The 280,889-nt window shown below is 56.7% G+C and overlaps 2 protein-coding genes across 8 annotated transcripts; both read left to right on the plus strand.

The window, feature by feature from the left end:
- The first annotated feature begins 76,817 nt into the window (after positions 1–76,817).
- COL5A1 (collagen type V alpha 1 chain) lies at positions 76,818–229,291 on the plus strand. Of its 4 annotated transcripts, none has more exons than XM_072748241.1 (66): positions 76,818–77,286; positions 113,984–114,151; positions 119,526–119,739; positions 120,697–120,859; positions 140,903–141,034; positions 141,799–141,936; positions 142,351–142,590; positions 143,543–143,701; positions 143,844–143,900; positions 147,415–147,456; positions 147,692–147,754; positions 154,035–154,109; positions 154,920–155,012; positions 156,358–156,414; positions 157,255–157,308; positions 157,654–157,707; positions 159,995–160,048; positions 161,274–161,327; positions 162,514–162,567; positions 164,348–164,392; positions 166,182–166,235; positions 166,714–166,758; positions 167,327–167,380; positions 167,606–167,650; positions 168,450–168,503; positions 172,617–172,661; positions 173,508–173,561; positions 176,732–176,776; positions 178,476–178,529; positions 180,862–180,969; positions 181,436–181,489; positions 183,417–183,470; positions 187,729–187,773; positions 187,901–187,954; positions 189,012–189,056; positions 189,535–189,588; positions 190,491–190,544; positions 193,038–193,091; positions 193,787–193,894; positions 195,159–195,248; positions 195,343–195,396; positions 196,681–196,788; positions 198,835–198,942; positions 199,808–199,861; positions 200,767–200,820; positions 200,926–201,033; positions 201,925–201,978; positions 202,068–202,175; positions 203,255–203,308; positions 204,170–204,277; positions 204,886–204,939; positions 205,219–205,272; positions 206,445–206,498; positions 207,073–207,126; positions 207,822–207,929; positions 208,031–208,084; positions 208,171–208,224; positions 209,138–209,245; positions 210,843–210,896; positions 211,656–211,691; positions 212,070–212,123; positions 212,767–213,022; positions 213,982–214,094; positions 216,675–216,743; positions 219,920–220,153; positions 226,912–229,291. In XM_072748241.1, the coding sequence occupies exons 1-66, from the start codon at positions 77,166–77,168 to the stop codon at positions 227,056–227,058; spliced, it is 5,520 nt and encodes a 1,839-aa protein (XP_072604342.1). In that variant the 5' UTR covers positions 76,818–77,165; the 3' UTR covers positions 227,059–229,291. The 4 variants fall into 4 exon arrangements, 3 of the variants coding, with proteins under 3 accessions (XP_072604342.1, XP_072604341.1, XP_072604343.1); XR_011999792.1 differs by having other exon boundaries at positions 77,033–77,286; positions 216,675–216,874; XM_072748240.1 differs by lacking the exon at positions 216,675–216,743 and adding an exon at positions 216,806–216,874 and having other exon boundaries at positions 77,034–77,286.
- A 12,540-nt stretch (positions 229,292–241,831) lies between these two features.
- Positions 241,832–248,860, plus strand: FCN2 (ficolin 2). Of its 4 annotated transcripts, none has more exons than XM_025982089.2 (9): positions 241,832–241,991; positions 243,517–243,630; positions 244,553–244,606; positions 245,004–245,039; positions 245,804–245,836; positions 246,218–246,345; positions 246,810–246,939; positions 247,724–247,858; positions 248,349–248,860. In XM_025982089.2, the coding sequence occupies exons 1-9, from the start codon at positions 241,901–241,903 to the stop codon at positions 248,594–248,596; spliced, it is 969 nt and encodes a 322-aa protein (XP_025837874.2). In that variant the 5' UTR covers positions 241,832–241,900; the 3' UTR covers positions 248,597–248,860. The 4 variants fall into 4 exon arrangements, with proteins under 4 accessions (XP_025837874.2, XP_072604344.1, XP_072604345.1 ...); XM_072748244.1 differs by having other exon boundaries at positions 241,851–241,991; positions 244,546–244,606; XM_072748243.1 differs by lacking the exon at positions 245,804–245,836.
- The last annotated feature ends 32,029 nt before the right edge of the window (positions 248,861–280,889 follow it).

Below are 280,889 nucleotides of genomic sequence, written 5' to 3' on the forward strand. Positions count from 1 at the left end.
TCCAGTGGCTGGCAGGGAGAGCTTTAGGCATCTGCTGTGGGCCTTGATGGGGGTCTCCTCTGAGCAGCCCCCACTCTCCCACGTGGCAGGGGGCATCGGGACTGGGAGCAGACCCAAGGCCTCTCCAGGATGCGGGCTCCTGGCCTCTTCTTGGCTCTGGTCAGTTTGTATGACACAGCGCCTGCCTGTGGAGCCAAGGGGACAAAACTTTTGTGTGTAACCCAGGGAAACGGAGAGCCCGCGGGCTGTGGTGGCCCCGGCAGCGCTGGTGCCCATGGAAGGCCCTGAGCACAGAAGCTGTGGGTCCTGGGGCGCCCACGGGAGGAGACCTGCGGCTGCCAGAGTTTGGGGAGAGCCATGTAGCTGTGGCTGGAGGGGGCCACCCCAGAAGCCCTCAGCTCTCCCCCCCCCCCCCCACCGCTGGTGCAGCTTTGAGAGGGCCCATGCTCCACCCCTTCTCTGCGGGCCTTTTCCTAATGGAAGCGGTGCCTCATCCCGTGAGGATCCGAGGCAGCTCTCAGGAAACACACGAGTAGAATAATCAAGTGTGAATATACTGAAAAAAAAAAAAAAACTCTGGGCCAAATGTTCTGGAATGAGGTAGTGGTGATGCTTATTGCACAACTTCGCAAATTGATTAGATGCCTTTGAGTCGTATATTTTAAAGCGGTTAAAACAGCGAGTTTTATGTTGTGTGTATTTTACCACAATAAGAAGAGGTTCAAACAAAAGTGAGGGCGAGGGGTGGGTGGGTGGGTGGGATGTTGTAGCTGGAGTGGGGAGGAGTGCAAGGTGATCTTTGCCAAAGACTGTCCCAGCTGGTGAGGCAGAGCTGTGGTTTGCACCTCGCTCACTCAGAGGCGGGGAGAGCGCTTCCTGTTCAACCTGCAGATAGAAATGGAGCCTGTCCTGTGTGTCAGGCCCTGCATGGGGCTGGAGTGCTGACAGTGAGGACACCAGTGTGGTCCCTGCCCTGGGGGTTAGTTATACAGCTGTCCCTCTTGAGGCGTTCACGGGAGGAAGTCTCTTGGGCAGTGGCCTCTCCAAGAAACTTCCCATGGTCTCGTGTGGGTGCTGGGAGCCACTACCGGGCCCACATGCCCAGAACCGGGCACCACGACGGTCACAGGAGAAAAGACGGTGGTAATCTGTGGACCAATCAGAGCACATGAGTGAAATGTCTGTCTGGGCCATGGTGGGGTGTGCACTAATGTGAAGAAGGGCCAGATGCCCAGGGGGAGGAGCCAAGGGGCTGAAGGCCTTCCAGAAACTCCCTGGAGTGGAGAGAGTGAAGCAGGAGCTTGAAGGAAGGTCTATGTGCAGGGGAGCTGGGGAAGCCGAGGCTCAGAGATGTTAAGCAGCTTGCCTTTAGCCTCACAGCTGCTGAGCAGCAGAGCTTGGGATTGGAGTGCGTCTGTCTGCTGTCAGGGTGTCTGTCTCTGAGCACTCTTTGATGAGTGCTTCTGGGGAAATCCCTGAGGAGGATACCAGCCCAAGATCCCAGCTCTTTTACCAATATGACATTTGAATCGCCTTCTCCAAAACACAAGTTCTGGGTAAATTGCAGCAAATACCCCTTCAAATGCGTAAATGAACACAGGAGAAAATAAAATCTGATGATTTCAGGAGTCAGGGATGAGGAGTACATGCTTTGGAAACACAGCTGGGCCTGATTCATGAGCCCTCAGGATTGTGTGGACGCTCCCTGGCATTGGGATGGGCACGGCCTGGCAGCAGGAGGTGGACAGCGAGGTTGCAGACATATGGAGGAGGCCAGACCTCCGACAGTTACACCCTCTGTGAAAGCACCATCCCATATACCAAATAGTTCTTTTTTTTTTTTTTTTTTTTCCGAATAGTTCTTTGGGCTGTAACTCAGGCACCACGTGATTCACCCATTCTTCAGCACACCCAGAAGCTGGACAGCCAGCACCACCTCGCAGAGTTAGAGCATGTTCGTCTCCCACAGAGGACACCCCCCTTCACAGGCACTCCCACTGCCCCCCCAGTACTGAGCGACCACTGTCTGCACTCAGGATCTACTCATGTGGCAAGGAAGTTGGTGATGTATTTGGGGGCCTCAGTTCCCCTCCTGTGGGCTTCTCCATGGGGCTGCTTGGGAGTCCTCATAGCGGCAGGTGGCACGGTGGCCAGCTTCCCCACAGTGAGGTGTCCCAGAGAGCACGGGGAGGTTGCAATGACCTTTGGGTCCTCAAGTGGGAAAGCCATTCAGGCCAGCCCTGACTTGGGGTCGGGGGCTCTCTCAGGGGCCAGCCACTAAGGGAGGAGGGGATGGAGAGGATGGGAGATAGGCAGTTTTGGGTGAGGCCACAGCTGAGAAGTGTCTGAGATTGATGGAGGACACTCAGTGAAGGTGAGCTGGGTCATCAAAGCACACTGCTGAAACATATGGTAGTGACCTGGTCCTGAGAGCAAAGAGAAGGTCCTGCAAGTGGCCACAGGAAAGACCCATTCCTCATCAGAGAGTAACTGTGCTGACAACAGATCCCCAGAGAGCAACAACAGAAAGCCAAAACAGGCAAAAGACATCTCCAAAGTGCTCCAAATAACCGCCACCTTTGTCGTGTTCAGTTCAATGTCATTTAAATGACAGTGCATTTCATTTCAACTTCAGTCTGGGAGAGAGGATCCCCATGGGTCCTCTGAAATAACTCAGAAATAACAGGATTCGGGAGGAAAGAGGATGATCCAGGGGAGAAGGAGAGGCTGGAGGACTGGTCTGCAAATGCATAGTTTACAGCCACTCCAGTGTTTACCACATACACCTGGGGTGTGAAGGAGAGCAAGGGTGTGCCCTCAGGTGCCTCTGCAGGGGCTTTCCCACCTCATTCCATTATCCCTACCACTAGCATGTGTGCACACATGTATACACATAGAGATATATATGTGCACACACAGGTGCACATATACACATGCATGCACAAATACACCCAGACATGCATACACATGTGCATACACATGCACACATGCATAGACGTGCACACATACACATGAGCATGTGTGCCCACATAATACAGGCATGCACATGGAGACACATACACAGGTGCACACATCACACATGGACACATTCACACATGTACCCACATTTACACACAGAGACACACACGTATAGACCCACAGAGACACACACGTACACATGTGCACATACGTATGTATACATATGCACACACACAGGCGTGCACACACACACACTCCGGTGCTCTTACTGGAAAACCAGTGAAGGTAAAAAGCCCGGCCTGACTGTTGCATTGCTGGTTAGAACCGTAGAATGAAGTCTAATTCAAGGAGTTGAAGAGAAAGAACTGTACTAGCCAAGAATACACAAGAGAACAGGGAGGGTGATAGGAGTTAGGGGAGTTTTGGATGTCTCTGATTGTTTCAGAGGCAGGGGGAGACACCCCTGTTCATCCCCGGGATACAGTCGCAGCAGAACTGCTGACAACAGCCACACACACAGCAGGAAGCTGGGTGAGCAGCGGGGGAGCCGGGAAGGACTCCTCACTTCAAGGAAAGGCAGGAGGGGCAAGGTGGGGAGCACAGCACGGGTGAGTCAGGATAAATGAACACAGAGGGAAACAGAATAATTTCACATACACCAGCAATTACAATAAACATAGGAGCCTAAACCTACCAGTTAAAAGACACAGATTGGAAACGTATGCGAGACCCAGAGGTGTGCTGTTCACTTAGGACATCTTCATATGGAAGGAGAAAAAGGCAGAGCCACCAAGGACCCAGATCCTTCCCTGCAGAGGTCCCTGGACCTGCAGAGCCTGTGGCACAGGCGGAAGGCCATGTGGAGCCCAGCCTGGGGCAGCCCTGCCTGCGTTGTCCACGTGCCTCCCCACCTTGCCCTCTCCACTCTGCGTGAGTGCACTTGCCGCAGGTGGGCGGTATGACTTGGAGTGTGACCTGCAATCACAGGTGCCACCCATGTGTCATGTGAGGATGTGGTGGCAAGTGGGGCTTGGTGCACCCTCTGTTGTGGATGTGAACTTTTCACCCACAAGACTAAACGGATATTGGGAGTCCGGAGGGGCGGGGGATGTGTTGGGTCCATTTTTTTAAAAACAGTTTTATTGAGAAGAATTCACAGACCAAACAGTTCACCTGTTTTGACGTATGATTCAGTGTCATTCGCACTGACTACTGTGCAACCATTCCCACACCTGTTTTCAGGATACTTGGTCATCCCAACAGAAACTCTGGAACTGGTAACTACCTCCCCTGGCTGCCTCCCGTCCTCTTTCCACCTCTAGAAATTTGCCTTTTCTAGATATTTTGTACAAGTGGCATCACACAACACTTGCCCTTTTGTGTCAGGCCTCTTCCCCTCAGTTTCGCAGGTTTCTCTGTGTTGTAGCATGGGCCAGTGCTGCTCCATCGTGTGGATATGCCACATTTTGCTTATCCATTCATCCGTAGATGGACACTTGGGTTACTGGAGTCTTTTGGCTGCTTTAGATGCTGCTGCTGTTAATGTGCATGCACAAGTTTCTGTTTGGATCTCTGTTTCCAGTTCCTTGGGGTGTATACCCGGGAGTGGAATGTGGTCCTAGGGGAACCATATTTGGCTTTATGAGGAACCACTCGGCTGTTCCACACAGCGGGGGTGCCATTCCACATTCATTGGTTTCTTGGCTCTTCTCTTGGCCCTGGGAAGTGACCCTGGGTAGACAACCTTGGCTTTGACCTCAGGTTGGGCTCAGCCAAAGGGTGGATGTCAGAAAAGGGGATGAGAGGCCTCCCGTGAGCCCCCTTAAGGCTGTCTCAAGCTGCTCCTCTCTATGTGGGATCCTGAAGCTCAGCCTCCCCTCCTCCCCTGGGGCCTGGGATGATCCTCCCCAGTTACTGTACTATGTGGGGCTCCGCTTCACCCACGTGCTATAAAGGGATCATTTTGTAAAGAAGGCCTCCTTGAAATACCTTGACTTGAGTAAGCCCCCTATTTTCTGAGGGGCTCTGACCTGGGCAGGTAGGTAGTCAGACCCTCTGTGTGTTTGAGACAGGAGCTCTGGGGGTGTCACTCACTGAAGGAGCAGAGCAAGCCCTGCATCCACTCTTGGTGGGGCTCAGGAGCTAGTTTCTAGAGACATGAAGGAATGATTTCACCATTGAAATCAGGCTCATTTATTCTAAGCACATCAGAGACTATGGCCTGGGTCCAGGCTACAGAGAGACTGGCTTCCCTCTTAGGGGTTTCCCACTATAAAACAAATCAAAGTGACCTGTAAGGGCAGGGGACAGTCCCATGATGAGGTGAAAGTTCATCTGGCAGAAACTGAAGGCCTGTGGGCTGAGGAGAGGGAGGTAGATGCTCCACCCACCTTGGGCTTACCTGGGCAGATGACTTCACCTCTCTGAGTCCGGCTCCTCATGTGTAAAAGGGGGACACGTTATCCTCTCTGTGATGATGACATGGATGCTGCTGGGAAGAGGGGTGCTCCTTACCTGTCCTGTGCAGGGGATGCCCAGTCTGTCCCCTGTGATGGTACCACCTCACAGCCATGTGATGTGTCGTTACAGCACTGAGCGCCTGGCCTGGAGATGCTCCTGGTCTGATGGGTATTGATGAGTCTGCTGAATATGGCCTTCCTCCTGGGATTGGGGAAGGGGTCAGGTGCAAGACCAGGTTCCAAACCATGGGTCGGCCCCTTTCTGCTTCACCTGCCCAGGGCCTGTGGAAGAGGGCTCAGCTGCCCCTGGAAGGGGTGGGTGGGGAGTGCTCCTTGAGGGCACAGGGGGTGTGCATGAAGAGGGGGCTTCTCACAGCAGGCCAGATGAAGTGGCGCCAGGGACTCCTGCATCCTGACTGTGTCCCGTGGGGTGTGGGTAGTGACCCAGCTGTGTTTGGAACAAGCTGTCTTCCCAGTAATTAGCAGAGTGCACAGATGCTCCAGAAGTATTTGCTGAATAAATAAATCCCAGAGCATCAGTCCAGAGAACTCTCGCCTACAGAACAGGGAAGACGGATGAGAATGTTTATCACAGTGGTTTGTTTACAGTCCCGAAGCGTGGAGACAGCTCACACTCATTGCAGGTGACTAGACAGATGTGCTGTGTGTCCACGTGGCAGGGGCTGACCCGGCAGGAGAATGGATAGGTGATGGCTACGTGTGTCAGCGTGGATGGATAGGACATATAACTGGGGGAGAGACACAAGTCATCCAGCTTGTTCCCTGATAGCTGGACTTGCTGAAACAAACCACCCCAGATCCAGGGGCTTCAAACCACACATTTAGTCTCTTCTGGTCTCGGAAGTCTGAAGTCCACAATCAGTGTTGTGGACTAGAGTTGTGGTGTCGGCAGGGCTGGTTCCTACTGGGGAGGACACCCCCTTGCCCTTTCCATCCCTGGGGGTGCCGCGTCCTTGGCTCGGGCCTCCTCCAGCCTCAAGCCAGCGGCTTCTCTCCTGCTCGCATGTTCGTCTCTGACCCCGGCCTCCCTCCGACAGAGACTCTGTGATGACACCGGGCCCAGCCGTTGTCCAGTCTTCTCCCACCTAAACCCCTCACTTGATTGTGCCTGCAGAGGGAAGCCTATAGGGGCACATGTACAGGGGCACAGGTGCAGGCTCTGGGGGTTAGGACATGGTCCCTGGGGCTGTTCCTCTCCCTACCACACAGGTGAGTGGGTGGTCTCTGGGGAGGGGGATGAGATCCAGGACATGCATAGAGGGGTGCCTGCTGGACTGGGCTCCTTCCTGTGTCATTACTGTTACTTTAAAGAGGGAGCAGTTGGGTCTGTGCCCACCTGCACCTGCCCTCCCTCCCAGGGCCCTCCTCCACATGGCCCCAGCGGTTGCTGCTCTGTGTCTGGAATGATTCTGGACAGTCCCCAATGTGCTGCACAGGACTCCCTCTGCAGTCACCTTCTGGGGGATCCAGCTTCACATACTTTTGCTTTTCCAGATAAAACTCCTACAATGTGAACTGAACCCTTTTGCAGAGGATTCAAGGGTACTTGGGATGTTCACAATGTCATGCGACTTCTGCTTCTGTCCCATTCCAGAACATTCCATCATCCCAGATAAAACCCCATACCTGGGATGCTTGGGTGGCTCAGTGGTTGAGTGTCTGCCTTTGGCTCTTGATCCTGGGGTCCTAGGATCAAGTCCTGCATCAGTCTCCCTGCAGGGAGCCTGCTTCTCCCTCTGCCTATGTCTCTGGCTCTCTCTATGTCTCTCATGAGTAAATAAATAAGATCTTAAAAACAACCAAAGAAAACCCATACTCGTTAGCCCCCAAGCCCCATTTCCCCTCCCCAAAGTTCCCGGGAGCCACAAATGTGCTTGTGTCTCAGTGGACTTGTGCACCCTGGACATCTATCTACAGAAGTGCACACTGTGTGGCCTTTGTATCCAGCTTAGCATCATGTTTGAGGTTCACTGGCATTGTGGCATGTGTCAAAACTTTACTTCGTGTGGTGGAACAGTGGCCACTGTGTGGAGAGCCCTCTGTGTGTTCATCCGTCCCCCAGTCGACAGGCCTCTGGGCTCTGCACCCCTTGGCTCCTGGGAATGTGTGTGGCCGTGGACCTGTTTGGGTACTGCTTGGGTCCCTGCCTGGCCCCCACCCCGGCGTTCCCTCTGTCCAATGGAGAGAGAACTCGCTCTGCGTCCCTGTCCCAGGGCCCGACTCTGGAAGCTCAGATGTCATAGCAAAGTCTTGCATGTTGAGATTTGTTAACCACGCGTTCCTCCTCCACACCCGTGCTGACCCACAGGTAGGGCAGCCCCATTGCTTGCGACTACCCATATGTGCGTGGATTGAGGCAAACAGAGGTTGGGGTGTGGGTCCTCATTTCTGCACATCTGTCTGCTGGCCACTGGACTGGCCAGGGCAAGCATACAACATCCCAGTCCTCACACAGGGCTCTATTGGACTGTACTGCTCTGTGCTTTTTGGTGTGTTTGAAATATTTTACACTTATTTTATTTTATTTTTTATTTTTTTAAAGATTTTTTTAATTCATAGAGACAGAAGGAGAGAGAGAGAGAGAGAGAGAGAGAGAGAGAGAGAGAGAGAGAGGCAGAGACACAGGCAGAGGGAGAAGCAGGCTCCATGCAGAGAGCCTGATGTGGGACTTGATCCAGGGTCTCCAGGATCACGCCCTGGGTTGCAGGCGGCGCTAAACCGCTGCGCCACCAGGGCTGCCCTATTTTACACTTTTTAAACAGAACATTAAAAAGTCCCCCCCCCCCCCCCCGCCGCCAAAACAACAACAACAACAACAACAACAAACAAAACAGAAGCAAACTGTGTTTGGGACCAGAATGGAACAGATGAAGTCAGGGGCAGAGCTGGCTAGGTGGGTGCTGGTGGCACTTGGAGCCCCTGGACTCAGCCTCTTGGTCTGGAATGGGCCTGCTGAGCTGAGTGGGTCTGGGGACAGGGCCGTCCTGGGATGGGGACATGTGCCGTGTTAGTGTCCTGCTTGCTGCAGCAGGAATCTCTTCCCGGGCCCAAAGCTTGGATGGGGACATGCAGGCCAGGAAGTCCCCAGGCTGTTGGTAAAGCTCCCCAGATGTCAGTGCAGCTCCGTGGCTGAGTGTGGTGGCCTGGGGAGGGGCTTCCAGGCCCTCTCCCTCTCCCCAGGAGAGAGCTGGCGCTGAGGAGCAGGGGCGGTGTGTGTGTGTGTGTGTGTGTGTGTGTGTGTGTGTGTGCTAATGCCCCATTCATGGAGGGGCTGCCCCAGGGCTAGGCAGCCAGCAGGCCCCGCATGCCCCTGGGCTGGATTCCTACACTCCCTGTCTGTGAAATGAGTGGCCCCTCTGGCCTCCTGGGCCAGGGAGCCTGCCTCCTCCTAGGTCTGTTTTCCTTTCTCATGCATTTTCTTAAACAAAACTTCTAAAGAACTTGCCATGTGCCTCAACCATTTTAAAACGCTGCAGACTTTAGCTGATTGAACCTATGGCACCCCCATGAGAGAATCTCACTTTACAGTAGGAGAACCTGAGGCAGACGGGGTCTGTGACCCGCCTGGGGTCACGCGGTCAGTTGGTGGGGGGTCTGGCTCAGAGTCTGTGTGCGTCACTGCTGTCGGGCACCGCCTGTCACCCTTCAGTATTTCTAAGCTGCCGTGGGGTAAGAGGGACTCTGGCCCAGGCCCTGCTGCATGAAGCCATCTGCACGACAGCCAGAGGCAGCATCCCGAGGCTGAGGGACACGGTGGTCACCCTCCACCTCTACGGGGCCGGCAGGGCTGCCTGTGTGCACATGGCCACTGCCGCTGTGTCCAGGTCTTAGCGGCACAGGCGCATGACTTCATCCTGCCCACGCCCTGGCCTCACACTGGAAATGACCCCTGCTATCCTATCCTTTATTAGAGGGTTTGTGGAAGCCTGCAGAAAATAAGAAACTCTGGACACCGGGAACCAGCTGGCTCAGTGTCCAAACACAGTGTTTTTATGGCACGGTTTCTTCCTCCCGGGCCTCCTGGACCACAGCAGTCTGCTCCCTGGAATGGACGCTGGGGAATGCTCAAAGCCCATTCTAGAGAAGTGATGGGACTTCTTCCCCTGCCCTTCAGGGGAGCCTCAGGGCCTCCTGTACCCTCCAGCTGCCCTGCATTGGATTCCCACCCCCAGAAAGCAACTGGGGGCTTTCCCATCAGCTTGCTCCCCTCCTGCCAGGTGCTGGGACTGAAGGCTGGAGAGATTAATCAAACGGGGTGGGACGAACAAAAGTCCGGGCGCCAGGTACTGCGGAGGCGCCAGCATCCCGCTCAGGCCTTCTTCCCTGGGTCTCCCAAGACCTGTCATGTGGAAATGAGAACTCCCTTTTCCAGGAAATTAACGAAAACCGCGTTTATGAGGCAGCTGTTCTCGGGTGTGAACTTTGTTGGGAGACTAGTGGGTCCAGGGGTGAACTGGAGGGGCCCTCTGCCCCTGTACACCTTCTACCTTGTACACGAACCCTGGGAGTACGCTCCAGGCTCAGGCAGCTGCCGCCGCACATGCATGCTGGGTGTGTTCTCACTGGGATGCAGACACCCCCTGAGATCACTGTTCTTTTAATAGATTTGGGGCCTGTCGCTCTGGGGGTGTGCAGGCCTTGCTCTGGACCCAGCACGTACCACGCTGACGTGTCGGCAGCCCCTGGGTACTGGCAGCACTACTTTGTGATTAGTAATCCAAGGGCTCAATGCGTGCTTGGTTACCATGTCCCCATTTGTAAGCTCAGGGTGCACTGCGTCTTCCAGATGTCAGATTTATAGCCCTGTAGGTCCTGACAGCCTTTGCAGGGGGAGGGGGGCAGCATTTCACAAGCATCACCTGATGGTGCTTGTGATATTCTGCACAGTGGATTCCATTCTTATCTCTAGTTCACAGAAAGGGAAAGCAAGGACCAGAGAGGGGAAGTAACCTTCCCCAGGTCACCCAGCGAGGCAAGGAGTTCCCGAGCCACAACTGGCAAGCACAGCGCCCCCCTTGGTGGAGGGGGCTCAGGGTGTGTGTGTGTGTGTGTGTGTGTGTGTGTGTGTGTGCGCGCGCGTGCGTCAACACTGGGCTGGACAGAATTGAAACAAACCCATCTGTGGACGCCCGGCTTCCTTGCCCTGATGATGTCATCTTCCAGGCCCAGAGCGGGCCCTGGGCGAGCGAGGGGGCCACAGGGCCTTGGTCTATCATGGTCCAGTTGAAGGCAGAGTGTTTTGCCAGAAGCTTGCCCTCTGACCGCACAGCGAACTCATCTTCTCGACTCCCATGCTGACTTGAGGAGCGAAAGGTATTTTCCACATTGTGTTAAAGTCATCTGTATGGGAGCCTCGCGGGTGGAAATAAAATATTTACCATTTGGAACGAAATTCCAACTAGACCAACAAGCACTCCAAGCAAAGGATGTGGGGGGAGTGGGGAACGGTCAGAGGCACACAGCTGCTGCCCAGCTGTGGCTGTAGGAGAGGGGACTGGGCCCGGCTGCCCTGTCCTCCCCGGGGCCTCGCCCAGGGGCGCATCCGCTTGCAGCCTCTCCCTTCGCTGAGCGCTGCTGAAGCCCCGTTCTTGGACGCTCTCCAAGCCCCTTCGTGGGCGTCCCCTCCCCTTTCTCCCTCCTGGCCCATCTGCCTCCTCCCAGGCCCTCGATGGCCCCACTGTGACCAGCTGTCCTCCGTCCCCCATGTACCCGGCCACCCGTGGAGATGCCCGCAGCCTGGGGGTGTGGAAGGGCCAGTCAAAAGGAAGTGTGGTAGCCCCAAGGCAGCCAAGCCCTCATCTGGGAAATGGAGCACTGGGTGGGAAGGAGCTTGCCCAGGTGGCTCGTGGAGGGAAGGGCTGTGTCCAGGTCCCTGCCTTGAAGCTGCTGGTTCACAGCCCACTGTCTCTCACTGTCCTTGACTTTAGTTTTTCTAAAGGGATGTTGATGTCCACAAACTGGTCATGGCTGAACTGGAGGTAATTACAGCAGTTGTTTCCTTACCTGTGGGGTGGAGGATTCCAGCATGCTCCCCGTTTCCCAGCTGGGCGGTCCCCGCCCCCCCGCCCCGAATGCACACTCGCTGGCTCGTCAGAGCTGGATGGTGGGTCTCTCTTCTGTGGGGAGATCCCTGCTGTATGAGTGAGTACTCCTCCTCCTGAACTAGGGAGTCTTGTGCGTTAGGTGGGGTGGACCAATTGTCTGGAGAGTGGGCCCCTGTGCTCCCTGCCTTTGGGCCAAGCCACTCTCATCTGGGCCCCTGACATGGCCCTGATGGCTTTCCCTTATCACTCTTGGGGACCCTGGGGATGGTCTGGAGGAGGCTCTAGGGGTGGGTCCTGGAACCCCCCTGGGCAGAAGGACCTAAGGACCATGGATGTGTGAGGCATTGGTTAGTGCCTTATTCTAGCTGCTGGGGGACTGAGGCCATGACTTCCCCAGGCCCTGACCCCCCAGGTGACCTCCACAGGGCCTTCAGTGACCCAGGGACCCACCACCTCATCTGTGGGACAAATACTCTATTGATTCTCTGGTTCAACTAGAGGGAAAAATCCCCCTGAACCTCCGCCAAGGGTGTGGGGAGCGCGTTTGGAACGGCTCCAAAGCCGGAACCCAGGGAAGGGGGGATACTCCCAACTTTTATGACTTGCTTCAAATAACTTCCTGGAAATGGTCGAGTGCAGCTTGCAGTCCCTGTGGCCTCGTTGGGGAGCAATGTTCCATGCAGCGCAGGGTCACGGTTGGCCGTGGGCGGCTTGGCCAACCTGGCCGGAGGCTCTGCGGCGGGATCTGTAGAGCCCCCAGCAGCTCCGGGCTTCAGGGCTCCTTTTCTGCACTCTGGGTCCTTTCTGTGGGCTCCAGGACAGTCTGGTAGGGACACAGCAGGGCCACCAGATCTGCTGCTGCGCAGCACTGCTTGCCCTTGTTGGGTCCACCCTACAATTTGTGTGGGGCAGAATGCTTAGCTGAGCAGAATCAACCTCAGACTGTGTGGAAGGATCATATAAACCATTTCAATAAATATACCCCACGATAAGGACGGCGTCCTCCGTGTGCCAGACTCCATGCCAGGCTCCACTGCTTCTTGCTTGGTGACCCTGGACCGCGAGCCACTCTCCCTGTGCCTCCATTTCCCTGTCTGTATCTTGAGGGTGGGGAGCGTGTCTTGTCCCCGGAGCACCTACGGTGGCACCCACGGTGAGAGCCCTCGGAGCTGGGCAACGTTACCATCACCCCCAGCACTTCTGCCTTTAGGAGTAAAGGGGCTATAAACACTCTGCTGTGTGTGTCTTGGCCTTCTGCTGTGAAAATAAGTAAACCCACCACAGGGAGTTCCTAATTGAGAGGTTGACACTACATTCAAATGTGGATCGATACGACTAGAATGGCAGCCTAACAAGTATACGACTTGGCACCCCACCAGGGCATCGGGGTTGTCCCCTCTCCCAAACCCGTGCTCGTACTGCGTGTTGTAATAAGAGTTTTGCCGATGAGAGACTCCTGACTCTGGGAAATGAACAAGGGTAGTGGAAGGGGAGGTGGGCGGGGGGTGGGGGTGACTGGGTCATGGGCACTGAGGGGGCCGCTTGGCAGGATGAGCACTGGGTGTTATGCTATATGTTGGCAAATTGAACTCCAATAAAAATATTTTTAATAAAAAAAAATAAGAGTTTTGCCGGTGTAGCAGGTCAAAGATAACTTGAGTTGGGTTGCATGTCTTTTCATAGAACGGTAGGCTCTGCTTTGCTTCCCTCGTCCACGTCAGTGGCCTTATTGACGTGTGTACGCTCTTGGTTGATGAAGGAACTGGAGCCTTGGTCTATCGGGCAGCCAGATTTTGCTTTTGGCAGGGTATCTTTGTATCTGAATGTGTGTGTGAGATGTTTCCCCGTACGTGTGTGTATGTGCAGGCACACGTGCACAGTATCTGTGACAGACACGTGTGTATGTGCGTGTGCCACGCAGAACCTCCCCGTGTTCCGGTCAGTGGTTTCTGAGCACTTTCCTGGGCGCCCCCTAGAGTGGTCTTTCCTACCTGGGGTCCTGTTATCGATCCTCATGTGGTTTCTCCTTTACGTTTTTATGGTGTTACTTTCGCGTTTACAGAACTTTCTCTCGTGGTGGAAGTCGGTTTGGTGTGAGGAGAGGCTGGCATGCTGTTCTTCCTGAAACTGCTTCCTCCAGACGACAGCTCCTTTGCCCCACCGCCCAGGGTGGGACATCCTGTCGTCTCCCACCACCGTCTCAACACCCTGATGCCACCACGCTGGTCTCTCTGGAGCTTTTTCTGGATCCTCACGGCCTCGCCAAGGGGCTGAGTGTCCGGCACCGAGCTGTTTCCAGCGTGCTGGCCCTAATGTCAGAGGGTTTCCTGTGCTTCATGCCCGCAGCAGCAGTTTCTGGTCTGGCTTCATGAATTAAGCATTTCATTTGCCCTCAGAAATCGTTTCTAACACCTCCACGGAGAATACTGTTGGATGTGGTAGAGTTAGGATGTAATCGTAGGAGGCAGCGGCATTTTTACAGCGTCTCCCATCCACGAGGAGTGTCCTCCTTGGCCCCGTGTCCGTCTTATTCTGTGTGACGAAGTTTCCACGTTGCTCCACACAGACCCCGTGCATTTCTTATTACATACACGTGGTCGGTTTTGAGCTCCGTGGTGTTTTCAGATGAGCTCTGTTGTCCCCACCACCCGCTCTCTGCCTCTGTGACTCGCGGGGAAGCAGCAGACCGGGCCACATGGATTCCTGAGCTCGCGGGGGACTCCTCACTTTGGGTGGGAGGGGAGTGTGGGCAGAGGGGGCGGGGGCGGGGACTGCTTGTCCGTCCACTGAGTCCTAGACCCGCCTGGTCCCTCGTCATGCTACAACTGGAGAGACGGGACCGGGGGAGGAGGAGCAGCGTGGTGGCTCCCGCTCTGGCCCCAGGGAGGGCTTGGACTCAGCACGGCTGTCGTAGCTGAGATTCCTGCTGCCAGCGCAGCAGAGCCCACTTGAAAACACCCGTGGTGCCAATCACGTGTGGGTGCCAGGCTGGGGGGGGGGGCTGGGGGGCTGTTGTCCCCCACTGCAGGCCCCCCTGGGAGCTGTTCTTCTTGCCCCGAACAGGTCTCTTTTCAAAGAGCAGCAAGCCAATTTTCTTGTTTCTTTTCTTTTCTTTCCTTTCTTTTTTTAAAAAGCCCCCATGTGATTATGCAGCAATGATTGAGAATGCACGAAGGCCATACTGGTGACATTGGAATCCCACGTGTGTTGGGCCAGAGAAGGGAGACAGCAGGCTCACCTCTGAGGCGATCACCTGTGCTCAAGGGGGTGGGCAGCCACCTGGCAGAAGGTGGGGGCCACCGTGGGGAGCCGGGGGCAGGGGCACTTCCAGGGAAGCCGGGTCCGGATTCTGGCCCTCGGCGTCCTGGCCGCATACTTTGTGATCTCTCAGTGGGGACACTTTGTGGATTTGTGAAGGTTTCCATAATGTACGTCCCATAAAAAAAAAAAAAAAACAAGTTGTAAAACTTTCCAATTCATTTTTCTAAGATGCAAACCCTTAACCGGGGACCATCTGGATTTCTAGGTTGCAGGAAATTACAGGCCACGTTTGGAACATCCATGACATGACCGCCGCATCCATCAAACGCGGAAGTCAAGAGTGGACACCTCTCTGCAACTGCAGGGCCATTTCTTTTCCTTGAAAAGTCCCAAAAGTTTATTTTTAGCATCTGAAACTCATCTTTCTCTCCTAAAATTGAACTTCATGTTGCAAGGAAATGAGTGAGTGTGCGCCTTCCCCCAGAGAACCCAAGCTCAGCTGAAGTCACAAAGAAGTGCCTGAGGCCTCGCGGGCCAGAAGCAAGGCTCTCCCTCTGGGCCTCGCCCCCGGTGGGAGTCTTACTCTTACGAATGAGCGTGCTGTGTGGTTTGGCCTGATTACAGGCTGCAGACCATGCCTGGCACAGTCCACACACTTCTGTCCTGAGGAAGCTTTCCGGGAGGGAGAGCCCACAGGTTGTTCTGTGGAGACCCTCCCAGGGCGGTGAACCCACGGCCAAGGCAATCTCCACCTCCTCCACTTTTGGGGAGAGGCCTGGAGCCCCATGCATTAGTTCCTCCAAGGACTGGGGAGAGATTTGGTTGAATGAGAAATCTGCACCGTGTGCTCGTTCTGGTGGGTTCTGCATTCTTTCCTAGTGAAGTATTGTGCATGGAAAACCAGAATATATGGTCAGCATTCTTCCTATAAACAGAGCAATTGTACATTGTGGAGGAATTACTTTGCGATGACTGGGGGCGTTGCCATGGTTACCCTTCCCCCACCACTGTGGTCCTGAGTGCTGCCTACGTGGGACCCAGCAACCCGGTGCCCGGCTGACACGTGGCTCTGTAGGCACTGCCATCTTGCTCCTCTTTTTCTGACTGGGAATGTGCAGGAGTGTGGCTGTCCTATGTGACACCCTGCCTTCGTGTGTCCTTGTGTCACCTGAGTTCATATGTAGAAGTCCAGGATGTGAAGTGGTCGGAGATGGGGATGCTTGAGGTGGGCCTGGGGATGGCTTGCCTTCAGTGAGCCCCTCGGGGCTCCAGAACACACGGTTGGGACCCTAGCAAACTCTCTGGTCCCTCCCCAGAGGGTCTGATTCTCACTCTAAATTGCATTTTAGGAAACTCATCTCGGGTCCATGCACATCCAGATGGGCCTGACTTCACACACAGCGTCCACTTGTGCATGAAGGCTACCTGGAGTGCGTACATGGAGCGATTTTTTCACTGCTTTTCAGCAGAGTCTGGCTTGGGCCCATACTGCAAGTCACAGTCCAGAATCCCATACGTGCTCTGAGAAGCTGTACGTGCAGCTCTTTTTTCCAACGCCCCCTTGAAAGGGAGCCAGTGAACAGGCAATCCCCATGACTCTCGTACAACTGATTAAAAGCGTACTTGCCATATATCAAAATATGCCACGTAGACAAGCCCTCCTCTCCCGAGGAGTTACCTCAGAGACAGTGGACTTACCTAACTCCCCAGGGGTCCAAGTGGGGGTGTCAGAGCCTCTCCAGCCTCCAGGTCCTCCTCCCATTGTGGGCACAGTTGGGGCCCCATGTCCTCATCCCCCCTCACCCCTGTGAAGGCATGGACGGGGTCCCATGTTCTACTTCTGCCATTGTGGGCACAGGTGGGGCCCTGCGTCCTTGTCTCCCCACCCCCTAACCCCCCCTACTATCCCCCCACCCCCGTACAGGCACAGACAGGACCCTGTGTCTTCTGTAGCTTGTCTTCTCTCTGGAACACCTGCTTGTGGCTCTGTACATGCTGGGTTTGGTTGTTCCTACTGAGATATGTCAAGATGCTACAAATGGAGAGGTACTGATGGTTTGGGGGGTGTGCTTTTGGTTCCAACACCTTTGAGAGGGCAGAGGGAGAACTTGAGCCATGGTGCAGTCACGAAGAGAGTTGGGGCCCATCCCGCCAGCCCCAGGAGGGGCTCTGGAGGGGGATGACCATGGGAGGAGGGGGCTGGGTCTCACGCCCTGTTTGATTGGTCATTAGATGTGAGCTGGCCCAGGGCGGGGTGTGACCTCACACAGTGAAGCTCCTTTGGTCCAGAGTGTGAGTGGTGACACTCCAGGTGGGTCTGCTCATGCAGAACAAGCACCTTGGGCTAGAAGTAGGCATCTAGGGGTGCACTCTGGCATCCCCTCCAGGGCACCACTTGTGCTGCTGTTCACCCACTTGCTCCATAAGTCACATCCTTTCTGGGAAAAGAACTCAACTGGGATTTGGGTTGAGCCCTTTTCTGGGAATACTTCACAGCAGCCTCCACCCTCGGTGGAGGGTCTTCCTCCATGTGGGCTAGTGACTCTGGCTGACAGGCCCGTGACCCTGCTGGTCTCTTGGCATGAGGAGCCTGAGGTGGTCATGGGTAAAGGTTGAGGCACTCCTGCTGTGTCTCTGGGAACCTGACCTGGACAAGCTCCCTGGTAAATCACAGGGAGTCACAGGGGGTGGGGCAGCCTTCCTTCAGCCCATTGGTTCTTAGACTCATGTGTAAGAACCTCCTCAGAGCAGGTCGTTGATTTGGGGTATGTGCTGTGCCCAAGGAGAGGGGCCCTTCCTCACTCACAAGGTGTCCTCTCCAAGCTGGGGCCTCCGTGGCATCTCCTGAAAGCCCTCTCATCACCCCCTCAGCCCACACCTTTGGGCAGCGTGGCTGTGACTGGCCAGTGCACCCAGTGGTTTACACAGCCAGGGTGCTCATCTCTGCCTGGCTCTGCATTTGGAGACATCACATAGGAGCATGAAATCCAACAAGGTGGGAGTATTTACGCCATGGAAACTGGCAAATGCTGCAATATGGGCCTGTCACCCTGTCCCCGGCTGGTTGTTAAATACTCCCTGGCACAAAACAGCAGAGCCCACCCTGCACTTCCCGTGTTAAGCAGTGTGCACACTGGCATGCGTGTGTACGTAGATGTGCATGTTTCACAAAGTTGGTGTGCAGAGGTCGGGGATTTCCCAGACCCCCCTGTTTAGGCTGAGGTGGAGGGCCTGATTTGAACCAGGTGCACCTGAATCCAGAGCCTTCTCCCCCTCCCTGCCCCTGCATGTATGTGGCTATGCTTCCCTCCCGCTGCTGGCACCCACTACCTCTAGCCACGGAGGTTGATAGAGTTGGTTGCTCTGAGCCCTCCTCGCCTGGACAGTCTCTTTCATTTCTTGGAGGGAGTGCCCTGGGCAATGCAGAATGTCAGAAATTCTTGGGTTCTCACTGATTCCTGGCAGCCTTCCTATGTGTCCTGAAGCCTTGAGGCACAGCCCTGTACCTTGCTGAGCATTTCTGCGTCAGGGTCCTACTGGCCAGAGGGTACTGCTGGGGTGGGGCCAGCATGGAGGGACCGGGGACACTGGTCCCTTGGAGGAATGGGGGGGGGGGGGCTCCAGCAGGATTGTTTGCCTCCAGAGTCCTTGGGGGTGGTTTGTGGGAGAAAGTCAGCCCCCAGCCCCATGTTGGGCTGAAATAAAGTGGCAATAAAGTGGCTGATGTAGTATGTTCATGGGGCTAGCCAGGGATGCCAAAATGAATTCCTAAAATATAACATGATTCTTAATACTTCATGGAAAACATTGAAGTTGTCATTTGGGAGAAAATAAATATATTTTTAAAAGATTTTGTTTATTCATGGGAGACATACATAGGCTGAGACATAGAGGGAGAAGCAGGGTCCCTGCAGGGAGCCGGATGTGGGACTCGATCCTAGGACCCTGGGATTACGATCTGAGCCGAAGGCAGACGCTCATCCACTGAGCCACCCAGGGGCCCCAGAAAATAAATATTTTATTAGGCTCCTTTTTCCTTATTTTAGTGCACATACTTGCTTTACTTTCGACCATATCCTGGAGGATAGAGGTGAGCAGGTGCTTGCCCTGGGTAGGTGGGAGGCCTCTGAAGGCCCTGCCTGGCTGTGGGGGCTGCACTGGGGCTGGTGGATCCCATTGGCTCTTGCTAGGAGGCCTCGAGGGAGACCTCCCTGAACTGGCTTTCCCAGAAATGTTTCTGCAGGGACTCTGGCTGAAAGATTCTCTTCCTCTGCATCTTGCTGCTTATCGGATGTTTGGAAACATTCAAAGTGCCTGGGCCAAGTTTATTTTCTTTTCCCACCATTACAAAAGAAGATTTTCTTTTTTTTTACATTTTTTTTTTAAAGATTTATTCATTTGAGAGACAGAGAGTGAGTGAACATGTGTGCACACATGAGCCAGAGGGCCAAAGGGGAAGAGAATCTGAAGCAGACTCCGCACAGAGCAAGGAGCCCAATGTGAGGCTTGCTCTCAGGGCCCTGAGGTCATGACCTGAGCCAAAACCAACAGTTAGGCGCTTAACTGACTGAGTTGCCCACGCACCCCTCATTTCTGTTGAATGACAATAAATAACATCCTCTGTAAACCACTGCTTCTCATCCCTGCTTTGTTTCAGGACCCTGCTCTTAGGGCAGGGAATCATCCTGGTGGCCTGAGGGGAGACCTCACCCCCTCAGCTTCTGATAGCAGCCCCTGCCCGCATTGCTGGCCCTCGGGACCTGGCCCTCAGTGAGCGGCACCTGTTGATCTTCCATTCAGTAAGACTCGTGGGGTGGCTCCAGGCCAGTGCCGGGGGGATGGGGGCCACGGAGAGGGCTCAGGTGTCGACATGTCCCCGGCCCCTCAGTAAACACAGTCTCCGCCACTGTTCGTGACACAAGTTCACTTTGCACCCCGGGACTGCGTGTGGCCCGTCCCCCAGGCAGGGAGCTCAGGGCCCACCAGCGCACACCTGCGCCCTCGACAGAACCTCGCTCTGCCTTGCACGGCTGTAGCTCCCATGTCCCTGGCACTGTCAATCTCTGCTTCTTGCGTGGAGGGAACGGACACCCTGCATGACCAGCAAAGCCACTTCTGTTTCCTGGGTGATGCCAGCAGCTGGCCAGGCCATGTCAAGCAGGCAGCAGACCCAGGCCAGGCCCTCTTCATGTTCACCTGACCTTCCTCCCAGGGCCTGGAGCCCCGGACCTTCAGGGAGGCATTTTTGGGCTGTACCGGGTCAGGTATGAGCACTGAGGGGCCACCGAGTGACCAGGTGAGGGCCAGGTGCCCCACCCAGGTGCATTCTGCTCCATAGCTGCCCCGTCTGGTTCCAATTCGGGCTCCTCTATCCTGCAGCCTCTGCCTCCCCAGACCTACTTTCCATTTCCACTGCTACCTTCCTGTCCTGGGCACCCGGAGCTCTGGGTCTGCACTTCTCTCAGTGCTGAGGGGCTTCTCAGGTCCTCTCACCCATGGGAGCTTCTATGCCCTGTGGTGCAGAGTGATGGCAGATGGATGGCTTTCAGGGCAATCCTGGTGATTACAGTAGTGGCCTCCGGGGCCTCTCCATGAGGAAGGGCTGTGGTGGACCAGCCATGTCTGTGGGGCACCTGGGGAGGGCGAGACCCCTGTCTGCTTTCTGTTGGCATCCCCAGGTCCCCCACTTCATGTCCTTGATGAGGATGGCATGACGATGACCTTCGTGTTAGAGCTGAGGGAGTGAGAGGAGTCACATGCCCTGGGGCTCTCAGCCCACGGTGGAAGGATCGGTCGTTGGGCCTGGGGGTGAAGGTGGGTGGCGGGGCTATCAGTGGAGACCCCTGGGGTCCTGGGAGTCGCCCCACAGGAGCCCCTGGTAGAGCACGCCAGCCCATGGCCAGTGAGTGTGTGCAGGGCCTAGCAGCTCGCCAGCCTCTCTCCTCCACCTGGCCCCACTTCATAGGCTCCTAGAGGATGCATGCTCCTTATTGAGATCTGGAAACATCTTGTACACGTTGCCTTTTCTGCATAAGGGGCTTATCTCCTTCATCCCATGAATACCCACAAGGCTTGGCATAGCCTCAGGACACAGGAAAACCATTTCTGTGGTTGATTTATCTTCCCTTATAAGTAGGAGCTGAGGTGACAGGGACACAAGCTGGTGTCCAGCTGGTAGAGAACTGAACTGTCCTAAGTGCTGCTAGGTCAGTGAGTCTGTCCTGCCTTTCATCTCGGGGAGCCCAGGCTCCTCATGGAGATGCACCTGGAGGCCCGTGGCTCTGTCTTGGACCCCTTCCCCCAGGAGCCAATGGCTGCTCTGGGTGCCCCTGCCGCCTGCCCTCCCCCAAGCCTCCTTCAGACCGCCCCACTCCTGACGCTGCGGAGAAGAGCTCTAAGTCAGCCTTCCTTCTGGGGTGATTAAACAGATCGCTCTATTACCAGTTTGACTCACAGTCTAAAAATGTGCTCATGGCATAGTTGTGGCCACTGAGCCTGGTTTGGTGGGCCCGGCCCCAGCCTGCTGAGCCCCGACTCTGTGCAGAGGACAGCCTTTTCCCAGCACTCTGGGCCCCAGTGCCTTCCTGCCCACTGGCCACCCTCTTCTGTTTCTGCCCCGCCGTTAGCTGTGGGGTTTGGCCTGAGACCCTGGTAGAGGGGGACAGAGGGAGGAAGCCATCTGGAGAGGAATCAGTGCTCAGACGAGAAAGGAAATTGCCCTGAGTGATTCAAATGACAAGCAGAAGGGGAACCTGGACGGCCAAGTTCAATAGAAGAGGCATGGGGGAGGAGCTGAGGCCCGAGCCCAGCCGGGCTCTGGGTCCTCCTGCCCCGGCCACACATGCCCTGCTCTGCTGACCCTGGAGGCCTGACGGTCAGAGCTTGGCCGGGGGGAGTCCCATGTCTTCTGCCTCCTGGGATCAGTGGGCTAGGCAGGCATGGACGGGAACCCTGGAGATGGGGAGGGTCCTTCAAGAGCCGGAGGGGGAGGGCAAGGTGACTGTGACCAGGGTGCTCCTCCATGTTGGTGGGCTGCTGGCTGCCTCTCCTGGCTTGGCCAGCACCACCTCCTCCCAAGGGCCTTGGCCTTGTCTGCCCCCTTAGCAGAGGTGAAAACGGGGGGCCCCCACCCTGCCCACGTGCACATGCCTTGCCCCGGCTGTGGCTTCCCGGAAGCCAGGGCTGGAGCCTTTCACCAGGTCCGTACTGCTGGTCAGGGCCTACTGGCCATGCCTCGAGAGCTCAGTGACTATTTGGAGGGACGGACTCTGATCTTTGGAAGCTCTGCCTTTTAGGTTCTGATTTTGATGAGTCCTTCTGTCCATTTTCCTCTTGGGCCAGTGGAAGTGACTGGCTAGGGACTGGGAGTGCGTGGTGGGTGCAGTTGGCAGAGAGGATGACACGCCTTGCCTGCAGTCAATGGCCTGGCTCCATGGCCATCCTGGGCTCCCAGCTCAGCCCTGGGCCTAGCAACCTCTGCGGCCCCCCCTGGCATATGCAGACTGGATCGCTGTGAGGTCAGAGGCATACAGCCTTCTAGACCCTCATCCTCTTCTAGAGTGGCTTCCCTGCTTTCAGAGCAGACAGGTACCTGCCTTTGATTTGGGGCAGAAGGAGATGTGGGGTCCTGCCCCTGGCACCACCCCACTGACCTTTGGGCAGAGTGTTGCCATGGCCCTGATTCTCATCCTAGCCCTGAGTGCAACAGATACTTCTTGGGTGCCTACCGAGGGCCACTCTGCAGAGTGTGGACCCAGTGTCCACATGGAGCCAGGGCAGGGAGAACCGTGGATTCCCTTCTGCACTTTGTTCAGCTCCTCCTGGACTCCTGCCTCCTTGGCACCCCTCCTGGCATGTTCTAAGACATTTAGGGAGCCCCCTTGTAGCCAGGCCATGATGATGAAGATGGTGGGACTCTGGGACTTGTTGGACAGACACACAGCACAGTCTGTGTGTCCTTCTTCTGTAAGACGCCAGGTTTCTGCAGCCCATTCCTGTGGGACCTCCCCCTCCCCCAGCTCATCCAGGGACAGATCAGAACTTTCTGGGCTGATGCAGTTCTGGAAGGTTCTAGACCCCTCATCCTTATAGGAAAACATGCACACGGCAAATGCACTTGGTGATGATAGTGGTGTTTTGTTGTGACAGACGCTCTCCTAGCTTCACTCCAATGCGTTCGTTTGCTGTGAAAATCTCTGTCTTCCATATGCGTTCTTGCTGAAAGCCATTCCAGGGAGAGGGGCACATGGGGGCAGAGAAGAGTCAGGAAGGGCCTTTTCTTCCCCACAAATGCAGAGTGCCCTGGCAAGGAAGGGTATTCCTCCGGACTCGGGACAGGGGGGCAGGAGTGGAGGCCTGGAGGCTTGCAGGCCTGGTGGAGAGGGCCAGGTGCAGGTGATGGGATGTGCATGTCAGGTGACCCAGGGAACAGGTGGGGAAGGGGGGAGTGAGGGGACTCAGGTGAGGGTGGAGAGGGTTGGATAGGGTCTGAGGGTGATGGCCACAGTGAGAACCACAGGTGGCCTAGGCCCAGCCCCAAGGAGGCAGGTGGGGGCCTGACAGAGATTGGAGTCCCAGCCAGCCTTGACTGCAGCCCAGCTCCCGGGGTTAGCTCTCATCTGCGACGGCAGCCACCTCCAGCTCTGCCCCTTGGCTGCCTACCATTTAGCTGCTCCAGGGTCCAGCCTGTGTAGAGTGGAAGCAGCTTCCATCAGGATGGCCACCGGAGTCTGCCTTGGGGAGGAGCATCACCCAGGCGGGGCACAGCAAGTCCCCGCCCCACCCGGAGCCAGCAGACAAACTGGAGGTGACTGATGCCCCAGGAGTCCGGGTGGCCTCCTTTTGTGGCCAGGGCAGACATCACCAATCCATGCTGGCTCATCCCTGCCCACGCTCCCTCTCCTGCCAGCCCGTGGAGCCACCCTGATGGCCAGCGAGGTGACATCCACTGGCTGTCCTGGCCGTGGATCCACCACAGTCCCGGCTGGTACAGCTACTTGGTGAGCACAGCACGCATGATGTGTGACCTTGGTCTCCGAGGACAAGCTGTGGAATGTGTGCTCTGGGGCAGGATCAGAGCATCGCCTGAGCAGGGAGCGGAGGTCTGGGATCCGGGCATCTGGAGAGCAGACGAGAGGTTGAGCTCATTCCCACGCTGGGCCAGCAGCTCCCCACGAGGCCACGGGAACGGGTGGGGCTAGAATTACCCAGAGGAGCCTAGAGGGCCAGTGGCCCTCGGGCAGTGAGTCCAACGATGGGGAGAGCATTCAGTGGCTGCAGAGGCTCCCACACGGTGCTTGCCTTCTTAGGTGCTCTGAGTACAAGAACACTGGGGCCTCAGGAAGGCTTCTCAGGTGTGTTGTGGGCAGAGGGAAAAGTCACTGTGTCCATCCCACTCACCACAACTGTGCTATGTGGCCTTGACCAGGTCACTTGCTCTCTCTGGGCCATCGCTCCCCATTATGAATCTGCCATGTGCCTTGGTTCTTCCCTTAATGAGCTTCCAGTCTCACAAGGTAAACCAGAAGCCTGTGCAAGCAGAATGGTGGTCAATTGGGAGTCTCTCTTGGAGGACTTGCTGTGTGCTGGGCCCCTATCAGGAGCTTGGGAATAAGCCTAGCAGAGCCCACGCTCTCTGGGGGTCCTGCCCACACGCCTGAATGGGTCAGTGACCTCACACTGTCTGGGCAGGGGCAGGGGCAGGGGTAGGGTTCGGGTGGAGTTTTCCTGATGTCTAGGATGGCAGGAGGTAGAGGGCAGGGGGCCAGGAAACACTGCCCAGTGGCAGCTACTGTGCATTCACCACCCCCACAGCCTCACTGAGCCCTCCCAACAGGTTAGGTGACTTTTGTCACCCCACTTTATAGGCAAGGAAACCTAGGCCCATGTTGGGGGCATGGCTACTTCCCCAAAGTTGCACGGCTGGTGAGGGGCAGAGCACCTCTGAATCCAGGTTTGTGTAAGCCCAGCATGCCTTGGTGCTTTACCACTGGGCCAAGTATTTGGGGGTCCCTGGAGGGCTGGAAGTGGGGAGGGGGTCTCTCACCGATGGTGGCTGGATGGTGAGATGGAGGGAGAGCACGGCCCACGGTTGGGTGTGGGGCTAACGTTGCTTCTAGCACGGAACTATGTCAGCCCTGTGCTTGCAGAGACTCTGGCCCAGATGGCCTGGCAGTTTCTATATGTTATGTGTCTGCCTGAGAGCTGTGGCCTGCAATGAAACAGATTTACTCCCGAATGCTGGGGGCTCAGGAATCCCCCCAGGGGTACAATGTTCTCATGGGCAGGAAGTGAGCTGGAGCTGGGCTGTGCTCCTCACGCACCGTAATGAAGAGGTCCCCAGCCCAGCCAGCCTTCTGCACAGCCACTTGGCTTGCAGATGTGAGCAGAAGACAGAACGAGGCCTGTGCTGGGGGCAGCGGGTTTGTCAAAGGCTAGATTCTTCTTCTCTTCTAGTCCCCTAAGCAAACCGCTCGTGAGCTGACACAGTGCAAGCTGGTCTTTAGCCGCCATATGCAGTCTGGCCCCTTGCATGTTTCTGAGATTATTTCCTCTCTATGCCACATTCCTGGGTGAGGACAGTGATTTCAGAGGCTTTGTGTGACCTGAAAGAACATGTTAGGAAAGGCTAAAAGTCAGAGAGCTTTTACAACCATAAGGTGGCTTCTCTGCCCTGGTTACTGTGGCCTCCTGGCTGGGATCCTCCCACACAGAGCTGGCCCCTGGGTGTTGGCCAGTGAATGAAGCCCATGCTGGGGTGGGGGGGTGGGGCGACAGCACAGTGGGTGAGGTCCCAGTGATGGCGTGGGTGGCCTGGGTGTGTACCTCTACTGTTCAGAGGGGCATGGTCCTGGGCAACCAGAAGCCCTCTGGACTTTGGCCCCCACGCCCATATGGTTGTGGCATAATGCTCGTCCAAGTCCAGAGCCTGACGTGGCTCATTTGGGACTAAAACCAAGGCTGCAGCCTTGGGTCACACTCCAGGCTCTTCCACGGGGGACCTCAGTGGTGGTGGCAGACCGTGTGATCCAGGGATGGATCCCACCTGGGGACATGATGGAACCCTTGGAGATAGCAGTCCCAGGATTCTGGTGGGGGGCTCCTGTGGGGGCTGAGGGGCGCAGGAGCTGGCAAAAGAGGGTTAGCACCGTGACCTTGATAATAGCAAAGTTTTGTTCAGAAGCAGCCGGGGCAGACCCCGTTCTAGTGCGTTTTGTGTCCTCTCACATGCTCCTCGTGCCAATCCACCAGCAAGTGGTGGTGTTGTCCTCACTTTGCATTGGAGTTGCTGAGATGCAGAGCTGTGGAAGCCACTTGCCCAGCTGCACATCTGCCAGGGTTCAAACCTGGGCCATCTGGCTCCCGTGTCCCTGGCTGGGAAGGCCAGGGGGGGTCTGATTCATATGGGATTTCAGATACTTCTGTTTTGCTTTGTTAGAAGTATGAGTTGAAGCTCATCTGCTTTTGCGTATAAATGACCGATTCTCACAGCACCGATTACTGAAAAGGTTCTACACCCCTCTGAATCGCCTGTACATCATGGTCAAAAATCAGATGAGTAGTACTAGAGAGCAATGAACTACCTGAGTATAAATCAAACAAAATATGTGCAGGATCTGTATGTGGAAAGGTGCAAAACAGGTAAAAGGTGTCAAAGATCTCGCTATAGGGAGATGAAAGAAAGAAGCCACAGACTGAGAAAAGTATTTGTGAATCTTATAGCTGATAAGGGACATCTCTAAAATATGTTGAGAAACTCCTACAACTCAACAGCAAGGAAACGGCCCAAAGAAAAACTGGAGAAACACTTCACTGGAGGAGGTGCCCAGCAAATTCACTCATGGAGAGCTGTGCACATTCTTGGTCAGCAGAGACTTGGTTCAGGCTATGACGGGACACCATGACACACCTATTTGAAAGGCTAAAATCCAAAACGCTGACAAGTGCCGGTGAGGATGTGGAACAGCAGGAGCCATCCCTCAGCTGCTGGCGGGAACAGCAGTGGTGCAGCTGCTGTAGAAGACACAAACTATGCTCTTCCCACGTGGTCCAGTACTCACACTCCGATGTGGTTGCAAAGTGGGTTGAAGGCTCATGTTCACCAAGAAACCTGCCTGTGAATGTTCACTGCGGCCTTCTTCATCAGCACCCGAACCCAGAAGCAACTGTGATGTCTATCAGTAGGGGGCTACACCAACCACAATGCAACCCGACAGCAGAATGTCATGGAGCAACAAGAAGGAATGTGCTATTAATTCATGCAACATCACAGATGAGTCTAAGTGCATTTTGCTAAGTGAAAGAAGCCAGACCAGAAGGGCTACATTTTGTCAGATTCCACTTACATGACATTCTGGAAAAGGCCAAGCTACAGAGATAGAAAACAGATTGGTGGTTGTCAGGGGCTGGGGTAGGGGAGCCACTCAACTGCGCGGGAGAGGCATGGCGTGTATTGGGGTGATGGTGTGAACTCGTATGGCCCCTGAGTAGTGGATGCCACACTCCGCTTCTGTCAAAACTCATACAGCTTCACCACACTAGGAGGGAACCTTAATGTGTGAAGTTTTAAAAAAAATCAACCAAAAGGTGAGGGGATCCCTGGATGGAGGGGATCCTAACCGTATTACAGATGCATGATAGAGCCTCTCTGAAGGGAAGGGGGGAAAGGCTCTGACCTAAGTAACTAGAAAGTCAGAAACTATAAGGACCAAGGAGCCATGTGCAGACACTGCCCTAGCTGGTGAGGCTGTGTGTTATGGGGTGTGGGCACACGGTCCTGGAGTGCTGTACATACACAGTGGGAGTGAGCAAATCAGGGACTACAGTGAGCATGGGGCCTCGGCTTCTCCTGAGGGAGGAAATTGCAGACAAGCAAGGGGAAGAAGCCAGGGTAAAGTGCATGGTGCTAGATTGAAGTTGGGGCCATTGATACAAACTTCTGTTAGCATAATGTACACGGGGACAGACAGACATAGACCTAATGATGGATGTGTGTATGTGTGCACGCATGAGTGTGCAAGCGTGCATTCCCTGGCACTGTCAGCTGAGAAGATAATGCCCAGCTCTGGTCTCTCATACTGCCTGCAGTGAGAGGAGCCAGGGCTCAGGCTGGGGCAGGGAGACATGAGATGAGCTGGGAGCATCATGCAGGGACAGAAGGTAAAGACATGCTCACAAAGCAAAAGTGGGGAGGGAGTATGTGTCAAAGGGACACAGGAGCCAACCCGAGACAGCTGGCAATGGCCAAACCTGGAACAGTTTGAGCCATGAAATAAATAATGTAGAATTGCAGTCTAACTTGAATTATGAAATAAACATTAATGATTCCATACTGATATATGTAAATGGCTGAATAAATAAATGGGGAGGAGAGACGCATGTCCTGCATCAGAGAATTGCAGATTATTTCAGTAGAACTTCTATCTACCTCCACCCCCTGCAGCCTGAAATGTGGGCTGCATGGAGGGAGGATAGTCTGGAAAGGGAAGCGGTGGAAGGAGCAGGGCCACCAGCACCGGTGACAGCCATGGCGGTGGCATGCACCCCTGAAATGATGTGATGAGGACATTGCCTGGCCTGTGTCTCCCTCCCAGATCCCACCACTCACCCAGCTGTGAGAGAAACCCAAGACAAATCTCAGTGGAAGGGGATTTTCTCAGATCCCTGACCAGTCCTCCCTGAAGCTGCCACGTTCATCAAAAGCAAGGGAAGGCTGAGAAGCCGCCCCAGCTGGAGGATGTTAAGGAGGCATGACCACTACCTGTAACACGGTGACCTGGGCGGGATCTGGGGCAGAAGAAGGACATTAGAGAATCATTGCTGAACGGAGCACAGAGTGTGGGGTGTCGTTAATAGCACCCCATGTTGCAGTTTTGACCAATGGACAGGGTAATGAGTGTTAAGATGTTCCCAACCGGGGAGCCCTGGAAGCCGAGCCTACCGAAACACTCTGTACTGTCTGCAACTTTTCTGGAAGTTCAAGACTATTTTAAAACTTAAAGTGCGTCTTTGTAAAGCACTCAGGCATACCAGTGTGGCGCTCTTTCTCTCTCGCTCCATTATTCTTCAAGTCTACCCCTTTTGCCGTCACATGATCTCTGGCTCTGTACTGAATCCTGAAATCAAGCAGATGAGTCTCAGGAGGGCAGGGCCTGGAATGGCCTCTGGGTCCCCTGAGCACATGATGCTCTGCCTGCCACAGCCCTGCGCTTCTGTGTGCAGGGTCTGCACACACATTACCTGGGTCTGACTCCCAGCTGCCCTGCTGGTTAGCTTTGTGACCTTGGGCAACTTACTCGGTCTCTCTGTGCCCTGGTGTTTCTGTCTGTCAAATGGGACAAGTATGGCACCTCTCTCAAGGTGCTACATAAAGGTTAAAAGAGCTAACACGATAGAAATGCTGAGGATGGCACCGGGCATGTATGGCAAGGGCACCAGGATGCGCCAGCCCTTATTTTGGGGTTGGCACAAGATACAGGTGTGTTGGAGGAGTAACCAGACAGCATAGGATTTCTGCTTCCTCAGAACCACTTGCCACAGGATCTGGCCATCAAGCGGAGAGTTCTAGGGAGCAGGCCAGCCAGGTGCACGTGGATGGCAGCTCTCGTCCTTGCCCAGATCGGTGGTGCTGTGGCCACAGTCACCCTGCCTCGGTTATGAACCTCTTTGAGGCAGGGGCAGAGGGTTGTGGTCAAACACGCTCCCCCAGCTCTGTCACCTCGTCAGAGAAGAAAGACAGGTGTTTTCATCTCTTGCTGAGCTTTTTGGTGATCCTTAAGAGTAATGGGAATAAAAATAGAACGATACGGAGAAGGGGTACGGGAGCTCCACCAGGCTTCTAGATGCCAGAGAGGATCGTCCTTGGTGCGGCTTCCTCATTAATGGTGCCCTTAGAGTTGGCCTTACCGTGCTGTAGGGCATTGGGATCTTGAGGGATCCGGATGGAGCCACTAGATGGCCGGAAATGAGAATGCCTGTCAGTAAGCAGTGTTGGCAAGAACACAAGGCTTCAGGAACATTTAACCTCCCTGGGTGGGGGCAGACATGGGAAGGTGGGGGCTGCGATCCGGAGAAGCTGATGGTGTGCCTGCCCCATGAGCTGCACACCCCGCCCGGAAGCGTGTCCTGGGAACTCATGCTCATGTGTGCCGGGAGATTGGTGCCTGAGCTTTGCTGGAGCCCAGGCTCCCATCAGGAGAGTGTGGTGGGTTCACGCAGTGAAATGCCATACAGCAAAACAAGACCCACAAAACCCACACGCAGGCGCACGCGAATAAACTGAACTCCGTGAAACAGCACAGATAAACCTAAAAACCTAATTTTGAGGGGAAAAGGCCCAGACATAAAAGAACACTTACTGTGTGATTCCATTTATATAACATTAAAACATAGACAGAACTAAACTGTATTGTTAGGGCCACATAATTAGATAGTAAACCTAAGAGGAAAACACGGAAGCAGTAACCACAGGAGTCAGGGCGGTGGTTACCCGCCGAGGGTGCCGCGGCTGCTCGGCGGGCGTGGGGGAGGCGTCTGTGGCGTTGCTGCTTGTCTGTGTCTTGACATGGGTGGGGATACATGGATGCTCTTTTGCAGCTTGTGTCTCACAATTAAAGCAATTTAAGAAGTTAAGATATGGGAGGGCTGAGGCCGCTTGCGTTCCCTTGAACAAATGCCCTAGAACATAATTAGAGACCCTGGTGCCTCTCTTCAGAATGCGTCCTGAGGGGTAGAAGGGGTGAGGTCTCCGGAGCAGATGGAAGAGGGTCTGAATGCTGGCGCTGCTGCTTTGTATCACTAGGGCCTCCGGCAAGACCCTGAACCTCTCTGGATCTCGGTTTGCCGACCTCTTAAATGGGAACGAATATATGTACCAGAAAAATAATCAAAAGGACTGTACCTTGCCCAGTGTCTGGCACAGACTAAACCCTAACAGTGGCATGGATTAGCGTTGATGTTGCTATTTTGACAACCGTCTGGGGGGGCTAGATCCACGGATGGCCGCCACCGGTTCCTTCCTTCCTGTACATCGATGTCACCTCCCCGTCAAGAGTATATTCTGCTTCCCTCGAGTCTGGCTGGCCTGTGAGTACGTGGGCCAGTAACGCCTGGCAGAAGTGATATCTAGGAACTCCTGAGTTCCTGCTGAGGGTGAGGCTGGAGGCTCCCTGGGGCTGCTGCAGAGGCTGGTCACGGGAAGTGGCTCCCCGGCTCACACGGTGCCTTGCGCCTCGGGTGCATTGGGAGCCCAGGGAAGGTATTAATAGAAATAGGAACATCTCTGCCAAGTGTGAACCCTGAGAGATGCCACAGCCGCAGGGCATGTTCTTAACCTAATTAGTTCACTAAACGTTTCCTGAGCAGAGGCTCTGCAGCGGGCTGCTGCCACCCGGGGGGGGGGGGGCAGCGTGCAGGCTGGGGTTCAGTCCCTGCACTTGCAGGTTACACCTTGCGGAAGAGCTCAGATAAGCTCCGTAGGCACAGGTGGGCGATGGGCCTCCTTCCAGGGCAGGGAGGAGCCACATGACCAGCCACTGTCCTGGGAGCCCCATCAATGAGAAGGGCAGAGAGACCAATGGGGTATGAACTCACAGCACGATGCCTCCACCTCTGCCAGCCTCAAGTGGGGTCAGGATGAATGAACACCCGTAGCCTTGAGCCCACCGTTCATGCACGAATGCTGGCTGCCTCACCATGTACAGTGCACCATGCACACCATACCTTTTTCAAAGGAAATTTGACACATTTCCCCAAACTCAGAGTCCTGGATTGTACAGCCCTGAAGCCCACTCTAGGGGTTCATGCTATGGATGTCTTGTCACTCACCACCCAAGATCCATGCATGGAAGTGTTCACTTCAGCGTCGTTTATGACTGAAAGTCCCCAACTCCAGCTGCATGCCCATCAGTAGGGAGCTGCATCAGTAATTTCTGGTGCCTCCCCAGAACGAAATCCTGAACAGCTGGGAAAAAAGAATGAGGCAGTGCCCCAGGCTCATGAATGGGGAGACTCAGTATCCTAAAGACACCATGTGACTTACCTAATGTTTTGATTCAATAGGATGCCAATACAATCTCCTCAAGGTCTGCATTTGTTTCTGGTAGGCTGTGTCTTGCCGTGGGTGGGGATACATGCTAGGCTGCTTCTACCATGTGTTTTGCTGAGCGAGGGTCAGGGCAGGACTGTCACCAAAGCATGTTTGAAGAACAATATAGGGATCCTTTTGGCTTGGTACAAGCTATGGCAGAAACAAGGACAGAGGAGCAAGTGAGTGGCTGGCTGCGCGGGGAGACTGGGCACGCGGTGAGGACAGAGCCTGGTTACAGCATCTGGGTGTTGGCATGGAAATGAGATAAACTGGCTTCTGACATCACTTTACTCGCCGGAGATGAGCCCCCACCAGTTGAACACCCGACCCAATGAGCACAACCTTAGCATCTCCAGGAGAGACCAAAAGAAAGTATTCATTATGATCTAAGGGTAGGAAAAGATTTCTTACCCAAGATATGAAAAGGATGCACAGGCCAGGAAAATGTTCATAAATCAGCTGGTATGTACAGTTTGAAACCTCTGGTAAAGGAGTCCTGGGGGCAGGATGAAAAGGCTGGTCACAGAGCAGCAGAAGGTACTTCCCCATGCACACGATAGTGGGTTTGTGCCCAGGATGCACATGCACTTTCCATGTGTCAGTAAGAACATGACCCTCCATCCAATAAGCAGGAAATGGGCAACATGTATGAACAGGAAAGTCGTGGCAGAGGAAATTAAAAAAAAAATCCATGAAAAGAAGTGCGACCTTCATATGAGGCTGAACCCTGTGAAATTGCCAAATCCAGTTAGTCTCCAGGACCAAATGTTGCCACTCCCCTTGGTCCTGTCACAGGAACCAGGCAGGCATCAGGTCCAGGTCAGCAGTCGTGATGCACAGCCCGAGACGCTGCCACCTGCTGAGAATGGGGCACGGCGGAAGTGTTGATGCTCTGCCTCATCATGGGGGCTGCGTGCCACACACTGTGGGGATGGTGGGTGTCTAGTTCACACCCACCGCAGATCCTTCTGGGAGAAGGTGGAATGTGGGAAGCAGCCGTGTAGCTCCTCAGATGATCATGCACTGAGTCCCCATGTGATGCTGCATTTCACTCCTGAAAGGAGGACGTTCCTTCCTGCACACACGTGTCTGTGAGTGCTCATGGCGGCATTGCCCATAGGAGCCGGGAGCTGGACGCAACCCACATATCTATTAGCCGATTGATGGAGGAGGGGCTTGTGTCCCATCCACATGATGCAACATTCCTGAGCTGTAAAAAGGAATGGAGCACCAGTGGGTGCTGTACCTTGGATGAGCCTGGAGGGCTAAGTCTCAGAAGGCCGTGTACTGGGTGATCCCACTATTACAGAAGTCCAGGATGGGAAATCTAGACAGGCAGAGGGCAGGTTAGTGGTTGCTGAGTGGTGGGGAGCAGGGGGCGGTCACAGCTAAGGGTGGAGGGGGCTTCTTTCTGAAATCATGAGAATATTCCCAAACCAGCACTGGTGGTAGTCACATGTCTGTGAATACACTTAAACCCACTAGACTGGATGCTTTAAACAAACGACTTGTATGGCGTGTGAATTACATCTCGTTTTGTTTGTATTTGTTTTTTAAATATTTATTTATTTATTTGAGAGAGAGACAGAGACATAGGCAGAGGGAGAAGCAGGCACTCTGCCAGGAGCCCGATGCAGGATTCAATCCTAGGACCTCGGGATCTCTCCCTGAACCAAAGGCAGACATTAAACCACTGAGCCAACCAAGTGTCCCTGTTTGGTTTTGTTTTTTAAACAGCCTCCAGGTGTATCACCTGCAAATGGCATCAGAGGGATGCTCTTAGGTGGTGAAACTCAGTGGGCCACATGGATGAGTAACACAGCACTGAGCTTTCAAGTCTCAGACAACACACAGGTGGGCACGTGGAGCTGACCATGGTTGGCTGCCCCAGGTCTGGTTTGTGGGGAGTGTCCCTCCTGGCCTGCATGGAGGAGGAGACAGGGACACGGCATGGCTGGGGCCACCTCGTGGCCAGGTCCAACTCCTCCCAAAACCACCTGTGTCAGGCATGGAAATGACACCACACAGCATGCACATTTCTGGCAGCTTCTCACTTGGAAGCTGTATGGGATTATGAAGGTATCTGATCAGGGCTGATCAGACACCGAGAGATCCCAGCTAGTAGAATAGGGATGAGTGTATTTGCTTGGTGGAAATAATCCTTCTTCCGAATTTTTAAACTCTGGATGACTTTAGAAGGAAAGACCTTAATCCCAGGTGTTCGTGATTACTGCATGTAACTCACCAACCAAAACTTGGCGCAGCAAACCAATCCTGCGGTGGAGTCAGCGGATGGGGCACTGTGGGCATGGCTGTCCCTGCTGCTTCTCACGTGGGGCCTCGCTGGGTGACTCGACAGTGGGTCTAGGGTAACTTAGAGGCATCTTAACTCCCAAATTGGTGGTCGGTGCTGGCAGACAACATCAGCTGGGACTTGACTAGGGCGCCTTCACGTGGCCTCTCCGTGCAGCTCTCCCAACGATGCCACCTCCAGAGAGTCAGCCTTGTCACCTGGGGGCTCGAGGCTCTGGGAGGTTCCAGCCTTGGGTGCCACATGGGTCACCCTCTCTACACTCTGTTGGCTGCAGCTGTCTCAAGAGCACCCAGATTCACTGGGAAGGATGCAGGTGGCAAGGTCACACCTAAGAGGGTCTGTGGGGAAGGAGGTGTTCTTGTAGGCGTCCTCAGTGAGGCCATCTGCTCATCCTGTTGGACACACAGAGCCTCCAGGGCCCTGGCCCACGAGATGGATTATTGACTGGCTCTCTGTCCCTTCTTCTGCTGATGCTTCTGGGGAGCTATGCCATTCCCTGTCACACTCCTGGCCTCCATTCCCATGATTGAGCACATTAAAGGAGCAGGTTTCCAGAACCTACTGCTGCCCTGTTCTAGAAACTGTCAGAGGAAACACTAGTATGACTTTAAGATCAAGGATTTGCAGTAGTCGCCAGGTGGGTGAGACAGCTGACAATTTGGATCTAAACGTTGGAACCATGGTGTTTGTGGGAGTCCCTGTGTTGCAGCCAGCTTCGGGCTCGCCTGGCTGGGTCCCCACTTGTGTGAATTTGAGAAGGTTCCAGTATGTCTCGTACCTGCCTTCTCTGTCCACAAGCAGCGTTTGCACTGACATGCCCTTCCCTCTGCACACTTTCTTCTCACTGCTCAGATGGCTCGGTGGCAGTTCTATTGCCATTTCTAGCCCATGCCCCCCACCTTCCTGGCAGGGCAACCCCTGACTGCATAGCATCCCAAGTGTCTTCCGCAGTCCCTGAGCCAGATGTCTGTGGAGCAGAGGAGGGAGCTCTGGACTGGCAGTGAGGGGATTGCTAGGAATTGCTATGTGACCTAAGAAGTGCCTTTTCCTGGGCACTTCCTCACGTGTTCACTGAGGTCCTGGCCAGAGGCCTGCAGGGCCAGCCCCCCACTGTTCCCATGGGCCATGGCTGTGGTCCTAGGCTATCTTTCCTGGTACCCTGAGATATGCTCCTCCTCTATCCACCCCCAGATTTTGGGGGGGACTGGGTCATAGGACCCTTGTCCCAGGGTCAGTGTGAGTGGGCACTGGCCCAGCTCCACTTTGTGTCAGGGAGTGAAAGAGGGTGGGACAAGTATGAAGGTTCCTGGTAGCCCTGGCAAGCCTGTGTCCAAAACAAGGCATTTTATTATATTCTGTGACATTGTTAGAGCCCTAGAGCCTCTGTGGCCCTGAGGATGTTACCCCAGCCAACCCTAAGACCGAGATGTGGGATTAGGCTGTTTGATAGATATGTAAATAAATATAAACACCTACACACATTTCAAAATTGTCATTTGTAATCAGTGATCCCAAATATTTGATAAAGATCTAATTTAGAAACCAAAGCTGACTCTTGATATTTTAAACATTCACTGTGAAGTCATGGGGGGGGGGTGTGAAGCAACAATGAACCTGGAAGCAGGCAAATGTGCTTGTGCTAGAATCGGGCGTGGCACTCTGTGCCCACGGCTCCTATCCTGTCCCCGAGTGCTGTCACCAACCTGTGTGAGGAACCCAGACCAAGTTCACTGTGAGACACTGTGGGGCCCAGGCCCGATTCTCACACGCACACACATGTCACAGGCTGCTCGAAGGCTTAGCAAGGAATTGTAGGCTCTTAAAACAATGTTTACTTTTGAAACATGAGTATATGGGAAATTCAGAGTATTTTGGCAAAAATCAGTACCAAATAAAAAACCATCTAAAGGGTACTATTAACTCAAAAGACAATATATGAGGAAAAACCAAGGTGATTGAGGAATAAAGTCATCACTTGGATAAATGGCACACATGGAATACAAACCACAAGTGACCGAGACCTCCCGTTTTTAGATTCAAAGGTGGGTGACCAAGGGAAACGCGCTTGCCTGAAGTGAAATACCCATCTTCTCTGGCTGGACATCATAGCTGCATTTGGCAAAAGAGAAAAAGCTGTAAAAGAGGAGACACAGGTGAGCGCCTGTGGAAGCCCTGCAGCCAGCGGGGCCTGGGGTTGGGGCGGGTGGCACTCTGCACTGCCCAAGGGGCTGCCCCGTGCGCATCCGTGCAGCAAGCCATGTCAGCAGTGAGGACAGGCGCTCAGAGCGCGGGCCGCGGTGTTTCCTTCCTCCGAGCGCTTCTGTGGGTCAGGGAGGCAGACACGAGAGCAGTCCTGCCATGGATCTCTGGAGACTCAGAGTCAGGAGCAGTCTAGCCCTCAAAGCCACCAGCCCATGTGTCCCAAATGCAGGACGACGTTCACAAATCCACGACGGCATTAACCAGATGGACCACATGCCTAGGTTCTCAGAAAGCTCCATTAATTCTATGTTGGGCAGTGTCCTTCATTCTGAGCTCATGTCCTTGGCACTGTCATGAGATAGGAGTGATAGTTGATGTGTTCTAAAGCTGGCAACCCTTAGGTGCCTTCTGATTTGAAAAAAAAATCTCACTGAATGATAAGGTTCCTGAACCCAGCAACCCCTAAGCTAATTGGCTCCCATCTGGGTGCATAGGTGAGCACAGAGAGGCAGGGAGAAGGGTCAGGGAGTCAGCCAAGGACAGGTGGATACTGAGCTCAGAGCCAGATGGCGGCTGTGTCCCTGTGCCTCCCCAGCTTTTCCCTGAAGCTCCCTGACCTACCACATGTGCTCAGCCCACCTTTGCGACTCTTTAGAAAAGTTTATTTGTAAAATTGCAGAGTTTGTGGGGCCAGGAGAAGGAGAACGATGGTGGCCTTTCACGTCTGAGCCTGGGAGCCTGGTGGCATGAGTTCTGGGTAGGTCGATGTCAGCTCTCGGGTGGTCTCATCTGTTCATCTGGTGCCATCAGCACAGTGAGCAGGTGCAGGATGCCCCCAAGAGGAGCCAGGGCAGCACCATCGTGGGCCAGGTTGCCCTTGGCTGCTCTCACTGCTGTGGACGCGGAGCTGTGGCCTCGGCCCCCGTGGCACCTAGGACTGTGGTCAGTACACGGAAAGGCTGCCTAGAGAGGTGGACGGGTGCAGAAGGATGAGCCATCTCTGACTTGAATTAACGAGGAGACTGGCCAATCTGAATTTTGGAGAAGGCTGAAAAAAACTACCGTAGGCACGGTTTAACTTGGAGTGCCTGCTGTCTGCCTGGGGAGGGTGTGTGCCAGTCATCGGAAGTTGTCCCCTGGAGAACTTGAAAGGAGCAGGCAAATAACTAGGGTGGATCTGTTCTTTGCCTCTGTATAAATAGTCAGGAGAGGTTTTGAGAGCATGTCAGTGTTTTCTCAGACTTTCTGAAGGCTTGCTTGGCGGCAGTGCTGGGGATGTGAATTCTCCGTGAGGAAAAGCTTTGTTCAGAAAGGCTCCAGCTTTGCAAAATCAGAATTCGTGAGCATTTGCAGTTTTTGTGGCGTTTGATTTAAGTAATAAAGCTCTAGGGGATTAGAGCTGTAGCAAAGAGTCAGGGTTAAAAGTGATGACTTTGGGGTCAGGACCACGCCCACTGGATTTCCTTGGGGGACTTGGCTGTGAGCAGGAGCAGCCAGGGGCTGCGGGGGGCTCTGGGGGTCATTCTGTCCTTAGGCGCTCTGTGTGGTGGCTGTCGTGGCTGGCAGTGTTGCTATGATTCCTCTTTCCTCTCGAACGGTGGCAGCTCATTAAGTATCAGAGTTCTCAAGCCTCGCTTCATTTGGGTTCTGAGCCTGGGAGGAGGTGCATCTCTCAGGTCGAGCCACCTGACACGTTATGCCGCTTGGGAGGGGGGTCAAGGTCCTCACAGTCCAAACGAGCATCATCTTTGCCCTTAGCTGGTGCTCTCACTTGGGGCATGTCCTGAAGAGCCAGTTTAGATGGTCTCCTACATGGTTGTCTACACTGCATCTTGCTCCTGAGCCTCTTCAACTCCTGTCCTGTCCTCTTCCCCACCACGAGATTATCTCAGCGCTACTATAAGAAATGACCACAAACTCAGTGGCTTAAAACAGTTATTCCCTGATAGTCCTGGAGTCCAGACATCTCTTGGCTACGACCACTGGTGCTTTCTGGAGGTTCTGGAGAGAATATGCTTCCCTGCCTCTCAGCTTCTCCACATTCCTTGGCTCACGGCCCCTTCCTCCATCTTCAAATACATCCTCAGGTCCCTGCTTCCTGTGTCAGACTCTCCTCTGACTCTGACCTCCTGCTTCCCTCTTATCAAGACCGTTGTGTTGACATGGGCCCACCTGGGCCACCCAGGCTAATTTCCCCTCTCAAATGGGAAGTCATATCTACAGGATACAAGGTGACATCCACAGGTTTCAGTGATGAGAACGTGGGATTTGGGGGGCCGTTATTCAGCTGACCACACCCACCCATGGTTGTTCCCTTCCTCCAAGAAGTTCTCAGGACAGGTGGTGTGGTATGAAAGACATGCCCATCCCCCCCACAACACCCCTGCATGTGCTGCTGGCTGAAAGTGAAGCCCTGGGGAGGTGGCCTTGAGGACCTCAGCATCCCTCCGTGTGTGCTGGCTATCTCCTTCATAGACATCTGCTTCCCCTTGGATTCTCCTAGCTATTGCTGCAACTGTGGAGTTGGGGAGCACAGTGCCCAGGGGCTGGCCATGTGCTTCTCCCCCATCCCTGCCTAGCTCCAGTGCACCTCACCACCAGACCCCTACCTGCTTGCAAGTGTAGATTGGAGTCTGATTTTCTACCTAGATGCATGGTGGTTATGCATAAAAGGCTTATTCAGTGGCATGGAATTGGTGGGGTTCTCTGGGCCCTCCCCCAGCAGTGGGCCTGGGGTTTGGGCTGTCTGTGGTCAGGCAGCTGATGGGAGTCCAAGAGATGACCCTGTAGTGAACCTTCTTCGGACTTGGCAGTCAGTTACACTAGAGGAGCCAGGGAGGTGGTGGTGGGGGGAATGAGTCTCCTTAAGACTGTACAGAACTCAGGGCCCATCAGGGGGATCTTGAGTAGACCCCACAGCCATGGCTGTCTTTGTGCCTGAGCATGGGAATAGTGGATTGAAGCAGAAGGAAGGGATGAATAATAACAATATAAGTTGGACACAAGCCGGGAAGTGGAAGAAGTTATTTACAACACATAACTGACAAGGGGCTCAAATCCGAAACATATACAAACTGGCAAATCTGTGAGGAAAAACCTCAAGTCTCAGTAGAAAAATGGGCGAGAGACTTGAACAGGAACTTGAGAGAAGAGGGCATTTGGAAGGCCAATAAACGTCTGCAGAAGTGCTTCACCACACTGGCAGTCCCGAAGATGCCAGTTATGATCACAATGACAACTTACAGCCCATCCATACCATAGAATATGATTCAGGCATACAAAGGAAGGAAGTACTGATACACACTAGGCGTGGATGAATCTGGAAAACATGAGTAAGTGAAAGAAGCCAGACATAAGAGGTCACTCACTGTGGGATTCTGTCTCTAAGAACTATCTAGAGCACACAGTCTCTAAAGTCACAACGTCTTTGGTGGTTGCCAGGGGCAGGGGAGGGGGTGGGAAGGAACTGTGTGGAAGATGAGGGTTGTACTCGGGAGCCATGGGGATGTCTGGAGTGATGAGAGCTAGACAGGGCTGGCAGTTGCCCAGTACTGTGGATGTGCCACATGCCGTGGGACCGTTCCCTATTAAATGATTGGTTTTAGGTTATGTGCATTTCACTCAGTAAATGGGTTTTCTTTAAGAACCACAATGACACAGTGCTCGCCCCACCCCCACCCCACCTGAGTAGCTCGAATTAAAAGTGACCAACATGCCATGTGCTGATGAGAGTGTGGAGCAACCGGAATGCCTGTACCCTGTGGGCAGGGTTGCAGACTGGTGCAGCCATGGCAACTCTGTCTCCTGAGGTCAACAATGTGCAAACCCGGGGACTTAGCACTTTGATACCCCATGTACACCTGACGGAAGCACATACACACACACAACAACACGCATGTGCGAGAATGTTAATTGTAGCCTTTCCATGGTCGCTCAGTGCTGGAAAGACCCGGTGTCCATCCACATCAGAATGAATTGGCACACAGCGCCCTTGGCGTGGTCCGTAGTCCAAGTGAGCGCACCTGCTGTGGGGGCCATGTGCTTGGATCGCAAAGAGAATGTAGGGGAAGAAAGCTTCAGGCAGTGATAAAAAAATCAAGAGAAAAAGCTCCCCCAAAGTGTTGTGTGATTCCATTTATACGTAGCTCAAAACAGGTATGTTTTAACTCATGGTGTTTGAAGTGAGGACAGTGTCACCCTTGGAGGGGGCAGGGGGACAGGGAGGACTTCTGAGACACTCCATGACGTGTTATATAATAGGACCAGCAGACTCGAGGACGGCCACCGGTGACAGCAGGAGCCACAGCAGGAGCAGGCCGGAACCGAGCACCCTGTCCCTGCTGCGGTGGGCGGCTCGTTTCCTTTCACCCGGCGCCTTTCTGCCTTCGTAAATCCTCACGGTAACTAGAGCATGCTCCATGGGCCGGGGGCTACAGGCGGGAACGCACGGCCCCTGTGCTCAGAGCTGAAGGCCCGCGGGGACAGCTGGACAAATAAATAACTAGGATATGTGTAAAAACGGTTTAAAGCTGACAGCTTCAGGGGAGCACCGGGTGGAATGGGCCAGACCTTCTGCATATGCCCAAGGATGGCTCCCACGGGCTTTATCCTTCAGCCCCACAGCTACCCTCTGGGGTGGATCTCCTTGGGGTCCTGCTGCCAAGGACAGGGCATGGGTGGCAGGTGGGGCAGCTGTGGGCAGCATGGTCTCTAGGTCTCTGGGAGGACCTGCCCAGCCGCCCCCTCCTTCAAGCCCACAGCCATACCGAGTGTCCGGTGGGCAGAGCCCCGTTTGCACTCAGCGGCCTCCCCTCCTTCCCAGGTCTGTGTATGGTTGGCCTTGTCTCGGGCAGCAAAGGCAGACAGAATCCACGTCCAGCTGGAACACTGCCCAGTGCTGCCCTGGGGACTCCGAAGCTGTTTTTGGACTGTGGCCACACTTGGCCCCAGAGACACCTTCCATACCCTTGCCTGTCTCCCCGAGATCTCTGGGAAAAGGGCGATGGGGCCAAGAGGGTGGGGTACCCTCCTTCTCAGTGTGCTGAGAGGAGCCCTGGGGAGATAGAGGCATGCCATGGGGCCTGCGAGGGGTGCGCGCGGTCTTCCATGCACCGGCTGACAGCACCCTGTGGTCACCACTAGGATGAGGGGCTCTGAGGGGCCTGCCATGGACGTACTGACCCGGGTGAGGTTCCCATGTGGGTGTGCCACCTCCCCCAAGAACCCAGGAGGCCACACACAGTGACTTCCAAGGGACTGTGCCCTGCTTCCTGTGTGGCTGGCCTGGGACGTGGTGCTCCTCTGGGAGGTGAGGAGATGGGATGCCTCCCTGGTGGCAGGAAGCTGACTGTCCAGCAGGAGTGGCCCTGGGATCTCAGAGTGCAGGGCTGGGCTTCAGGGGCCCCGGGCACCCATGCTGTGTGCTCTTGGGCACTTGGTGTTTTTCTGGGGCAATGATCCCGAATGTTCACCAGCAGGTCGGGAGCCCAATGGGGGTGCCCTCTGTCCATCTCACAGGTGAGCTGAGCTGTCAGCACCTCGAGCCGAGCCTGTGCCATCAGCTGTGGAGGCCTGGAGCCAAGAAGGGTGGGTGGGAGGAGGGGTTAGTGGGCGCTGCGATCAGGCCTTTCAGTTTCCCTCCTGGGGTGGAGACCCCACATGCTGCCCTCTGCTTGGAGACCACAGTCCCACTGAGTGTCGTGGCTTCCCGTTTCCTCCACAACTCCTACACAGGTCTCATTCTGTGGATTTTCCCATCAGAAATGACATTGGAAGATGTTTCTAAAGCCCGACCTTCCACCAGGAGAGCCAACTTGCCAGACAGGAGCTGCCAGGCCTGGGTTCAACGTGGATTTAGTGCTGGCTGCCTGGGTCCTAGGTGCACCTAGCCTTACCTGGCTGGCCACGGCCCCAGATCAGGTCTTGTCATCTCACCCGGGGTCTGCTTCCGACTGTGGTCAACCTGCGGGGTGAGTTGGGGTATAGGTTGGACATGTAGAGGAGCAGCGGGCTGCTGCACTTCGCACCCTCTGCCCCCATACTGACGAGGCCTAGGAATGGGCTCGAGGTGGGGCAGATGAGGAGGGCAGCAGAGATGAGGTGGACCCTGGGGCTCTGGCTTGGGCCAGGAGAGGACAGAGGGCCCTCTGCCAGAGACAGACACCACAGGAGGGAATGGCACAGGAGAAGAGGCCCCGGGCACTGACAGGGTCTGTGAGAGGTGGGGCAGGTGCAGACTCAGGACAGGGGCTGGAGCAGGTGGATTGGGGACCCCAGCCTGTGCCTGCTCCCAGAGGTCACCCAGGGCATGGCCATGAACGTCGATGAGGACCCAGGACCAGGCCTCGGGGAGTGTGCAGGGAGGAGACTCCCTGGAGCCCCAGGGCAGGTGGTTCCACAGGCCCAGGCCGGGCCCGTGTACTGGACACTCTGGCCAGGGAAGCGTCCAGCTGACTGTATCAATCACGTTTTTAATTTCCCCTATTTTAGGATGCTTTCACATCTCTGGGGCCTTGCCGTCTGGGGAGAGAGCGTCCCTCCCCGGGGTGGGGAGCTAGTTCCCTGGGACAGCAAACAACTCCCCTGCAAACACGCCTTTCACAGACCAGCCAATCCGGAGCCCACACGCATGTCCACCTCCCTGTCTGGCTCCCACACCCGAGCCAGGACTCCCCCTGCCCTAAATCACCCGGGCCAGGGACCAGACAGCTAGGGACACCCGGGTGGCCCAGAGCCCGCTGGAATTATTCAGAGCTGCCAGTGCTGAGCTTGCTGAGACTTGCGTCCTGGGTCTTGCCCATTCCTTCCCCGAGAAGCCACAGCGCAGGCTCTGGCCGTGCTCTCTCTGCTCCTTCTGCCTCAGGTCTGGTGCTTTGCCATGTGCCCTGCACCGTGTGGCCCCTCCTCTTAAAAACTGTAAGTAATAAACGTCCTTCGATGTCCTGAAGCCTCCACGTCATCACTTGGTCACCTCCATAGAGTCAGTCCTGGGTGGGTCACTGCAGGCCCCTGAGCCTGCCCCTCCTGGGCGTTGAGGTGCGGCCGGTCCCTCGTCCCTCGGCCTCGCAGCTGCGGCCACGGCTGCCCCGCCCGTGAGCAAGTGCACCTGAACAAAGCAGCCCCGCGTCCGCGTCCACGGTGGGAACACGGCCTCCCCGGCCGCCCTCCCACACCCCTGCTGGGCCTGCTGGGAGCCCAGACACTTACTGACTCTCGCCTGGTTTTTTCCTTAGTCTTTTGGCCAAAAAATGCCCCGGAATAATGAAGAAATCTATTTACAGTAGCGATATTCAGTCTGGTGCTTTCTGGAATGAATTAGCCACAGGAGAATTCAAGTGTTGTTGTTTTTTTTCCTACTCTCGCACCGTCCTGCTGGTGGGGGAGAGCGGCTGGCGGTGCGTTTGTGAATCTCTGAAGACACGCGAGGTCTCTGGCGGGAGCCCCAGCACCGGCGGCCCGAGCCCGGCTCACGCCCTGCGTCCTTGCGACCACAAAGCCGCCTGATGACCTTGAGATCACAGGGCGCCCGTCCCCAAGAGGCCGACTTTCAGGTCCCTTTAATTGTGACCTTCCCCTGCCGAACAATCCGCGTTCTGAGAGGGAGTTATTTATATCTGCTCCTCAAGGCAGGCGAGCGAGACGCCGGGCTGGCGGGAATCCTTGGGCCCTGAGCTGCGGCCGCCCGTTCAAACAGACTCGGGTCCTCAGAACAGAACAAAACTTTCTTGATTTCAGATGTTCACTAATTCGAACTGGCCTAGGGCCACGGGCGGGCGGTGCAGCGCCACGGCCTTTGTCTGCAGCCGGCCTCCCGCCCCCATCCCAGGGCCTCCCTTTGGCGGGAGGGAGTGGGGGTGTCGGCCGCCGCGAGGCCTGCTCTCCTGCCTCCGTGGACGAGTGTGTAATGAGAGCCCCACATCTGTGCTGACTCACTGTGCAAACATCCTCCGCCCGCGGCCCGGCGGCAAGGCCCCCTTGGGCTCCCGGGCCGGGGCCACACTGCAACAGGGCCCAGGACGCAGCGCCCTGGGGTGGGGGGTCCCTCACAGAGGTGCTGGGCAAGGCCGTGAGCCCGCGGTCTCTGGTTCTGGAAGCCCCTCCTGCACTCTGCAGAGCCCCGGGGTTCCCTTGAGAGAGAGGGTCTCGAGGTCTGCCTTCAGGGTGTGTGTGGGCACCCACGTTCCAGGCATGCCTTCCCCATCCTCACTGCACACTCTTGCTCTCCCAGGATGTCCCCCCGCCTCTGACGTGTCCACCCCTCCCTGCCCTGGCTGGCCGCCTGCACCCGGCACCACCCTGGGGGACCCCCACCATTGCTCCCTGTGATCCTGCCTTCCCTCTGCTCTAGCATTCCTGCGGCTGCTGTCTGCCCCGCACCCCTGGCTCAGCTGCGGAATCCTGCCTTCTGCCTTCCAACGCCTCATGCCTCCATCAGCTGGGCCACTGGCCTGGTTAGCAGGGAGAGAGGGACTGGGCAGGGACTGTCCCTCCCCCTTCTTCCTCCCTCCTTCTTCCCTCCCTCCCTCCTCTCTTTCCTTCCTTCCTTCCTTCCTTCCTTCCTTCCTTCCTTCCTTCCTTCCGCCCCTCTTCCTCCCTTTCCTCTGTCCCTTACCTCCTCCGTCCTTCCCTCCCTCCTTCCTCTTTGTCTCTTTCGTTTCTGGTTGGTCTCCCTAGTGTTTAGCATGAGGTTTAACATACAAAATGTGCTCCAAAATATTTGTCGAATGACTGAATCAGCGAAGGGATCCTGCAGGAGCTCCCTGAGGACTCTGCCCTGCATTCAGCAAATGTTGAGGACGCACTTCCTAACTGGCAGGTACGTGTGTTCTGTGCTTGGGAACATAGCAGCTCTGCCCCTCTCCAGGAACCCCAGCACTGCCCCATTCGGGCCACCTCACTCTCCTGGGTACCCCCTGCCTTGAGGTCATGCCCTGTGGCTTCCTTTTTCCCCAGAGTGAGAGTGAGTGTCCAGCTCTGATCACCTCATCACCCTGAATTTGGCTGAAATGTCACTTCCCAGGAAGCCCTCCCTTGCACCTGCCAGTTGGGTCCCCTTGCTATGCATCTCAGGGTATCCCACAGCCTGGTCGTGAATGAACGGGCATCTAGAGCCTACCTGGTACCCAGCATGGAGGCTCCCTGAGGGCCAGTGCATCTTAATTTCACCCATCCTTCTGTCCCACACCCTTCGTGCAGAAGACTGTGGCAAGCTGCTTGGCTCCCGGGAGGGCGCACGGTCCTGGGAACCTCCTGGGGTAGGCGGCCTAAATGATGGCACCTGAGAGCTGCCCCATGGCTGGCTCAGCGCCTGGGAGGCTGGATGAAGCTGAGATGATGCCCAGCCTGAGGCAGGCCTGGGGTCACATCCCTGGGCAGCCACATACCAGCCGTGTGACCTTGGCCAAGCTGCTTTGTCCTCTCTGGGTCTCTACCCCATGATCTGTAAGCTACAGGTAACCTCAGGACCTACCTGACTGGGGCTTGGGATGGCCCCAAGAACACACTCATGTGGGAGAACCCCAAACACAGGGCCCCCAAAGTGATTGGTGTGTGCCTGACTCAGGTTCACTGTGGATGACTGTGCAGGTTGTGCACTGCACAACTCTGGGGATCTGTCCATAGACCCCCATGTGACTGGTGCCCCCTAGAGTTTACAGCGATGGTCTGCACCCCTCAGCGGTGACTGCTGAATCTTCCTGTTTCCATCCAGAGGCACCAGGGAGCCAAGCATGGTGCTATGGACCCAATGTCTGTGACGCTGCCAGCTTCACGTGCTGCAGCCCGAACCCCCAAGGTGATGGTACTGGGGGGACTTTGGGAGGTGATCAGGTTCAGATGCGGTCGTGTGGGTGGAGTCCCTATGATGAGATTAGCATCCTTCTAAGCCAGGGACGTGGACCGGCGCTTTCCGGCCACTGGTGAGGGCACAGTGAGGAGGCGACTGTCAGCTGGCCGGGAGCAGAGCTCTCACCAGAACCGAATCTGTGGGCACCCTGATCTCAGGCTTCCAGCCTCCAGAACTGGGAGGAGTGATGCCAGGCCGGCTGCCCAGGCTGTGGTGTCCTGCAGCAACAACCTGAGCACACGGGTAGCATGGCCGCGAGTGGCCACCGTGCTGCCCACTTGCCTCCACGTCCATGTCTGAAGGGAGCTGTGCACCTATTCCATAGCCCTTCGCTCTCTCCTCAGAGAAAGTCCTGGGCAAAGATTGAGGAAATGGGACAGAGCTGGAGCCGTGTGCAGGTTGGCCCCCAGGGGTGCCTCAGCGTCCCCAACTATAAGGTGAGACCAGACTCTCGCCGGGGTCTCCGTGTGTGGAAGCTCTGCCTCCGCCATCCCAGAGGAGTTGCGAGTGAGCGCCCACCTTGCGGGCAGGGATGGGACGCAGCCGTTGTCTGTCTCCCGGGATGCACCTGCCCCTCGGCTCGGTGCTCAAGCTCTCTGGGACAGACGGGGACGCCCTGGGTTGCTCAGCCTGACCTCGGACAAGCTAGTCCTCCCCTCTCTCTGCCTCCCCCTTGTCTCACCAGAGGAGGACCGCCTCCAACTCATTGGCTTGAATCTTTGCGTGGAAGCCGGGATGATTCCACTCCATCTTCAAACTTCTCTGCCTTCAAAACCTATTCAACAAAACCAAGATCCAAAGGAACATACATTTTCTGGCCTTTGATCCTGCTCGAGTCCGGGCTCCTGGGCTGCCCCCTGGTGATGCGGGAGCACAGGGCTTGGCCGTCTGGTCCCCGTGTGCTGGCAGCTGCTGCGTTGGGCGGCAGAAGCTCGGGTTAGGCCCACCACCTGCCTTAGTGCCCCTCGCCGCGTAGGGAACCCGCGCCGTTCCTCCTGTGCCAGAGACGCTCCTCGTTGCACCGGATCGGCCAGTGCACTTGTTTGCTGTGGGATCGAGGGTGCAGCCGCTCAGTGTGCGTCACAGCCACGCCAGAGGTGAGCGACCCACCACATGTCTCCAGCTAGCAGAGCTGGACAGCAGCACCGCAAACATGATGGCCTGGAAGAGGGGACGTTGTCCTGTCTGTGCGCCCAGACCGGCGGTTCCAGCAGAGCCTGTGATTGTCATTAGTCTGCTGTCTCCAGTGGACGCTGCCAGCTTGTTCCCAGGGCCGCCTGTGTGGGGGAGAGAGTGCGGCCTCCGGGAGGCCGGGTGCCATGGGCAGGAGGGTCCCTGGGCACCAGGAGGTTTGGAGATCCCGGGGCACCCAGCCTGTAATTTCAGGGGTCTCCCTACTCAGGGGAGACAGTGAGCCCCCAGTTACAGTTCGTTCTGTCCCATTCCCATGAGGAAGAGGGTGTAGCTATTTTCTGAAACACCTAAAACATGTGGATTCTGCAGACACAAGTTGGCTGCTTGGACTGCGAGTTACATCATGCAGTTGTCTGGCTTGAGAGAGAGAACGGAAGAGAACGGGTGGGGAGAGACAGAGACAGAGACCCAGAGTGGGACATGGGGTGGGAAAGAGACAGAGGCAGAGACACAGAGCGAGAGATGGGGTGGGAGAGAGACAGGGGCAGAGACACAGAGCAAGAGATGGGGTGGGAGAGAGATAGGGGCAGAGACACAGAGCGAGAGACGAGGTGGGAGAGAGACAGAGGCAGAGACACAGAGCGAGAGACGGGGTGTGAGAGACACAGGGGCAGAGACACAGAGCGAGAGACGGGGTGGGAGAGAGACAGGGGCAGAGACACAGAGCAAGAGACGAGGTGGGAGAGAGACAGAGGCAGAGACACAGAGCGAGAGACGGGGTGGGAGAGACACAGGGGCAGAGACACAGAGCGAGAGATGGGGTGGGAGACAGAGGTAGAGACACAGAGCAAGAGACGGGGTGGGGAAGAGACGGGGCAGAGACACAGAGTGAGAGATGGGGTGGGAGAGAGACAGAGGCAGAGACACAGAGCGAGAGATGGGGTGGGAGAGAGACAGAGGCAGAGACACAGAGCGAGAGATGGAGTAGAGACAGAGACTATAGTGAGAGAGACACTCAGGGAGACACAAACACGCACACACTCGCCCAGAGGGAGAGAGCGTGCATGTAAGGTTCTGGGGCCCTAGCAGGTTGCCCAAGATGCCATGTCCGGCTCCAGGGGTTTTCACTGGAAACCACCCTCCTGCCTGGGTTCTGTCTTATCTTGAGCTTCAGAGGACAAGACATTGTTTTAAAGATCAGAAGGAACCAGGATTTAGAAATCAGCCAGTCCCATCTGTGCCAGGTCTCAGGCTTCCATCCTGGGGGACTGTCCCTGGTGCCCCTGTGGTGGAGGAAGGCTCCTCCCTGGCCTGTGGAAGCAAAGGGAGATGGGAAGAGGAACCTCCCCGGGCGCCAGGCAGCCAACGGGAAAGAGGCCCAGCCATGCCGCCCACAGCTCTCCCTCCTCTCCTCTCCGCTCCTTTGGGAGAGTGCGCTGGCCCAGCCAGCTCAGGCGCCACCATCCCGTCCTCTACCCTGGAGTTCCGAGCTGCAGACAGGTCCATCCCTCACCACCCAGGCTTCCTACCTCCCCGTGGAGGGTGACTGTGGGGTGGATTCTCTGAGGGAATCTTCTGGTGGCCATTTAGGGTGCCTGGCTATTGAGCCCATCCACGCAGTGCCTCCCTGTCCCCAGCCCCATCTCTGGGGGGTCGTGGTGGTCCCATGTCTGAGCAGAGGTAGCAGTACAGGTCATTTCCCTGGCCATGGAAACGGGCAGTATTCTGGGGCAGAGCCTCCAGCAGCTGCTTGGATCACTGTGGGAAGGTGTCAGGAGCTACATGGAGCCAGGAGTGAGCAACAACTGCTTCCTTCTTGTTTTAAACCACAGAGATGTTGGGGACGCTTGTTTCTCGGCATAAGCGAGCTTGTTGCTAACAGATGCTGGCAGAAAACATTCTCTCCTTATTAGAAAGCAGTGAAGTGTGCCATAGGAAGGTGAAGTGACTTCTCAAGGTCACAAGCCCAATTAGTGACAAAACAAAGTCAAGGCTGTCTGACCCAGGCCTGGCCCTTGTCACCAGGCAGGACCCTGGGAACCACAGCTGGTCTGGGCTGATTTGTTCTTCATTTCTCGTGGGAAACATTAAGCCTCTGTGTAACAGTTGGGTCTTCACCGGATGGGGAAAAAGCCTATTCACAGAGGAGCAGAAATCAAGTCAGTCTCAAGAGTTCTCTGCAACCAGAAATGCCAACAGGGGCAACACTGCAGTGAGGTTGAGAGTTACAGGTCGCGACCCTAAATTCTGTGCCCAGCAAGCTGTCACTTGCACAGAAAAGCAGCCTCCCCCAGGCAGTGTGCCCTTCTGTAACAGTGCGCCTGGAGGGTGCACCCCAGCTGTGTGAGAGCAAGTCGGGGTGAGGGCCTCAGGGATGAGCCATCCCAGGCAGACTCTTGCACATCTGGTTATAAAACTGAAAATGCACGCCTGTCTTCAGACGGTCCTTAAGGAAGCAAACCTAGTGATGGAAATTTCTAGACTAGACAGTGGTCACGTGGCTTGTGTTTCGTAATGCCCTAGGACCCGGGTGGGAAGGGGAGGGTTCCTTCTCCCTGTTTGGGCCTCAGTTTCTCTGTTTCCAAGAGGAAAGAGTAGCTTTTCATGTCACGAGGGCCAGCCTGCCGGGAGCTGGATCACTGGGATGCCCTGCCTGGGGAGGAGACTCCCGGCCCCCTGGCCTCCCACCAACATCCTGAATGTTTTATGTGATAATTCACCGCAGGGATTTTGTGTGCCTGCTTAAGGAGCAGTTCTATTCTGGGAGTTTCGGGACACCCCTGGAAATCGTTTAGGACTGTGGAGCGGGAGGCAGCAGCTGTGTCCGTGGTTTGAGACCGTCAGTGGCCGGACCCAATTTCTGGGAAAGGTGGGCTGTCCCGCTGGGCCAGCCCCGCCTCGTCCTGGTAGAGCCAAGAGGGACCGTGCTGGCCAGCCTCCAGGATGGCCCCCAGGCCCGCCGCCGAGCCCGGGGGGCCCCCAGCCTCCCTTGGCTTTGATTCTGCAACTTTTTCCAAACCCGAAGCATGATTCACGTCCCAGACCAACTTGCGGAATTTCTGAAGACGAGAGCAGAGGAATCCGTCTGTGCTTCAGAGAGGCTCCCCAGCTCCCACCTTTGGGGGCAGCTGGAAAAAGAAGCTGGGAACACAGGCACCGCATTCCTCATGGATGAAGCACTGTCCCCAGCAGGGAGGAAGTGGTGGCAAACGGCCTGAGTGACTACAGCCTCTCAGTGGCTCCGTGAAGTCGCTTAGACTGATTGTGTTTGACAAGGCTGGTACTCAGGGCCACAGGACTGTGCACAGCCCCGAATACTGCCGTTGGCTGACGGAGACCACGGGCTATGTCTTCTTCCTCACACTGTCCCTTTCCTTCTTAGCTGGAGGAGGACACCGCTGCCCCAGCTGGGCAGCCCTGGGACACAGAGATGAGGAGCCCCGGCCCTGCCCTGCCCAGAGAAGTGCTGGGTGGTTTCCTCCTGCCCATGACTGCACGCCATCCTCCCCAGAGCCTTTATTGTCTGGTGCAGACTCAGGAGGGATGAAGGCCACAGAGAAGCAGCAGCCTCTCGGGCCCTGGAGTCATTGCTGGAGAAACAGGGCAGCCATCGGGTTCCACACACAGAGGGCAGGGAGAGGACCAACCAGAGGAACCACAAGGAAGAGCCGCCGGGGGGACATGGGTGTGAAGGTGGTGGGGGCAGGAGGCTGTCTGTCCCAGGGACGGTCCACAGTCACAGACAATCCACTCGCGTGTGTGCCTGGCATCATCCTGGGACTCAGCAGACACTGGATGGGTGTTTGAGTCAATGAATAAGAGAGAGAGAGAGACAGAGAGAGAGAGAATTCTCTGAGCAAATGCAATTCCCTCCTTCTCCCTAACTCCTTGGCCTGGTGAGCACCCTTGGCTTCCCCCCACACCTACTCTGGATGTGGGTTGCTGGCCAGGGTTTGTGTGGTGTGATATGGGTCGTGGATGCACATCACATTGGTGACCTGCACCCGGAACTGGAAGAACGAGGGGACAGCACTTCCTGGCCTACGGGCCCTCCAGAGGCCAGTGTTGTATTAGGGCTTCCTTCCTCGCTGCCCACTCTTGGCCAAGGACGCCTTGTGTAGAGAGAGCTTGGGTGGCTGTCCAGGGCCGAGCCACTGCTTGCAGCTAGGATTTGCATGGGGTTTGTCTTGAACTTGGAATCCGCTCATTCACACCTGACTTCAGTTCCTCCCAGATCGGCTCTCCCCCTGTCACGCTCACACACACACTGGACTGGGATCTTTGGGGCCTGGCGCCACAGTGTGATACATGACACAGGTTGGCTGAGCGGGTCAACCCGTCACATCTGCTGCTGGCACACTGCTTCTGTCAAGTCTCTGCAGCGAAATAGCCCTCAAAGCCTGGTTTTTAGTTTTATTTTATTTTTTTTTTTGCTAATAGTTAATATTTTGGGACACTTGGGTTCATTGCAAAACTGAGTGGGAAGTACGGAGATTTCCTGTATTGCCCTGCCCCCCAACCCCACGCACAGCCAACCCCATCATCTGCACCCCCGCCCCAGCCTGGTGTATCTGTTCCAGTGCACAAACCTGCTCTGACTCCTTACTATCACCCAACCACGTACCCTGTAGCTCACGTCAGGGCTCGTTCTGGTGCTGCACATTCAATGGGTTTGGGCAAATGTATGATGACACATACCCACCCATATAGTGTCCACCCTTCACAGAGTCATTTCACTGCCCTAAAATCCCCTCTGCTCTGTGCTTACCCCACTGTCTCCTCAACCGCTGGCAACCACTGGCCCTTTTGCTGTTGCCATAAACACCTACATGCAGGTTTTCACGTGATCATAAATCTTCAGCTCCCTTGGATAAATACCAAGGAGTGTGGTTGCTGGATTGTATGGCAAGAGGATGCTTAGCTTTGTAAGAAACTGCCAAAGTGTCTTCCAAAGTGGCTGCACCACGCTGCATTCCTACCGACAGTGAATGAGAGTTCCTGCTGCTCCACATCCTTGGCAGCATTTGATGTCGGCGCTCCAGCTCTGGGCCATTCTACTACACATGTAGTGCTAGCTCGCTGTTCTGCATTCCCTGATGACGTGTGATGTGGAACATCTTTTCATGGGCTCATTCGCCCATCTGTGTATCTTCTTCGTGAGCTGTCTGCTCATGTCTTTTGCCCGTTTATTGTAACTGAAGTGTAGTTGACATGCAAAGTTATTTTGGTTTCAGGTATCCCAAAAGAGAGATTCCACATTTACAGACAGTGACCACCACGAGCGAGCTGGCTGCCCTCTGTCACCATATACAGTAATTACAATATTATTTACTATCTTCCTTATACTGTGCTCTTCTGGCCATTTTAAATCAAGTGGTTCACTTTCTGATTGTTGAGTTTTAAAAGTTCTTTGTATATTGAGGGTAATAGTCCCTTATCAGCTGTGTCTTTTGCAAATATTTTCTCCACGTCTGTGGCTTCTCTTCTCATTCTCTTGACATTGTCATTCACAGAAGCAGAAGCCTCTAATTTTAAAGCAGTGTAGCTCCATTTCTTTCATTGATTGCTTCTTTGGTGTTGTATCTGAAAAGTCATCTCCAAACCCAAGGTCATCTGGGTTTTCTCTTATGTAATCTTCTAGGGGTTTTATAGCTTTGCATTTTTATATTTGGTCTATGATCCATTTTGAGTTAATTTTTGTGAAAGGTGTAACATCTGTGTTTAGATTCACTGTTTTGTATGTGAGCATCCAGTTGTTGGGCACCATTTGTTGAAAGATTGTCTTTGCTCCATTATACTGCTCTGCCCCTTTGTCCAAAGCTTTATTCTTAGTATTTGATTCACCATGTGTCATATTCTTTGGATATACCATAATATATTTAGCCAGTTTTCATTTTGGATGTTGATTTTGAATTTTTTAATCATTGTGCAGGTGACAGGAATCATGTCGTGTATTTGCCTTGACCTGCCATCCTTGGGGTGCCATTCTACGAGGGGAATTTCAAGGTCAAAGTATTGAAATACTTTTGTAGCTCGTAGTACAAAATGCCAAATTGTCCTCTGGAAATCAAGAATCAGTTCACTATTAATGGGAAATGTCCATCTTCCCAAAGCTTGCCAACACTGGATTATTCCTGAAAAATCTGAATGAGTCTTGAAGTTATATACTCTTCAGTGTACATTTCTGTGACTACTGGTGAACTTGAACATTGATTTCACAAGTCTGCTGAGGAATTTTGGTATACATTTTCTCCTCCTATCTCCCGAAACCTATGCTTTATTGATCTGTGAAACTCTTCAAAAGCAAAGGATATGAATCTTTGTTTCTCTTACAATTTCCACGTGTTTTACCCAGTTTATCTTTGCCTTTTACTTTGGTTCACCATGTTCTATTACAAACAGAAGTTTAAGTAGTTTAACATTTTCTTTTTTTGTCTTCTGCCTTTCTTTTTAGACTTATAAATGTCTTTCCCACCTGGAGACTGCATAAATATTGTATCCTACTTTTAATGTTGTTCTGTGTCTTCACTTTTTACTTTTGGCACTTTGATTCATCTGGACTCTGTTCTGGCATAAGATAGAACCCTAACCGACCATTTTTCTGAAGAAGTAACTAATTATCCAACCATTGGCTGCTCTAGGAAGAGTTCTTTCTATCCCACTGATTTGAAAAGCTACTATTACAGGGCCTATTTATAGACCTTTTATTTCATTTTACTGATCTCTAGTTGTGACATGAGAGGGGGCCACACATTTAAAGTATTGAAGATTTATATCATGATTTAATGCATATTAATAAAAATTCTCAGAGAAACAGAACCAATAGGACACATGTGCAGATAGATAAGTTAGATAACTATGAGAGGATATTTATTACAGGCATTGGTTCACAACAGTATGGAGGCTAAGAAGTTCCAGGATCTGCCTTCAAGAACCAGGAAAGCCAATGGTATAACTCAGTCCAGGATCAAAGACCTGGGAATTAAGGGGCTGATGGTATAAGTCTCAGGGTGAGTCTGAGGTCCTGAGACACAGGAATGCTAAGGTCTGAGGGCATAGGATGGACATCTCAGCTCAAGCAGAGAAATCAAAGTCTCCTTTCCTCTACTTTTTGTTCTATTAGGGTCCTCTGCAGATTGGATGATGCTCGCCCCACCCCCACTGTGCATTTGGGAGGGTGATCTTTACTCAGTTCACAGATTGAAATGCTAATCTCTTCCAGAAACACTCTCAAGATGTGCCCAGTGTAATGTTTTAGCAGGCAACTGGCATCCCTTAGCCCAGTCAAGCAGACATCTGACATTAACCATCACAGTGTGGGACAGTGTATGTCATCATTCAGTACTCTTTTTCCCAAAAGATCTTGACTACTAGTCTTTACTCTTTGAGATTAATTTTTAAATTGCTTAGTCAAAGTTCCCTCTTAGAAAGAAAGAGAGGATTCCCTGAAGTAAAACAACTCTGTTTAAGCAGAAACCTGGGCATCAGAATGGGCCTTCACCACATCGACATCAAGTGAACATTAGCTTCTCTGTTATGGCCTTCCAGGATCCAGGGGACAACCACACCCTGCCCAAGGAGATTCTAAGACAGCCCATCGTTGGGACTCTAAAAGACTCATATCAGTTTGATTAGACATACCCACATGCCCTGGGGCAATTGGAAAAAACATTTATGATGAATTTGGCACTGACTGGAGAAAAAAATTCTTCTTGAGAATTCATAAACACAAGCCAGTGCTTACATGGTTTGCAGCACAAGTTCACACTACCTGGGTGGTCCAAAGAGTCTCAACCTAAAAATTTAGCTTACTGTGGCCATGAATTGGCAGCACTTTGAAGTACTTGACAGAAGTGAGTATAAACCCTCTCTGAAGAAATTCACCTTCAAATCAGGTCTCAAAGAACTCTACCAAGTGAAACCACTTCAAGGGGTTGGGGTCTGTAGTCAAAATTACATTATACATGAAGAAACATGGCCCCATGAATAAGACCCAACAGAAAACAAAACACAGCAACCGGAAGAATCACACATCAGACTTCACATATTGGAAGTAGGAGAGAAGAATTTATGTTTGATATGTTTAAAGAAATAAGTGAGATTAAAATAGGGGTAAAGAGAGAGTATAAAAAATTGACCAAGAAGATTTTTTAAAGATCAAATATAATCACTAAAAAGGAAAATCATTCCAACTGAAATTGCAAACTCAGTGGATGAGTTTAACTACAGATGAAACACAATTAAAGAAAGAATCAATAAGCTGAGAAATGGAGCTGTAAAAATTCCCCTGAATATAGCACAGAAAGAAAAGCGGTGTAAGATCTTAGAGATGAGAGTGATAGGAATTGAGTGAGGAGACTTAACTCACATTTAATCTGAAGGAGAAGGGACAATATCTGGTCCCTTCAAGGCTAAGAATTCCAAGAACCAATGAAAAACACCAATCCTCATATTCATTGAGCCTGTTGAATCCAAAGCAGGACAAATAAAATCCACTCTGCACTCAGAGATATAGGAATGAAAATGCAGAATGCCAAAGAATAAAAGAAGATCTTAAAAGGACTGAAGGAGACAACTTTATTATGAGGAATAACAGTTACATTGACACCTACCTTATCAACACCAATAGCAGATATCAGAAGAGAGTGGATTCATTACTTTTTTTGGGGGAAAAAAAAAGCTTTGTGTATACTGAAAGAAAATAATCTTTCAGGAATAAGGGAAAAATAAAAACATTTTTAGACAAATGAAAATTTCTCTATCAACAAATCTTCCCTAGAAGAGACTGCAGAGGATGTAGTTCAGGTCAAATGACAGTCATCTTAGGTGGGAGATGAGACAGAAGGAGAAATAGTGACCAAAGAAAGTGGTACCTCTGTGGCAAATGTAATTAGACATTGGCTGTGCAAAATAATAAACATGCCTTACAGAGTTTTAAAAATTGTAATAATAGAAAAGTCAGAAAATGAGAAATGATTTGAAGTAGTGTTTTAAATCTTCATTGTTTGAAAATAAATATATTAATTGACTGAATTTTGATAAGTTCATTGTATATGTTAAGATGTTTAGGGAGCCATTAATAGTAGCAAAATTTATGTAACTACAAAGGGAAAATTGAAATTAAAATATATCAATAATAAGAGGGAAGTAAGAGAGAGAAGAAAAACAGGAGGCAAGATAAATACCAAATAAAGGACAGAAATGAATCCACATATCAGTGATTAAAATGAATGTAAATGGAATAAAAATTCCATTAAAAGATGAAGATTTCCAAGCCCTGTTTTTAAGAAATCCAATGATAAGTTATTTAAAAGAGAGATATCTAAAACATGAGGGTAGGCCAAGTAAACATTAATAATAAAAAAATGACAGATTAATGACAGATGAGAAGACTTTAGACAAAAGAATCTTTACCAGGGTAATTTCCCCCCCCCAAATGCAAGAATTTGACGCTAGTTTAACTCCATTACACCCATAACCTTTGTACTATTGTTGCCATAAAGTCTGCTCTTTCCTGCATTGTCATCCCATTTCTTATAGTGTGTGAATACTAGCGGCAAACTCTTGAAGCTTTTCTCTTATTATGTGAAAACATCTTTAGGGGCACCTAGATGGCTCAGTCAGTTAAGTGTCTGCATTTGGCTCAGGTCATGATCTCGGGGTCCTGGGATTGAGCCCTGAGTCAGGCTCCCTGCTCAGTGGGGAGCCTACTTCTCCCTCTCCCTCTAGCCACCCCCTCCACTCCTGCTCTCTCACTCTATCTCAGATAAATAAAAAAAATCTTTATTTTATCTCATTTTATGAAACTTCTTTCACCAGTTATAGAATTCTATTTTGGCACTTTTCTTCTTCAAGCATTTTGAAAGTACCATTCCATCGTCTTTTGGTTTCCATGGCTCTGCTGAGAAGTCAGCCATCATGCTTACTGCTGCTTCTTTGAAGATTATGGGCTCCTCCTTCGTGCCATGCCCCGTGGGCTGCTTTTAAGATTTCATTTATGATTTTTGGCATTTTGACCATGATGTGCCTAAGAGACTAATAAATCAAGAATCCATATTGCAATTTCTAAAGTATCTAATTCACTGAGGAGCTGATACAGTGGACTGACAAAAAGATTTTTATGGAGACTTGTAAATTAATTCTAAAATTTAAATGGAAACACAAAGGGCCAAGAGTAAATGGCCAAAATAGTTTTGGAGAAGAAAAGGAGAATTTATACTCCCCGAATTCAAGACTCATTATAAAGTTAACAGTCCTTAGGGCATGGGGTTTTGGCGCAAAAAAAGACAGATCAGTGGAATAAAATAGAGAATCTAGAAATAGGCTTATATAGGACCAGCTGAATTTAGTTCAGAAAATGATAGACATTCAGTATCATCAGTGATGGGAAAGTGCAAAGTAAATTAAAAAAAAAAGTACACGCTTTCACACCTACCATATGGGTAAAACTTATAAAAATATGAATTTTGGCAAATTGTAAAACAGCAAACATTCTTATAATTGCTTCTTGGAACATAAATTGGTTCAACTTTTGTGGAACAAGAGCATATAATATCATGTTGAGTAGGTACATACCCTGTGACCCAGCAAATCCACGAGAGAATGTGGCTTTAGGATGTATACCCATGAGCACTCACAAAAGAACTGCTTACAGTGACAACTTGTGAAAAATGACCCAAATACCCATCAACAGTGGAATGGGCACAGAAATAGGATTAGGTTCATATAATGGAGTATATTGCACAAGGGTGAAGATGAATGATAAAGCTGCATTCAACAAAATAGATGACTCTCAAAAATTAAAGTTTGGTCAAAAATGCAGGAGGTGGAGAAATACATAGCAAGAGTACACTCATGAATTTCAAGAGCATAGAAATCCAAGCATTTGGGATATAAGAATATGAGGTAGGTCACCTGGGTGGCTCAGTGGCTGAATGTTTGCTTTTGGCTCAGGGAGTGATCCTGGGGTCCTGGGATCAAGTCCCACATCAGGCTCCCCGCAGGGAGCCTGCTTCTCCCTCTGCCTGTGTCTCTGCCTCTCTCTGTGTGTCTCTCATGAATAAATAAATAAAATCTTAAAAAAATAAGAATGTGAGGTAAAGTTATATGGTGCCATGGGAATGGTAGGATGAAATTTGAAAGTGGGTTCCCTCCAAGGGAGAAAGCAGAGGGCTGGAGAGGGTGCATGGGGTGATGTCCTGTGTCCTCCCCAGGGGTTGGGGTGTGGGTCTTTGCTGTACTTTTTTGTTATACATGACAATGACTTAAGAATTGTAATTTTTAATCAACCTAGTGTTTGGTGAAAACTTTTTTTAAGAAAATTGGAAAGATGGGAATAATCTCCTAACATTCCTACCTGGTTCTGGCATATTAATCACTTAGCACAGTACTTATTTGATCTACTCTTTTTATTTGGGCTTTTTCCATGTAAATTCATAGGGGAGGCTGTTTGTCGTGAGGCAATGCTTTGCAGAAATTAAGGCCACACTCTCGTGTGTGTGCCCTCTGGGTTTGAACTCTGTTCCTGACTCACATCAGCTGTGCCTCGGTTTTCCTTATGTAAAGCAGGTGATAATAATTTTATTCATGCCATTCAACAAATAAAATGCTTCAGGCACTATTTGACCCATAGACGCGCTCTTAATGCTAGTTTTTACTTTCCATTTGTTTGATTTCGACAGAAGGATTATGCAGGTGCATAAAGTGAATTGAAAAGCTTGCATTCCTTTTGTGGTTTGCAGCCATGTGGATACTCTGGGGATGAAGAGTTCTAGTATGGTAGGATTCCACTAAGAATTCCAAGTGTTTGAAAAAACTGTCATGAAACCGTCAGGGCCCAGAGCTTTTTTGTTGTTTAAAGTGTCGCTCAGACAAGCTCTTTTCCTGTTTCTTCCTGTTGCTTGGGTCTCCCACTTCCTGAAGCACACTGTGTTAGCTGCCTCCTTCCCATTCGCTGATCGGCTTGGGAGCTTGCCCTCCTCTGTGTTGTCCATGTCCTCCAGGAACACGGCTGTGCTAGTTTGAGGCAAAAGCCCATGTGTTACAACTGGATTTGGGGCCATGGCCCCTGGAGTGGACAGGAGCGGCAGGCTTTGGGAGGCCTTGCACCTGCTCACTCCAGAGGGAGAAAGGGAAGAATCCATCCCCTGGAGCTGCAGGCCAAAGGGTCACCATGGGGCATCACCACCTGCAGGTGGGGCTGCAGGTGGGGCTCCAGGTGGCTCGTGCTCGGCTCTGAGTGGCGTTCACAGCAGTATCCTGAGCCTTTGCCTGGACAGGAAAGCTGGAAGTGGGAGGTGGGAGCATAAGGGGCCAGCAGATGGGGGAGGCCCAGAGGGTCTTTGGCAGCGCCTGAGTCTTACCCCGTTCCGTGGCCCTGTCCCCGTCCCAGCCAGTCATGGTGGTTGTGCTCCTGCTCCCTGGAACTGGGGTGGGAATTGTGGCAGAGTGGCAGTCCCAGGAAAGGTCTGAGCTTTTCAGACAATCCTCAGAAAGACCTAGTGCTCTTCTGCCCCTGAAACTGGTGTGATGCTGGGAGCAGCCTGGGGCCCAGGAGGGCAGTGGGGAGAGCTGGAGTGCACCCAGGTTTCGGAGGTGCCCCTGAGCTGCTGAGTTGGCCAGCCCTGCAGCCTCCTAAACTTAGCCCCTCCTTGTCCCCCCAGCCCCCGACATTGTACCCCTGGGCCCTGGGCCTTTAGCTAGATCCCATGACTGCCCACAAAGCCTCCTAGCAGCTCAGACCAGGGTTCCTACTCCTGAGCCCCGCAGAATGTCACACCCTCCTGCTTTGAATGAAATCCTGCAGCCCCTTCCTTCTGCCGGCATCACTGCCTCCGGAATTCCAGGGCCTGTCAGGCCTGCTGGTCCTCCCCCATGCCCAAGAGAGAGCCCATCTCAGCTTCCATTTCATCTCTGAAGACACAGAAGGGAGCAGACCCTCCACCTCCTGTCCCTGTGGCCGTGGGAGCCCTCGGACACATGCACTGCCCTCTCTCCTTCACCCCTGCAGGGCTCCCCTTTCCATCCTAGCACCAGTCGCTTTTATGAGTGTCCCGCAGGCCTGCACATGTGGGTCCCGGCGGCCAGGACGCCGAGCCCTGGCTCCTGCGCCTGATGCTCAGACCAGCTGCTCTGAGCCCGCCGGGCCGGCCGGAACCCTCCTTGGCTCTGCTCAGCTCTGCTCTTGGTTCTCCTGCCAGAGAACGGAGCCAGTGATTTCCATTTTCTCAAGTTCACCGGCATTTGTTTGTCCTCAGGCTCATTCACTTCCCTTCCTCGGGACTCTGGGACGTGCCTCGCCTGCCTGGCCGCCTGGCGACCAGGGTGGATGTGGAGTCCAGGTGGTTCCCGTGCAGGCGCCAGGCCCCAGCCCACCTTGCTCTGAGGATGGCGTGGGTCAGTCCAGGTGGCTGGAGACACCCGCGGGGCTTTGGCCTCTTTGTGGGGGGAAGAGGGGTACACAGGCTTTGGGGTCTGTCCTGGGTCCTGCAGGGATGGTCTAGCAGCTTCTGAGAGAAGTGTGAGAAAGAAGACGCGTGAAGGATGTGTGGCAGCATGGGTCGAGGACCTGGCAGGGAGCGGGGTGAGCAGGTGGCCGCAGCTGCACCCCTGCTGCCCGCTGGCTTCACCGCCCTGGGGGCCAGCCTTACCTCTGGCTACTCTGTGTAGCACCCTGCCCTGGGCGGTGCTGGCCTCTGCCCTGCAATCTGACCAGGTGGCGGCAGGACCTCGCTGATGAGCCTGCGATCAATGGGGGAGTCGGGGTTCACCCAGACCTCATGGGGTACCCGCTGGCGCCTCTTGTCTTCACCATGGTAGACTCTAAGGAATGGGGGTCCTGGCCCGTTTGTGGCCTTGGAACCCCCAGACTGGGTGCAAGTGTGAGGGCTAGAGGGACACACAGGGACCCAGTGACAGCATCCGTGGCGCCCTTCTGTCAGCTTTGACAGGACACAGCACAGTTCTGGTCCCTCCCCCAGGTGGAGCAGGATCACCCAGGTGTGGCTCACCCGGGTGTGCCTGGCAGCCTCCTGCCTGGACCTCTGGTGTGGGTAGAGGGAAGTTGACCTCTGGAAAGACAGACTGTCAGCTTTGGGCTCCCCCGCTTTACCAGGAATCGTCCCTGACACTTGCTGCGTTAGGAGGAGCACTGCTTTGTGGAGACCAGACCAGATTGGATCCTTCCTGAGGACAGAGGAGCCCAGGACAAGACTCAGCTAGGGAGAGGTGTTCTGTGCCAGCCCTGGAGGTCACCGGGCACCACCCACTGGACACATGTCTGTGGGTCCCTGGGGTCCTCCTCACTCACAGGCTCATGAAGGAGATGACCCACGGGGCACACGGGAGCCAGGATTTGAACCTGCAGCCGCCAGAAGCCGAAGCCCATCTGTTTCCCCTGGACAGTCCTCTCTGATGTGTAGGGTTGGGCTTGAAGAGGACTTTGGGGGCGGGCTCAGTAGGCTGGCAGTGCTGGAATTGGACTCTAGAACAACACCTAGTCCAGTTGCTCCTTTGAAGGCAGATAGAGAGCCAGCCCAGAGCAGGTGACCAGCAGGTGACTGGCGTGCCAAGGCCTCTGGCCCCTGGTTGCTGGGATGGTCCCTGGCCTGACTTGCGGTCAGCTGAGCTGGCACTGGGTGCCCAGCCGAAATTGGGTGCTCCTCACCTGTGTTCCCATCACCCCCAGTCTTCTCCAGTGTGGTGTGCACCCCAGTTGATCATGTTTTTAGGACACACTCAGCTCTTTATACCCACAAGGAAATTCTTTGCAAGGGGCCCTGTGTCTTGTCTGCACATTTTCCTGAGCAGGCGTGAGTGATAAGCAGAGCTGTGTTGGTACATCCGTGCGGATCCGTGGAGCCTGCTGGGGGCAGAGCACAGTGGGGCTTGGTCAGGGCATCCCAGGTCCCTGCAGGCACCCTGGGTTTTGGCCAGGGGAGCTCAGCCAGGGCTGCCTGGGCCTCGTCTTGGAGGCTGCCAGCCCACACGACCTCCGGGGCTCCACCCTCGCCCGCAGCCGACGTGTCCTGCCCTCGGATGAAGCCCAGGGCCACTGCCTGCCTGGAATCCTAACTGTGACCCCACCTCAGCAACCCCAGATGGAGAGTCTAGTAATTGTGGTTCTCGGGACTCTCTCTGCTGACCTCCAAGTACCAGTTCGGAAGGGCAGATTTATGGATGGGCGTGAAATTGCCATCTTGAGAGAAGGCACAGGCAGGGCTATAAATAGGGTAGCCCGTCCCCGGAGGGTAGGACCCTTCCTCAGGGGAGGGTGTCACAGACCAGTGTTGTGCCTGAGGGCAGGACAGCACAGCTGTTGAGCCAGGCCTGGCGGACGGAAGTCCTGTCCTGACGGGATTCAGACATGCCAAGTGGCTCCTGTTCTGATAAGCAACGGCCCAGAGGCTTTCCTGACATCACTGTCACATTTTTGGTGACCTTTCTCACCAAGTGGGATTACCCCAGGCCACTAATTAATCCGGCTCTATTCCTGTTCCCTTCTCACTGGCCTACAGACACCCCCTCCCTCTCCCGGGGGGAGAACTGCGTCTCTTCTCATGTGTGTCCTGGGACAGAGGCTGATGGGGCTGAGCCCCCTCCCACCATCAGGGCATACGACCCAGGACAGGCCACAGTTGCAGCATCAAGGGCTTTGGGGTGATTGTCCTAGGAATGCCACCATGGCATCACAACGGGACAGATCCGCTAGCACAGCTGCAAAAGGACGTGCTGGGGGGCAAGGCCAGCAAATATGGTGCACAGGCCAGGTCCACCTGTTGCCTGCGTGTGGCCCATGCGCTACGGATGCTTTTCCATTTTTAGCTGCTTGGTTAGAAGAAGGAGATGAGGACTATTTTATGACACATAAAAATTACATGAAATTCGAATTTCAAGGTCCAGGAGCAAAGTTTTGTTGGAACACAGCCGTACCCATTATTATTATCCGTGTCTGTTTTCACCCTACAACCATGGAGCTGCATAATTGCGCCAGATTTTTAGATGATGCCAAATGTATTTACTGTGTAACCCTTTACAGAGAAAGTTCCTGACGCTTCTAGATCACGGATCTGAACTTGTAAGGGCCATGGGCCTCTGAGCATCTGTAGTCATTCTCCCCGGAGAAGGTCCTGGGCACCTGAGCACACCCATACGCACAACTGGAGGAGGGGTGAGACTGGCCAGAAAGGCCAGCTGGGGACTCCACCCAGATCCCGGGATGTTGGTGGCTCTCAACTGAAGGTCGTTTAGCCCCCAGGGGGCATGTGACCACCACGTCTGGATTGGCTGTGTTTTGCCTCAAGTGGGAGCTGCTGGCATCCAATGGGTGGAGTTGGGATGGTGCTCAGGCCTGCGGTGCATAGGATGGCCCACAGCTGAGAGCCTCTGGCCCCATGTCCCCGTGGAGGCTGTGCACCTGCTGTGGAGAAGCATGATCCCCATCTTGCAGGAGTCGGTGGACCTGTATCGGTGGGACGCAGCAGAAATGGCTCAAGGGGCAGCAGGGCCAGGGTGGTGGCCCTGCTATAACGAGCTGCACCCACCCATGGCTGTTCCCATGTGTCTCCTGTGCGCCGGGCCCTGTGCTCGGGCTCCAGGAGCGGGGATGAAGAAGGCTGGCTCATCCTTTTGGTTCATTCTAATGCCAGTTGGGGGACAGAAATCCACTGTTGAGGGCAGACGAGGCCCTCAGTGGTGAACAGCCCCGCACCCTCCATGGCTTCCTGAGTGCCCACCGTCCTCGAAACACGGGTGCCTACACTCCGCCCTGGATGGCCCCATGCACTCCTTGCAGCGGACAGCCCGTCAGGCCCTGGGCCTCCAGTCATCCACTTGGCAAGGCCTTTCTTCCTGGGAAAGCATCCCTCCCCCACCTCTCCCCCTCCCCCTCCCTCTTTCCTCCCCCTCCCCTCCCCTGTCCTTCCTCCCTCTTTCCCCCACCCCCCTCCCTCCTTCCCCTCTCTCCTTCTCTCTCCCCCTCCGTCCTTCCTCCTCCCTCCTTTCCCCTTCCATCCCCCTCCCCCATCCTTCCTCCCTTTCTCCTCCCCCTTCCTCCTTCCCTCTCTCTCTTTCCCCCTCCCTCCACTTCCCTCCTTCCCCCATTCTCCTCCTGCCCTGCCCTCTCTCTTTCTCCTTCCAGAATTAGTTTCAGCCTCCTGTGGACACACACTACTTTTTTTCCCAGCTTCTCAGGTGGAGCTTTTTGGGGTGCACTGCTGTGAGCTGCAGACTGAGCCCCTCAAGGGCAGGGCCTGTGCTCAGGGCCTCTTCATAGCTGCCATGCCCAGCCCTGGAGGCAGCCTGGGATGATGTTCCACAGCCCTGTGATGGCTGAACGGGGGCCCAGAGCCGTCTGACAGCATGATAGGCATGTGGTCGTGTGAGAGAGGCTGGCTGTGGACGGGGACCACCGTGAGCTCCGGTAACTGGGGAGGGATCTTTGGCTGTGGCGGGACTGCTGCAGGAGGAAGGGCAGGGCTGCCCTGGGCTGGCAGGGCCAGCGACAGACATTCAGAGCCCTCCTCTGGGTCACACTGATGAATTTTCCAGAACTCAAATGAATCCAGAGCGGACTTTACAAAGTCTGAATGGACAGAAATAAGCATCAGTTGTGTGGAGACCAAGGGCCTGACTCAAGCCAAACTGTATGATTCATTTTCAAGAAACTGGTTTTTGGCTCCCTTGCCAGTTCACTCTGTTTGAAAGTCATTTCCATTAAAACATTCTGGAGGGTTGAGGCTATTTTTCAGTGGACAGGGCTCATGCTGAGCTCCATGGCAATTACTGTGTTTCTGAGCCACTGGTTTTAGCGTGGAAATGACTACTTCTGTGCTGCTGCATGTCCAGAGTGCATGATGGTGATCTGGGGAGGCTGGGAGGCCCCCTCACCCCGCGGACGTGGAAGCCTCAGAGATGCAGATGGAAAATGGACTGAGCCTTTGGGGCCAGCCGGGCCTGCTCAGTTGATGATGAACATACGTGAGGGAGATCTTGGAGCCAAAGCTCCACGAATGGGGGCTCGTTCGTAGCTGCAGGGTATGGGGTGAGTCGATGGGTTTCAGTTGCCTCCTGTGTGCAGAGTGTCTATTAGCTTAGTATGTTACTCATCAGATTCACCCAAAGCTTCTTAAACATACAAATCCTGGGCTTTAGGATCTGGGCTCCACTGAGCAGAACCTCTAGGGCTGGAGCACGGGGCTCTGCATAAACCCCGTGTCCTGGGTGATTGTGGGCCTGTTCAGGTTCTGAATTTACACTGTCCAGAGTCCAGTAGAACTCCATGTATATCAGCAGAAACCTTTTATATCTGTGCTGTGCCATTCGTGGCTGCTAGCTGCCCGTGGCCACTGGCTGTTTGACGTGTGGCTAGTGCAAGTGATGAACTGGATTTTGATTCTAACTTGATTTTAATGAATTTTAATTTGACATTTCAAGAGCTGTGTGTCATGGGTGGTGGGTGGCATTGGGCAGCACAGCTGTGGAAGGACAGCGCTAGTTAGGCCCCGGGGCCTCAGGAAGCACCATGCAAGGGTCAGGTGTAAATTTTACAGTGGAGACTTGTAGAGGGTGTGGTGTGTGCCCGGTAGGGAGAAATGCGTCATGTGAGCTCTTCCAGTTCATCTTCACCAGAACCCAAGAGGGAGGAGCTCAAATTCAGAGGTGACGGTAAATTGTTAAGGCCACGAGACTGGTCAGGATTTTGTTTCCCTGTGTCTCCCACCATTTGAAGATTCCCACTAACATGCAGGAGTAAGATAGTTGGCTGTTCCATGTTTGGGTATTCAGATTCTCTCAGATATTCTTTTTTCAGAACTGGGATGGAGCGGGGGAGAGGGGAACCCAAACCCCAAACCTTGTAAAAGAGAATGGGATGAAAATATCAGCTGGCCATCTGGTCTACCTCTCATTGCGTCTATGACAGAGTCACTGCCAGCTTTCCAGAAGCCTCCGGGATACTTTAGAAGTGCTGTAGCAGTGACCATGGGGTCTCAGGAAGGCCAACACCACCCAAGCTTACTTGCTGGCATTATGCTCAACCTGGCTCAATATCTCTCCTTTTTGCACCTGAATGAGGCTCTTATACTCAGAGTCTACCTGCCTCAGATTTGTGTGGCTCCAGCCACACTCTTTAGTCACAGCCTGGCCCTGCCCGTGGGGTGGAGTGTGCGACGTGCCCTTTGACTCCTCCACACTCCGGCCATTGGGAACAGTCTGTCCCTGCAGGGGATGGGAGCTGCCTCAGTGCTGCCAGATGCCCCTATCCAGGCACAGCTGCTTGGTGCCCAGAGTGACAGAGACTTTCCTGCCCATTGACTCACTCAGCCTGGAGGGTACAGCAGACGGGTGCAGAATCTCACCAGAGCAGTCGGTTTCAACCCAAAGAGGAGGAGGAAAAGTAGGTCAGCCATTTGAATGAGGCAATGAGCTGACCCCACAGGCCCTCCTCCTGGAGCTAATGCTTTCTTGAAGAGACCCAGCAACCACAACTCCGTGTGCGTTGGAACATAAGCCTGCACGTCCCTTCTGAAGCAGTAGCATGGTTTCGCTGACCCTGGTCAAGCCTAAAGGTGGCCTTGACACAGAGACAATTAGTTTGGGTACCCTACACAGCAAGGGCGTCGGGAGCAGGAAGGTAATGATGGAGACTGGGAGTCGGCTGTGGCGCTGGGGAGGCTGGACCAAATCCCAGCCGAGATGCTTCCGCCTCCTCCTCAAGCCTCAGGTTTTGTTTGGGAGGGAAAGGTGAGTGTCCATATGCTAGATTTGCTGCAAGAGTAAAACAGGATTTTGTGTCTCAAGTATCTTCATAGTGCTCGGCAGAGAGCAGACACTCAATTCCTGGCATCTTTTACTTGCACTGGGCCATGACTTTTGTGTCGTGGGAGCAGCCATTCTACATGAGAACGAAGACTGACCCAGGGGCTGGGATCCCAGGGCGTTTCACGTGTGGCACCAATGTGGGGCTTCCACGCATCTTCTCATTCCTCCTCTTTCTTGAGCAGTACAAAAGAAATAATATGTTCGAAAGCACTGTATAGACAAGAAGCAAACAGAAGCAACTATTTCCATCCATTGGATAATACCTGTCATTTTTTTTCTGACTTTAACTTAGGATTGATCTTCAGATAAATGCATCATTGTCCCCTCCAAAGACAGTCTACCTGGTTTAAAATCCATTATTGTTTTAACATGTTTAAAAAGGAGACAAAATGGCATGCTTTGTATCTAGGCTGTCCGGTTGCTGATCTGAATGAAAGCCCATAGATTGCAAACCTGGCCCCAGACCCCCCTGGGACAGGTGACAGTGAGCCTCACCATCCCTGGTGCCTCAGTCAAGGATGATGATAAGTAACCTACCTCCACGGGTGTTTGCCAAGGACCTAAGGTGATGACCTTGGCACTTAGCCCAGCTTTGAGGTTCTACAACTTGATGGACATAAGGGCCCTGTTGGTCAACATGCCTTGAATGCCTGGCACATGCAGATGGCCAAACAGGAGGGGTTGGGCACCCCTAGGATGAGAGTGTAGGAGGGATCCATTCCCTATGAAAGCATCTCTGAAAATACGCTGAGTATGGAGAGGCTCAGACCAGAAAATCCCCAGGAAGGGTCTCTGCGGTGCTAAGACACACGTGGAACAATAGTAAAATGGTTTCCCCCAAACATCTACCCAGCGCTGCTTCTGTGCTTCTCTGGCACACATGAAATAGCTCCTTTTCCATGGGACAGTCCTTCAAACATCTGAAGACAGCTGTTTAGAAAAGGCAGCCTCTTAGGAAAGCAGATGGCCGCCCCACAGGAAATCTGGGCTTTTACAGTGGATAAGGGGAAGATCCTGCCTCCCATCCTCCCCTGAGGGCTGGATAGATCACCGAAAGCTTCTGGAGAAAGATGGCGGCCACCTTCTGGGGCTCAAGGAAGTACACCAAGGTCAGGAACCGGCTTAGGGTTACTGGCCAGCGGTTAATGACTGACTCTTTAAGGAGAAAGGCCCAGACGGGTGCTGTCTGCCAATTTCCGGGGTGTAAAAACTCCCACCATGGCCCATTTCAGGAAGCCAGCTGTTGGGAGTCTGGACACCCCAGTGCCAGCCCAACACTGAGCCTCTCCTCGAGTGTCTGCAAGTGAACGGATCTTGGGACAGTCCATCAGGGTCAAGAGTAGATTTTCCAGAATCTGCAGAAGTGAACGAGAGGGGGCTGTCTGTTGGGCAGTGGGAGGGGCTCCCACCAGCTCTAAAATCATGACCAGTGCCTGCCCCTCGGGAGCTTCCCTGTTGGACTCCCCCATTTCAGCCATAGCCTGATCGATACTAGCAGATGTGGGCCTGATTTTATCCCACAGAATCCTCAGGACAGTTCTGGGAGGCTGGGATGAGGCACAGAGAGGTGAAGTGTCCTGGCCAGGGTGTGCGATGGCTCCCACGAAGCACTTCTGCTCCTTGCCTCTCTCTCCCAAGTTGGGGTAGGGGGTCAGCTAGGGTGCCCCGGGGGCAGGGGAGGGTTGCAGGGCAGCCAGAGGTAGCAGCAGAGGGGCAGTGGCCGGGGGGGGGGGGGGGGGGGGGGGGGGGGGGGGAGGGGAAGGGGGTGGGGGGGCGGGAGTACAGAGGGGCAGGGGGGCCAGGCCAGAGACCCGAGGTCCTCCCCACACCTCCCTTTTTCTCTGTCATTCCAGCCCCATCCCCTGCACAAAACTCACAGCTGTCCTGGGGTGGAGGTGGGGAGGCAGTTGAGGCTGCAGGAGGGGAAAGTCTGCACCAGGGTTTCTGCTGGTTCCCATTAAAACAAATCTCCTTGTTGACAAAAATAAAGACGCCCGAATCGACGCCAGCATTTGCCCTCAGCCCCATGGCTTTTATTCTCCTGCAAGGAGCTGGATCCCATGTTCCAAGCTGGCGCGGCCCTTGGGCTTCAAAGGGGACATTCCTAAGCAGGCAGGGGCTTTGGCTGGGTGCCCTGGTGAATGAAAGTGCCCCCCCAGGGGAGCAGCCGGAGATGCCAGGCCCAGGGTCTCATTAGCAGCTCACACATTCTGTTTCATTTTCCTCAGCGCGGAGTCTGGACTTCCCTGAGCTGAGACGTGGGACGTGAAGGCCGGGTGGATGGTGGTGATGAGCTCGGGCTGCAGAGTCAGCGTGTTGAGCTCAGGCGGGTGGGCCGGCCTGAGATGTCACCAGTGGGTGTCAGGCTCAGGGCGCCTGGATGGGGGACCCTGTGTCACCCGGGGCTTCGGGCTGGGGGGAGTTCAGTGAGTCTCTCCTATCTTCGAGCTTTGGGTCTGACGATGGGGACGTGGGGGCCACCTGTCCAGTGTGTCTGGGTCCCACACCTGCCACAGCAGAGTGCCAGGGGCAGGGGGGCTTACAACAGAAACTCATTCTGTCCCAGTTCTGAGGTCAGAAGGAAGTCTGCAGTCAGGTCCCTCCTGGCCCTCCCAGCTCCTGGGGGAGGCCGCATCCTCCAGCCTCTGCCTGCGTGCTCACACGGCCTCCCCCTTCCTTCTGGTGCCTCTCCTCCACATGACTCTTATGAGGACACTTGTCTTAGACGTAGGGCCACCCTTTGCCTCTCTGAGCCCACCCTCTCCTCCTCCTGGGTCTGGTGCTATATCCCCAGTGCATTTAGGGAGGCCCAGGCCCAGTGCCTTCTCCCATATCCCTCACCCCCATTGGCCCAGGGAGGGGACAGCTGCTCCAGGAGTCACTGGGCCATGTCAGCTGAGGGGTCTGGGCACAAGCCACACCTGCCACCTGGTCTGTCCACTTCCCCAGACTCCCTCCCAGGTGCCCTCTGCTCTGGGCCTGTCCACGTGGCCGAGGCTACAGGGGAGGGGCCTTCCTCATCTCCCTCCGCTTCTGTGGGCCCCAGATGTCCTGTGGCTCATGGCAGTGTCTCTGCAGTCTCTGCTCGAGCCGACCCATCATCTTGCCTTCTGTTTGTCTGTCTTTAATCCTCTCCTGTCTTCCTCTTCCAAGGACACTTCCATGGCATTTAGGGCCCAGCTGGCCAAACCAAGATGATCTCCTTATCTCAAAGCCCTTAACTCAAGCACATCTGCACAGACCCTTTTCCCAAATAAGGACACATTGTAGGTTCTGGGGATTAGGACATAGAATTGTCTTTGGGAGCCACTGTCAGCCTCCGGCAGCCAGACCCACTGGGGGTTCCCCTGTTAGCTCTGTACCCACGCCTTCTGCGTGCTCCTGCCCTGCCCCCCCCACTCAGGGCCCTGTCCCCGCCCCGCCCCCCATGTCAGGGCAGATCTTATCTGTACCGTTTCTGCTGGAAGGCAGTATGGGCAGAGCATGCATCCTGGGGTGGACGGGCCTGGAATGCGACCCTGGCTCCTCCAGCTAAGAACCCGATGGGTCCCAATTCCAGAAATGCTCTAGCTTGAATTCTGACTTGCACATCACAAGCATCCTCCCACTGGCTCTGCTCAAAAGTTCTGAGGAGCAAATGAGTTCGATCTCTGGGTTGGACTCCAGTCTGGGATACTCATTCAAACTTCTACATTCCCTTTTATTTCCTCTTATGGAAGAAAATTTAATGTGGGAGCTATTTCCATTAAAAACATTGGTTTTAATACTAAAAATGAAAACAAATAAAACTGGACCCTACTGGAAAAAACAACAATTCCAGCCGGTGTTTGGCACACCCGGGCAGTGTGCCGTTGCACGCAGGCTTCGACCGGGCTGCCCTGTCCTCTTGCCAACTTGAGCCCTGCCATTGGGGATGTCCCCTGCTCTCAGGCCGCAGGAAGCCCAGGGGCTTTTCTACACTTGCATTGAGCTGCACAGAGGTGCCATTGACCCCTTGTTTCACACCACGGCTGGCTCCCGTAGGTCTTCTCAGCCTCACCGGTGGGGCAGCAGCTCCAGCACCATGATGGGTTGATGGTGGCTCCTGGAAATAGGACCTCGTTTAAAAAGGTGACGGGCTGAGATCCTAGTCAGCCTTGTACACCCAGAAGACCCTCTGCTCCAGGCTTCACGGACATCTCCACCTTTGCCTCCCTACGTGGGGTGTCATGTGCTGGGGAAGATCCAATCAGGTCCCGTGTGGGGTGCCACCACAGGCACCCTGGAATTGCTATTTGAATCTGGGGAGCAGCCCGCTGACCACTGGGTAGCTCTCTTTACCTGTACAGATGCTTCTTTGTAAGAGCTAACTAAAGAGATGTTTCCAACTGTATTTTTCCTGGGCTGCAAACCCAGCTGTTATCTATAAGACATCCTCTGGGAGGGTAAGAAGTCCAGCCAGTCACGGCCTGGAAGATGTGTATCCGCATTGCACCGTCTGGGTAATTGCAAACTCACTCTCTGTGTCTAGAGTCTTATTGGGTGTTCATCCTGGACTGTTTCGCTTGGAATTTCTATTATCCTGCAAAGTTTACTTGGCCCCTGATAGGAACATTGAGGTTCAGTAAAACCAGGCCTTTGTAAGCATGACACCGAAACCAAGCACAGTGAGGGGCCGCTCCAGCTGATTCAGCCAGGGTGGCATGGCTGGCCGGTGCTGGGCAAGCACCCCTGCATGCTCTGCAATGTGCACTGCCGCTCGATGAGGCGGCCCTGCTGCTGTGGAGAACCCCCTTCCTGGTCTCCCGCTGACGCCCTGAAGCGCTGATGGAAGAACTTCAGCCTCCTGCAGGCTAGCGTGTTTGGTCTGAATGATGGCGCCCGTGACCGTGACTGTGACTGGTGTGCTCTTGTAGAGTGGTGGTCCTGGCGCCCTTGGGTCCTGAATGTGAGCTCTGGAAGCAAGTAGTTCCCAGAAGGAGCAGGGCTCTGGGTTGGTTGGGGTTGGTGGGGTGAGTAGGGGCCTTCACTTCTCAGAGCTGTGGAGGTTTGGATGTGCATGGAGGAGAGTCTCACGGGGAAATCATTTGCATAAACCCATGGAATTTGAGGTGGAATGAGGGGATGAGGTGCTCCCCCCCCCCCCCCCCCCCCCCCCCCCCCCCCGAGCTCTGAGTGAACACCTGGGCCAGAGCACAAGATCCTGATTCCCTGTGTGGCTCTTTCCAGAGCAGCCCCACATGCTGTCTGGTTCACTCAGTGGATCAGACAGTGGGTTGGCCCAGGGATGCCAATATAAGGTCCTGAGGCTGGCCTGCTGGAGCTGGAGGGAGATGTGTCCATGGCCATGTGGCCTTCTGAGGCCTGGCTCCCGTGATGCTCCAGTGCATCTGCTCGCCCACAGACTGTGGCAAAGACAGTGATGTGCTCCTCTGCACGCCCTGCGCATTTTGGTCCAGGGGTCTGGAAGCAGGCCAGCGACACCTCTTCACAGGAAGGGTAGGGAAGGAGAGAGGAGGATCTGAGAAGGACTCAGGAGACGGCTGTGTCTCAGCCTGTGTGCTGCCCCCCACCCCTCAGCCAGTGTGGACGGCGTCACAGACTAGACGCTCAACTCTGTGTTGCCAAAGGAGCGAGATCATTGGCAGGGCTGGACCAGCAGCCAGGGTGAGATACCATCGGAGGTCCCTCCTGCTGAGACACGGTCCCACCCCCACTCCCATGGGCGTCAGAATGCCCCTATTGTTCTGGAAAACACAGTGCCCTGGATTCCTCCGAAAGGTCCCATAGACTGGGATTGCTGAGGTACTGTGGGCTGCACTGTGCTCCCTTCATTCCTGTGTTGAAGCCCTGACCCCCAACACTCCTGAAAGTGACTGTGGTGATGGGTCCTTTAAAGAGATGATAAGGTTAAAAAAAAGTCATCTTCATTTAAGGTGAACTTATCCAATATGACGGTCGTCCTTATAGGAGGAATTTAGGACACAGGAAAAGAAGGAGGATGGCGGTGGGGGAGGTGTAGAAGGCCGTCTACACCCAGAGAGAGGCCTCAGAAGAACCAGCGACACCTTGACTTAGGACTTCCAGCCCCAGGACCCACTGTGAGAGAGTAGTCTCTTCTATTTATGCCCCAGGCCCTGGCACTTTGTGATGGCTGCCCCAGCAGACTGCCGACTGGGGGAGCCTGTTGTTGGGCCCATCAGCCCTTCCTGCCCTCTTCCACTGAGTCCTCTTTGAATGAGGAACGCGTTGAAAACAGGGTGATGATGGGCAGCCCGGGTGGCTCAGCGGTTTGGTGCCGCCTTCAGCCGAGGGCATGATCCTGGAGATCCGGGATCAAGTCCCATGTCAGGCTCCCTGCGTGGAGCCTGCTTCTCCCTCTGCCAGTGTCTCTGCCCCTCTCTCTGTCATGAATAAATAAATAAAATCTTAAAAAAAAAGAAAAAAAGAAAAAGAAAACAAGATGATGAAGGACATGCTGTGTCCTTGGCCTTTAAAGTGGTGAATTTTGCTGGTACTTGTTCAGAGGTTACCCTGGGATTAATAGTACCAGGCCCCGGTGTGGAGGGAGAGCCTGCCGGGAGTGGCCCAGCGTGCCGGGAGCCACAGCCGCACAGTTCAGTGGAGAACTCACTCGTGGCTGCCACTGGGGTCCTAGCCGAGTCTGTGGCTCCCATCTCGGGTCAGCACCTACAGGTGAGGGATGCAGGTTTGGAGCGTCCTCCTCGGGCAGCCAAAGGGAACTCACCCCGGGGATACCTCCAACATCTGTGGGTCGGTGTGGGGGCAGCACTAGCCACTCACTGTGCTGGTGGCAGTCTCCCCAAGGTGCCCTGGGTTCACCTTGATGCCAGCAGACTGTGACCTCTTGGAGGGCGAGCAGATACCTGGGCTCCTCCCCCCTTGTCCTAGGGGCTGTGAGCTTCCACCTGCAGAGGGGGATGGAGAGAAGGAACCCTGGGAATGGGCCAGCCATTTCCCAGCCAGGCAATGACTGTGGGAGCCTGAGCAGCCCCCTAGACGGAGGCTGAGGGGTTAAACAGCTTGGGGAGGGCAATACCCAGTGCTCGCGTGGATGCTCTGTTGAGAACCATGACTCTGCTGCCTACACAGTATGTGAGGAGAGCTTACAGCCACGGGAGGGCAAGCTGGGTGGTTGGATCCCAGGTGCAAAATTCGGTGCACAGCTGGCCTGTCCCACTGTCCATTGGGCACCATGGGAAGAGTGGCTGGGTGCACAAATCCCTGGATGGTGGTGAGTCCCTCCCATGACTCGAAGTCCAGGTGCCGGGATGGGCCAGCCAGAAGATGTGGGAAGGCTACGTGCACACAGGTGGCCATCCCTACACTGGTGAGTGATGGAGTCTCTGTGCGGCTGTCAGGCCCATGCTGAAAGGACCCCGGCATCTTGCTCACTGCAGACTCTCTTGAGCCAAGAGCAAAATAGTTTTCACAGGCCGTCCGTTTCAATCCATTGCAGGAGGGCCGGGGCAGGGATGCTGACCTTGGGTCAGATACCACCAGTCACTGCTGTGTGAATCTGGGCCGGGTGATCAGCATATTTCATGTCCGAAAGGAAGTCTGCATGTGAATTCTGGCTCCGCCACAGATGAGCTGGTGCTTTGGGTAAGTCTCTGACCCTCTTGGGTCCCCTATGGGGCGGCTGACCTCACTGTGCCCATGGACATTCAGATCATGACCCAAATAGTCATGTTGTTCTCCTACAGTCCTGGGCTGACAGGTCAGGCCACTCAGTTTGAGAACTTTTCTCTGAATTTCCTGGTGAGATGGAAACTTGCCTCCCAACCTGGCTCCAGGCTTGGATGGAGAGGAAACTCACCTTTGTCAGCTTGGCCAAGACATCACACTCCTTGCTCTTCAGGGATAGGATCAAACCCATCTGGCCTGTCTGCTCACGGCCACGAGCTGCAAGGCTTCTCATTGCCGAGAGGCAGCCTGGGTGGCCAGTCGCCTGATGGAGGCCTGTGTGACTGTCTGAGGAGTGCCTCGTGTCCTTGCGGAAAAGCTGGAACTCCTCCCTTAAATCTGTACTATTTCCTGGTAACCAAGCCACTGACCTATGTCAGCACCCCAAGTCGTGGAGGGAGGCTGGCCTTCCCACTGGTGGGGAGCACTCTAGGGGCCAGACAGTGCTGGGGGCTGTGGTCTCAGGAGTGTCAGGTGCAATGTCTCATTAAAAGGCATAAAAAAAGGACCAGCTCCAGCTTAGCCCCCCCACCCCTCGTACATAAACACATGCACACAACACACACACATAAACACACACACACACACACACACACACACACACACACTTCCCCTGACCATATATATGATTAATGGAGGTTGGAAAAAAAAAAAAAAAAGGGAAAGAACGTGTTGCTTTACTTAATGTATCTTGTACCTCTCCCCCCATCTTGTTCTCTCTGTGTATTGTCCACATCTGGAGGGGTACACCTGGCAGATAGGAAGCTGACTGAAGTTGGGGGCAGCCACCTGCCACCTACCTCAAGAAGCAGCATGTAGCTATCCCAGCAAAGCTAACTCCCCCATCCTTGTTTCTAGAACGTGGAGGTTAAGGGGATTTGGGGAGTCTCCCACCATTCTGGAGATGGAACTGCAGACTGGGGCGCTGGCCTCAGCCCTGTCCCAGCACCAGGGCAGGAGCTGTTTGCTCAAGGAGGTGGGGGTGGGACAGCTCTGGGGCTTCAAGTCCTTTCATCCACCTTCACCCCTTCTCTTTTTCAGAACCCGGGCTAGAGCTCTCCCAGAAGGGAAGATTCCTGGGGTGGGGGTGGGGGGGCTGATGGGAAGGGCAGCCCACTGCCCCAGGGGACCTCCCCAGGCCTGAAGAAGTAAAGGCAGGTGTCCATCAGGAGTCCCCAGGGCAGCAGGTCCTGACCCCTCGCTCCTCTCCTTTGCCCGCTGTCACCTCCCCAAGGGGCATCTTCTCTGGTTTCCTTTTGTGGCAGAGGGGTCACCAGGACGTAGGCAGGAGCGAGGAGAGGGGTGGGGGTTGCAGGCCGGCTTCGCCTGATTAAGATCCCAGATGTGCAACCTCCAGGCTCACTCAGGGACCCTTGGGAAGTCAGACCCCAACTTGGGCTCCCACGCCCAATCTGTGGCGAGGGGGAAGGGGGGAAGGTGGAGGGCGGGTCCTCCGGGCGGGATGACAAGTCGGCCACAGTCTTGGGCGCCCCGATCTGGCTGGAGTGGAAATTCAGTCTCCACCCAGAAGAGGAGCTCGGAACTCCTCCACGTAAAAGAAAGAGTTGGGCTGCGCTGCAACTTTTTTTTTTTTTTTGTAGCCCAAAGTGCTCGAACTCGGGGCCCCTCCGGTGTGGCTCCGGGGAGAGGGCCGGGTGCTGGCACCGCGGCGGGAGGGGTCGGGGGCGCGGGCGGGCCGCAGGGCGCGCCGGCGCGCGCTCGCTGGAGACGGAGGCCGCCCCCGCCCCGCCCCCGCCCCCAGCCCCGCGTCGCCCCCGCGCCCGCGCGGCCCCGGGCCGGCCCCTTCCTCGCCGCGACTCGCCCGCTGGCCCCACCCCCTCGCCCGCGGCGCCCAGTGGGAGGCGGGGGCGGCCCGGCCGAGCGCGGCGCCGGGCTCTGATTTGCTGCGGGCGCGGGGGATCGACAGCCGCGGCGGGTGCCTTCCCGGAGGGAGGGAGGGCGGGCAGGGGGGAAAAGCGCAGGGCGCCCGAGGCGAGGCCGGCACTCCCCGTCCCCGCGGCTGGCGCAGGACCTCGCTCGAGCGGAGCGCCCACGGGGAGCGGGTCGCGGGGCGGCGGCGGCGGCCAGGCGGCGGCCAGGAGGAGTCGGAGGGGGCGAGGAGGCGAGGGCGCGAGCCGAGCGGGGTCCCGGCCGCCCCGCGGACCAGAGCCGACCCCCGCCCGTGGGGAGCGCGCCCGCCGGCCTCGGCCCGAGGGAGGACGCGGCGCCCCCCCATGACTCCCTAGGGCGCGCGGTCCCGCCGAGTCCGCTCCCTCCCGGGCCGCGCCCGCGCCCCGCGCCCCTGCGTCCCCGCGCGCCCCGACCCGCGCCCCGCGGCATGGACGTCCACACCCGCTGGAAAGCGCGCAGCCCGCCGCGCCCGGGCGCCCCGCTGCTGTCCTCGCCGCCGCTGCTGCTGCTGCTGCTGCTGCTGTGGGCGCCGCCTCCGAGCCGCGCAGGTAAGGCGCGGGGCGCGGGCGCGGGCGCGGGCGCGGGGCGCGGGGGCGCTGACTGTCATCCCCGGCCTCCGGCGCCGTCCCCCGGGCTCGGGCCGCCGCGGGCCGCCCTCCGAGTGCCCGTCCTGGGCGCCGGGCAGCGGGACGCGCCGGCGCGGGACCCCGCGGCCACGGGGCGTTGGGGCGCGGAGGGCTGCCCACGAGGCCGGCAAACTTTGTCCTGAAAGAGAGCTGCTCCCACATCACTCGCGCCGGGCAGCACAGCTTCCTCTCCCGAAACCTGGGAAGGGTCGCCCCCTAGAGTCACAGCCCGTAACTCCGGCCGGGCTCCTGCAGTCAGGGGACAGTGGTCCCTGGTAGGGGAATCCCAGAAGCTTGAGCTTGAGCACCCCCCCCCCCCGCCCCGGGCTTGCACTGCCCCCCCCCCCCACTTGCACTGCTCGCCTCCAGGCTGGGTCTCTGCTTTCCTAGGAGTCTTGCAATCCTGGCCGCGAAGTGCCGTGGGATACTCGGGATACCCAGGAGCCCTGCTCCTAATCCCACCCCAAAACCTCCTAGCCCCTCCGGGAGGCAGTTTTTCTTGGGTTTGCCTTCCAGAGATGGGGGGCGTGGAGCAGAGCCAGGAGATGGTGGTGGAGGTCGCGCAGAGTGGCTCAGATGGTGCATAGATGGGGCATTCCTCCTGCCAGAGGTCTGACTTGGAAGGCGCCCTCTCCCATGGGGAGGCTGGCGGCTCGCGACTCCCTCCAGCTCAGCCTTCTGATGGGACAGTGGATTCTGAGCATCACCTTGGTGGTTACCTGTGGGATGGGCCTTCACACATCAGAGGCCCCAGAAAACCCCCTGAGTCCCCATTAACAGGTGGGGAGGCAAGGCTCATAGCTGCTGCTGTGAGGTCAGGGAAAGTGGGGGGTACAGGGGTGGGGCAGTGGGCTCAGCTGGACCAGCTGGCCCTCCTGCTCCACCGCCCACCCCTTTCCCTCCGCCACTTTGTAATTTGAAGCCCTATGGGAAGAGTCACTTTCTATGTTCCACTTGCCAGTTAAGATCCTCTCTCCCTTTCTGCTGGCGTGCTGAGTGTGTGGTGGGCCAAAGGGGACGAGCAGGAGTCAGGGTGTCCAGCCAACAGGGGCCGGGGGAGACAAGGGGTGCCTAGCCTAGCTCTGGGAACCTGGCGCCCTATCCCCTTGCTGAGCTAACTGACTTGGCAATTCTCCCTGGGGATCAGTTGAAGGTGGAGGACAGTCGTGGTCTCGGGGAAGGTGGTCTGGATTCCACTGGGGGATGTGGTCAGGGGGCCCCATGGTGGCCTTAGCCCCTTCCTGCTCCTCAGGTGGGCTTTCCCATGTGCCGGAGCACACGAGGGAACCCTTCCGGGGAGCTTCCACCCCACGCAGCTGGGGCTGGGTGCTGGCTGGGGAGCGCGCCTTTGCCAGGTTTGCGCTGGCTCTGCCCCTGTGGTCCCGCCCCTGCCTGGATCCCCGCGTCCCCGAGGGCCGCCGGCGGCTCCTTGGAAGCGGCATCGCGGCACAGGGGTCCAGGGGTTGCACCCTTGGCTTTGGTCGGACAGTGCGCAGCGTGTGAAGCAGCCGCTGTTCTGAGCGGGGTCCCAGGCGGGTCCCCACCTCCCAGGGTGGGAGCGGTTTTGAAGTCCCGGGCAGGGCAGCGCGTGGCCAGGGCGGGCGGCGCGCACCCCAGATGCGGGAGGCGGGCGGGAGCCTGTTCTCTCCATTTTGGGACGCGCCAGATGTTTTCCGAGTTTTCTCTGAACATGGCCCTTTTTTCCTACCTTCTCCCTGGCCAAGTGTGTGAAGGAATGAAAAGTAAGATTGCATTTGGGGCCGGTTAAGATTGTAACGGGCGGAGGGGAATATGTGAAATGAAACATGACCCCAATATTTGGAAATTGAGGTCATCTCCTCGGCCGGGCATTGGTCGACTCCGGTCACGTGACGGCTTCTCGCAATAATTTTGTGGGAAGAGTTGTCCAAGTTTTGTGGGACTTGACAGGTCTGAAATGGTTAACTTTCCTCTGACTCAATCAAGTTGGCTGGAAAGACACCCTTTCCATCCGTTCCCCTTCCCCTCCTCCCCAGAAGGGAGCAGTCAGTGGGAGGAGTTCGGGAGCCAGGCCTGCCCGCCCCCCCGCCCCCCCGCCCCCCCGGGAGCCCTCTCCCCCATCTGGTCCACATTTCAGTGGCTGGAGGGGCGGGGGCTGCGGTCAGTGCCCCGCGGCCGTGACCACCCAGCAGTGGCCGCGGGCAGGAGAGCCTTCCGCTGTGACGCTGCTCCAGGGCTGTTCCGGGGTGCTGGCCACAGCCTGCCCCGTACCCCACCCTTCAGATATTTCTGGACCTCCCCGCGGCCCCGCCCTTAGCCCGGCACAGCTGATGCCCGCCCCGCCCCGCCCCTGCCCTCTGGCCGTCTGGCCCCGCCTCCTCCCCATCACAGACCCGCCGGGTGGAGCCCAGGGGGCGGGGAGCAGATGCCCCCTGCCCTCCCCCGCCCTCCCCCGCCCCCTACTTAATAACAGGACAGCGGGAGGCCAGACTAGCTTGAGCCCCGAGGGTCAAGAATGAGTCACCCACACCGGGAGGCACCCACACGCTGGAGCCCTGGGCTTGCACTTAGGGAGCGAGGCGGGGTCCCTCCCCGAGAGCTTTGCTCGCGGGCACCCTCGTGATGGATGCGCTGGCACCTGCCGCCCTGGGCCCCCAGCATCTCAAGGGACCCCTACCCGAGTCTGCGGGATAAGGGACCCCAGGTGCTGGGCCTTGAGTGCCCTTCTCTCCGCTGCAGGTGAGGCTGCACCTCAGCATTTCAGAAGTCGGGGGGAAGCGGGGACACCCCTTCACCTCCATTTACCAGCACTCCCCAGGGAGGCCTGTGCCCCAGCAGCGGGGTGGGGGTGGGGGGGCGTCCACTATCTGTGGCCCCAGGGTGAGCCACAGTGTTTCAGCCCCTCCTTCCCGCCCACCTCCCTCCACCCCTTCCTTCCTTCCTTCCTTCCTTCCTTCCTTCCTTCCTTCCTTCCTTCTTCCTTCCTCTCTCCCTCCTCTCTCCTTCCCTTTCCTCTTTCCCTCCCTCCCTCTTCCTTCCTTCCTTCCTTCCTTCCTTCCTTCCTTCCTTCCTTCCTTCCTTCTTCCTTCCTCTCTCCTTCCCTTTCCTCTTTCCCTCCCTCCCTCTTCCTTCCTTCCTTCCTTCCTTCCTTCCTTCCTTCCTTCCTTCCTTCCTTTTTCCTTCCTTCCTCTCTCCATCCCTTTCCTCCTTCCTTCCTCTCTCTTTCCTTCCTCTTCCTCCCTCCCTCCCTCCCTCCCCTCCTTCCTTCCTCTTTCCCTCCTCCCTCCTCCCCCTTCCTCTCTCCCTCCCTGCACTCCTTCCTTCTTCCCCCCCCACCCCTTCCCTCCCTCCCTCCCTCCTCCTCCTCCCTTTCTCTCTCTCTCCTTCCACCCCTCCTCCCTTTCCTCCCCTCTTCCCCCTCCTTCCTTTTTCACTGGAATGCCTTTGAGAGGGACCACATTGACTGCAGTCTCTACTCCTGTTCCATCTCTCCCTTTCACTCACCCTCAGGACCTGCCTGGACTCTGGAGGCCTGGCCTGGAGGGTTATGGGAGGACAGAGGTGCAGGGGATGGGGTTCCTCACTGCAGGACCTCTAAGTCTTCTGGGAGGGGCACAGGGCTTTGTTTCACTGTTCATTTTTCTGTCAAGTATCTCTTTAAATAGTCTGGGGCCCCATTGGGAGATCTGGGGAAGCTTCCTGGAGGAGGTGATGCTAAACTTGATCTTCTCCGTTTTCTTGTTCCCCTTCCTTGGCAGGTGCCCTCTTGCACCTCTGGCTTGGTTCTCACCCACCCCTCCTTCTTGGCAGGACATCCCAAACTCTGGTGTGGTGTTTGGTGTTCTCTGGGGCTGCTTCCTTGGCTGGAAAGCCCCGCATTAGCTTGGTTGGCAGGGCGCCCCCAGCTCCGCTTGTCGTGGGAGGGCTGTGCCAGCAGAAGTGGCTGCTGTGAGAAACATGGGGTCTCTGCAAGGGATGAGTGGGGACCCAGGGGCTTCCTTAACCCTCTCTGCCCCTGCATGTGAGGCTGTTGCTCCAGAGTAGTTGGATGAGTTCTGCAGACAGGCCGTGGCTGGGGATGGGGGGCTCCTGTGCTGGGGAACAAGCAGTTAGGTGCAGGAGGGGGTATCTGGTGGCTGAACCCCAGGCGCAGCATGGATAGTTGGGGAGGGGCCCGTGCCAACTGTGTGTTTGCCTCTGAGACCCACTCGAGGTGGCTGGTCTGGGCCAGTCACCCTGCCTCATCTTTCCTGTCTTTTCCGGCTGGTTGTGTGGAATACCTGATGTAGACTGAGCCCCTGAGTCAGGAACGACATGATGTGGCTGCTCTTCTGGATGGTGTTTTTGCAAAAGGAATGGAGCATGGTGTTGCCACAGACCCCCTGTTGCCATCCCAGGAGCAGCACAGCAGAGGGACATGTGGCTGTCCCAGGAGGCACTAGGCACTAGTCCTTGGTCCTTGGACAGCCACACCTCTCCATCCTTCCCACAGAGCTCTCATCCCCAGGCTGGGTCCTCTCATCTCCACATCACCTCCTGGGCCATTTGCATAGGTCTCATGAGGCAGCGTATGTGAACATGCTTGACAAGAGCCCCTTGGAGGGCTGGACACACGTGTATGTGTTTCTGGGTGTGTGTGTCCGAGTATGTGCACGTGTATGATGTGCAGATTTGCATGGACTGCATGTCCGTATGTCATGTGTCGGTGTGTATGCTTGTGGGTGTATGTATGCATGTGTTTACGGGGTTTCCCGGTCCCTGGGGTGTCTGGGGAGCCTGGGGTAAGGTGACATTTCTGTCCTTACCATGGACCAGTGGGAGACACAGAGATGAACCGTGGCCAGGGGGTCTGCTGGGGACCCACGAGGCTGGGGGTCCTGCAGCAGGGCAGGTAGGGTCCTGCTGGGCCTGATCATTTGATGCAATGTTTTTACTGAGATGAGGGAGATGTGATACTGTAGTTTCTTTTTCCCCTCCTTATTTTGGCTTCCCCCATAGAAGCCACTCCTCTGTTGTCTGCACTCTGCCAAATGTTCCTTTTCAGGTTTCTGGCCTGGCTCAGCTTGTGGGGATCCTGAGATCTGCAGGTGGAGCTAGCTTTGGCCCTTCTCACAGGCAGACCTGCCTCTGCTGCGGGCACAGCATGAGGACCAGGTGTGGGTGATGCTCAGGGCAGCCGGGCTGGAGCCACACAGCCTGGATTTAGACCGTGGCTCCACTCCTACCAATGGTGCATTTAACACCATTGTGCCTCAGTTTCCCCATCTTGAAGAAAGGAATGATGATTATAAGTCCCGCAGGGTTCTTTGTGTGGGTTCAATGCATAATGTATGCAGAGCACAGAGTGAGCCCAGTTACCACCGTTTGTCCTGCCCAGACCCTGACGCAGCACGAGGCAGTGGGTATGGGGCCCAGGGCCGAGTTCCTGGCCCTGCTCACTGGCTGGCTGTGTGAGGGACTCCTCTCTCCTGCAGACAGTGTCACATCAGTGCCTCCCTCGTGGGAGAAACAGGAGAGGTGATGTAGAAAGTGTCCCGTGGTGAGTTTATTAGACCACTTGCTGGGACTTCTGTGGTGTTGAGGCTGGGCGTGGAGATAGCTTCCCTTCCTCCCAGGCCACCCCCACTTTACAAGGAGGAATTGGGGTGCAGGGATAGGAACTGATCTGCCCCCATTCCACCTCAAGGACTCCAGTTTTCTGCCTCCGTGACATGCCCATGAGTGACCACTGGTGCCCTGGATGTGTTTGTGCTGGGGTGGGCGCAGGTGGGGGCTTTGGCAGCTCAGATGCTGCCTGCGCTGCCCCAGGTGGCTGGAAAGCCATGTACGGAACAGATGAATGCACACTTGGATGTGAGTGGGTGTGTGTGGCTGGTGGTGTGGGTCATGGGGGTCACACAGTCTGAGGCATCATCCCATCAGCTTTGACTCACCCAGTAGTTTTCTGGCAGATTCCCCAACCTAAGTAATAGCCCCACATTAGAAGTAAATGTCGCCATTCTTTGGTGATTCAGGCGTAGGAAATGGGACCACAGTCTGACCCAGTTTCTCCAAAGTTTCATGCCACAGAGCTCCAGGGGGGGCGCTGCAGTGTGTCTCTGTGCATGGTCTGGGGGTACCTTTGTTTTCTTGTTCCCACACCTGTGATCCTATGGGGGCAGCACTCATCTGGCCTAGTTTGCCTTGCCAATAGGGATCCTGATGACCTCTTTACTATTCTACCCAATGCCACAAAATGCCATCAGAATGTGTGCATGCAGCAGAATTGGTCTCACATGGTAAAACTCGGAGCCCGCATTGGAAACAGTGATCTCACAATGACAGAGAGTGAGCGTTTTAACGTCACTGGGAGGCGGGAAGCAATCTTTTGGAGGGATCTGGAGTGGTGGTGCGTATGCCCGAAGTGTTGGGGGACCTCCAGTGCGACTCAGACCTGTGCGGGGCATGGGGCACGGGTGGCAGGTGCATGGCTGAGCAGCAGGTGAGCATGCTGCAGGCCACCGGAGCTTCCAGTGCGGTGGGGGCCTCAGACTCCCGCGTAGGTGATTGGGTCCAGTGGGCAAGGTGGGAGGTGCTTGTGGAACATTCACCAGCAAGGGCTGCCACCGGCTAATCAGAGGGGAGGCACCTTCCAGCCACAGGGTGCTGGCCAATCAGAGGCCAGGCTGCTTTGTCAGACTCTGCTGTCCTGCCCAGAGCAAGTTAGAAGGGAGGCGGGGGAGGCGGGTGTCCCTCCGAGGACCAGATGGCACTTTTCCAGGTGTGTCCCCCTGGCTCCTGTACATCTTTAGGGAGGCCCTGTCCCGGAGGTCCCTGGAGCACCTGTGGTCCTCCCTCTGGCCCTGCAGCAGGTGTGGCTGGTCCCATCCTGCAGAGCCCACGGCCCCCTGGTTCCCAGTGACCAGGGCCCTCAGGAGGGTGCGGGACCATCACAGATGCTGGTGTGTCAGGTGAGGGGACTTCGACGCTTGGGGCTTTGTTTCTGGGTGGCTGCCCTGCCCACGGGGGGACTTTTGGGAGCCTTGGCCTCCCTGTCTCCTTTGTTTCTGATGCTGAGCTGCTCAGTTCCTGCTGCACCGAGCCAGGCCGAAGGTCAAGGCCTTCTTGGGGAGGACAGCGGGGCAGTTGTGCACCCAGTGGGCGCCTGGAGCCTTGGACTGCTAGGAGGGCCAGCAGGGAAGGGCCACCTCTCACCCAGGAGCTCAGTTTGGTCCCAGGAAGGCCAAGCTGTATTGGGGCTTCTCCCATCCTCCAGGTCTTGGGGAGAAGTGACCGTGACCTCCTCTCTGTTCAGTTTCTTCCTTGCTTTACTCTGTTCTGTGTTCTCTGGAGACGGTGTGCAGTGCCGACGGGAGCTCCAGCTTCGTCCTGGGGAAGGAGGTGAAGGAGGTGGCCTGGGGGGGGCAGCTCCCCATGGGGACATGCTGTCCTTCTGAGGAGAGTACAGCAGCATCCCAGCTGGTGTAATGCAGTGGAGGAAGGGACCAGGCTTCTGTGCCTCTTAGGCTGAAAATGCTCGCATCCCAGGGCAGGGGTGACTAGCAGTTCCTAGGATGGAAGTTCCAAAACAGGATTTCCGAATGGAATTATTTTCCAGGGAAGTACTTTGTCATTCAGATTTATAATTGAGATAAGGGCTGTTATCTCAGAAAGCGCTGCTTGCATAGTGGCTCCATTTCACTGACCGCTGGAATCTGTGGATCCTCCTTAGGTACCCGGTGTGGTGGAGCCAGTGTGGGGTGGGCGCTGCTGGGTGGATGAGTGCAGCAAGCGTGCTCTGGGGGAGGAGCTGGAGTCAGCCCAGAGCTGGGGAGCGTTGGGGGCAGACTGGTGCTCCCTCAGAGTCATCCTCCTTCCCCGGAACAGGTCAGTGGCAGGTTTCAGCATAAATGATGGTGGGGACACTTAGGAGCAGAGATGGGCCAGGAGGGAAGAAGGGGCGGCAGGCGCTCCCCTTCCCTGTGTCTGCCCTGCTTTCTTTGGTGTGGCCCCAGTGATCAGGGGAAATTTCAAAGGTAGCACCACAACTCCCACAATCCACATGGGCTGGGCCAGTGTGTGCCCACTGCTAACCCACTCCTCTCCACCCCAATGACTGTGACACTGACCGCTGCGTCACACTTAGCTGGAGACTCTGCTGGCTATGTTCAGCCCTGGACTTCCTTTCTGAGATGTGTCTGTGTGGGAGGGAAGATGAGCATCCCCACCTGAGGGACACGGAGATGAGCAAAGAGTTCCGTGTCCTGGTTCTTAGCTCCCCTAGGGGCTGGGAGAGCGGGGAGACTGGTCCTATGGTCTGTGCCCAGTGCCCAGGCTCAGCGTGGGTATCTAAGCACCGAGGAGCACCTCACAGTTTCCCCATCTGTGAAATGGGCATAAACCAGTGCCTGTCTCCAAAGCCTGCTGGAAGGATGGGAGGAAGTCACTCAGGACTTGCCTAAGGACTGTCATGGTGCTGGTTCTGGCAGTTATTACTGCCGGGTGTTGAGTGCTGGATGTGAATGTAGGGCCTCTGTGTTGGTAGTTATTGGGGAGCTCATTCAGGCCTTGGAGCTGAGCCACTTGGGGTTTGGTAAGGTGCCAAGGGAGAGAAGGCATCACCCATCCTTGTCCTCTTTAGGCCCAAGGAGGACGGGCTGGGTTCATGGTGCAGGCTCTGGGCTCTCCACCTGCTGCAGGCCCTGAGTGGGATATTCCTGAGACAGGAGGACACTGGGTGCACTGGTCATGTGAGGCTCTGTGTCCCTGGGGCAGTTGGGGTGCTGGGGCCTGAGAGCAGAGGACAGCATGTGGCCAGGAGAGGCTCAGCCTGACTGCAGGGAGGCCACAGGCCCCGCCCTGCTGCCCGGTCACTGTCACTTCAGCTGGAACAGGGTTCCCCCACCCCTCAGGGATGTCCCAGCCCCAAGGGCTGATCCCGAGGCAGCAGCTCTGCAGACATTTTGCAGAAGGCTGGGGCTCCCTGGGTCTGGGACCCTGGCCTGGTTCCCTGGTGCTTTCTGGGGTTGACTGGGAGCAACAGAGTTGGTGGGGGGGCAGGTCCAGTTTCCTATGAGGTGAGGCTTTGAGTGGGCTCAGCGGGGGATCCCCAAGAACGAGGATGGGAGCAGCACCTCCTCTGGCTGCCCCTCTCCATGGGAGGCCGGCCCCCATCCCTCCTGCAGTCTGCCACTTCTTTGACTTTTGAAAAGGAAGTTCAGGAGATGAGGGTGGGAAGCACAGATGAGTCAGCACCGAGGGAATAGGAGAGTGGCTTCCGAGGCCCAGAGAGCAGGGTGGGGACTTCTGGCTGTGTGACCTGCAGTGCTTTGCTGGATCTCTCTGATCCGAGTTAGCTTATCTCCAAATCGGAGACAATAGCACCAGGCAGGAGGGTGGTGGTGGTGGTGGTGGGGGGCGGGCAGGGATTAGTGCTGGTGACCTGTGCGTGGACATCGAGCCCTTAGCGGGGTGTCCTGCATCCTGTGTTCAGGGCAGTAGGGCAGGCGGAGTCATGTTAATCCATGGTCAGAGTTGTCACTGTAGTCGTTAGCATGCCACAATAATATCATGTATCATTATTGTTACTTTGTGTCAGTTGTTATTACTGGCAGAGCTGGGGAGGCAGGAATCGTCAGGGAAAAGCGGGAATAAAGCTTCTGCTTGCAGGTGCAGGGCTTAGCTGGATTGAGAGGCGGCTGGCCAGCTTGTGCAAAGGGCCCAGCTAGTGACGGAGGGGCGCATCCAGGAGGGGTCGGAGTGCATTGGACAGATGATACTCTCCAGGGTGGGGGTTGCTGTCCAAGTTTCTACTGCACTGAATACCCTGGAGCTACTTCAGGCCCATTTCCTTGGCCTGCGGGGGGCGGGGGGCAGGGGCCGAGACCCTGGCAGCGGACATGCCCAGGGTCCTGGGGAAGGAACTGGAGGTCATTCTGGGAGTCAGTGGTCTGGCCTCTGGCCTCAGGGTTGTTTTGCTGACTCATCAACTCAGAACTGGAGGGCTTTGGGGTTCTGGGGGCTGAAGGCTGCTGAGATATAGAGGGACCAGACCCCTGAGGTGGGCTTTGTTGCCAGTGTCCTGCAGCTGGGAGGGGAACCTGGTGGTCTTGGATCTCCACCATCAGGGGGACGGTGCATGAACCTTGTGGATTCCTCCTGGGATTCACAGCCTGAGGCTCTCAGGTCTCTCCCAGGGTTCCTTCCGTCCCAGGTAGGTTTGATGGCCATTGGGACACCCACCATCCTGTGCAGGCTGATGGTACCCGGAGTGGAAAGTGCTGGAACCCAGCCTCCAGAGTCCATGGTTTTCACCTGCATGCCACAAACTGCAGAGCTTTCCAACTTCTTAATGCTTCCTTGCTCACCAGAAATACAGTGAAAGCTGCTTCAAAGTGAGGACACTCCCTGTGTTCCTCACTTGGGGGCTTCCCATTGCATCTGAGCCACCAGGATCTGCCCAGGCAGAGGAGCGTGCTGGGGGCAGTATAGGCCAGGCCTGAGTCGGGTCACCCGGCTCTGAATCAGCCCAGCCTTCCCCTCCCTGCAGTGCCCTTGGCCCTCCATGTGGACAGGCCCCCAGCTCCCCTTCCAGAGCCTGTCCCATTATAAACAGCAGGCTGGCCCTGGAGCAGGGTCTGCGGCCATGGGGAGGGCTGCTGTCCAGGGGCTGGAAGGCACAGGTGGGGGGTTCTTCTTCCCCCAAGAGGGCTGGGGACAGGGGACAGGCCATTTGGCCTGAATGGCCTACAGGTCCTCGGGCCTGCCCACTGTTCTGGCCAGCTACAGGTCAGCTGGGGGAGAGTCAGGCTCTGGGCCGGGCGGGGGGCGCTTCTCAGCACCCCACAGCCTCCCCTGGTGAATGGAGTTAGGAAGAGCAGGAGGGAGGCGTGCTTGCTTGCGAAGGGTCTTCCTTCTGTGTGCCTTCTCCTGAGGGCTTTCTCACTGTTTTGCGCCGATGACATCCTCCCAAGGTGAAAGGCCTCACCTCTGTTCTACAGGCCAGAAGACTGAGGCCCAGGAAAGCCCCGCCTCTAGTAAGTGGCAGAGTCGCACCCTCTGAAACAGCATCTCCGTTATGGAGATCTGATTTTGTACAGCCTCTTGGGAACAGGCTCTGTGTGTGTAGTCAGAGTTCAGAGGGCAGACCTCACAGCGGGCAGGAGTGGGGGGTGGCTTTGGGCCCCATCAGAGGCAAGGCCACCTGCTTCTTCTCTGGGGTCTTTGTCCCAGCAGCAGTGGGGAGGGCAGAGGGGAGAGGGGGTTGGTGAAGCCTGATGGTCACCGGGGGTGACCTCTCTGCCTGTCATCTGTCTCCCCAGGTCCTGGTGGGGGTGGGGGGTACCGGGTCCGAGTTCAGGATGCAGCACCCCCTTCCTGAGCCCCTTCCCCTGGGTCCTGGGTCCCACGGCGTCCTCCCCATGCCTCTGAGACAGGCTCTGTGGCTCTGTTTTTGGCTGAGGAGAGAGTGTTTGTAGGAGGGGGTGAGCTGCCTGGGTCTGAGTCAGTTTTTCCATCTTAGCGGGAAGGAAGGAAAGGGGAGAAATGATCACAGCCAGGTAGGTCTTGCCTGTTTAATATCAGTGGACACACAATGAGAGAGACCTGTGGGGATCTGGGCCAGTAAGCCAAAGGCTGTAAAAGACCAGGGTGGGGTCACCCCCAGCAGTCGTGCCCTCTCTCCAAGGACCCTGTGGGGGTTGAGCGTCCGGTCCAATGTCCCAAGAGCTCAGCTGGGGTGGCTCAGCCGCAGCCTCTCCTTGGCCAGGGGAAGCTAGGCTAGGACCTGACCCACATCTTTAAACCAGCAACATTGCAGTCAAGGAAAATAAAAGCCCTGTGAGAGAACCAGGGCCCCGAGGCCTGATTTCTGAGCCCACCCTTTGTCTTATTAGCCCATCGCCTATGATGGATCCAAAAAGCCAGAGGCAGTGTGCAGACTTGCCGAGGACCAGGAGCAGAAGAGTTCTCCTCTTGGTTTCCTCTTGAAATGGGTCGCGAGTCCTAGAGGATTGTTCAGTCCCTCAGAATCTTTGCTGCTTGGGTCACACACCCACCCGCTGTGCAGGCCAGACAGTGTGACTTGGAAAGATTTAGGGGATCTCCATTTATTTGAAACCAAGGGAGTAGAGCTTGTGTGTGTGTGGTGCTGGGCAGACTTGGTGGCGGGGCCACGTCCACAGGCCCCAAACTTCACGGCTGTGTGTGGGGGTGGTTCAGCCAGACATGGGCTAGACATGCAAAGACCCAGGTGGGGTGTGCGGGGCTGGTGCTGCGGCTCTCCAGGTTCGACCTTGCTCTAATGTGCCTCAGTTTCCCCATGTGCACAGTGGAGCTGAGAATGCCAGCCTCATGGGTTTCAGGAGGCAGGATTTAGAGCGGAGAAAATGGGCGGGGTCTGTGGGCCTCATGGCCTGGCACAGTGCCCGGGGTGGGCACAGGTGGTCGTGAGGTCGAACCAAGAGCCCCTCACAGACTCTCGGGGTGCTGGCCAATGTGTTCTGAGCTGGAATTCTGAAGGCAGGTGGGTGGGTATGAAGGGGCCCGGGCTACTCTGGGCGGGGAGGAGGGTACTGTGTCGGCTGGCAGAGGCAGGGACTCGGGACGGGGTGACCCCTGCAAGGGCAGGGGGAGAGAGGAGGCACAGGATTTGGGATTTGGTCCTGCTGGTGTGGAAGACTGCCTCCTGTGGGTGCTCAGGCGAGGGACCAGGTCCAGGAGTCTGCTGGGTTGGGGTCTGTGGCCCGAGTGCCTACCGGATCGCCCCACGCTGATGTCAATCTGCACTCAGGGATGTGCCACCAGGCTTCACGCAGCAGTCTGACCATCCCAGGTCTCTTGAAGGATCCCCAAGCAAATGACCAGTTTGTGGTGGGGTGTGTGCATGCGCGTGTGACGTGAGTAGGCGTGAGCACCATCCTGCTGCTGTCTCTGCTCCCGGGAACACAGAGCTGGCCGATGCCCCAAATGCCTCCTGTATTCTGGGGGCTTTACGCTCAGAATTGCTTGCTCCATCCAACAACCCCGGGGGTGGGGTGGGGGCGTCAGTACTGTGGGGCTTTGTCCGGTGACTCAGCTAACCAGGGGCAGGCCTGAGATTCCAACATGGCTCTGAGCACCCTGGGCCACCTCCTCCTGCCAACCCCCTCCCACTTTGTCTTCTGGATAATTTCCCAGCTGCCACTCGGCTCCTTAGCTGCCATCTCTCCAGATGACCCTCTCCAGACCTACTCACCTCAGGCTCCTTTAATTCCGGGATCAATCATCTCCATCCTGTAAATAACTTCCAGAAACCCTGTCAGCCCTGTTTTGGAATTCCTTAAGTGCTCTGAGCTCTGTTTGCTCTATCCAGACCACTTCTCTTCTGGGCTCTTCCCTTGAACCACTTCTGTTCTGCAGAACTTCCAAGTGAGCGATGGGGTGTCTCCTGGTGCCTTAAGGGTACTGCCTCCTGCTCCCCCACCCTGCCTGGGAGGCCGGGATCACGGACACCCCACTCCAAGCCGCCTCCCCGGCACGGCTCCTTTGGCAGGGCCTGGATGAGCTCCTCTGCGTCCACCCCTGGTTCTCATGGTCTAGCCCTCCCTGGGCTGAATTTAGGCCCCAGCGGAGGCACTGGGCTCTGGGCATGTGCCTTTCTCCATAAACATTGCAGCCTGGTCAATATCTTGGCAAGAAAATAAAAAACAAAAGTCCTCCAAAGAGGGGTAGTCTGGTGTTTTTCCAGTCACTTATTAAAATATTTCCTGATGTGATTTCTACAGTAATATAAACAGCCAGTGAGGAGCTGCCCCCCCAGAGTGGCCCCAACACCCGTGGCTGGTCTGGGCAGCCCATCTCTGGGGCATGTCAGGCTCCAGGCTCGCGCATTTTTCTCTGACGACTCATGCTTGCTCTCCATCTTGATGCGCCTTCTTCCCCTCTGTGATCCCCAGCGCCTTGGGAAACTCTGGGCTGCAGTGTCCCGCCCAGATGGGCCCAGCTGTAGGCTCCACTCCCTCTCGGAGGAGCCTTCCCCAGACTGGCCAGCACCCAGTGCTGTGTGTCCAGGGTCCCCCCAGGGATGCGCCTGCCCCTTCCTCGAGCTGCTCTTCCAGGAGCCACTCTCCACCCTCATGTCCTGTCCTGTGGCTCCTGGGCCCTCACTTCCCTTTTCTGTCCTGCTCCTGGCCTCCGCCGTCACAGCTCTCCAAGGAGGGGCAATGTGGCAGCTGCCCATTTGGATGGGAGAGAGATGACTGTCACAGAACACTCTGGCTCAGACCTGGTGCCCTGGATCTGGCGTTAATCCCATGTCTGCTGGGCCGCACAGTCTGTGTCCAGGTCTGTAATTGGACTCTGGAGCTGCTAGCAAGGGAAGGGCCTCATGTGTGTGTGCAGCACACCTGCTGGTGTCCTGCCTGTGGTGCTAGGCTGCGGTCAGAAAGGTGCTGGCATTACTCTCTCTGAATAAATTTGGGGGATACTGTGCGGCCTCCTGTGGCATCGAAGGTATTGTGTGCAGCTTTGCCAAGGGGGTGGTTGAAGACAACCCCTTCCCAACATGTAGTTCAGCATTTGCTGAGCACCACTGTGTGCACGCTGCTGTGCCCAGTGAATCTGATGCAGGGCCCCTTGAAGGGCACACAGCCTGGCCCCAGGGGGAAGGAGGGGAAGTCCTGGGCTCCTGGTCCCGTGGTCAGTGCACGGCAGCTCCTGGCTTGCCTCCATCTAAGCAAGGCTCACCTCCCTTGTGCTGCCCCATCCTGACACCCCAGGAGAGGGAGGGCAATGCTTGCTGAATGCTGGGGACACTGGGATCAGAGGTCATTTGGGGACCCCCGCTAATGGCATGGGCCAGGCCAGGACCAGGCTGGCCCCTGACCCATCTGGCTCAGTGTCCCCTGCTGCCTCCTTCCTGAGCTCTCCTGGGTTTGCACAGTGGCTCCGAGGGCATGTTGGAGCCAGGCTGCTAGTTTGCCTGAGTGGGGACTTGGGTGTGTTGACACTTGGGGATATGCTGATGCTGCCCAGGGCTTCTGGGGGACACGGTGCCAATGCTCAGAGGAGAGGCAGGGCCTGGAGGTGTGAGGGGAGCCCCTGGCAGGCTGTGTGGGGAGGGGTGAGTCCTCTCCTTAATGTCTTCCCCCTCTCCTTTTTTGTTCTTTAATTATGTATGTTTTTAAATGAAAATGGATATGTTTTCATTATAGTCATTTTGGAAAACACAGAAAAGTATACAGAAGACAATAAAAATCACCCAAACTCAACCTCTGCTGGGTGTGAGCATGAAGAGTAAGGGAGAGAGGGGAGCACATGGTGGCTGGTCTGGAAATTAGGGCACCTCCACGGAGGGGGGGGCTCGTCCCCACCCAGCATTCTCTCCCTGAAGGCGAAGGCCCTGGAGTTCCGGCCCAGCTCATCTGGACTTTCTTCCTTCACTTTATAAGGACAGCATTCTGTTCTCCGTCATGACTGCTGTAAAAAGCCAGATTCACTGGCAGTGTCTTCCGTGGTTAGACATTGGGTCATTTCCATTTTTGATATTATAAGTGCCTGCGAGTTCGTGAAGCAGGCATGTCTTGAATATTACCTGAGCTGCTCTCCAGGTGCTCTGGGTGGGAGGGAGGGAGGGAGGGAGGGAGGGAGGATGTGTCTGGGAGCACAGAGACACCCCCCCCCCATTGTGGGACGTGAAGGGGGCTGGGTAGCCTTGGCTCTGTGGGTTTTTAGGCACAGCACCCGTAGGAATTCAGGGTTTGATAAAGGCAGCATTCATGTTGGCTGAGAAAGAAAGGATTAGTCATTGAAATGGGCTGGGGTAGAAAAGACACCACCTGGGAGAAGGAAGCTGGACCCTGCCTTCTTCTTGCACCAAAATGCATTCCAGATGGAGCAAAGATGGGAACTTTGCAGATGAAACCCTGGAGCTACCAGAAGAAACTGTGGGAGACTGGGTGTTACAAGCTGGGGGTGGGAATGCCGTTCCCGGTATAACAGAAACCCCAGAAGTCGTAAAAGAAAAAAAGTTTTACTCCATTAAAAGTCAAGAGTTTTCCTCAGGCTAAAAGAAAACCCCAAACGACCAATCAGTTAAAAAAAAAAAAAAGGAATAGGAGCATGGATCATGGAGAAGGGATTGATGTGCTGCAATACTTAAAACTCCTGTAAATCAATAAGAAAAGGCCAGGAACCCCCCTATTCCCCCTGCAAAATGGACAAAAGACACATATAGTTCTTAGGAAACACAATACAGATAGTTTGTAAATGCACAAGATGATGCTTACTCCCTGGAAAAAGGAATGCAGGTGAAAGCCCAGGGAGATCCCTCCCCCTGCCCACCCCACCTGGCCAGATGAGCAAGGAACAGACATTGAACAACACACACTGTTGGCTCCAGGCGGTGAGGGGAAGTGGGTGTTCTCGAAGGTCCCCCTTCTATGAAAGGCAGAGGCAGTATCTCCCTGAATATTAAAATAAAATGCATGTGCTCCTGGACCTGGCAATGCCGCTGGGTCTTGACATTTTCCCTAATGGTACGCGCACACCTGTGTGCGGACACCTGTACGGCGGGGTAGCACCGTGTGGAAGTGGCCTGGTCCCGCCACGGGGGCCATTTGGATAAGAACATCCTGCAGCAGCTAAGAGAATAGGGCTCTCTTGGTTTTGTGCATCCCGAGAGGGACGGGTCTCCCAGGTACTTTAAGGAAGAGAAGCAAGGTGAGGAGTGCTTCGGTGCTGTGAATCCACCTCTGTGAAAAAGGGAAAACACGTGTCTGGGCTTAGCTATCAGAGATGATGAGGACGGACACACGAGTGTGGGGACTCGTGCTTTGCACCGGAGCGGGCGGCTGGGTGCCGGCGTCCTGTGAGCTGGGCGGAGGGCTCCTTGGAGTGCCTGGGTGGCTGCGAGGTGGGCAGGTGTGCTGCTGACGGCGGGCGGGCGGGAACGTGTGGGCTGGCTGCGCTGCGAGCCTCGGCCTTTCCTGCTGGCAGGCAGCTGCTCTGGGCTGGAATGCCTCGGTCAATTGAAAAAGTTTGTGGTTAAAAAAAAAAGGAAAAAAAGAAGGAAAGAAATGAGCTATTCAGGAAGGGGCTGAACAGACGACTGGGCATGTAATAGAGATCTTTTGACAGTAGGAACATGCGAGTGTAGAAGAGCCGAAATTGTCCTCCACAACCCAATCTACTCGTGCAGGCGGGGAAACTGAGGCTGGTGATACCTCACCTGGAGCCCCACAGCAAGTTCACAGAGTCCATAGACATTGTCTGTTTTAATCCTGAGGTAGATGCTGACAGTGCACATTTCACAAACATGGAGGAGCTGCCCTGCACTGCCCGGCTGAGCGCGGGGTCTGGGATTCAGGAGGGTCCTGCAGTCCCCCAGCACCCCACACCGCGGGCGGCGGGGCCTTGCCCCTTGCAATGCCCACCTGGGGCCCAAAGGCTCGTGCATCCTACCTTCTGTACAGGTGGCAGCAGTCATGCTGTGAATGGCACCTGCCCCCAGACTGTCCTGCAGATGGAGCTGGGCTGGGTCCTGGGCATCCTCAGGCTGGGGTCAGTGAGAAAAAAAAACAGATGACCACAGATGTGACAGCTTTGACCTGGGAAATGTTCTATGTGATGATGCTTGAGCTCGTGTGCGGTAGTGCAATGGTGGGTGTGGCCCTTGACCTCCAACCCCTTGAGCACCGTCCTGCCTGGATGGTCACCCACTGCATCATCTCCCCATGCTCCCTTGCCAGGGCAGGGCATGGTCTTTCCAACCGTCCAATAGCTGGGCCATCTGCTGTCACTCGGCTTGCCCCTTACCACAGTTCAAGTCACCAGGGTCCTTGGAGTCAGCTGATTCTCTGCTCACCCCTGGAAAGCCAGTCTGGACATGAGGCTTTGGGGGTTCCTCAGCTGGTGAGCCAAGGGAGGGGGCTTTGTGGTGTCAGAGGACAACGGAGAGTCCTCTGCCCTAGAGAAGCTGATGCCCCCACTTGTTCCCCAGGGCCCTTCATGTCTTGTTTCTACAAGATCACCACTGGGAGGTCCACCTTACCTTGGTCCCCAAACTTCAGCCACTAGTATTCTCACAGGGGAGTTGGTCTGTCCTGGTGGAGCTCAGAGCTGAGACCCCCGTGTTCGCTCACTCATCTGAGAATGGCAGGGTGTGCCAGGCATGTGGGCTAATCATGGCCCCAGATGCTGGACACTAAAATGAGCATGGGCTCCCTGCCCTTGAGCCCCACATCTGGGTGGGATTGGACTGTCACAGGAATCTGTTATAGGTCTGTTTGGTTGAACCATGAGGAAGTGGCATTTTATGGGCCAAAATGGCCCAGCAGCCATTTTACATGGTTTAATCTAGTTCTCCCAAGAGGGAGCACAAAGGAGGGCCAGCAGTTCAGCGTGGGGGCCTAAGGACACCTCCCTAGAGTGACTGTGTCTGAGCTTGAGGTCTACAAGGTCAGTGGGGACTCACTAGGAGTGGTGGTTGGGGCAATAGGATTGGAGGTTGGAGGATTCCAACTACAGGGAAATGGAATGTGCAACCCCCTTCATGCTCTGTGACCTTGGTCTTTGAATTTGGGGTCTGGTGTGACTGGAGCATAGCAAGAGCACAGGGGCAGGGGAAGGAGTGGCAAGAGATAAGGCTTTGGTGCCTGTAGTTCAGTGAATTCCTTTTTCTTTATCCACCATGCATCTACAAGTTCACCTCCACAGTGTGCCTGCCCACTCATCTGTCCACCTACTCATCCATGCCATTAGCCCATCCACTCATTCCCTCATCCAACCAGACCATCAACTCATTCCTCCACCCACCCATCCATCCAGACCATGAACTCATTCCTCCACCCACCCATCCATCCAGACCATCAACCCATTCTTCCACTCACCCATCCATCCAGACCATCAACCCATTCCTCCATCCACCCATCCATCCAGACCATCAACCCATTCCTCCACCCACCCATCCAGACCATTAATCCATTCTTCCACCCACCCATCATCCAGGCCACAAATCTGTCCACTCATCCATCCAAACCATCAACCAATTCCACCACTCAGCCATCCATCCAGACCGTCATCCCATTCCTCCACCCACCTACCCATCCAGACCATCAACCCATTCCTCCACCCACCCATCATCCAGACCATCAACCCATTCCACCACTCAGTCATCCATCCAGACCATCATCCCATTCCTCCACCTAACCACCCACCCATCCATTCAGACCACAACTCTGTCTACCCACCCATAGATCCAGACCATGAGTCTACCCCACCCCCCAGCCCCCATCCTTCCTTCCATCATGGCACTGGGCTGCCCTCTCTACCACACCACATTCCACTTCCACGTCAGGGTGATATGACCCTGCAGATGTCCACTCTCACTCTGGGGCTCCTTGAGGGTGAGGAGAGGCTGACTCACTTTAGCTTCTGAGCGCTTACTTAGTATAGTTCCAGGCACAACTGGATTCTCTGGCTGTGTGTGCTGGCTTGAATCAAGAGCCTGGATGCTTCGGGCCGCAGCAGTGGCGCACAGTGCAGCCAGGATAACAGTGAGGCACTGCCCATGTGTCAGGGGTTCACTGAGGAAGGGGGCCCATGGCTCTGGACTCACTGGGGAGGTGGGAGGTGAATGGGCTCTTAGCGGAGGTGGGAAAAGGATGGTGGGGGAGCAAGGGAAGCTGTGCAGCTGACCGTGAAATGTCAGAGAAACTCTGTCTAGGGAATGGGGAGGTGGACTGTCTATGTTTCAGGATATTTGGTTATAGAAATTCTACTAATTCCCCAAATACCTTTGTTAGCTTTTCTCAACTATAAAAGTAAAGCATACTTATTATGGCAAATTTTGGAAACATAAAACTGCCTTTCACTTTTCTGTTCTTAGTCTGTTTGGGCTGCTATAATAAAATACCACTGACTGGGTGGCTTCTAAACCACAAAGGTTTATTTCTCATGATTCTGGAGGCCCAGAAGTCCAAGGTCAAGAGCCAGCATGGCTAGGGGAGGACGCTTCTTCCGGTTCAGAGCTGGTGCCTTCTCACTGTGTTCTCATGTGGTGGAGGGGGTGAGGGAGCTCTCTGGAGCCGCTATCTTTGGGGCTGACGATTTCACCGTTTGAATTTGGGGGAGGGAGGTCATGAGTATTCAGTGGCACAGCCCTCACGCTTTCCCCTTTCCCTGGCTCAGCTCCGGTAGAAACAGGGTTACACCTGTCCTGGTCACAGACACTTCCCGTGTCATTACCAGCTGTAAACATCCCCATGGCCCCCACCATTCACTGTATACTTGCACTGGACTTTACCTCTCTGCTCCCCTCGTGTTGGACTTGGGGTGTTTCCAGTTGCTTGCTGTTCTAAATAACACCTGGATGAACATCTTTCTGGTAAATCCTTTCTGCCTCTCATTATTTCCTTGGGGTGGATTCCTAGACGCTGACTCATGGCATCAGAACAGAGGAATGTTTTAAAGCCTTTTTATTGCGGAGGCCATTCCAACCAGCAGCAGGCACTTGTTGCTGGAGCTCCTGTGCCTTGGGCCACATTACCCTGGGTACCGACCCCAGGTGGGCCCATGTGATAGAGGGGGGGGCACCCGCTGCTGTGAGCTGGGCATTGTCCCCTGTGCTCCTGGGGGGCAGCTGGGCTCTGTTATGTAAAGCTCGTGACCTGGCTGGGCTGCCTGGGCTGCCTGGGCCTGTAGGGCTTTGGTTTCCTCATCTGGAACGTGGAGCAGCACTTCCCATCCCACAGTGTATCCTCAGAGCTGGGTTCTTTTTCTTTTCTTTTTTTTTTTTTTTTAAAGATTTTATTTATTTATTCATAGAGACACACACACACAGAGAAAGGTAGAGACACAGGCAGAAGGAGAAGCAGGCTCCATGCAGGGAGCCTGACGTGGGACTCAATCCCAGGTCTCCAGGATCACACCCCGGGCTGCAGGCAGCACTAAACCGCTGTGCCACCGGGGTTGCCCGGAGCTGGGTTCTTAATAATACTTATGCATCATGTACGTTTAGAGCACTAGTTGTCTCCTCCCACTTAGTCCGAAGATATAAGGGAATCTCCTGGGACCAAATGGACAATTAGTAGATGCTCATTGTCTCTCCCTATGCCCCCTTCCTCTCTGGTTTTCATGCATTTGCTGCGTCCCTGCCGTGGCCCAGAGAAGACAGTGGTATTGAGTCCTGCTGACCATAGGGTCCCCTCCCCACCAGGCAGTCACATGGAATGAGTGTGTACTGGAGCAGCGGTGAGGGGGGAGGGCTGGGGCTGGTGTTGGGGGTGCCACCGGGGTGGGTGGCAGAGAGAGTGGCCTGGACAGGGGCAGGCCCAGGTGTGAAGGGAATGGCCTGCTTTCATTCGGGTAGTCTCCTAGATGAATTCTTGCTGATGAGCCACCCAGTAGCAAAGGTGGGCTTCATGTAGACCTGCCCACTCTTGTACTTTGCCAGTGTTTGGAGGTACTGACTGAGCCCAGGGTTGTGGAATCTGTGGAGCCTGCACTTGCCACCCCTGGTGAGGTAGGGGGTGGAGGTTGGAACTCCACTTCGTCAATCTGCCAGGCATGAGCCCAGGGAGTCCAGTGGAACTGGGGGTGGTAGGCTCGGGGGTGAGGGTTGCGCAGGCCAGTTCTGAGTCCTGCCATCACTTTGTGGTGCCTCCTTTGGGGGAGTTCAGTAGTTTTGCACAGTTCTGTGATCATTTGGTGTCCATGTGGCTGGTTTTAGTCATAGTAAGAGTGTTCTGAAGACTTGCTTGGCTCTAGTAATTTAAAAATGCCTTCTGGTCCTGGGGGAAGTAACGTAACATATTCCTCCAAAGGTCAGAGTGACCCAGTGCAATATTCTTTTACTTGGATCATATAATTGAATAACATAATTTCAGAGCCGAATCCTAGAATCAACAAAACCGCACTAGGATCTATCTGTGGCCACGCTCTGGACTGTGTAAGGAGCATTCAAGCGGATATGCAGGGCTTGACTGGATAGACACTGGCTTTAATTTGTAACAGGAAATATTCCTCTTAATTTCACTTATCACATTGTTTGCTTTGTGATATTTAATAGGTGTGACACCATCTCCAAGGGCTAATTTTCTTCTGTTTCTAAAGTTGTCTCTTCCAATGAGAATTTTAAGGCAGCCAATGTCAGCGCTGGAAAACCAGTAAGCCAGCAGACACATTTGCCTTTTGTCCACGTTTCAGTTCGGAAGGACAGGGGTGAGCTAGACTTGGGCCTTAGTGGGGGGGTTGGAGTGGGGGTGTGTGCAGAGGCATGGTGTGGGGTGGCCCACTCCAAATGTCAGACTCAAGAAATGTAACATTCCTGAGAAGTGCAAACACAGTTTTGTTTTATAAGGTTAAAAATTGCCTACTACCAAGGCAAAGGTGAAAAGAAAGCTCTGACAGTCTTGCAGGTTTGGTTTTAGGTGAACATGGAAAGAGGACAACTATTTAATCATAGTGCCATTTCCTGTGGGACACTAATTGGCATTTATGATTCCATTGATTTGTTATAAAGGCAATACACACCTGTCCTAGAACTGTTGAAAGCTACTAAACAGTATAAGGAGGAAAATAAAAATGAACCATGATCCCTTCCTTGTTTGAACCATGATTGTGGTGATGGTTTCTTCTATTGAGTGTAGCAAAATAAATTACCAGCGGAATATTTTGATATATCTATTTTCCAGTATTTGTTTCCATGCCCGCATTTACAAAATTGGAATTACAGGCTACTTTGTAATAGCTTTAAACTTAAAATATGCATAAATCTCAGTAAATGAGGAGTAAAAGGGAATTCCATCAACCTGATAAAGGACATTGATGTAAAATCTACATGCTGATTTCTCTGCTCCCTGGGATCAGGGACATGGCGGGGACACCTGCTCCCACCTTGCCTATTCAACATTGTATGGTGATCCTGGACAGTGCAATAAGGCAAGAAAAGGAAATATGAGGCATGTGGGTTGGAAAAGGAGAAGCGAAACTTCCTTTACTTGCAGGCCACATGATTGTTGATGTTAAAAACTCTATGGGCTTTACAAGGAAGCATCCAGAAGTAGTAAGTTTAGCATGGTCACAGAAGTCAATGCCAATACAAAAAGTCACTCATATGTCTAGAGCATAAAGATGAACAGTTGGAAATAGAAATTTAAGCTGCCACTGCTGGGGCATTAAAAATACAAAACACTTAGAGATATATTTGAAAGATAATTGTGCACTGGAAATTGTAAAACATCATTTAGAGGTATTAAAGAAAGTCTGAAGAGTTGGAGAGGTATACCATGCTCATAGACAAGAGGATTTAATATTGTGAAGGAATCATTTTAATCCAAAACTGATCTTGAGATTCAGTGTAATGCCAATTAAAATCCCAGAAGGCATTTTTGAAAAATAGACATTGGCAAGTTGATCCTGAAATGTACATGGAAAGGCAAAGGACCTAAAATAAAAAAAAAGAATTTTGAAAAAGAAGAATTTAAAGGGCTTCTGTTATATGATTATAGGACTTACTATAAAGCTACCATGATTAAAGCATTCTGGTGTTGACATATAGACATGTAGAGCAAGGGAACAAAAGAGAGTCTATAAATAGTCTCACTCCTATATGATTTTTGACAATGGTGCTAAGAAATTTCAGTGGCAAGAGGGTAGTCTTTAGGACAAATGGTGCTGGAACAACTAGACATCCATTTGCAAAAAAAATAAATAAACCTGGATCCTTTACTTCAAATCATAGATAAAAATTAGGTTGGATCGTAGGTGCAAGTGTGAGATTTAAAACTATAAAAATAAAACAAGAAAGAAAACACTCCCTGTTATCTTGAGTTACTCAAAAATTTCTCAGAAAGTGCACAAGAAGTATGAACCATAAAAAAGTCGACACATTGGACTTGATCGAATTAAGTGCTTCTGCTCTTCAAAAGACACTGTTAGGAAAATGAGAGGGTAAGCCACAGATTGAACTAAAATGTTTGCAAAAACACACATGTAATAAACACATCTAGAAGAGAGAAGGGAATGTTGTAGCTCAACAGTGAAAAGACAGATGACCCAATTTAAAGCCAGGCAGAAGAGTTGAACAGACATTTCATCAAAAAAAAAAAAAAAAAAAAAAAAAGGTCCATTTGCATATGGAAAGATGCTTCACAGCTGCAGTCATCAGGGAATTACCGATGAAGCCCACAAGCAGGTACCAGAGCACACACAAGCATTGGCGAGGATGTGGAGAAACTGTCATACATTATTGGTGGCAATGCAAGCTGGTGCAGTCACTTGGGAGGACAGTTTGGCAGGTTTTTATAAAGTCAATCATACTTACCAGGGGGCCCAGCAATTCTACTCCTACGCATTTACCCCAGAGACATGAAAACATATGTCTGTGGAAAGACACACGTGTGAATGTTCACATGCTGCTTTATTACCCCAAACTGTGAACAACACAAGTGCCCATCAGTGGGGAGATGGCGAGGCAAACTGTGGTTGACCCATGTGGTAGAATACTTGACAGCAATAGCCAGAGTGGGCACATGAGCATTGTGGGTTCAGAAGTGTTATGTTAAGTGGAAGGCACAGACACAAAAGACTATATGGGATGCGATTCTATTCATGTGGCATTTGAGAAAAGGCAAAACTATATATAAAAGAAAAGTTAGTGGTTCTTAGAGGCTGGGGGTGGAAGGACATAAGGAGACTTTTTGAGGTGATAGAAATACTCTATATTGTGATGGTGGTGGATGGTTACAGGACCACACATTGGTCAGATTCTCTGGGCTGTACACTTACGAAGAATGTGGTTTTTTTTTTTTTTTTAAGATTTTATTCATTCATGAGAGACACACACACAGAGAGAGAGGCAGAGACACAGGCAGAGGGAGAAGCAGGCTCCATGCAGGGAGCCCGATGTGGGACTCGATCCCGGGTCTCCAGGACCACACCCTGGGCCAAAGGTGGTGCTAAACCGCTGAGCCACCCGGGCTGCCCAAAGAATGAGTTTTGTTTTATTTTATTTTATTTTATTTTATTTTATTTTATTTTATTTTATTTTATTTTATTTTATTTTATTTTATTTTATTTTATTTTTAAATTTTTTATGATAGGCACACAGTGAGAGAGAGAGGCAGAGACACAGGCAGAGGGAGAAGCAGGCTCCATGCACCGGGAGCCTGACGTGGGATTCGATCCCGGGTCTCCAGGATCGCGCCCTGGGCTAAAGGCAGGCGCTAAACCGCTGCACCACCCAGGGATCCCAAAGAATGAGTTTTAAAGAATGAATTTTACTACATGCAAATTATATATCCAAAACCCTGACTTAAATTATTTTTAAAAAATGGGGCACCTGGGTGGCTTAGTTAGTTAAGCATCTGCCTTTGGCTTAGGTCGTGAACTCAGGGCACTGGGATCGACCCCAGGTCGGGCTCTCTGCTCATTGGGGAGTCTGCTTTTTCTCTTCTTCTGCCCCTCCCTCCACTTGTACGCATTCTCTCTCTCTCAAATAAATGAGTAAAATCTTAAAAAACACCTGGGAACATTTCCCCAGATGATTAAATATTCCTTTATTACTAATATTAGTGATTACTTAATTAAGCATTAGTAATATTAGTTAACATTAACATAACAATACATAAAGTTAATGAGTGTATGATATTGTGGTTTTCAGATGTACAGTAATATGTTCTATCCCCCTCCCCAGGTTGGAACATTTAGTTTCTTTCCGTGTTTTTGGTGTTGCACATGATTTTGTGGTGAGGGTCTTGAAATTTTTATACCTCTCTGTCACTCGGTGTTGGAGGTAAACTCCACTGGGTGGAGAGAGTGAACGCTCCCAGCGTTTTCAGTTTCACACTGTCTCTTAGAAGATGTCAGTTTGGGATCCCATCTGCACAGAATGAGAATTTTCATCTTTGCCAAACTTTAGTACATTAAAAAAATATTTCGCCAGTTTGATGGGAGACAAAAGAATCTTGCTTTAACTTGGGTTTATTTGGCTACTAGTGACATTGAACATGATTTATTTGCTTGTTTCCCTCCTTTTTAGCTGCAAGAGTTTCATACACATCTATTGGGAGTATTGCTGTTGTAAATCTCAGCCCCTATTTGTTGCTGGTTTATTGTGATTGTCCTTTGCTACCTTAAAACCATCCAGAACTTACTGTCTAAAGAGCGGTCCTCTGCTTTAGCAATCCTAGTTGGCTCTGGAGCCTGCGAATGGGGCCAGCAGGCAGGGGCTCTATGTTGCCCGGGCATCTGGTTGAGCTGCTGCACCGGGGCCAGTGAGGTGGCCCTGGGTCCTGGCTGGGGGCTTGGGTTCCCTTCATGGGGCCCCTCGAGGGGCTGCTTGGGCTTCCTTGCAGCATGGAGACTGGGTCCCAGAAACACTGTTCTAAGCTGCTTTAAGCTAGGACCCACAAACCAGCACACAGCACCTCCACGACTGGTCACATGGTCACAGAAACCAGCCTTGCCCCATTCAAGAGAGCATAGATAGCATCTCTTACTGGGCACTTGTGTTAAAGAATTTGTGGCTATTATAAAACTGGACCCTTGAAAAATGTGTTTTGGTATTTTGTGTGTGTGTGTGTTTTTTAAGATTTATTTATTTATTTATTCATGAGAAAGAGAGAGAGAGAGAGAGGCAGAGACATAGGCAGAAGGAGAACCAGGCTCCTTGCAGGGAGCCTGATGCAGGGCTCGATCCCAGATTCCAGGATCACGACCTGAGCTGAGGGCAAGCGCCCAGCTGCTGAGCCACCCAGGCATCCCTGTTGTGGTTGTTAATACAATTATGCAGGTTTTCTGAGGCTGTATTGAGCATTTTTCATAAGTGGGGGTGTATATAGAGACATGAGCTGATGTACCCTTTTACCTTCTACAAGTGCTCAGCCCCTGCCCAGACAGAAGCCCCTCACTGTTCGGCTGGTATTTTTCTGGGCCTTTCTGTGCGTGCATTTACATGACATGGTTTCAGGTTACGTAGACAGCTTTTATTTATTTTATCATGAAAGGGATGGCGCTCTGTGAATGTTTTTGTGATTTGCTCTTTTCACTTAGTGATATGTCGTGGCTGTCTGCCTGGGTCAGACCAACAAGACCAGCCCCTTCCTGTCCAGTCTCTACAGAGGATTTCAGCAGGCAGCTTGTTTATTTTACCAGCTCCCAGCTGGTGGGCTTTTACCTGGTTTCCATTCTTTGCTGCTCTAAATGACTCTGCCTTACACCTTTGCAAGCTTTCTGTAGAATTCAGCCCTAATAGAGGAGAGGGGATCAGAAGGTCAATATGTATGTGCTTCCTAACTGGGCTGCTGTGAAATTGTCCCTAAAGGGTTTTCTCCCTTACTGGATTTATCTTGAGTCCACAGAACACACATCTCATCACTTGTATGTCTGTTGGTTCTGTTCAATGGTTGGTTGGATGGTTAGTTGGTTGGTTGGTTGGTTGGGTGGTTGGTTGATTGGTTGGTTGGTTGGGTGGTTGACTGGTTGGTTGGTTGGGTGGTTGGTTGGTTGGTTAGTTAGTTCACTGTACTATGCATCTATTCTGGGCTAAGCTCTCTCCTCCCACTGTGACTATGGGTGACACCCTTCTCTCAAGGAGCTCACAGTCCAGGAGATGGTGGGTCCCTTGGGGCACCTCCTGCCAGTCCAGTGTGGAGAGGGCATGGTGTGTGCAGACTGTGGTGTGGTGCTGGGGTGTCACGGTTAATGATGGGGCCTCTTGCTCTCCTTGAGCTTCATGAAGGAAATGGGTCTCTTGTGGATACAACTGTGACTTGTCATAAAAACTCTTGAGGGAAGGAAGGAGCCTGATAATCTAGTGTTGTTGGTGCTACTGATTTTGGCTACCATTCAAGGCTTCCTAGGAAAGCCAGGTCCTATTATACCCCTTTTATAGCAGGGAAACTGAGGCTCAGGGTGGTGGAGCTGCTGTTGGTTTTGGGATATGCTAGCACCTGATTCCGTGGTATGTCCATTTATTTAGTTCTGAGTCTTGATATGCAGGCCATGGCCACATGCAGAAAGGCCATGCACCTTTGGTGTGCAGGGCCAGTGGGCTGGAAATGCTCAGGCCAGTGCAACTGACATTGCCTGGACTCTGGAATGTTGGAGGGTTAGTGCAGAAATGATACAGACTTTCCACGTGTGCTCAATGCCCAGTAGACCCCAGAGGATATTGCTGCACAAATGAGGCCCCCCAGCACCCCCCAGTGACATTTCATGGAGCCAGTGGTGAGTCTGTTCTGGGCTGGTACAGTTTTGGCCCATGCCCGCCCTCCCTCATCCGCGAGGCACCCTGAGTGCTCCCTGGGTGCTGGGCCTGGGCGAGGCTGAGGATGCAGAGGGCCCCCTGCCAGTGTGACCCCAGCTGGCCCGATGGCAGCCAGCCCACCCTCTGGGCCTCGTGGAAGCAGGTGGGGCCCCACAGAGCCTGCGCCTACAAACGCAGCCAACCCCAGCCCGGTGGAATGTGGCGCTTGGTGCCATCCCCCACCCCTTCCCTTCAGAACAAGGAGATAAATTACCTCTGAGGAAACTAAGATTAATCATCTGGTTCCCCATCATGCCTGCAGGCTCCGCTTCTGGACTGGCTCCTGCTGGCAGCGCCTGTGTGCGCCCAGCCCTGGCCACCTCCTCTGGCCCACACCATCTCTGCAGCGGCCCCAGGACTCCTGTCCATGCCCTGTTCTGTCAACGGCCGTCCCATGGGGTGGGGGACACGTGTAAGCCCCTTTGTTTCCTTTCCATGAGGCCAGATGGAAAGCAGAGATGATGGACGAGAGGAGGAAGGTGCTAAGTGGATGCCGTGAGGAGCTGGACATGTACCCCTGCTCCTCAGGTCAGCAAGAAGATTGTCCTTCAGTTGTGACATTTGCTGTCATTCCTAGGGTGCTCGAGTCCTAGTCTGGTCTGGAGCACCCATAGTCTTCGGCATAATGGGAGCCCAGCCTCCTCCGTGAGGCCTAGCTGCGCTCTGACATCCCCGTGCTGCCCTGCTTGTGGGGGGATTACCCCCTCGTGTGGCCCCAGGCAAGCCTTGGGGGGGCTTCTGTGTGCTCCCATAGGATGTCTGCCTTCCTGTCCGCTCCTCCTGCAGGCCTTCTTCCCAGTGATGTGTGTGTGTTGAGGCTTCTCTTCTCATCTGGAGGGTCGGCAAGCTGGGCCACATGTGAGCGCCCTCGGCCTGGGTGCTGGCATGTGCATGTGTTTGGGCCCCATGAGGGCACCTGGCCAGCCGACGGCCACAGCGTGGGGTGATGCGGAGGTGCCAGAGTCCAGACCCTTGGGTCAGCCCCAACTAGGGGTGTAAGATGAGGGTCATAGCCTAAGGAGTGAGTTTCAGACTAGTCCCACCCCTCCTGGGGCTGACCAGCAGGATGACTCCCCCCACCACAGTCCCCCCTTTAGGAACATTGTGTTCCTAAATAGGGTGGTGTGGGTGTACAGTGGGCACCCGGGGCCTCAGCTGCCCTCTCCCTGGGTCATGGGGGCACACGGTGGGCACCCAGGGCTGCGGCTGCCCCCCAGGTTAGAGTATGGGGGTGCATAGCTGGTGCCCAGGGCCTCAGCTGTCCCCGGCCCCTGCCAGGCTCACTGTACTTGCAGCCCCAGGGTGTCACCTGTTGGGAGGCCCTTGGAGGAGAGGTAGTAGCTGGTGCCAGCTCCGTGACACTACACCTGCCTCTCCACCTGCTGCTCTCCTGTGCTCTCTGGAGTCTGAGTGCATCCTGGCTGCTATCACTCCTCACTGATTCCCCATTTCCTGGGCATTGCTGGGCAGCTGGGTGGCCGGCAATGACAGCCCAAGTGATCTGACGGGACTCACACCCCTCCAGGGCAACAGGTGCAGCGTGAACGGGATGCCACGGGCATTTGCTGGGAGGAAAAGGCTGGCTAGGCCGCTGTGATGGAGCTCACAGGCCTGGGGCTTCTCCCAAGGCTGAGCTGTGGCCTGGGGGGCTTCTGGGCCCCAGGAGGATGGAGCAGAGATAGTTTCCTGGCAGCAGGGGTGGGTGGGGCATGTGGGCTGAGGGCATCCTGCATCTGGCCCTGACCCCCAGTGGCTCTGTGACTGGCCTACAGGTCACTTCTGCTCCCTGCTGTCTGGAAGACCTTCTTAGCTCGTCCTTCCCTCCCCATGACAACCCTTCACCCTCAGAATGCTGCCATGAAGGCGCAGTGAGGGGCAGGATTGGGCCATCCTCCTCGCTGCCTGAGAGGCTCTTGTGTTTGCTCAGGGAAGGAGTGTGGTCCTGCCCTCCTCCCCACACTCTATGGGGGTGGTTGTTGGGGGCAGGGGAGGTGCTTGGTGTTGTCCAGCAGTTCCCGCTCAGGCTGGTGCTGCTCATGCCATGGGGCCGTGCATGCCCCAGGCCCACGCCCACCACTATCCCAGGGCAGGCCACCCTCGCAGTATCCTTTCCCTTTCACAGATGGTGACGGGGAGCCCCTGGGTTGGAACCCACTTTCTCCAGGGCCACAAGGCTTGTGGCTAGGGGAGCTGGAACCAGAGCCATATCCACCAACCCTAATCCTGGGGCCTTTGGAGGAGGGCCTAATCCTGGGCATCAGGTAGGCCTGTGCTGGCCATCCAGTCCGGGAGATAGATGCTGCGCCAACGATTTGCACAAATAGTCACACACAATGAAGCTGCCTCCTTCAGTGAAAACATCCTCCAGAAAGCCCTGAGCTCCTCCTTAGAAACTGAGAAACAGGCCTGAAGCAGTGGACGAGCCTGGTGATGTTGAGCATCGCAGGGAAGGCTGAAGGGGTCCTGGCTGGAGGGGTGGGGCCGGCAAGTCCCTGCCAGTTGCGGTCTCCATGCCATGCAGGCCCTTGTGTGAGGCATGCAGCGTGAACAGAGTCAGGCTTGAATCCAGCCCCATCGAGTGGCAAAACTGCCTGCGGGGAGGCCAGGGGTTCTGAGGCCACATGGGGGGCAGGTCCCTGGGGGTTTGAGCATGGTGGTCATGCCGTGTACTGCGCAAGCCCAGGACTGTGTTCTCAGGGACTGTAATGAAGTCATCCTTGCAACGCTGTGGCCTTGGTGGGGTGGCAGCCGGTGAGAGCCAGGCTCCCTGGGCGGGACCCTGATGTTGGCAGAGGAGCTCATTCTCAGTGATGGGAGCCACTGAAGGGTGGGTGTTCAGGGACCTGTCTTCCCAGTGTGGCAGCAAGCCCTGCCTGCCCCAACGTGATGGGCCAGGGCTCTGTCTCTGCCCCCCACAGCCTGGGCGTGGGGAGGGGAGCCTTGGGAGATGGCCTGTTCCAGGCCCGTGGTGCATTTGCTACCCACTGCCCTTTTGCTTTGTTCCCATAGTTTGGTCACTGAAGAGGAATGTCAGTTCCAGCCTCCGGAGGCTTGTTTGTTTTTTCAACCTGCTGTGCTGGCCTCCTTGATGGGGCCATGGAGGGCTGGTTGGGGGTGCCTCAGCCCTGGGGTGGGGCGGGGCAGGGGTGCTCCCCCCCTCCCCACCTCCACCCCCAGAAGCAGAGGGGGGACCTGGTGAGGACAGAGTGAGAGCAGGTGTGCCAGGTGTGCTCCTGCAGGCCGCGGGGGGGCGGGGGGGGGGGCTCCTGAGTTCTGCAGCCCAGGAGAGCCGATGGACGTGGCACAGGAGCTCGATGTTACCTCCACTAGTGGAAGGACGTATCTCCAGGAGCTGTGAGGTCTCCACACATGCTGTGCTTCGGGGACCCTGACATGTGTCACCTGCCTCTGTCAAGTGGCAGCCGGTTCAGGACCGGCATGGATCAGAAGCTGAGGGTGGCCCTGTCACAGCCCCAGCTGGCCAGTCCCCTTCTCCACACGTACTCACTTTTGGAATAAAGGGCCCTGCCCCAGGGTATCTGTGATCCTTCTAGCTATGACTTTAGACAGTTCTGAGGGTTTTGAAGGCATAAACTGTGGTGGTCATTTTGAGAACTCTCGTATTTTCCTTTGGTGACGATGTGGACTCCAAAGCGTGCAGAACCCCCTCCCTGGGCACATCCTGTCAGGGGCACCCAGCAGCCTGTAGGCACTGGTCAGGAGTAGGCCCTGGTCTCTGTCAAGAGATTGGTGTTGGAAATGTGGGCAATGGCCTTGGAGGGAGAGCCATGGAGTTCTGGGGCTGGGGAGGCCTGGGGGCCCCAGTACAGGGACCGAGTCCCACTGGGTGCCGAGGATGCAGGCTGCGTGCCTCACACCTCCCGGCAGCCCTGCCTGGGGCCTGCGGTCTTGAGTGTTTGTGCATGTGTCAGGAGGCCACAGCCTTCCTTCACCTGTGAGGGCCGGTGTGCAGACAGGGGCTGTGCAGCTGACCCTGGGGCAGAGACAGACCAGCCCACACCAGCACCTGTGCCCAGAGATCCCCGAGCCCAGGGGCTGACGGAGCCCGTCCCTGTGGGGGATGCTGCTGACGGTCCCTTGATGAGATAAAGGTGCTGTGGTGCCCCCACACATCCTACCTGGGCCTGGGCTCTGGTGGAAGCCTGCGACCTGAGAAGGGACCCAGGGCCCTGGGGATCTGGCAGGTGGATGGGACGGCATTGGCAAGGACACCCTGATGGGAGAGTAGTGGTGGGCATGGCTCTGACTTGGGGGCCCTGGGACTCGGGGGATGGAGGTAAAGGTCCCCTCCCAGGGGGGTTCTGGTCATGAGTGGAATCCAAGGGCACGTTATGGTTCCAGGCCTGGAGAGTAGGTTCTGATAACCCCACCCTCCTCCCTGAGCCCCGGAGGCGACAGTTAGCCCTCGCGCCATCTGGCAGTGGATAGACAGAGCCAGGGCCTCACAGGAAGTCTTTGCCAATAGCAAGTGTTTGAGAAAAGCCAATAAATAAATAAATAAATAAATAAATAAATAAATAAATAAATAAATAAGAGAGGACTTTGAGCCCAAGGCCGGCTAGCGCAGGCAGTCCTGGTGTGCAAGGTGGGGCTGTGTCCTGGCTGGGACAGGCTCCCTGGCTGGGTGACCATGTGACCCGCTGGCAGTTGGACCCTGAGTGCCCTGGGCGTGCTCAGGTCACCCTCGGTGGCTGCTTTGGTGTCTTGTGTCCTGCAGCTGTGAAACGAGGGGTGCGGAGTGCCGCCATTCCCGATCCACAGAGGCCCCAGGTAGCTGACTTTCCCAGTGACTGTGCAAAGTGCTTCTGGGGATGGCGGAGGTCACCCTGGTGTCGCTGGTGGACATGTCGCCCCTGGCCATGGAAACGTTTGGCTCCTTAGCCCACCACTTGTAAGATTTGTCTCTGGCGCCTCTGCATCCTGGTCGGGGCCGCTCACTCCTGCACGGGCTCATCGGGAGACCCCTTGGTGGGTCCCTGCTATGCTTCTGTATTTGGGGGTCACTCCTGTGGCTCCTGCGTTTCTTTCCTGGGTCCTGGTGCTGCCTTGTGGGGACTTGGCACCTGGAGCTCAGCCACCTCAGTGCTAGGACCCTGTGTGTCCCTGAGCCTCACTGCCGGAGGGGGGGGAGCTGGGAAGTGCGGTTTTTAGCTCCCCAGGCTCCGCAACGTGGGAAGGCACGGGAGCCTGAGTGGGACCAGAGTGCCCGCTGCTCCCAGAATGTGGTGGCCCAGGTGTGGTGAGCATGGCGTGGTCTCATCCTGGTGGCCTGCTTTGCACACTTGGGTCGGGTGTGGGGGCTGCATGGCTGGTTCCCTCTCTGTCTCCACCGGTGGCTGGGACATGCAGGGGTGCTGCCCACCTGGCTGTCATGGAGGGAAGAGGAGGGAGGGCTTGCTGCTTTTCCAGGGAATGTGCCAGGGCAGTCTTTGTTGCCAGGCATCCTCTCACCAGCCTTGGCAACCTCCTCCCTGGTGGGGTAATCTCAAGACCTCCTCCCTGGTGGGGTGACATGGGGCTCAAACCTAGGAGCACCTGTCCCCCAAACCAGCGCTACTCCCAGCACCATCCTCATCCTGACAGAGGCTCCAAGGGCCCTGGTTTCTCAAGAAACCTCCTTTTGAAGTGGAGGCTCCTATGTCAGTGGGAAGGAGAGTCCACGGAAGTCCTGTCCTGCCAGATGCCTCCCAGGCCCTTCCCATACCTTCCATAAAACTTGAAGATTTTTTTTAGCTCTGGCACAGGGCGCCCCTGGCCAGCAGGAGGGGTGGCCTTTTCAACTTGTTTAGCAGAGGCCTGTAAACATGTTCCTGAGGCTTCTGGAAAACAGCTCTCTCCCATCAGCAATTGAGAAAACAGGTTTGCAGGCTGCCCATCTGGGAAGAGCATCACCAGCTAGTGGGACGGGAGCCCAAGAAACCCCAGCCGCGATCTGTGATCTCTCCCCTTGGCTGCTGCCTGTCTTGGAACTGAGTCTCAGAGATGAGCCAGAGCTTGGTGCCGTGTCGCTGTGGCAGGTGAGCCAGCGGCTGGCATGGCCCATCTCTTCCCACGGGCCGCGTCCAGGCCTGGGCTCTGCTGGGATCTGCATGGACGTCGAGTGGACAGGCACACTGTGAGGGCTGTGGGGAGCCTGTGGGCTGGGGGCAGGGGTCACCGGTGCCACACCAATGCTGTGGGGGGAGCTGACTATGCGGTGTGAGGTCTGGGCCCTGGGTGGGAGCCCAGAGCCACCCAGGAAAATCACAGAGGCCACAAGAAGTAGTGATTCTATCCACGAGTAGAGGTCCTGGGTCCCCATGCTGTCCCCTCCTTAAGGGTTCCCGCCCATCCTCATGTTCCCTCGGTTGCGGTGACAGGTCTGCAGCCAAGCTGAGCTGTGGAAGTGACTCCGCTGGGGGCAGAGCTCTGGGATCTGGGTGCCCTGGTGCCTTGCAGGGAACCGTGGGTGGGGGTGCATTTTGTGGTGAAGGAAAGCATCCCCATGTTCTTGGAGCCAGGCCCAGGAGGCTGTCCCACCCATCCCAGTGCGTCATCGTGTGGCATTGGCACCTGCCAGGGCACCATCCACTGCCCTGAACGCCATGGCCCCTTGCAGGCATGGGGTCTCTGTCAGGGCCTTGCTGGACAAGCAGAGGGGATGCACAGCTTCTGGGTCCCCACATGCCCCCACTCTCTGCCCCCGATGGTTATGCTGAGCTCCAGGTGCAGCAGCTGGCTGCAGGATTCCCGGGACCCGCAAAGGGGAAACCGACACTGTGGTGGGAGGGGTTGTTTCTCACCTCAAATCCTCCACCCATGTTAGAGAAGCAAGGCTTTCCTCTTGAGCGAGTCTCAGGCATGTAGTCACCCCTCTGGGGAGGAAGGAGGGTGAGCCAGTGAGCTGGAGAGCCTGTGCCAGTCTCGCGGTCGCCCCCCGCACTGGGTGCTGATTTTATAGTAGCAGGTGTTGAGTCTAAGCCAAGCTGCCCTAAATGTAGGGAGGAACGTGCTGGCTAACGTAGAGGTTCGTTCTTCAGGCACGGCTTGATCCAGGGGCGCGAGCTCTGTGGCAGGAGCCTATCTCTCTCTCTCCTAGGAGAGGGCCTCCTGCAGCTCCCCATTCATAGTCCATGTGCGGGACCAGCAGAGCAGAGAGAATTGCTCTTTCCTGGAGGAAGAGGCCCAGGATGGAGCCCTGTGGGGCCTGGGCCACTTATGGGCTACCCGGGCACCAACCACCTGGGATGAGAGGTGCTGTGCCCTGATTTGCACCGTGGAGCTGGAGCTCACATACTCAGTGGTGGGGGCCGGGCCAGTCATCAGCCCCACCCACACCCCCGCAGACAGGTGGGTGCTGGTCCCTGGGCTCCCCAAAACCCCAGGGCAGTACCTGCTGCTCACAGGGCCTGTCACTCCAACTCCCAAGTTGGGGTTTATTTTCTCTGCTGGAATGACTAGGGCTTCTTGTCTGTAGTAATGGGAGCTGAGCTTTTCCCCATGAAATGGCCTTTGTTTAGGGCAGGTGTGTGGATCCCAGGCCTGTAGTCCTCAGAGCCTGGAGGTCCCCGCTCTCCCTACTGTGAAGGAGGGAGCCAGGGGCACGGGGAGGCTGTCTCATTTCTTGCTGAAGGAAGTGCCCTGGCTGCTGTTGGAATGCCCTTGGGAGCTGCTGCCCTGCCCCCCATGGAGGGTTCGGAACTTTCTGGAAGGGATGCAGGGACCTGCTCCTCCCATGTCCTTGGTTCTGCACTGTCTTGCTTGTAAGCATAGGTCTTCTAGGGGAAGTGGAAACTGGCTCTTTGCTATAAACAGTTATGGGAAAAATCACCTTTTAATTGGATAATGATGGGGGGTAGCATGGGCTCTGCAGGCTCTGTGTCCTAGTCACACAGGATGTGTTGACCCCGGGAGCCATACAGCAAAACCCACGAGCCATCAGTGCCCCTGCTCCAGAAGACCTTCTTCCAGGGTCGCTCCCATCAGCAGTGGGGTCCTCGCGGCTTGCGTTCGGGGCGGCTTTCCCACAACTGGGCCAGGGGAGGGTGACTGGGAGCAGGCGTTGGACAGCACCGGCCAGCGAAGGATGCAGAGTGGAGGGGCTGTATCTGCAAAGTTGGGGTGGGGGCGGCCGTGGGCTGTTGCCAGCAGGGGTCTCCTCCTGGTGTGTGGCTGTGGTGGGATCTGGGCTGGAGTGTGGTTCTGGGGACCCCGATGTGTGCCGTCCCATGCCCCCGAGCGCCTGGCCCCTCAGTTGATCCTGAGCTGGTTCCCATTCTCCTAATCTGTCCGGGTGCTCCTGGGTGGGCGGCAGGTGCCGTGTGGTGCTCCTCACCTCACCCATAGCTAACCCCCCACCTCCCTTTACCATTTCAGCTCAGCCAGCGGATCTCCTGAAGGTCCTAGATTTTCACAACTTGCCTGATGGAATAACAAAGACAACAGGTTTTTGTGCTACGCGGAGATCTTCCAAAGGCCCAGACGTCGCTTACAGAGTCACAAAAGATGCCCAGCTCAGCGCGCCCACCAAGCAGTTGTATCCTGGTAAGAGACGTGTGTGTGTGTGTTCAGGCAGGTGGGTGGTGGGTGGTGGGGACAGGTGTGCATCTTCTGTTGGAGGCAATGGCTCTACCTCCCACCTCCAGCCCAGGCGCAGAGCTGGGAGACTGTGTGGTGGGAGAGGCACGTGTGGTTTTGCTCGAAGCTCTTCTAAGGAGGCTGGTTTGGTGTCATTCTAGTGAAAACAGCCCAGTGGATATCACCCCGCCCCCCCACCCCCCGGAGGTGGGCATGTGGGGCCTCATCTATTCCCCTGGCTTTTCCCGGGCAGGTGTATCTCCAGCTGTAGACAGGCTGCCAGGACTCCAAATGCAAAAAGGTGATGCATGGTTCTGCTGTGACGAGGTTGAGAGAGACCCGGGGTCATGGGAAAGGAAGCGCTCCCACACAGAAGCTTAATTGGGGCAGTGACATTAAGAGACACATGAATCACACGTTGGGGCTCCCAGCAAGAGGGTGCAAGCTTTTAATGAGAAGCAACTGCCAAGGGCCAGATCTCTGCTTTTAATTACGTGCCCGGAGTGGGGGGCAATGTTGGCTGCTAAGATGCAGTGCCTGGTTGTCCCCGTTGACCGGCTGTGGACGCTCTGTGACACCCCCTCCCCATACCCCGACCCCCTCAGGGCTTATCTGGATGTGAGTAATAGCCAATGATTGATCACCTCTCGCCTCTGCCTTAAATGAGCTTGTTCTGGTTTAGATCAGAAAGGGAGTAGGGGACCAGGCAGGTATGCTCACCTTTGGAGATGTTCTGTAATTAGTGGAAGACCTGGCTGTGACCCCGACCTGTGACACCGACGTTGGGCGGTAGCGACATCTCTGTGCTCCCACATCCCCATGGGGTCCCCAAGGACACACTCTTTCGGGGCAGTTTATTTGCTTCCGATGCCCCTTGCACTCAGCCAGGCTTTATTTAATTTTTTGAAAGATTTAATTTCTTTATTCGAGAGAGAGAGAGTGTGTGAGATTGAGCAGAGGAGGGGCAGAGGGAGAGGGAGAGGGAGAAGCAGACTCCCTGTGGACTCAATCTCAGGACCCTGGATCGGGACCCGAGCAGAGGGCCGATGCTTCACCCCCTGAGCTGCCCAGGTACCCATCAGCTTGCTTTTAATCCATGGGGCCCTTAGGAATCTGTTTCCGAGAGATGCCGGGTCGGCCCTTTCCAAGAAGGTCACTGGGGGGTACCCTCATTTGGGTAGATGAGGTCAGTGGGGGGCACAGGTCGCCTCCAGACCTCCCAGGAGTGTACTTCTGCATGCCCAGCCGCCCTGGGCTGCAGACAAGGTCACTCCCCGCAGATCGCCTCCATTCCCCACGTCCCCAGAACACTTCCTCCCCTTTGGGGCTGAGCCTGTGTTCCAGAATCATCTGCCAGGTGCCTGCTCTCATTTCTGCCTGGAAGCTGCCCATGTCCTGCCCCTCATTCCCCATCCCAGAGAGAGGGCATTGCAGAGAAGGGCTCCGGGGGGCGGCTGCTTATCTCGAGGCAAGAAATTGCATGATCTCAGGAGATAGACTCATCACTGGGGATCTAGTCTGGATTCCTCAGCAGGCAGACAGGATGTAGGTTTGAAGCCTTCGTTTTCCTTGAGCTCTCAAATCAGTGACTCAATTAGAAACTGAGCGTGTAAACGCACTGGCAGGGTCTTCTGGTCACAATTAGCATGTGGAGCAGAACGGGTCCCGGCACAGCCAGTGCCTCTTCCAAGCCACATAAAGCTGGAGGTCACTGCGGGCTGATCTGACTAGGAATTTCTACGGGGTCCCCTCTCCAAACCCCACAGTGAGTCCTCAAAAGCTGCCAGGGGTGTGCCTCCAGGTCAGGGTGGTATGATGTGGCCTCAGGTGTGAGGAGGCACACAGCTTCTGTCCCTTCTCTCTGAGAGCCTCTGAGGGAGCCGGATGCCTGTCGGCCTCCTCACTGTGGGGCCCGTCTCCCTGGGCCAGGGTGGTGCGGCTGCACCTTAGCAGCCTGTGTCTCCTGGAAGGGGTGCGTCAGGTGGCTGCTCGCTGCAAGGCTGGGGCACGATGGCCTGAGTTGAGCATGAACATCTCTGAACGACTCTTTGAGCAAAGGGAAGTCCACGTCCAGGTGACTGTGGCCATGACAGGAAGACCTCAGAGTTGTCCAGTTGTTCTGGAGACACGGGGACCCCATTCACAGGCTCACAGAGGAGTGCTCGGCGGCCAGGGCCAAGCAGCTCTTTGGGGGCCTTTGTGGGGCTTGCCCTACCTCCAGAGGGGTGCAGGTGGGCAGCTCAGTGCTGCCAGATGGAGACATGTGTCCTCCCTGATTCCAAGACAGCTTCCTCATCTTGCTTACAGCCAGTGGGCAGGTCCTGAGGTCAGCGGGACCCTGGAGCTCCCGTGCACCCATGGACCTTTCCAAACAGTTGGCACTGGTGGCCCATAAGGATTAAGGCAGAGCCCAGAACTGTGATGCTTTGGGGAGAGAGCATGGCACTGCTTGCCTGGGGGTCCCCTGGCCTTGCCACCCTCTGCCCAGGGGCAGGGGACATGGTGTCAAGGGAAGACAGGCCTGATACCCTAGGAGATGCCATCGTGGGCCCTCGAGAATGCAGGAAGCCATGTGTCCCATCAGGGCCGCCCCAATTTCCTGGATGGGCATCTGCCCTGGGGCCCAGTACTGGGTGCTCCTGCAGCCATGGAACCGGCACGGCCACATCCTCGCTGCCCCCTCTGAAGACTCTAGAACATGGCAGGCTTCCCCACGATCACAGGCTTCCTCTGTGATCTCCTCTGTTCTTGTGCTTCAGATTGGGGCCCTCTCTCCATTTTGTCCTCTACCTGGCAACCTCATGGCCACTGAGATGCCCTTCATGTTCAGGACCTGAAGCAGGGGTGGGATATGACCACAACCCCTGCCCACTCCTTAGGCCTTTGCCCCAGACCTTCCCTGCAGGTGGGCCTGGGCCCCCACATCAGCTCCTGTCCAGTAGAACGTCCCATCCAGGAGCTGCTGGCATAGGGGACTCGGTTTAACAGATGCTTTTATTAAGCTCCTACTGTATACCCAAACTTTCTCAGTGCCCGTAAGCCTCAGCACAGCGAGAAGGAAACGACCTCAGGAAGCAATTGGGCCTCTGCCTGAACCTGCCTCTCTCCTCTATGACTTTGAGAAATCAAGTAGGAAGAGTGGGACCCAGACACAGTTCCCCTGATGGCCCAGACGGTGTGGGTCAGCATCCGGCTCACGTCATGCCTGGCCTAGGCCATCTCTGGAGTGACAATTCAGCCACTGTTGTTTTGCTAGCAGGGAGATTCGTGTCAGACATAATGTACCCCCTCAGGCACTCTGAGCTGAGATCTACCCCCAGGGATGTGTGAACCCTGGGTCGTGGCATCCTCACGAGCTGGAGAGAGTGGGCCGTGGCCGTCCCCAGGCTGTGCTCTGTGCCAGGAAGGGGGCGCCCCCTATCTCTGCCCTTCTCTGTATTTAAGACGGGATGACAGCTGTAGGGTGTCTGAGCTGGGGATGGGGCAGGTGACCCTAGAGATGAGCGCTGCCCTTGATGTGAGCAGTGGCCTCCCCAGGGCCTCAGGTTGACACCCCCCGCCGGGCCCTTTGGTGCCCTTTCACCCCCAGGGACCCAACGGGGTCCCGAGGTCCTGCCCTGGCCTTGCTGCAGAGTCTCCCCTTTGGTGGTTCTGCTGGTGGCTTCTCTGACTCCTGTACATCCCCCATTTGGAGGATGGTGCAGAGCTGGTGGCTGTGACTGCTGATCTCTGCACACCTCTTCCCAAAGGCTTCCTGTCTGTATGGAAGGGTGGCCTGGGTGGCTCCTCAGGGAAACCAGCCTGTCCCAGTGGAGGGAGAGGCCAGGGCACCCCACGTGGCAGATGGACAGATGCAGCCTGAGCCCCAGGCAGGGGGCCCTGGGCCTCTCCCTGAGGGTGTCTGAGCTGGGGCTTTGGGGCCTGTGGGGCTGACTTTTCAGCGGCCTTCTTTCTCCCCCTTGGGACCTCACAGGAGTCCCTGAGCTGGCCTTGGAGGGCCAGTCGGTCTCCCTGTAGGGGGCAGCTGTGGCCTCTCTGGCCCTTGGCTCACCCTGGCAGCCCTCCCCACCCTGGGTCCTGCAGAGGTCATGGAGGTCACACTGCCCCCTACCCCCACCCCCAGGGGAGCCTTAGGATGCCCTGGGCCTGGTGCCTGGGGGCCCCCTGGTCCCCAGCATGTGCCCCTCCAGTGAGCAGCAGCCGAGGCCAGCTGCCTGGCCACATGGCACTTCTGTCAGCAGAGGGCGCCCATGGATAGCGTCCCTGCTGGAAGCTGCAGGGACCCCAGCTCTGTTGCCCCCCCCCCCCCCCCCCCCCCCCGGGCCTCTGCCTGGCTGCTTGACCTTGTGAACAGTGGGTCTGATAACAGGGTGACCCATTCCCCAGGCCCATTAGCCCGGTTCACAGCCCCTCTAGAGTGAGGGTGCTCGTGCCGACGCCTCTCCGGGCACTGCTCCTCCGGGCAGGTCTCCAGGTGGTGGCTCCCCTGTGGAGGGAGGGACTGGCCACGCTCTCCGCCCCCCACCCCCTCGCCACCCGGGCCCTGGGCAGAGCTGCTGTCCTCGCCAGGGGGATGGATGGGTGAGGGATAGGTTGGGATTTCCCATGGTGGTGGTCGAGGCGGCGCGGCCGTGTGGGCAGGTCTGGGGTATGCACTCGGCGGGGCTGGCCCGGGTCTGGCAGTTCATGACTTTGTGTTGTTTCTGTCTTGAGTTGTAAGGAGCATTGCCTGCCATTAACATACGGAGTTTGTCTTTTTTTTCTTCCTTTTTAAAATTTGGGTTGAAGTCTTTTGATTTTTTCCTACTGTAAAAAAAAATTTATTTGAGAGAGAGAGCACTAGCCAGGGGAAGGGGGCAGAGGGAGAAGGAGAAGCAGGGAGCCCCATGCAGGACTCGACCCCAGGACCCTGGGATCATGACCTGAGCTGAAGACAGATGCTTCACTGACTGAGCACCCCCAGTCGTCCTTCTTTCTACTTTTCTTCTGTTTTGTGTATCAGCCAGGAAATGTGGTCCCTGCCTCGGACCTTCCCTCCCCCTACTCTCTCTCCCGCTATTGAGCTATAGGAACTGAGGAGATGACACTCAGGGCTCACTGCTGGAAGGACCACTCAGGTTTGCACTTAAACTGTGCCTCCAAGAGGGTAGGCTTGGTCATGTGGTGCCAGGGAAGGGCTGCAGGAACAGTTTAGTAAGGGGCAGGTGTGCAGTAGCAGATGGCTGTGCACCACCATATGTACCACAAGTTGCCAGGTCCCTGAGCTGGTTTGTCTGTGGAGCTGTGGCTGGGTGTAGTTAGAGCTTCCCGACTGACTTCTTATCTCTGTCTACCGTTACAGCGTCTTCATTTCCGGAGGATTTCTCCATTCTAACCACTGTGAAAGCCAAGAAAGGCAGCCAGGCCTTCCTGGTCTCCATCTACAACGAGCAGGGCATTCAGCAGATTGGCCTGGAAATGGGCCGCTCTCCGGTCTTCCTCTATGAGGACCACACAGGGAAACCAGGCCCAGAGGATTACCCCCTCTTCAGGGGCATCAACCTGTCGGATGGCAAGTAAGTGGGCACTGCTCAGTGACCCAGTCCTACTGCTCCTGGGGTTCTGGGCAGGCCAACTGAAGCCTGCTGGCAGGTGAGGGACCTTATGGCAGGATGTGCTTTATGAAAAGCAGGATGGTGCCACCATGTCCATAGGCGGGCACCAAGCAGAGATGGGACTAGGCTCAAGTTCGGGGGGCCAGGGTCCTGGTCTTAGGACATGCTCCCTGCCATTCTTCTCCCTGGGCCTCTGCTTCCCCTTCAAGTGCATTGTAGTATCTCAAACGCTAGACTCCTAGTCTCACAAGCGACATAAAAGATTGTGCAGTTGTATCCCACTCCTTCTAGGGTATGGACCCATTGGATGTGTGGGCAAATGATTTAAAAAAAAGAAAGAAAAAGAAAAGTCTTTCCAGAATTTCTTTGTTGGGGACCTACCTAAATGCTGGGAGTATGAATGTCAGCTCTTTCACGGCTGACATATCTGAGGCCATGTGCGTGATCCTGGAAGCCCCTCAGGAGGTGGTTCCTTCCATCCATCCATCCATCCATCCATCCATCCATCCTTCCTTCCTTCCTTCCATCCCACCACTTCCCAGCAAACCCTACATTCTCCAGCCACCTGCAGCTCCCCACAAGGTTTTGGGGGGGTTCACTGAGACAGAACCATGGGATACCCCCTGCTCTTGGCCTGTTGGCGAGCCTATACTCAGGGTGGCCCAATGAGCTCCCAGGTCCAGACAGGTGAGCTCGTCTGGGAGGCGAGAGGTGGAAGGCCTCCATAGCCTGAGTGGGTCTCCCAGGGGTACGCCGTGTGGCTGGCATCTGCGCCCAACCTGGTCTGATGGCAGAGGCTCAGTTCAGAGCTGCCCAGCCCCACCACAACAGTGTAGGAAATGGTGGTTTGCTGCAGGTCACCTGCGCTGGCATTCTGGAACACAAGCCCCCTCACTCACCTGGACCATTCCTTTGCAGGTGGCACAGGATCGCTCTCAGCATCCACAAGAAAAATGTCACCTTGATCTTGGACTGTAAAAAGAAGACCACCAAACCCCTGGACCGCAGTGATCACCCCATGATAGATGTCAATGGCATCATCGTGTTTGGCACCCGGATCCTAGATGAGGAAGTATTTGAGGTGAGGTGGAAGGGAGGCTGTCCCAGGGCCTCCTGGGATGTGCGCTGGTGAGTGGTCACTCCTGGATACAGCCACCATGGCTGCTGTTGGCTGCCTGTCTCCTCCTCGGGGACAGCTGGCACTTCAACGTGGCCTCTGCTGCTGTCCCAAGAAGTGTTTGTAGCCTGTGGGAGTGCAGAGCTACATGAGGACGGCAGGGTCCCCCCTCATCTGAGGAGTCCAGGGACGAGCTTGGCAAGGGCAGGGCTTTGGTGAGTGTGGCCCAGGGCTCGTAGACACATGTGGACTCCTGACTTCTGGTATCTGAGGGTCGTCCCGGAAAGGGGTCAGCTGCAGGTAGGGGGACAGTAGGCCGGAGCTGGGCTGGGGGTGGGAACCACCAGCCTTCGGAAGTGCCCTACCTATGCCCTTGTGCAGCCTGGAGACTGGCTTCCCAGGGAAATGCCTCAGGGACGGGGAAGGGGGCTGAGCAGAGTGCACCTGGGAGCCCCCACTTCAACCTGCAGTCTTGCATTTGTCTCCTTTGAAGATTGGGGTTCAGTGTAAGACAGCATTATAGGACTCTGTCTTACCGGAAGGAGGTCACCTCTGCAGAGGACCAGTGGTTCCCAGATGCCCCAGGGGAGCACCCTGGAATCACCTGGGGACCCTTGAAAGTTCAGATGCTTAGGCTTTGATCCTGAGGTTCCCAGGCCTCAGACCTGCAGCAGGGCTCTGGGATCTGCATTCAAGAAGGCTCTTCAAGTGGCCTGTGGCCCCTCTGGCTTGGGCAAGGTGACAGCCAGGACCCCTCCACTGGACTTCTTTCTTTTTCATATTCGGGCTCTCTGGAAGGAGATTTGGCTGCCCCCAGGGCACCATGGCTAAAGCGTCTTTGGAGACCACCACACTGGATGGTCTCTGAGGGCTGTCCCAGCTCTTGGATTTCATCCTTGGGATCCCCAGGGACAGGAGGATGGTGCAGCGTTTCCCCTTGACATTCCTGAGCGCCAGCATGTGCTCCCTGGAAGTGCGCACCCCCTTGGCCATGTTTGGGAGGCCTGCCCTCTGCCCATCAGCCCTGTGCTCACATCTGACATGGGGTCTCAGATCTGTGCATCTCCTTGGTGAATTGAGACCCGTCCCAGGCTGGACAGGTGTTGAGTGGATCCCGGTGCTCTGTGGGGGCACCAGAGGGAGAGAGTGTGCACCCATGGTTCCCATTTCTATTCTAGTTATGGCGACGCCTCTGAAGGTTCCAGGGTCAGCTGGTGGGGATGTGGTCAGGCCATAGCTTTGCGCAGGTGAAGAATAACTTTCCCAAAGTCTCACGTTTCTGAAAAGTCATCATGGGGCATGTGGTGTGACCACGAGACATCTCAGGAGGGCGGCTGGCCTGGGGCAGGCCCTCTCCTCTGTTGCATGCTGGATTTGGGGCCTCCGGCAAGTTGCTCCAGTACTTCTTAGCCTCAGCTTCCCCGTCTGCCGTGGGATCATGAGTGCACTGTGTCACATGGCTGTGGCTCACTGCGTCCCTCAGGGTAAGTGCTTGACGAGCGTTAGCTGCTAGGTTTGGATTTGAGATCAGCTCCAAGGCATGTGGAAAGGCAGGACAGAGCCCAGTAGGTATGATGGACAAGTGAGGATTCAGAACAGCCACGGCTCCCGGAAAATAGGGTGAGAGGGCTGCAAAGAGAAGGCTGGGAGCTGGTGCATGAAGGTGGGTCCAGGGTCTCCAGTGGGTGTGGCAGGCCTGGGTGTGGCAGGCCTCGGCGTGTACCGGGATGCAGGGTCGGATGGAGCCCGGAACCTGCTGGGGCTGCCACGTCCTGCAAGTTCTACAGATCCTCCCTCTGGGCACATTTCTGACCAGACTTGCCCAGAAACCTGGGATGAATTATTGCAGGATGGCTGGGGCTGTGAAAGCCACCTGGGGTAGCTTTGGGGCTCTCCTTGGGGAGCTGTCTTGGGGAGTCAGAGGCAAGGGGTCACACAGGCTGGGGTTGAGTTATTGCCGGTATAGATCCCTTGTGGGTGACAGGATCCAGGTGAAGCAGGGGACGTTGGTGAGCTTTAGGACTACCACCTGTATGATGTGGGGACCGGTAACAGCATTGCGAGGGATGTCAGGGGGCTCACTGGCGCCCATGTGTGAAGCCCGCGTGTGACGGGGAGCCAGGGTCACTGTGGACATACTGCCCATGTTCCTGTTGATTCAAGTCCTGGATCCGGAGGCAGGAAGGTGTGCTGGGGCTGGGCCGTGGCATTGCGGGCTTGAATTAATTTCCTGCGTGGTTGCTTTTCTGTGCTGGGTGACATCTCTAATTTCTGGTGCCTCTTGAGTGCTCACGTGTGCCTGTTACTGTACAGATAAGCTGTATCTAGCTTTATAAGAATCAGGATCCTACAGCAAATCTTGCTTCCCTGGTATTCTGACGGAGCCCGAAGGAGCTGTGTTCCCAGGAGCAGAAATACGGACACCGTGTTGCCGTAGGGAGGCACTGGGAGAGGTCGGGGTCCCAGTTCCTTGCCGTACCGCTTACCGCTGGCGGATGTGGGGTGGGCTGCGTTCCCTGCCCCAGACTTGGGGTGCCCGTCTGCGACACAGGTCGGCGGTCATGTACACCCCGCAGGGCGTGGGAGAGATGCGGCAGAGGCTTCTCACTGTGGCTGTGGATGGAGACTGCAGGTCGGGAATGCGTTGGGAAGGGCTGGCGTCCTGTCTGGGCCCAGGCGGCTGCCAGGAATGGGAGGTTTTGTGGATGGCGAGGTGTTCATGCTCTGTGGGAGCTGTTTTCCCAGACCCGGGCTTTCCTGGCTGTTAAGCCCGCTCACTGTGGAAAAGGTGATCTTTCTCTTGCAGCGGAGACCAGGGATAGGGGGGATGCGGTGGTGCCTCAGTGGCTTCGGAGCATTTTATCTTGCTCTTCTCTTCCTGAAGTGGTGATGGATGGAGCTGGGTGCGTTGGGCTTCGAGGCCCACCCGCCCAGGGTCTCATGGCAAGGAAGGAAGAGTAATACTTTTTTTTTTCTTTTGAAACAGAAGTGACTTCACTCTTTCCACCAGATTTCAAATAATGGCCTTCCCCATCTTCTCTTGGCTTCTCTGGAAGCTCTTCTGAACGGGGAAGGGGGGCGGCACTGTTGAAAAATATTTCTCCAGCAGCCTTGTTCTTCCCCTGGAAGGATGCCTTCCCCTCATTAGAAGCTGCTTTGTCCCACAGCTCCACAAGGGCCTGGGTGAGCAGGAAGGATCTGGGGTGCCCCAGGGAGTGCCCATCAGCACCGGCGCACACCCTAAGTACCATGCATACACCCTGAGTACCTGAGTACTATTCCCAGATGGAGGTTTATGAAACTCCAGGGAGCCTGTTGGGGCTCCAGGGGTTTTCCTGGGGTGCATGAGGCCCCACAGGGGCCGCCTTGTCCAAAGTGAAGTGCTGTCTGGGGCTCAAGGGTGGCACAGGGACCATTGGAGCCACGGTAGAGCCTTCCTCCCAGCAGTCACCTGGGGCTGCCCCACTGGATGGGGGACAGGACGTCCTGGTCCCTCTGGAAGCCACCCCAGGAGGGAGGGAGATGAATACAAAGGTCCCACGGGCCTCGGGCCCCCTCCACTTCCTTTCTGGCTGATAACCAGGGGCCCTTTGCTAAACCTCTCCAAGCCCACGTTCTCATCTGGAAAATGGGTGAGTAGGCTAACGCTGTGGATGGAATCTGTGACATGCTGGCACCCCCCCGGGCCACTGTAAACCTCGCTGACCCAGACCCTTGGTGGTCGGAGCCAAGGCCATCCTGAGGCCCCTCTGGCCCTTGGTCACTGTTCACCTGCCAGAGGCCTCACCAATGGTTGTGAGTCACACACACTGTCTATGTGGCAGCTTGGGGTCACTGCCGTCCCTTCCCTCCTCTTGTCCAGACTCAGCTTGCAGGTCCAGTGCCAGGACCCTGGCCTCAGAGATAAGGGTCTCCAGCTTGGCAGACAGGGAGCCCATCTGGAAGGGCTGGCTGAGGGCATGTACACCTGAGCTGGGGTTAGCGCTCCTGGGCCCTGCCATCCCCGCCCCCCTGGGGCATGAGCTGTGAGTGGCTATCCTTGCCCCTACTCCCTCCCCGGCAGGGCCCGCCCCCTGCCCCCGGTCAGGCGGCCAGGCCATCCTAGGGGTGGGGTGGGGTGGGGTGAGCCAGAGGGGCGCAGGCTGGCTGTCCTGGCTGCTGCCTTGCCGCCCGGCTCGTAGATCCCTGGCCACACGTTCTGAGGTGCAGAGCACACTCTGCAGGGCTGCTCTGGGGTGCTGGGCCACCCCTGTATCCTGGGGCATTGTGTGTCCCGTGTCTGTGTGCTGGAGTCCCGGGGCCTCACTCCTGCCCCCCTCCCTGGTGGACTGAGGGCCCACTGTGAGGGGAGGTCGGGACTGTTGGTCAGAAGTGGGGTCTGGCGGGCCTCCTCGTGCAGGAAAAAGTCTTGTTTTCCTCCAGGGCTTAGGAACGAGCTTTGTGTTTTTGGAAACATGGGCGAGAGTGCCAGGGAGAGTGAGTATATCTGGCAGGAGGTGGGAAGTGGTTGTTTTCCTTCCGTGGTGGAGCCAGGTGGGAGGCCAGCCAGGTCGGTGCTGGCCTGTGGGCCCGCGACCATACCCGCCAAGTGCTCTGCCCTCCCATCAAGCCTTGCCACTCCCGGGATGCTGGCACCAGAGAAGACGAACAGCCTGTGGAGGTTACCCAGCAAAGCTACAGGGGAGCAGGGCTGGGTCCCGGATCTGTGGTTGCCGGGAGCCTGACAGCCCTGCCCTGATGTCACGACGCAGAGCGGGGTGCCACCCTCCCAGCAGCCTGTGCCTCTCTCTCTAACCCCTGACCAACGAAACCGGGACCTCAGAACCCTGGGTCCCCCCTTCCCCAGCCAGGGAATCCCAGGGGGCTCCTGATGATGATGCTGGTAGGAGCTTGTTCCCATGGGAACATCACACTGCCCTGACCTGTGGGGTCTGTGAAGGCCCAGAACCTTCCAGGAAGAGCCAGCACAAGCTGCTTGCAGGGTCACCGGCAACCTGAGCTGGCCTTCTCTCGTCCCCCGGCCCCTGCTCCAAGACACAGGCTGATTGGGAGACCTGGCATACCCCTGCCCACCCCGGGCTCATCTGCGGGCCTGGCACTGGCGGCTATTCCACATGGAGGGGTCTGGAAGGTGGGGCTCGGCCAGGGGAGGAGAGGGCCTCTGTGGTAGGAAGACCCTTCTCTTCGGTGGTTCACGGGGGAATGGGAGGGGGGCCCACCCCGGGGATGGAGAAGGGGACGGGGGATGGGGAGCCAGGGAGTTCTGGGCCAGGAGCCAAACCCACTTCTAAGCTGTGGTATGTTTCAAGGGGCAACAAGACCAAACAGATGGTGAATGGGCTTTCTGTGCAAACCCTCGGGTGCCGGCGGGACAAAGATGGCATCACCCCCGAGGGACGGTCCTCCTGTCTGTCCACCCGCCTTTCATTTGGAAAGACAAGGGGTTTACCTCATCCTGATTCCCATTTTCCAGAGGCCTGGCTTTTCCACTGACATGTTCTTTCCTGGAATCCAGCTTTCCTGGGGCAGGAGCGGGCTTCTGCTGGGCAGGGCTTTCTCAGCCGTCCACAGGGCAGCCAGGATCCCCGTGGGGGTGCAGAGCTGCCCTCCCCCGATGGGTCCAGGCTGTGACCTCTGAGCCCCGGGCCTTTCCAGGGGCCATCCTGTCACCTGCCACAGGGCTGCATGCAGGGGACGCAGGGCTGAAGAAACCATGTCTGGTGGGCTCTGAGCCAACAGACGTGTAATCGGTCAATGGGGGACGGTCAAAGCGTGAGGAAATGCACAGGGATGGCAGGGCGAGCAGAGCATCTGGGCCGTGACTTGAGAGGTGCAGAGCTAGTTCCAGTACCTGCCCTGTGCCCTGTGGCCCCAGGGGCTACCTGCTGGGGGACCCATTGTCTCTGTGCTGCCCTATGACCCTGGGGGCTGCCTGCTGGGGGACCCGTTGCCTCCGTGGTGCCCCATGCCCTGTGGCCCCAGGGGCTGCCTGCTGGGGGACCTGTTGTCTCTGTGGTGCCCTGTGCCCTGTGACCCCGGAGGCTGCCTTCTGGGGGGCCGGTTCTCTCCATGGGCACCAGGGCAGCAGCATGGCCCAGCGGGATCTGAAGCACCTCCCTCCTGTGCTTTGTTGTTCATCTGTTCCATCAGCATCCCTACCGTCATTTTGACCCAAATTTCTCTGTGGAAAGGAACCCGCAGAGGTGTTCTGGAATGTGCTTATCCTGTCCTTGGAAGGTGGCCGAGAGCGGTGCATCTGTGGTGCTGGTGGGACCCAATCCGAGCTCATACTCAGGCACCAGGCGGCATCTGTGGGGCTGGTGGGACCCAATCCGAGCTCATACTCAGGCACCAGGCAGATGTGACACAGGGAATCTGCCCCTGTGCCCCCCGCATCCCCACCAGTCAGCGGTGTTCAGTCTGGCATCCCCTGCACCCCCTGTCCCCATCCCCCCTCCTGGTCCCTGAGTGTTTCTCCAGTTGGTGTGGCCAGTTAGACCCATGCTGGGAGCAGGAGGGGCCAGCCTCTGCAGCAGACCCGGCGGGGACTGTGGCTCTGTCTGGAATACCTGCCAGCATGTTCCATTGCTCTGCTGTGAGACTGGTGCTGCAGCCTGAGCCCACGCCAGATGTGGTCCTCCTGTCTGTGCCCCAAGCCCAAGCTGTGCGACTGCGCAGGCATTCTGAGCACAGGACTCCATCCCTGCCCTGCCCTGCCCTGGCCAGGCTGGCATGGTCCAGTGTATAGGCCCTCCGACTGGCATGCAGGACAGCAGAGGAGGGAGCCTGCCTGCATGGCACGCTGTCCCTGGTCTAAGCCCATGTACCCTGACTTTAGATGGGGCCGTGGAAGCCCCCAGATAAGTCATGGGCCTGAGGTAGGGCCCTGGGGGAGAGGGCCACAGATCACACCTCTGTGATCGCAGATTGTGCATCCTGGGTGGGCCCTGCAGCCGCCAGAGTACAGTGTCCATCTGACTGTCCCCAGGCTCACATCTCCCCAGTCCCTGACTTTCCTTAGTGTCCCTCTCAGCTTCCCCTAGGAGCACCTCCCTGCATTGTCTGGCCATGTGAGGCCCTGCCCCGTGCCCACCCAGGCAGCTCTCAGGTGGGGATCCCCGGGGTTGCAGCAGGGGCAGGAGTAGGCGAGGTCAGAGTCTCTTGGCCAGGTCTGCGGCGCTGCCCACGTCCCAGGAACCTTCCCTAATTCCTGGGAAGGGCAGGGATACTGCAATTCCCACGAGTCTCCACAATGTGGTGGCTCAGAAAGATAGAAATTGAGTTTCTCCTGGTCCTGGAGGCCAAGAGTCTGATGTGTGCTCCCTCCAGAGGACTCGGGGGTGGGGGTCCTTCCTGCCTCTCCCAGTGCCTGGTGGCCCTGGCATCCCATGGCTCTTGGTTCCATCCTTAAAGCTCTGATTCCATCGGCACGTGGCTTCTCCTCCCTTGTCTGGCTGCTCCTTGTCTGTCTTCTAAGGAAGGACACTTCCCAGGGGACTTAGAGCCACCATCATCCAGGACAGTCTCACCTCGAGACCTTTAACTTCCTAATGGCTGCAACGACCCTGTTCCCAGATAAGGCTCTGTTCCTAGAGTTTGGGGGTTCAGACTTGGAGCTGTCTTTTGGGGTCACTATCTAGTGTGGAAGGGGGTTCACCCAGGAATCCCTCTAGGGGGATCCCTGGGTGGTGCAGCGGTTTGGCACCTGCCTTTGGCCCGGGGTGCGATCCTGGAGACCCGGGATCGAATCCTACGTCGGGCTCCCTGCATAGAGCCTGCTTCTGCCTGTGTCTCTGCCTCTCTGTCTCTCTCTGTGTGACTATCATGAATAAATAAAATCTTAAAAAAAAAAAACTTAAAAAAAAAAAAGAATCCCTCTAGGGCATGTGTGGTGCTTAATTAAGAGCTCTTCTCTGGGCTTGACCATTTGGTTGGTTTCAAATTGAGGCTTCTTGGGCTGTTGAGTCGGGTCTGGCCAAGGAGGCAAGATGGTAACCTCTTCCCGGCTTGGACAGGCGACTGACTGGCCCATGAGGACGATGTGCAGGGCGTTGGAGATATTTTTATCTCCAGTTCAGGTCCAGCAAGGGCTGGGCAGTGGACAGTGCTGGGCCTGGACTCCTGCCTGGTGTAGGTGGCCAGCAGCCTGCTGGCTGGGGGTCAGTGACCAGCTGGGCGTTGGGCGGGATGGCTCTCTAATGGAGGCGGGAGCTGGGTGACAGTGGGTCTCATGTCACTGATGTCTTTGCCGAGGGGCTTCCCTGGGATTGTGCCTCGAGTGGTCGGGGTGTTTGGGGTGGGGACCAAGCTCTGAGGATGTGCGCCTGGAGCTGGCCTGGGTTATGCTGGGTGCTCATGATCCCTGTTGAGCAGAGCAGCTGGGGTGGGCCGTCCCCTCTATATGGGGTGGGGGGCGGCAGTGGCACCTAGGATGGGTCAGGGAGACCCCACAGAGTCAGGCAGGCCCTGCTTCTGCCCACGTGCTATGGGGCCTGGCATCTCCTGCTTCCTGGCCTGAAAGGGCTTCAGGTTTGTTCCATGGAAACTGAGCAGCAGGACCCTGTCCCAGCCTGGGGGGCTGATGCAGGGCCAGAAGCCCAGCCTTTGTGATGTGCAGAGTCTGTGGGGAGGATTGGCGCTGGGGTTCCAGGGAGGGAATGCCATTTCAAGGTCATCTGCAGTGCTGCGGCGGTACGGGTACTGGTAGGCCCATTGGTGTAGGGGAGGAGGATCGATGGCCTTCCTGGAGGGGCAGGGCATTGCAGCCGATGCTTCCAGATGATGCCGATACTTCCAGATGGAGTCCTGCTGTATAGCCCATGGTGGTGCGTGGCGGTGGTTGAGGAGAGCCCCCTTGCCTGTGCTTGGAGCCACCTGTGTTGGTGACCAGAGGGCAAGGGGCCATGCTGTGTGTGTAGAGGGGCTTTTTCTTTCCTGCTGCCAGCTGTCAGGGCCGTGGGGAAGCTGCAGCCTCACCCTGGCTTCCACTTGCCGTTGGCCCAGGTTTGGGCTGGCCTGGGACTCAGTTTCCTTGTGCAGCAGATGGGGCTGCCATTGCGAGTGTCCAGGGAGGTGGTGCCTGACGACACTCCCAGCCCAGCCGCGCTCCTCATCCCACGTGCTGTTGGTGGGCCCACCACTGTGCACATGTGTTGCCATGAATTGCCAGACTCTCCGCACTGCGCTGGGGGACACGAGCTGTGCATGTTGTGGTCTCAGTGATGACGAGGATTGTTACTGGCACTACCATCCCTGTGTCACAGGTGGGAGAGTCAGAGTGGGGTGGGCAGGCCTGCAAGGCCAGTCGGCAGGTGGGGGAACTGGCATCCACCCCAACCTGCAGCCGGCCCATGCACAGGCTGCAGTCATGGAGGTGTTTGGAAGCTCTCAGTGCTGGGAGGACAGGTGCCGTGAGGCCCGCATCTCATCACCCCTGCGTCCAAGGAGCCCGGGCAGCAGCTCGAGTGAGGAGGCTTGTCCAGAAACCCCAAGGCCCTGGATGGGGCAGTGGCTGTGCCTCCAAACCTACTCCCTGTGTTCTGTTTGGAAAAGCAAATCATAGTAAGAGCCCTCCTGGAGTTAAGGAGGGTGCCTCCTGCCCTGACTGCCCATAGTCTCATCCTGATCGTGGCCCCGTCGGTTCTTCATAGCAGCCCAGGACGAGGAGTGTGTGCCATGTTGGCTTCTCAGTGCTCATGGGCTGCCTCGGTTCCAGAGAGGGAAGGCCACCTGCCCAGGGTTGCACAGCAGGGAATTGCAGGGCTGGACTTGGTGCCCAGGTGTGAACCCTGTCCTGGATCAGAAGGATATTCCAATTTCCCTGTGAGTTAGCCGCACTGACCCAGCCCGTCTCTGTCGTGTCCAGCAGTGGCTTTTTTTTTTTTTTTAAGATTTTATTCATTTATTCATGAAAGACACAGAGAGAGAAAGACGGAGACATGGGCAGAAGGAAAAGCAGGCTCCAGGCAGGGAGCCTGACATGGGACTTGATCCCGAGACCGGGGATCACACCCTGAGCCAGGGACAGGTGCTCAACTGCTGAGCCACCCAAGAGTCTCCCAGCAGTGGCTTTTTGCAGCTGGGGGTGGGGGCAGGTTGGGCTATAGCACAGGACCCTGGCTGGAGCCATGGCCCTGTTGGTGCCTGGCCCTCACCCTGCAGCCTGAAGTGAGGGTGGATTGTGGTGCAGCGTCCTCTCAGTGGGGGGAGTGCTGGTCTGGGGCATGTGGAGCAGCCCGGCCTCCCAGCCACCCTCATAGCAGGGACAAGCGTATTCTGCATGCAAGTGAGAACCTTCCAGTGGCTGTGCATGTGCAGAGGGACCCCAGTTAGGCCTGACTGTCATAGATGATGCCAAGTTACTTTTTTGGTTGACAGATGAGTCTCAGAAAGGTCTTTTAAGCTTGGACCATGCTCTGGAGCCAAGGAAATGAAATTCAGTGGGGGATGAATGTGTTTCTGCATTTGGGTTCAAAACAGCCAGCTATGCCCGAGTGGACCAGGGGGATGGTGGCGAAGCATGTCCTGTGGAGAAGATGGAGGGGTCTGTGCACGCCATGTCCATTAGTGACTTCTGTGTGATATGGTGCTATGGTGATACATTTGGGACAGAGGGCTGGATGGTGGCTGGCGTGGACCGTGCCCAGTGGGGGCTGAGCTGAAGAGCTGGGGTTTGAGCCCAGGGTGGGCAAGGCGGGGTGGAGAGAGCTGGTGCCCAGGGGTGGAGAGACTCATCCAGGTGGATAGGGACCACATGGTGGCAGAGCGAGGACCCCAGAGAGGCTATGTGTGGTTGTGAACCTTTGGCATCTACCTCCTCTGCCTGGGCCCAGCTCTGAGGTCACCCCCTCCAGGATGCCTTCCTTGACACTCTCCCCGCCCCGCCCCAGGAGCTGGTCACTCGGTCACCTGGGCTGCCTTCTGAGGAAGCACTAAAGTTTGAGACTTGCAGCCAGAGACTCTGATTTCTTTGTGTCCATAAATGTCATGATGGGGGTGCTAAAGATGCTGAGTGAGTGAGTGAGAGAACGGCTAATCAGGCCTTCCTGTAGGAGACATTGAAGAGACTTGGTCAGGGTTTGAGGGCTGATGGCATGGTGGTGGTAGTGCTGGTGTTGGTAGTAACGGTACTGGTGTTGGTGTTGGTAGTAATGGTAATGACGGTGGTAGTAACGGTGGTGGTGGTGGTGGTGGTAGTGATGCTGCTGTTGGTGGTGATGCTGGTAATGGTGGTGGTAGTGCTGCTGTTGGTGGTAATGGTGATGGTTAGTAATGGTGATGGTGGTAGTGATGCTGGTGTTGGTAGTGATAGTGGTGGTGGTGGTGATGCTGGTGATGCTGGTGGTGTTCATCTGCCCAGGCCCCCCGGGTGCCAGGCCCGCTGAGTTTTCCCTCATGTACCATCACACTCTGTCCTCATGACACTTCCGCCAGGCAGGCCTCATCATTGTCTTTCACAAGTGAACCAATGGAGGCCTAGCTCCAGGCCCCACAGCTGGTAGGAGAAAGATCCAGCACCCCAGCCATGGTGATTAGTGCCCCGTGCCTCTGTGCTGTGGTACCTGGGGCCCATGCTTTTGAGCAGTTTGTCACAAAGTACATGTCACTCATCTTGTGCTCAGAGATCTCCCCATGCCCTGTGGTCAGCTCAGTGTCCACGGGCTCACTGCTTTGAAAATCCAGAAGGAGGGCAGCCCGGGTGGCTCAGAGGTTTAGTGCCACCTTCAGCCACAGGGCCTGATCCTAGAGACCCGGAATCGAGTCCCACGTCGGGATCCCTGAATGAAGCCTGCTTCTCCCTCTGCCTGTGTCTCTGCCTCTCTCTCTCTCTCTGTGTCTCTCATGAATAAATAAAATCTTTTAAAAAAAAAAAGGTCCAGAGTGGGAGGAAGTGACAGCTTCACTGGTGTGCTGCCCAGGGGGCAGGTGTGGACCTGTGTGGCTGGGCTGGTGGCTAAATGTCCAGAGTGAGGTGTCCAGGGCCACACCGCCGGTGGGGGAGGATGTGAGACTGGGCCCTGCAGGGAATCTCAGGGGCTTTTGAGGAGGTGGGCCTAATAGCCTGGCCCCAGCCACTGGCTCTGCTTCCTGTCCCTCACTCTGGGGATGGGCTGTTCCCTCTCTGAGTTCACTAAGCTGACCCTTCAGTCATTGTGGCCAGTTTCAGGGTCTGATGAGGCTGGGACTTGACACCCTACTCCCTGCCACTGTGCCTGGGGCCTGTTGTGGAGATGCGTGTGTGAGCAGACACGACCCTAGACACCCTGCCTGGTGGCACAGGTCTAACTGAACCGGGACCAGAGGTGGCCATGTAGTGGGGAAGGTCACAGACTTGGACCACTGGCCAGGCAGCACCTGGAGGGGAGCAGGAGCAGTCTCCTGCCACGTGGACATATTTGCAGTGTTAAGCTTACTCTCAGACTCCATGGGTCCTCCAAAAATCATGGAAAAAGTTGTTTCAACCTCCTCTGGCTGGGGGCCTCTCTTTTCCAATGCATGTGAGTCACAGGTGAGTAGTCACATAGGATTTTAAATGTGGCTTATTGGGTCCCAAGAGCTTGAACAGAGAAATACGGTGACCTTTTATGTGTGAAGTCTCCAGGGCACCATGGAAGGGGCTGTAGGAGGGCACCCTGGCATCCCGTGGCTGCTGCGTGTTGGTCACGGTGGCTGGAATCCCAAGGCTCCCCCGGGGAGGTGAGCTTTGCCAAGTGGACGATGGTGCTTCGTGCCTGTGTGCATCCCTGGAGCTCTGTGTGTCCCTGAGCTGAGTTACTTGTTGGCAGATGCCATCCTGCCGCCGCTCCTGTTCAGAGAAATGGGTGGGCTCCCCTCTCCCAGCAACCCCGAGCCTGGTGCTACTTCCCCCTCAGATGTGCATACTGTGGCTTGGTGCCTTTTGGGTTGGAATGGAAACACTGTATGCTAGTGTCCCCACTGCCTTCCTCCGCTGTTCAATGAGAGCCGACTGAGCTGGGACCCCTGTACGTCTCCATGGTGCAGGTGGCTGTGCCCCGGCGGGGAGTGGAGGCAGGGCCAGCTGCCCCTTGGGGATGACCTGGGAGTCCTGTTGAAAGGAGAGATGCTGAAATCCGGGCCCCGGGAGGAGATGGAAGGTGGCGTGTGACTGGAGGGGCAGCCACATGGATGCGCCAGGTGGGGATGCCCCCTCCATTGGGCAGACTTCGACTTCTGGCTCCACAGCCCCCCCAAGGCTGCAGAGCTCTCCAACAAAAACTTTGCAATTTCCTCGGCTCACAGCAGAAATGCAGGCTGGATGAAATCTCATTATCGGAAAAGCAGAACCGACTCCCTCAGCAAAATGCTTGTGGCTCAGCGAGCGCCAAGGACAACATGAGCCCTGCTGCGTCCGAGTGCCTGATGCCGGTCTGTCCCCAGCAGGAGGAAGGCCGCTGATTGTCACCTCAGGCATCGAGGCTGTGCTGCGGAGCAGAGTGGCCTTGATGACCACCAGGCACCAGAGCAGAAGCTTCCAGGGGCTGGGCAGAACTTTGCTGACCTGACAGGGGGCAGACGTAAGGCATGTAGGAGGAGAAATCGGTGATTGGCATCAGAGCGAGGGAGACTGACAACAGTGAGCATGTGCTTCTCTGGCAGGGGGTCTGGGCCACCACCAGGTAAGCTGCGGGCCTAGGGCCCAGGGGTGGACTCAGGTGCTGCTTCCACCCTGGAGGCTCCTGTGCCCTTGCACCGGGCACCAGGGTAAAGCCACGATGGCTGGACAAGCAGGACACCCCACTTGAACTCCATGGAGGCCAGGCTGCTCTGGGGCGGCAGCTACAGCACAGTGATGGGAGCCCCTCACTCTGTACCCTTGTGAGAGAGATCCCGCCTCTCTGAGCCTCAGTGTGTGCACCTGCAAAATGTGGATAAGAGAAGACACAGGATGAGGCCACTTGTGTGAGTACAGAGGAGCCACGACGAGGCACATTGGAGCATGCCGTCGTGGGGAGGGGGCCAGGGTCTCCCACTGCAGCCCTGGAACTGGATGGCTGTTGCTGAGGGAGGGGACTGGGGTGCAAGTAGGACAGCTGCCCGGCCAGTGTGGGTGGGGAGTACGATGCCCACTGTCAGGCCATGAGTGGGGCAAGTGCCCTGTGCTTCTGTGGGGAGGCTGGAGGGCGCTGGAGGAGCTGCGTCTTTGGGGGGCCAGGGCTTTGTGCACAGCGAGGACAAAGCTAGGCAAGGCTCTGTGCAGGGGGAGGGCTTCTCCTGTCCCAAGGGTGGAGGGGCCGGTCCTCAGGGGCGGCCTGGGGTGGAGGGTATGGGGAGCAGTGTGATGGGGCTGCGAGTAGGGAGGCCTGAAGCCAGAGAGTGCAGGGGGAGACTGGTATGGTGTGGGAACGCTCCATGGACTCTGGCTGCTGTTGGGGAGGTGGCAGCGGCGGCTCAAGTGTAAGAGAGTGGTGGAATGCCACAGGAGTGAGGAACACGCAGTGGGTCCTTCTGGAAAGTTCCTGGACCCCACTGCCTCAGTTTCCCCATCTGTGAATGGGGGTTGTGGGGAGGCTCAGGAGAGACCCACCCAGGAGGTGCCCAGCCGCAGGCCTGTTGCTACTTCCTTCAGAGTAGAAGGACTCTTGGCCTTGGATCCTGGAGGCCACCTGCCCCTCAGGCCCCGGGGCCCACAGGGGGGACCTGCCCCCCTGACCTCACACTCCTAGTCTGTAAGGTGAGACCATTTACTATGTCTAGAGTTTTGACCTTTATAGCACAACCCTGTAAACCCTTTCTTAACCAGCATCTTATGGGGCAGCCTGGCATGTAAAACCTGTTGGGGACCCCAGGCTCCTGCGTGGGACCCCTTTTGAGAAGCCGCAGCAGGGCTGACCTCCCAGGTCCCTGCATCTCAAGGGAGCCCAAGGGGCGGGGAGGCCGTGGGAGCAGGATGCCCAGCACTCCCAGGTGTGCCCTGCCAAGAGAAGGCACCACCCCAGGCGGTGAACAGCTCTTGGTTCTAGTTGGGTAACAATCTTGGTTACTGATGGGGTTCACAGAATCACTGAATCGTGAATCTCTAGGCCTTAGAGGGAGCCCTGCAGCCTGGCAGCTGACCTTTTCCTGGCTTGCCACTCCCGAGGACAGTGGGAGCATGGGCCATCCCAGGGAGTGGGCCTGGGCCAGAGTGGGAGGCCCCCTCCCTGCACTTGGTCACTCCTGGGTGCTCCTGCACACACACACACACACACACACACACACACACACACACACACGTACAACCCCAGACAACTCCAGATCTTGCAGGTGGGCCATGAATCTTGGAGTTTGGGGGTTGCTAGGCTAGTGTCAGGGCAGGGGTAGTGGACTCTTCCAAGGTCAAGGCCAGGCTGGTTGAGGGTTTCTAGTCAGAGTCCCCACCCCCCTGACCCCAGAGGACAGCTGGGTGGGAAAAACCCTGGGCTGCCCTCACTGCTTCCAGGTGGCCAGGGAACCTGCTGGCAACTCTGACCTTTAGCCAGCCTCATAGAGCTGGTGTTTGGCTTCTGAGTGCCCCGGGCTGGGTCCTGAGAAGCTGCAGACCCAGGGTTTTGCCGTGTGTGCTCCTTGTATCCAGGGTGGGGGCATCCCAATTTGGACCCTGGCTCCATCCAGCCTCCTGCCTCATTCCCCCAGACACAGACACAGGGTGGTTCTGCTGACCGTGCCCACCGGGCCCAAGGGGCCAAGTCTAAGTGCAGTGGGGGCCTTTGTGCTGGGCCCCCAGCATCGCCCACCAGCAGCCACTGAGAAGGGCTTTGCTGGGAAGGGGGACCCACGGAGTGAATCTTGGGGTCTGTGGTTTGGAGCTTGCCTCATATCACAGGGGGTGTCATGAAAATGCTCTCAAAATAGTCACAAAGTTGTGAGCATTCATGTGTGTCGTGTGAAAGACAGCATGAACTAGCTTAGAGCCAGCCAAGGGGCGGGCAGTCTCCAAGGTGCTGGGTCACAGCTGCTGGAGGCCCCTGGGCTGGGAAGGATCCTCAGGTTGTGTCTGGTCCCTGGGGGACAACATCTCTGCAAAGAGCACATGGGCATTCGACACCCCAACCTAAAAAACTGCGTGTGCAGGGAAGGGGTTGGCAGGAGTCCTGGACAAGGGGCCTCCGAGAGGCTCAGACCCACCCCTCCGCTTCCCCTTCTCACCGTGGCACAGGCAATGGATAGATCCCTGCCTTTTAAGAGATGTGCCCACAGAACAAAGGGGCACATGTTTTTGGTGTAGAACCCCCCTTGGGGGTTTGTGGGAGGAATGATTTTCAACAAATGTAGGTGTCCGCAGAAGAGGGTGGGCCCTGGGAAGGAAGGGGGCTTCATGCTCTCAGGGCCCTGTGGCCTGGCCTGCAGCTGATCATGTGATTGCATGTTCCCTCTGCAGTTTGGGGAGTGGGCGAGGCAGGCAGGGGGCCAGGGCTGGCTGAGGGTCAGGTCAGCACCTACTGCGTGCCGGGTTCCAGAGCACCAAGTGAGTCCACAGGAAGTGCCCGGCCCTCCCTCCGCATGTTTATGGATGCTTATGCCCCAGCCTCTAGCATTGCTTGCTGTCTGGTGCCGGGGGCAGCATGGGCCATCTCGTGGAGGCCTGTGAAGCCTGGTTCTGGGCTAGGCGCCCTGGGTCCAGAGACACAGATGTGTCACTCATTGCCATGGCCTGAGGACTTGGGCTTTCCGTGGAGGCAGACCCTTTACCAGATGGCTGTGATCCCATGTGCCGCTGCTTGACTGAGGGGCACACCAGGTACCGGCAGCCACAGCTACACCCAAAGACCCCTGAGCCTCTTCTTCCTTCCAGAGACTGCGTTCACAGAACATATATTCAGATGTCAAATTGCCAGTCGAAAGAAGAAAATATTTTATTTGAATTGGATGAAATTTGAACTAGAAGCCATGTTGCTTAATGAAAATGTGTGGTTTTGATTCACTATTCCTGTCATATGGTTCTTGTCTGCTGGAGAGTTTACAACATGGATGGGCCAGGAGCTCTGACATCCAAAAGGAGAGAGAGAGAGGCAGAGGGGACAAAGAGGAGGGAGAGAGGCAGGGAAAGGGGATGACAGATGGAGGGAGGGAGGGAGGTGGGCAGCTCTGCCAGTCACAGGGATGAGCACACCAGAACCTGGGGAGGGGAGCCCTGCTTTGGGTGCAAGAATGTTTTCACAGGAGTCTCTTCAGAGCCCTCTGTGTGGAGACAGGTCAGCTTGGGGGAGTTCTAAGTTCCTTGCCCATCCTCAAACCCAAGTTGGGAGGGGGGCACATGATTTGGACCCATGTCTCAGGGATCAGGTAAGATGGGTCTTTTCTGGACCCTGCGCCTGTCACCCAGTGGTGCCACTGAGTCATCCCCACTTTACCCCATCTCTGAGCCAGCTTTCCCACAAAAGCTTTGGGAAGCCAGGGAGGGCAGTGATCCTGTCTCTCAGAGCAGCTGGCACTTCACTTCACAGACCCCAGGAGGCCATCTGGGGATCCACACTTAGTGACTTTGAGTGGCACGTCCTCTCAGCCTTCCACTGTCCAGCCTCATCCAGGGTCCAGCACAGAGAACAGCTCATACACTTTTGGGCAAACAAAGGGCAAGGAGGGCATAGCTTCCTTTCTTGGGAAGGAAGCACCACCACCTTTGCAAAATGAGCACCACCCCTTTGGTGGTGCTCACGGCTACCACGTTTCTCTTGCTTCACTCATGGCTTTGTCTTGAGGAGCAAAACGTGCCTTTTGTTGGATCATGGGAGAGAGGGTGTGCAGGAGCAGGGGTAACCTCGGGTCTCTGGACAGAAAGGGATAGTGGGACATAAGGGGCATCAGTGACAACCAGATTAATACATGGTCTGGGTATGCATATTATCTTACCCACGGGGCACAAGCCAAGTGCAAAGATTTAGAGAGAGTGTGGACACTGCTAGGCAGTGGTTCTGGGCCATGGCTACATCTCTGTGTGTGATGCAGGGACTGGCACTTAATAGGTGCTCAATAATTGCTATTGGATGAATAGATGGATGGATGGATGGTAGATAGTGAATGGTTGATGGATGGTGGATTGGTGGATGGAAGGATAGATGGTAGAAACATGGTGAATAGATGATGGGTGGTGGATGGTTGATGGATGGATGATGGATGGATGGCTGGATGGATGGGTGGATGGGTGATTGGATGGTTGAATGGGTGGTGGATGGATGGTGGATGGATGGGTGGATGGTGGATGGATAGATAGATAATGGATGGGTGATGGATGGATGGATGATGGATAGATGGTACATAGATGATAAGTGAATGATGGATGGTGGATGGGTAAATGATGAGTGGATGGATGGTTGGTTGGGTCGGTAGATGGTAGATGATGGATGGGTGATGGATGAATGTGGGTGACTAGATGGATGATGGATGATGATGGATGGATGTCTTGTGGATGGATAGATTGATGGTTTGATGAGTGATGGATGGATGGATTGATTGTGTATGGACATATGGATGTGCATGTGGCAGGATGAACTCTGCCAAAGATCTCAGTGCCTGGCACAGCCCCTAATTATCCTTCACTGGGCACCATCTTTAATGACATAGTCTCAACATTGGGCATGTTTGTCCATATTCCTTCTTCTCCTTGAGCCCAGCATGTCATGTAGTGATGGATACTGTGCAGGCTGCATTGAGCCCCACCTCATCTGCTGTGTGACTAAGGTCACCAGGCAGGTGACCTCAGGGCTTCAGTTTTCTTAGTTTCAGATGGGAATTAATAGAACATCCTTCATAGAGTTCTTGTGGGTCCAAAGGGAGGGACAGCAGGCAGTTTCTTTGCCCAGTACCTGATCTATAGTAAACACTATTTAGACATTAGTCATTAATAAAACCATTATGATATCAGGTTATATCCATCTGATTGGGGCCCAAAGATCCTCTGCCAGGGAGACGTCAAACATTTGATAACATTCATGAGACCTGTGGTTCTTGTTCCCATTTGTTTGTCTGCTGTTAACACATCTTGAGGAGAAGACTATGGAATAGAATTGTTGCATACTTTTCCCATCTGACATAGTGGGACTGTTGGCTGCCATGGCAGTGAGCTAGAATGATCAGTGGTTGGCAGTGTAGGCTCATCCAGGTGGTAGCACGTGTCTGTACTTGATTCCCTTTCATGGCTAAATAATATTCCAGGGTATAGATGGACCACAATTCGCTTATCTATTCATGCATTGATGGACATTTGGGCTGTTCCCACCTCTTGGCTGTTGAGAATACTGCTGTGAGCATGGGTGTCTGTGGACTTACTTGAATACCTATTGCAACTCTTTCTTGAGTGGATTGTTTACCTGTCTTAGTTCATAGGATTGGACTTTCTGGGTCATGTTGTATTTTCTTCTTTAAAAATAAGTCCCATCCCACCCCATAGTTAGGGATGACAGGGAAGAAGGCAGCATATCTCCAAGCCCCCATAGTTTAGGGTGCAGTTTGTAGTTTGCATTTATCACTCACAGTTCATAAAAACTCTGAGTACATGGCTGGCACCTGGCAGGTAACCAACAGGTGTCTGATGAATGGATAGAAGGGTGGGTGGGGGGGATGGATGGATGGATGGATGGATGGATGGATGGATGGATGGGCAGATGGGTGGATGGGTGGATGGGTAGGTGGGTGGATGGAGGGATGGATGGATGGATGGATGGATGAGTAGGTGGGTGGATGGAGGGATGGATGGATGGAGGGATGGATGGATGGAGGGATGGATGGATGGAGGGATGGATGGATGTGGGTAGATGGAGGGATGGATGGATGGATGGATGGGTACGTGGGTGGATGGAGGGATGGATGGATGGATGGATGGATGGGTTGATGGGTGGGTGGGCAGGCCATTCTAGCTTGAGTGATTAGAGATAGCAGCTCCCTGAGAGAAAGGCTGGTCCTGATGACAAGCTCCCCCCAGGGCATGTCTGGGCTACTCACCACTTGCCTCCCAGAACTGCATGTGAGTCCTCTGTGTGCCACTTATTCAAGGGCTTTTGTCCTTTCCAGGGTGACATCCAGCAGCTGCTCTTTGTCTCGGACCACCGGGCGGCTTACGATTACTGCGAGCACTACAGCCCGGACTGTGACACCGCTGTCCCCGACACGCCCCAGTCACAAGACCCCAACCCCGATGAATATGTGAGTCAGCGCCCCTGGTTCATGGTGGGCTTGTAGGCAGACTCTTGGAAAGGGGGCAGGTCAGGCGGGCAGGCAGGGGTGGAGGGATACAACCCCATTTAAAATAAACCCGCCCGGCAAGAATCCAAGGCTCATGGTGAGGCCTCCTCACCCCCTTGCCCCACACAGGGCAGCACCTCCATTAAGCCTACTGGCAATTCTCTGAACCATTTTCAAGTGAAGATCCTCTCCCATCACCCAGTCACCAGGGACTCCCATCTTCTGTCACATTCTACCTGCTGTTGCGACCCCTCAGAAAAAAGGAAGGGAGACCCTCGTGAAGCCGAGGTGCTGTGGCCCAGGCAGGTCTTTGAAGCCCGGGCTGAGTCCCTGCCGCTGAGGCCCCCTGGCCTGACCCCTGTCCCTATTTTAGGGGTGACACCTTCTCTGTCACTCTGGTTTGGGGCAGGGGACTCTGAGTGTCAGCAGCATTGCCACAGCACCCCCCAGTTAGGCTGGCCGTCCTGGCCCTTGGTTGTAAAGGATCAGAATGTCTGCCCCCTTTAGGAGTCAACTTTCTCTGAAGGGGACCTGGGCCCCTCATCCCCTCCCTCATGCTTCTCATGAGGCTGACTCAGCTTCTTGGGGCCACAGGCAGGTTCGTGCCTGGAGTGGGGTGTGGCTTTCTGGGGTCCACTCTTCCTGGCTGAACCTAGATGGTGAGGATAGCAGCTGGGCTCCTTGTGGGGTCTTGCCTTCCTCACATGGCCCCCACCTGCTTTCAGTACCCGGAAGGAGACGGAGAAGGTGATACTTACTACTACGAGTACCCCTACTACGAGGACACAGATGACCCCAGCAAGGAGCCTACCCCCACCAAGAAGCCTGTGGAAGCTGCTAGAGAGACCACGGAGATCGCCGAGGTCTGTGCGGGTGGGCTGCTGGGCGCTGCAGGCCACGGTGGGGAGGCTGGGAGACAGGGAGCTCAGCAGGCCACCAGGGACCCCGGGGGCTGGTGACCATCTGTGTGTCATGCCTCCCGGGGAGGCTGGACAGGGGGCTTTCCACCTGCCATGCTGCCAGGAGATGTGGGTGTGAAGGGGAGCGTGTTGCTCTGGGTCTGAGGTCTAACTTTTAAACCTGGAGATACAGTTCACCTTTTTGGTGCAGGATTGGGGTTTTTTAGGGGGTTTAGGCTCTGGGCAGCACTCCCTGTGGCTGGCCATCTCCCTGCATGGACGGCAGCCTCTGCGCCCGGGGTCTGCGGGCTCTTGGTTGGCCACGGGGCCATGCTGTGTGTCCTCTCATGATTCCCCACTCTGTACCCCGGCCCTCAGGAACAGACCCCACCCACCACGGCAGCCCCTGCAGTGCCTGACATCAGTGAGGGGGCTGGGAAGGAGGAAGACCCTGGCATTGGAGACTACGACTACATGCCCAGTGAGGACTACTACACACCTGCCCCTTATGATGACATGAACTACAACGAGGGCTTCGAGAACCCCGACCAGTCCCCCGACCATGGCGCAGGGGCCGAGGTCCCCACCAGCACAGTCAGCACCACCAACGGCTCCAATGTAATTGCTTATATTCCGAGCGGGCTTGGGGCAGGCGCTGTAGGGCTGGGGGGCTCGGGGCTCCCTCTTTTCTCTGCTTCTGACCTCAGGGGTCCTGGGCTAGCTTTCTGGTTCCCAGACCCCCAGACCCCGGCCCCCAGGGGTGCTGAGCAGCCTTGGGGTCCACAGTTCACTGAGCACATGTCACTGTTTCTGTTTCCCATCTGCAAATTGGGTGGAATGAGCCCCGCCCACCCAGACTCTCAGGGTTCAGGTGGGGATGGGTGAGGACGTGCATGTTTGCAGCATCTCTCTCTGTGGCCTGAGGGGGCCAGCAGGACAAGGGTGGAACCTGAGGGTCTGGACCAGCAGAGGAGGCACGGGGCCCACTCATGCCAGATATGACCGTGGGCTTTCCTACCTGGCTCCATGCCTCGTCCACTGGCCTGGGAGAGTTTCGTCTCCTCCGGATCCCAGTTGTCATTCACAGGGTGGCACAGGTCGGGCCCTAGGGGTTATTGGCAGGTTTTCAGATGAGGGAGGAGCTTAGCACAGTGCACTGCACACAGCGAATGCTTCAAAGTAGGCGTTGCAGGACGCCAGGCCCTTGACGGCCACAGAGCAGACACCTCTTTCTGATGTGTGCGACCCCCTCTGTCAGTGGGATAGGGTAGGGGGCATGTCACCGCAAGACGCAAGGCCCTGGGCCAGGGCACCTGACAGCGCACCGACTTCCCCACAGTGTGCAGCCCTAGCTGGCCACGGGGTCCTGTGGGGCTTGGGGTGAAGTCTCCCTGTGGCAAGAGGATGTGTGAAGAGGCTGCTGGGTCCCAGGAGCTGCCCCAATGCCTTCAACCTGGCTCCAGGGAGGCCCCGTCCTTGGCATCCCCGGGCTGTGGGGCTGGGGAGGGAGGGGGTCTCTGTCCAATGCCGCACTATCCTCCGGTGACCCCTCTTGTCCCCTCCTGCCCAGCCGGCCCCGCCTCCTGAGGATGACCTGGAAGGGGAGTTTACAGAAGAAACCATCCGGAACCTGGATGAGACCTACTATGACCCCTACTATGACCCCACTGTCTCCCCGTCGGAGATAGGGCCGGGCATGCCTGCCAACCAGGACACCATCTACGAAGGGGTGAGAGGCCGCAGGGGCACCTTCCACTGGTACCTTTGGGGCCTGGGGAGGGCGGGCTGTGAGTGGCCCCTGCTTGGTGACTGCAGGGCCTTCCCTTTCCTCCTCTGCTCATCCTCCGTCCACCTGTGTTTTGTGAACCCAGATCGAAGGACCCCGAGGCGAGAAGGGTCAAAAGGGAGAACCTGCCATCATCGAACCAGTAAGGCATTTTCTTATCCCCTCTCTGAGGTCACGGGGCTGCAAGACGTGGGTCGTGTAGGTCAAGGCCTAGCCAGTGGCGCCGTTCATGGATGCTACACGCTGTTTGTGGCTGAGGCTTGAGCAAAGGGGCTCAGGTGGGGGAATGTTCTAGGCCATGACGGAGACGCCCCTGCCTGGGACTCCAGCTGGTCAGACCTCTGTGCTGTGCGCCTGTGGTCTGGGTACCTCGTTGGGCACCTGCTGTTGTCTCTGGGATGAAAGAGCTTATGTGAAGGAGGGGAGCCCCTCCAGAGGGGTCAGAGGGTTCACAGGGCACCTCAGATCTAGGCTGGGCAGCACCGGGGGTTAACTGTGGACCCAGCCGCTCCCAGGCCCGGCGTGGCCACCGAGTGGGGTACATTGGTGGAAGCCAGCAATGTGTGGCAGGCTGTCCGTAAAGCCGTGGCCGGGGAACTTGAGGAACTCACCCTGCTGGGTGCAGCGTCACAGAGAGTAGACAGGATGGCTACTGATGGAGTGGGGGGCTCATGGTCGGGGCCCAGGAGCCGCTTCCTGCTGCCCAGGGAGCACGGCTGGGAGCACTGAGGTCCACCCCAAGGCCCGAGAGCTGCTGAGGTCAGGCCCTGACCAGGCGGCGAGGCTCCACGTGATCGGCGGGCGGGCCGGCAGCTGCCTGTGGTGAGGCAGTGCGCGCCGGGCGGTGGCTGTGGACATGACAGCGGGGAGGGCCTGGCCGAGGCCCACCCTGCCACGTTGTTCAAGTGCCGGAGGGAGGAGGCCAGTGGCCTGCCCCGAGGCCGGTCACAAGGCGGAGCTGGGCTGAGGATGGTTCCTGGTGTTGCAGCCTGGGACAGGACATTGTAGATCCCAGGACGTTAGGCCCCTGGATTCCTGGGGTGGGGAATTTTGTGACCTCCATCCTCCCGTGGTCCTGGGAAGGTGCTTTTAAAGCCTTGACCTTGGTCTCCCCCAGAGAGACCCGAAGCCCCATGGCCAGGGCAGACGGGACGTGGCCCATCTCTGGGGTGGAACACCCAGCGGGCAGAGTTTCAGCAGCGCCCTCGCGGCTTGGCTCTATGCCCGGCCTTGCAAGCATCCGGATGATGGTGAAGGCAGCCCGTGCGGCTCTGTTTTCCCTCTGGGACTGTCCAGGGGTGGGATCCATCAGCCCCACGGGGCTGTGGCCTCTGGACACACGTCTTTTCTCAGGCTGAGAACATCCCCTTCCGGTGCTCTCTGCGGGTCTGAGGAAGATGGCTTATCTGAGGGTGGAGAATGTGGGTGCAGGAGAAGGGTGAGCCGGGGGGAAGCACGGTGCAGCCAGTAGCTGGGGAAGAGGTGCCCCAGAAGGACAGTGGGTGTGCTGCAGCTGCTATAGGGTGCCCTGGCCAGAGGTGAGCTAGCCTGGTGTTGCCTCTCGCTGGCCTGAGCCTGGCTGGTCTCAATGACCACACGCACATTTCCCCAGATATCCTGTCCCCAGATGGACCTGCTCTTGACTCAGGGTGCCTTTTATGGGGTCCGGCACAGACAGCGTGTCTACACAAAGTCTGCCTCATGTCATGAGGGAAACTGAGGCATCTGGACGCAGCTCCGGGAGGGCTCCCTCCTCTGGCCCTGGCGTTCAACACTGCCCCGCCCCAGCCCATTCTGCTTGTCTGCCAGCCCCTTGCTGGGCCCCTGGGGACACTGTGTAAACAGTTGGAATCTCTCAACCCAGAGATGCCCTCAAAGTCTTAGCTCCATAAACAGATGGCCGAGGCCTGGGAGCCGGCTGGCGTGGGCCTCGCAGCAGACTACTGACCGCAGAGGGCGGGGTGGCCGCTGCTCCGTCTGTCCCCACCCCGCTCCAGCACCCGCCCTCTGGGAAGAGGGGCTCGTCATGTCAGTGGAGCCCTTGGAAACCAGCTCCTTCTTGCCCTCCGAGCCGCACCTCCTGTCATTCAGCAGCCGGTCAGCAGCTCCTGGAAAGGGCAGCCGCCCTCTCAATTGAGGGGATTTGGGTTTGTGGGTGTCCTGGGACCCCAGGAGCTAATCCTCAGACTCAGTGTCTTGTGTCCCCTGGTGAAAATCCCGGGCGGCACACGGATCACCGGCTCTCTTCTCCCCTGGGGTTTGAAAGAAAGACTTTTGTGCGTGCTCTTTGAGGGGCGGAGGCACCTGCGTTGAGAGCTGTTTTCAGCTGGGCCACGGCTACCCTCCCTGCTGAATTCGGGGAAGGCGTCTGCACCCTGGTGGTGGTGGGGTGTGTGTGTGGACTGGCCTAGCACCCCAGAGAGGGCCACCGCTCTCCCTCGTCAGCTGAGCCTTTCTCCCCGCACTGGGCCCATTTGTCCTGGTGTCTGGCCTCCTTCCCCGGCCTCCATGGACACCTCTGGCCCAGCTTCCACGGAGATCTGTGGCCAATGTTGCCCCAGCTTCCCGAGAAACATGCCAGCATGTCTGGGAAGACACGGCAGGCCCTGGGGCCTGCTGAGGCCAGAGCTTGATCCCAGCTCCATGGCCAAGCCTCCCCAGCTGCCTTTGTCAGAGGAGGCAATTTGAAAGCTGTTTGGAGGAGCTGTCTGTGTGCATCCTGAGCACACGTAGTCCTCTGAGTGCACATCTGTGTAAACACACCTTCGTGGTGGCAGGGAGCCCTGGAGGGGAGGCTGGGGGGTCGCAGGGCCCTGCGGCCTGGTGCCCCTCTCCTGTGTGGGTCTTTGAGCCTCGGCTGGGTGTGCACCTGTCCCCCTTGGGAGGCTGTCCCACATGTCTCAAGAGCACTGTCCACTGTGGAAGGACTGTCTGAGCACAGCAGCTCACACCATCCCTGGAGGGAAGCAATCTATGTTTCCTCTGCTCTGGGGGAATTGGGGGCAGGAGGCCCCCATCCTCGGCCATGAGTGTGGCTGAAGCTAGGCCAGGCAGATCCTAGCTGGTCCCAGGACGCCTAGCTCCCTCTGCTGCTGCCTTCTCAGCAAGCAAAGCCCTGCAGGGGGCAGGAGACCCCTGCCCTCCCGCATGGTGGTACATTGTCTCAGAGCTCCCTCAAGTGGATGTGAGACACAGAGGACATTGGAGGTGCCTGGCCCTGGTGTCCACTGGGCAGGAGGGAAGGGAGTCCTGCCCTGGGAAGGGGCTGGAAGTGGGGGCGCTCCCCGGTCAGGGAGCTCTGTCTGCTGACCCCTCTGCTACCCACATGGCCTCTCTGGGGTCCAGGCTGATGGGGTGGGGGGCAGGAGGCCTTGTCCCCACTTGGGGGTAAAGACCATAAGGGTGGGGGGGCCAGCGGCAGAGAGAGAGGCTTGAGGGGGAGGGTGGCCGAGGGTCCCGTGGACTTGGCAGTGTCTCCCTCGTGCTCTGGGCTGCTGGTGGGCATGCATCCTGACTGTGGTCCTCCTAGAGTCATTCTTTGCAGCCACTATGGGGTGAGCTGACCTCTCATGGGGTCATCTTCACCAGCAGGGTCTGCTGGGATCTCAGGAGCCATGGGTCCTGGGGTCTCAGACACCATCTCCTGTCTTTTCCAGGGCATGCTCATGGAGGGGCCGCCTGGCCCTGAAGGTCCTGCAGTGAGTGTTGTGCTTAGTTCCCCAGGCTTGTGGGAGGTGCTGGGGGTGGTGGGGAATCAGTGACACCCCTTAAAGGGCCTGGATGGAAAAGAGGGGGTGCTCACTGCCCTTTGCAGGCCCCCCGGGGCCCAGCACCGTCTGAGCCCACCTCCATCCTTCCAGAATCAAGGTGGGATGGGGTGTTGCCCTATGGCTGTATCTTTGAATTCTGTCCTGACTTTGTTTTTAATTCCAGGGTCTCCCAGGACCTCCAGGAACGATGGGCCCCACTGGCCAAGTGGGTGACCCTGGAGAAAGGGTAAGGGGTGACTCTGCTTGCTGGGATCACCTGCTCCATGGGCTTGTCTGTGGGCTTGCCTGTGGGTCTTCCACTTTGTGGCTGCCATGCTTATATGTGCAGAGGCAGCCGGTGCGTCAGTGTCCGTCTCCACGCTGCCCCTGGCCTGTCAACCTCTCACACCACCCCCCCTTCCTATGTCTGTGTCAATGGATGTTTAGGGAGCTTGACTACTTCCCGGCCCTGTGCCTGGGACAGGTGACACCTGCAAGGGCAGACCCGGCCGGCCCGAGTCCCACGGAGGCTGTTGTGGTCGGCTCAGAGGGCCCTGCGGCCCGCGTTAGCATAACGGAATTGACAGTGCTGTGAGGGTCACGTGGGATTAGGATCTGCATTGACCCTTCCTTCCTCAGTATGTGAGCTTCATGGGGCTTGATTTCCCCTCATTCCGTCTTCCTTGTTGGAAATCAAGCAACAGTATGGGAGAGCTTGCTCTGGGTCAAAGGGACCCATCCCAGGCATCCTCCTGGTCATAATGACCTGTCCTGGGGTCACCCCTGGTCAAAGGGATGCATCCTGAGGTCCCCAGATCAAAGGGATATGTCCCCCAGTCAAAAGGACCCTTCATGCCTCCCCCCTGACCATCAGAGAGACTTGTTCTGGGTTTCCTGGTCAAAGGGATACATCCTAAGGTCACCCAAAGGGACGTGTCCCCAAGTTAAAGGATCTCATCCTGGGGCCTCCTGGTTAAAGGGACCTGTCTGGGTTCTCCCGGTCAAAGGGACCTCTCCCTGAGTCAAAGGGACCTGTTTGGGCACCCCATGGTCAAAGAGACATGTTCCCAGGTCAGAGGGACCCGTCCTGTGCCCCGTGGTCATAAGGACACGTCCCCGTGTCCCCATGGTCCTGGTTGCTGTGGAGCCATGAGGGCCCAGCCCACAATTTCAGTGTGACACCCCGTGGAGTTCTAGGGTACTGCAGCCTCAGGGGCTCTTGTCCAGCGTGGCTTGTGTTTTGTGTCGGTTTTTCCTGCCGGTCTGATGAGTATGGACGTGAGCACAGTCAGATCCAAAGCTAGTAGCAGATGACTAAGCAGCGGACAGGAGAGACCAGGGGTGTGTGTGCGTGTGTCCTAGGGGACGTTCATCCCCAGGGCTGGGCACATGGCCCGGAGAGCATGGCCTTAAGGGTGTGGGTGGGTCAGTGGCTGGGTCAGTGGCCAGGTCTGTGGCTGGGTCTGGTCTGTGGGGAGGTGGCTGGGGTCTGCTCCCAAGGCAGTCTGGCGGGCAGCCAGGCTCTGGGGCTCCAGAGTGGTGCTGGAGCCAGGGGGCGGGGTGCCCTGTCCTGTGGCAGGTGAGCACTGAGTGCACTTTCCAGATGGCATCGATGAGGGTCAGCAGCAGGTTAGCACTGCAGGAGGTGGTGGCGCTCCTCCATGTGGCCGGTGACCTCTGAGGAGTGACATTCCCGGCTATGCTGATTATCTATAGCTGGTGGCTCTAGGGGCACACAGAAGGTGGGTCTTTCTCCGTGGTGGAGTCGGGGGGACCAGGATGGCCTTCCCACACCTCCTGGCCCCTCCCCTCTGCCTCATGGCCCCGACTGCAGACGTGGGGGCCGCTGCTCCACTCCAGCTCCAGGACCAGACAGCTTGGGTTCTGTGGTCTGTGCCCCAGCTTGCTCTGGACACCATGTCCCCAAAGGTCTGTGTGAGCGGGGGCGACGGCCAGGGGCATCGCGGTACCTCGGGACCCCCGTTGAGCATGACTGAGTCCAGGTGTCAGCAAGGGAGGAGCACATGGTATGGTCCCAGAGGGGCAGGAGGAGATGCTGTCCATGGTGTGCATGACACGGTCAGTTTGCCTCTGTGTCGCTGCAAGTGTCCATCCCTCCGCCCACCGTCCAGCGATCACACAGTGCGGGGCATGGTCTAGTGCCAAGGATTGTCCACTGTCCAGCGGTCACATGGTGCCAGCCATGGTCTAGCACCAAGGATGCACTCTTCCCCACTTGGTCCCTGCCTTTGGGCTGAGCCTGGACAGGGCCAGTGGTGGGTGGCCAGCTGGGGCTTTGTGTACCCCAGACCCCTGACAGCAGAATATCATTGTTTTAAGCAATTGGTGTCTCTTAGGTTCAAGCCCAGATCCAGGAGCCTGGGGACTGGGCATGGGGTCAGCAGAGAGACCCATTCCTCTAACGTGTGCTGTCCCAGGGGTTGGAGGGAAACCTGCAGCCCACTGGCTGTCCCAGCACCTTTCCAGGTGGAGGTGGGAGCTGGTTCAGGAGCTGAGCACTGCCCACCGCTCCAGGCCCTGCTTAAGCCATCCTTGTCGGAGGAGCTATCCCTGCTCACAGCTCAGCTTCCTCCCAATGCCCAGCTTTCCCGGATGTCTGCTATTTAGCTGGCAAGGGACCCCGGCTGCACAGTCAGGATTCTACACTGACACCACCAGTAGGGAGGCCTCAGAATCCCTTTGTGGGAAGTGGAAAACTTTTTCTCCATCTTCTTACGTTTTGTGATTGGGGCGTGCAAATTAAACTGACCAAAGACCGTGTTGATAGAAGAAAAGGCACATGCTTGTATTACTATTTTAAGTTTCACACATACACGGAGCATCCCAGAAAGGCAGTGCGAACTCAGAGAAGCAGCCTGACCTGAGTGCTCAGGTTCCGTTTCAATCGAGGGTGACCCATGGGGGAGCAGCGACTAGCAAAATACGGGGTGACTCAGGGAAGGGAAAGGTCATTTTGGTAAGGTCTGCTCACGTAGACTTCTGTCCGTGCTGGCTCCCAGTCCCCGGTGGTGGGGGTTGTCCTCCCTGTCCTGGTGCGGAGGACAGTGGGGATACTGGGTGCCATCTCCATGAAGGGAAACGTATGCGCTCTCCTTCTAGGAGGCTGAGGGGGGCGCAGAGGAAGTCCATGGATCCTCGGGTGCCTTTGGCTCAGAATAGTCCTTACAGCAGCATGGTGTGTTTTGGGGCAGCACATCCTGATCCCCTCCACCTGCTTGTCTGTAGGGGAGAGGTCTGGAAGGATCCTGCTCTCCCCCAGCCGGGTTCTACCGTCCTGGGATTCTCCAGCCTTTCCTATTACTAATTATCAAGTAGTTCTTTTTTTTTTTTTTTTTTGGAGGTCTATTCATTTATTTTAGAAAGAGAGGGAGGGAGGGAGGGAGAGAGAGAACTCTGCTCAGCACAGAGCCAATGCAGGGCTCAATCTCACGACCCCGAGATCAGGACCTGAGCCCAAACTAAGAGTTGGTCACTTAACAAAATGAACCACCCAGGCACCCCAATTAGTAATTAGTTCTCATCTAACCTTGACTGGCCGAGCCTGGCTTCCTAACTGGATAGATGGTCACCAGCTCCCCCAAGCCTTGCCCATGGGTGGTGTCACCGGTGAGAAGGGACCTGAGCCATCACCCCATCCATGCCCCCTTGGTGACAGATGGGCAGGCCCAGCCATGTGGGCTGAGGGGAGGCAGGGCAGGGCTGGAGCTGGTCTGGCCCCACTCTCCTGGCAGGTGGGTGGGGACGCCCCCATTCCTTCCTCAGGGGCTTAGAAGGAAGCTGAGGACAAGAGAGCTGGGTGTCCTGAGGGCACTGGAAGATCCCTTGGGAGAGGAGGCTGATGCTCCCCGATTCAAGACATACATCTCCTATGACGATGCTTCATGTCCAGGACGGAGGCCCATTCCTACAGCGGTGCCTCCCTCCATGCAGAATGGGATGCACATCGTACCCTCGGGGCAGGAGTGGCAAGGGAGGCCCACGCCATCCATCCCTGGCTGCCTCGTGTGCTCCAGCAGCCCCGCAGGGTCTCACTGCCCCCCCACCCCCCCGGAAAGCGTGCTTCACAGGTGCCCCTGGCATCCCTGGCACCACCGCTATGCCACCATGTCCCCTCCTGGCTGGCTGGACTTCCGCCCAGCACCAAGGGAAGGATGCAGGCTAGGCTACTGCACTATGACAGGCAGAGTCCATTGAGGACTGTGTGAAGCTTGAGCTTCACAGGAGCCATTTCAAGTGCCGTTGCCGCAGGTGGCGAGGCAGGTTGGTTTCTTTGCTGTCCCCCTGTCTCCTGGGGATGGGCATGCGGGTCTGCTCTCTCCTCTCCCTGAGGGCTCCGGGGTGTCAGGACCTCTTATGGGGCCACCGTTCAACCCCCAACAGCTGGTTGTTCACATGTACTCCCCCCACCCCCCACCGCAGCCAGGCATCTCTGTGCTTGAGCTCCCAAGGCAGGTCACAGATGCGGTGGGCCTCCCTTGCCGCTGCCACCCAGCTGGGTAGACGTGCATCCAATTCTGCAGGGAGGGAGACTCTCGTCCCTTGGCATCGCTCTGGTTGTGGTGGAGAGGGTGCCTTCCAGGGCCTTCCCAGCCTGAGCGGGGCTGCAGGCCCAGCATTGTGGCTCCGAAAGAGCAGGGAGGGAGGACACACAGCAGGAGGGTCTTTGGGAGCGGAAGGTGGACAAGGGGCCGCCCCCCGCGTGTCCCAGCTTCCAGTGCCACACGTGTGCACACAAACCATGGAGACACACAGGGACGGCGTCTGTTCCCTGGGAGACATGGACTCTAACACCTGAAGTTGGGGTTTGATTTGGGACCAACTCCCAGGCTTAAGACTCAGCAGCGGGCAGCACCTAGGTTTCCAAGAGGAAAACTTGTTCCCGATGTTTTCTTTTCCATACCTACTTCTCATCTTCTGAGGATTTTTTCCGATATGGCCGAGGCAAGGGCCGTGCCCGTGAGCAGTTCTTTGACACAGAGGTTCTGCTTGCAAGGACTTCCCTGAGAAAGCTGTTCGCATGCCCCCCACCACAGGACGTGCCCTCAGAGGGCAGGTGGGGGCAAAGACGAGCCCCTCGTGCATGGGAAACTCTACAGCTGTTAAACAGAATGAGGCCAAGTTCATAATAGGCCGTAGTGTGCAGGGAAGAGAAAGAGCAGATTGCAGGACGGGGTGCTGGGGGGGGCGGGTTGGAGGGGGTGACCTCCTGGCGAAGGAGAGGCATCCCCCGAGGCCCTTGCCGCGGAGACCTGTGAGCGCGCTCTGTGTCGCCAGCCATCGTGCGTGCTGCCCGCTGTCCCTACAGGTGCAGAGCTCCAGCGCTGGGTCCTCCTGCGGGGAGGAGAGGGAGCTTTCCCTTTCCATTTTGTATAAATCGTGTTATACAACAGCTCATGAGAGCAAGGAGTGCGTCTACAGTAAAATAACCAGAGAAGAGAGAAGCAGGTGTTTGTTCAGGTGCGGACTGTTCTGGGTCCTCTGGGATCGTTCCCCAAGAGCCGCAGATTCTCCGTCTTGGCTGGGAACCGGGACCTGATCTGTCTCCCCCGCCTGGAGCATCGCACCGGTGCTGTGGGCGCTCTTGCCGGAGCGCGGCCGAGCTTGGTGCAGAGTGCTGGACCCAACACCATGGCTTGTCGTGGGGTATGGCTCGTGGGGGTCCCTTTCCATCCGAAAGAGGGAGTCAAACCTCCATCTGTGTGCAGAGCAAATCTGCACCCCAGGCTGGTGGGAGTCAGTCTGCCGGGATCTATGAAGGAGCCATGCTCGTAGAATGTTTTGGGGTTTTTTTGAAGATAGAGTGTCATACTCGTTTTACACTTGTAGAGTCCCGCGAGGGCCAGGGTCAGTCCGGAGACTCTGCAAGGGGTGTCTGTCTGGATCCTGCCTCAGACCAGACTGATGGGGTCTGTGGGGGTCATGGTGTCATCTCCATGCACACGGGCTCTTGAACTTGCTCGAGAGGGGTGTGTGTCCTGTGCACGTTCCTCGTGTCTGTCCAGCAAGCCTCCTGTCCAAGTGACCACATGCAGCGTCGATGGGGCCTGGGTCACAAAGGGCACTTCACTGGCAGGTGGAGGACATGGGCCTTGGGGGCCAGGGGGTGGCCTCACCTGCTGGCATGCAGGCCTGGAGGACACATTCCTGGATGGTAGAGGCCCTGGCTTGGTCTGCTACACAAGTCCTGGAGTCACCTCTGTCCCTGCAGTCCCCGGATTGCAGTCTCCCTCCTCTCTGCTCCTGCAGATCCCTCTGGGTCCAGCTAAGAGCCCCTTTGTCCTCATCCCTTTCCCCCTAGAAGCCTTTCCTCATCCTCAGCCCATGGCCAGTGCCCCTCCCTTCCCTGCACTTGGCTTCTGGAACATTCCACGCCATGGGGTCTTGCTTTTCTGTGCTTGCCTCCTAACTTTCCTCGTGGGCTGCAGCTCTGACCTCCTTGTCTGGACACAGCCCTGGTCCATCCCTGTTGCGTTCTCACCGAGCTGCCTTGGGTCCTCTGTCCACAGGGTCCCCCTGGACGCCCAGGCCTTCCTGGGGCTGATGGGCTGCCTGGCCCTCCCGGAACCATGCTCATGCTGCCTGTGAGTATCCTTCATTGTGGGGGTGGGCGGCTGGGGTGGGTGGGCTCAGGGCTCGAGATGTGGTGGAAAGGGGGCCCTGAGCTCTGGGTCCGAGGGGGCCATCCCTTGCCACGGAGTCACTCTGATGTGGGCCAGCCATCTTGTAGAAATAGGCTCCTCTGGAATGGACCCTGGTTGGTTGAGGCCTCCAGCTCTCTGCAGGCGCCCAGGGCTGTCCTGTCTAACAGGCGGGAAGTCTGGCCCTGCAAGGAAGCTGAGTGGCATCTGTCCGTCTCCACTGCGACCTCCATGTGAGCATGCTACCAGCCAGTCCCACCTTGTGCCTGACCTGCCCTTGACCTTGTGGTGTCATCTCCTTTACTAGGAGCCCAGGCCCAGGAGGGCAAGTGTGTGGCACTTGCTGGCACTTGGACATCAGTCTTCTGGCTGGTGACCCAGTGCTGCCCAGGAGGCTGGGCACAGCTTGGGGAGACCCCGTGTGAAGCCAGGACCTTCCTGGCTAGGCCTCCCCGCTTCAGGCATTTGCACCGGGCCCTTGGCTCTTTCTTGCAAGAGCTAGGGGCTGCAGGGTTGCAGAGTGAGGTGCCGCAGAAGCCAGAAAGTTTTTCCCACACTTGGGGCAGGTGTCCAGGTGGCCCCAGGGCTGAGGCTGGCAGGTGGGGCTAGGGCTGTATGTCCCAGGAGGGGCCCGGCGCCAGATGCTGTCCAACCAGACTCCCCCAAGGCTCTGCTGTCACCTCAGGGGCCCTGGGGTCCAGCGTGGGCACCCTCATCAGTGCCTCCATTGACCTTCTGACTTAACACCCACAGTTCCGCTTTGGAGGGGGTGGTGATGCCGGCTCCAAAGGTCCCATGGTGTCGGCTCAGGAGTCCCAGGCTCAAGCAATTCTGCAGCAGGCTAGGGTAAGTGGTTCCTGCCTCCCTGGTGCCCTGGGGTCCAGGGAGGGGTGTGTGTGCTCACCTCTGGGCGATCAGGATGCTGAGGGGACATGCGCTTGTCTAGCTGGGACCCAGGCTAGCCTTGGGAAGGGGCAGGGAGGTGTCTCAGGGCTCGTCCATGCTGAGGGACCAGGCTCCTGGATATGGACGTGCAGGGGCCACCTGCTGTTCCCCATGGGGCTCCAGGGATGGAGAGACCTGGAAGTGGCTCGCTGCAGGGAGTGGGGCTGAGTCAGAGCCCCTGGGGCTCCCAAGGAGTGTTAGCTCCCTGACTGCTCCACTCTCTGAAAATCAGTCGAGTAGTGAGCCGAGGTTTTCATGGATGATGCTTCAGATTGGAGACTGCAGATGACAAGAGCAAACCCCGGTTCTGTGGGATGGGTGGTGGGTGATCCTTCCGTGGAGCATTGCCTCTAATGGGGCAACTCAGGACGCTTCTGAATAATCCCTTGTTTGGACAATATTTATGTGGCTCTGGCGCAGCGGAGGTGATGTTAATGATCAGAACGTATGGATAATTACAGGATGGCTTGAGTATTGAGCTGTTGCCGTGGAATAAAGCATCCGCGTGATGCAACGCAGTGCCGTGCGTGACGAACCCCATCGCCTGCGGCTGGATTTACTGGCTGGGCCTGCCCGGCTGGCCTTTTAATCTGAGTGCTTTAATTGAAGCCAAATGGATGATGGGCTTACAAGATTTTATAATGCAAACAAATCTTTTCCAAAATGAAAATGGCACCGTGCAGGGGCTGGGGGGTAGGGAACTGAGTGCCAGAAGAACTGAGCAGAGGAGATCCTTCAGGAAGGGGGATTGGGCTGGGCTGGGCTGGGGTACATGGGAGCTGGGCCCCGGAGCCGGGCCCTGGGTGGGGCAGGACAGGTGGCGGTCAGGGGTGCCCTAGGAAGGTATCCACGTGAGGTCTGCAGGTGATGGTGGCTCCAACAGCTTGCTGTTCCAGGACTTATTTATTTTACCCATGGAGGGCCCCCAGAACTTTCCCCAGCTGCTGGAGGGTGCCGGATGTGTCTCTGGGGTGGGGGGAAGTGTGGTGCTGATGTTGAACATGAGTGCACAAGGGTGTGGGTGCTGGCTGGGGAGGAAGGAAGAGGTCGCAGTGGAGTGATGGTCCCCACAGGGGGGCACCCCACCCCTGGGTTCTACCCCCACCTCCCCCTCAGCCTTGGTCCTGGGTTTCTGGAACTCCATCCACCCCCCTCCTGCAGATGCCCCCGTTGGGCCTTCCCTGCCTGGCGGAGGCTCCCCTGCTAGCACCAGCTGTTTCTCAGCCTGCCCCGTTTTCTCTTGCAGCTGGCACTGCGGGGGCCGGCTGGCCCAATGGGTCTTACAGGGAGACCGGGCCCCATGGTGAGTCCTTGGTGGGAAAGAGTGGGGGAGTGTGGTGAGGGCTGGGGCGTCCTTTGGGCTCCCAGCTCATCCAGAGAGGGCACACTTCAAGCTCCTATCAAGCACTGATTCTATCAGCGGCACCCCAGTGGACACTGGGGCCCCGGGTATGGATGGGGTGGGAGGCTGTGGTGACCGGGGTGCTGGGCCCTTGGCTGTGACCTAGGGAGCCCCAAGCCTTTCTTTTTGACTGTCTTCATCCTTTACAATCATGTTTCCAAAGTTGGGAGTACTTTGGGGGCAGATCTGGGATTCCTTGCGCGCCCCCCTCCCCAGCTGCACAAGCTGTGTGGTGTGTGTGTGCCCAGGCACACTCAGGGTCGGCAGACGAGGTCCCTAGGGAGTGCGGGTGGCCTTTGCAGTTTGCAGGGAGATGGAGGATTTAAATGCGCCACCCCACCCCCGTTCCCTGGGGTGGACTTGGCTCTCTGCCCTTCCCTGTCTGTGCTGGCTCAGGGCTGCTCCTGCCCCATCATGGCCTGGCGATGCCCACGCATTGCCCTGAGCTGGGGGCTGTGATGGACCCCAGTCATTGTTCTAGAGATAGAGAGACAAATGCTTGTGATGGCTTCGTGGTCCTCATACCATATGCTCCACTGACCATTTTGTTTAAAACCAAGAACACATCTGCGTAACTGGGCGGTTAACTGCTCATCCCTCGGGCTCTGTCCAGGGCAGGCAGGCTGGGCTCTGGGGGCTGAGAGCTCTGTGGGTTCTCAGCGGGAGCCCTGCCCCATGGGGCGACCCCCTCCCTGGGGTCTGTGTGATGTGCATTCCTTAACCCAGACCCTGTCTCCCTAGGGCCCTCCGGGCAGTGGAGGTCTGAAGGGCGAGCCGGGAGACATGGGGCCTCAGGTATGTAGGCACCTGCCCTTGCTGCTTGGAGGGGCACCTCCTGGGCACCAGAGGTGGTGGCCACCAGAATGGGGGACACAGTGCTGCATTTTCTCAAGGAAGCCGGTGGGAACTGTCATGGTTTTGTGCAGCATGTGCCGCATGTGGGCGTGTGGCAGAAATAGCTGCGGGGAACAGGCTGGCTGTGCCCTGTTGGGCCCTCACTCGGGCAGCAGGTTCTGTGCCCTGCCCGGAGCTGCTTGTGAGCCGTCTCTGCCGGCTTGCTGAGCATGGGACCAGGCTTTGCTCTTTCCTCTGAGGAACATGGACGCAGCCTGACCCTGTGCTGTCTCTGATTCCTGACAGGGTCCCCGAGGTGTGCAGGGCCCGCCTGGCCCCGCCGGAAAGCCTGGAAGAAGGGTGAGTTTGGTGGCTTGGGGACAGCAGCTGGGTCACGCTGGGGGGTGGGGGTCTGTGGCGGGTCTGCTGGTGCCTCCGGTGCCAGGCCTGAGGCCTAAAGCCTGGATTCTCCACTCTCCTCTGAGGGCAGCTATTTTCAAGGCCCAACACCCTTCCCGAGGATGGGAGCTACACCAGAGGTGCTCTGCATCCTGGGGCTGGTAACGGCTTGCCCGCCTCTGCTGCTCTGGCCTCTGGCCTCCATCCTGAGCACCTTAATTTTATTTATTAAACATTTTCATGGAGGCAAGTTCCTGGGCCCTTTGGGAGCAAGTGTGGAGAAGACAGAGTGATGGGTGGACCTTACTTCCATGGGGTGGCCTCGTTTCCCCAGAAATGGCCTTGGTCTTGGGGGAAAATGGCCCAGTGGGTATCTGGACCCCCGACGACTTTGGTAGGCAGTGGGTCTACTGAATGGAACTAGTTTGTTTCCATGTGACTGTGGCTGCTGAACAGGGTGTGCGTTTACAGGTTAGTATGAATTAACGATCCCCATAGAGACCAGCCAGGGAGAATCTGATGGGCTCATGTCATGCTCTGCTGAGTGGGTCTTTCCAGCCAGAGGAGGCTTCTAGGGGGAAGAGAGGGCTTGTTCCCAGGGTGTCCTTGTCTGGCTGTCCCCTGGGGCTGCCCATGCCCCTTTGCTTGGACAGTGTGCAGGTGGACAGGGCTCCTGGGGGGGGGGGCGCTGACAGTAGTCGTGAGCCAGAGTGATGGGGGCATGGTGCTCGTGTCGCTGTCAGGACATGGGTTCCGATGCGTGGGGGATGTAGGCCCCAGGCAGGGTCGGACCCACATCTCCACATGGCCTGCTGATGCCAGATTTGGTGACTCTTGGGTGACAGCTACGGGTTCATCTTGGATCCGATTCCAAAAAAGGTTTTATTTCATTAAAGGTTTCTGTGAGTCTCTGTAAATGCTTTGTGTCCTGTGTCCCCTGGGGATGGTTCCTGGGCAGGCAGGAGGGTGACAGAGGGATGGAGGGGCGGAGGCGGAGAGCCGGTCCTTCCACAGCTGGTGGGGTTCCTCGGCCCGGGGTGAGAGCACCCTGTCTGCAGGAGGAGAAGTGGCAGGAAGCCGGAGGGGCTTCACTGGCCTGGCTGCTTCTCTGGCCGGAGCCCTGGCTGTGACCGTGGGAGCAGCCACGTGTCCTGCCAGGAAGCCTCCTTTGGTTTCTGAGTGTGTGCATACCTGTGGCGCCCCGCGCCCGCCCTCATTGGTGCCCCCCCCCCCGCCCCCTGCCCCGTTCCCTGGGCTTGGCTTCTGCATTTTGCCCTGGAGCTGCGTTGCCTGGGCACCTTTCCTGAGGTGACGTTTCATCCCTGGCAGCTTCACATAACCTTTAACCCTGAGGAAGACAGACCATCTTCTTGTGGTCCACCCTGGTCCCTGGCTTCTTTCCTTCTCTGCTGCTGCCCTGTCGCCCCCATTTTCCAAACTTTCTCTGTGCTTGGTGGTGAGCGGCCCAGTGACAGCCTCGTTTGACCAGGGGCTCATGGGACACGGGGAGGAGAGCGGGTGTTGATCTGGCTCAGCCCTTCACACTCGGCTAGCTGACATTGCTCATTAGTGAGTTGGCACCTGGCTGAGTCCCTGTCCCTGGCCAGGTGGCCTCAAACCTGGCGGGGCTGTCCTGGGGTGACCCTGGGGCCTGCCCTTCATCCTTGTGGCTGGCCGGGTGGAGCCCGTGGGCTTGTCCCTGGCAGTTTGCTGGAAATACCTGGAGGTAACAGTCCCAGGAGCAGCCTCCATGGATGCAGCGTCTTGCTCACAGTGGGCAGCTGTGTGGCTTTCGTGAGACAAGCCACCACCGTGGGGCCCAGTTTCTTTCGTAGTCGCTTGGACTAATCCTAGGTGCTTGCTTTCTGAGACTCTCCAGCCAGCAGTCTGGCTTCTGGATGGAGGAAGGGAAGTGGGCTGCGTATTGCGGCTGAGGCATGATCTCTCGAGAGCCACAGACCCGCAGACTCCCAAGCCCGTGGGCAGATGGACAGCGTTGCCTGGCTGCCCTCCTGCCACATGGTCTTATCCCCAAACACAGAGAGGCAGGTAGTATTACCTCTATCTGGTACTTCAGATGGCAAGGCCCAGGAGGACTGGAACCACATCAAGAGGCGTGGAGCAGCCCCAGACCCCAGGCCTGGGTCCTCCCGGCCAGCCTGGCCACATGGGGCTATGTGGCTCAGCTTAGCCTCACCGGAAGCCACCACTCGCCAGTCCCCATGACAGCTTGCCTCCTGTGTTCCAGGGCCGAGCTGGGAGTGACGGAGCCAGAGGGATGCCCGGACAAACTGGCCCCAAGGTAGGCTACACTCACCACCTCCCTGTGTTCTGGGACCATGGCCGCCATCACTGTTGTCATGCTGGTGACGTGGCCAACGTGTTGGTTACACGGTGGATGTAATTTTGGTCACAAGTAATGACTAATGACATTCATGCTCATCTGGGGAGGGGACCTGGGGGGTGAGGAAGGCTCTGCATGGATCCGTCTTTCTGATATGTTGGCATGAGGACTGACTGGGCTGGTGGGGTGAGTGTCACAAGCAGGTGTGACAACTGCAGCTGGTTTGCTCAGGGGGCAAATTTGCTCCTTTCAAGAGAGTGGTGAATGTAGGGGGGCAGGGGGCATCCCAGCTATGGAAACCATTCATGCATGGACAGGCTACAGGATCCCACATGGGGGTCAACACAGGAATGCCAAGTGCGCAGGGCAGGGGGCCTTCTTGTCCAGTTTTGGGATGTCTGCCCCTCATTGCAGGGAGTGAGTAGACACTGCATATGGGTCACTGCAGGGCTCATATCTTGGCTCTGGGAGAGCTGTCCTGGGCAGTGTGTGGTGCCAGAAGAAAGGCTTACTTCTCCAGGGAGCACACCATGCTGTGGATGGTCATCTGGACTGGGTGGAGATGGGTTACCAACCCTGCTGGGTGTCTGAGACACCTGTTCATGCTGTAACTGGTGCGGACGAGCTCAGATGCTCCCTGTGCATCCTGAGCTCACATGAGGCTCTGGTCTCACATCCCGGGGGTGGCAGGATGGAAGAAAGGCTTCTTGGGTCACTCCCAGTAGACCACGGTCTTCTTCCAACTGACCTGAACTAGCCTGTGCTCAGCCTCACCCCCACATGGTTTTGCGATGGCCATGAGACAGGGCAGGGTGGCCAGGGAGCCAGGGGCCAGTGCCGGCCCATCTGCTGGGTAGTATGTGCGCTGAGGGTGTAGTGGCAAACAGGACAGGCACACGTGGAGGTGCTGCCGTGGTCACTTGGCCAGCAAGACTCAGAGTCTGTGGCCCAAGGACAAAAGTCACCTCTGTGTTTCTGGCCTTTGTTGGTGTTTGTGGGGAAAAGAGCCTGGGAACCTGGATCCAAGGCAGTGGAACACATGGTGTGTGGAAGCCGGTGGTCACCACATGTGAAGTTCCTGGGGCCCCGGGTGCACTGACACTGCCTGAGCCGTGGCCGAGGGAGAGCAGCTGAGTCGTGTGCGTGGCATGGTCTCTGAGCAGCCTCTCTGTACTCCTTGCAGGGTGACCGTGGCTTCGATGGCCTGGCTGGACTGCCGGGAGAGAAGGGCCACCGGGTAAGTGTCCTGTCGGAGTGTCCCTGGCACAGAGGTCCCGGTGGAGTCCACACAGTGGATGTTATTTCTCAGGAGGCCCTTCCAGACAGCTGGAGGGCTCTGGCGTGGGGCTGTGTGCCCTCTGGTCTGGGGGGGTCACTAAGGAGACTCCTGGGTGGGGGAGTGGAAACCAGTGCTGACATAATGCCTTTGTTGGTGGGAGGTCAGCCCAGAGGAAGCTGGTTTCTTCTCTGTGGCTTCTGATGGAAGAGCCCAGCAGGCCTGGCACCCTGGTGGTGCTGATGGGCGAGGGGGGAGCCTTCCTCAGAGACGCCCGCTGCCTGATAAACGGGGCCTGTCATGCCCTCAGTGAAGCTATTTCCAAGCTGCCGAGGACCCTTTGCAGCATCAGTGGTGACTTGGGGCAGCTGGGCATGACCCACGTGGTGCAGTGACAAGGGCGGGCCATGTGCTGTAGCCGGCAGCCCCGGTCTCTCTCCATGTGATGGTCCCGTGCCGCTCGCTCATCGGACATTTACTCCCTTCCCTGCCCTGTGAGAAGCAGACGATGTCTCTTCTATACTTCAGCACATAGCGGACACATGTGCGTGTGTGTACACGCATGCACACACACGTTTGTTGGCTGTGTCGGGGTTTAGCCATCACGTCCCATGGGGCATTGAGAGAGGGCTACAGTAATGTACCAAAGCTGCGTTGTCCACAGTATCCAACCATGACATGGAGACTGGACACAGACAGCCACCACGTTGGGGCCAGTGGGATCCATGGATGTGCATTCATTGAGCACCAGCTGTGTGTGAGGCCTGAAGTGGCCAGGGGCGGGAGGTGGGCTGGCGCTAACCCTTAGGACACTGGCTGTCCAGGGTGGTAGCTCTTTCTTGGGGGATCCGGTGGGCTGGGGGTATTCTTGCTTCCCATAGAGAAGCAGGCAAGGGTTGCTCAGGCCCCGCTGCCGTGTCCTGAGGTCCCAGAGTGCCCCATGTCCGTGGATCTGCCCGGCCCTACTAGAGCCAGTCCAGCAAACCTGCCTTCCCACACCAGTCTCCCAAATGGCCTCCTGTGGCCCCAGAGTCTCCATGGGCTCAGGATCTCCAGTGTCAGAATCACAGGAAGATGGGTGGGCATTTGGGACAGTCGTGTGCAGCTGCTCCCGAGTGCTTGACGCTGACCCCTCTTGACTTCTCAGGGTGACCCTGGTCCTTCTGGGCCACCGGGACCTCCAGGAGACGATGGAGAACGGGTATGTACCCTCCTGTCTGCCCCCTCAGGCGGTCTGGGCTAGAAACCACTGGGAAACTCCAGTAGCTATGCGTTTGGCCACCAGGCATGAGGCTAGGGGAGGAGGGGTTGTGGAGGGCAAAGCCATGGGATGTGGGGACAGGCCACACGCCACTTCTGAGATAAAGCAGGTGAAAATTTGTAGCTTGACTGTTGGTCCTGTGCTGCATGGCGTCCTGGAGCTGCTTTCACTTGCCACTGGTCGCAGAAAGAGGGCCCTTTGGGGAGGCAGGTGCCCAGGTCACCATGGAGAAGGGGTGTCAGGAGAGGTCATGAGCTCAGGGTCTCAGCTTGTCTCATGGTCCGGGGGTAGGCTGGGGGGTGGCGGAGCCCGGAGATCTGGGGGCTGGGTGGAGAGTCTGGGACAGACCGTCCTTGGTCTGGAGGCCGGTTGGGCAGCTGTCTGGGTGTGTGCAGCGGGGAACGATGCTGTGCCTGAGTTTGGACCATGCCTGGAGCTGGGCCTCCCCCGGGGGCTCTGCAGAGTCCCCATGTCTGTCAGGTGTGTCTTCCTGGGGCTGCAGGCTCAGGGTCAGACCAAAGCACAGTTATCCTGAGGCAGAGGAGCGTGGGGGTGGTTAAGCCCCCCATATACCCCAGTCACACTGTGTCCCAGGTATTAGGGGTGTTTTAGGGAAAAGGTTTGAAGCCCTGTGAATAAGAGGAGCAGGTGAGGCCTGGGAAGGCCAGGCCCTGGTGGCCACCAGCTCTCAGATTGGTCTTGTCAGGGCACCTTCTCCTATCTGGGCCCCCACGCAGCTCACTGCACCATGAGAAAGGAGGGGAGGGTCCTTCTGGGTGTCTGCACCTCTCGAATCAGAGATGTGTGCGTGTGTGTGTGTGTGTGTGTGTGGATACATAACGTATGTGCTTGTGTGTGAGCGTGCAGGGTATTTATGACTGCATGTGCATGCACAGTATCCACCGTGCAGGCCTGGCTGTGTGTACGCGCTCATGTGTGTGTGCATGCGTGTGTGTGTGTGTGTGGTGAAGAGAAGGGAGCAGTGTGTTGATGGAGAGCAGCAGAGTGCTGACAAGCAGCTCCTGACCTGGGACCAGTGGAGCCTCAGCAGCATTTCCTTCTCCAGCCAGAAGGAAAAGACTCATCTTGGTTCCTCCCCCAGCTGTGTTTAGGGCCCTGGCAAAGAGGTTAGGGTACCTTGGGGTTGGCCCAGGGGATCTGGTGACTGTCTTTCACTCCTTCCCACCTCAGCTCTGTCACTTGTGTTCCAGTCTGTCATTTACCCCTCTTCTCTCCCCCCTCCCTCCCTCTCTCCCGTCCCTCTCTCCCCTCCCCCTCTCTTCCTCCCTTGGCCCTCCCCCCTCCTTCCCTAACACCTGTCATCTCCTCTCTCTCCCCCACCCTCCTCCCCACCACCCTGTCTTATTTTCCATCTCTTTCTAGCTTTCATCCCTCCATCATTCACTCCTGTCCTTCCCCATCAAGGTAACCAAATCTTTGCTCCCGTGATTCGTCCCGTGCAGCTTTTTCCTCATTGGAGCTGTGATTTGTACCATCCTGAGCAGAGTGTCCCAGGGTCCCAGAACCCACCTTTTCCCTGCAGCTTTCTGGGAGTGAGGACATTCAGGCCTTCCCAGCAGGTCCCAGGGCTGGTAAATCTGGCATAGGCTGAAGTGGCCCCGGGACAAAGCATCTTTCTGCATAGCCTCAGGGAACATTGTCTCTCTGTCTGGGCTTCTAGAACTTGTCCCTAAAATCCTGCCTCTTTTCTCCCCAACAGGGTGATGACGGAGAAGTTGGGCCCAGAGGACTGCCTGGGGAACCTGTAAGTCTTGATCGGTTTCTGTCTCAGCATGGAGATGGGCTGCCCGAGGAGGCCAGGCAGGGCAGAAGCAGGGACCGACCCAGAGTGTAGATTAGAGGGGGGTCAGCCTTGGGACAGACACATCTGGGGGATTCTTGAGGAAGGGAAAAGAGCACATTGGAAAGGCTAGTAGGACAGATATGACCTTCCACAGAGGAAGAAGCTGAGGCTGGAAGGGCTGTGATTGGGACTCCAGGCTGCAGGCATGGTGGGTGTCCAGGGCTATCATGGTGGGTGTCCGGGGTCATCATGGTGGGAGTCCAGAGCCATCATGGTAAGTGTTCAGGGTCATCATGGGGGGTGTCCAGGGTCATCATGGGAGGTGTCTAGGGTCATCATGGTGGGAGGCCAGGGCCATCACAAGGGGAGTCAGCGCCACCATGGTGGGTATCCGGGGCCATCATGGTGGTGTCCAGGCTGCAGGCATGGTAGACACCCAGAGCACACCAGGCACATGTCCAGGGGCAGTTGCAGGGACTGATCAGACAGTTTGCCATCCCTTCTCATGTCTACACCTCCCAGAAATGGAGCCTTCCATCAGGGTGGCCCTGCCATGGCATCAAACGGCTTTTTTCCCCAAGCCGACCTCTACCCAAGTAGAGGGTCACCTTCATTGGTGACAAAGAACACCATGGTTACTTTTCGAATGTCTCATTTTGTTGTCCACGTCGCTGTGGCCTTTTGCATCTAGTGATGTTAATTGAGGACACGTACTGTGAACATGGCACAGAGAGAGAGCCCAGGGTTGTGCTCACACGTTTACTGGGGACTAAATTATACCCTGGATGACTGATGAGCCCCTAAGGAGAATCCATTACCCAGTCCTCTCCCTAACATGCACCTAAGTGATACCTCTGGATTATTAACTCCTAGAAAGCATTTATAGGGCCAGGTATTTAAATAATGAGGGGAACAGTTCCATGGCAATGAGCAGGGGAAGATTCTTCTTCCATGGCCTCAGAAGAGCGTCCATCAACATTAAGGGTGCTCATGCCTTGGTTAAGGGCTGGGTGATCCCCAGCAGGTGAGGCGGGTGTGAGTGGTTCATGATGGGGCTCCTGCATGTGGTGAGCAACGACTCTGCTATGTCACCTTTTAAATCTCCTGATCCATGCTGGAGTCGGCACTGCCTTGAGACTGTGTCCCTCGGCCTGCTCATGGGGCTGTCCCCCCATGTACCCCTTGCCACAGGAGAGGGAGAGGCTGAACTCTGGGCTCTTGTGGTATCCCAGAGAAAACCTGAGCCCTGTGCTTAGTCTCTGTATTTGGTCACCATGTCCCCATCAGTGTGTCCTCCCTCCACCTTCTGGTGTCAGACATGCAGCCACATGGAGGGATGTGAGAGGGAGCCAGTAACGAGACAGGGACAAAAGTGTGTCATGCAGCAGAGCGTCTTTGTGGCCTCTGAGGGGAGAGCTTTTGTGTGCACCTACCCTGAGCAAGGGTGAAAGAGCCCCCTTGACTTGAAAGGCTCCCTTTGCTCTGAGGGTGCCCTTCGATCTCCTGTCTGAGCCACTGGTTAATTCTGGGCTCCTGCCTCTGCTTCCCAGAGCCCAGGTGGAGACTGGGGTGGGGTGAGGAAGTGAGGCAGGTGAGGATGGTGTGCTGGCCATGCCTCCCAGAGAGATGTGGACACCTGTGTGGCGACAGAGGCTCTGGGAGGAATGGGGCTGCAGGATTTGCCACGAGGCAGGGCCAGAGTGGGGATTCTTGACCAAGTGTGAACAGTCCTTGCTCTTTCCTCTTGCAGGGACCGCGTGGTCTGTTGGGGCCAAAGGGGCCCCCAGGCCCTCCTGGACCTCCGGTAAGCCGTGTCACCTTGTACACTTGCCCAGGGCTAGTTGAGGGGGGGCTCTGATGCTCCCAGGTCGAGGAAGCCCCCCTGCAGGTGTAGCCTTGAGCATGGAGACAGAGGCCAGTTGGCTGTAGGGCTCTCTGCTTTCTCATGCGGCACATGCCATTACAAACAGGCCCCAGATGCCTCGTGTCCCCCTTTGGAGACCTTGTAGCAACTCCTGTGAAAGATCTGTTGGGAGGCAGCATGTGGTCCTGGCGGGGCTCCGTCCTGGTGGGTGGCTTCCCTGGGCATGCCCTGCCTGATGCTGGGGCCTGGCAGCTCCACTGACCCCAGGCCCATCAACCCTTGCCCTTCCCCAGAGGGTGTGCCATCCCCAGACACGTGGCCAGGACGCCAAGCCAGGTCGCGTGGGGTTCTCCCTGTGAGCATCACGAATTCTTTAGTATTCTGTCTTGTTTTTTGCTTTTCTTTCAATCTCATCCAGGGTGTAACGGGTATGGACGGCCAACCAGGCCCAAAAGGAAACGTGGTAAGTCCCGGGGGTCTGCCGCCTGGCTGTTGCCAGCAAACCGGGTGGGGATCCGAGGAGGAGGCCACGGCCCTGAGCCCCGGCCCCCACGGAGCCAGCTGTGGGAGAGCTCGCAGCCACAGTCCCGTGGCTGTGCTTGCTGCCGCCAGAGCCAGGCCACAGCTGCGCAGGTGTAGAGGGACCTGCCTTCTCCCTGCCCTGTGCTCTCTCTGGTGATGAGCGTGGACTATGAGCCAAGCCCACGACAGATAGGCCCCATGAATCTACTGGGGTACTTGAGCACATTTTGGGGAACATTCTACCAAATGGAATACTTTCTGGTCTGTTCCTTTCACGGGCTCCTTCCTGGTGGCCATCTGGCTGCACCAGCAGAGACAACTGAGTGCTGCTGGCATCAGGGTCAGCATGGAGGGCCTTGCAGGTGCCAGGGCCTGGTTCCCCTCTGCCGTGGGGCCACCTGCCTCCTCCTGCCTGGGCATGGTCCTCTGACACGGCTGTTGGGCGTGATAGCACGTTGTTCTCCTGCTGGCCCCCTGGAGTCCCCATCCCTTGCTTCTGTTCCCTCTAGGGCCCCCAGGGAGAGCCTGGCCCCCCGGGACAGCAGGGTAACCCAGGCGCCCAGGTAAGCCAGCAGCAGTGGGCAGTGGGCGGGGCAGGTGTTCGGTGGGGTGTCCTGGGCCCTGTGCTGCCAGTCCCAGCCAAAGGGACCTACAGCCTGGATGTGACCTAGAACCGAGTTGTTGGTGTGCAGATGAGGGGGAGGGTGCTGGGGGGAGGTGGACAAGGGGTGGGGAGGAGTTGGGAGCCAACTTCCTTGACCTTTCCTGCCCTACTGTTCCTCTCCTAGGGTCTCCCAGGCCCCCAGGGTGCCATCGGTCCTCCAGGGGAAAAGGTGAGTGGGCTGTGCCAATGTAGGGGGTGCCCCACCTGCCAGAAGGGTGTGTTTCTGCCAGAAGGATGTGTTCCTGCCCCTGGGAAGCTCCCTCTGCTGGAGACCACAGAAGTGCTGGCCCTCCCCCCAGAGAGGGAAGCTCAGCTCGCTGTGCACTGAGAAGATGAGCTCAGGGGAAGATGGGGGATCTCTGCCTTTCATTGATCATAAATTCACTCAGTCACCCATTCACTCATTGTCTGACTATGTGTGAGGGTTGCCAGATTTAGGAAGAAAAAGAAACGCAGGGCACTCAGTTACATTTGAATATTTGTCATCTGTCTGACATCCACATTTAACAGGGCATCTGTTTCCTTGTTGTTTGCTTGTGTTTTGTGTTTGCTAACTCAGGCAACCCTGAGTGTATCCTGGGCACCTGCTGAGTCCTGGGGGCTGGGGGGAACCCCAGGGCCACGTGTACATCTGCAGGCAGAGCTTGTGCTCAGCCCAGGTGCTTGCCTGGGCAGAGCTACTTGTAAGGCGTGGCTCTCAGTACCACAGAGTGCTGGGCACTTGTCATCACTCAACGGGCTGATTCTGCTCCTGTAGCAAAGCCTGCAGGCCCAGGAAGCCGCAGAGGGGGAGGGTCCTCCCGCTCTGGGTGCACTGGTTGCTGGAAGCTTCTGTGCCTCCGAGCATCCCTTTCTACAAATGTTCTTTGAGCAGAAAAGTTGAGATGTGCCCTCAGAGGCAGGTGGAGGGTGGGGCAGCCTAGTGGAGGGGCAACCCCAGGGCTCACAGGGTCTCTGGTTTGTTCCAGGGTCCCCTGGGTAAACCAGGCTTGCCAGGAATGCCCGGTGCTGATGGACCCCCGGTGAGTACCCTGCTCGTCTCACCCCTTCACAGCCACCTGCCCTGGGGGTTCCCCAGGCCTGCAGCTGCTCCCCTCGCCCCTCGTTTCCTCTCTCCCACCTCCGAGAATGAAGACCCCGCTGATTGCGAGCTTGCTTGCTCAGTAGTCGCTGGGCTTCGGACACACTTCTCCCTAATGAACTCCAATCAAGGGGTGGAGACAGCATGAGTAGAAGTGTGAGTTATTTATTGGGGGTGCTGCTTCATGGCCAGAACCAGCCTGCATTGTTAACTCCCTGGAGGGCTGGGCTGGGCTCTGAGCCGGGTGCTGTGCCACTGGTTTGAAGGGAAGGACGACGCGCGTGCCGAGGGTATTTTTAGCGATCCCACACTGAGAAGGAGGGTATTCACGAGCACGGGCGCATTTTCAAAGTGTGAGCCCAGCTGTGGAGCCAAATTGGGTGGCGCCTCGAAATAACGAGCCGGTGACAGGTCCAATCTGTGGCTGAGCTGTGGGAGGGAGGGGCGGGGAGGTGACACAGGGTCAGTGTGTGTTACAAGTATGTGTGAATTCATCTGCGCCCATCGCCCTCTTTGCAAGTTGCTGGTGGGATTTGGGGATTTGGGTTATTTTTAGAGGATTCAGGTGATGCTGCCTACACAGCCTGTTTCTAAGGACAAGCTGGCTGAATTACCTGTTTCAGACATGGTGTATTTTATTGTTCTAATCACGCCATTAAAAACTAAGCAGCTCAGTATGTTGACAGCGAATTGGTGACTGTGTAAGGCACACGTCCTCTTCCCTTTATGGTGGAGTGTGGTTCTGTCCAGGGCATCACACGTCCGTCCCTGCCCTTCCTCCTCTGAGCTGACGGCTCGCCAGCCTACCACGTGCAAGCTGCCCTGGGCCTCCTGTGGCCTCCCGCAGCCACACATCTGCGAGCATGGACACAGCATGTCGCTTACCTTCTTTAACTTATATTCACACTTAATTTCCTCTTCTGATTATAAAATAACACATCTTGTTATGGAAAATTAGCAAAGTAAATGGAATGACAACGAAATGAAAACCACCCTGACACCATCTCTGAGGCCCAACCCGCTGATAGCAGGGCGGCGCGGCTCCTCGTGTGCATTCTGCTCTCCAACCCCTACCCTCCCCTGTGCATCTTCTGCAGCATTTGATGTGAGGCCCTGTGGGTCTTCTGTAGGGGCTCACGGGGGGATGGTGCCGGGGGTGAGGCACTCTGTAGACCCCCACCTCCCTGACCTGACTGCTTCTTCCAGGGACATCCCTGCCCCGTCCCCACACTGACACTTCCTCCGACTCACTAGGCACCTCAAAGGGTCCGATGTCCTTCTAAATTGTAAGACCCCTGTCTGTGGGGCCCATGGGCTGCCTCTCCTGGACTCTGCCCTTCTCTTCTCCCAACCAGCACTTAAACCTGAAACAGGAACACATGGTAGACCCATCTGAGTGTATCTGGGCCGGCTGCACAACGCAGGTGCTTCCCGCTACAGGTGCCGAGGGTGACTGGTTGTCTCCTGTGAATTTGCAAGAATAGAGACATTGAAACACACTCTAGTTATGGAGGCAGCACACTGTTGATCATCCTTAAAGAGAGGGTTTTATTTCCTCCTTCCCTCGGGTTGGTTGGGTTTGGCTTCAGCTACAGAAAGGAAGGTTGATTTAAAGCCCTTCAGAAGGAGGGAGTGTTTCAGGGCAGATGCGCGCCTAAGCACGTTGTTAAATCATCCTGGGGAGCTCAGGACGGAGAGATGGAGACGTGAATTATGGTTCGAAGGAATATTACGGAGCCAGTAAAAACCGACTTTGGGCAAGTATTCCGTGACATGAGAAAAGGCCCACCACTCAATATTAAATTAAAAACACATCACGTGATGCCAGTTTAGCATGTATGTGTGCAGAAGACGGATCAGAAGGGCCATATCACACAATTAGCCAGGGTTGCTGCAGGCGGTGAGGTTATTAGGGCCTTCTTCTGCTTTTCCTCTTGCCTGAGGGAGGGTCTATGGGGAACATATATTACTTTTTTAATCAGGAAAGTATCAAATACACATAATTTAAGCTTTATTATTTTTCCATTATACAAGTAATGCTCCTTATAGAGTACTGCAAATGTGTAAATGCACAGAAAGGAGGGGAGATAGTCTGGCCTTGTGCTAGGGAAAAAAAATCAATCTCTTGTTTTGATGTATTTCCTTTCAGTGTTTTTCTGTTCCAATATTTTTAGTGAGTCTGCTTTATAAAGCTTTCCCCCCACAAAGTTACTCTCACTCTATACATCTAAGTTAAAATGCACCTAAAGAAATTGGGCCCCAATTCAAATAATGCTGATAATTATGATGATTGCGGATGCATGTTGGCTGCTTGCTGCGTGGTGGGCACAGTTCTGAGCGCCCTGCAGACCCGCAGGTGGTTGTGCCCACCAGGTGAGTAAGGACGTTACCATGTGGAGGGCATGGCTCTCCCCCCAAGGGGCCGATGTGGGCTCTGCCCTTAGTGTGTGTGTGTACTTGGCCGGGGCTTGAGCACCCACAGATGCCCTCCCGGTGCCCTTGTTTCCTTAATGGAAACATATCTGTGGTCGATGGAAGCTGGACTAAAATCCCACCAAAGAACCCACATGGCAGAGAGGGGGCAGGATCCCTTCCCTCCCCATCACCCCAGGGCAGGATACCTTCTCCTTGGCACTGTTTGGGTCCAGTGCGACCACCAAGAGGTGCTGGCCCCATGAGCCTTGTTTCTGAAAGGCAGGATGGTGGGCAGTGCATCCCGCTTGGGCCAGAGCAGCAGGTGGGGTGCCTGATTTCCCTCAAAGGTGGCCCCCGCCAGGCTCCCCGTGCCCTGAGGCCTCCTAAGGGCACCCCACCCTGCAGAGGAACTTCCATACCCTCCCACTTGCTTCTGCATCAGGGCAGGCCATTTGCAACCACATTGAATCCAATTGCACAACTAATCAAAATAAAAAGGAGGACCCACAAAATCACTGATTCAAAGAGATGAGATTTAGGTCCCCATAATTCTGCTGTCTAGTGTTGCAGAAATAGAGCCCTCAACGTTTAGAACACTCAAGCTGAAAGAGCCATTGACACATGAGGAAGTGGAGGCCCAGAGAGGGCGAGTAACTGCCCCAAGGTCACACAGAGGGTCAGGTGTAATCAGGACTAGAGTCAGACGCTTCCCTCACGGCATCCTCACCCTACCGCATGGCCTCTTTCCTGGAATCCGTGGGGTATTTCCAGACAGTGAACTGTTTCTCTTTCTGCTTTTATTATCTCTGTTTCCTCAAAAGTAAAACACTAGTGACCAGCCTTGGTTGGAAAAGTCAGAGAGCTCGCATTTCTGATTGGGATTGGTCAGGGCTTGGACAGATGGGGCAGTGACCCAGGGGACAACACCATTTCTGCTGGGCCTTGGCTCCGAACCTGTATCATGGGAATAGGTCCTCCCCTCAGGCTGCATCAGCTCAGAGACTGGGGTCCTCCCTTCAGGCTGCACCAGCTGGGAGGCTGGGGTCCTCTCTTTCAGGTTGCACTGGCCGGGAGGCTGGGAGGCAAACCACGTGAAGACCTGGGGACATACAGGGACCCCGAGCCACATGACAGGACATAGCCTCTGTCCTGGCACCAGCCTGACTTCCCTCGTATCTCCCAACACAAGAGTCTGTGTCCTGCAGATAGCGTGTAGCTCGCTGGTCTGGGAAGCCAGGATATCCAGACCCCTGGTCCCGCATCATCCGTCCTCATTCGGAACAGAATCCAACAACTCTGGGAGTTGTTGAGCAAATGCCTGGTGGTCACCGTCTCCACTCACCTGCGCTTGGGGGTGGGCTGGGCACTAGTGAGTCGAGTGACACCATTGTGCCCAGATCCTACCCGTGGGCTTCCAAGAATGTTCTCCTCCATGCCAACAGGAGGTGTTGCTGGGCCTGCCATGGATGTCACATTACAGATGGTGCCCCTGAGGGTCAGGGCTGAAGGGCTGGCTTGGGCCCACGTGGCTGGGAGTGACCTCTGTGCCCAGCTGCCTGATGGGGGTGTGGGGGAAGGAGATGGGAGACAGCTGTGGGGGGTGGCCAGCAGCTAATGCCCACCTTCTCTCTCCTGACAGGGGCACCCAGGCAAAGAAGGTCCTCCGGGAGAGAAGGGCGGCCAGGTGGGTTCAGGAGGGAATGAGTGGGGGGCAGCTGGGCCCTTCCTCTGGTGTCTGTGCCCGGGGCACCCAGCCTGGGGGAGTGGGGCCTCCACCCCTTGAGGTCCTTGTGACCCCTCCACACCTTTGGTGACTGCACACAGGGGTGTGGGCATAGCCATCACTTGGCCACACAAAAGCTGGGTGATTGTGCAGGTCCTAGGCCAGGGGCTCCTAATGACCCGTTGCCATTGTTTGTTTTGGGTCCAGGGCTTGAGAGTTTAAAGGTGGGATGGACTTGTCTGCTGCCCTGTTGGTGGCGAAATTCCACATGCCTGCCTTCCTACTCCTGGCTCCCCCAGGCCCGCACCTGCTGGGTGGGCTGGGGCAGAGGTCAGCGAGGCCCTTCGGCTGTCAATGCCACCCCTTCCCAGGTGGTCAGCCCTGTCCCCTTCTCCCAGCCCGAAGCTGTCCCATGTCATCCAAGGTGCCTCTACTGGGAATGTGCTGCTCTCAGGGCAGCCAGGCCCCCCAAAGCATCAGAGCCCTCTGCCCATCTTGCTTGCTGCCCCACTTGCACTCCTGGACTGGTGGGCTGTGGCCACAGTTGGATTGGTCCGTGGTGTTCTTACTCCTCATGGGACACAGCCTGTGCTTTTGCCTTGCCCGGGGCTGGGTCGAGTAGGAGCAGGTCCTGTGTGTCTCCTGAGGAGGCTGATCTGGGCTGTCCCCTCTGCTCAGAGCTGGGGGAGCTTGCTGGCGGAAGGCAGGCATGCTGACTGTGCGGGGAGGACCAAGGAGTGCACCAGACACCACCGCCATGCCTGCCCACCCAAGTCAGAGCTAATGGCATTTCCTCTTTGGTTTCAGGGTCCGCCTGGCCCCCAGGGCCCAATTGGCTATCCGGGTCCTCGAGGAGTCAAGGTGAGATTCTGGCTGCTTCACAACTTCCTGGAGGTCAAGGTTGGGATAGCAGGGCGCAGTAGCCCTGGTTCTCCCAGGCTCGTGGGGAAGCGGGATCCTGGGACAGAGGGCCTGGGCAGGTGGGGCAGGGGCCATCTGGGGCCAGGAGGGGCTGATCCCAAGCAGGGGACGTCTCTCTGGTGCGTCTGTGACAACACAGGCAGCAGGACGGTGGCCGTGTCCATCCGTGGGGACGCTGTGTTAGTTGTCACCTGGTGCCTGCTCCCTTCTAGCCCCTTAGGGCTGCACAGCTCAGCCACAGTGAGGAGTCTGGCGCTCTCTCCCACGGAAGCTCAGAGAAGTAGTTCCAGGGCCCTTTGCACGTCTAGAGTGAGAGAGCCCATCCCCCTGGAGAACACCTAGGCCAACCGGGTGGCTAGGCAAGGTTCGTGGGAGATGTCCATTTATCCACAATTGTGTTTCTGCTGCCGAAAGCGTCCCAGAACCTGGTTAAACAGGGCACAGAGCTCCAGAGCAATACCCAGCACACAGCCCCGGCTGTTCAGCTGGAGCTAACCGTGTTTGCTTTGAGTTGTGTAATGTCATCTCCACTCATGCCACTTTCTCGACTGTGTCGGGCACATTTATATGGAGAGGGATGTGCCCTGAGGAAGGTACATGTGCTGGGTGTGGGTGGGGCTCTGCTTTCTCCGAGAACAACCATGGCATGGCGTCTGAAAGCTCTAGGTGGTTCTGGGCTTGCAAAAGAAGCTAATGGAGTCTTTCCTTCAAAATGATCTTAACTTGATGTGAAAGGAAATATATACACATGTGTGCACACCCCACTAGCTCAGTCTGAAGAATTCACATGAACACACCCAGCAGCACCTGGGCCCCATCCACACCGTTTCCCATGCTTGATGTTCTGGAGCCTTCTTGCCCATCAGAAGTGTGCAGCTGGCCTGTGATGTGGAGGGCGGAGAACCCACGACCTCCGTGCTCAGTAATTTGTCCCAAGTTAGCCTGACATCGATGCCTCCATCAGGACTCAGACCCAGACCTGCGTATTCTGAGCCAAGTGCCCCATGCCGGGCTCCAAGTGGCCCCTACTGCATTTCCCAGGGATCATGGCCTTGTGAGGGCCCGAGCCACCGCAGACAGACTTCCTGGGGCTCAGGGGCCCTAGGTGGGAAGCGGGCTCTTGCAAGCATGCCTAGAGAGTTTCACAAGGATGATTGTTCAGCAGAAATGCTGATTTTGTGAGCTCTGTGCGTGTTTACTTTACAAATTCTTGTCGCATAGCAAAAGTGTCTGCCAGCCCTGAACGTGGCTAATTGCATAATGCTGTGTCTGTGAGCTAAAAGGTGTTTGCTTTAAAATGTTTATGGAGGATGCTCTTATCTTGTCTATCTGATTAAAATTCATTCACGCCACGAGCGATCCAGTTAGACTTGGAAGCGGAGAGTGGGAGGAAAAGCAGAGCTCAATGCTCTTTTCATGGGAGAAATGGATTCTCATTCCCTGGGGTTTTGAAAATGTCAGCGGGGTCTGCAGCCTGGGGGGGCAGCAGGCCCCCAGGGGAGGTGACAGCATGGGGCAGACAGGTGGTGGCCTGGCTTTTTCTGCACCAGGTCCTACCTCCCTTCTGGGGCAGCACCCCTCTGCGTGCTTTCCTGTCCTTGCTGAGGGCTAGGCTGCTGCACAGTGGAACCCACTGCCTCCTGAGCCTGCAGGGGCAGGTGGGCGAAAGACCCTGAATACAAGTTGTCTCTGGGCCCTGCACAAAAACCTGTCCCTCTCTGGGCCCCATGCATTCTGGTCCCTCCGTGCTGGCCCACTTCAGCCATAGCAGATGCTGCAGTCCATGGTTCTGAACCATCCAGGGCCTATTCGTGTCCCCTGGGGGACACCCGGAGACATTTTTGACTGTCCCGATTTGGGAGGGGTTGGGGGGGGGGGCGGTGAGCCTATGGTCATCTAACCGGCAGGTGTCAGAGATGTTGCTCAACACCTCTGCTCCACGTGGGGCAGCCCCTGAAACAAAATGACCCAGCTCAGAGACCTGGCCTGTTTGTCTCCTGGCCTGCAGTCCCCTGGCCTCTGACCAGGTGGTAAAATGGGGGAACATTAGGTCTGGAAGGATGTGGGCAGGGGAAGAGGGAGGAAGCTGGTGACAGAACCCCCAGGGCATCAGGGTTTCAGGGTAACAGGGCCTCCCCTCTGCCCTGAGGTATCCGGCCACCTGGGTGGCCGGGTGCCTCAGGGGAGGCCGTGCAGCCTGGGCCAGTCCCAGCTCCAGCTTTTCTGAGGGCCCTCTCCTAGTCCCTGGAAAGGGGCTCAAACTGCGCAGTCTGTGCAAAATTCTTGCCACAAGAGGGCAGTTGGCAGCCTGAGGGTCCCCGGGAGGCTGGCAGCTTTAGCTGGAACAGAGATGGGAGGCCCAGCCTGTCTCGGGTCCTGTGGGCAGCTGGCCCCTGGGAGTCGGTAGTCAGTGTCTGCCTCCTGCTCAGAGGGCTGAGGTCGTGGCCCCTTAACTCCATTCCACAGAGGGCTTTACCTGGCCTGGGTGAGGTGCTGGCTTGGGGGAGGGGGTGGGGGAAGGGGACATGTCCCTCCCTTTCAGTTCTTATTGGCACAGAGATGAGGTATGTCCTGAGCTGACTATTGGTGGTGGTAGTATCATTGTTATTAACTGGTAAATAATGAGATTGTACCTGTTATCATTTATCGTAATAATACAAAATGACGATTGCCAGACAGCACATCGCTGTTGTCTATTGAGCACCCACTCTGTGCTGGGGCACTGTCTGGGGGGCTTATCTGGTGTTCCCCTCCCACCAGCAGTAACAGGGTAATGCTTGTTTTCACCCCCACTTTCCAAATGAGAATATTGAGGCAAGGGGCACCCGGGACCTGAGCCAGTCTGCCTGATTGCAGAGCCCAAGCTGAGGCCTCACGTCCCACCTGCTCCCCAGACCTCAGTGAGACAGATGTTTCTGGAAGAGGGTGGCCTGGGGGGGCTTGCATGGGTGCAAGGATGGAGCCCTTCCTTGGAGACCAGGAGCACAAGGGAGCTTGCCTGGGTTGGGGTGGCCAAGCACTTTCCCTCCTTGGCGTTTGGGGCTTAGGCCTTTCCTTTCGAGAGCTCTGGGGAGGCTCTCACTCACTCCCTTCCCTCTCTGTTTGCACAGGGGGCAGATGGCATCCGCGGTCTGAAGGGCACGAAGGGAGAAAAGGTGAGTGTCCTTTCCATCATGTGGCGGCGGACCAGTGCACGCAGCCCAGCCTGGGTTAGGGCAGGTGGCTCCCTTGGTGATGTGCTAGCCCCGGCGGAGGCTGCTGAGGCCTCTGAGGTTGGGGGGCTTGGCACACCCCAAGGCACAGACTGTTTGCCAGAGGAAGAAGAGGTGGATGACGACCCACTGTGGGTGCCCCACCTGGCGGGGCTGAGGGGCTGGGGCTTTGAACCCCCCACCCAAGGCCAAGGCTCTGGCCCAGCACACAGCCCGTGACTCACCTGCAGAGACCAGCGGACGCCCCACTCTCCAGCCCCAGTGGCCACCTTGCAAGCTGCCACAGAGCCGGGTGCAGAGGGGAAGGGGTGTCACCACGGAGCTGGGCACGGGTCCCTCCTGCGCCATCTGCCATTCCTGAGGTGGCTCTTCAGGTGGCTGCACTGGACAAGGAGGACATGGAGGCTGGACCCTCCATGCTATGGTGTTTGCTCAGCCCCCGGCCCCCTCTGCTCTCAGCTGGCTGCCAGGTGGAAGGAGCGGACGCATACACGTGCTGCCTCAGTTCCCCCTGGAGAGTGGCCAGAGCAAGGCAGACCTCTGAACCCTTGTTCTGGGGCCTCAGAAGTGTGGTGACCAAGGCCCATCGGGGTCAGGGCCAAGCACACCCCCCTGCACGGCAGACCATGTCCCCACTGGCCGGTCCCATCTCCCTGCATTCCTGGCCTGTGGACCCAGGCCCTGCGGCCTGTCAGAGGGGCCTACCCAGAGCCCCGCGTGCCCAACTTGTCACTTTGACCTTTTGCCAGAAACAGGGCTACTGGAGATAATATGGGCTGGGTGGCACAGGGAGGGCCTCTCCAGGAGGGCCCCTGCACTGTCCTGAGTCAGATCTGGGGTGGGGGGTAAGGACCCACCTCCTGGGGCCTTGGCACTCCTAGGCTGCTGTAGGGGCATCCCTGGCACTTAACACAACAGCGGACGGACAAGTGCCATAGCCCGGGGATGTAAGGCTTCTCGTCCTGCCCCAGAAAGCTGCCTCCCTCTGGGTATGAGCTCCTGGGAGCCTGGATGTTCAGGTCAATGAGATCCAGACACTGAGAGTGAAGGGTGAGCCAGGTGGCCCTGTGCCAGCTCCCTGAGGGTCCTATGGGTGTCTCTGTGGGGACACGAGTGGACAACAGGCCACTGACATCTGTGAATCTCCAAATTCGCACATGACAGGAACACATCCCATGGCCCAGAAGATGCAGGGCTATATTCACTGCAGGCCGGCCCCGCAGCAGGACTGCCTGGGTCCCAGGCCCTTCCCTACCCTACAGCTCACTGGTCCTGTCCACCAGGCCAGCCAAGGCCTGCAGCTTCTGTGGGGCGTCTTCCCCACGTCCCCCCTCCTGTGCTCACTGGTCAGCAGTTACTGGGCCCCAGCAATGTCTGGACCGGGTGGTGCTGAGGATGTGGGGATTGAGCTTGAGCCCCAGACTGACCGCAGAGGGTGAGGGGGATGCCCTTCATGAGGGACACCCTCACCTGGCACGTCCAGGGCTTGTGTGGTGGCCCAAGCACCTGGGCACTGGGGGCCAGGGTGCATGTTGGGGCCAGGATTGGGGTGGGGTGGGTGCTGAGCGTGGGGGGCCAGCCATCCGAGAGGCAGGCTCCTTCAAGCAGCCCAGGCACTGTCTTGTCCCTCATCCCTCCTCAGGGTGAAGATGGTTTTCCTGGGTTTAAAGGAGACATGGGCATCAAGGGTGATCGGGTGAGTGTCTCAAGGGTGTCAGGGGCTGGGGGCTGGAAGGATGTAGGGGGCCAAGGGCAGGGCCAGCTGAGGGGAGGGGCCAGTGAGGGGCGGGGCTAGAGGAGGGGCTGTAGGAGGGGCTGTAGCAAGGGACCCATGGAGGTGCCGAACAGGGGTGAAGGCTGGAGTGTTTGGAGCCACAGAACAGCTTCTCCTAACAGAGGTGACCCCTCTGCGGGGGCTCCTGGCCCACAGGCAGGACAGCTGGGAGCCAGAGGCCTGGCTCTGTGCATATCAGCCAGAGGCCTGGCTCAGAGCCGCGGGGCTCTCCTCTGGTGTTCACCCCCAGTTACTAGGGTCACTGTGGTCACCTCGCCCCTCTGCCCCATGCCCTCACCTGCCCCGGGGTCAGTGGAGACTTGTCCTGTTCCAGTGACACCTTAGCAGAGCAGTTCATTTGGCTCAGATGGGTGGGAGCATTGCAGGGGGATAGGCGGGAAGGGGCTGCCGACGAGCCCTCTGACCAGGGAGGGTGGGGGTCCCTGCCCACCCCCATGGCATGTCCGCCCACCAAGCATTCTTACATATTTTTAGGGCCCCAAGCAGCTCCTGTGTTCCGTAGCCTCATCCTGGGCTATCGGAATCTTCAACAAACCAGTTGTTTTTAATGAATAATTCACCTCAGCCGGAGAGGAAGTGGGTCAGTGCTGGGGGAGGTGGGGGCTTACATGGCAGGTGCCTGACAGAAAGCTGCTGGCTGTGTTTTCATCTAATTGAGGAGAGGGTGATGCAGATGATGCTGGAGGAAGTGTCTGGGTCCTGGGCCTGCTGCCACAGTGGTGCAGGCGCTTTGAAGCTCCCCCCCCCAAAAAACTTCTGAGCGAGCCCCGGCCTGAGCAAGAGGGAGTGAGGTGCCTGTGCCGCCTGGTAGGTACGGCCACACAGCAGCAGCTGGACGCACACCTTGACAGTCAGCTGTCAGCCGGCGGGGCTGTCACGCGGCCACTGTAATTATGCCCTGACAAGGCGGGCCTGCAGGTGCCTTTTCAGAACACGCCAGAGCCAGAGAGCCCCACACGCTTGGCGCTGTGTCCCAAACTAAAAAGGCAGAAGCAATCTTGGCTTCTATCAAAGGAGGAGGAATAAAAGAGAGATTCATTTCACAGTAATGTCCCAGTTATATTCCTGCTAAACGCAGCCGTTCTAGAACTTTCTCCATGGTGACAAAACTCCCACTCCCCACATCTGAAGGGCTTCTCCGTTTGGCTGGTGAAAAGTCCTTTTTATTATGCTTCTGACAATGCGGTACCTGCATTTGGGGTCCCTATTACGAGGATGCTTTTTCAGAGGAGATCGCACAAAAGACGTTTGGCAGTCACATGCCAGGCTCCTGGGGACAGGCTGCTGTTGGAATTAGGTGAGGGCGGGAGTGGGAGCCAGGTGCCTCCTTCACCACGGAGCTGGTGTCATCGGTCTTAATTTCCCCCAGAGAGAAATTTCTGCCCAGCACTGGTACTTTCTAGTTGGTCAGCCAACATGTGAAAGATACTTTTGTTGATTGAGAAAAAGTGCTTCTTAGGGACCAAGGATCTGGTCCTGCAGACAGACACATTGGACCTTACAAATAAGGAAGTTATTGGTCTTTCTGTGTGTGCTGAGCATTTTTGTTGTGGGTGGCACAGCTGTCCCGCAGCTGCTCCTGGAAGCCAGACACCAGAGGACACTCAGCAGCGGGCAGAGAGGTGGGCGCTCAGATGCTGGGCTGGCATGCTGTGTTGACGTCGGCAACCCCCATTGGGCTTGGGCCCAGGCCTCCCCATTCGTATGATGGGGAGTTGGATGGGCCGTGTTTGGGACCCTGCCATTTGTGGGACACGTCTGTGGTCCCCTGTGTGCCAGCCATGCCCAGATAGATGCCCAGCCAGGGGCTGTGGTCCATTCCTATGCCTCTTGGGGTTTCAAGGGAAAAAGCATCCCCCTGTGCATGAGCTGTTGTGCTGTATTTGGGAAAGTAGCAATTTAGAGCAACCAGTGCAAACCAGTGTTAACCAGTTATCTCAGCCAAAAGAGACTCATTTGGAGAAGGTACCTGGGAAAAGCCACCCACCTCTGTGCAGAGGGATGGGGAAGCCGTTCAGCAGAGCGTATAGCTTGCTGCACCGTGCTTTGCTCTAGTCTGACCCAAGTGGGTTCTATCTGCTTGAGGCCACCTGGTGGGCCGAGCCATCTGAGTGGCTCCTACTGGGAGATCTTACCTGGGACATGGATTCTTAGGCACAGAACAGCCGTGAGTGTCGTGTGGTGGGGAGTGAGCCTGGGAGTCTGCCCTCACCTTCTTTTTTCTGACTTGCAGGGGGAGATCGGCCCCCCTGGTCCTCGAGGAGAGGATGGCCCCGAAGGCCCTAAGGGTCGTGGAGGTCCGAATGGCGACCCTGGTCCTCTGGGACCCCCTGGCGAGAAGGTATGTGACACGGGAAGCTCCACCACCTCTCAGGGACAGAACTTCCAATGAACTTGGATGTCCAGCTGGTGACTCAGCGAGGCTGAGACCCCCAGATGGGGATGGGGGAGGTCTGATGCAGGTCCTGTCCCACGTGCTCCCCTGGCACCCTGCCAACTGTCCCAGGGAGATTGTCTGTTGACAGCTCGATCCTTTTCTTGTTCTAAGCTGGGACATTCAGAGCACTTGGCCAGCTTCCTGGGAGAGTGCCTTCCTCTAGGCTTTCCCAGCGTGGGGTCTGAGCCCCGGCAACCATGGCAAAAGTCCTTACACCTGCCCTGCCCTTCACCTCCGCCCTCCGCCCATCTCGGAGTGCCCAAGATGTCCTCCCTGTCTTGCCCCTAACCCTAGCCCTAACCCTAACCCTAACCCTAGCCCTAACCCTAACCCTAACCTAACCCTGACACAACTACTACTTTTTCACCAGGGAAAGCTCGGAGTGCCAGGATTACCAGGTTACCCAGGAAGACAAGGGCCCAAGGTAATTTGTGAGCATGGCCGGTGTTCGGAGACCCCCTCGAGGCTCCTGCCCTCCCTGTCCCTCTAACCGACTCTGGGGGTGCTGCTGTGTCTCCCCCACATTCTGCCCTGCTCACAGCCTTCTGCCTTAGTCTGGCTGAGTTGGAAGGAGGTGCCAGCACAGTTAGTGGAGCCTTTCAGAGAATGCGGCAAAGCCAGGCTGAGCCCAGGGCTGCACGAGTGGTCCCTGGCACCTGCGCCTGCTACTTTCTCCACACGGAGGACCCGAGAAGGCTCGCTCACCTCTGGTGCTTCACCCTGGGGATTTGAAAGTTATTTGCTCATAACTGAGCCTAAAAGAGAGATGAAACCTTCCTTATATGATATCATGTTCTGCCTTAAGTGAAACAGCTCCTCGAGGCTTTGGAAAGCATTTAAGACATTATTTTTTTTCAAATCTCACCTTTTATTATTCATGGCTCTTCCTTAAAAAATACCCAGCCGCCTGCACTAGAGACATAATTAGTGGTGGAAGAGAGCTCCTGTCTCTCCCATCTCTCCTGCCTCCCCAGCCTCAGCACTCTCCAGACTCCCAGGCTCAGTCTTATTAATGGGACGGGCCCTGTGGGCTGGCTGCACTGCAGGGTATTCCCATCCTGGCTAAGGAAACAGCGGCCCTTTCCGTGGAATGCTAATATCCACCCCCAGGGCCTGGACCCTCGCCCTGTGTGCAAGGGGGGCAGGTGGCATGAAACGGGAGTGTGTTTCATGTCCAGCAGTGGCACGCCGGACGTGGCTGTGATGTGCCCACGGCATCTTGGAGAAAGACGGGTTGATGGATGGATCTTCTCTCCTGAAGTGCATGTCTCCTGGGGGGTGGAGCAGAGAGAAGAGAAGTTTGGGGGTATGTGTGGATCAAGTTCAGGCAGCGTCCTTGGAAGGCAAGGGTAGAACTTCGAAGCTTGCCTGGCCATTTTGAAAGTCCTTGGGAGCGCCTGGATGCAGCCTTGTTACCCAGCTCCCACACTGAGCGCTGTGGGACCTGAAACCAGGGGTCTTCGGCACAGTCTCCTGCCCCGATTTGCGGGTGGGCATAGGGCCGGGTGGGCCATGCTAGGCCCCTGTGAGAAATGCAAGGCTGGGAAATTTGTGAGCCTTTCATGTTCTAAGCACATGTTCAGGTCAGGATTTTAAGCCACATGGAAGGTAGAGGCCCATTGACAGTAGTCACCACCTCCTGAGTATGTGGGGGGCCAGGGGGCACCTTACAACTCACCTAGGAGGTGTCTGGATATTCACCACAACAAAGTCGTGAGTTCATCTTTTGTCTATATGCACCTTGTAGGTTTCTAGAATGAACTAGCTGTTAGTTGCTATAGTCTGCACTAATTTGCATTGATTTCTGATTTTACAAGTTGCCATGCTTTATTTAGAGGTGTTCTGGGAAGATAACAAAACATGACAAGGCACGGTAAACAAACATCATAAATGTGAGATTTGCACATCATCTCCAGTTCATCTCTATGCACCCTGTTCTTCCCAAATACTAGAGTTATGAAGACATGGGTGTGGAGAAAGGGAGAAAGGAGAAGCATGGTTAAGACAGCTTTGGTTTTTAGATTTGGAGTCTATGAGATGTTCCGGAAATATTTATTGAGTGGGTGGGTGATGATGATGGCTGGGTGGATGGATCAGTGGAGGGATGAATGGATGAGTGGATGGGTGGATGATGTATATATGGGTAGATAGGTTGGTGGATAGTTGGATGGATGGGTGGAGGGGTGGATGGATGGATGGGTGAACATCTAAGTGTGTGTGGGTGGATGGGTGTGTTAGGGCTGGGTAGTTTGTGTCTGAGGCTGTGTACTGGAACATGCAGCTGGCACATGCAGCATAGCTCATCCCCTGGCCCAGCTCTCATGCTTCTTCATTAATTATCTCTCTTTCAGGGTTCTATTGGATTTCCTGGCTTTCCTGGTGCCAACGGAGAGAAAGGTGGCAGGGTAAGGATTGCCTGGCCCCTTGTCAGGTGGCTTGTTCTGCTGCCTTGGTATTTAAAGGGTATACTTTCTAGTATGTCTTGTTTATTCTCACCCACTTTGCTGCCAAAACTGCCTTCCAGACAGCTGACCTTTAGGTCAGGGGCTTGGGCTCCAAGCACCGGAGACTCTTCCCACATGTGGGGCTGGGTGGGGTGGGGGCAGGAAGGGCAGGAGCAGGAGAGGAAAACATGTGGGGAGTGGGTAGAGATTCTAATAAACACCACGACTCTGACAGCTCCTCAGGTCATTAGTGAAACCCAGATTCTTCCCTTTCAACCCAACTGACTCTTCCTCCAGGCTAAGTTTAAAAGGAAAGGAAGGGGAAAAAGGAGCTTTCTTCTACTTTGTATGTCACCTGCCCTGTGGGTGTGAATTCAGGAAGCCCCTCTGCCCTGTTACTGCCCAGCTGCCATAGTCACAGCGCACCTGCCTGGTGCAGTGCACAGTGGTTCCCTCTGTCATCACCATGAACTTCCACATTCTGGGGGACTGGGTTGGGGAAGCCATGACTCCCTGTGGCCAGGCCTTCTGGCAGGAAGATGACGTAGTGCTGCCAGAGCACTGCCCCCTGAGGGACACGTGATCCAGGGGGTCATCTTGGTCCTGCAGCCCTGAGCTGGGTGTCCACAGGCATGTGGGGACACAGGGGCTGGTCTGTGAGATATGTACAGGGCATGCCTTGTTGGGCACACCAGGCTTCTGAAGAACTGCAGCCTCTGCGTGTGCTATGCCAGGCCAAGCCCGCTGCCCTGAGCCCCATGCTGGAGCTCCTGGCACAGGTGGGGGCTGTACCCCGTCAGATCACCTGCTCCAAAGTGTCCTTACCATGTCTGAGCAGAGACCGTGAGCTCTCCTGAAAACAGAGACTTCTAGCCACCAAACCCTTGTGAGCAAACGTTTGTGCCCAGGGGGCCACTCTCAGTACGAGCAGATGTGTGAACACAGGGACAGGATTATCATCTGGATCTGGGTCTGGAGCTGGCTCTCTGCCTGTTAACTCCACATATATCCTGTCTGTGTCTACATCAGTGCGTGTGTCTCTGCGTGTGTCTCTTGCCCGTCTATCACTGTCACCATCCGTGTATCTGTCATCTACCCACCCACCTACCTACTTACCTGTCTATCTGGTTCTTCCTTCCAGGGAGAGTCTGATAGATGTCTTTAGGGAAGGCTGTGTTCTAGAATATAGAGGCCACGGTGAAGTGTGGTCTAGGGCCCGGGAAGTGTGGGGTGGCGAGGGGATGGCTCCGGTGTTGGTGGATACCTCATCACCTTTGACACCACCCTGCCGTGACTGTCCAGGAGGGGTCATGACATTCAGAGAGTTTGGTCTTATGATTTGACTACAAGTCCTGCTATGGAGGCCTGGCCAGCACCCTAGGGCCACACTCTGGTCCAAGCCCCATTACCCTCTCCCTGCCCCTTGAGCTTCTCAGCCTCCCACCACTGAGCTCAGAAGGCCGGACAGGTGCCTGGGTCCCCTCCTCCACTCTGAGCCCCGATGGGCCATCGTCCATGTGTATCAGTGCCATGGGTCACCAGGGACACAGAGGAAACACAGGTGGTTGGAGAGCGGGGCAGTGTGGGGCCAAGGGTTTGCTCTTGTGGGCTTGGGCTTGTGGTTCCCAGGCTCTGAAGCATGGACACCCCGAGGAAACCATCTACGCCACGAATTTCCAGGGATTTCCTAGCTCGCATGTGGCAGCCACCTTGGTGGGTGTGGGACCAATGACAAAGATGTCCACTTATACAAAAGGGAATGGCTTTGGCAAGGGCCAAAAAGGACTGGTGAGCACGTCCACTCCTTGTGGGAGAGAAATAGTCCCTGTGCTGCTCCTGAGACCCAAGCGGAGAATCTGCAGGAACATGGTGAAGTGTGTCACTGGGAAGTGTCCGAGATGGCCCTGCACATGAGCCAAGCAGCGGACTGCTGCCGTGTTATGTGCACGTGGACCAATCACCGCTTGGCTCCTGGGCTCCCCACGCCCCGGTGCCCACTGGAGACTGAGGACCCCTGTCCCCACATGGGAGAGGAACCCCGATTACACACGTCTGCCCGGCTCCCCTCCTGAGAGAGATGTCTGTGTTCTGGAACCTTCCCCAGGAAGGAAGGAGGAGGGGTTGTCTCCCAGCAACAGTGACCTTCCCTGTGCCCCAGTGCTTTTCACCCCTGCAGTGATGGTGGCAGTCCGGCTGGCTCGCCGCCTCTTCTAAACCAGCTTGTGGGGTTGTTCTCGGCATCCTGTCACAGCGTCTGTCCATCCATCCGTTCAAACAGCAATAATTGAGCACCACCTCAGTCCCCATGTCCTGGATGCTCTTGGGGCCCTGAGGACACAGCAGGAGAAGCCCAGATCCTCGCCCTCGTGGAACTTGCCTTCGGAGGCAGGGGCAGTGAGCAAATCTGAGGGTGGTGTGTGCTAGGAGAAAAAGCAGGGGGGCGGGAGGGTGGGTAACTGCAGAGGGAGGTAGGGGTCAGGGACAGGTGCCCGGGAGGAATGGCCGAGGCCTGAGTGGGGGGCAGAGTGCGGGTAGGGCCAGGAGCCGTCCCAGGGGCGAGAGGATGTGAAGGTGGTGGAGGCAAGGAGGGGTGGGGTCCTGGGATCAGAGCCCCCACCCCCACCCCTGTGGAGCACGATGCCACTTGACAGACTGGCGCTGGCTGCGTTTGAAACGTCCTCCCCGAGGGTTTCAAATGGAGGTCATCCAGATTTAGATGAGAATCTTGGGGAGGGTGGTGAGAAGCAGAAGTTCTTGGTGTGGGTGGAGCCTGCTCCTCGCCTATCCTGAGCCATCCGCTGACCAGGAGGGTGGCCCCAAGGGGCTGGGGGCTGAGGGGGACTAGGAGTCCTGAGACGCCACCCGCGTTTGGCTTCTCGGCTGGAGTGTGTGCCTCCCCCATGGGGATGTGAGGACAAGTGCTCACAGGCAAGCTGTCGAGGGGACCGTGGAGGGGTAGGGGGCACCATCTCTACAGCAGCGTCCATGCCTCTTGGCTTGGGTCAGATTACAAAGAGGACCTGGGAGGCCCCAGTGGACCACGGCGGGGATTCTCCTGCTGTCTGTGCCACGGTGGGTAGTCTCTGTGGGAAGACAGTGGGCCAGGGACCAAGGGTTTAGGTGGAGGCTGGGGTACGGAGGCATGCACCTGTGTGCACCCACAAATGCCAAGAAGCAGCCGGTACCCAGCCCTGGCGTCGACGCTGGTGAGAGGCTACCATTGGAAGAAAGCAAAGGCTTTATTAATTTTTGTATGCAAATATTTATTTGAAGCCAAAGGATATTGCCGTATAATTAAAGCAGGGAAGCCAGAGTGCATTGTTACAAGGCAACATAATTATCTCATCATCATACGCTGTTTTATTAAATTCATTTCAAGATGAGAGGCTGCAGAAAAGCCGTTTGGATTCTGGCAGCAAACAAGTGAAAGATGGTGAGAGGCAGCGTATCAGGTGGCCTTTAGCGACACAGCCCTGTCTTGGGCTTTTCTGTGAGAAACTGTCATAAAATTCTGGAAAATCGGTCGAGAGGCATGGGGACACTGGGGTGGCGTTCAGCCCACTGCTTCCCCATGCCTTAGGTAAACTGCATTTACCAGCTCTCAGAGCTTTGCTTCAGAGGAAAAAAACCACGCATAGCATCTGTTTTCCGTGGTTTGGAAAATGCAAAACAACGACAACAAGAAAACGGAGTCCAAATTCTATTAGAAGAGAAGCAAATGGCTTTGGGTATATGATTTATATATCGAGTTGCAAGTTTGCTTGTCTGCGGAGCCTGTTGAAAATTTAATGGCTAATATTCTTAACTGTAGCAAAAGTAAATTATGTATGAAAGGGGTTGACGTTCTTTTCTTCTCTTGCAATAATGACCCACTCGCCCCCCCCCCCGCCGCCGCCCCCGCCTCTGGGAGAGAGAGAGGGAGAGGGGGGGTGGGGTGTCGATGCTTGCAGAAAGGAAACCAGATAGGAAACCGGATAATGGTGGTAAACATCCATCAGACTGCAGGAAGAAAATTGGATTTCTACAGGCCTGTGTAGGAATACAAAGCTGTGGGTGTTGAATGTGCGGTGAAGTCTCTCAGCCTGAAAAATCTCCTGTGGAAGCCAAGATAAGGGCAGCGGGCCTTCCCTGCCTCTGTCTTTGAGCGCTCTCCCCGTAAGCCGCCCAGGCCGTGGCAGGTGTCTTGAGGGACTGACAGCCCCTTCCTCTCTGGTTCTAGGGCACGCCTGGGAAGCCGGGACCACGGGGGCAACGAGGCCCAACGGTAACCACCCTCTGGGCTTCTGAGAAGCGGGAACACATTGTGGGGAGCATACTCGGTGGGAGGGGGTGGGAGGTCCCCAGGGCGGGGACGATCAGAGCTCACCTTTCCTCTGTCTTTCCCCTTGCAGGGTCCCCGGGGTGAACGAGGCCCCCGGGGCATCACTGGGAAGCCTGGCCCCAAGGTAGGTTTTTGGTGTCTTTTGTGGTGCTGCCTACCCACATACGGGTGACACATGGCCTTTGCATTTGGAGAAACAAACAAAAAGGACTTTTGCTTGAGGGTATTTAAGAAGGAGCTGGTTCAGCAGCCCTCAGACGGTCAGGTTGCATCAAATCCTGTGCTTTGGCCCCGAGAGCAGAGGCAGAAAGGGCCAAACCTACTGGAACCTCTGAGACAGCGGCCCTGAGGCCTCCAGAGGCTGGGCCCTTCGGCCTGTGCACAAATGCCAAACCATCTGGGTACTCACCATCTAATTCTGGTGGGCACATCCTATTTCTTTTCTTGAAAAGGGTTTTGAGTTATAGAGAGATCTTTGCCAGAAATCAAAAGAAAGTCCTTCCTGCCTTAAGGGAGAGCCTGAGCCTGCCTCCTACATCCCTCCCTCCTGCCAAGAGGCACGGCCACCAACTACCCTGATTATCCGTGTGGCCTGCCCTGTCCTATCAGGTCACCATTCCCAAATGCATCCCCTCCAAGGACGTGGGTCTTGCTGATCGGCTGGGGTGCAGAGCTGGCCTGCCCCCAGGCTACCGGTGTGTGCCCACCAGAGGCCACTATACATTTGTCCACGATGAGCGCCGGGGTGCGTCACATTCCCGGACACGGACTTAACTGTCCTACTAGAGCCACTAGTGCCATGGGGCAGCCGCTGTCACAGCTGTGGGGGCCTGGGGACAGAGGCCCGTGTCCTGTCTCCATGTGAGTGTCTGATACATTTCTTGGTGGCAGCACAGACTTTGTGCCCTGCAGGGGACTGTCCTCGGGGAAATGTCACAGCCCTGTAAACAGCAGCTCAGTGTCTGATGTGTGTGAAGAGGTGAGAGGACAGGTGGCCTTTGGGAGCAGGGATCATGGCTGGTGCTCTCTGCTCTACAGAGAATCGGGTGACTGCACAGGTGCATGTGTGCCATACGTGGCTCTGAAGTCCCAGCAAAGCCATGAGCTGGAGTCTTTCTACCACAAGCGGTACTAATATGGATAATCATAAAGGTCTTCTTGCTCTTTCCGTCCCTCCCTAGGGCAACTCTGGAGGCGATGGCCCAGCCGGCCCTCCGGGTGAACGGGTGAGCGTTGTGATCGCAGGGCCCACTGCGAGCATCTCTGGGCTTGCCTTAAATGTCACTGTCCCTTTCTTCCTGGAGGTGGCTGGGGCGAGGGAGTCATGCCTTTGACTCTGCTGGAAGAGAGGGTTTCCCTGACTTGAACATGGGTCAGTGGTAGCTGTCACTGGGTGTCACGTCTCCTGCCTGTTGACATCAGCGGCCCCTCCCCGTGGCCCTGGTATTGGGCCTCAGATATGGCTGGGACGCACGGGAAACTGTGAGCCCTCCGCCCCCTGCTGACCCCCTGAGCTTCCCGCCTGACCTCCTGTTACATGTTGGTGAGGGTAGGACTGGAATGGATGGAGAAAGGGTCTAGGGGAGCAGAGAGAAATTTTGCTCAGAGAACCAACAACTTGGGAGGCCAGTGGTGGGGGGCGGCTGGGCCCCCACATGGAAGGGGAAGGATGTCTGTGCTCAGTGGGCTGATCTCTGTTCCCAGGGACCCAATGGACCCCAAGGACCCACCGGTTTCCCTGGACCCAAGGGCCCCCCTGTAAGTAATGTGTTTTCCTTGTTAGGTGGGGATTCTGGGGGGCTCCATGCAGGCCCCTCCCGGTGGGCCAGCAAGCGGGTGTCATCTGGGAAGCTGGCTGCAGAGAGCTGCTTTTCAGAAGCGTGGACCTCTTTCTCATTTAGACCAACGTGGCCTCCTAGGTGGGCCCAGTGTGAGCATCCTGGGGCTGCTGGGCCACGTTACCACTGACTTGGTCACTTAAAACAGCAGAAATGTGTTCTCTCATCCTCTGGAGGCCAGAAGTCCAAAACCTGGGAGCTGGCAGGCCTGGTCCATTCCGGGGGCTTCAGGAGAAACTGTCTCCTGCTCTCTCCTGGCCCCCGGGCTTGCTAGCCGTCCATGGCTTGTGCTCTCTTCTCTCCATCTGGCCTCCACCCTCACGTGGCCACCTCCTCTCTGGGCTCCTCTGGGTCTTCAAACCTCTGTCTTGTTATGGGGCCATGTGTCACTGGATTAGGGCCCACTCCAGTGCAGTATGACCTTGTCTTGATGACATCGGCAAAGCCCCAGTGTCCCAAGTGAGGTCCTTCACAGGTACAGGGGGTTAGGACTTGAACCTGTGTTTTGGGGACACAACTGGATTCAGAACAGGTGCCATATCTCCCTGGCGGTCAGCAATCAGGACATGACAGCCCTGGGTCCCCATGCTGCCTGCCTCAGTATCCCCCCCAGGTGGTGAAGCGTGGCCCTCAGGAAGGCTGTGCGGGTTCAAGAGGTGACACACGGGTGCTGTGACAAACCATGACTGTTGCAGAAATTTTCTGTGAAATGAAGTAGCAGTCACCTGCCCCCCCCCCCCCCCGCCCCGGTCTGGCATTAAATCCCAAAGGTGCGTGCTTCTCAGAACCCACTGAAACTTCTTCCTGTGCCTCTTTCTTCAGGGCCCTCCAGGCAAGGACGGGCTCCCAGGACACCCTGGACAGAGAGGAGAGACCGTGAGTACTGGCAGTGCAGGGACAGGGGGACAAGGGGACACAGGCTGACCGACCTCTCCTGCAGCCCCACATGTGGGCACTGCCTCCTCTTCCTGAGGAAAATCCTCCTGAGTGTGGGAGCTGCACGCATTCAGATGGGAAGGGAGCAGGAAGGGCTGTGTCCTGCTGTGAAGCTGCAGGAGGGCCTCGGGCTTGTACTGGTCATAGCCTCGTCGCTCTGGGCACTTCTGGCCTCGGGTTGATGGCAAGGGCTGGGCAGGGGGGCCCTTCAAAGAGGCAGGTGGGCTTGCAGCTATATTCTCCATCAGCAGATTGCTGCCCCACGCCCACTGCCCACCTTCTCCTTCCCTTTAGAAGAGCCCAGAGCAGGTGGTATCTGAGCGTTAAAGATCTTGGTGTTTTCAGTTGGGACAAAAAGCATTTTTCAGAAGTAAGATCAGTTCCTGGTCATGAGCACCATTTGGGATTTGAACCAGTGCACTGTGTCTACTGCAGGCATGTCCTGGGAGGGGGTTGTGGTGAGGTACACCTGTGACCTTGGTAGGGAGGCATGGAGGGTAGACCTGTGACCTTGGTGGGGGGGGCATGGTAAGGTACACCTGTGACCTTGAGGCCCCAGGTTCAGACAGGTAGGGCCCTTTTGTCGCCAGATGGATGGTAGAGGTTGCTGGGAGGCCCCTTTGGCCCTGCAGCCAGTATTTTTGTGGTCACGGATCTCTGAAAGACAGTCACAGCAAATGGGGGCCCTGTGACCAATGAGACCTTGAATGCCAGATTTAACATCTCAGTACTTGCTCTAAAAAAAAAAAAAAAAATCCCTTTGTCCCTCCGGTTCATTGTGATGAAACCTCTTTTAATTATACCTTCCCGGTGTTCTGCAGCTTGGTGCATGCTGGCTGATAAATGCAGATTACCCTGTTCTTTTGTTTATAGAAAAAATTAAAACCTTTCATCTGAGCTTTCGCATATGTTTCTCTAATGCTGTTCTGAGGAGGAGACAAGATAGAAGGTTTTGCCAAGTGTGTGCTTTTCTCCCTCTGACTTCTCCCAAAGAGAGGCTGGTAGAATGATTAAGCTCCTTGTCTTTGCTGGGAACGGAGTACAGGGACTTTCCAGCTACCTGTGCCGGGCCTGGCTGCCCTCACGGACACAGGAGCATCCCGTCCCCAGACTGGCCAGGACAGAGGTCTCCAATGTGGGGCGTCCAGACACATCCTCCAGAGTGGTCTTTTGTCAGGTGTTGACTTTGCTCTTTAATAGGAAGTGGATACATGAGAGGCCTATACTTCTAGATGTGAGCCCAAAGTCCATTCCTGGGCAAGGGGTTCAAGTCTGATTCCATCCTGAGCCAGCAGCAATGGTCCTACCCCCAAGGCAGAAGGAGAGGCCCTCCTTGCGTTACACACCAGCTCCTGCTCCCCTTGGGCACTTCCGCCATGGCCCACCAAACAGAGGTGCCCTTGACCTGTCCACCACACCTTGTTTCTGACCCTGTAAGATGCTGCCTTTAATTAATTCTACTTGAAAAAATGGCCATTTCCATGCATTGCATGCAACTCCCCTGGGCCAAAAGAGAAGAGCCCTCTGAGAATTTGCAGGGATGCTGAATCTGCCATGCATTTGCATGGTCCAGTGGCTAAGCATGAAGTTTCAGATGCCAGCATGGTGGCTGTCCTCAACGGGGTGGCAGGGAACCACCCTTGCCTATCAGCCACATGGGCCAGTCTGCTTGTCTTCTGGGTCTCGCTGGGGCTTACAACTTCTGCCAATAGCTTCCTGGGCGTCACATCTGCTCATCTCCGCCAGTGTTGCATGGCACCTGCAGATAGCGTCTCATTGGTATATGCCATGCTCTGTAGATGTGCCCAGAAATTAAGCCTTCCTCTTCGCAGTCCACTTTCTCCTTGAAGGAAGCGTGTGTAGCGTGGCCAGCATCCACAGTGAAGGCAGGGCTGTTGCCCACGAGCAGTGGGCAGGGCAGAGGGAGAAATTGCTGTGGAATCAGGCTCGGCACGCTCGCGCTGTCAAATCATGGAAGCAGCAAGCCCCCGCTGTTTCCTGATTTCCACTGATGCCCAGGGGCTGGTGAGGTCACCTGTCACGCAGCAGAGGCGTTAGCGACACACGCGGGACCGTCTCACAGAGCCACTAATGAGAAACAGCCCAGAGGTAGCTCCCGAGTCGAGCTTCCGGAGGCTGAGAAATGGCACCGAGTCTGCTGGGAAAATGAACACTTAGTGACATTATAAAGATTAACGGTTTTAAAATATATTTCTCAGCACAAAAACACGGCGGCGGAAACCAGCTAGTGAAGCTAACTTGTCTGGCTTCATTATCTTCATGAAATTAATGCACAAACAGAGCAGGAGATCTGGGCCCTCTGGAGTGAAGTCGGGAGCGTGTGCAATTTATTCGGGGACGTGGCGGGCGGTTGGGGCGCAAGGCTTCTGATGGGAGCCACCCGGCCACCTCAGGCGCTGACTCTCTCCGCAGGGGTTCCAAGGCAAGACCGGCCCCCCGGGACCCCCAGGCGTTGTCGGCCCTCAGGTGAGTGGCGCTGCCCCCCCCGTGTTTCACTGGCAGTTGGTGTTGTGTGCCCATGCAGGAACGGGAGGAAGGGGCCCCAGGATTGGGAAAGTGCAGGTGTAGCTCACAGAATCCTGAGCCCCACAAGCTTGTTGACGTTCAGAGCTGAGCTTTGCATGGGGAACCAGATGGGGGAACGGGGGAACCGTCTGTTGAACCATCAGCGAGAACCAAGCAGGCAGAACCAACACGGCCCCTGGGCAGTTGGGGCGGGCTTCCTGGGCAGGGCCGCGCCGTACCTGTTCCTCCCTGCCCTCCTGCCCTGGGCTCTGGTCAGGGCCGGCCCCTGCTTTTCTGCAGAGCAGACTCGTGGCTTTGAGCAGCAAAACCGGGCAGCAAGCTTGCACCTAATGCAGTGGTAAATAAGATATTGACCCATGGACTGCAGGCAATGTGGGCACACTGCCCACCTCTCAGGTGGCGATCTGGCCACCTCCCCTGCATGTGGCTCCATGTTACATCCTACCCCGTCCACTCTGCTCTTTTTTCTGACTCTTTATGGGAAGAAAGAGATTTGTGAAGCAGGATGAGGTTTGGTGAGCATGCAGTGGGCCCTGTGCCTCCACGGCCCCGGCCGTCCCTGATTTGGGAAGAGAAAACTGCTTCCTGGCAAGTCTCTTGAGAACTTTTGTGGCTGATACCGACTTTCCTCACAGGGTCCCACAGGAGAAACTGGTCCGATGGGAGAGCGTGGCCACCCTGGGCCCCCAGGCCCCCCCGGTGAACAGGGGCTCCCAGGCCTTGCTGGGAAAGAGGGGACAAAGGTGAGTTAGTTGGGCCTTCTGTGCCAGCCTGACTTCCCAACAGGGAGTTTTCTCCTGCTCTAAAATGACTCGGAGTAAGCGATTTCTCAGACAAATGCCTCTCATGCCAGTCTGCTCCCCAGACCGCAGACTCAGCCCCACTTTCGCCTGGTCTGAAGGAGCACCTGAACTGACTTGCCACAGGAATGGAGGGTGACGGGGCTGGGGGTCAGCCCGTCCTGGGCCTTCTGCCCCCGGGGCCGTCTCTCCCATCACCCAGCTGCCACATAACGTGCTCTGATACTTCATGTCTGAAGATAATTGAACAGAAAGTGACCCATTAAAAAGTTTCCCATAATAAGAGGCGTGAGAATAAATAATAAAAGTAGGAAGCAGATGCATTTCTGTCCTACCTCTTAGTGTGGATCCTGCCTTCCCTCTTTATTCCTCAGGGAGCCACCCCCCAAAGCCAGGGGGGTCGTAATTCCCGTGTATCGGCTTGAAAATGGCGAGCCACCTCCCCTTGCAGCTTCTCAGTGAGGGACACAGCAGACCCAGCCCTTTGGATGAGCACACACACAAGAGTAACCCTCACGATAATGAGGTAGAGCCAGTCAAGTAGAGTAGGGCAGTTGAAAAAATTGCACGCCTATGTAGGTGCACTGAAACACATGTGTGCCATATGCACGTGTGCATGAGTGTGCGATGTGTGTAGACGTAAACGAGCATATATCCCAGTCACTGGGAGGCTCTCTGAGTTTGGGAAGGAGGTCGAGGGCGTGCTGGTTGGAGAGGCCCTCTACTCCCATGTTTGGCCCTGGAGAAAATTCTAGAAGATATTTGGAACAAGTATCCTGGGTGATAAGTCCATTTGGAGTGATGTTGCCAATGTTCCTTTACCTGAGAAGTCACGAGAAGCCCCAAATGTATGAAACAGGTAGATGTGGAGGCAGATAGCCACCTGGCCCTCAGCTCCCACTCAATTCACTGTGGCCCCAGAGAGATGAAGTCTGTCCCCAAACCACATGCAGCGCCAGCCCCTGGAACGTGCCCCAGGCGTGAGCACAGGTGGTGTTTCTGTGTGTGGAGCTGCTGGTGAGGAAATCCAGTCACAACTCAGAAGTTCCTTCTGAAGCCGCTGCCCAGGCAGTCTAACCTGATCCCACTCTAACCTGATCCCAGAAAGATCTGGAAGGGGAAGCCCCGCCCAGTTCCCCACCCACCCTGGCCTCGGGCATTGCTTGGAAGGCATCGCTTACAAGCTAATCTATGGCTCTGATTTCAGGGTGACCCAGGCCCCGCCGGCCTGCCTGGAAAAGATGGCCCTCCTGGGTTACGTGGCTTCCCCGGGGATCGAGGGCTCCCTGGTCCAGTGGTGAGTGAGGGGCCAGGCGGGGTCGGACCTGGACACCGCCCAACCCGCGGGCCTCTCCCCATGGCACCCCGACCTCACTCTCGTTGCTCTGCAGGGAGCACTTGGCCTGAAAGGCAGCGAAGGCCCCCCCGGCCCACCAGGCCCCGCGGTGAGTGCTATTAGTCGCACAGATGTTTTATCCCTTCCTCTTTCTCAAAACCTGGTCTGCAGACAAGACAGGGTGGCCCAAGGGCCAGGAGAGCATGCATGTCAGCCCTGCTCACTATGGGTCCCTGGGGGACAGTGGGCAGGGGCCCCGAGCTGGCAGCCAGGGTGACAACGAGCCAGGGGCATGACCCAAGGTCAGGTAGAGACATGGGTGTGGAGGGAGGGCCGCGTGGTCCTGTCGAGGAGCGGGGAGCATGCTGATGTGCTTAGCGTAGGTCTGGGCAGGGGCTGTGGGGACCGAAGGTCTCTCTCACCCCTGAGCCTGGATTCGAGAGTCAGGTGACCTGCATGGCCTGGGCTGCCCATGCAGAGGTGAGCCGGCACAGGTGCAGGTCCGTCCCCAGAGCCGAGGGTCACTTCCAGGGTGCTGCCTGCTAGCTGAATGGCCACCCCTCCAGCCTTCAGAGTCCAGCTATGAGAGGTCTGATGATGCAGTGTCCCCAGAGCCGCCTCTGTGGTCTGGGAGAGTGGGGAGCCGCACGGGGGCTGTGCCGACAGACCCCTGTTCTTGGTCGACACCTGATGGAGATGTGACACCTGCTGTACTTTCCGTGGCCCTTCAGAGGGGGACCATCTCACAGGCCCGACTTCTTCATGGATGTGGGGCTCTGGGAGCTGCCCCCCAGCCTCCGGCTGGGTCTGGGCGCAGGCCACAAATGGACCCCACCAGTCCCCAGTTGAGTCACGGACCATTTCAGAGAGATGACAGTTGGGAAGCCAGGCCTTTCTTTGAAACGTTGCTCGTCTTTCCAATAGAGCCTGGCACAAGATGGTGGCCTCCCTCTGTGCTGACCCTTGAATTAGGCCAGGTTCCCCCAACCAGCGGTACCCCAGGGGCAGCGTCTCCCCACCAAAACATGCAGCACAGGGGAGCAGGGCAGAGAGAGCCTTTTGTGGGCAGCAGATCCCACGGGGAAGTGTGGTGCCAGGCCCCAGAGTGGGAGCCCAGAGGGCGAGGATATCACCCCAGGCGAGTGCTTAAGGAGGCCGTGTTCTCAGACCTGGGGCAGGAGAGGCAGGCGTGTGCTTGGCATTGCAGGAGGGGAGAAGCTGGGAGAAACCCAGAGCCTGAGCACTGGTCTGAGTAGTCTGTGCTGCCCAGGTCCCTGGGAGCTACCAAGGGCTCTGGAGTGAGGGTTAGCGGTAGGACCTGGTAGCACTTTGGGAAATTGAATCCATGCATTCAGAGAGCCTCGGAAACAAACTGTTTTCTTGCCCACCCCAGGGATCTCCAGGGGAGAGAGGCCCAGCTGGTGCCGCTGGGCCCATCGGAATCCCAGGGAGACCTGGGCCCCAAGGACCTCCAGGGCCGGCTGGGGAGAAAGGAGCTCCTGTGAGTACTGGCTTGGGGGCTCAGGGGCCCTCCCCGCCTTAGCCCCCTCTGACCTGCCACTGGCAGTCGTGCCCCAGGGGTTTATGGGATGGGGGAGGTGGGTTGAATGAGTGCTTGTCCCCCAGGAAAGCGTGTGTGTTCCCAGAATCCTCACTGAGGTCCAAGGGTCAGTTCCCAGTGTTGGCTTGCTTCTATCGGGGAGTCACCTGAGCTGGAGGGGTGCTAGGGAGCATCTTGGCCAGGCACATGCACACAGAGGGAGGAGCTGTGACCATCCACACATGGCCTTGGCCTCGGTATGGGCTCTGGGTGCCGTGTATGGACGGGTCTGTTGCCTGCTGTATACCCAGCTCCCCTAGCCGGCAGGAGCCAGGGTGGTCTTTGTGTGAGAAGGGTGGGTGTTTGGGGTAGGAGCCCCCTCCACTGGTCTAGGGGTGGGCATGGAGAAAAGATGGGCTGGGAGGCAAGTGCTGGGAGAAGCGGCTTCTTCTTGGACCCCCAGAGCTACACTCTCAGTGACCATGAGTGTGGCCCAGTCACCTGTGGAGGCATCATGAGACCTCCCGCCCCAGCCTTGGAGTCCATGGAGGAGATCAACAGGTCCCTTCTTGTCCAGACACCTCCTGGGAACCCGGTGGCTGCCCTCTGCCAAGCACTTTCCCCCAAGTAACCGCAAAATGCCCCGACACGCTTCTGCCTCAACCGTGTTCCATGTTCAGCTTCCATCACACGGTTTTGCAAACTCCCACCTGCCCCGCATTCAAACAGCTGTGGAGACAAATTTCAGCTCCATCCTCCCTTTTGCATTCAGATGTCAGAAAGAGCGGAGTTCTAGGGGAGAGGGCAAACATGCACATAGATGATCTCTGACCGAGTCAGGGCACCCATGCGGATAAGTTCCTGTCGGAGAGACACAGTCTTCTCAAGGCTTGGTGGTTCATGGGTGGAAAGGGCCCGGCTGCCTTCCCTGGGTGGGAGCTCCCGCTGGAAACTGCCAGGAATCTGGTCAGTCTGCTATCGGCCATTCTAATGGCATCTAATCATTTCCACTGAGACCACTGGACATCAATCCAGCTGAATTTGGTGCCAGAAACCCACCTTCTGTGGGGCATTGGATACATAAAGCGCGCACAGATTCGGGTGGAAACAGTTGGGTTTGTTGCTCCAAGAGACTAAACACTTGAGCAGAAACCTCTCAGAGTTGTACTGTGCACTTGAAAGCTGGTCATTCTCCCTGAATGGCTCGAGAGAGAGAGCAAGCCAGGTATCTAAGCAACCTGACCAGTAATGTCAGACCAGAGGATTCTGGGCACCTTACTTAGGGTAGACGTTTATATCTTACCCTAAGGCAGGAGCTAAGTGGAGGAGCAGGCAGTGAACCATGCAGGCAGGAAAGGATGAGCCAGGGTGCTGACATCCAAGTAGGTACCGGCCACCCCAGATCCCGAGGTGGAGTGCACATTTCCTCTCCTGTGCCCCCTCCCCAGTGCATACCCTCCTTGTTCTGTGCTCTCACAGTGATCCCTAGACTGGCAAAACTGAGCAAAGCAAGAATAGGGAGGATGTTTGAGCTGAACAGGGACATTTTTAAGGGAAATGAGTCAAAATGACAAGAAAAGAGAGATGGGTGTGTGCATGCCTACTGGGCAGGGGGAATTTGCAGAGAATTGAAAGGGTAGGAACATTGGTGGAGGCCTGAGCTCAGGTCCTCCTGGCCGTTGGCATAGATGATCCCACACGCAGTCTCAGGAGTCCTGCTGGCTGGGCTGAATCCTGGCTCTATGTTTCACATGCTGTGACTCAGTTTCCTCATTTCCAAAAGAGGAGGCCTTTTTTGGATGGGCACAGATGAGATGCAGTGGTGCACTGGAAGCAGGTGGCATGGGGCTAGACTCTGAGCTGCCCTCTGCATAGCTGGCTGAAATCTGTTAGGACTGTGGTGAGGGTACCGACCCAAACAGCAGGCTCCTCCTTTCTGGGGCGATGAGCTGGTGGTGGGATGTTCCCATTACAAGCTGTGTTTGACCTGAGATCTCTTCCCTGTAGGGTGAGAAAGGTCCCCAAGGTCCAGCTGGCCGAGATGGCCTCCAGGGCCCTGTGGGTCTCCCCGGTCCAGCTGGCCCCGTGGGCCCCCCTGGAGAAGATGGAGATAAGGTAAGGAGGTTTCACACAGGTCCTCTCGCCTGTGGACAACGCACCGTGCTGGCAACTGGGTGACCCCTGCCTGCCCTGCGCGCTCTGCATGCACAATTTCAGTAAAGCCCACAGATCTGTGGTGACAGATGAGATCTCTGGTATGCCGGGTGAGGGGGCGGGGGACACTTAGAAACTGCTTCTGTGCCCCCCTCCCCCCCAAGCACTCTGCTGTTTGCCCAGGACATTGGCCGCTAGTGGCTGGGGCGAGGAGAAATCCTCCCTGCTCTCTAATGCTCGTAGCGGTTCCGAGTGCAGAGGCTGATGCAATGAGGTTTTAGTCCGTATCCATTTTTCAATGTCTCCCCTTGAATCATCCCAGCTCCCTCTCATGAAAAATGTGGCTGCGGGAGTTTATGTTTTCTCTCTCATTGAGTAAAGACCGTGAAATTTAGCTCTTTGGTTTCACTTTCCATTTATGATGACTCTCCAGTGACATTTGCAATGTTGTCACCTGTGCGCAGAGGATGCCGCCTCTTGGGGCAGGAGATGGCTCCGTGCAGCGGGTGCTGGAGGCTGTCATGACCCCTCAGGAGCTCCATAGCTCCGCTGTTGGTTACTGTCCTGCTAGGCATGCCCCCGCTTGACAAAGTGCATATTTTTTCACCAGCACCGAGGTCCTATAGGGCATGAGATCAACGGCTTGCACCCCATTCACTGTTGCATTTGAAGGGAAATCTACCTAATTTATGGAAACGTCTCTTCCTAGGAAAGTTCTTGGGCTGCCCCAGAGGGGAGATTAATCTCAATGTCTGAGAAAAATGAATTATGGGGAGCAGCTAACGTGCAGGCAGTTCAGGGCTAACGGACTGTCCTCTTCCCACAGGGAGAGATCGGGGAGCCTGGACAGAAGGGCAGCAAGGGGGACAAAGGCGAGCAGGTACGGGCCACGCACCCACTGCTGGTGTTAATGCTGTTGTTGTCACACCCACCAACCATCCAAGCGGGACGCAACCACCGGGCTTCTGTGGGACTTGTGTGGGGGTGGCATGCACCTTTGCATTGATGCACACGTGTGTCCATATCTGAGGGGACCCCTCCTCACGGACAAGCAGAAGCACTCGCAAGTTTCCTAAAACAGAGCTGGGGGGGTGGGAGTGTCTTGTCTGGAGGTTTGGGGTTCTGCAGGCCTGGGTCACGGCCGCCCTGCGGTGCTCAGGCTATGAGCGCCCTGCTAGAGCAGTGCCTGGACCTGTCCACTCTGAAGTCCTGGTGTGTCCTTGGGGAAGGCCTGTCACTTGGTTGCTGGCCCCGTCCTCGTTGTGGTGACATGTGTCCGCTCTGCTGCATAGCTGGGTCTCTTCCCGGTGACCAGTTATCCTCTGTGTCAGGGGACCTGCTGCCCCCGGCTGGACATACTCCCCGGGGGCGGTGCTGCCCGGTACCCTCCTTGCCGTTCTCTCTCACTCGCTCCATGTGCCAGCAGTGCACTGTGCATAGAGACACATGGGGGCTGGTATGGCACTGCCAGGAGTGAGCTCTGGGATCGTGAGTCCTGCATGTGTGAGCTGCCTGGTGTCCAGCCTTGTTTTTAAAACAGGGCCTGTGGGACCCTGATCCTGGGTATGTGGTGGGAGCTAAGGTGACACTCAGTGGCCATCCCCTGCCCCCGCTACCCGTGATGACCTGCGAGGGCCTGAATCCAGAGTCTGCAGGTAGCCTACAGCTGGCCACCCACATGTGGGGGCTGACCGGGCCTCAGACTGTGGACCCCACACCGACCAACCCTCTCCCTCGGCCTCCGCTGCCATCTGAGAAGCAACCGTGTCTGTCTTTTCCCCACAGGGTCCTCCCGGGCCCACTGGTCCGCAGGGCCCCATCGGACAGCCTGGCCCCTCGGTGAGTACCTGCACCCGGGACCCTTGGCCCATCCCCAGCCCCCTCACCCCGAACCCGCGGGGTGCCCGCAGCTGCTCCTCACCCATGCCCCACTCTCTCCTGCAGGGAGCCGACGGCGAGCCAGGCCCTCGCGGGCAGCAGGGCCTCTTTGGGCAGAAAGGTGACGAAGGTCCGAGAGGTTTTCCTGGCCCCCCCGGGCCAGTGGGGCTACAGGTACCTGCAGGTTTTGTGTGGTAGCAGCGGCTGGTCTACCTCACAGGCTTCCACCTCTGTGGAGCCTGCCCCACTCTCCCCTTCCTGTCCCCTCCTCTCCCCTCCCGTCCTGACATCATGAGCATGGGGAATCTAAGACTAAGCTTTGGGGGCCTCCCAGAGCTTCCTCAGGAATCAGAAGCAATGCAAGTTCCCATGATTGCAGATGTGTCCATACGTGTGTCTCTTACCCAGCGGTACCTATCTCCAAGCTCCCCGTAGAGATGCGGGAAGTGATCGACCAGTTGTAAACCTGTAAAAGGAAACTGCCTGCCCTGCGTCCTGCCCAGGAAGGGTGGCTTTGAACGCTCGGGCGCATTTCATCTCCCTGCCTCTCTACGCATGTGTTCATGTGCTCGTGTGCACATGTGTGGTTTTGTTTGGCTTTTGCAAAACCTGAATCTGGCTGTGTGTGCAGAAAGTTTGTGCAGCTTCTCCCAATTCCCTTTACAAGTTGTGTTCAGTGTTAGTAAATATTCTTTGGATGTGTCCCTTTTTATTTATTTTTCCAAGACATGATTTTTAGTCACCGCATAGCGTGCCAGCATATGGTGGTGACATAATTTATTCAGACATTTCCCTGCTGTTGGCTCATTAGGTTTTACTGTTTAATGGGACACTGCAGCAAGCGCCTTGGTCCATAAATCTCCAAGTACTCTCTAATGATTTCCTTGGGCTGGTTCTGAGACTTGGCATCATGGGGGTATCCTCATATTTGGCTGGACGCTTAGAAGCACATTCGGAAGCTCTTGGGCGCTTGCTTGGCGCCGTGGCGGGGAGACCACGAAAGCCATGTGGGGACTGGGGTGGTGTGGCGCTGACCCACTAAGTCTCTGCTGTGTTCCTGCCCAGGGTCTGCCAGGACCTCCCGGAGAGAAGGGTGAGACTGGGGACGTGGGCCAGATGGTAAGTGTGATCAGGACGCACCGACTTCCCACTTCCGTTTTGGCCATGGTTGGCATTTTGTCTGTGCTCAATGGTTCTTCTTCCCCTAGGGTCCCCCAGGTCCCCCCGGCCCCCGAGGACCCTCTGGAGCTCCAGGTGCAGATGGGCCACAAGGGCCTCCGGGTGGAATCGGCAACCCCGGTGCCGTGGGAGAGAAGGTGACTCCTGGCCCCTTGCCGTTGCAGTGTCTGATGTGCGAGTGTGTGTGTGTGTGTGTGTGTGTGTGTGTGTCCAGCTGTGGATACAGAGACCCGCAGGGTATTGCCGGGCTGTTCCTGTCGAGTGTACTTTGACACTTAGCAGATCTGCATGGTGGAGATGGGAGTTCTGACCCCTGCCCACCGTGGCCTTTGCAGAATCTCCCAGCCATACACCCAACCAGCAGAACTGGCCCTGCCCCTTCTCCATGACCTGGCTGATGGGTCTACTTCATCCCTGGAAGTACTAGGGTGGCTCCATTGACCGTTCCCTTCATGGTCAATTCCGTCCTCTCAAAGTCTAGGGTCCCCATATGATCTGATTCATTCTAGGGTGTGGGTCCTGGGGATGCCTCCATGAGCATGGCGGGCTTCTGTGTGTGCACACGTGTGTGCATGCCTGTACATGCATGTGTGCGGTGGGCAGGCCTCCACTGCAGTGCCTGTGAGCATGACCCTACCTCCTTGGGATAAGAGGAATGAAACCAATGTGCTTCCATTCACTGGCATTCCCTGTACAGTTTTCACAGCTTTCTGATGTCAGCCTGTTAAATTGGAAGAAGTCCTCCATGGCTGGTCATTTTTTATGATACGAGAATTACAGACAAATGTATCCTGCTACCACCATAGATTAATGATGCCCTGCTTCTTCTTAGAGGTGTCCTCCTTCTGGGTTTCCTGCCCCCACCGGGCAGCCCAGTACCCTCTGCTCTCTGTGTTTGCCTGGCCCGTCCCTCCTGTGTGGTCCTCCCAGCCCTCCCACTGGCTTCTTGTGATTGTCCCCCATAACTTGCTCAGAGCACCATCCATGACATTCCGTGTACTGTGGTCACCTCCTTCGTGTGACCATCACAGCCCGCTGGCATCACTTACCCTGATGTGGATGTGACATGGAGCCCCAGGGGCTGTCAGAGTGCAGTGGATGCTCTCATCCTGGGCTCCCCACCTCTAGGGCCCGACGGCAGGAGGATTTGCTAAGTGCTTGGAGCTTGGGCCACTGATCTCCATGCTGCCATAACCATGTCATGTTTCCTCCTTAGGGTGAACCTGGTGAAGCTGGAGAGCCTGGCCTGCCTGGCGAAGGGGGCCCCCCGGTGAGTGGGCTCGCAGGGCGGGAGGTCACCACCATGGACCTCTGTAGGGTGGGAAGCACACACTCTACCTCAGTTTTCTCATCCATGAGATGGGAGCCACGTCTCCCCTCATGTTTAACTCATGGAGTTACTGTAACACGAGGGAGTGAGATGGGGAGTGAGCAAGTGTGTGTGTCTGTGTGTGCACACATTTGAGCCTGTGTGCAAGTGTGAGTGTATACGTGTGCGAGCATGCCTGGGTGTGTGACTGCATGCATGTGTGCAAGTACAAGTGTGTGCATGTGTGTATGTGAGCATGCCTGTGTGTATGTGCACACACATTTACACATGCACGCAGGTGTGAGTGCCATAAACACCCATGAGCCAAGACTGTGAGTTGCTCTGCTGTCTGTGGTATTCCAGACCTGCTCCTGGGCTGCCATGATGTGGGGGCAATTGTCTCCTCATCAGCCCAGACCTGGAGTATCCTGACCTTTGCAGGTCAGAAGGGCATTCTTACCAGGGTCTTGGGCCCAAGAAATATGACCCGTGGACAGAGGTCTCCTGGGCCTCTAGCTGCTCCCTCCACCTGCAAACTGGGGGGTGGCCAGGTGGCCTGAGTCCCCGCAGCCCCTCCCACCTAGAAGCTGAGTGTTGTCTCCGAAGGCCCTGTAAGCCAGTGGGCTCCTCAGGCCTGTCTCGTGGTGCTGGCTGGGCCAGACCACATGGGGAGCTGCTGAGGGCCCGGGAGCACGAGCACCTGCCAGTCCCCACCTGGCCCAGCCTGTGGCCTCGTCAGAGCATGCACTATCCCATGCATGCCAACGAGGGGGCACACTGGAGGCCTGCTCTGAGGACATTGACATTGGCCTTTCCCTCCAGGGACCCAAAGGAGAAAGGGGTGAGAAGGGCGAGTCGGGCCCTTCTGGTGCAGCTGGACCCCCTGGACCCAAAGGCCCTCCTGGGGACGATGGTCCTAAAGGCAGCCCCGTGAGTAGCTCTGAGATGCGCCAGCACCATGAAACTCTGGGGGCTCTGTGTTGGGTTATTCTCACTCCCACTGGCCATGCACTAAAGCCTTCTGACTGTTATGGGGCTTGGAGTAACATCTCTAAAGTTTAGAGGTTTTCACACCAGCTGCCAAGCCAGCGCCGTGAGGGTAGGAGGTGTGGGGTGTGAGGCTTTGGGGGCTCCTGTGAGTACCCCGGGAGCTTGCTGAGATGCATTGTGTGAACGGCGGCCTCTCTGGATGCTGCCTTCCCATGGCCTGCCCTGGCTTGGCCCTGGGAGGAGGTTCTACGTGGCACGTTCTAGAAGCCTACAGGTCTAAGTTCCGGCTCAGCCTGAAGCTCTGGGAGCAGGAGTTGGCATGGCACCTGTCCTCTGCGTGCCTTGAGAGTGGAGCGCTGAGCCCGTCTGGCTTGGTGTGGTGTGGCTGGGATGGCACGGTGCTCTCCAGAGGGCTTCTGGGCCATCGGGTGCCCACCTGGTGTCAGGACCAGGAGTGTTGTAGAGGCTGGGTGAGGCAGGGGTGTAGGGGTGCAGCAGCAGCAGCTCGATTGCTGAGGGCCAATGTGCCTGTTTTTTGTTTCTTTCAGGGCCCTGTTGGTTTCCCTGGAGATCCTGGTCCCCCTGGAGAGCCTGGCCCCGCGGTAGGTGTCCCGGGCTGCCAAGCCCCCAAACTCCCAGGCCCTCCACCTGCCTTTGCCAACCCTGATTCTTTCTGGTTGTCTTCTATGAATTCTCTTCGGGGCCCAGTGCTTTCCCAAATGGCACCCCTGATGGTCAGGTGGAGAGAGCATGTTCCCACAGCGTACCTGTGCTGCCCAGGTTGACTTGGATTCTAGGGCAGGAACTAGGGACATGGTGGGCGTTGGCGTGTGACTCAGGTGCCAGCAGGAGGCAGAAGGAACTCGGTTTTGTTCCCACAGGGTCAAGATGGCCCCCCTGGTGACAAAGGGGACGACGGTGAGGCCGGACAAACGGTGAGTCCACTCATGACTTCCAGGGATCCCACACGGCTTCTTGCTGGAAGGTGTTGGGCACTCTTGTGTTTTGCAAATTGCTTTGTTCATTTCTTAGAAAAACCCAAGCCCGGTAAGCTTGTAGGATCAATTCTGAACAGTGACAGGACCGTGAGCTCCCTGCGCTGTTAGAGGCCAGGGACAGGTGTACCAGTGGTTCAGGACTCACCGCCACAGAGTCCGTGACTGCCCAAGCCTACCATGAAGGTCAGGCCTTATTCCTGCCTGATCAGGCCGGTGCCCTCCTCCAAAGGGCTCCGCCCAGGCCAACCCTTGGGCTGAGATCACACCAGGCCTTACCTCTCGCATCCGACACTGAGTTTCTGCGACATTGCTCACTCTGCACCAGCCGGGTAGACAGCTGCTGGAGGTTTCCTGCCCTCAGGCCCTGGCTAGTGTCACTGGTGTTAGATGAGCAGAAGCAAAGAAAGCTCAAGGGCCCAGCTCTGAGGCCAAGTCCCCTGAAAGATGCCCGAGGACCCCGGCCCCCTGGCCCGTGACTTGGGATGACCCTCATCCTCCTCGTGCCTCAGGTCCTCTTCTGTAGAAGGGGGTGTCTGCAGAAGGTGGTGTGGACGGAGCCAGCTCCCCGCATAGCCAACATAATGGCTATGTGCTGGGAAAGTGCTCTTTGAAAATGTGACAGCTTGGGGGGCCCATGACTCAGTTGGGTAAGCGTCCATCTCTGGGTTTCAGCTCAGGTGTGATCTCAGGGTTCTGGGTTCAAACCTCGTGTCGGGCTCCACACTCAATGAGGAGCCTGCTGGAGATGCTCCCTCTGCCCTGACCCCTACTCATGCACGCATTCTCACATGCCCTCTCTCAAATAAATAAATAGATCTTTAAAAAAAATAAAATAAAACGTGGCAGCACGGGTACTATGAGCCAGGACTCCCCACACTGCCCCACAGCTGCGTTGAGGGCAGAGGTCAGGTACAGGATGATTTCACCTGGGACTTCTTGCGGCAGTAGCTCCCCCCCGACCTGGGACAAGAGAGACAGCCTCAGCACTGGCCCAGGACAGTACACGGGGGGAAATGTGTGTTTGGTCAGCCTCACGCCAGCACAGACCTGCCGTGCTGCTGTCTGACCTGCCCTAATTCCCGAATTCTGTGTTCTTTCCCCGACACTAGGGATCTCCAGGCCCCACTGGCGAACCAGGACCGTCTGGGCCTCCAGGAAAAAGGGTAAATGATCCTGCCTGCTGCCCTTGGCCACCCAGCCCTCATCAGCCCCGCAAGCTCTGGGTGGCCCTGGTAGGGAAGATGCTGCCATCTGTGGTGTGAGCTCCAGCCCTGCCACATCCTCAGGCCCCACACCCGCCAGGTCCATGGCCCCCTGCATGGAGGCGAGGCCAAGATGCCATCAGTAATTCCCGCTGTGGGGAAAAGACACCTACAGAGCCGGAAAACGCCTCGCCCTCCGGCTCACACCTTTCCTGAAAATCAGAACCAAAGGGCCGAATGGTGCTTTTCTGCGTGTTGAATTCTTAGCCTTTGCTGGTGCTGCAGTGCAGTGGCCTGTGTGGCATGTGACCAGGAGAGGGGCCCCAGCACTTGGACTAACCCGGAGGCCCCTCCCAGGGCTGGGGTCCCTGAGACTCACTCTGAGGGCCTGGTCCTTGCTGGCCAGGGGTCTGGGAGCCCCCTCCATGTCCTCCCTGCCTGCCCCTCCAGCCTGGGCTTCTCCTCCCGACACTGAGCTCATCGCTCTGGCGTCTGCAAGCAGCTCCTCACGTGTTTTTCCCTTGCTCTGTTCCAGGGTCCCCCAGGCCCCGCAGGCCCCGAAGGCAGACAGGGAGAGAAGGGAGCCAAGGTAACGTGCTTCCCTGCCCAGCTGTGACTGCGGAGCTTCCGGAAGAGAGGCTTGCATGTTGGCCGGGTTGGGTGGGAAGCGGAGATGTGTGCATATAGGAGAGCCACAGAGGCAGCAGGGAGTGGGAGGCGGCTCAGGGGGAGGCCCGGCTCTCACTGCAAACCAGGAGGGCGGCAGCTGGCATGCCCCAGGGTGCACAGGCTGTCAACCCCTCCAGCCTGAGGGTGGGGAACGGGTGCTGGTGCACTCAACCTGGTGCTTGACCTGGCCACGTGGCCACTGCCCCCGAGCCATGCCCACTGAGGGGCCCGTGTCTTGCGGCTGGCTTGCAGCCTGGTGCCTGGGGCCCTCGAGGGACTGCTCCCTGTGATGCTGCTACCTCTGCCTGCCTCCTGGAGCCATCCCATTGGGAGCAGAGGCAATGGCAGGAGCCGTCCAGCCCCACGCCAGCCCAGGAATGGTGGCCGTGTCCACCGTGAGTGCAGGCCTGGCCGGAACAGCTGAGATTGCCAGAGACTGGGGAGCTCAGCTGGCTGAGGAAATTAGAGGGATGGAGAATTGGTCAGGACAGCTCCCATAAAGAATGTGGAGAATTTGGGGCCATCTCAGTGATCTGGGGGCATCTGGGGCTCTCTGAGCAGTGGTCCTGGGCCAGAGTGATCTGGCCTCTAGCATCTGTGTCCTTGCACCTACAGGGGGAAGCCGGCTTGGAAGGCCCTCCTGGGAAGACTGGCCCCATTGGCCCCCAGGGGGCCCCTGGGAAGCCTGGGCCTGATGGCCTGCGAGGGATCCCGGGCCCTGTGGTGAGTGGATGGGGGCCAGGGAGCGGGGCAGCTGCAGGGGAGGGGCGTGGGCACAGGGACGGGCCCTGTGGGGCTCCTGCTGAGGGCCTGTTGTGTTTCAGGGTGAGCAAGGTCTCCCGGGCTCCCCAGGCCCCGACGGCCCCCCTGGCCCCATGGTGAGTGATGACCCCAAGGGGCTCCAGGCAGTGGTGGAGGGTGGAGTTGGGGAGGAGAACTCTGATCCCTCTGCCCCCTCCTGCAGGGACCCCCAGGACTCCCCGGCCTCAAAGGAGATTCTGGCCCCAAAGGGGAAAAGGTAAGATGGGACTCAGGGGCCTCTGAGGCTGTAGCTCGGGGCCCCTCAAACACGTGGGATATCAAACTATCAGCCAGTCATCTGGCAGGTGCAAGCTGGGGACGGGTCCTGGGTGGCTGGGAAACCCAACCGGCCTGTGCTGTGAGGGACCCTGGAGGCCCATGTGGAGGTCTCGGTGGAGGGGTGTCCAGGGTCTGAGGAGTGGACAGCAGTCCAGAATGCCTCGCACAGGGAGAGGGCCGAGACCACCCAGCATGGCAAAGCCTGTTTGCTTTTTCTAGTTGAGGTTTTTTTTTTCTGCTCAAGCCGATTAATTCACAAATGTAAAGCACACACACAAACCAGACAGTTGCATCTGAAGGACTGGGGACTCTTTCTTTTCTAGCCCATGCCTGTCACCACTGAGCCTGTGAAGTAAGAAAGCTGGAAAAAAACCCTTCTAGAGCCTTTCTATGGGCTCATGTAAAACAAACACATGGAAACTTATGTAGAGAGTTTTTATTGCCTCCCCCCCAAAAAATCCATAAAAAATTATTATAGTATCTCTAATCCTCTGTAACTTCACTGAAGTCTGTGGATGTTTCTGTGCACACATTGGCTGTACAAAAACCAGATGTTGCATATGAGACCCATGCAAATATCACTCAGGAAAACACCCTGTTACCACTTTGGTCTGTGTCTGGATTTGTGTCTTCCCACCTCTTTGGCTAGGACATCTACAGAAGGCCAGCTGTGTCACACCTGCTGTCTTGTCACTTGGCCTGCCTGTCAGCTGGGTCCTCTGCCAGGACGTGTGGCTGGTGACCCCATGGCTTCCCTTGTCAGGGACCCCTGCCATGTCCAGCCAGCACACGAGGTTGGCGATGAGGCACAGCCACAGTGAGCGCCCCTTCCTGCCTTTATTCGTCAACAGGGTCATCCAGGCTTGATCGGACTCATCGGACCTCCGGGTGAACAGGGTGAAAAGGGTGACCGTGGTCTCCCTGGCCCCCAGGGCTCCTCTGGCCCCAAGGGAGAACAGGTACGTGAGGAGGTGCCCCCACCACACCCCAGCGCGGCTCCTCAACGGGTGGTGAGAAGCATCTGAGGACCTGGCCTTGGGCCAGTTAGAGCTGGAAGGATGTCCTCACGTCTACCATACCTGGATGGGAATGGCAGAGGGGACGACTCACCCAGGGCACAGGGGGCTGGGACGCAAGTGTGGCCCTGACTGGCTGCCAGCCTCTTGCTCCCTCAGCAGTTCACCTGATGGCCAAGCAAGGGCCTCTTACCCAGCTGACTGCCCAGGTCACTGGTGAGGCCTAACCGTGTGTGCCAGGCATGCAGGGCAGCACCTGCTCCCTGACCACGATGGGCACGCCTGGCCCCAGACCTACCCAGCACTGCAAACCCTAGCCAGAGGGTTCTTCCCTGCCCTGCACAGCCAGCCACTGAAGTGACTCTGTGGTCAGGGGCAGGGCCACGTGTGCCGTGGAGGCGGGCGAGGGCATGTGGCAGGCCTACTGCATCTATGCCCTTCCCCACGTGAGGGCAGCATCCCAGGTACAGGTCACTGCTTCCCAAGGTGTGCAAGGCCCTTGGCTCCGCACCCCTTGGCCCACACCTGACCTGCAAGGGGATGGGACTCATGGGGCAGAGCCAGGGAGGCAGGGGATGAAGTAGGACCCTCACTGGGCCCCTGATGGTTGTAGGATGGCATCCTTGGGAACCCTGCTTCATCCACCACTGCACTGCTCTCCCCATGGCGCTGACCATCTCTCCTAAGTAGTGTAGTCCAGGGCCTGGTAGCCTGGTGACCTCGAAAATTAGGAAGATGTCCGGGGCTCCACCACCAAAGCACCTGTCCATGCCCTCGCCACCATCCCTGCAGGGAGGTGCCTGCTTGAGAATCTCTCAGATTCTGACCATGATGAGCTGCCCCAGTTCCTCTGGGGTAGGGGTGGGGAGTGCAGGGTGGGGGTCACTCGCTCTCAGCCTCCCTCTGCCCCCGCTGTCACTTAAGCCCCAGTGGGAAGGTCGTGTGGAATCGGGGTTCCAGGTGAAATGAGCTTAGGGCGCCCTTCCACAGCAGGATGCTTGGTGCTAAAGCTAGCGAGTCTCTGGCGCATGGGCTGGCTGGGCCTGTGTGGACCGAGCGAGGGTCTGCTCAGAGGCTGTGAGCTCCGTGTGGAGCAGAGCATGTGGAGAGGCTGGGCAGGGTGGGCGACACACACAGGGCCTTAGGACCCTGATGCCCTTGACCCCAGGGCCCGTGCAGGGGTGAGGGAGGCGGGGGGTGGGGTGGTCCCAAGCCGGGCGCTGGGCGTGGAGCTTCTGTATTTCAAATCAGGATGTTAGAGGGGATGATGGCAGAAGTCCCCTCCCCGTGGCCCTGGAGACACCAGATTCCCAGCCTGGCCCAGGCAGCCAGGCAGGGGTGCTCAGTGTCCTGGCGCACGTTTGGGCCCCAGCAGGTCCTGCAAGGAGAGATGGCTCCCCATCGAGGCAGCCGGCCTCTCATCGGAGGGTGTCTGCTCGGGGAAAGACCACGTCACTGGAGAGCCGGGGCACTCGGCAGGCGTGTGCGTCTGTGACCCTCCCCATATGATGCTCCAACTGTGTTTTCTGCTCCTTTTCAGGGCATCACTGGTCCTTCAGGCCCGATCGGCCCCCCCGGCCCTCCCGGCTTGCCGGTGTGTATCTGGGAGGGGTGGGTGGCTCTGGGTCGCACTGGGGAGGCAGACGAGCCCAGGCTGTGGGCCTTGGCGTGGTGGGAGGGTTATGGGATGGTCAGGAGCCCCCGGGTTGGGGCCCAGCACCGAGGGGATGCTGGGCCCAGGGTGGGTTTGCCCATCACCTCCACATCAGGGCCCTGGGTGACAGAAGCTAGGAAGAGGCATCTCTGGGCCCTGGTTTCAGGAGGGGAGGCAAGCATTTCAGGGATCAGGGATATGCTGGGCCAGGTGAGGAGAGTTGTCCCCATGAGTCTGTAGGATGGCCTGGCCCAGACAAGAGGGGCTGGGGACCATCCATAGGGCAGCCCCCATGTTGCTGGGCCACCCAGCTCCAGAGCCGTCCCCCAGGGCCGGGAGCCTCCACTTGCCCCTCCTGGACCTGGGCCTGGGTCTGCAAGGCCAAGGTGAGGCCATGAGACCCGACACCCTGCTCTCCTAACTCTCGAGGCCTAACCGGTTCCCTACTGCGGTGGGGGTGGGGGTCAGAATAACTGGGGTTGAATGGGACAGGACCCTTCTCTGCCTCCATGTGGCTGAGCGCCAGTCATACCCCCTACCCTGTCAAGCAGGTGCAAGCATGGACTCCTAAGAAAGGGGGCTCGGGTGCAGGCTGGAGGTGAAGAGCCAGCCAGGCCTGAGCAGGAGCGTGGGGCGGGGTGGGCACCCGGAGGTGAAGGGCTGTCTGCACACTGATGCTCTGTCCCCTACTCTCTGCAGGGTCCTCCTGGGCCAAAAGGTGCTAAGGGCTCCTCGGTAAGTGGTGTGCACCCCTGATGGCCCCTCTGCCCTGGATGACAGCCACCCTGGGTCCCCTTTGCCCCCTTGACCGACCGGCGATGGCACCATCTTCATGCTTCTCCAGCGCCAACCGTCCTGAGCCCATCCCCAGCCACGGTTGCTGCAGACGCTCTCACCTTAGCAGGATGGTGCCCCTGAGGTTTCCATGTGGGGCATCAGCCTCTTGCATCTGGGCCTGGGGACGGGAGGGTCCCTGCCATCCTCCCCCTGGCGCAGTAGACGTGGCCCCTCGCCGTGTCTGTGCAGGCATTGGGGGATCATCCTAGAGTACAAAGCAGGTTTAAGTCACATCAGGCCTCTGTAATCAAGGTCGGTTCCCTCTTTCTCTCCCAGGGTCCCACTGGCCCGAAGGGTGAGGCTGGCCACCCAGGACCCCCTGGCCCACCGGTGAGTAGCCTTCAAAGACTTGAAAGTGGGACTGGTGGCTCTCCTGGTGCTGAGACAGTCATGGGAGCATTGTGTGTGCTATATACCTTCCAGGACTTTGCGGAAGGTGTCCACATGCCTCTCCCTGGGAGGCCTGGTTGGCCACAGTGGTGGGGAGAGTGCACATGGGGGTATCTGTGTGCGTGGGCACCTGTGTGGGTGTGACAGAGGGCAGCACCCACCAAGGCCCCCAGCAGTTGGGCAGGGGCCATGATGAGCCAGATTGCGGGGCGCGCTCACTCCATGCATCCCCCCCAGTTGAGTGAGCAGCCTCTCGATGCCTATCTCCATCCTTGGCTTGGGCTCCTACACCCACAGGCATTTGTGTGGCACCACCATACACAGCCCTAGGCTGGGCTGCAGGGGCGAGTGGAGAGCTAGTTGCTTTGAGTCCAGCTGAGGCTAGAACCCCAGGCCGCGGCCGGGAGGAGGGGGGTGTGCGTGTAGGTGAGGCCCGGCAGTGGGGACAGGTGTGCAATGCTCAGGAGCAACAGAGAGAGAGGAGAAGCATGCTGAGGGGGACAGGTGTCTGCAACCAGGACGTGGGGCTCCGGCTGCCCGGGCACTGCTCCCACCAACACCCACCGGGTCCTTCCACACACAGGGTCCCCCTGGCGAGGTCATCCAGCCCCTGCCAATCCAGGCATCCAGGACCCGGCGGAACATTGACGCCAGCCAGCTGCTGGATGACGGGGCTGGCGAGAGCTATGTGGACTATGCAGACGGCATGGAGGAAATCTTCGGCTCGCTCAACTCCCTGAAGCTGGAGATAGAGCAGATGAAGCGGCCCCTGGGCACGCAGCAGAACCCTGCCCGCACCTGCAAGGACCTGCAGCTCTGTCACCCCGACTTCCCAGACGGTAGGGGTGGCCGCGTGCAGGGCAGTGGGGGAGGCCCGCGGGGCTCACAGTGGGTGGGAGGGGGCAATGACAGGGCTGCCCAGGCAGCAGGACAGACACAGCCTCTGTGTCCCCATCTGGGCAGCATGCGGCCACCTGGGCATCTCCCCCTGAACCTGATGGAGGCAGCGCAGAACATGGCCCGGTCCTAGGAGGAGGGAAGGAGGGCAAGGCTTTGAGGTGACACGGAGGGCGGTCCTAGTCCGGTCATAGCCACTGTCTTGTGTGTAAGCTGTGACCCTGGGCCTCGGGTCAGCCTTCCACGGAGAGGGTCCTCCCAGAGGACAGAGTGGAAGAGACAGTGTGTTACTTGCTCAGCAGGGCATGCCCGACATCGGGGTTGTCGTCAGGGTCAGGTTATACCTGTGCTAACGTCAGTATCAGGGCGCTCCTTGGGACAGCCCTCTATCAAAGCCCGTCTCGTTCCTATCCTCCTGTCCTCTGAGGCCTCCTGTTGAAAGATCCAGCCCCTTAGCCGGCTGTTGCCCCTGGGAAGTGTGGGTGTCTGTCCTCGAGACCTGAGGGGCTCCCAGGCCTCTCTCATCCCGAGTATGTGAATTTCCTAGCTCCACCCACAGCCCCTCTGCATTCCTGTCTCCCTGCTGAGGCAGCTGGGCCACCCTCCACTGCCAGCCAGAGCAGGGGCTCCAGGGGTTTCACCCTCCAGCTGGGTTCTCAGGGATGGGACTGGGACGGTCATATCTTTGTGTGGATGCAACAAGGGCACTGGGCAGACCCAGGGACGGGACTGTCATGTCTCTGTGTGGATGCAGCAAGGGCACTGGGCAGACCTGGGGGTGGCCCACACTGGTGGCCTGTGGGCCTGGCCCTGTGTCTTACCTGCTGAGCTGACGGCATGTGGCTCCTTCTGGAACCACACAGGGAGCAGCTGACGAATCCGCTCCCTGTCTGCCTTGCAGGTGAATACTGGGTGGATCCTAACCAGGGATGCTCCCGGGACTCCTTCAAAGTTTACTGCAACTTCACAGCTGGAGGGGCAACGTGCGTCTTCCCCGACAAGAAGTCCGAGGGGGTGAGTGCCTGCCTTCCCCTCACAGCAGTGCTGGGGTCAGAGTTGAGGTTTCTCCCCCCGGGGGCAGACCCAAGGCGTGGGACAGAATTGGCGTAGCCTGGTGCTATGGCTGGTGAGGGGACGGCTGGCTCCTGGGAGGGCTTCCACCTGCCAGCCCCAGGTTGGGATTTCAACTGCTGGGTGTGTGGCTCCTTCCTACATTGACCTTGCAGGTCTGCCCTCAGACCAACCTAACACCCATGGGGACACCTTTGGGGCAAGCACACAGTCCCCCAGATGCATCTCTTAGAGGCTGGCATTTATCTCAGTTCTCGGGGTCAGATGATGTCTAGGCACTTCCTCCCATCTCTTCCGAGGGCAGCGTGTTTGTCCAAAGTGCTTGCGGTACAGAATCTTGGTCAGTGAGGTTCTGATGCACAGAGACTTGGTGGGAGGTAACAGTCACCTGGTGGGGGGTTTGTATGCAGGGGACAGGAGTGAATGTGTGTGGGGACATAGGTGTGAAGCTGGTGTGTGTGTATGTGAGTGTGTGCATGTGGATGGGTGTGCAGATGGGCATGTGTGCATGTGGTCGGATGGGTGGATGGGTGTGCAGATAGGTGTGTGAATGGGTATGCAGATGGGCATGTGTGTGCATGTGGATAGGCGTGTGGATGGGTGTGCAGATGGGCATGTGTGTGCATGTGGATGGCTGTGTGGATGGGTGTGCAGATGGGCATGTGTGTGCATGTGGATGGCTGTGTGGATGGGTGTGCAGATGGGCATGTGGACAGGTGTGTGGATGGGTGTGCAGATGGGCATGTGTGTGCGTGTGGATGGCCGTGTGGATGGGTGTGCAGATGGGCATGTGTGTGTGTGGACAGCTGTGTGGATGGGTGTGCAGATGGGCATGTCTCTGCATGTGGATGGGTGTGTGGATGGGTGTGCAGATGGACATGTGTGTGCGTGTGGACGGCCATGTGGATGGGCATGTGGATGGTGTGCAGACAGGCATATGGACGTGGGCTGCTTTCCCCTCTGGCGCAGGACAGTGAGGTGGACAAGGCCTCTAACTAACTGCAAGATGACCGCGACGCGGTGCCCTCTGCGTGGGGCCTGCGCAGAGCTCCATGCGCCCCCAGGCGGCCGGCTGTGCAGACAGGCTTCAGCTCGGGTGCGGAGGGGCCAGGCAGCCTGTGGTCGCAGGTCCTCAGTGGCCGCAGTGCCGACAAGCAGCTGTGCTGTGCAGAGACGCCCTCCCCTCACCCCTGAACCTCACTGTGACTGTGGGGGCTCCAGGCCCTTGGACAGAAGGCTGGGCCACAGGGGCAGGGGCCCCACCCTCACAGGCACGGTTTGGTGACCCCTGTTTTACATGCACACTCCTCAACCCGAAATTTGCAACCCTTGGTAACCTGTATGCCCAGCAACAAATGCCCTGGTGTTCAAAACAAGAAAAAAAAAATTGCAAGCCTCGGGACCCTCCTGTTTGGCAGAGGCCCAGGAAGAGATTTGGGTGGAAAGACCCTATTTTCTCATCTTTTGGTGGCTCTCTGTCCCTGAAATGTGGCCTTGCTGCTGGGGAGTTAGTGGGCACCCCCCGGAGCCCCAGCTGGTGGTGTTGCTGGGCGGACAGCAGGCTGGGGCACTGAGCGACCCCCACTGCTTCGTGTTCTTCCTCAGGCTCAGCCTCATGCACATAGAGACCCCTCCCCATCAGGCAGCAGGAGGGGGGGTTTAACTTCAGCTCCCTGCCGAAGCACATGTTATCTGAGTGCTGAGCTGGGCGGGTCGGGAAGCCCCGGCGAGAGGGCAGCTGGGCACCACTTCCTTCCGTCTCCCCTGTGTGAGGCCAGCTCAGAGGGGAGCCCAGGGGGACAGCACAGGGAGTCGGACTCCTGCTTTTCCACTGTGCATGACTAGCACTGGGTGAAACAGGGGGCCCTGGGTCCTGGGAGGCCCATCTGTTGTGCTCCCTGCTCTGCACCTGCAATGAGTGGCTCCCCATAGCCCGCTCTGCACTCGGCCTGTCCTGGGGAACTGTGCCTGGACCCTGCACAGAGCAGACGCCTGAATGGGAGCCCTCACCTCCCATGGGGGGACAGATGCTCTCTGACCCTGTGACGGTCAGCTTCACGCTGCGTCTTCAGGGAGGCTCCACCCACCACACACTGGCACATAGGACACACGCATCAAATGAAATCAGATGGGATGGGAGGGTGGCCGCGTGTCCTTCCTGCCCCTCAGTGCTGTCTCTTACTGTCCTAAGTGGTGGCGGCCCCGGGAGTCCCTCCACCGCTCAGCAGCTATGAAGCCCCAGGCCCCGTACTAGAGGCTGGATATACGCAAATGGCCAAAATGCAGGCTGCTGGGTGAAGGCCTGGCTCTCCTCCTGTCCTCATCATGGCCACCAGCCTGTCCCAGGGCGAGCACCCCGACTCCGAAGGAGCCCCTCGGCCACGTGGGGGCGCGGCGCTCAGAGGAGGCCCTGCGGGCGGGATGCGGCGTGTTTGCAGGTGGTGGGGAGCACTCCTCGTGGCGGCGGCGGGAGAAGTAACCCTGTCCTTCTCTGTTTCTCTCCCACCCCCGCCCGATGTTTAGGCCAGGATCACTTCTTGGCCCAAAGAAAACCCGGGTTCCTGGTTCAGTGAATTCAAGCGTGGTAAACTGGTAAGGCGGCCCCTGGCGTCTCCGCGGTTGTCCTTCACATGCGCCCGTTTCGTATCTTACAGAGTAAAATGGCCCGCTGGCCCAAAGAGCAACCTTCTACCTGGTATAGTCAGTACAAGCGAGGGTCCCTGGTAAGTGGCCACCGGGGCGCTGCCTGCTTGCGGGACGGCCTGGCTCGCGGCTCTGCATGGCTCTCATGGCCGCCGGGCACCGCACCGGCTCTGGCACCTCTGGCAGAGCTGCTCCACGGCACGTGACAGCCAGACTCCGCATCGGCGCCCACGCCCGCCACCCCTGACCAGAGTTTGTTTAGCCTGGGAGCGGGTGGATGGAGCAGGGGGATGGAGCCGGGGGCTGCTCTTCCTGTCAGGTCTAGGACAGGAGCATGGTGCTCAGGGCGCCCAGAGCCACCGCAGGACGCCGCCAGGACTTGGGACCAAAGACACCAGGGTTTTACACAGAGGATTTTACTTTGCGAAGTCCTTGTGGGCAGGTCTTAGGGCCGTCCTTAGGGCCCACCTGGCCATGGGCTTGTCCTACACCCACGCCACTAGGGCAGTCCCCGCATCAACTCCTGGGGAGCCAGTCTCCATAACCCGGCCCAGACATGGAAAGACCCTGGCATCCCTTGGAGGAAGCGGCGGTGGTGGTCTGTCACCAGCCCAGAGCAGAGCCCATCTGGACTCCTTCATACGAGGCCGGTGGCTGCTCCCACATGGTTGGGCGTGTTGCCCTGACTGTCCCAGGGGTTTGGTCCGGGCCCTTCCCTGGAGCATAGTGCAGAGCCCCGTACCCTCTTTCTAGCAAGTGAAAGGGCCAGGGGTCCAGGGTGTGGACATGTTGCAGGCACCTGACTTTGCTCCCTGCCTTCATGTCCTCAGATCTGGTCGTCCCGCCCCCACACGCTCTGGGAGGGGGTCCTTTGTCACCCGGAAGCCAGACTGGGAGTTCCGTGACTTCCCACCCGGCCATTGCCCACAGTGCGGGCACTGTAGCCTCACGGGGGGCAGGGGAGCACAGAGGCCACATCCCCCAAGGACTCACAGTGTGGAGGCTTCCAGCTGGCCTTGGCTCTGTCCCACCTCTCAAAACCTCTTGCTCTTAAACCCTGAAGCACTTCCTGGCTAACAATGTCACACGCTCTCCGCGTCCTTGATTCCAAGTCACTCTGGCTCTTGGCAGACACTCTGAAAGTCCGCGCTCACCTCACCACGTCTGTGGAGGCTTCCTCTTATCTCTCCGTGTGGACAACGGGCCTCTCACCTGCTTCTCCGCCTGCTGTCCCTCCTCCCTCCGCCCCTGTTGTGCTCACTCAGAGCAGTGGGCACGCAGAAGGACCTGCCTCGGACCCCGCTCAGCATGGGGCAGCCCAGGGAGCAGGGCACCCAGGACAGGTGCACCCCCCGGCGCCCCTTGGGGCCTAACCCCAGCACCTCACTCAGAACACCCACGTTCTTCCCAGACCTAGGGAGCCCACCTCCTGTCACTTGTCCCATCTCAGACTTTAGATGGAGGTGAAGGCGAAGGGATGGCCCCAGGAGGAGACAGTTTCCCCTTCAGGTTCTCATCCTGCTGGATTTCCAGCTCTCTCTGGCTGTCCTAGTGGACAGGACATAGACGCAGAAGAAACAGGCTCCCTCTGTGGACCTGGCTGCTCTGGCCGCGGCCCATGAAGACAGTCCTGCAGAGCCCCTCTCCCACGGGACAGTGGGGTCCCGGGGCTCAGCACTGGGCGTTTAGGTCCTTCTGTGTCCCGCACTGCTCGCTGGCCGGCCCCTGTGCATGCATGCTTCCCCAAGTCGAGTGTCCTCCCAGAAGGAGCACCTGATGGCCTGGACTGCGGTTGGTATTGGGTTTCCATCCTCAGGGTCGGACTGTGAGGTATTTGGTCACTGTGTGCAGAGCTGGAGTGGCCCTCCCTCCGGGCCCTAGTGGGGACGGGCAGGGTTGCCAGCTGGGGCCCCCGTTCTCCACACTCTCTAGTTCCACATACGTGTGTGAGCCAGCGGGCAGCGGGGACCTCGGTGCTCTCTCGTGTGTCTGGCATGGGCCTTGTGGGCTGGGGAAGGGCCAGCCTTGGAACGTGGCCTCGGACCCTGACATCTGCTCCTCCTGCTGATGCTCAGAAACCGCCCGAGCCCTCTGCCTCCTACGGGGGGCCCTGCAGGGTGCTGCCTGGCAGGGGAGGGGGTCGAGCCCCATCTGGGGGCCAGGGAGGCACCCAAGTGCCTGGGCTGTGTCCAGCTGCTCAGAACGATGCAGACCCTGAGGTGTGGGACACCCCGCCGAGCTCAGCCGCCCATGTTGGGGGTGGGCTGGTGATGCTGGAGAAGGCTCTTGAGAATGGGTGCGTCATCTTTCCCTGGCACCCAGGCCTGGGCCTGCTGTCAGCGAGTCTTCTCAGGGAGGGTCATGTCCCCAGAGTGCCCCTGGCTGCCTCCTCTTGGTGTGGGCAATGGGGAGCCCCAACCCCCGGGCCGGGAAGGCCTATCCCGAGTGTCACCCTGTGACTCTAGGAGGGTGCCCGGTCACCCTAGCCCTCCCTCTGGCTCTTGGCCAAATGGCTCAGGACCCTCTTGCCACCGGGTCGGCCAGGTACCCCGTGCCTCCCTGCCAGTTGGCTGAGTTACCCCCAAGACCCCCCTGCCCTCTCCATCTGTGGTTTTCATGGCTCCCTGGCCAGGGCCTAGTGCATCCTTGGCATCCAGAAGATGGTTTTCATCTATTATCATCATCTCATGGGCGCCTTCCTTTGGTGGATCTCCAGGCACAGTGATGGGAACTATATGCCACGTCTCTGCCCCCAGGGTACTTCCCGTCTGGGGAGGGCTGCAGGCCAGAGCTGGTGTGGAGGGCCTTACAGCCCAGTAGGGAAAGCAGACAGCCAGGCTAAGGTGGGGAAGGACACCTAACCCGGGCAGGCTTCCTGCAAGAGGAGGCATGTGACCAGCCAGGCCAGAAGGGAGGTCTCTAGAAGAAATGAAGTATGTTTCGCTCTGTTCCAGGGAGCCCTCGAGCGAGCCAGTGCATTCTGGCCTTGGGGGCGCTGCGTGTGCAGCACGTTTCCAGGGTGGCTCACACTCTGGAGGAGACAGTACGTGGACCAAGGTTGCAAAAGCTGGGCCATGAGTGGAGCCCTGGCCCCTCAGTGCTGAGCACCCCGCTTGTCCCCCCAGCTCTCCTACGTGGATGCCGAGGGCAACCCTGTGGGTGTGGTCCAGATGACCTTCCTGCGGCTGCTGAGTGCCTCTGCCAACCAGAACATCACCTACAACTGCTACCAGTCGGTAGCCTGGCAGGACGCCGCCACGGGCAGCTACGACAAGGCCATGCGCTTCCTGGGCTCCAACGACGAGGAGATGTCCTATGACAACAGCCCCTACATCCGCGCCCTGGTGGATGGCTGTGCTGTGAGTGACACATGGCGGCCCGGGGGCGGGGGGAGCCTGCGCGGCGTGTGGGGCAGTGAGAGCGCAGGGGGACACGGGCACCTGACAGGAAGGGCCTGGAGCCGGGTCTGTGGCCCTGTCGGGCTGTCGTGGCACCTGTTGCAGTCCGGCCTGGAATTAGAGACTCTGTCCTTAGGACTCTCCCCAGGAACAGCCAGGATGCAGGCGGGTTCTGGTCCTGGGCGTACGCTGGGCTGGGCAGTGCTCCGCAGGTTCAGGGCTGGCCTCGGCTCCCCATGTACCCTGGCCACACGAGGTCATACCTGGGCCCCATCCACCTGCCGGGAGGGGCAGTTCTGCTCGCAGGCCTGATGGGAGGCCTGCTCGGCCCATACAGCCAGGCAGTGCTGGGGTTGCATTTGCTCTTCGGGCCCGGGCCCTGGGATGCTTGCTATCCTCTGCACCCCAGCTGTGGCCTCCCAGAGTAAGGCCTAGGTCCCCCCTGAGGGTCAGCTCCTGGGTTCCCCCCGAGGGTCAGCTACTGGGTCTTCCCCGAGGGTCGGCTCCTGGGTGCCCCCTGAGGGTCAGCCCCTGGGTTCCCCCCCAAGGGTCAGCTCTTGGGGACTGCCCCTCGGGGCCTGGTATCTCCCAAGGTGGGTCTGGGCTGTGTCCTTATGTCTTGCGAGGTGTTTGGGGGCCACTGGAGGGTGGAGGTTGCCAGGAGGCATCGTCTCTGTGAGTCTCTGTTGCATCCCAGCGCCGGTCCCTCTGTCCTTTAGAGCCCCTGCCCGAGGTGCCCAGGCCAGCCCCCATGGGGACAGGGCTGGCTCCGTGTGCAGGGCCTCCCACCAGGCCAGCACGTGATGCTCTTCTGTGGAAGGCTCACCTCATGGCCAGGCCATCCCAGCGCCAGCTGCAGACAGGGTCCATCCAGCAGACTTCCGGGTGGAAGCTTCTTCTAGTTCTGTTGGGAACTAGAACCTGAGCTTCTTCTAGTTGGCCCAGCTGTGCCACCAGTTGCCTTCCACCCCATGTTGGGAACAGAGCCACCAGGGCACAGGTCGGGGGTGGGCATGGTGTGTTCCAGGCCAGGGAGAGGCATCCCCAGCACTGAGCTGCAAGAAGCCTGCACTCTTGCCTCTGGGTCAGCGCTCCCTGCCACACGTTCCACCCACTCCCCGCCCCCCACCCTCCCTGGCCTATCACAGCATGCTCAGAATGTGAGTTTTCCCTACTGTCCCCTGTTGAGGCCCAGGGCTGTCCGGGCCAGGCCAGAAGGTCAGGGACAGCTCCGTGGGGCATCGGGGTCCAGCAGGAAAGTGACTGTGTGGAGCTGCTGGGTGGCTGCTGAGAGCAGGACCCCAGCTCACTGCCTACATCTGCCCTGGCTGGGGCCAGCACCTGGGCTGCCACCTCCGGCCCCGGGGAACCTCTGTTCCTTCTCATCCTGGATGTACCCAGTCCTCCCCATCCCGGGACACCCTCCTCTCCTCCTTGCTCCTGCACACCCTGGGTATGTGTGGGTCAGTCCTTTGGTCTGACTGCGGAATGTGTGGAACCCATCCCTGTTTAAAGCAGAGGAGTCCCACCCTCTGGGAAGGAATCCAGAAACACCCTGGGAAGTGAGGTGGGGGGTGCCACCTGCATCTGCTCGGGCTCCCGATGCGCACCTCACGCTGCTTTGAGAAGGTTGTGAGCTAGCAAGTAAAATTATCCCCATGCCTCTGCCGCTTACGTGGGGGAACGGTAATAGCACCTGCTCCATGAGACTGTTCTAGGAGTGCATCTCTTCTCACCTCAGAAGAGCTCGCAATTGTGTTCAGCCTGGTAGAAGCCCCAGAAGAATCAGCTCTGTGACTATTTCCGACTGCACAGCCCAGGCTATGGGGAGGGAGGCAGTGAAGGTGGAGATAGGAGTGTCTTTGGGGTGAGGCAGGACCTCAGGACAGGGCTCAGATTGGAGCAGAAGGGGGAGGAAGTGCCCTGGTGGGGCCAGGACGTGCCACCTGTGGTCACACCTGGTGACGGGGCTCACGGGTTCCCAGGAGAGGGGAACATTTCCCACAAGGGGTGCCAGGAATCGCGGGGAAAGGGCAGGCCACCCCAGCTCCCTGCTCCAGCTCAGATAGGCACTGCTCTGGTGCCCCATCCCTCTTTTTCTGGACATTCCCTGTCCACATCTGGAGCCCCTGAAATTACTAACAGCACATCCTGGAGACACCGAAGTTCCCAATAGCATATCCCAGAGCCCCCGAAGTTCCTGGCAGCACAACCCGGAGCCCCTGAAGTTCCCAACAGCACAACCTGGAGTCCCTGAAGTTCCCAATGGCACATCCCGGAGCCCCTGAAGTTCCTAACAGCACATCCCGGAGTTCCGAAGTTCCCAGCAGCACGTCCCAGAGCCCCCAAAGTTCCCAACAGCACGTCCCAGAGCCCCCGAAGTTCCTGGCAATGGCATCTAACTCAGAGCCCGCCCTCCTGGCTCTGCAGACACGTCAGTACAAGGTCAAGCTCCCATCTCCCTTAACCCAAGAGCAAATGGCCTCCCTTCTCTGGCCATGTCTTCTGGTGATGTGGCCGTGCTGGCAGCATGTGGCCTCCACGCACCAAACGCCACTAGGATCACTCCAGCCTCTGGGCAAGAGCTGCTGATTGGGGCTTCTCTTTATTGTGCAGAAGCGAAATCTGAGGTCAGGAGGGGTCCAGTGAGCTGCCCAAGGCCCTTAGGCTATGGTCAAAGGGATCTCCTAATTCCTGTCCCCTTTCCACCATCGTCCATTTCTGGCATAGCTGCACCTTGAATGCCTCCATTGACAGGGAGCTTGCTCCCACCTGGGGCAGCCCAGACCATGGCCACAAAGTCTCAGTGTTTGGAAACTCTTCTGGGAATTGAGCTAAAATCTTCTTGCTGTAATTCCTACCTCTCTTTCTTGCTTCTGCCCCTTATGTCATGCAGAGGGGACCTGGTTCCATACTAGAGTTGCTCAGCCTTTGGGGCTGGCTGAATCTTTGGGGTGCATGGGGTTGGGCTGGGGACATCCTGTGCCTTGTAGGATGTTGAGCAGCATCTGTGGCCTCGACCCTCTGGATGCTAGTACCCTACTTAGCTGCCACAACCCGAAATTGCCCTCAGGCGTTGCCGCATGCCCCCTGCCCCCCGCCTGGGGGCGCTGCCTCCTACCCAAAGGAGAAAGATTCAAGGGGAGCCCCATGGCTCCCCCTTGCCCAGAGCTGGAAGGACGCAGCTCCTCCTTCTCCACTGTGGGGTCTGAGAAGCTTCGGAGCCTGGCCCAGACCCACCACCCAACGTGGTTGTGATCCAAGCCATGACCCTGTCCTTCAGAAAACAACCAACCGTGCACCTGCGCTGCCCCCCTGACCGCGGTGCCTCCAGGGAGTGGACAGCAGTCGTTTCTGAGCTCTTCGACGGCCCTCCGGGCATCTCTGGGGCCATTGGGAGACCTACGATCATGGGACACTGGATGCGAGGCCAGGAGGAGTGGCCGCTCCCTCCTCAGGAGGTTTTGCTTCTGGAAAGAAAAGAGTTTGTCTCTGAAAAGGGGGAGAGATGGTGTCGCTGAGGAGCAAGTCCTGCTGATGGAGAATGTTGGCCGTGCAAGCAGGAGCGGGAAGTTGGGGCTGGGCCCGGCAGAGCAGGGGGGCCCGCGTTGTGGGGACACATGGGGGGCACTCCTGGGGAGTTGTGATTGGTGAACCCCATGCCCCCCAGAAGTTCAGCTGGGGCTGTAAAGCCCCACCCCTCCCATGTAAGCATTCAGGAGACCCTGCGACCCCATAGGCCACCCACATGCATGCTGGCGGTAGAGACGCCCGCCTTGACCCTTGGCCCCCCTGTTGCCCCAAGGGTTCCCGCAGAAGTACTGTGGCTGTGTGCACCCCCCGAGGGGCCTCCGAGCGGGGCCCAGCCCTGTGCACAGACACAAATCACCTGGAAGAGGGCCCGAGGAGCTGTGCCACATAAATCCTGTTGTTTGGGTGCCCTTGGGGGGCCACTGCTGGCCCGTAATGGTCAGTTAGTTAGTTATAAAGATTTATTTATTTACTCATGAGAGACACACAGAGAGAGGCAGAGACACAGGCAGAGGGAGAAGGAGGCTCCCTGCGGGGAGCCTGATGCGGGACTTGATCCTGGGACCCCAGGATCATGACCTGAGCTGGAGGCAGACGCTCAACCGCTGAGCCACCCGGGGATCCCTGTAATGGTTATTTATGCCTCAGGAATGACAGGGCAGCCTGCTGCCACATGCCCTCTCTACATGCTCTGGTGATTGCAGCTGCGGGGCCCCATATATCCAGGGGGACTGTCCTGGCCACTCAGCAAGCGCCGCCACCCCTTGGGGGGAGGAAGAGAGGCAGATGTCCCACAGAGGCTGGTTTGTGGGCCCCCTGTGGGAGGAAGGGGCAGCCCTGCAGCCAAGGTGGCTCGGGTCCCCTGGCAGCCCCTGCCTTCCAGTGGCCCTGACGGCCTCCAGGGCAGCCATCGCTCTGGTCCCCTGCTATGTGGCGGCCAGCAGTGAAGACGGAGGCCACAGGGGCAGAGCCTAGGCGGGTGGAGGTAGGCGCCGGTCTGGACGGGGGAGGCGTGAGGCCACCCCTTCCAGTCAGCACGAGGGTGCAGCTGGGCCCCTGCCACGTTGTCCGAAAGTGCCAGCATTCATGGCCCCGAGTTCCCGGTCGTCCCTGAGCAGTCCTTTAGGGCAGTGTCCCGTGTCACGATTGTCTGAGAGGCAGACTGTGTGGACCTAGAGCAATGCCGTCTCTGGGGTGGACCAGAGCTCACAGTGCTGACAAGCCCCAGGGGACCTCGTAGTGGCTGTGAAGCGCTGTTCCCAGCTTTAAAATAATTGCAGCCAGACCCAGCTGCAGGCAGGATGAGGTTAAGGCAGGGACGTGGTGGGGATGTGGCAGGAACATGATGAGGATGTGGCGGGGATGTGGCAGGGACAGATGTCTCCGGGATAAGGAATTTCCAAGAAGGTGTGGCACTCAGGGAAGTCATGAGGCGGCTGCGCGCCAGTGCTCGGCCACCGGGGGCTTCTGTGTGGCAGGCCTGCTGGATGCGCTGGACATGAGGGTCTCTTCCACCACGCGGCAGTCTGTGCTGCGGAAAACAGCCACAGAGACAGTTGGCTACCTAGCGCTTGTCACACACCGAGCACTGGAAGCCACAATGCGTGTGGCCTGACTGTTCCTGAGGGTCGGCTCAGGAACTTGGGAGTGGCTCAACCAGGTGGCTGTGGCCCAGAGTGTCCCCATCAGCCTCAGGCTGTGTAACAAAATGCCCCAGACTGACAGCTCGTCCATGGCAGCCACAGGCTTCCTACGGCTCTGGAGGCTGGAAGGCTGAGGTCGGGTGCTGGCATAGGCGGGTTCAGCCTGCTTGGGGGGGCTGCCCACAGTTGAATTCTTGCGCTGGAGAGAGCAGCTAGCTTTCCAGTCACTGACTGTCAGGCACCAGTCATGGGCTCCATCCACATCACCCAGTCCCCTCCCAGAGGTCCCGCCTCCAGACGCCCTCACATTGTGTACAGGACATCAACCCCTGGATGGTGGGGTGGCTGACACTGTGCTATGTGGCTGTGGGCTGCTATCCAGGGAGGGCTGGCCTGGGGTTGGGGGTGCTGCTCAGTTCTGGCCACATGGGCCCCCCAGAGGAGTGACAGGGGTAGCACAAGCTGGGCCATTGTGCCCACGGCCACCCGCAGAGTGGAAACCACCTAGTAGCCACTCAGCTTCCCGTGGCTACCCATGCGCCACACACGGATCCCGGCACCCCAGCCCCGTTCTTCAGGGGGAACTAAGGCCCCCAGAGTCTGCGCTCCTCTTTCAGGATGTGGACAGTGCAGGGAGACCCTCTCCAGGGCCACAGGCCCTGAGAGTGCGACTCTGCTGGGTGCGAGGTAGACACAGCTGCTTGGGGTGCCCGTGCTGGTCTGCAGGGAGCACGGCGGCCCCTGGGACCCTTGCCAGGGGGTGTTGGTTAGAGGATGGTGCCCCTTTAGCCTTGCATGGAAGGGTCCTGCAGGCTCAGAGCTGAGCTTGGGTGGCTCCTCGGTCCGGGACAACCCTGCACCTCTGCACCCTGTGCTCTGGGACAGGTGGTGGGCAGGGGAGCGGAGATGCCTCTCCTGAGGAAGTTCTGTCCCCTTTGTAGGGCTCACTCTCCTAATTAGCAAGGTGGGGCTTGCAGCCTGACCCGGAGTTGAGCTGGGGATGACCCGAGATGCTCACCTGAGCTGCAGGGGACTCAGTGTAGCACGCTGCTCCCTCCCTGCACTGTCCCTGGCCCTCTGTGCCTCAGTTTACCCAGAACTCCTCAAGACCAGGTAGTGGGTAAGGTTCCCCCCTGTCCTCACCCTCCTGCATGTGATCGCCAAGGGCAGGGCTGGCCATGAGCTCTTACCGTCTCCGAAGTCCTCATTTTGAACGTGGAGCAGCCAGGATCCGGGTATCCCAGGGGAGCGGCATTTCCTGTAGCTGGTCCTGGCGGGGGCACCTTGGAGTGTCCTAGCTGGGCCGGAACTGTGCACGGATTAAATGGGATGTCATGGGCTGCGGTGCGGGGGCGCTGCCTGCCCTGATCTAGCACATTTCCTCCCTCCTCCTGCCCAGACACGGCGCAAACCCACTTTCTCTGCAGCTGGTGGAGCGTGCACACGGGAACCCAGGAACCGGGGTGGGTGTGGTGGGTGTGACTCAAACCCCAGAGGTACCCCCGTCCCCCTTTTACCCACGTGTGCCTCTCCTCTGCTTCCCAGACGAAGAAAGGGTATCAGAAGACTGTTCTGGAGATCGACACGCCCAAGGTGGAACAAGTGCCCATCGTGGATATTATGTTCAACGATTTCGGTGAAGCATCACAGAAATTTGGATTTGAAGTGGGGCCGGCTTGCTTCCTGGGCTAGGAGCTGTGAGCCCGGCCCCCAAGAGCAACCTCGTGACCTCAGCGCGCCGTCTGCGGGCGTCCTGGACAGTGAAGGCCCCTCGTCCCTCCCCCGACCTCGTCTGCGCCTGGCTCCGCGCCGGGCCAGACCCCAAACCCACAGAGAGCGAAGGGAAAGAGCCGACTCCCCAACCCCGGAGCCGAATCACATGACCTAGACGGCCCACAGCCACCGGGCCCCACTGCTTTGTCAGCCCCATCTGTCCCCACCATGCGCCACTCGGGCGGGGACGGGGCCGCATTTCTGGCCGCCCAGCTGGCCGATCCATCGCCTGCGTGGGGAGGTCACCAGGCCGGGCGTGGGGCTGCAGTATTTGGAGATCACGTTTTTTTTTTTTTTTTAATTCAACTTGAAGATGCGTATTTCCCCTGACCATCAAAAAAATGTTCGGAGGCAAACCTTGTAAAAAGGTCATCCCCACCCTGCCAGAGCCTCTGTTTTCAACTACATGATCCATTCACAGGCCCAGTGTCATTCTGCATGTGCCTTTCCAATGGATTAAAGGTGCTTTTGTTTTTGTGAGTTTTAAGTAAATATTTGTATTGTATTGTCCTAAGTGTTCAGTGTCCCCGACTTTCAATCACGCATGTCAGCCCGGCTTCAGTCCTGCTGAGATAGTGGGGTGAAGGGTGGGTGTCCAGTTCTGGTGAGGAAGGAGCAGCTCCGTGCCCCACCTGGCCAGGGACGTGCAATAAGGTGGAGGTTCGCCCGGGGGCGGCAGGAGTGCACACTGCCGTGGCAACAGCGGAGCCCAGGGTGCCCGGGCCCCTTTTCAGACAATTTTTTGATTAGCTTTGGATTTTTTTTTTAATGGAGAGGAAAAAAAAAAAGAGAACTTGATGCTTTGCCTTTCCTACATGCACTTAGATTAAATCACAGGCATAAATTAATTTTAATTGCTTCCTTTTCCCGTTTTTCTACCCGCAGAGCCTGATGGGAGAGTATCCAGGGCAGGGAAACCACACTTTCTGTAGATGATAATTAAATGAAAATTGGTGCTTACTTTTACACTTCTCCTTTGTGGTGCTATCTGTTTTAAGATCTCCTTGCAAAGGGGACACTGGGGTGACCTGGCCGTGCGGCCTCCCGCCTCTCTTGGTCCCCGCCTCTGCCTCCCCGGTGCGGTGGGGACCTGCTGAGGACGGGAGGGTGGACGGGCGGACGCTCGCTCACCGCCTCCCTTCCCGTGGGGCCCACGTGTCCCAGTGCTCCCAGAGGGTGGCCAGGCCCGTTTCCAGGATTGGGTTGTGCCTCTGTGATTTGAAAACACACGCGCGCTATAAAAGATGCTGCCCACAGTGTCCGCGGCGTGACGATGAGCAGGTCGTACGCATCCGGTTTGCCGAATGTCTGGTGCTAATTTCTGTGTTTGTTCCAAGAACTGAGCTGAAGCCGCGTGTGCCGTCCCAGCTGGGCTGCCTTTGCCCGGGGGCCTCAGCCGACGGGGAGTCGTGCAATCAACTCTGTGGGCCGCCTCCCCACACGAGCAACCCGGAGTTCCAGCTGCTGGCGTCCTGGGCCGCGGGCCTCCGCCGCTCCGGAGAGCTCGGGGCTGGCGGGGCTTCGTGAGCGAGGGCAGGGGGCTGCCTGCCGTGGGCGGAGGACCCGAGGGGCCTGCGAGGAAAGGCAACCCCTTCACTGTGAAAAGCTGCCCTCGAGCAATGCCCTTTCCTTCCGTGACGGGAGGAGCAGGTGAGGACCGCGGGCCCTGCTCGGCCCCCTCGGGAGGAGCTGTGACCGTTCCGGTGCTGTCGTCTGCCCACCTGCCCGCCCGCCCGCCCGCCCCGCCTGGGAGACCGCAGCAGAGCCTTGCCCCCACCTTGGGCATCACGGAACCACCTGCTAGGATTGCCCGCGTTCCCGTGGAAATTGAATCTTGCTGTCACCAAAGAAAAGTCTGGCTCGGAGGTTCTTTGGAGCCCAGGATGCCGGCATGCGCCAATGACTCTCACATTTGTCTCTTCCAAAGCAAAGCCATATCCGAGGGCTGCCACGTGGTGCCCTGTGGGTGTTGTCTAGGTCATGTGATTCCGTTTTGCTTCCTCGTCCCTCCTGAGGCCCCCGTCACGCTGTCTTCCTCACCCTCTGGCCCCTTCAAAACTGTTGTCATTTGTACTGAAGTCAAATGTGTCCCGTTCTCCCCAGACCACTTCGCTATGGTATATTGCAATAAAAATTACTTCTTATATTTGCAGATGTTATCCTGGTGTGATTCTTGTCCTTCCTTCTCTCTATAACTGGACACATATTGATGTAAAGGGGAAAATGATACATGGAAAACCCACGGGAAGGGTCCTGGGGCATTGGGATCTTTAAAATACAATGTCAGGTGACACCTGCCTGTTGCCTAAAAACCCCATAGATCTGTTCCGAAGTTTTAACTGTAATGCCCAGAAAGGGGCATTTTAAAATATTTGAAAACCGTGTGATGGGAAAGTGCTTGTAAGAGCTTCTTAATAAATACAGTTTACTGTTTCCACCGTACGCAGATGCGATTGGCTGTCTTCTTTTTTTATATATAAATTTATTTTTTATTGGTGTTCAACTTGCTAACATATAGAATAACACCCAGTGCTCATCCCGTCAAGTGCCCCCCTCAATGCCCGTCACCCAGTCACCCCCAGCCTCTGCCCACCTCCCCTTCCACCACCCCTAGTTCGTTTCCCAGAGTTAGGAGTCTCTCATGTTCTGTCTCCCTTTCTGATATTTCCCACTCATTTTTTCTCCTTTCCCCTTTATTCCCTTTCACTATTTTTTATATTCCTCAAATGAATGAGACCATATAATGTTTGTCCTTCTCCGATTGGCTGTCTTCTTTTTTAAAATTTTTTATTTATTGATAAGTGACACAGAGAGAGAGGCAGAGACACAGGCAGAGGAGAAGCAGGCTCCCTGCAGGGACCCCGATGTGGGACTCGATCCCAGGACCCCAGGATCACGCTCTGGGCTGAAGGTGCCTCGATTGGCTACCTTCTTAAGGATGAAGGGGCCTCCTCCGGCCTTGAACCACTGTGTGAAGCCAGGGGCCACAGGGGGCTGAGAAAGGGGGTGCCCATTGCCCTCCAGGACAGGGCAGAAGAAGGACAGGGGACAGAGCCGCTCCCTGGGGGGCCTGCAGGATGTGAGCAGGCGCCAACTTTGGGGGCGTCCCCTGCTCCTGGGCATCCAGGCCTGGGCAGCATGCAGCCCTCACCCTCCTCCTGGGCCCAGGCACGTCCCCAAGCCTCCCCATTCTGCTGTCCAACTGCATGTGGGGATCGCACTTCTCGGCTCCTTGGAGCCGGGTGGGCTGTTGGCTCATTCGGCGTCTGACCCTGGCTCTGGGGTCTGCAGTTGGGGCTTCCTGTTGTGTGTCACTGGCCTTGTTCCCCGGGACAGCCGTGTCCCAGCAGACCCGGAGGTGGGTCCTTGGCCTACCTGGGATCCATCAGCAACAGAGTGAGAAACATTTCTGTTGTGTTAAGCAAGAGGACCGTTTGTTGCTGCGCCAAAACCCAGACCGGTGGTTTTCAACGTGGCGTCCGGGGACCAGCAGCACCCGCATCATCCCATTGGTGGAAGTGTGAGTTCTCAGGCCCGGCTGCAGACCTGCTGAATCCGACCCAGGGCGTCAGGTGACTGGCTGCCTGCTGGAGCCCAAGACCCCCTAGCCATCCTGAGCTTGATGGAATTGTCCCCGAAAGCCAGAAACTCCGCCTGGGAAACCGCAGTGTGGCTGACGCAGGCGTGCAGCCTGGACTGTCGTCTGGGTGGAAGGGCCCCATTGCCAGGACAAAACACTTTTTCTGTCATTTGCCCCCCATGGCAGCTGGCGGGCAGGTTCTTCCCTAGGGGAGATGTCAAAACTGGAAGGACAGTGGCCTGGCTGGCCACCCTTGCCGCCCTGGAAGGTTCTACAGGAAGAGATGGGCTCTGGAAGGAGCCAGGGAGGACCCAGGCCTTCCGGGGCTGGAGGACACAGCCCTTCTTCGGGATCAGCGTTGACTCTGAGATGCACTGAGGGACATGCCAGGCTCGGCTCAGCCTTCGCCTGTACGAGCAGCACATCCTTCTCTTAAACCCCAGCATGGACTGTGATGGCCCCGTTGAAGACGCAGGACACAACGATGTGCAGTGGGGCCTCCTCAAAGCCAATGGACCTGATGGCTGCTGCGGTCAACCCCGAGGGAGAGGGGCGGCCGCATGTGTGGGCGCTGTGGGCCCGGGCTGCTGGCTCATGTCCAGGGGGGAGGACGCTGGTTCCCCTCTGTGACAGGTGTCCTGTGGAGACAGCGCCAGCCTCGCCGGATGGCATCAGGGCAGGACTTGCAGTGACCCTGCGCCTGGGCAGCTGCCGCCAGTGCCCGAGGCTGTGCATTCAGCCTCAGTGGTGATGAGACAGCTTGCAGGTAGGGCAGGGAAGAGGCTGGTGCTGGAGACCCGGGGCCCCAGTGAGGCCAGGCTGGGCCCCTCCCCGCTTCTCTGTGTCCCCTCCCTCCTCGAAACCTGCCAAACAGAAGCACCTGCCACTCAGTGGGGTTAAGAGATGAGAGCCAGGGGGTGGGGCTGCAGCCCTGAGCCCAGAGCTCAGTGATGTCTGTGGGTGGGTGTCCCCAGGATGGACTCAGCACCACTCTTCCAGCCGCAGGGACCCCTGCTCTCCTGCACTGCCATCCATCCCAGCGATTCATCAGCAAGAGCTCGCCCAATGCCTGCAGCCACCACATGTGGGCTGGGCCCTAGAGTGGGGAGTCTTTGCTTTGGTGTCAGGAGAGGCGAGATCTTGTGGAAACAACCTTGGCCCGGCCTCGCTATGGAGGGGTTGAGGCCTCCATGGCTGTCCTGGGAGCCCTGTTTGTGTGAGGACCCACAGGAGCTGGGTGAGAGCCATCCTTTCCTGTGTCCACTCCTGCTGGGCAAGGGGAATGTCTGTCCCCGTGAAGGAGCAAGCAGGTCCTTGTTCATGTCTGGAGCGAAAAATCATCCAAGAAGTTCCCTGTGTTGGAAAAGTGTCCTCAGTCCCCTTAGCCCAGCACTGCAGCCCTGGGTCCGAGGGAGGATGGTAAGGCTGTGTGAGTGCCAGCCTGGCAGCTGGCTTCTGTGGCTGCAGAGCTGGGCTCTAGGGCCCCAGGCATCAGGACATGGGTCCCTGCACACCTGCCAGGGCCTTTGGCCTCCGAGAGCGGCACCTGGTCTCAGCCTGCCTTGGGCAACGCCTCCATTTGGACAACAGGTGGGTCACCTGTGTGGATGGGTGTGGACACACTTGTTGTCAAAGCCAACCTGTCTGGCAGGGACCCAGGGGTGTCAGGAGCCTCTTGATACCCCGGGAGAGCCCCCAGGCCTCCCGGGGGCAGGGAAGAGGGTCAGTGCCCACTCCCAGGGGCTTCCATTCCAGGAAGGGTTTTCCGCAGAAAGCACACTTCCCTCTCTGATTTCTTTGCCCCAACCTTCCCCTCTCACTTCCAAGAGGTTCATTCATTCAGTGACAGTTGACTGACCGCCAGCTGCGCACCAGGTACTGGGGCAGTGGAGGAGGAGTCCCGCCTGCTGGGACCTCTTGTTCTGGTGGGAATAGACGTGAGCAGATGTAAGGGAAAAGCCTGTCAAGGGATAAGTGGGAAAGTGCTCAGGAAAAGGAAAATGCATGAGGGATGAAGGTGTATGTTTCTCTAAGCGTAAATAAAAAAGTATCAAATGGGAGAGAGGACATGCGCCCATGTACAGGGTGCGTCTGTGATGTGTGATGCAGCAGGACCCATGATGGACCCCTGCGCACTCGGGGTCGTGGGACCCAGGTGAGCGGCAACCGTGCAGGGACATGCTGAGAATGGTCACAGTCTGGATGTTTCCAACTCGGAGTCCGCAGGGCTTGCTGGGAGAGGTAGGAAGAGAGCAGGACAGAGACCCCAAGGAGGAGGAGGACGTGTGCTCTGGGACATGACCCTCAGGCCCATGCACGGGCTGTCTCAGTGACCCAGGCTCAGATGCCAGCAACGCCCAGCTCTCTGAGCCTCTGTCTGTCCATCTGTAAGACGGGAGGGTCACCACTGCTCTATGATCAGAGGACAGGTGGCCTGTGTCCTTGAATGGGGAAGGGGCCCAGGGGGAAGGAGGTGGGTTTCACAGATTGCTTCAGGCCGAGGGGGAGAGGGCAACTCATGGTTGTGGGATGAAATGGCCCAGTCCCAGAGCGGGACGGTGAGGATGGGTCTGGGGTTCGCCCTCCACTGACAAGAGGCCTGCTATGGCCCCTGGGCAGGTAGGTGTGTTCCGCTAAGGCTGGGCGGGGGGGGGACAACGTGGGTCCTCTGGTAATGGCCACACCTGTATGCCCACCAGCAGCTGTCCTTCGAAGTGACCTGCACAACTTCCTAGGGATGCGATTCTGCGTGGAGCCCTGGGGGTGGGGGGTGGGACCCCTGCAGACACAGCCACGCCCATCCCACCCACCCCGACTTCTGCAGGTGCAGCTCCCACTCCCACCCTGCCCTCCACATCTGCCCTCGGCCACCCCTCCCACCTCAGCAGCCCCCTGGCTATGAAGCACCAAGTGGCCCGAGCCAGTATCTGCAATGAGTTCACATGCTCAAAATGAGCCGGTTTTTAGAGATCCAAGAAGTCACTCTGAATATGTGCATAAGGTCACATACAGCTAATCCACAAGGATGAAATATAGATACACAGGCAATGGGTAATAGATTTAAGGTGTAAAGCACAGTGCACGTAGATGTCGTGGCAGCTTTAGAGGTTTCTAACTGGACTAAAGCAGTCAGGAGCATTAAAGGTAATCACCTCGTCCAATCCAACAGTCTCACCAATGAGACTTTACCAGGAGGTCGATTTCAACGGAAGAGAAAACCACCTGAGGAGCCCCCCGGGAGGGGTGACAAGAAGCTAGCTGCGGGAGCCCTCTCCCTCCGGGCACTTGCCACGCACTGGGGCATCTGCACACCTGCCCTTGCTGCACCCAAGTTGATGTCATGCCCACTAGCCTCTCCACGCACTGGGGTCTGTTTTTGTGCCATAGGCAGGAAAATACCACTTTCCAGTAATCTCCCAGGAGTAAATACTTCCACAAAGGCCACATTGCACAAAACATCCTGCTGCTGCTTCTCTTTTTTTCCCCCCGCAAATTGACAAATGATATCTAGTAGGTTTGGGAAAAATCCAATTCCCGGGCACATGTTGGGAACTGACGTGATCACCGGTGCAAGGATCTTGCTGACCCTTTGGGATCTTCTCCCAGATTCATTTTAAAACCCGGAAGCACCCTGAGGAGAGCATCTTGATAGTGTATTTGGAAGACTCCGGTTTCTGGAGCCAGACTGAGAAACCACTTCCAGCATTTGTATTATTTATTATGATGTTAAAACTACTCCCCAAAACTTGGAGGTTCAAGTCAGCCCAACCCACATTAGGTCACATTCCCATGGTCAAGCATCTGGACACAGCCTGTGTGGGTCCTCACTCTGGGGCCTCACAAAACGGCAGGTGCGGTGTCGCCCCCAGCCAGTGACTCATCCAGAGACCTGACCAGGGAAAGATCTGCTGGGCTTACACATGTTGGGGGGCAAGCTTCGTGTCCTCAAGTGCCATTGGACTGAGGGCCTCAGGTCTTCACTGGCAGTTAGCTGGAGGCCTCTTGGGGCCCTGCATAGGGCTTTTCTAACATGGCATCGCGTCCTCAAAACCAGCAAGAGCAAAGGTCCGCCAGCCAGATGGAAGCACGACCTTTTGTAAGCTCATCATAGAAGTGATGTCCCATCAACTGCTATAGTCCCTTGCTTGGAAGCAAGTCCTCTGTCCCACCCACATTTAAGGAGAGGGTTCCCCAGTGTGAGAATACCAGGAGGTGGGAGACCCCTGGGGCCAGCGTGCGGTCTGCACACTATAGCGTTCATGAGAAGTGAATGCAGATACGGATGTGTTGCTCCTCAATTTGTGATCTCGGGCAAGTCTCTTAGCCCCTCCTTATGCAAGAGGACAGGTCGGAAGTGAGATGCCCACAGCCTGGTTTCCTCGTGTGTAAAACAGAAGTAGTTGGTGTTTCCCCAGGGTGTAGGTCAGATGAAATCATGCATGGGAAGCACTTTGTGCCAGAGCCTCAGCACCGGTGTCCCGTAACAGCTCTGCATCCCCAGCATCCAACCCTATCTGTGCAACTCACCAATTGGTGTCAGGCTGCAGGGCATCGCACGGTGAGCATTAACCATCAAGGGACTTCTAAGTGTCAAGCCCCCCTCGGGGGTGCAGGCAAGAGCATCCTGCTTGCAATGAGCTTAGGTATGTCCGGAGAGACCAAACTCATGGCTGGGATAGGTCTGTTCTGGGCAGGCTGGACTGTGCGCCAGGAGGAAGTGTGGCATCAGTTTGCCTTCACCCAGCTCCGACCTTGGCCGCTGCAAATGTCACAGTGGTGAACATGGAGGAGCTGCAAGCCCTGCCTTCAGGTGGTGCAGGTGGGGGGTCAGTGTGCACGAGGAAACAGGGAACTCAGGGGTTCACTGTACATCACCGGGGCTCCATTGCGTAGGAGGCATCCGTACGCTGCCATTGGGGGCACAGACTCAGAGAGAGAGAGAGTCCCCACAAGTACCCATTGCCAAGAGGCTTCATGGAGGAGAGGATCTGGCTCGGGCCTGGATGGTTAAATGGATCTGACTCTTATGATCCTGATTCTTCACCTTCGGCTGGGCTGTGTCTCCCCTTCCAGGGGCTTCCTAGGACCTAAGGACTAGCACACAGCTGGCAAAAATCCTCCCACACCCCTAGTTGTGGGGCAGCGGAAGCAATGCTGGCTTCCCTAGGTGCTGTGGGCCTTGGTTCCACTTGGGAAGTACACGAATCCCACCACATGCTCCCCTAGGCAGGCAGGCCTCCTGAGCTCGTGGCTCTGACTCAGCTCCCTGGAGTCCTGCCCACATGGCCCTCGTGATGGCTGTGGCCATCATTTAGAGGGGTGCCTGGCACATCATAAAGACTGAGCGAGTGAGCGTTAGTCACGGTCACCCCACTGTGCATGTTTTTTAGAGGCAGAGGCGGTAAAACTTGCTGTAAGAGGCTGGCTTGGCCCAGACTTCGGTTCTGGTGACAACCAGTCAGGAGTGGCATGGACTGTCCCATCAGGACTCCAAATCTAGGCTCACGGATGCCACAGAGAATGTGGATCTGGGGCTCTGTGTCTGGGGATGCTGGGACCAGGTGATGCGAGAGATGTGGAGCGAAGGAAGATGGGTTTGGAGAGGAGAGGTGAAGAGGTGGGTATTTCCACAGGTGAGGTCATCTGACCTACACCCTGGGGAAAATGTGACCTGTGATCAAGAGGCATTTCTCCTTCACACTCAAGGAAAGCCTGTGGAGTCAGAGGCCAGGGCTCGGGAGTCCCTGGAAAGTGTTGATCCATGGTTCTTACTCTTGAGCCTGGATCAGAGTCCCCTGAAAAGTTTGTCCTGCTCGAGGCAGGAGTGGATACCAGGACTCCTGCATAGTCAGCGCCTCCCACACTGGCTCCTCCTTATTCTGATATCTGCCTCCTTGCTCTGGCTCAGATCCCCCGAGCTTTAAGACTCCCACCTGAAATGCTGTGTATCTGACTCATGGCTTTCCATTCTCTCCTCAAAAGCCACCTCCTCAGAGCGGCCCTATGAAACAAAGAGCTGAGAAGACTCAGTCTGCAGACTCCTAGTGTCTGAAAATTGGGAGACAGCTTACATTATATTAACTCACCTGCCAATAGAAACAATAAGTTCCAGAGTACCTATGAAAACACAACTATTTAAGGACAATGTGGAGTGACAAGAGGCAGACCCTGGATGTGGGGTAAGCCAGAGAGAAGGGAGCCACATGGGGAAAATGTGCCATCCCCTGACTTTCTCCCGAAGCCCCCCCCCCCCCAGTCCCCATAATGCAGTGGGAGCATTGCAGAAGGAGGCTGAGCAGGCTGGGGACTTGGAGTTGGAGATCTGGCTACAGAGCACTGGAGATGAGCTGGGAAACCCTGAAGATATGGAAGCCATGCGGGGAAGCCCCCAAAGCTGCTCACGCCAGCCTGGCCAGTCCTTGGCTCACTGCTGGTCTGAAGAGGGAAGAGGTGAGGTGCTGGGGGTGCGGTGGAGAGTTTCTGGCAGGCTGGCACAGCTGAGCGGAGATGCCAGCACTACCCAGTACCAGGGGCTCCTTGAATTCACACGATGGATCAGAGAAACACGTCAGGCTTCCTATTGAAACCCCAGGAGACCAACCCTTGAGTAAAAGGCCTGAAGTTATCCCCTAGGATTAGAAACAGAATAGGGCCTCCCTATCCAGCCTTGGTCCCTTGCTGCCAGCACAAAGCTCCGTTCTCTTCTCAGGAAGAGCACAGAGTCCAGAGTCTCTGTAACATAATGTCCACAGTGTCTCACATAGACTCAAGGTTTACTAGACACACATGAGAGCAGGAAAATGTGACCTGTGATCAAGAGGCAAAATGTCTACAGAAGCAAATGAATGGTGCCTCAGATGTTGGAATTTATAGACATGGACTTCAAAAATAAGTAGATAGATTTCATATAGCATATAAGAAAGATGGATACCGTGGCTGGGGAAGGGAGGGATTTCAAAAGAGATAAGGAAGCTCTAAGAAACAAAATATCAGAAATAAAAACAGTAATATCTGAAATAAAAAAATCCATTGGGTGGACAACTCTGAGAACATGTTGATGCTTTACTCCAAACCGGAATGTGGAAGACAAGGGTTACACAAAAAGTGATTAAAACCTTAATTAAGGGGAAGGTACTGAGCCAACTTGCAAGAGTATAGTTGCTTTCAAAAGCTGAAAGGGGTAAGGGGCAAGGGGCCAAAGACTTTATGAAGTGTTAGCCCAAAATGTCTACATTCAGTCCGCAGCATGAATCTGCAGATCCGAGAACTCTGTGAAACCCACGCAGGGGCACTAGAAGGAAGATCATCCCCAGGCACGCTGCTAGAAGCCACGGGGGCCGGGGCCGGGAGAAGCAGGTGGCAGGGACGAGGCCGGGGAGCTTCTCCTGGCAGCAGCGGGTGGCAGAAGGATGTCCTGAGGTGCTAAGAGGTGGAAATTCCTCACTTAGAATACAATTCTAGCAAAGTCAGGATTCAGGAATGAAGGTGAAGAAAGGACACTTCCAGACAATCATAAGTGACAGGAATCTGTCTTCTGCAGACCCCCATTCCCCGAAGCAAGGAAGGAAGTTCTTCAGGCGGATGGGAAATGATTCCAAGTGGAAATGCAGATCCTGAGGCAGAAACGAAGAGCACAGCAGAGCTGGCAAATATGCACAAAATACCTCCCCCCCCCTCTTTGAGAGAGGCTGTCCAAAGACAATTGAAAAATTTAAGATACAAATAATAGAAATGCATTGTGGAAGCCTGTAATGTCTGTAGCAGCAAAATCCATAACAACTGCAGGATAAAGGGTTGTGTGGCATTCCTATGTGAGTTTGTGGTGACCTGGAGAAATAGTCCCCCAAGGGAACTGTGGTGATATATAGTGCACCACGTGATCCCTGCATGACCAGGGAATCCCACACAAAGAAGTAGAGCCAAAGAGTCAAGGCAGAGAGGTCAACCAAGGAAAGGGGGGAAAGAGAGAAATGTGGGGGTAGCAAGTCAAGAGCAAGACGGTAGGCAGTCAAGTGTTGTACTTTGAGTGGCGGGGGGGATGTGGGGGGGTGGGGGGTGGATGAGAACCTGGGACCTGGCACTATGCCCACTTAGGAAAAATGCATCTCCAGGGGTGGGTCAGGATGTGAGTCAATGAGTGGAAGAGCATCTTGGTCAAACAGTGACCTTGAACACGTGTCTCTGGGTAGTGTCAGTCCTTTGTCCCATGTGCTCAGTAACACCTACTTCCCCCGCCCCACCACCGACCCCCTCAATCGGCACATGACCAGGGGTCAGACAGGCACCGGCCACTGCAGGAGGCAGGGTGAGAGGGAGGCATGGGGACTACCCCACCCCAGGCCTGAAGCTGCCCCTGCAGGGCCTCCATGCTCAGCTGGAGTGACGATGACCCTTCGGAGAGGGGCTGCTTGGGGAAGGTGGCAGAGACAGCTGCTGGAGAAGATGTGCGTCCCCAAGACGCTTCTTGGAGGGGGGATGCCCACCAGGAGCCCCCACAGTGTGCTGGCATCGCTGTCCTGTGGGAAGCCATGGAGATTTCAGGTTTCACCTGCTTCGGGCTGATGGACCTTGATGATGCTCTCTTCAGGTGTCCTTCCTAGTGCACTTGGCTTTCTCAAGCATATCGTACCCTATCATGTTGTTCTCATGTATTTGTCTACTTGTTTGTTTTCTGCCTTCCCAAGAGTGCAGGGGCCTGTCTACTTCGGTTCCCGTGGTGCCACAGGGCCTGTACTATGCGTAGTAGGTGCTCACTAAATAGCCCTCCTCTCTCTCTTGCTCGTGAGGCTGATCTGAGTGCAAGCCCTGCCCCCGTGCAGGGGGTGGGAAACAGGATAGAGGGAGAAGAACAGAGGGACACAGAGGGTGGCAGCGTGAGCATCCCAGGGACTCCGGGGAGCCGGGCTCTAACCCTGGCACTCAGGGTAACAGGCTGTGTGGCCCCTGGCAGCCTCCTTCCTTCTTTGGGCCTCAGTTCCACCATCTAGGACCAGAGATGCCCCTGCGCCTGACGTCACCCTTGCCCCATGGACGTAGGTTCCCCCCCCGAGATGTTTCGCGGCTAGGTTTCCTTCGGTTCCTTGCATAGAGAAGGCCACTCGGTGCACTCCTGTCTTTACAAAGAATTCAAATGTGGTTTGTCCTCTGTGTTACGATTACAGCCTTGAAAGTCCAAGACTTACGAACCTGACTGTACATAACAGGTCTGTACATGTTCCCATGACTCTCTTCAAGGGACCCATGAATAGTTCTTGCGTTTGCCGACTTAGGAAGTTGGACAGCTGAAAACATCATAGCCGTGTTCACAAAAACGAGTACATCCCAATTTCCATCCCAACATTTTGGTTTGTCTGCCTTTCACGAAAGCTTCAAGGCATCAGCTAATTTTTAGAAATCCAATAAGGCAAATATATGAGCATGATGAACTTAGGGCTCTCTTCCCTGTTCCAAGGCTATAAACACAGCACCATTTCCACATGAAATCACCAACCGGTTCCATGAGTCAAGGTCACATTTTCTTTTCTTTTTTTTTCTTAAAGATTTTATTTATTTATTCATGAGAGACACAGAGAGAGTCAGAGACACAGGCAGAGGGAGAAGCAGGCTCCCTGCGGGGAGCCCGATGCGGGGCTCCATCCCAGGACCCCAGGATCACGCCCTGAGCCAAAGGCAGACGCTCAACCGCTGAGCCACCCAGGTGTCCCTAAGGTCACATTTTCAATCGATTATCAGGTTGTACTATAATAGACCGAATTCTCTTAAATATCACCAATACTCAGAACACCAAATTGCCACGGAGTTCGTTATGCTCCACTATCAGGGCTACGCACTTCTGTTCCTCGACCTGTTTACACCCAGAGGGCAGCACACGTACCCATGCCTGACTCGCAGAGCCGGGCCAGGTGGGTAGGACGCGGTGGCTTCCAGACATGGCTCCAAGGGGCCGCCCCGGCTGTTCTGGGTGGGTCCTGCCCAGGACTCTGAGAGCACACCCTCCGCGGGTCCCCAGGAAGCCACCTCTTCCTGTCACTGGGGTGCGGCATCTCCCTGCCTGTGACCGGTCAGAGTTGAGGGCAACAGGATGTGCCACCCCAACATATGCCACGTTGGCTTGTTATTTTGAGCTTGAGAACACTTGAGAAACCTGGGAGGAGGCATTCCCTGGACCCTGCATCCACCTGGAGGCAGCATCTCCCATGGGGGCCTGGATGCCATCCCTCCAGGGGTTCCGTCGGCCAGGCGGGAGGCCAAGGGTGACCCCACACACAGGTCATAGACCACCAGACCTTTGGAAGTTCCTCCAGAGCAGGGTTGCCTCTCCTGAAGCCACGTCCTCTCTCCGAGGGCCTGTCCCCCTCTTCTCCCTCGTAAGAGGGCACCTGCACTAAATTCAAAGCTGCCTGGGGCAGCTAGTCACCATTTCCCCTGAGTGTCTCCCGGGGGACCTGTAAGAACCACACCACCCACGGACACTGAAGTGCTCTCTAGGAGATCCCTGACACCCACGTGGTGTTGTCTGACATGGGGGTCACGATGCTCATGCCATGCCTGGAGGTCGAGGTGGGGATGCAGACGCCCCTGCCTGGGTGTCAAGTGGCCCAGGGTGGCTTCAACGTGACTCCAACCCCGTCCCTGTTGTTTTGGTGAAGCTGCTCACAGGCTCACAGCCTGTTCTTTGGCCTCATCCCTGGCCCTGACCCGACCACCCACACGCCCCCTACCCCTTGGCAGTTGGTCGGAAGCCACCCCTCTTCACTCTGGCCAGTGACTCCTACAGACACTCTGCCCTCCCCTGCCCTTCTACCAGCCAGAGACGTGAAGCCTGCTGTAGGCCAGTGAGCAGCTCTCCAAACCTTGCCAACCAGGGAAGGCCTCGGATTATTATCTCGCAGAGCCAGAGAATGAGGAGGGGCCCCAAGTGTTCCTTAGAGACAGGCAGGCTGGGCCTTCTCCACACAGGGCCTTGGGGTCTTCTCCTGGGAAGTGTGTCCCTATAAGGGGAAGGGAGGCCCATCACACAGGATGCTTGCTATCAGGGCGTGGGGCTGTGTCACTCTAGCTGGCGCCACAAGCCTCGGAAGGAAGTGGCCCCCCGTGGAAGAGAAATAAAGGCAGGGGTTAAGAGGGGGAGGCCACGGCCTCAGAGAGCCAGGAGCTCCCGCAGCTGCACACACCAGAGCCATGCAGCGGGGCAGACTTGCTGCAGGACCTGCCGTCCTGGTCGTCACTGCCCTCCTGTGCACTGTGGCCTCGACTGAGGACACCTGTCCAGGTGAGTCAGACACCAGGTGAGCAGGCTCAACCTTGATCAGGTCTGGAAGCTGGCAGCCTGCACGTGCAAGCCAGGCCTGTGCTCAGCCCTCCGTGAAAACTCTTCATTACTCCTTGGGATGGCGCATTTTAAGTGTCTATTCCCAGAAGAGGATGGTGGGCAAGTCCAACCCCGAGGTGATGGGCCCAGACCCTGGCCCGCGCTGTCAGCAGGGGACCCTGCGGAGGAATCCTTCTCCTCCGGGGCTCAGGGTCCATGTGCAGGGGGGTGATACGTGCAAGGCAGGCAATCACAGGGTCCTGGGGACCTCACACCCAATGCCGAAGGACCGTCAGGCTCTGGGGCAGGGGTGCCCCGCTGTGCCTCTGAGGGGGGAGGCAGAGCAGCCTCCTGCCTGCCTTTCCCTGACCTGGGCTCAGGAGCTGTTTCCCCTGCCCTGCGCCCCCCGGAGGTCCTGGACCAGGAGGGACAGAACAGGTGTGTTTCCAAGAGTCCAAGTGCCACAGCTGGTGCCAGACTCACCTGGGTCGGCGGGACGGGGAGTGGGATTTACCCGGAGTAGCCAAGAAAGGCCTGGAACCCTCAAGATGGGAAACACCAGGATCCTTCACTGGAAGATCACGGGACAGTAAATTTATTCCCCTAAACACATTGTGTTTCCTAATTTGTCTAAAATTGACAACTCTTCTTTATGAATGAGAAAAAATGAAGCAAAGTTTAAAATGAAGCCTACCGTGTTCTGAGCAGTGAGAGGAGGACAGAACAGCACTCCAGGTTGTGGCGACTCCCTGCCCCCGACCCCCGCAGGACCCTGTGCTGTCAGGCATCCCCGAGACACCCCCAGGCCTCTGACCCAGATGTTTTGGCTTCGGGATCCACACGATCAAATGCCACCAAGTAAATCAACCTCTGCTCCCAAATCCGAGGACCCTTGCTCTGTGTCCTGGGAGCAAACACATCCCTCTCCAGGGGACCCACAAGGACCCCTGGCGGCTCAGGAATTCTCTGAGCACCTGCCCAAGGGCTGGGGGTGAAATTTCAACATTGACCCCAAATCCCCGAGTTTCCTAGAAATATTTAGGGTTATTAGTAATTGAAAGTCCCCAGTGTTCATGCAGCTCTTTCTAAATGCCACGGATCCTGCTCAGATGGAAACATTTGCAGCATCTAAGGAATCCTCCCCCACAGCCCTCTTCCCATCCTCCTGGAGCCCAGAGGACAGACGCCCAGGGGGGCGGAGGGATGTGCCCGAGGACACACAGCACTGAGGAGCTGGGCTCCCCTTGGGCAGGGAGGACTCCAAGGCCATCTCCTCCCGCCTGACCAGCACCCATGGACGGGCAGTCGGGGGACAGAGCACATCTACAGCAGAGGCGGGGGAACCCAGGTCCAGGCTGACCGTCCAGTGGTGTGCAGCGGTCAGCCCAGGCTCGGGGTCCCCTCGCAGGGCAGCCTGTCCGCAGGATCTGCTGGGGCCTCGGGCCCAGGTGGGGCGCACCCACCGACACTTGGTGTCTCTCTGCAGAGGCGAAGATGCTAGATCTGGAGGGTTCTGGCAAGCTCACCATCCTCCGAGGCTGCCCGGGGCTGCCAGGGGCCGTGGGGTCCAAGGGAGACGCAGGCGTCGATGGAGCGAGAGGTAGGCACCCCAGGCTCGGGGTGGGGTGACCCAGAGCCTGCTCTTCTCCAGGTAGAGCCCGGGGTGGCCATGCCCCCTGCACTTGCAGGTGGGGGCATGGGTCTTGCCCTGCACACAGTGGGGTCGGAGCCACGGGGCTCTGCTGTGGGTGGAGTCGGATCCTCAGGGGAGGGGCTCACAATGGCCCGACCTCCATGGCATCTGGGGAGGCAGTGCCCACCGGCTCACCCTGCACGGAACCCACTGCAGGAGAGGCCGGCTGTGTCCCGTGGGGACCGGTGGGACAGGATCTCCTGGGATGTGCCCCGTGTTCCAGGCGCTGACTAGACCATAGGGCTCCGTGGGGGTAGCTGGGCTGGGGCCCTGCACACAGGTCAGCGGAGCCAGGGGTCAGTGGTGGCCCTGAGGCCGGGGCTGCAGGTGACTATCTGGTCTCCACTTGGGCTTGGGCTTCTCCCAGGGGCTGCTCCGTGTACCCTAGGGCAGCTCTGTCCACCCTGGGGCAGCTCCGTCCACCCTGGAACCACTCTGTCCACCCAGGGGCAGCTGGGTCTACCCCAGGGGCAGCTGTGTCCACCCCAGGGCAGCTCCATCCACCCCTGGGCAGCTCCGTTTACCCCGGGGCAGCTGGGTCCACCCAAGGGGCAGCTCCATCCACCCCGGGGCAGCTGGGTCCACCCCAGGGGCAGCTCCATCCACCCTGGGGCAGCTCCGTCCACCCTGGGGCAACTCTGTCCATCCAGTGGCAGCTGGGACCATCCCAGGGCAGCCCCATCCACCCCAGGGCAGCTCTGTCCACCCCGGGGGCAGCGTTCTGAGGATAAGTAGTTCTGGGTGGACCTTACTACTTGGGGCAAAGAGCTCACATGGAATCGTTGGGCTGCACCTTTGTCCACGATGCCCATGTCCTTGGAGTTTGCAGGAGCACCTGGTCCCGCTGGAGTCCCTGGGAAGGCCGGACCACCGGGACCCAAAGGTAACAACATGATAAAGAGTGAGGACCCCTGTGCGGGACCCTGGTCTATTCATAGAAGATGAGAGAGGAGCACAGACAGAGGACGGGGAGTTTGGGAGAGAGAGACAGGGAGGGACACAGTGGCAGAGTGACGGGGAGGGATAGGTCATAGGTCCATTTCCAAGGAGCCTGGAGATCGTGTATGACCTGAGTCCTGGGTTGGGGGTCCTGGGTCTCCAGTGACCTCTCCTTTGGAGGGGCAGGATCCCAGGCCTCGGGGTCCCCTGCCCTCCTTGGAGACTCTGACATTAGAAATCTTGGGGAGCCAACAGAGCAATGGGGACGTCCAGGCCCTGGGGCAGGCCTGCACTGACCATACCTTCTGTGTTGGGGGTCCTTCCTCCTGTATCTTCTCCAGGAAACCAAGGAGAGAGAGGCGTGCAGGGGCAGAAAGGTGAGCCTGGGCCAGGTCCAGGGACGCGTCCACAGGCTCTGGCCACGCGGGGCTCCCAAGGCCACAGTCAGCCTGGCAGCATCTCGGGGGGATGGGTTTCAGACCCAAGTTCCTGTCTCTTCAGGGAAATGGCAGGGAAGTGCCCAGGGTCTGGGCCAGGGCTCAGGGTGCCGTCCTGTCTGTGAGGGTCACAGCCCCGCATTCCCCCCACCCGGGACCCTAGTGACAGCCAGATGTCATTACTGCTGAGTGCAGACCTTCCCCCACTTTCCCTATTTATGCTCCCTCCTGTTTATGCTCCTATTTATGCTCACTTATGAAACGTTGTTTATCAAACAACATGTGAGAGACAAACTCCCAAACCCTGAGACCTAGTCGCGTGCTCTGAGCACCAAGAAAAAGCACAGGATTGGGGCACAGACCTGAAAGCCTGTTGCCCCCAGATGTCTCCCCGAGCAGAGGCTCTGAGTCTGAGGGACAGTGGGTGGAAGTGAAAAGTCCATTCCTACCCCACTGAAGACCCGGGGGCCCCAGGCACATGGCCCACCCGGTGGGCACCCAGCACCCAGAGAGACCGTCTGCTCCTGGGCCGGGAGGTCGGGCTGGACACTGCAGGGCCTTGCAGATCCGTCCCCGGGACCGACAGGCTCACAGCCCTCCCGCCCTGGGCAGACCCCCATTCTGCTTCCCCTGTATTCCTGGGGCTGCAGGGGCCAGGGCTTCTGTTTCCAGGCCCTGATGTGCATGTCCTCTCCTGCCCACAGGAGAGCCCGGGTCACCTCAGTCCTGCGACACAGGTGACCGACCGTGCCACTGCTCCCCCACTCTTGAGCTGACGCTGCTACCCCCACGGAAGGCTCCACCAGATGCCCCCCCCCCTTGCTCGGGTTCCAGAACCCAAGGACCCCACACTCCAGCCACAGGTCCCTCCCTGGGTGGCTCGGCAGTGGGCAGCAGCCCCCGGTGATGTTGTCCAGAAGCTACAACGTCCCCTGCAGGCCAAGGGCCCTGGACTGGGCTGGGTGGCCCTGGGGGGACAGGACTGCCAGGGAGACCTGGCTGGGCAGCCTGGGGCTTGCTCCCCATCCAGGCCCAGGTCCCTCTGCGCCCGGGGCCGATGTGCCCCATGCCCCCAGCCAGGGCTTCCTGCCTGACGGCAGCCCTGGGTGCATCCCCAGCACCTCGGACCTGCAGGGAGCTGCTGACCAGGGGGACCTTTCTGAGCGGCTGGCACACCATCTACCTGCCCGACTGCCGGCCCCTGACTGTGCTGTGTGACATGGACACGGACAGTGGGGGCTGGACCGTGAGTGCGGGGTCCCAGGGAACCACTCGGGGGGAGCTCAGGAGGGGGATCTGCCTGTGGGTCCCCCAGAGCCCATGTCTGCCAGAGGGAGGACACTGTCCTGTGGCCTTTGTCACACTATCCACCACCACCCTCAGGCTGACTGAGCCTCTGGTCTAGGGCAGGGAAGACCAGACAGCTCGTGGGGGGGAAAACCCTTATGGGGGGGAGTCCAGACTTTGGGGCGAGGCCCAAGGGAGCCCACACCCCCAGCTGTGTGGCTTTGGGCTTGTTGCCCACCCTCTCAGTTCCTCTGTGTCCCCCTCCTCCCTTGCGGGCTCTGTCCTCAGATCCTCTGCGGGACCTGAAATGAGGCCCCGTGGCCGTGTCTGCTGCTCCACCAGGATGCCCCCTGAGCTGGGAGGCCTCCCCTTGAGCCGTGACCTTAACAGGGCCCGGGGCCCTGACCCTCTCGCTGTCCACAGGTTTTCCAGCGAAGGACCGACGGCTCCGTGGACTTCTTCCGCGACTGGGCCTCCTACAAGCAGGGCTTCGGCAGTCAGCTGGGGGAGTTCTGGCTGGGGAATGAGAACATCCATGCCCTGACCGCCCAGGGTAGGGCCTGACACTCCACGTCCTGACCTCAGCCTGGGCCCTGGATTGAGGCCCTTGTCCCTCATCCTGCAGGGGCTGCACTCTGACAGCGGGAGGCACTGGTTCTGCACCAGCCTGCGCATGGGGGCTCTGCCTCTGTGCCCAACATCCGGGGGGAACACGTCAGGGCCCCGGGGAGGTTTCATGCATCCAGGGCACCACTGGAGTCTCAGGTCCTGGGACAGGAGGGCCCAGAGGCTTCTGGGGACCCTGCAGTGCCTGCTTGGGGAAGACAGACCGTCCCTCCTCCAGGTCCTCTGTCCCTGACCTGCGCGGGTCTGGGTGAGAGCATGTCCTGACACTCGGGCTCCTCTGCCCGCTGTGACCACTTGCCGCTGTCCTGAGGAGGCCACCAGGGGTCCATCTGTCCTCCCTGCATGATCCCCTTGGCCATCCTGCTGCTCCAGTGTGTGCCAGACTGTCCCCCGTGCAGGAACCCTAAGTGGCCCACAGCCCGGGGCTGTGATGTCACACCCTGCCAGGAAAATGTGCTTCATTGAGGTAGAACAGTGTCCTGTTCCCTCAGACAGAAACGAGGAGGGGATGAGGTGCCGTAGGAGGATGTGTGGGATGTGGGTCTTCATGGCCCCTCGTATAACCAAGGACTTTGTATCTGAACGTGTGGAGACCTCCCTGGGATGCCGAGTCCACGCAGTCCCTGCACACTTTCCTGCATTCCCACCTCCTGGGGCTGAGATGAGGGGTCCCAGATGTCGGCTGGGACCTGACAGCCCCTCTGCTCCAGGAACCAGTGAGCTCCGTGTGGACCTCATGGACTTCGAGGGCAACCGCCAGTTTGCCAAGTACACATCGTTCAAGGTGGCGAGTGAGGCTGAGAAGTACAAGCTGGTCCTGGGGGCCTTCGTGGAGGGCAGCGCAGGTGAGGGTCCACCCGGGGCTCGGGGCCCTGCTTCCCCTTCTACCTCTGCACCACATGGATGGGGTAGTGGTCGCCCGACATGGTCCTTTTTCCATCTGTGAGGTACCTGTCACCTGGTACCCACAAAAACATGTCATGTCCAGTAACAAGTCCAGTGGTGGGGTGGGGGGACTGTTTGTTCTGTACGACATCAGCGACACAACCAGGGAAAGGGCAGTAATGTGGTGGTTTCCTGTGGCACCCACGTTCCCACTATGTGATGCTTGGAGCTCCCTGGTGATGCACCAACTGTCCCAGGGCAGTGAGTGGCCTCCCTCCGAGGAAGGACGCTTGCCAGCTGGCAGGGACAGACGGAATGAGGGTACGTGCCAAGGCCACTGTACTAGAGAGCAAGCGTCCCCTGGCACCCCCTAGAGTTGTGCAGTGCATGACATGCACACCTGGATGGGGCCGACCTGCCCAGACCTCGCCCCCACTCTCCCCCGTGCAGGCGACTCCCTGTCATACCACAACACCCAGCCCTTCTCCACCAAAGACCAGGACAACGACTCAACTACGGAAAACTGTGCAGAGCGGTACAAGGGGGGCTGGTGGTACTCTAAGTGCCATCTGTCGAACCTCAATGGTCTCTACCTCGGGGGGCCCCACGACAGCTTTGCCAACGGCATCAACTGGAAGTCTGGGAGAGGCTACAACTACAGCTACAAGGTGTCGGAGATGAAGCTGCGGCCGGCCTAGCGTGGGGCGCTCCATGCACACCGTGGCCTCAGGGAGGCGGTGCGGGCGCTGTCAGGGGAGGGAGCATGGGGTCCCCACCCTGCTCCCTGCGGAGCCCTGTTTCTCTGTTCCATCTCCTGCACTACAGCCCTGCCTCCCATCCCCGGGGGTGAGAGCAGGGACCCACCACGTCCCGCCGGCCATGCGTTTTCTCAATAAAGACGTTTGCTTCCTTGTGGGGCGCTCGTGGGTGCCACCACTGCCTGCACAGCCCTGGCCACCGACCATGCTGCCTCTGTTCCTTTGGTTGCACCCCCTGGGACCTGACCTGGAGGGGCCCTACTGGCTGAGGGAGGAGTCCCTGGGGTCTTGGTCAGGAGTGGAGAGCAGGGTCTGTGGCTGGGCCCCCTGGGTCGGCATCCTCTGTGGCCACAGTCTGCTGTCCCACAGATGTTAAGCTGCAGACAGAGCTGAGGGGAGGAGACGGAGACCCTGTAACCATGACCCCAGGTCTTAAAATCTTTCCAGGTCAGCCCTTGCAGAAAGTGTCTGCTGACCTGGGCTCAGAAGTGACCCATCTTGTCCCAGACCCCAGCTCTGCCCACTGAGCCATACCACCCTGGCCTCCAGGTTCCCGCAGGGTTCACTCGGGACTGCCCCAGACACCCTGCAAAGGGTGACCCTAGGCCCATGGGTCCCTGACCATGATTGAGACTTCAGGGGGCCAGGCGGGACGTGTGGCTGCTCTGAGCTCCCTGTGGGGGCCTTTGCCCTGAGGGCCGGGCCAGGTCACCCCACACCTGGCCAGCAGGCGCGCGGGGCAGTGACAGGCGTCCTGGGAGCCAGCCAGGCCATCTGAGGGATAGCAGTGTCCTCAGCATGGGAGCCTCTGTCTGCTGAGCAGCCTGCCCACCCGTGTTCCCCTCGGCCACCCACATGCCCTGAGGGGACCCCATCCTCAGCCTGGGTAGCGGGTCCCCGCATTGGCTGGTGCTTGACCCTTATGCTGCCGTTTGGGTCCCCCTAACCCCAAGTGACCACGGGGGGCCTTGTCGTCTACTTTGCAGAGAATCTGGGAGGGCCCAGGGGGGAGCCCACCTTCTTGCCCCCAAGGGTCCCTTCGGGGGTCGGGGGGCTTCGCTGGGTGTGAACCATACAGAAGTTGGAGTATTTGGCGTGTGCGGCATGTGTGGCGTGTGTGGATCCCTCTGGCAAAGCCTACGTGGTTTTCTCTCCTTTCTTGGTGGGGGGTTGCTGCTGCCTCCCTGCCCCTGCTCTGAGAGGACCCAGTGCAGGACCCCATCCTCAGCCCTGAACCGGGGAGGGAGGGCCGCATCCTGCCTGAGCCCTGGGTACTGAGCAACGTGTCCCCGCACAGCCGAGCTCCCAGCCCTGGACCTTGACCTTGTCTTGATCTTGCAGCCCTGGAAACGGGTCGTCCTGGGAGTGCTCTTCCTTCAGGAAGCCAGGATTTCCAAGAAACAATGAAATCTTGAGAAAACACTTAACCTCTTGAGTGCTGGGTCCCTCATGCGGAAGGCAAAAATAAAGACCCTTGAGCCCAGACACTCATTCAGACTGACAAGGCAGGAATTCTTCCTACGTTTTGTTCTAGAAATCTGTTTAATGGAGAGACAGGCTAAGAAGCAAGAAAAAAATAATTTTTATGACTATTTAACGTGATGCTTTGCTCGACTTCATTTATAAACTCTCTCTTGCTTTCAGGACTTGGTAAGATTTTAGAAAGTCTGTATAAAAATTCAGTCCAAGCTATTTGGAAGCAGGAGGGGCTCATGCTAAGTGACCTCATGGAATAACCAATTTCCCCTTTTCCCTGCACCCCTGCTCCCAGCTGCCAGGAGCCGCCCTTCCTGGCCTGGCTGCCCAGCTAGGGTCCAGCCTCAGTTTCCCCTCTGCCATTCCAATCCAGGTGGAGGAGCCCCTGGTCCCTCGGTGGCGGCTCTACCTGTTTCCCTCGTGACCCCCCACCCCTCCGGCTGCTGGGCTGAGTCATGGCTGTTCTGCTGGGGGTGTCGGGGCTCCGCTGTGCATGACCCGGGGTTGAAGGGTGGCACCTTCTCTGCCTGCATGGCTGGCTGCCCGCACTTGCCGGGGGCGCTGTTGAGGGGCATAGCAGAACCCCACTGCCTGTGGTCTCTGCAGTCGGAGGGAGAACCTGCTCCTCCCTCGCTGTGTCCCATCCCCCTCCTAGAATAAAGTGGACGTCTGGTGGCTGCGAGGGGCCCCAAACCAGCATTGTGCTCTCACCCTAGCACCCCACCCCCAAATAAAACCCTCTTATTCTGGTCCCTCCTTTCTCTCACCCAGGTTCACGAATTTTTCCAAGGATCCGAAATGCCTTAGAGCGTTTACAAGAATAGGACTTGGAAGGGGTCATCTGGTGGGTTTTAGGCTCAGGCAGGTCTGGGTGGAGCTCGATACTGCTCAGCAGAAAGGGGGTGATGTCTTAGGCTGCATGAATGGGGGCATGATGTCTAGCATTGAGGAGGAGATGCCACAGTCTTGTCTACACAGCTCAGGCCACACCCGTGCCTTAGGTCCTGAGTGTTGCACTTCAAAGGAACTGGGGAGGGAGCATTGCCTGGGAATGGGGGCATGGAGGTCGCAGCCACACTGAGAAATTTCAGACAGCTGGGGAGAAGGGCAGTGGGTGACACACGCGGCTTCACACTAGGAAAACAGCTGCTGCCCTGGGCTCCTGGGGCTCAGAGGTGCCTCTCTGCCCCCCGGCCCCCCCGGGCCTCTGTCCTCTCCCAGTGGCCTCCAATCAAAGAGTGGGAGACCGGCCTGTCCTGGCTCACAGGGGCTGGCAGTGTTAGCACTGAGCACTCGCTCTGCTGGGAAAGCACAGCCCAAGACAAAGCAGGATGGTGGCCACCCTGAGGACAGGGCAGTGGCTGATTAAAACCACTGAACCATTGGCAGCACCTGGGAGACTCGGTAGGTGACACATCTGGGCTCAGGTCATGATCCAGGGTCCTAGGAGACTGCCCAGCCAAGAGTCTGCTTTGCTCTCTGCCCCTCTCCCTGCTCACGCTCTCTCTCTCATAAGTTAATAAAATCTTTAAAAAAATTAAATAAACAATAAAACTTCCTGGATCATTAGCAGCAAATAAATAAACCTGAACCCAGACCCCTTCCCAAAGCCAAGGGATAGAGAAGGCTTCAGGATTCCTGGGGCTGATCCCCACCTTCCCCTAGCTTCCCTGGGAGGGCTCTGCTCACCGAGTGGGGTGAAGGACAATGCCAGGCCGCACGCCCCTGGCCCTCACCCGATGGAAGGTCTGCGGGTGCAAAGCCATCTCTGGGGTACGAGAGCATGCCCCCGGCCCAGCCAGGGATGACACAGTTTCCAGCAGCATGGCAGCCTCGAGCAAACCGTCCTCGCGGGGTCAGGCTTCCCTCCCTCTGTCCTCACTGCACCCCAGCAGAGCATGTGCAGACCTTGCGTCGGGCTGGCCTGGCTCGGCCGCAGTCTCGGGGGGCAGAACCCGGGGGCCCTCGTTGGCCATGTGTGCACCCCCCCTTCGGTCAGCACACGGGCGGCCTCGCGCAGGGACCCCCACGGCTGCCTGTCCCCAATGACCCTGGACGGTGCGCGGTCTCAGCCACTCCGAGCGAGGGAAGCCTTTGTGAACCAAACCCTCCATCGTGGTCCTGCGTCTTTACTGTTCTTTAGCCGAATGGGCCTCATGGGAGGAAACAGCCTGGGGGGGAGCACGCAGCTATTGACGAGCAGGATAAAATGGGAAGAGCAGCCCAGGAATTCAAGCTGGAAAGTGCAGAACATTTCTAGACCCCAAAAGGTGAAAGATGGGATTTTTTTTAAAGCCCCCAACGGAAAAAACCCGTGGAATGGGCTGGGGACAGAGCGGCTCAGCCTTGACCATCACCTCTGTCCTCAAGCCTGTGAGCCCAGAGCAGGTATCCCCATGACGATAGAGGCAGCGTGAGGAGCGTGTCGGGGAGAGAACACGGAGAAGCCAGCCAGCAGGGTGGGAGGGGGGCCAGGTCCCTACTTGCCCCAGCACTGACTGGCCCCCAGGGGTGCCTGACCTGGACCTGGGACCGAAACAAGTCTGTCTTGTCTTCCAGCTCTGACATCGAAGGCTAAGGAGCTGGTGGTCACTTAACCTCGACAGAGGTGGCCTGGGTAGGGATGGACGGATGGATGGATGTGGGGAGGAGAGACAGGAATGCACCCTCATCCTAAAATGTGCCCTGGGTGTGGAGCCCACATGTGCCCCTTCCCGTTTCCCCAGCCACACGCGAGCTGCTCCGTTTCGTTGTTGTCCCGGTGACTGATCAGCCATATGGGGAGGGGGCGGTCAATTATCTGATTCCTGGAGCTGCACAGAAGGCTAGGAGCACCCCCCCCCTCCACCCACCCCGTTACATGGCAGCCGTCCCAGTCAGGAAGGCGGGAGAGGCAGGAGCCATCTGGAAATGTCCATCTGTCCCAAAGCAGCGAATACGGCCCTCCTAGAGTCCTGCGCCTTCCACCACCGGAGCAGCGTTCTCAATTGCAACCAGGGTTGAACAGTAAACCGTCAAATCTTGGGATCGGAAAATAAGGGGCAGCTGATCTGGTTCGTGTTTCCATACAGAGCAAGAATTGGTGGCTCCCCAGCCCCGGACAGACGGCCATGTGGTCTTGCCCCAAAGACCTGCAGGTGAGAGGCCGCTGCCGTGTTGGGCAGCCTGCCCGGTGCGGCCCGGAGCAGTAGAGCGCCTCCCCCCATGGAGCTGGCCCTGCTCCCTGCAGAGCTCAGCCCTGGGGGGCAAGTGGACTTTCAAAGCCCCCAGAAAGGGCCGGCCCTGGGCTGCTGGCCAGGACCTTGGGGTCAAGGGCAGAATGCACACACATCCAGAGTAGAAGGAACAAAATAACCCTAGCCAACAGCGAGTGACAGGCTCGCACGAGGCCCTGGCCTGCTCGCCTCCATGGGAGGCCCGAGTCTGAGAAGCTTAGGCATCGGGAGCGGCACGGGTGTGGCGCCTAATGTCCGCCGGTCCTGTAGCACCTGTCTCCGGGCTGCGTCCTCGCGATGGTTGAGACACATTTGTGCTCAGGCCGGCTGTCCCATCTGGCTCCACCATCCCCTCCCATATAAGCCTTACTGTGCCCACCATCTGGCTCCACCATCCCCTCCCATATAAGCCTTACTGTGCCCACCACAGGGTGAGGGGCTTCCAGTCGCTTGCCCTCCAATCATCAAATGGTGCACAATGGTTCCCAAACCTGAGAGTCCCTCAGAACCACCTGGGAGGGCCTTAAAAATACAGAGTCGGGGGCTCATCCCAGACCCGCGAGACCAAGATCTCAGCGGGCACGAGGGTCTGGGTTTGTGGACGGCCTCCTGCTGCCTCTGATGGCGAGCCACGTGGGGAAGCCCATGCGCCATGGCAGGTGGCCCACAGAGGACAGGCCCAGTGAGCGTCTGCCCGCCTGCCTCCGCCCACCAGCGAGTCCTCAGAGCAGGAGGTGAGAGCGAGCCCAGACACAAGTAGATGCAAGCGCTAAGAATGCTGAGCTGGGACCAGGTCTGCCCGACGGTGAGCACGCCTTGAACCGAGGCGCTGTGGTGATCTTGGCGTTTCCCATGTCGGGTCACTAGGGTCACTTGCATAAAGAAAAGTTTAAATGCTTTGAATCAGCAGGCTCACTAGGGGGCTTCTTTCTAGAGAAAACTTCACAGGTGCGGGCTGACCGTGGCATAGACACATCCCATGCTAAGTCACAGATATATGTAAGCCCCTGCCAATAGGAGGATGACTGTCCCCTCAGATGAATACAGGGTGGCCACTTAAACAGGGTGACCAAGGGGAATAGCTGCCGTCAGAAGGCACGGCTGCAGGCACACACTCCTGTTCCCACAAATGCATGAGAAAACAGGGACTGGACTTCATAGTGAACTCATTACTAGAGTGAGACAAAGTCCATAGATTCTCCGAGGCAATGGAGGTGACCACAGGTGGAACACCCACCAGAACCTGAGGTCGTGGGGACAGAGTAGGTCTTTCCAGGGCTGCCTGACAAAGGCTGGGGGGCTGAGCAGGGGTGGGGGGCTTCCCCAGTGCCCAGGAGAGAGCTCGGTCAAGAATATGTGGACTGAAGCCAGGGTGGAGGGCAGGTGAGAATGCGGAAAACAGCCAGGAGCCATGGGCACGTAGTAAGAACATCACCTGCACGTGTAAGTGGAGCATTTGAAGCAGGGGGAGCAGATGGTGCAGGAGCAGGCCTCGTGCACGCGTCACAGCACAGCTGGGGGCAAGGGGCAGAGAGGAAACCCTCATAAACAACCCGAGGAAGAGGGTCATCCACCTTCAGAGGGGCAGCCCTAAGACTGTGCAGAAATCGCAGCATCTAGGATCACTGGATGCACACTTTCAGGGGCTGAGAAAAACTGCCCATCTAGAATTCCACCACCAAGTAAGAGGTTCTTTGAAAGGGAGGCAGGACGAAAATGTTTTCAGGAAACTAAAGTGGACCTAATTTATCACCAGTGGACCTGCATCCAAAAAAAGAAAAAGATTTAAAAAAAACACACAGAAAGGGAGAAGGAATAAGATCAGGCCCCACAGGGCAAGGGTGCAGACAGGCAGCGCGAGGCAGAGGGTACGGCGCCATGGCACCAGCGTCCGTGTCCGCGGGGCTCCGGCAGGTGGGTGAAGCAGGGTCGCAGCAGTGATGACAAAAGGTAGGAGGGGATGTGGTTATGGGCTTGGGAAGAAGGTCTGCACCGGTGAAGCCATAAAAGGACCACTTCCCTTGGCTGTAAGAGGTGCTCAAGGGTCAGCACTGGGGGAGTAGGACAAGGACGTACGCTGACAGGCTGGTGGGGGCAAGCAATGAAAATACCCGTGGCTACAGATGGGGGCCAGAGAGCAGAAGACAGGTGCTCAGGGTGATGACCCTGCCCCCCTGGGAGCCTCGATGACCTGGGCACCCCCGCAGTTCTTGTACTCGTTTCATCCCCCAAACGCCCACATGGAGCAGATCCAACCAGCACTAAAATGTGCCAATTTGTGCTTAGAAAACTTTTCTTTTGCCTTTTAAAATCAATGCGTGGTTTCTGAAAGCCACGTGATAAAACAACCGAAAACGCAGCTCTTCCCCGATCTTTTCCATTTGGTCTGCAGAGCTTGCTTTTCTATTCATAAGACCTGCAAATCTTAATAGTCAGCTTTTCTGGGGCCTTTGGAGGACTACAGGTTTAATTCATTAACTACCTCAACACTTCAGATCGCAATAATAATGTGCAAGAAGAGATTCAAATCCCCTCTTGGGCAGTTCAGTAGTCTAATGCACAGGATCATCCTCGTGCTAATTAATTTCTAGAAACCCGACTAATTTCACTTAGAAATGCAGTGACCCCCAGGTCTCTCACGTATTCTAATGCCGTGTAGACACGCACTAAGATTTCCTTGCGATGTTGCAGGACCGAGTCCATTAGTTAATTACCCATCTGGGAGACGGGATTTGGGAGGCTCTCTCTATAACAGGGCAAATGCTTTATTTTATTTTTTACTATTTTATTTATTTATTCATGAGAGGCCCACAGAGAGGCAGAGACATAGGCAGAGGGAGAAGCAGGTTCCTTGTGGGGACCCCAATGTGGGACTCAGTCTGAGGACCTTGAGATCACACCCTGAGCCCAAGGCAGATGCTCAACCACTGAACCACCCAGGCGTCCCAGGGAAAATTCTTTAAATGTAAGACTGAAATCTCAAGCCTGTCCAGATACCTTAACTCAGTAAGTCATAATCCTATGACTTACTGTATTCACGATTTCTACACTTAATGCAAGTCGTCCCAGGTTCCTAGGATGCTTACCTACTCTGGAATGAGAGACCGTCCCAATGAGCCTGATGAGTTGGCTTTCCCAGGAGACTGGCGAGGACCTGGTGGATGGCTTGGGTCCGCGAGTGGGCTGCAGGGACTGCCCTGGGTCAATGACCCCCGAGGGGAGGGAAAGACAGACATGCAAGTCGCCCATGTTCCTGGATTCTGGGAGTGTGCTTTTTTAAAGATAGCTTTAAACTGGGAACGTACTACGTACACACAAACCGTGAAAAGTGTTGCCCACGTATTTTGATCTCCGTGTAGCTAGCGCACAGTCGACACCCAGGAGAAGAAACGGGACGTGCCAGGAAGCACCACCTACACCACGTGGGCCACCTGTGTCCCTCCCAGGCACCACCCGCCCTGCCCCCCCCAAAGCAATCGCTGTCTCCTTGTGTCTGTTTACCACTGAGGCATGCATCCCCGGCTACCATGGGGCCATCCTTACTGTTGGGAACAACTCCATGAGGGCCAGGGGGGTCCCCCCCTGCACACCCTCCTGGCGCTTCTCTGGCAGCTGTCCCTAGGCATACGCGTGTGCTTCTGCGTGTGTGGCTGTGCTCCCCAGTGCGTACCGCTGCTCATGCCACCCCCGGGCTCGAGGGGAGCAGAATTGCCAGGTCACCGGGATGTGTGTCTTCAGTTCGCAGAGTTAATGCCGATAACCCCAGATGGGTCTACCTGGTTCTGGGCGCTTCTAGCAGCGTGTGAGAATCCCCCTAGAGCACAGCATCACTGGCCCACTTCTGGCTGGCCCACGAGTGTGTTCATAGTACCTCCTTTTGGTTACGATGTGTGTTTCCCCAAGAACTGATAAAATCCAGAACTTCTACAAAAATATATTCATCCCGTGGGTACCATCTTTTGTGATGCATCTGTTCAGATCTCTTACCCACTTTGGACTGAGCCGTTACACATTCTAGATTGATCCGTTGGAGCTCTTCAAGTATTCTGGATACGAGACAGTGGTTTTTCTCTCAATAGTTGGCCATAGCAGAATCATATGCCACCTGCCGACGGTTCCCCACCCCAGTCCCCAGAAAGGGTGGACTGTGTCACCTGACATGGCCAAAGGGACTTGGCAGATGGTGCTAGTTAAGGACCCAATGATGGGGGCCGGCCCTGGATTGTGCAGGGGACCCACCTGATCTCTTGTCCTTCCAGGCAGAAAGGCCTTCCTGGCTGTGCTCAGAGGGAGAAGCAGCATCGGGAGAGGGGTCAGACAGGGGACGTCTCTGGCTGTGATGTCAGCGGAAGGAGCCTCAAGTCAAGGAATGACAGTGACCTCTAGATGCTGGAAAAGGTGGTGAAACAGGCCCCAGAAGGAACATGGCCCTGATGGTCACTTGCTTCTGCCCAGCGAGACCTGGTGGGGGGATGTTGAACATGGGGACGGCATTTCTGTCACTCTGAAGCCACTGTGGTTTTGGTAATGAGCCGCGGTGGTGGCAGAGAAAGCCACACATCCGTGTGACAGAGCGAGCCTCCCCCTCCGTGGTTTCCCTTCTGGTCTCCGGAGGTGCTCTTTGATAAACAGGAGCTCTTGGTTTCAGTGTGGCCGATTGATCAACCCATTCCTTTGTGTCTGGTGCTTGTAAAACCCCAGTTAAGAAGCTATCACAGGTCAGAGGAGGGGACACTGCTCCATAGCCTCGTGTGGGGCTTGCTCAGCCTGGCCCACCCCTGGGCCGCAGGTGCCTGGGTGTGGCCCCACCTCTCGGGGTGGACCAGCAGTTCACGGGGTGCGGTGGCCTGCAGCACCCACTCTGCACCGGTGGAAGCAGAAACATGCCTATTTAACGTTTCTTCCTTTTTAAAGAGAGTTTCCTAGGTTCAAAGGGACGTTCAAGGCTGTGCAAAGATGCTGCAGAGGGAGGGGCTGCCGGAGACCTAGGGTAAGGGAGGGGGCTCCCCGGGTCAGTTCATGGGGTTCCTGAGGCTAGGTGCTGCTCACCAGGGGGAAGACCCTTTGCCGTCTCTGGACACAGGGCTTGCATCTGCCAAGTGGGCACTCCCTACCCCGACCGAGTGAGCTCAGGAGCATCTGTTGAACCATAGCTGGGCAAATGCTCTCATGGACTGATTTTAAGAAACCAGACACCCCGCCCCCCAAAATCAAGTCTGTTGGAAAGCAAACTCTTAAAAACATCCTCTTGCTTCTGGGGTCGGCTGTGGGCATACATGTTGGGCCCACTGTTGGTGGGAAGGGAAGGGGCTTTGAGATGCTGGGTTTGCAGGGCTGGGAGGTGAGGGGTGACAAGGGACAGGGGGCGTCGCTGTGCTGGTGGGTTCCTCATGGCCCCGCCATTCACCTCTGACACCCCGTAGCTCTAACCCTAGCCTGTCTGACTTCCAGTTGATGCCATTCTCAGAGCTCTTGTGGGGACCCCCCCAGGTAGAGACCATCCAGGTTGGACAGCAGACATCCAGGGCTCCACAGGCTGAAGATCTCAGGTCACTGTCCTGGTCTGTGGTGGAGAAGAAGCGGTCCTTGTGGGATGGCAGAGAATCACCTGCTCGGGGAGGGAGGGTGGGTGGGGGTGCTGGGAAGAGCCCTGCCTCCCTCATCTGGTTAGCATCCCCCTCACTGTGGAGGTGTGTTGGCTGAGCTCCCGTCCAGGCCTTGGAGAGAGAGAGGGAGCAGGAGGCACACGACCTGCCTCCCATGGTGCATTGTCCCCCCTCCCACTTCCCCAGGACCCTGACGACTGTCAGGACGGTCCTCTCCGCCTGCCTGTGTCTCTCCTCTGGCCGTCGTCCCCTGTTGGGGCTGCCCTGCTCTGTCGTCAGCCCTAAGCGGGAAGCTCACTTCTGGATCTGCAGCCTCTCCCCTTCCAGCCTCCCTGTACCACCTACAAAATGGGCCCAAGGGGCCCTGCCCTGTGCTTTCCTTGGCATCCCAAGTGAGGCCACGTGAGTCCAGGGTGCACACGCTCCAAGGCCCTCTTCCTGGTCTCCCTCCACATGCATGTGTCACTCCGGGTTCCTCAGTCACACGGGCTCCTATTGCTTGTGGTTCTTAGTGCCCACTAGAACCCCCAGCTCTGCAGGAAGTGCCTCCCCTGCTCATACCCCCAGGGAGTCCTTTCAGGGAAGAATGCCCAATGGGGCTTGTGTGCCCTGGAGCATAGCTCTGAAACCGGGCTCTGAGAACAGGGGTGAGGTCAGGATTTTGGTCCATGTGCCATGGGGATGAGAGTTGGGACCTGAGGCCCCACACAGCCCTAGGAGCAGAGCTGACTCTGTCACTGGTCCCCATGCTCACTGAGATGCAGGTATCACAGGAGAAGCTGGGATGGGGGAAGGGAAGCCCCAGCCCAGGGTCACTGAGGGCACACACAGCCAGGATGTGAAGCAGGTCCATCCTCAGCCCCAGGTGGACCCTTACCTGCACTGCCCTCAACGAAGGCTCCCAGGACCAGCCTGTACTTCTTGGCCTGCTCGCGACCTTGAATGGTGTGTACTTGCCCTCGAAGTCCATGAGGTCCACACGGAGCTTGCTGGTTCCTGTTGCACAAAGTTGTCAGGTCCCCAAAACCTCCTGCTGCCAGGCACAGGAAGTGCCGTGTTTGGGTAAATGCTTAAGGAATGTGTGGGCTTGGCATCCAGGAGCCTTCGAGTGGGAATGTTGAATGTGAGAACCTCCCGGATATGTCCTGTTCTAAGAATCTTCCCAGCTAGTCTGTAAGCCATGCCTGGAATTTTGAGATTGGTGTCCACTAGATGGAATGAAACCCGACTATTTTTAAAGTATAAATTCTCCTGCAAACACTAGCACACCAGCTTGAGAAGCTGTAATTGTAGTTTTTTCTGCAAAATTTGAGGCCCATGAGGGGATCCCTTAGAGGCTGCCCCGGTGCTAAGGGGAAAAGGATCTGCAATTTTGCAGTTACTTTTGGGACCAGCCATGAACATATATTAAGGACAGAGGTGAAAACCCATCTCTCAGGGTGCAGGGGCCCATGGGCAACTTCCCCATGCCTGACCTGGAGGCAAGGCAGGGGTCTACACAGGCCTAAATTCTGTTTCCATGAAAGACCACCAGGCAGGAGTGGGAGACCCGCTAACCTGAATCCCAACTGCCTCAGGGTCACTAGTTGCTCTGGGTTCCAGACACTTGAGACCAGAGCCATGTTCACTCCAATATCCCTGATGCTTCTGACTGTAACGTTCATAGGTTCTAAGAGCCCCCATGCACAGGCTGGTGCAGAACCAGTGCCTCCCGCTGTCAGAGTGCAGCACCCGCAGGACGAGGGACAAGGGCCTCGATCCAGGGCCCAGGCTGAGGTCAGGGCAGGGGGTGACGGGCCCTACCCTGGGTGGTCAGTGTGTGGATGTTCTCATTCCCCAGCCAGAATTCCCCCAGCTGACTGCCGGAGCCCTGCTTGCAGGAGGCCCAATTGCAGAAGTTCACGGAGCTGTCGGTCCTTCACTGGAAAACCTGTAGACAGTGAGACAGTCAGGACCAGCTGGCTCCCCAAGGTTTCTAATGTCAGGGTCTCCAAGGAGGGCAGAGGACCCCGAGGCCTGGGATCCTGCCCCCCAGAAGGAGAGGCCGCTGGGGACCCAGGACCCCCAACCCAGGACTCAGATCATACACGATCTCCAGGCTCCTTGGAAATGGACCTATGACCTGTCCCTCCCTGTCACTCTGCTGCTCTGTCCCTCCCCGTCTCTCTTTCCCCATCACCCCATCCTCTGTCTGTGCTCCTCTCTCATCTCTCTATGAACAGACCCAGGGTCTCACACAGGGGTTCATGCGCTTTATCATGTTGCTACCTTTGTTTGGGTCCTGGTGGTCTGGCCTTCCCAGGGTCTCCAGGGGGACCAGGTGCTCCTGCAAACTCCAAGGACATGGGCATTGTGGACAAAGGTGCAGCCCAACGATTCCATGTGAGCTCTTTGCCCCAAGTAGTAAGGTCCACCCAGCACTACTTATCCTCAGAACGCTGCCCCCGGGGTGGACAGAGCTGCCCTGGGGTGGATGGGGCTGCCCTGGGATGGACCCAGCTGCCCCTGGATGGACAGAGTTGCTCCAGGGTGGACGGAGCTGCCCCAGGGTGGATAGAGCCGCCCTAGGGTACACCGAGCAGCCCCTGGGAGAAGCCCAAGCCCAAGTGGAGACCAGATAGTCACCTGCAGCCCCGGCCCCAGTCCACTGCTGACCCCTGGCTCCGCTGACCTATGTACAGGGCCCCGGTTCAGCTACCCCCACGGAGCCCTATGGTCTAGTCAGAGCCTGGAACACGGGGCACATCCCAGGAGATCCTGTCCCACCGGTCCCCACGGGACACAGCCGGCCTCTCCTGCAGTGGGTTCTGTGCAGGGTGAGCCGGTGGGCACTGCCTCCACAGATGCCGGGGAGGTCGGGCCATTGTGAGCCCCTCCCCTGAGGATCCGACTCCACCCACAGCAGAGCCGCGTGGCTCTGACCCCACTGTGTGCAGGGCAAGACCCACGCCCCCACCTGCAAGTGCAGGGGGCATGGCCACCCCGGGCTCTACCTGGAGAAGAGCAGGCTCTGGGTCACCCCACCCCGAGCCCGGGGTGCTACCTCTCGCTCCATCGACGCCTGCGTCTCCCTTGGACCCCACGGCCCCTGGCAGCCCCGGGCAGCCTCGGAGGATGGTGAGCTTGCCAGAACCCTCCAGATCTAGCATCTTCGCCTCTGCAGAGAGACACCAAGTGTCGGTGGGTGCGCCCCACCTGGGCCCGAGGCCCCAGCAGATCCTGCGGACAGGCTGCCCTGCGAGGGGACCCCGAGCCTGGGCTGACCGCTGCACACCACTGGACGGTCAGCCTGGACCTGGGTTCCCCCGCCTCTGCTGTAGACGTGCTCTGTCCCCCTATTGCCCGTCCCTGGGTGCTGGTCAGGCAGGAGGAGATGGCCTTGGAGTCCTCCCTGCCCAAGGGGAGCCCAGCTCCTCAGTGCTGTGTGTCCTCGGGCACATCCCTCCGCCCCCCTGGGCGTCTGTCCTCTGGGCTCCAGGAGGATGGGAAGAGGGCTGTGGGGGAGGATTCCTTTGATGCTGCAAATGTTTCCATCTGAGCAGGATCCGTGGCATTTAGAAAGAGCTGCATGAACACTGGGGACTTTCAATTACTAATAACCCTAAATATTTCTAGGAAACTCGGGGATTTGGGGTCAATGTTGAAATTTCACCCCCAGCCCTTGGGCAGGTGCTCAGAGAATTCCTGAGCCACCAGGGGTCCTTGTGGGTCCCCTGGAGAGGGATGTGTTTGCTCCCAGGACACAGAGCAAGGGTCCTCGGATTTGGGAGCAGAGGTTGATTTACTTGGTGGCATTTGATCGTGTGGATCCTGAAGCCAAAACATCCAGGTCGGAGGCCTGGGGGTGTCTCGGGGGTGCCTGACAGCACAGGGTCCTGCGGGGGCCGGGGGCAGGGAGCCGCCACAACCTGGAGTGTCTCTGCCACAGGCTGGAAGGTGCTATTCGTGCCTCCTCCGTAGTTTGCCCTCCCTTTGGAAAGGCTGTTCTCCTGAGGCACGGCTCCATCCAGCTGCTTAGGATCTGGAGTGAGACTCTGCTCCCTTTATCTCTGAATCTGCTGAACCAGACAGTCTGAGGTGACAGCAGGGATGTGCAAGAACAGTTCCCACATCAGCGTGAGAACCCCTGGATTAGAGAATTTGAGGGACACTCTCTGCATGCCCACAGGAAGACAGTGCAAAGGGCACTTTCTGCCTCTTGGTGATAGAGTGGAGACCCAGAGGCGAGGCTCCTGGGGCCCGTCCCGGGCCTGAGAGTGAGCACGTATTACAACCTTGTCCAGCCCTCCCCCCTGGGGCCCTGGTCGGTGTCCTCATCTGAGGATGAAGTCAAGTGTTGGGCACCCTTGGAAAATGCATGTGGAGGGCATAACCATGGACCCTCTACATGGTGGTAAGTGCAGAGTTACCAGCTTCAAGTCCACCTCACCTGGACAGGTGTCCAGAGCCTGGGCAGCTGGTCTCGTTCGCAGGCACAGAAGGAGCTGACCTGTGGGCCCCAGGGCCCTGGTGATTCCACCTAGCTCCATGTCCTCTGTTCTTCTACGTCGAAGAGGCTCCCAGCTCTTACAGGGCACAGAAACTAGTCCCAGTCTGGGCCCACAGTTTCTCAACTCCCAGGGGGATGCTCACTTCCTATTGGCTCTTTGCTTGCACCCCCGGGAGGTATCAGGTGATGCAAAGAGTGTTTCCTTCTAGGTGGGCCCCACCAAGCTCCCTGCTGAATCAGGCTCCCTTCTCCTAGCGAGGTCATCCTGTTGCCCACTGGGGAAGTTCCCATGACCCACCTGCTGGAAAGAGTCTGCTCTGTGTGTGGCTAAGGAAAGCCCAGCCCCCAAATCCCTTGTCTGTTCCCAGCTATACCCAAATAATATTCTGATGCCCTGACTGGGGTACGAGGAAAAGTTGGCTGAAAATATCACCCTCCCTTATCTGATTTCCAGAATATTCAGGGTTTGAGCCTGTCACTGGGCACTTGAAGTGGAGGCAGAGAAAAGAAATCTAAGCACTTATTCTGTACCAAGTGCTACTTATGCCCATCCCATTAGGCAGATATTACTGTTTGAATTTCACAGGTGGGGTGATTGAAATCACAGAGCTAGGTCAGACCTTCGTGTCAAGTTCATCTAATGCACTGAGAATCCCTGGGGCTGTTCATTACATTTGAAGGTGAGGGTATGTCTCGTCCCTGCCAATCCCTGGGGTCGTACTCCATATCTTGTGCTGTGAATCCTGCTCAGCCTGAGCATGCTGTGGGAATTCTGAGAAGAGGTTCTGGAGATGTGTAGAAACGGTCACTAAAGTGAGTGTTGGCACCAAGAGGGAAGAGCAGAGGGCACACTCTCCCATAGTTTGAGATTTTCCTGGGCCAGGGTGTGTGGTCTATGTTCTGATCACAGAAGTGAGGGGTGGCCAGACCAGAGAGTTCACGAAAGGAGTGGGTTGTCAAGGGGCACATAGGACCTTGGATCCATCTCTATGTGTATCGCAATAGACTATACTTTTCATGTTTTTGTGCAGGGGCTTCAGCCTATTAAGACAGAGAAAAGTGCAGGTTGCATGGCCCAAGGCACCTTTCAGCCTCCCTGACCAGGCAGCCTGTCTCTGCAGGCATAGGTCTGGATTTCAGTGATGTAACTTGGTCTGCTGGAAGAGAACTCAATTCAGGAGCACTCATCTGACATGAGTCAGGATAGAGAGGGAGACAACAGGTCTACCTTCCTCAACCCTAACCACCAGCATCCCCCAGACACCAGAGTCCTTCCTCTTTCTTTGCATTGCCAATAGGGTTATTTTACGCAAGATGTCAACAATACATTCAGATATCAATTTAACATTCTTAAGGGTATGAGGGCCAAAGGATGCAAGCTTCTGTTAAATTCAAAAATCTTAAATTTGGATCAATAGAAGTCATTTGACTTTTGGAAATGGCACTCTGGGTATTTGGGAGCATTACCCTAGTAAGGGTAAACAGGCAAAATGTTAAAAAGAGATGTGCTTGAAGGCACAACAAAGGTAGTCACAAAGGAAAACCACAATGATACCAATAATTATCATAAAGCATCTGGTGATGCTCTTGGGAGCAACAGAAATCTGGAGAGGGGAAATGAGCACTCAGAGCCTCTTTTTGCCAATTCCTAAAAGATAACAGTGAAGCTGGCCGGTGATCTGCCAATTTTGTCATGCTAAAGGTCAAAGGTGGGGTCCAGAAAATGAATTGGGGGTTGAGATCCAGAGGGCTGCTCTCTACTCATGAGGATGAATCCTCAATGGCCAGCCCTCACTGGGACCAAAACCTGCTCTGAGACACCTGTGTGTTTCCCAGGAAAGTCTCAAGTCCTGAATTCTCGTAAGGTCTCAATGAGATTGCTAGTGCCCTTGGGCTTCCAGCTGAAACCACCAAAAATGTCCTCTGAAGGAGAATAACATTATCCCAGGACCTACAATACTTCAGTAAATATATATATTGTTTCAAATGAACTGTTAGAACACAGTACAAGATAGCAAAATTCATGAGGGTAAAAGGCAGCTATAAGAATAAACCAAAGCAACAGACTGTAGAAACAGATCCCCAAACACAACAGATACCAAAATGACAATTTGATTCATGGTGCAAACTGAAAAGGACTGTCAAAGATCGAGGACAAGCAAGGGTGCTTATAATCACCACTCTAGTCAGTACTTTACTGGACGTCACTGTCAGGACAGTAAGGCAGGAAAAGGAATGAAATGTAAAAGGATTGAGAAGGCAGACATGAAGCTGATATTCTTTTCAGAAGATACAATTTAGCATACGAGAAATTTAAGAGAAACTAAAAATTAAAATTTTAGAACGAATTGATTTATCAAAAATAAGTTATAATTCTCAAAATTATCACAAAGCAATATAGAATGAAATTGTAAAAAAATTTGCAGCAATAGCCACACTGAAGTTAAGTAACTGTGAAGAATGCCAACAAAATATGTGTGAATTCTCTGTGTCTCAAGCTATCAAATATGAGCTGAGAGACCCTATGGAACATCAAAGTAATGGAAAGAAGAGTTTATGTTCTTAGATTAGAACACCCGACATTATAAAATGTTAGTTACCTCCTAATTGATGTATAGAGTCACTGCATTGCCAGGTAAGTGCCCATTTTACTGTGAAATGAAGTGACAAGGTGAATTTAAAATCTGTAGAAAAGACAGGAGGCCAATAACTAAGATGTTCTGGAGCAGGAACAAAGAAAGATGGCTTGTTCTACCCAATAGCAACAATAATTATAAAGACGTATCTATTTAAAAGTGTGGCACCTGCTCCAGGGTACAGAATAAACCAGCAGAAGGGAATACAGTCCTGAAACCAGCTCAGGCATTCACTGACCCCTGATTTATGTAAGTGGTGCCCCTACAGAACATCGGGAAAGGGGAAATTCTCAATAAATGGCATGCCCTGCCCTAGTCAGAGACCAGGACACACCCTAATCGGAAATCCGGCTCAGCGGACCAGCATGACTATGCAACTTTCTGGGATCCCGTTGGCCACTGGCCCCTATAAAGTTGTTAAGCCTCTTAGTCTCGGGGTCCAAGTCCCTGCTCCGCTGCATCGGGTATACTTGGACCCAGGCTCGAGCTTGTAAATAAACCCTCGTGTGATTGCATCGGTGTCGGCTCCTTGGTGGTTTCTCGGATTCACGATCTTGGGCACAACAGAGCTGACCTCTCGGAGCCTGGCAGGGGCGAGCTAGCCGAGCATTACTTGTTTCTGGAAACTGGAGAAGTCTTTACAGCTGGTTTATGCTGTGCGGCGGGTGGGCTGTGCCCTGCTCACCGGAGAAGCACCATCAGAGGTACCCTGGAAGTGCTGCCGGCCTGCCCTTGAGGCCCGGGTACCAGCAGCCACATGTGGACGTCCGCACAGAGGGGCGCCAGTGGCCCTTCCCCCTGCATCCCTGCCCCCAGCTCTCAGCAGCCACCCTCCCTGCCTGGCCACCAGGCCTGGGTCCAGGTTCAGCTTCCAGGGTCCAGGTTCATCTTCCATTCTGATCTACTGTTTCAAAACCCGGACAGAGGAGCCCCTTGGAAGCTGAGGCACCACTGGCCCAATCCCCACAGCTTTCCTCATGCCTGGCTGCTGGGCTGGGTCATGGCTCTTCTTCTGGGGGTGTTGGAGGCTCCCCTGAGTGCACCCCAGGATCAGGGGTGGCACTCCCTCGCGTGGACAGGGCTCTGCAGAAGCTCTGTGGCCATCCAGCATGGACTGGTCCACAAAGCCTTGGGCGCACAGAGTCCACAGCCTGTGACACTTTCAGGGACGCATGAAAAGTTTTTTGATTTCTTTTAAAATCAGAAGAAAACAATAAGATTTGCCCCCAGATGATATTTGTCTCTGGACCTCCATAGTTGTAAAATATGACTTTTAGCATTTGTATGTCATGAAGGCAGAAATGCTCAAGGCCCCCACAGGGGAAGGCCCCCAGGGTCTATGCTGGGTGAGGTCGGTTCTGCGGGCTGTCGGCTGTCAGAAGGAGGCTCTATCTCTTCACTGTCGCAAATGCTGAAGGTGACCTGACCTCTTGGCCAGCCCTCGATATCTTGCCCATCCCATGTCCCTTCTCCCCTACCCCGGCCCTGGGAGTCTGCAGGCTCGCTGGGCACAGGTGGCCTGGGCGGAAGTGTCCATGAAGGACTGAGACGGGCACCTTGGCTCATTGCAAGCTTGGTGTGCAACCTCACCGGCGATCCATGTCTCTGTGCCAAGGACAGTGAGCAGCTGGCACAAGGTCATGCTGCACTGAGGGTACCCCCCACCTCAGTTTCACATCTGCCAAGGAAGGGGCTTAAAGACACTGCCAAGAGGTCCTGGTGGAAGGCCAGTGGCGGGGACCCATACCGGGTGCTGAGCAGCTGGCCCCACTTCTGGCTTCAAGGCTGTCCCCTTACAGAAACCGCCCCTCCATCTCCTTAACTTTTTGCTCTTAGGGCCACCACTGCCTTCTCACTGCACTTTGCAGACGTGAATCGTGTGTTGGTGAAAGACGCTGTAAACATCTTCCATTCTGTAAGCTCTCCACTAATTTTGCCCTGGTAAGTTTTCTGAGCTTACAATTTTTGCTTTTAAAGTTCTGTTGACGAAACCTTTCCTGCCTCCCAAGTCCCAAAGATATGCTCCTGCATCTCGTTTGCTATCCTTCTCCTTCTTCCTCCCGTACCTGGTCCTTCCTTCCACGTATGTCCTTGCCGTGTAAGCCCTGCATGCGAGGATTCACGATTATCTTCCCTTTTGTGTGCCCGTTTCTAGAACCATCTAGCAAACCCTGTCTTTCCCCCATTGGCCCGATGGTGCTACCTTCATGGTGGAAGATCCCACATATGAGTGCTTGGCCATGTCTCTGAGCTCTTGGCACCAGCACTGTGTAGCATTTGCTTCCCATCCTTGCCGCATGTCTTACTCTTGTAGGACAAGTCTGCCCTATTTACTCTTCTTTTGTAAAGTTGAGGCAGCCATTCATGGTGCTTAATCCCTCCAGGCAAGGCTTAGATCACCTTTGAGTTCTGCAAAACTTTCCATTGGGATTGCATTGGGTTAATTTAGAGACAGTTGACATCATTATAACATAAGGCTATCCCACCAGGGAGCATGGTGCCTTCCTATTTATTCAGATCAGTTTCCACATCTCATATCAGAATTTTAATTTTCAGTTAGATTAATTCCTAAGTATTTTATGGTTTATGTTTCTACCGTGAATGGCACCTTTTGAAAAATTATATTTCTAATTGATCATTACTGGTGAAAATAAATGGCATTGTCTTCCCTAGATCCAATACATCCAGACATATCTAGTACATCTGTTGATTTTACTGACCTTTTTTCTAGATAAATTATTCCATCAGGAAAAACATCGGTGATTCACTAAAACTGGAGCTGACAAAGAACAGCTCCCTTTTTTCCTAGAATGAGAACTCATTCTTTGCATGCACACCCATGCACACACCCATGCATACACACACAATGCACAGCCATGCAGACATGTATGCATGTGCACACCCATGCTACATGCACACGTGTGCACACCATGCAGACATGCATGCAATCAGACATGCATGCACATGGACACCCGTGCACACACATACACACAGTGTATGCCCATGCATACATGAACACCCATGAACACTCATGCACATACATGCACACCCATGTGTGCACACCCCCATGCAAAAACAAACAGGCTCTCTCCTCTCCTGCAGAGTCCTGTGTGTCCTGGCATCATGGCACACATTCTGTCCGCTGTGCACGCCAGTACATAGGTGTGGGCTCCTGCCCTCCGGGAGCTCAAGTCTGGCTTGGGAAATACAGCGTGTGGTTGTAAAGGATTACTTTCTGTCCAGCATCTCTTTCTTCCAGCCCTGGGGCCTCATGTCCCTTCTCCTCCTGGAGACGTGAGCAGTGGGGGCCTACCAAACATGAAATGCAGAAGCAGACCTAGTCCCTGGCCCCTGATGGCAGATGTCTCTGGAGGTCAGGCATCCCTCTGCCAGATAAGCTCTGCCTCCTGACTGCAGTGCCTCCGAGCAGCCTGGGGCCAGGGCAAGGCCAGGAGACAAACTCAAGCTCCTGCCCCAGCTTCAGGCTTACTACAGCCTCAGGGACTCCCCCCTCCTTCCTCAGAGCCTCAGTTTCTCTGTTTATAGTGAGGCATCTACACCAAATATCCTTTCAGATCCTTGTTTGCTGAAGCTGGAGCCTCCGCCTTGCCCACCCTGCTGGCTCTCCACTGGGACCCCAGGGTCACTGGCCTTCCTTCTGCAGAGTCCTGTGCCACTTGCGGCTCTATTTCTATTACTAAAGCCTCATGCAATGGGTGAGAGTCCCCCACCTGCGGTAAGGAATCTGCTTGGGGTAAAAGATCCCAGTTCTGTAGAGATTGGGTGCAATGACAGATGCCCTTGCCCCCCACCCCGGTGCTTTGTTTCCACCCTTGGAGCAAAATGGAGCAACAAGATTGCTCTGGATTGCTCAGGAACATGGAATGGGCAGCACCTGGAGACCCAGCCGCAGTTCCTGGAACACTGAGCCACCATGTGACCCAGCAATTCCCCTCCGAGGCATCCATGTCCCTGGGAGAGCTGGGAACCCGTCCATAGAGAGCTCATCGGCCCGTGTTCACGGCGGTCCTATCCACAACAGCCCAAAGGCAGAGAAATAGCCCAGGTGTGCGTGACTTCATGGATGAACAAACCAATTGTGGCCTATCCATACGAGGGACTAGTACCCGAGCAAAGAAGGCATGAAGGGGGGATGCCCTACTGCGTGGATGAACCTGACTACATGCTGAACGAAGAAGCATCACAGAGCACGTGCCGTGCGATCCCACTGATGTGAAGCATCCAGAACACACGGGGCCACAGAGACAGCAGATTCGCAGTTGTCACCGGCACGTGAGAGAGGGGGACAGAGAGGGGACAGCCAAGGGCATGGGGTTTCTTTTGAGGTGATGACAGTGTTCTAAACCTGCATGTGGGGGGATCCCTGGGTGGCGCAACGGTTTGGCGCCTGCCTTTGGCCCAGGGCGCGATCCTGGAGACCCGGGATCGAATCCCACATCAGGCTCCCGGTGCATGGAGCCTGCTTCTTCCTCAGCCTGTGTCTCTGCCTCTCTCTCTCTCTCTCTGTGACTATCATAAATAAATAAATAAATAAAATAATTAAAAAAAAATAAACCTGCATGTGGGGATGGTGTGAAGATGCCAGCAAGGGCAGGACAGGGAGGGGGTCTCAGGGAGCACGCATTCAATCTCAAGCTGTGGGGTGCTGGGAAGAAGGGGATGGGTACCCTGCCGCCCAGGGCCTTAGATACAGGGGCTGGGCCTGAACACCTGGAAGGGAGGGTGGCTTCAGAGGCCCCTGCTTTCTGTACAGCCCAGTCCACCTGGCTTCCTGCGGCTTATCTCCTCCTTTCTGGCTCCACCAGTCTCTCCTTGTCCTGCATGGGCCCCCCAGGCTGGCTGTGTGGCCCAGGCTGACCTATGTCCGAGGTGCTCAGCAGTCCGTGGGGGGAGTGGGTGCTAGGAGTGAGCCTTGGGGTGGGTTGCGGAGAGGAGAGAACCTGGCTGGGGTCAGGTCAACAGGGTGGAGGGCAGGAGCACCTGCTTGGGCAGAAGGGAGCCCTCAGCCGGCACCTCTTGAGTTTTCCCAAGATAATGACGCTGACGCTGAGTATCTGCCAGGCCCCTAGAGACAGGTGGCCAGTGTTTGCAGGGTAATAGTTTGTGTCAGAGTAAATTGGAATTTATATCTCAGGAGGCAGATAATCCCAGTTAGAACTCTCCGGCGTCCCCGGGGCTGGAGGACCTTGCCCACCACTGCTCTCCGAAGCCACAAGCAGAGACAGCCCTCCGCAGAGCAGCCCTGGTGCCTGCCTCCAATTATAATACCTTAATTGAGTCTGCAATCCCCGAACGCTGTGGAGAAAACAAATCTCACAGGGCGCCTTCCCCCACGCCCCCACCCCCTATTTTCACAGGAATAGAGGTCATTTTCACCTTCTGGAAACTAGAAGAAACCCAGCAGGAGGTAGGAGGATTTGTTCTGTTCTGTTTTGTTTTCTGTGGTGCTTGCTTAGTTTTGTGCGCATTTTTAAAGCTTATGAGCTCACTAGAAAAATCCAGGTGCACGTTCTCACCTAAGTTAGACTACTTTGTAAAATCTCCAAGCCCTCCTCTGCTTTTTGTCCCCAGGGGCCAGTACCCAATCTGATTTGCTCTTGATTGAAGACGCTGACAAGTGGCTGCTGGCTGGCTGGCACGGCAGCATGGCTGGCCCGGGACTGTCATATATAACACACGAAATGAGCCGCAGAGGGGCCAAAACCAGGTTGAATGCACATATTATCTGCTCCGGAGCTCTGTTCCTGGAGCCACTGTTCACAGATTTGCTCTGCATGAATGAATGGACTGAGGCTGCCCATGACACGTGCTCACGCAGTAGATGTCATTTCTAAACTTGCACGAGGATAGGACTAACTTTGCAGACGGGCACTACGGTGCGGGTGGACCATGTGACACGAGACTGGGATACACGCTGCTGCTAGGGCTTCATTATTGCACATTAATGCCTTATCTGTGGCCTCCTACATCCCATATAGTCACCTGGTGGAGCAGGTTCTTAGCCCGGTAGAGCGGGACTTAGGGCAAGAGGCTTCGGCCTGGACACACAGCCCTTCCGTCCATCCTCTGAGCATCCCAAATCCCAGTCATCTCGGTGACAAGGGGTGGTGGGGGCTGGTGGATGGGTCTGCAGACATGTGCAGCACACGTGATATCCCTGCCTGAGCTCCTTCTCACCTCTTAGAGGACAGCTCTCTAGAGGGCGGAGAGACCCTCACCACGGTCACAGACAAGTCACCACCATCCCACCCTGTGACCAGGGAGGCACAGGATACTATGACTCAGCAACCCACTGAAAACTCCCAGGGAAGCCTCTGATTGGCTGGCCAGCAGCCAATCATCATGAGGGACAGATGTGGGAGCAGAGCTGCTGGGCCACCACCAGGGATGTGGACCGTCCCCAGGTCAGCAGTGGAAGTTCCACATCCAAGAAAACCCTTTGGTCTTGGGCAAACCAGATGGCTGGTCATTCAAAGCACAAGAATCCATCTAGAAATTTCCAAACCCGATTAGGGACTTGGGTGAGCCAGCTGGAATGTTTCTCAAATGCTTTGTTTGGGCAATTTCCCCACAAAGTAAGTTCAAGAGGAGACATTTCAAGAGGGATGGGAAACAAGCAGAGAGACAGGTCAGTCAGAGTGGGGCCTGTGGAATTTTCTTTGGCAGAAGGCAGAGCCCTGAGTCACCTGTGGTTAAGCTGGAAACCTGGGAATCCTGGGTGGCTCAGCGGTTGGGCATCTGGCTTTGGCTCAGGGTGTGACCCCAGGGTCCCAAGATTGGGCCCCACATTGGGCTCCCTTGTGTGGAGCCTGCTTCTCCCTCTGCCTGTGTCTCTGCCTCTCTCTCGGTGTGTCTCTCATGAATGGATGGATAGAATCTTTAAAAAAAAAAATGGAAACCTCATCCCTTATCCAGCGTGGTAGGCTCCACTTTAAGGCGTTCGGTCAAGCTGAGTTGCACACACTTTAGTCTCAGCTGCAATCGTTTCCACTCCTGAAAGTCCTCCTGAGACAAGTCAGCAGAGCGGTCATCACAGCTCCCAGTCCTGCTGGGCTCCATCCTGAGTACGGCACCCATACCCTACCACCTCTCTTCACCGTCCCAACCCAGTGGGGAGGGATTTGCACATCCGCAGTTTGTATCTGAAGGGCCTGAGGCACAGATCACAGAGCCAGCTGCAGCCCAAGGAGGAGCAGGGGACCTGCGCTCTGCAAGGAGGAAGCCCCCTGCCTTTTCCGGGGTGCTGCCACTGTCCCCCCGAGTGTTATCTAGAAGTCTCAGGGGGTGACCTCCCTGTGAGCTCAGACTTCAAATTAGTTTTGTCTCCTTTGATCAAATCTCTCTGCTTTAGCTCAGCTGATAGGAGGATACAAAAGATGACTTGATCGAAACAACTGACACTCTCCTGTTAGGGCGATGTGCTTCGCCTTTCAGGGAGGGCCCCCCTTCCTTTTGAGCAGACATCCACTCCTAACTGGGAGTCTGAGTCAGGGAGGTGACTGCCTGATTCAAGGTCACGTCCCAGGCTCTAGGCCTACACCCCTGCCCTTGTGCCCACCCCCAAAGTTCCACGGACTGCAGGAAGGCAGTGTGCAGGGTGCATTTGGGATTCTGGAATGTTGCCAGGCCCTGCTCTCCAAAGCGAGCTGGTTTTGTTTGGTGGTGCTGGTGGGCATGGTCCCGGATGGCCCTCCACCCCTTCCCTCCCTGCTGTCTCTGCATGGGCCACACAGTGCCACCCTGCAGTTGACAACGATGGATGTGGTCAGAGCAGGAACCAGGCTGCAACCAGCTGGGATTGCCGGCCCGGGCAGCTTAGTGTCTCCGCTGCCCTGCTTCGTGGCTGCAAATCCAAACCTTGGGCTTCTCCACCTGCCAAATGTCTGCGCACGTCCCGGGAGGTCCACTGTGGCTTCTCGTGGCTCTGGGGCAGGAAGGGCAGGATGGAGTGCTCAGCTCCATCACGAGGCAGGTGAGGAGGAAGGGGTGCTGCTACAGAGAGCCAGCAGCAGGGACACTCACCATGAGGGTCATTGCTCACCTTTCAAGCAGGTCCTGTGATTATCTCTGGTTTCCAGGGGACAAAACTGAGGCTCTGTTGCAAGACACTCTCTGCCACCACTGCCAGAAATGGGGTCACCCTGCAGCTCCTGGACCCGCGACTGGACCTGGTTATTCAACTTGCTTCTCCAGGCATCTCTCTCACCAGGTTTTATCTGATCTTTGAGACTAGTTCAATGTCCCCTTTCATATAAACCAGATGACAGGACATCTAGTTTGGAGAGGGAAAGGGGTCCCTGGGCATGTTAACAGATGGTAAAGGATGCCCACTGTCCCAGGAAAACTGAGGCACACAGACCCTTCTTATCTACAGAGCATGTGGATGGCACTCACTCATGTGTGGGTGATTTATTTTTTTTTAAGATTTTATTTATTTATTCATGAGAGACACAGAGAGAGAGGCAGACACAGAAAGAAGGAGAAGCAGGCTCCCTGTGGGGAGCCCAATGTGGAACTTGATCCCAGGACCCCGGGATTACACCCTGAGCCAAAGGCAGAGGCTCAATCACTGAGCCCCTGTGGGTGACATTTATAATTTAAGGACTTTGACCCATATTTACCCATGACGAGCCTTCAGAAAGGAAAAAGCAGGTGCCCAGTGGATACTGCTTCAGGAAGTGTCCGCAGGCCGGGTCTCTGCCCCCAAAACGCCCCCGTGTCCAGTGTCTTATCCTCAGAATCTAGCGGGAGGGAGTCAGCAAGAAGTCAATGCCGGGATAAATCTGGGAGCATCCGCACTCACCCCTGACCCCTTCCGGAAGGCTCCCCGAGAGGCCAAGGACACTTCCAGCCAGCTCGGGGGCAAACAGGATCGGTCCTATTTTTAGAACCACAAATGAAGAGCCATTTCTGTCTTTCCCCCATCCGCCCTCACAAGCAATGAGGCCCCGTCTCCACCCGAGGCTGCTTTTTGTTCCTTCTCCTGTGAAAACGCTTGCAGAGCTTTTCAGCTGCTGCAAAGGAGAGCTTTGATTCTCCACGGAGAATCTGCCCCGCAGGCTCCCGAGGGGAGCTGGGGAAATGTCGCTCTGCCGACCATAGGTAATTAAGTCCCCATGCAGTTATGGAACATGCATTATATGATGATTAATCCTTGGGATGGTGAGGATATTTTTCATTTTCAAAGCTCTCCTGGGTTGCTCATTAATCATCCCAGCACCCCTGGGGGTGGAAGTATTGGCTCTTTCCCCCAAAGGCAGGGAAACTGAGTCAGCCTGCCTGCCTGCCTGCCCCCACCCCTGTGGCCTTGGTGCAGAGTGGAGGCAGCCCTCGTAGGGCACGCTCTGGGGGCTTCTTGTCCACATCGCTCCCGCTTGCTTCTCCAGTTTCTCCGGACACAAAAGCAGGAATCAGTAACAGTGTCAATTTTTTTTTTTTTTAACAATGTCATTTTTAAGGAAAAAGAAAGCCACCCGGCTGCTGGCTGCAGAGCTGCCACCGAGGCCTCCTTCCCTCTGTTGGTTTGCCTTTGTGCTTCTTCTCTCTGGCACCTGCACCCTCTCGGCTCACAGGCCCCCTCGGAGAGCTGATGGGCTCACCATTTCCTCAGCGAGCAACCGACAAGGAAAGCGCTTTTAGCTCCTCCAGTGCTTGGGCTTCCCTTCCCAACTGGGACAAAGTGCTATAAATACCAGGCAATCCTGTTTTGCATTCAAATTGTTGTGGAAGTTTGAGGCTGTAAATAATATTCTCTCCGTGCTCAAGACAGAATTATTATTATTTTCCCACCATTCTTGGAACGAGTGATAAATTAAACATCTCTTTCGCTCCCCCACCCACAGCTGACAGGGCGTGTAGAGCCGAGAGTGTGCTGCACCTGCGGGTGGGGGGGGGGTGGCAGAGTGGGGGAAGGGGATTAGAGGTGGCCACGAGGTCTGCAGGCTGGCAGGGGTGAGGCCCTGCTCCTCGATCCTCGATCCTCGCTGCTCCTCACTCCTCGCTCCTCGGAGCCTGGCTTCTCTTTGAGGTTTTCTCCGGCAATCTTCCAGTAACAAAGGGTAGATCCTCAGAGCTCAGAAGTCATGGTACCCACGCTGGTCATTTTAGACAGGGAGGGGGTGGCGCACGACCCAAGGCAGAATGGAGCTTTGGGGAATGAGTCTTTCTTTTTGGACACTGTTATCGACCACAGTCTGCCTGAGGTCAGACCCATACCCCCCCAGGAGGCATCACAGATCCTGGGAAGTGGTATTTCCCCTGGGGGTGCTGGGGGGCTGTCCCAGGGTCCTTCCCGTTGCCAACAGAGGCCACGGGGATCTTGGATAGAAAAAGGCTGCTGATCCAGCTCAGGCCTTGCTGCATGATCTCACTGGGAGTCTCCGTCTCCAGGCCCCGGATGATGATGTTGAGATGAGATGAGATGGGATGAGGAGAGCCAGACCTCAGCGGACCCAGGACGACTCAGTGAGGCGCCCAGCACATAAGGCCCTGTGCAGAGTCAGCTCTGTCTGACGGCCGCCTCCTTCTCCACGGCGGCAAACCTGGTGCCCACTGGGCATCCCTGCCCCAGTGGAGGATTGTCTGCTGAAGGCAGCGAGGACGTGGAGGGACCCGGAAATCTCAACCCCCCATAAAGCCTGTGGGTGCTTCTCCTGTAATGGCTGCAGAGCATCCCCATGGGGCCAGAAGGACCTGCTCGAGGCGTTCTGGTGGGCAGAATTGGCCCCTGGCGGGGGCGGGGTGGTTCACACCCACATCTTTTCTGCTTCCACCTCCGCCTCTGCCTCCATCCCCAACCCCAGGGGTCTGGCTGTCCTGTCCTCGCCCAGGTGGGCACCAGCCAGGTAGGTAGAGGGCCTGTCCCTCCCTCCTTTCACTCAGGCCTCCCCAGACAGAATGTGGCCCCTATTCAGATCCTAAGTGGGTGTGGATGCTCAGATGATCCTTCCAAACCGGGCTAGAGTTGGAGCTGGTGAGGCACTTTGGTTCCCTGAGGCCTGGGCAGGGAGCCCAGGAAATAATTGGAGTGTGCCAAGCTGTCTTTCCCTGGGAGCCGTGCCCTCTCCGCAAGCAGCTCAGCGGGGCTCCCTGGTGCAGGCCTGCGGGGGCCCCTCCCGGCCGCCTCGGACCAGCCTGTGTCTGTGCTTCGCTCTCCTGCTCCAGGGCTATTGACCTCCCAGAGGGGGAAAGAGCAGAGCTGTGGGCGGCCCCCGGCTCCACGTCACCTTGGACAACAGGGGGATTAAGGCCCGATGTTGGTTTCAGAAATGTGCTCCCAGGGCCGCAGTGGAGCCACTCTGTGGGACCAGGAGGGCCATGTCCCTCAAAGGGACACACTGCACCCGTCTGCTCGTTCTGGAGGAATGTCTGGCCTCGTGCGCCTGCGGGGGCGCAGGAGAGGCACCAACATCTACCTGTCATCTCACTCAGCCTGCAAGTTTGTGGCCATGACCCTTTTAGAGAAGAAGAAACTGAGGCCGGTAGGCAAAGAGGGCTCCACCCTGCCTGGCCAGCACTGTCCCCCGAAGCCCCCCTTGAGGGATGCAGAGCTGTCCCCCCACTCCGGGTAGGAGCAAACCCATCACCAGTGTCCCTGGGGCAGGTGGCACTTGAATGGCCTGTAAACCTTGGGCCGATGGTCAGTGGCCGGGGAGAAGCAGCGAGCCCTCACCTGTCCCACCTTTTGTCACCGAATGGCCTCACCCTGCCCCTGCACTTATAAGATCTGACCCTGGACCTCAAAGAACATGGAGACCCTCTTGCACAAATGGGGAAACCAAGTTACAGGGTGAGAAAAGGGTTGACTTAGGCCACCCGGCTGGACACAGGTAGGCTGGAGTCTGGAGCTCCAGGTTTCTGCCAGAAGCCTCTGGATCCATTGCCTGGGGCTGCAGTGAGGAGGCTACTGAAAGGTAGAGGGTACAGAGGCCAAGGTGAGGAAGCCCCTCGTCCCACCTCTGCACCCACCCCCACCCCCCGATGTGCTGAGCAGAACCCTGGCCCGTCCCTGTTTATAAGACACACTAATGAGTCTCCTGCATGGACCAGGTGCGGGTCTGGAGACAGGGTCACCGGCAATTCAAGTGCACGAGGGTATGTGAACGGCCTCGCGGCAGGAGGACAGGGAGCAGGGGGGCTGTGGCAGGTGCACAGCCACCTGTGCAGCCTCACTGCCCCTGCTCCTGTACCTGCTCAGAGCCCCCACTTCCCAAATCAGTCTTTGTAGGTGGTGTGGCCTCCAGGCCGCGTGCAGACCCTCCGCTGGCCGTTCAGGAGGACCGTTCAGCTATCCCAAATGCCGCTGCAGGGGGACCGTGAAAGGGTGGCCAGAGAGCATCTTGGGGACACGAGCCGTGGTGCTGTGGCTGAGGCTGGGCGGACAGGAGCGGGCTGCATGTGGTATCTGACTTCCGCTATGCTAAGGCAGCGGGTCAGGTGGTGGCACCCCAGTGTCCTGTACCCAGAGGCCCCCAGGGGACCCTCCTGGTTGGCAGCAGCCCAGGCCAACCCCAGAGGGGCCTGGACTCCCCCAAAGGCGGCCCTTTGTTCTGAGACCCCCAGCCTCCTTCTGGGCATTAAAATGTCCTTGCTGAATGAGAGGACAATTTGGAAATTCTGTCTCCAGCCCCTTCCTGGCCCCAAGTGTAAATCAGCTCCACAGAAGAGAAGCATGGGGTGCTGTTGGGGGTCAGACATGGAAATAAATTTGGCTCCCAGTCTGGACCACCAGACCTTTCAGAGGGCTCGTCCCAGGGATGGTGACCTGTCTGCACCCAGCCACCCTTCGGTGCAGCAGCAGGTGCCAGGCCCCCCACCCTCCGTGGGGGGAGATGACGCACATACATATAAGCCCACAAGCACAGCTACACTCCCATGCACACACATGCACATGACCTTACTTATGCACCCACACAGCTCATGGGCAGGTGCACACGCTCTCCCACATGTGCCCCTGTGCACCTTGGCCTCCTGGTCCTGTCACTCTTGAAGGACCTTCCCTGCTAAGCCAGGCGCAGCCAGGGTGCAGCCCACAGCTCCTTCATGCACTCCTCATCCAGAAGTGGCACTCAGTGCTCCCCAAGCCCAGCCAGCCCTAGCCTCGCCTCCATCCAGGGGGTGTAGGTCCTCCCCCGCCTGCTATAGGGCGTTGGGAGGATTGGGCAGTGCTGCCCGTGGTGATAAGTACCCCGCATGTACGGCTTTCAATGCTTTGTCTTGCCGAGCAGCTCCCTCACCTTTGATGGCCCCATGAGGAGGAGGCAGGGTGGGGGTGCTGGACTGTCCTGAAGGATGATGAGCTGTGGTCTCAAGAAGGAAGGAGGGAACGAAGCACACTGAGCACTGGTCAGCTGCCTGGGTGCACACCAATCCCCTGGCAGATTTCTTAAATCCAGATCCCAGACACCCATCCAAAAGCCACCGGCCCAGGGTCTGTAAGGCAGAAGGCTTTGGCTCCCTTGGAATATGCTAGAAGGCTCTTCCTGCCTCACGGCACACAGAGGCACGCTTGGGCCCGAACTAGCTAGGTGCAGCCCCCACCATTTGCAGCAGACCCTGGTTTCTCAGGGAGCTCAGGGACCAGCGAGGGTGGTCCTGATGCCCGAAGTGATAGATCCCTCTCCGTAAGACCCAGCACAGAACAGGAACAACAGCTGCCCCCCTGCCCTGACAGGTGCGGCGTTGGGGCCTTTCTCATGTTTCTGCCTCAGGCTCATTTTCCTCCTCGCCACCTTGGGCTGTCCTGCTGCATGATGCCAGCAGGGTAGACAGGGTGGACAGGGTGGACAAGATGGTTTCACAGAGGAGGACAGAGGTGGTCATGAAGGTCACAGGCAGCAAGCCATGGAGCCTCACTTGGGCTCTACCACACCTGCCCTGACGCCCTCCCCAAGAAGGCAGCTGTGGGAATCACCTCTCAGCCCACAGGCTCCCCCACGGGACTTCGGCACCTCCACCAACTGCTTTGGGTGTCCCCAACCATGACCCAGCCACAGCAGCCTGTACGTGTTGGCAGGTGCTCTTAACCAACGTTGCCTTGAAAGTTAAGGTGTCACCAAGAACCTATCTTTTTTACAGCAACCAGCCCTGGGACCTGGGGCAGTGTTGTTGTTCTTGACCAGACCCGGCCTCTGTCTATGAATTGAATGTTCTAGGATAGAACATCCAGGCCAGAGCCCAGCACAGGGCCGAGCAGGGGCAGCCTCAGGAAGAGCCGGCACTGAAGTATGTGTCTTTCCTCACTATTTGCAGAGAGGATTCTGATCTTATAAATAATGCACACTCATAAGAATGTTGGATAAATGCAGATATCAAAGAAGAGAGTTGCAAACTACCCTGACTCTAACCCTACCCTACACCTACCCCAAGCCCTACCTGAAACCCTACCTCTAGCCCTACCCCAACCCTACCGCAAACCCTACCCTACACCTGCCCATACACCTACCCAAACCCTACCCCTACCCCTACACTTACCCTTACATCTAACCCTTAACCCTAGGCCTCACCAACCCCATCATTAACCCTGCACCCACCGCACCCCTACCCATATGCTTACTCCTACCCCTCACCCTACCCCAACCCTAACCTAGGGTCGCACTCCTGCACTGTCCTCGCCATTGTCCCCTCTCAGCTGGGCTCCAGCGCAGACTGTGGCTCCTACTGCTGCCTGGTCCTGGCTGGTGAGCATCCACCCGACTTTTGAGAAGCTTGGGGCCATGCACCTGCTGACCCCCTGCACTCACAGTTGAAAGCATCTCTCACCACTGTCTGCCTGAGCTTGCTCCTGACCAC

Source organism: Vulpes vulpes, chromosome 2 (assembly GCF_048418805.1).
Source record: "Vulpes vulpes isolate BD-2025 chromosome 2, VulVul3, whole genome shotgun sequence".
NCBI classification, from domain to species: domain Eukaryota; kingdom Metazoa; phylum Chordata; class Mammalia; order Carnivora; family Canidae; genus Vulpes; species Vulpes vulpes.

Bases quoted from the DNA above. Each gene is read 5' to 3' on its own strand.
- COL5A1 (XM_072748241.1), top strand. From the start codon at position 77,166: ATGGACGTCCACACCCGCTGGAAAGCGCGCAGCCCGCCGCGCCCGGGC. The intron at 167,651-168,449 runs GTGAGTGGGCTG...GGTTTGTTCCAG, and splicing joins TCGGTCCTCCAGGGGAAAAG to GGTCCCCTGGGTAAACCAGG. The intron at 204,278-204,885 runs GTGAGTAGCTCT...TGTTTCTTTCAG, and splicing joins ATGGTCCTAAAGGCAGCCCC to GGCCCTGTTGGTTTCCCTGG.
- FCN2 (XM_025982089.2), top strand. From the start codon at position 241,901: ATGCAGCGGGGCAGACTTGCTGCAGGACCTGCCGTCCTGGTCGTCACT. The intron at 246,940-247,723 runs GTAGGGCCTGAC...CCTCTGCTCCAG, and splicing joins CCATGCCCTGACCGCCCAGG to GAACCAGTGAGCTCCGTGTG. The intron at 247,859-248,348 runs GTGAGGGTCCAC...TCCCCCGTGCAG, and splicing joins CTTCGTGGAGGGCAGCGCAG to GCGACTCCCTGTCATACCAC.